This window comes from Cheilinus undulatus, linkage group 18 (genome assembly GCF_018320785.1).
Source record: "Cheilinus undulatus linkage group 18, ASM1832078v1, whole genome shotgun sequence".
In the NCBI taxonomy this organism is placed as follows: domain Eukaryota; kingdom Metazoa; phylum Chordata; class Actinopteri; order Labriformes; family Labridae; genus Cheilinus; species Cheilinus undulatus.
In genome coordinates, this window is record NC_054882.1 from 15,237,924 (window position 1) to 15,481,716 (window position 243,793).

Below are 243,793 nucleotides of genomic sequence, written 5' to 3' on the forward strand. Positions count from 1 at the left end.
ATAAAGCCTGCATCCCTCACAGTCTGATATATTTCAAAGATTAATTTGCGTCTTTTAACTTTTGCATATCTGTTCAAATTTGCTCTGTGGTTTTCAAACCTGTTTGCAAATATTCAAGATGTATTTCAAAACAAGATCAACGTACCCTGGCTGTCTTATCTAATCAAGTTAAATTTTAACACCAGTTTAACCTTTGCCTCATTTTTAACCCATAGCAAGTGTTGAGACCGTCTTGCCTCTTTTTGTTTTCTTCTTTGATTATTTTGATTGAATTAATGCTAACAACATAACTTTTGGAAGGTGTCTTTTTGTAGAATTTTGATTTTTAATACTAGAACCTGTAACGGGTTAATTATAAGCTTTTTACTCCTTCTGTATACACTCAGGATGTTGGTGATCAAAAATGCCCCATTAAAACCACAAGTTTTAATCCTACAGCCATTGCAGTCAAAAAAACAGAAAAGCAAAACCATGAATTTTATGAAAACAGGCTTTCATTCTGGAGTCATTGCTACAAATTTGCAGTTTTTCTTGTTCATTAAATGTCAGCCATTTTCACACTTTTGGCATGAGGAGAAATTTAATGTTTTGTTAACTAAAGGGGCACACTTCATTAGAATCTTAAAATCAAAGTATTTGCTCATTATTAACACATTCAAGGCTGTGATCATCTTCAAGGAAACTGAAATAAATAATGAACTGAAATAACTTTAGTATTCAACCAAACAGAAATGATGTTAATTTACAGTGGCTACTGTTTTGAATCAGTGATAAATAACAATGGACTTGTTAATGTTTTTTTTTTTGCCTCACCTCAGATATTATTTCACTGTCTGATTGATCAGTGGAAGGAGAAAAGAGCAGGGTTTAGATTATACTCATCACTAACTCAATGCTTGTGGTAGCTTCTGTAACAGTCCAGTTCCATTTTTGTGGATTTATTAAAAACACTTTCTTTCTAGCTGAGGATCTGGACTGACCACAATGAACATAATCAAGATGTAATTATTAAAAAGACAGCAATTTTCAGCTGAAATAAAGCTCCTTAAGCCCTACTGATTGCTGTCTTAAGTTCATGCTTTCGGCCTCTCAGTGGCGGAAACAGCAGAAACTTGACTGCATGGGACTTTGCATACGTATCCTTTATTGTTATTATTTTTTTGTGATTTTTAAACTTATTTATAAATACTTAGAGATACTTTTCATCACTGAAATTTGGCTCGGTGGCTCAGCCTTCTGTCACTGAACAAACCTAACATGCAGAGCATTTAACAGAGACTTAAAAACCCTTCTTTCTATCATATATATATTCAGTTTGATCATAAAAGCACAAACAGCTGAGACAATAAAACAGAAAGCAAGAGAACCTGTTAAAAGTTCAGACTCCACACTGCCTCGAGGCAAAAATCTGATGTAGACACTTTGCAGCACACTGCCAAAGATGCAGGCAGCAACCTTTTCATGAGCGCCTACAATCTGTTTACTATTGCATGCCTACAACTGGTTTGTGTCAGCGAAGTTTACTTAACAGTATATTTGGCTGTAGGACTAGGAGAGATAACCAAATCAACCTTTTAAGGCAGGAATGTTCCCTGGAGCTGTGGGTTCAAAGTGAAGTGTGTGGTGGATGCCTTCACTCAGGGTGGACGTTTTCCTGACGTCTCACTGGTCTATGAGACATGGCATGTAATAAGGAACAGAGAGTACGTTTAGCACTAAAGAGGGCATGGATACATGGAAGGATGGAGAGCGGTTTGACTCGTGGGCCGGTGGTTTGATTAGAAGGAAACATCAGCCAGCAGCAGCCACCCCTGCTTTGACACTTCGCCCAGAAGAGCACACTGAGAATTCAAACATCGTCTCTCAGATGTTCCACTTCCTCTTGTAAATTGCAGGAATTCTTTCATGTTACAAGTGCTTTTGTTTTATGGCCACGGCCCTGGAGAGTGGCTCTGCAGAGCCCCACAGCTCACATCCCCCCGGATGGCTGCAGCCGGACTGGAAGCTCGGTGCACGTGCGTTTGAGTTGATTGAGGGCGTAAAGGGAGAATGAGAGCGAGGAGGTGAGTGTGTGGGCATATCCCTTCCTCACTCGCCACTACATTCATCACTTTGTTGTCCCAGCTGCAGGCTCCACCGCAGTGTGGTGCATCCCTTTTGAAAAGTCAACATGATAAGAATTCCTGGGCTTTAGTGGAAAAGCCCACACTTCCTTGGCACACGGTCGCTGTCCTCCTCTGCCTGGTCTGTATGGTGGACTGGGACTGTGACAGGACTCTGAGGTTGGCTCAGTCACTCCACAAACACAGCCAGTCCATACCAATGATAGTGTGTCCTACACCCAGACTGTGATGTCATATGGTGACACACGAGGGAAGAACCCCGTCTGGCCTTGGCAAACAGCTGTCTAGGTCCCCGAACCATCTAATTAGGGTAGCGCATACTTGCGTCAACGTGACGACAGCCGTGCGCCACCAGGCCGGGTGGAGCGGACGCCAGTTGGTCCGGTCGTTTTCTGTATGATGCATCAAAACGGATCAAGGTTCATGTATCTGTACGAGTACCTAAAAAGGTTTCAGCACTACAAAGATAAAAATAAGAAATAACAGCAGCTCTCATTCACAGTTCAGACACAATACAAGCTCACTGTTTCCTATAGGGTTGTACCAGTGGTCATTTTAAAGTTAAAGGCATCAATTTAGTGCACTTTGAGAGCAAAATTAAGAGGCTAAACCTATAAAACTTAGTCCTTCAAGTTACTAGGCTTCAAGAAATTACTGCTGTCTTGCATAGAAATATTGCTCGTTAATTTTAATCCTATTGATACTCTTATTTATACTCCTTATCAGATCAATTCCTTATTGATAGTCTATTGTAAGTTTCCTTTTTTGATGGAAAGACAAAATAAGAATAAATCTTTTATAGGGTAGATTTTTTTTAAATATAAGAACCAGTAATGGGTCAATACTAAGCTCTATAGCTTTTTTGTACACACTCAGACTGTTGGCGACCAAAAATGCCCCATTAAAACCCATTAAAACCACAGTTTTTGATCCTCCACCCATCACATTAAAAAAACATACATTTTCTGATATCAGGATTTCATTCTGTAGTCATTGCTTCAAACTTGTGTTTTTTCTTGTTCATCACCAAATGACAGCCATGTTCACATATTTGGCATGAAGAGAAAATGCAGGATTTTTTCCTGGTTTCTTACAGGGCCACTATTGTATCAATGAAGTTTTAATATATGCAATACTTTGATTATTACCTTCAAGGCAATCCAGTTTGCTTGTAGTTTGAATGTAAATAAAACAAAATATTTTTTTCCATCACAAACATCAGGGTTTTTTTTTGTTTGCAAAGTATTTCATATTTATGATGAGATTTAATCTTGATTCAGAAAATGAATGCAACCAAGGTGGAATTATTTTTTTAAGGTGTAGTGTTTATTTATCAGTTTTTATGTCTGCCGTCCGAGTTTGGCCACCCTGAGTGTATCAATTTATTAAAATTTTAAAAATGCAGTAATCAAAGTTGTTACTTATTATAAATTTATTCAAGGCTGTGCTAGTCCTCTTCAAGCAAATCCAGTTTGCATTTGGTATTTGAAAAATATTTCCTTTTCCTTTTGTTGTTTCTTACATTAAAAGCATCAGGGGCTTTTCACCTAGAGAAATATTTCAGTATTTGTGAGTTGGGTTGCATGAGTAGAAGTGGCTTTAGCCTCCAGTGATTTCAGTGAGCATTGCTCCTTTAAGAAGGACTCACTGCTTGTACCGACCAGGAAGCTAGGCTACACAGCGTAGCACAACGGTACAGTTTCTCTGTGCAATTTAGCGATTTTTTGGTATTAAAGGGTAAAAATTTCCATTCTCTTTCATGGCTTCAAAAAGAGAGAAAGAAGAAAAGGATGCCTCTCGGAGCGTCTGCACTGTTCTCCTTCTTTCTTCCTGGATTAAAGGGACAAGAGCAGCATCATGGTGAAATGTCAGTGTAAAAGCTCTGGTTCATTGAATCAGCTGTTCAGCTGTTGTTATTACCAACAACATTTGAGTCATTCTGTATGCCTCTGCTCAGCTTGTTGTCAGATTGTGAGCATGTTAAAGAGCTTTAAAGGTTTTCACACCTATTAGTGGTGTTATCAGGCTGCAGAGACAGATTATGGGCTGTAAATTCTCGGTACATTAACATTAGAGTCTGCACATTCAAGTGCAGTCAAACGCAGTAATGTAATGAATGACTTTTCTCAGTATGTAACTCAGTAATCTAACGAGTTTCAGAAGTAACGCTACCCAACACTGATGCCCAGTCACAATGCATTCTGGGATGCAAACAGACAATATAGCAGCAGGCTAGCCCCACTAGCTGCAGGAACGATAAAAAATTTGGTTATAAATATAGAAAAAGATGTTCAATATTAGACTTAATGGTGTGGATTAAATCTTTAAAGACCCTGGAAAGTCAGCCAAGTTCCATGCTCACTAGAAAACGTTCTGTAAGAGTTATGAAAGGGTGAATAGCATCATTAGAATGGCACTATGGAGCGCTTTCAGAGGAAAAACAAGGAAGTGGCGCCAATTTACAGTGTAAAAGTTATTTAACTTTAAATAACGTGTCTCTTCTTGCCTTATAAGACAACACCGTCCTCAGACGCTAATGCAAAAAAAATGCCTTTTATACAAAAGTGTAGTGTTTTTGTTGATATTGATGTCACTTACACCCTCAGTGTAGTGATTCATATATTTATATGAAGTTTGGGAATGTTTTTCATGGACTGTCTAAGCAGATGAGGAGGATAACCATCCTGCCATTAAAACCAGTGTTGTGAGTGCATGTTACTCGCAGCACAGCTGACTCTCTTTCCCTTATGCTCCCCGTTTTACACCACACATTTGACAAAAAGACATTACATCACACAATATCCATAAAAAAGCATTGGCAATTTTTATTTCCCTCTGGCTTTATTGACATTTATGCATTTACTTAGGAAGGGGTAAATGTAACACTGAGAGTCTAGAGGATGGAGGGTATTTCATCCAGTTCTCTGAAGCTCACATAAACACAGCAAAGTGTCTCCTTTGTTAAGCTACAGACCACACAGTCAGCTCAGTGTAAAGAACAAGGATGTCTACATTTGTTCTAAAGAGTGTCAGCACAGAGCTGGCAAAGTTTTGCTGCAGAATAACAAGTGCATATAACCTCATACAGTATGCCAGTAACATCACCCTGCAGCAAATTTTGCTATGTAATGTTGCTAAAGTGACCTAATCTGTGCCAATGCTATGACCAACTTCAGCTCATTTTATCATCTTTTTATCTTGTTTCTGTTCCTGACAAGGAAAGGTGACCCTACTTGTGATTTGAACTGTGACATACAACATGAAGCTGTTTAGCAATCAAATCTGCATCATCAGAACCCTCTCCAACTGTCAGAAAACAAAGATCTGCAGCCCTCTTCCACTTTTGGGATTTCTTAAACTTACTGACCTCTGCTGTTTTGTGTTTTGGCGTCCTGTCCCGATAGAATCCATCATATGTCCCACAGACAGCTAAGGCCAGACAACTGCCAGATGGCGTATCTATTTGCTCCTCTTTAGCCCGACTCTATGCAGCAGATAGATAGACACAGGCCAGTACAAAGAGGAACTTTGGCACAGCACCAGAAAATAGAGCTGTGCGGGGAATTTGCTCTCTTAGTTTAGCACACCTGGTTTCAGAGAGAAGGGAACTTGATTCAGGTCCATGCTGACAGGTGGGACTCTGTCAAAGGTGAGTTTAGGGCAGACTGACGTACGGCCCCCTCTCTATTCAGCTATTCCCCTCTCTGTTGGACCACTCTTCTCCCCCTCCAGTTTTGTTTTTTGTATCTTCTGAGTGCCCGTGCCAGGCTCAGAAACCTCCAGGTAGTCTGCCTTCATGATTGATCCTTCAGAACAGCTATATGTTACATTTATAAGTATGCACTCTTGGTGTTTAATTGACCTGGGTGCACGATATGCACAGTTTCTCTAACGGACCAGGACAGTTCTGTGGCAGACATGTGTGTCTTTTTGGCAGCGCATGTGCAAGAAGCTGAGAGCTGGAATCAATCCACTGCCAACTACCCAAACACAATAAATCAAAACAGGTGTTTCAATATGTCAAACGCTGTAACATGAGGGCCAGATGCTTGCCTGGCAATTCCTTTCCTCCTCTGAACCTAAATCAAAAACCAGGAGACCAGGATGAAGTCAAGATGTCAAATAAGAGGCCTTAAATGGCAGCCTCATAAGTTTTAACTACAGAGATGAATTCCTCTGACGAAACAACAGACGTCTCTTTGAACCAAAACTGCAACAAAATTTGACAGTTCACTGCCCTTCTGCAAAGGCTCAGCTATCTGCACAACTACTGGCTGCCTCATTACCAAACTCATGGAGTAACAGAGTCCGCTTGTGTTTTTGTTGCACTGAGATGACTCACAGGAGTTTTGGGGCGTTTTTAGCAACTTGGTATTTTTATAGGCAACAGAAAGCAACACATAAAGGACACAAATTTCCACCTATAAAATGTTCTCCCCCTGGGATGGCCATAGTTGTGATCTGTGACCTTCCAGTCACTGCCATCAGTAGTTTATTTCCTATATACTCCTGTATATTACCGATCAGTCATTCTGTGTTTGTATAGCACCAATGTATAACTAATGTCATTGCAAGACACTATAAAGAAGGCAGGTCAAACCAGCCATTAATCCTCCATGAGTTCAAAACTAGGCAACATTTTCAAGGGCAAGAAAACTTTTCCTTGAAGCAGAAATACCAAAAACTGTAGAACCTTAGAACTGCTGAACAGCCATCTACTGACCCTCGTTTAAGAGAGGTAAAGGAATACAGGGAAACGCTGAAAAGAGAGAGGAGGGGGTTTAGGGTTAGAAAGAAAGAAAGAATGAGGAGATGCAGAAAGAGAGAAAAGGCAGATACAAAAAATAGAAAATATGCAGATGCAGTTAGAAAGAAGGGAGAGACTCAGAAAGAAAGAGGAGAGAGATGCCGGAAGGGGAAGATGCAGGACTAGACAGGATGGAGATGCAGGAAGAGAGAAGAGGGAGATGTAGATAGAGGAAAGATGGAGATGCAGGAAGAGGAAGATGCAGAAAAAAGGATGGAGATGCAGATAAAGAGAAGAGGAGGATGCAGAATATGAGGGAGAGAGATGCAAAAAGAGAGATGAGGAATGAAGAATGAGAGAAAAAAGGCAGAGCAACAACAGTCAAAAACATGAATTTACTCTTGTCCTGCTCTTACCAAATGTATTTTTAAAGTGCAGTTGAAAACAACCAAGTTGCATTTTGCGATTTATGTGTGATGGTAAACCAATGCCACTGGAATTCTGGAGGAAAAATTAAATGCTTGAGAATGTTTCTGTATGGCCTATCTTTGGGCCAGCATTGATTTTTGACCCGTTTTCACCCTCCAAAAGATCCTAAATTACATTGTGTAGCTGTAGCCTGTCTGTAGCTCTGTACAGCCTAGCTTTTTCTAAGCACTCTCTCCTTAAAGGGGCAACATAGACTGAATCTCGTATGGCTAATGTAATGACTATTTCCAGAGCCTTATACAAATTGAGTTAAAAAATGTCAAAACATCCCTGTCAGAGTGAAACAAGCAGAAATCCCTGTTAAATGCTACTGTTATTTACCCTTCACCTTGGCTGACAGGTTGAGCTGGTTGAGTGTGCACTACAATCAGACTTACATATTCAAACCAGTGATAAAAGCCTTGCCTAAATTCAGTTTGTGGCAGAAGTGATACTGGATATAAGAGAAGACGTCCTACATCAGGCCATTCACTGTACTTTTATGAAGGTGATTATATAAAGAGAAGAATAACAGCTAAATCATTATGTGATACTGACCTACAGCTTCCATAAATAGCGTCACAGTCACCATGTTCTCCATCTTTTGGTCTCTACACAGACACAGAGACAAGTCACAACACCACACTGTTGAAGACTCATTTAGAGGAACTCAGCAGGTATCATTCAGCAAAGCTGACAATATTTACCTCTGTTTATGTCCTCTGAAATATCTCCTTTTCATGCATACCCCCCTTTTTTCCCCAGCTGTCATCACTGTCTATGTTACAGCATGCTAACTTTTCCTTTCAGTTTGACTCTCTTTGTATAGTCTGGAGTGAATCATATCCATTTGATGACACCCTTACAGCACCAGTGTAAGCACTAAAACCTGTCAGACTGTTATGAGCTAAAGTCAAAAGGTTAGTATCGCAGAAGCGATGTCCTTTTCCTCAACAGGCAGCAGACTAATGATTTAACTGCTAATGGGTTCTTCATCCTGTTTGAGAGCCTGCAGCAGGACGACTCAAACAAATACGTCCCTGTAAATCTGCTAATTCTGCCCCTCAGGACAAACAAGTAAGCCAAAGAAGCCACTGAAGTTATTTGTCCCTCGTTCCCTCATTGTTTCCTTCATCCTTGATTTGATGGCGGCCGGTGCTTGTAAGGGTTACAGTACCCAGCCCATAATGCACTCCAGACGGCCTGACTTCCTAATGACTGGTTGTGCTCTAAGCCTTTCCGGGCACGGCTGTGGCTGTGAGCTTTACACATAGACACACATGCACCACGTGTTGACTGGTTAAACTGTGCTCCATAGTCATGTGTATGTCCCAACCAGCACCAGGACGGTACCCATGCTTCCTATCTCGGTCTGTTGAGGCAGACTCTCTAGTCCACTTTTTCTTTTAAGGCATAAATTAATTTAAAGATCTGAGAGAGTAGGTACGATCTTAGAGGGTAGGTACGTGGGAACAAGCACCACAGTGGCTAACATGTTCAAGGGGCCTTTTTGCCCCCTATGCCACTGCTAAATGATCCTTGTTTCTCAGTATATCTGCTTGCTCTTCATCAGTCTGGACAGCCCATATGCAGCAGGGGGGTGTCCGTTACCATGGCAGGATGTTTGTTTGTTAGTTTGTTTGGTGTGAGGCTCTCTCCTCTTTAAATTACCGACTGAAACGTTTAATTGCATGTTTTCACAGTTTGTCCTTTTTCCAGGTTTCTTGTGCGAGTTGTTGAATTTATTGCTTGACAAACCCAATGTAATTTCCAACACCGAAGTGGATAATACATGTCAAAAGACAGAGCAGTAGAATCCATCCATCCATTCATCCATCCATCCATCAATCCATCCATCCATCTTCCACTTATCTAGGGGGGGTTGCAGTGGCAGCAGTTTGAGCAAGTCAACCCAGACATCCCTCTCCAACACTTTCCAACTCCTTCTTGGAGATCCCAGGGCATTCTCAGACCAGACAGGCCCCGGGGTCTCCCCCTAGGTGGACGTGCCTGAAGGACCTCCAAAAGGAGATGCCAAGTCGACATCCTAATGCCTGAACCACCTCAACTGGCTCCTTTAGATGCAAAGGAGCAGCAGCTCTATTCCTAGTTCTCTCCAGATGTCTGACCTCCTCACCCTATCTCTGAGGCTGAGCCCAGACAACCTCTGGAGGAACTCAACTCACCCGCTCATCTGTCTCATTCTTTCAGTCATTACCCAGAGTTCATGACCATAGGTGAGGGTTGGGAGGTAGATTGGCTGGTCAATCAAGAGCTTTGCCTTTCAGCTTAGCTCTCTCTTCACCACAACGGACCAGTGCAACGCCCGCAGTACTTCTGGTACTAAACCAAGAGCTTGTCAATCTCACGGTACATTCTACCTTCACTCGTGAACAAGACCCTGTGATACTTGAACTCCTTCACCCGAGACAAAGACTCGCTCTCCACCAGGAGGGAGTAATCCACTGGTCTCCAGCAGAGAATCATGGCCTCAGTCTTGGAGGTGCTGACCCTCATCCCGATAGCCTCGCACTTAGCCATAAACCGTTCCACTGCCTGCTGGAGATAAGGGGCCTAGCCCAAACCCTGAAAAACAGCCCCATACTATTATCCCTCCTCCACCAAACTTCACAGTTGGCACAATGCAGCCAGGCAGGTAACGCTTTCCCATCATCCTCCAAATCTAGACTCCACAGTCCAGTGTCGGTGTTCTTCACACTACTCCATCCAATGCTTGGCATTGGACTTGGCGATGTGCGTACAGCTGTTCAGCCATTCATGAAGCTCCTGATGCACAGTTTTTGTGTTTACATTAATGCCAGTGGAAGTTCAGAACTCCTCAGCAGAGCGTTGGAGACTTGCTTTGTGATTTTATGTGGTCTTCCACTTTGTGGCTGTTATTCCTTGACTCTTCCACTTTCTAGTAACATCCCATACAGTTGACTGTGGAATATCCAGCAGGGATGGAATTGCAAAGGTGGCACCCATCACAGTACCATGCTTGAAGTCACTGAGCTCTTCAGAACGACCCATTTAGGATCACAAATGTTTGTAAATGTAGACTGCATGGCTTGGTGCTTGATTTTACACACCTGTGGCTACAGGTCAGACTTTTAAATCTCAACTAGAGTTCGCCAAAAGGCCTGTGGGAGACTCCATGGTCAAGTGGGATGCTAAAATTTATTGTAAAGCTACAACATGCTAACCTGACATGCCAGATGGATTTGTTTCACACATCCATCTGGAAAAGCTTCAATAGGAAACTTTTGGGAAAAGGCAGAGGCTTTGAAAAAACCTCGGAGTGTGATGGATGAATTTTCTGTCTGTCACATCTCTTCTTCTTTTAACAAAGAAATGTCAAGTTCTGATAAAGCTGGTGCTTTAGCAGCATCCATGCTGAGCTCTTCCGTCAGTCGCACCAGCCTCTTGCTGCTGCCTGTTTTTGTCACGACTCTGCCACGCCTGAAAGTACTGCCCCTCGTTGCTGATTGGTCCTGTCACTTTCTAAACGGGCCCAAACGGTTCAGATGAGAGTTTTGCAAGATAGATTCGCCAGTGAGAAACAAGGAAACGGGCGCATCCATCTGCTTTGCAAGGTTAAAAACGTGCCAGACAAGCCTATTATTCTCAATTTCAATGGTAAAAACTCACATTAAATGATACATTTGACTGTTCAAAGTCTTCTGGACTAGAATTGAAAAAATCAAAAGCACCTACACATGTATACATATATGGGAAAAATTATATCCAAAAAAACACTAAAACAGTTCCTCACTGAAGCCAGCTTCTGGGTAAATCTCAATTGTCAAGACCTTTGAATATTCCCTTTTTTTTAAATATGTATAATATCTCTTTGAAATCCCCATTAGCAGAAAACCTGGCCATATAATCCAAATATTGAAACTACAATCAGAAGTCTAGGTCCTTAAAATAGAGCCTGAAATCTGCAGATTTTCTCCTCAAAAAAACAGTCATGATGTCTGTGCTTATTTACACCCTGATCAGTTTCAGTTTACGTACTTGATGTGAGTTTTTCTCCACTCAGGTAGAGGCAATAATATCTGAAGTTTTGAAGTATTCACTCACACAGCCAGGCTGTCCCTAAGGCCCATGGCTGAAGGCTCTAACTGCTCGGCCCATATGTTAATGATCTCACTCTCCAAAGTCCACAGCTAAATGTATACGGTTGTGTACGCTCACGCCAAGAAAAACAAACAGCCTCTTTAAAATCACTCGCTGTGGAGGGAGTGTCAGAGCTTGTTGGAGCTTTAACCTAAATGTGGCCACTCATTTTCTCACTGCGCTCGCTTGGAGGTTTAAATACAGACAATACACCGGTGGCTGACAATTTAAAAATCCACCCAGAGTTTGGAAATGGTTGGCCTCATAAGACACGATAATAATAGCCTTACCCTTCCATGATGAATCTGTTCTTATGGTGACATTTTCTTTCTGACACTAATGCTGTTATTCTTCTCTCTACTTTCCACTCGCCTCCACCCTCCTTCATCTCCAGGTGGCTAAGGACCCAGTGAGGGCCCCACTCTTTCACTGAAATGAACAATGTTGCTTTTGGCTGGAGTAAAAACCCCTAATTGTAAGCCAGAGGTCTCCTATCTTTGTCAGGATATGCAGCTGATGCTGGGTGGCCTCCCCACACAAACATACAGTATTGTGTTCTCACCTGAGGAAGTGTGTTCTTTTACCGCCTCCAGATTAACAGGTAGGTGCACAAACGCACAAAAGGACAGGTTGTGCTGTTGCATCCTGCCACCAGAGGGTGCAGACAATGTGCCCCCATCCCGGCCGGCTGCAGCCCCAAATTCCTGTAGGCACTAAAGAATAACCCTCCGGATGTTGGATCTGCAGAATGAGGCAAGCAGACAACAATGACATGTGATAGGAAACATTTTTTTACTCATAGACAACCACATGTTTGAAGAGGTTACTGCTGCTCAAAGACATGCTGGTAGATATGATCATTTCCAAACAAGCTCAGACTGTCTTTGTGTGGCTTCTTTTTCTCATGGTCTGTCTTGATATCACACACAAACATGGAATACATACACCCTCATCTACTGGACTTAAATCATCTTAAACAGAAGCTAAAAGAATGAAAAACAAATGAGCAACAAAAGGCTGAAAAGTGGCACCAGCTAATTAAGTGAATTGGTAACAGGTTAGCAACATGACTGGGAATAAAGGGGCATTTAAAGTAAAGATGGGCAGAGATCTGTGGAAAACAGTATCTAAAAATTGTGGAACCACGTCAGAAAAATGTTCCTTGACGTAAAACTGCACAGACTTTTACAATCCCAACATGTACAGCCCATTATATTATAAAAAGATTCAGAAAATCTGGAGAAATCACTGTGAGCAAATGACAAGGCTAAAGTCAGTACTGATGCCTATGATCTCTGGGCCCTCAGGTGCCACTGCGTTAAAAAAAAGCATGATTCTAGACTCAAAATCACTGCATGGGCTCTTTAATCCATTTTTGCTAATTTTCACCCATTTCTGATGATTTTATTCATTTATTACCACTTTTCCCCCCTTTTACGGGCCTTTTATGGCACTTTTTTCATCATTTTTTCCTGTTTTTACCCTTTTTCACCTATTTCTGACACTTTATTTATTACCACTTCTTTCAAGTTTCTACAAAACATTTTGGAACTTTTGCCTGCTTTAGCTATCTTTTGCCATTTTTTGCCCATTTTTCCTGCATTAATCCATTTTTGCTTCACTTTTGCCCATCTTAATTTATCAATTTTTGCCCATTTTTGTTACTTTTTACCCATGTTTGCCTATTGGTGCCACTTTTTTGCTACCTTTTGATCATTTTTACCTTTTTTCAGGCATTTTCCGGTGTTCTTTTCAACTTTTTGCACAATTTTCCACACACTTTTTTTCAACCTTAACCAATTTTATAACTTTCTACACATTTTTACTGCTTTATGCCCATTTCTGCAACGTCTTCCTTCACAGTATTTGCCAATTTTTGCCACTTTTAATCCATTTCTGCCAAATTTCTCCCATTTTTCCCCGTTACCAAAATTTTTACTGATTTTTGCAACTTTTTTGCCTACTTTAGCAGTCTTTCTTGCCATTTTTTGCCCTTTTTTCCACCTATTGCTAATTGGCACCCATTTTGACCCCTTTTTGCCATTTTACAGCCCTTTTATGGTTCTTTTTCCACTTTTATCCTGTTGCTGCCCTTTATCACCCATTTCTGACCCAATTATTTATTTTCTTTAAACCTTTTGCCGATTTTCACATCTTTTTGCAACTTTTGCCTGTTTTAGCTGCCCTTTGCCATTTTTTTCCTCTTTTGAAACTTTTTGCCCATTTTTACTGCTTTTAACACATTTTTGCCACACTATTGGCATTTTTTTCATCAAGTTTTGCCCATATTTGTCACTTTGTGCCTTTTCTTGCCCAATGATTTTTGCCCATTATTAACATTTTTTCACCATTTTGCAGTATTTTTTTCTACTTTTTGCTCAATTTTCCCACTTCTTTTTACAACCTTACCCAATTTTTGCCACTTTTCACCCATTTTACCACTTTTAACCCATTTCTGCAACTTCTTTTTTCACAGTTTTTACCACTTTAATTCTTTTATGCCAGTTTCCTCCTTTTATGCCACTTTCAACTCATTTTTTGCATTTTTTTCTAAACTATTTTAAATATTTATTTCCAATTTTCATGAAGTTTTTTCTCTTCTAAAACAGCTGTCTCAGTTTCTACTACTTTAATTTCTGGCATCCTGACATTTGTGCACATTATTGCCTTCCTAAAAAAAGGCCAACTTTGCTGTAAAGGTGTCATAATTTAGCGAATGACACTTAATGGCTACATTCATGAAGACTTATTCATGTTAATGACAGGTGTCATATCATGATTATGACAGCATAATGTCAGTCTTATGAATAAAACTTCAAATGAAGTGTTACCAAAAATATTATAATCACAGCGTAACTTTACAATGGACCATAGTTTTGCTGACCTTTGTGGGCCCTCTTTTTGCTGGGGCCTAGAAAGCTCGCCCCTTTATCACCCCTCATGGGCCGCCTTGTGTGCACCTGCAGAACAAATCCATGTGTTTATCTTTTCTTTGGCAGCGTTTACTGCCAGTAGATTGGAATCTATCCAACATTTATTTAATAATGATTCACATCAGTGTAATAAGCACAAAACATCCTTTCCCACAACACACAATTTCTAAATCTAATTCCTCTTGATATTTCATGCAGCATCCACGATAACTGCACCAAGAACTCTGAGCTTCAGCAAGTCCCATAGTAACTTTAAATCTGCTCATAAATGAAGAAACTTAATTAGCCTCTCATAGTGGTTCATCTGGAGGTAAGAAGGTCAGTAAAAATGAGATCTACTGTCAGTCAGGGTAGACCAGAGGCCACTCTAGCTTTTCCTTTGTTGAATTATTTAAACCTGCATATAAATATGGAAACTTCATCAGTGCAGGGGAAACTGTAAGTGCAGAGCCAACAGAACATATTTAACCCAGTGTATCTGTGAGATCAGCAGCTGCTTTCACTTTGACTAACTCAACAATATTTAGTCTTTTTAATCTCTCGTCTAAAACTCTAACTCACACAGAGAAATCAAATATACATGGAGGAGGTTAATGAGCTCAGCCAGCCTGTTTTACATTACAGCACAAACAGCAGTAGTATTAGCTGGAGGCTAACGCTAACAATGGCAGAGAGATAACAATGGCATGTCTGGATGTGTTTATTTAAGGCTTTTCGTCGTTCTCAGTAGCTGAGCGGTGGACTTTTACAACAGACCTAAGATGGGAAACTGTGGCTGACTGCTATTCAGCTTATCCAGTACTTTAGTGAATGGTTTCCTGATGAATATTTGGTTTTAATGTAAAGTTTTTTTATGTTGTTTCAAACCAGATTTGCACTCTTGTCCTTATCTTGCCACCTGTTGCTCCATAAAACCTAAATAAGGCCTCAGTGCTTCATATCTTTAGCTCACCAGCTCAATGTAAAGGTGATGGAAGATACTTTGGATTTTTTTTGTCTCATCTGTGTTTGCATCTAAATTAATACTAGTTGCTTTGGGATCCTTTTCTCTGACTGAAAATGCCAAAATGCTAGGCTGAAGATATGAGGTATGATGATTACTGTATTAAACATAACCATTTTTCAGTGTCTTTCTCCTTCAGTCTCCTCAGGGCAGTAGGTCTTCTTCTGTCTCAGAACCTCTGTGGTTCTTAACTCCTGACATAGACTCTAAGGTCCCGTCCACATGGAGATGAAAACGATATATTGCCATTTCGTTTTGAAAAAGTTTTCCGTAAAGACAGAGTTGTTTCAGGAACCACTAAAATGACTGAAGACACTGTACTGCATATGCCAAGCCTGTATGCGGCGCTGTAACTGCCACGGAAATGCACCAAATGAGAAGAAGATCACAGAAAACTGATACAAACTTTCTTCTAGTTCTCCTTCTGGTTGTTCTCCGCGTTGGATTTAAGAACATATGGTTTATGCGTTTTGCGGTGGTGGTAAAGGAGCATCAGATTTTGCTGTAAAAGCCAGAACAAGCTCAGTAGCTTCTGCAGCACGGACACAGCCCTGTAGTCCGCCATTAATGTTTTGGTCGGACCCGCGCAGGTGCCTTAAGGGAGATACGCTATGTGTGACGTAATCGTTTCAAGAAAGATGCGGATAGCCGTCCACACAGAGAAGAAACGATAGTCGTTTATGGATTTATGCACTCTGGGACCCGTTTTCAAAAAGTATTGTTTACAGTCCCCCGAAACGCTGTTTCCGTGTGGATGAAACGCTGATCCGACATAAAACTTTTCCGTATACACCTGAATTCATTTCTGTGTTGACAGGGCCTGAATATGTTCCTTTGAGCTCAGATCTGTCACATGTTGCTAGATCAGGTGAATATGGAAGGTGATCATCACTGTGATTTGTTTTTGGTCCAGGAACATCTTTACTGAGAGCTCAGTGTGAGCTGGAGTGCTGTCTTGATGAAGAATGAAACCGTTTTTCCCCTATTGTAGTCTCTTTCTTCAGACTCTTTCTCTGTTTTTCTTGAACCTGTTTGTAATAGTGTTGATTCACTGCTGACCTTGCAAAGGCTTGGATAAAACGAATCTCCCCGTCTCCCCGCAGGCTGAAAATTTATCATGAAGGGGTTTATCAATAGCAGAAGGGGTAAATTCTACCCTGCAAACCACTGTGATGTCAGCGCGGTGTGCTTGAAGGTGGGGCTGGCTCGCTTTGGCTCTGCTCTAGAGCAGCATCGTCCTGGCACGGCCAAACTTATGATGGAAAAGCAAATCAGCACGGCTTGGTTTGGCATGGTGGAAAAGCCTCTGATGTCAAAGAAGATCCAACATGGCCTTGAATTTGCACTCTCTTTGTTGTGCAAAACTACAGCCTGTCTGTTGAGCTCATGCAACTTTCCAGAGTCGTGCATCTCTACTAGTCTACCTCACTGTCACTTCGCTCTGGTTTATGACAGATAGAAAAAACTTCTGTCTTGCCTGTGAGAGAGATACTGCTTCACACCATCACACTGCCCCCATTTAAAGATGTCATGCGATCTGTGCAGCAATCTGCATGGCGTTCTGCACGCCATCTCCATACCTGGATGACAGCATCCACCTTCCGCAGAGAGAACCTTTATTACAGAACATTTCATCAGCCAATATTCTTAGGTTCTACCGTCTGTGCTGTCGACACCAACAGTCCTAACGTTAAAGGGCAGTTATTGCAGGCTTCCTGGCAACCTTATAAGCATGAAGACGAACATGTGCTGTCTGTTCCTCACTATCTGATCAGAGATCTGTCTGTGCAAATCTGGTTTATAGATCTTTGGTAGAAAGCCTACAGTTCCTCTGTGAAGGGTCTTCCTGGGACACTCAGTTCATGGTTTGTCTTTGACGTCACCAGTTGCATGGAACTTAGTCCTAAGTTTGGAAATGGTACCAGAGCTGACACCAAATAAAGTTGCCGCTCTGCACACCGGAACACCAGCTTCCAGTTGCCCCACTGCAGCAGCTTTATCCTGAAGGGACAAAGTTGCAGGACCCATGCACACACAATCAGGTGCCAGCCATAAAACTGAGACTGGCACACACCTGGCAGCACTTGAAGCTCAAATTAAGAGTGGATACTGACAGGAGAATAATGCAGGGGATCTTGGCACATTGTTTTGGGGCACTACCTACATGTTTAGTTGTGCTGCTCATTCCATGAAAGCATGATTCTTACAGGTTGTACCTCATTGTAAAGATGACTAATCAGGCTTTCCAACAATACAAAATACAATAGCAATTAGTATTATCAGAGGGGAGAAATTATCGACTGAATTTACTTTTTTTAGGAGTTAATATCCATTCAGTGGATGTGTGAAATGGTCTGGAATGTAATATATTTCATGAGTATTTGAGATGTCCCTTTAAGATTTTTTAATACATATATTCAACCCTCGATCTTTAATATTTCGACCACTTGTTTCACATTTACTAGTCTATGACGTTGCAAACATCTGGTTGTAGCTTTAGAGAAAGTTAGTGAGGCTGATGTGTCATCAGGACAGTCAGAGAAATGAATCAAACACAAACTCACAGAAACACTTTACTGTTCCTGCCTTCTATGACTTTACTGGATACCAACGCACGTGACGGCACACAAACTAGCTCAGCAGAGCTCCAACCCTCTCCTGGCGTCCTGATAACCTCTGGCTCTTGTTAGCTTGGAGCAGAACCAGACTGCCACTTTAAAAAAAACACACACACATATGCATCACACACTCACCACAAATATCCCACCCCCAGCGTCCCTAACCGTGGCTGACACATCAAAGGGCCGTGTCCAAGGAGGGAAGTCAGGGAGGGTCTGGGGAATCATGGGAGACAAAGGAAGCGATTAAGAGATAAGGATCAGTCTAAGATATGACATTTCATCCTGGGCAGATCCGGTAGACACGCTCCATTCAGGGAAAGAAGGGAGGAGGGAGTGAAGGAGGCAGGGGGATGCGTGGTCTCTCTCTTTTCTTGTCCTTCTTCTACCTTTTCCCGCTGTTTGGAAACTTAGAAATATGTCCACCTCCATACGGACTCACTTCCATGAATCCTGACCCCACCCCCCAATCCCACCCTGTGCTTATATTAAAAAATAATGATTCAAGCCAAGGGTGACTTAGGCAGCCTTCATTCAAGCACCGATTTGAATCTTGGTTGTAAATATTCCTCACCCTCTCTGCCAAAGTTCCTCATTTTATTTGCCCTTAAATAGTATTTAGGAGCACAAAAGGAGTGAATGCCAAAAAAACGTCCTCATTGTGGGCCTAATTGCCTCGGGGTCGTGTTACGGCTCCGGTTTCACGTCGTTGCTTTCAAACTGTAGCTCGCAAGCCGAGGGGCACAATCCACCTGCCTCTCAGAGAGCCTCACAAAGGGTCAGCGTATGAACACAGAGGGAGTCTGTTAGCAAATAAACACTGAGATCTCACTCCCAGCCAAACACCCAAGTCCTTGTCTCAGATATTTATGCACCTGAAAAGGGAGAAGCCGCCAGTAGCCCAAAACAGCTCCTGTAAGCAACCAGAGCAAAACAATGAGCTGTCAGCAGATGACACCATACTGTATATCAACTATTATCACGCTGAAAGGCAAATTAGTGCTTCATAGAGAAGCCAATAGGGGAATGAGATGTAGCTGTTGTGCATAAACAGCTTTGTCTAATTACAGGAGGCTTTTTTTACAGTGTCTCAGCTGGCCAGAGGCTTTAGAGCGCTGAGATTGTTAAAGGAGGGATACACGCTCCCCTCACTGTCTTTAATTTCCTGCCACATGTGTAAATAAAGACGAGGATGTGAGAAGAATATGTGACTTTTTATGTTGCCACTTGTTTTTACTGCAGGCATAAAAACCAACTGCAGAGTCTTCAGGGTGATGGATGTTCAGAGAACCTTAAAAAGGTGCATCTGTTAATCTGCATTCCTTCCTTCGCTTGTGTGTTTTTGAGTAGAAAATCTTCATGAACATTTTGAAGTAACTCCTAATTCATTACCAGTTGCAAGTAATATTTAAATTGATGATTTGTCACATTTGGATTGTCATGAGAATAAGAAATAGAGCCAACAAGCAGATGAGGTCGACCAGTCAACAACTTAAAGGGATATTTCAGTAATTTTGAAGTTGAGTGGTATGAGGTACGTAGCAATAGTAGTGGCATTAGCACCTGCAGTGATTTCAGTCAGCATTGCTCCTTTAAGAAGGACTTGTACCGGCAAGGAAGCTAGGCTATACAGTGTTACAGATGGGTACACTTTCTCTGTTGAATTAAGCACATTTAAGGTCAAAATCAAGCATACAGTGTTAGTTCAGGAAGACCACAAAGTCAAGCAATGCCATATATTTGAGATCAGCTGATCTCACGCAAGCCCTCATCATCCGACGGCCAGCTGATTTGCTTTGGCTGAATGCAGTCATGCTGTTATATTTATACCCTGGCTACAAGTTGCTGCTCCCTCTGCAATTTGTTTTTTGCAGCCTTCCTCCACCCCAGCTCCTCCTCTTTGCTACACTAGTATAATCAATGCTATTTTGTTGTCAAGGAAGCCTGCTCTGGGTTTATTGGTGCTTTTCTCCCTGCTTCAGGCTTTCATGTAGGCACAGGAAGAGTAACAGCATGTGCTGTTCATGCTTGATCCCAGAACATCCACACCACCAAATATAAACAACAGCAATGAGAGCAAAATTAATAAGATAGACATTTAAAACTGCAGACATGTGCGTTTCTTGACAACGTGGTCCTGCCTGGAATGTGCCAAAAAACAATGTTGTCTCACTTGTATGCACTACGGAAAACTTTTGAAGCATTTTATTTTTGACCCAGAAGCCTCTGTGTTTTTGTCGTTATTTTGCAATGCAGGCTTTGGCTACCGGTTACATGCTCTTGCATTACAAAATAGTGACAATAACAGAGAGGCTTTCTGGGTAAAAAACAAATGCTTCTAAAAATGTTCTAGTACAAACATTTGAGTCAACATTGTTTTTAACAAGAACTCACTCAATTCCTAGAAACTGTACCCATCTGTGACGCGGTATAGCCTAGCTTCCTGGCTGGTAAAACCAGTGAGGCTAACACCAGTTCTACTTCCAAGTACCTCATATGACTCAACTTCAAAATTACAGAAATAGCCCTTTAAGAATGTTCAAAAATACAGTGGTTTGCATTCAGAGTTTCAGATGAAGCACATTTGCACTGACAGCTTCAGGTGCTTTTGCACATCTGGATTGAGAGCTATTCTGCCATTCTTCTTTTCAAATCCTCTCAAGCTCAGTCAGATTGGATGAGGACTGTCAGTGAACACACATTTTCAGGTCTCTCTAGAGATGTTTGATAGGGTTCAAGTTAGGGCTCTAGCTGGGCCCCTCTGGGACATTCACAGTCGTCCCTCAGCCACTCCTGTGTTGTCTTGGATGTGGTCTTAGGGTCATTATCATGTTGGAAGGTGAACCTGTGGACCAGTCTGAGGTCCTGAGTGCTGCCGTTTTCCTTGAGGATATTTCTGTACTTTTCCTTAACCCTGACCAGTCTCCCATTCCCTGCTGCTGAAAAACACCCCCACAGCATGATGCTGCCACCACCATGCTTCACTTTTGGGATGCTATAGGGCAGGCGATGATCAGTGCCTGGTTTCCTCCAGACATAATGTTTAGAACTGAAGAAACAGTTCAACCTTGGCTTCATCAGACCAGAGAATCTTGTTTCTCACAGTCTGAGACTCCTTCAGGCGCATTTTTGCAAACTCCAAGTGGGCTTTTATGTGTTTTGCATCTAACCACTCTGCCATAAAGCCCAGATCAGTGGAGGGCAGTGATGGTTTTACTTCCAGAACTTTGTTCCATCTCCACACAGGATCTCTGGAGCTCAGTCAAAGTGACCATCAGGTTCTTGGTTACCTCTCCAAAGCCCTCCTCCCCCTGCTGCTTATTTGATCAGGTGACCAGCTCTTGGGAGCGTATATTGGGCCAACTAGTATCTTATATAATAGAATGGAAAGATCTAGATCTGAAGTATTAGGTCAGGAATCTTTGTGAACATAGAATAATGAAGTTTTATTCCTTATAAATGCATGTGGTGTCATGGAAAGTAAATTAGAAGTGTCTTATTGACAGTGCAGTAGAGAAAGAAGCGTGTGCTTTTATGTTAAAAGATGAAGCTTTAAAGACCAAAATGTTTTAAAAGAAGTTAAATGCACACAGGAACGTGTGAAAGTAGCTCTCCACAGTCTGCCAAAGCAAAGCTGAGGATGAAGAGTGTTTCCACTGAGTCTCTGTAGTGCTGGAGGGCCGGCCAACACACCTGTTCGGTGGGAGCAGTGAGGCGGAGGCTCTAAATACAGGCCAGAGAAGCATCAGGGGGCCGGGCTGTCCAGCAGCCATCTTTTCATTAGCCGTATCTAATGAAACTGCACAGGGCCCGAGGAAGAAAGGCCTACTGCAGGGACACCCTGCCCTGCCCGAAATTACACCAGAGACTCGCCCACAAAAGACGCATTCCGTCCACACAGCGACACCGGCACTTGACACCAAATTTTAAACCCACAGGTTGTTTCTTTGACAAGTGGAAATTTCCACTGCGGTCCCTTCCCAGTCGGGGAGGTTTGGTGGGAGAAACGAGGGGGTTTTAATCACACACTCACACACTCCATGCCCCGCTCCTGTACTCTTTGTTTGGGAACAGTTGTCAGGATGGAAATATCTGATACTCTTTCTAATCACTCAGGCAGCAATTACTGTTATTAAGCTTTCTTTGAGAGGCCGTCATTGTTTTTCTTCTAACACCCCTGACAGACAACAGCAGAGCTGATGGCCTCAACATAGGGGCCAAACGCAGAGCTGTGGCTGTGCACGTGCACTAAAGTGTGCATGTTAAGGCAGGCATGCATGCACGCTCCCTCAGAGTAAGGGTGAGAATGACCAAACACCCTAACAACTGTCAGTCAGTATCCATGTTTTCATGTTTACGTTTTATGGCTAGCAACAACTCTTTTTCCTCTATGTAGTAAAAGAGAGAGAGAGAGGAATCAAATTAGCTTTAATTTGACTTTCCCCCCCATTAATGTCAAGGTATGCACCCAAAAAATAAGCCTCTATGAAGCCAAAATATGCATGTTTGTATGATCTAAAACAGTCAATTAATTTAATTTGTGATATTTCTGTGAGCATTTTTGTGTTGTTTATTGTTTATTTACAGGTTAAACAATGTTAAAAGTCACAAATCCTCAGTTCAAGATCTTTAAACTGAGACACCTCATTAAAACTAACAAAGAGCAAATCTAATCTGTATCTGCTTTATTTGTAGAATGACATTGGATAGGTGTCATTCTTATTTGACTCTGTTCAGATAGAAAAAACTGATGAATTGACAAAAACAAGGCCTACATATTTGCACACTGTTACAAAACATTTACACATAACTTAAAAATGTTTGAACCCACTGGCTTACTGACGCTGTCTTGTCCTGTGAATAGGTCTCAATCAGGCTTGCACATCTTAACACTGCAATTTTACTCCATTCTAAAACTGCTCAAGCTCTGTCAGGTTTTGCGAGGATCAGGTGTGAACAGCTCTTTTCAAGTCCAGCCACAAATTCTCTATTGGATTGAGGTCTTGGCTTTGACTCGGCCACTCCAGAAGATTTCCCTTGTTGTCTTTAAACCGTTTCTGTGTAGCTTTCACTAGCTGGGTTTCCATTACAGTTTTTTGCAAAATAAAAGTGATATTCCTTAAATTTCGATAAAGTACAATTGCGCTTTGAATGCGTTTCCATTGAAGGGAGTTTTGGGCATAGGCCTTGCAATTCGCGTAAAATCTCATCTCGCATGAATCCGCTGCAGGGGAGCTTGACGCTCAAAACCTGTTGCGTGTTGGTACGGTTTTGGTTACATCTACGGCGGTTGCTTTGATAATGTTGAACAAAAGGCAAAGGCAATGGATGATAGTTCAGAGGTAAAGTCCGTATGTATGGCAAAAGCCATGTATAAGGGTAGGAGTATGATGTTAAGAAAAGTCTGGTCTCTTCTTCTGACCACACGTACAGCGCCATGTTGTCTCGGAGTGACTGGTCATGTGACACTGTACGTCACGTCCCGTGACTTGTAAATGCGGAAAAAGTTTTGCGATATATTTCTATATCGAAACGGCTGAAAAAGCTCCTCATTGAAGCGTAAAAACTTTTTAGCGATATTCTAGGGTTTTTTTTTTAAATTCAGGTGTTTCCATTACCAGGTTTTTATTGCGCTATTTCGATTTTGCGCATTTCCAAGTGTAATGGAAACCCAGCTTGTGTCTGCTTCAGCTCATTGTCTTACTGGAAAATAAAATAAATCTTCTCCAAAGATGTAGTTCTCTTGCAGACTGAATAACATTGTTCTCCAGGACTTGCACATTTTTTTCCCACATTCATTTTACCCTCTACCTATACAAGCCTTCCACAGCTGGCTGCCAAGAAGCAACCCCACAGCATGATGCTGCCACTACCGAGCTTCACAGTGGGGATGTGCAGTGTTTGGTGTCTCGTCTGATGAAATAAAAGCTGCATTTTGGTCTCATCAGACCAAAGAACTTTCTCCTACTTGACCATGGAGTCTTCTACATGCCTATAGGTGAACTTTAGTCCAGGTTTAATCTGAGTTTTCTTCAACAGTGTCTTCCTCTTTGCCACTCTCCCATAAAGCTTTGACTGGTGGAGAACCAGAGTCTCTCCCATCTCAGCTGCTGACATTTGTAACTTCCTCAGAGTAGTCATAGGTGTCTTGGTGTCCTCTCTCACTAGTCTCCTTCTTGCACAGTCTCCCAGTTTGTGAGGACGGCCTGATCTAGGCAGATTTACACATGGGCCATATTCCTTCATTTCTTGATGATGGATTTAACTGACTTCAGGGGGATGTTCAGTGCCGTGGAAATATTTTGTATCCATCCCCTGACTTACACTTTTCAATAACCTTTTCTCTGAGTTGCTTATTTTGAGTGTTATTTTGTCTTCATGGTGTAATGGTAGCCAGGAACACTGATGAACCAGTGATTGGATCTTCCAGATACAGGCGTCTTTATCCTGCAGTCACTTGAGAAACATTTGCTGCACTCAGCTGATTGGCTGACATATTGACCATGATTGATGTATTAAATACTTTTTATAGGTGCTGTATGTGCGACCTGTTTGTCAGCATCAGGATATTTATTGTTGATGTCAAGTCAGGTTGTCAAACTAGACAGAAGTTACAAGAAAAATTGAGCATCCTGGATGCATCGTTGATTATGCCACACTAAAACAGCATTGTCATTCCCGGCCTCCAAGGACAAAATCAGCCAAGAGTTATGGTGAACTGTTTTGTCCACAAGAGGCAGCAAAATCAAGTCAAACTGAAAGTTGCTCACAGGAGCTTTAATAAAGTGATAGGGGTTAAAGCTGTGGTTCAAAATGCTTATTAAAATGACTGTAACTACTACCAACAGCATTTTTAAGCTGCACTTTTGTTCCCAGTGAATTCACCTGTGCCTGACCCCTGAGAATGAACTCCTCCTTTTCCCATCACTACCTGCCCTGTACTCCCTGTGTGTCTGCGTGTTCGCTCTTCATGCCTCTGACCCCAGGGTCAAAGTATTCCATCGATGACAGCCTTATCCCCCTCTAATGCAGCGTGCAGCGTCCCGGCTGCCATGTGCCAGCGGCGGGGTGTGCATGATGAGTGGAGATGAGTCACAGACGGGGGTGAGAGGAGGTGTCACACAGATAACCTCCACAGATGGACAGCGGTAAGGGTCTAAGGTTTCAGAGCTGTGCGTGTGTTTGTCTTTGTGTAAAAATGATATACCCTGGAAAAGAGTATAAGAAGAATGTGTGTGGAAGTATGAGTGGGAGAGTGAAACAAGAGGCCGTGACCTGGAGCAGCACTGACATGAGCTTTCATCACAGCAGCCCTTCTGATTCTCCAACGGAAAGAGAGAGCAGAACAACAGAGCTGAGAGTCACTGTTTCCATAGAGAAGCACGGAGCAAAGAGATGCATCCTGGGACATAAACACTTGTTTCTATACAGCTAGTATCCCTGTTGTTTGGGTGAGCTGTCAGTGCCGGATAGCTTGATTGCTCTGGTTCTGCAGCCGCCTGAATGTAATGGAAAAATAGTTTCCATTTTTTGTGTTGAAGAGCACCAAAAATTGATAAGAGAAAATTTAAGAGCAGCATGTGTTTGAAGGAAAAAGTTGCCAGATGCAGAAAAATCCAAAGATTTTATGGACTGTTTTTATTTTTGAAACTCTAACCTTGATATCTCAAAATTCTGGCAACCAACAATGTTTGGCAGCGCCGACGCCGCACGCGAAAGGTCAGCAGTGAATTTTTATTGTAGTAATAAATAATTCACACTTTCATCTCTACTTGTCTTTTGGTTGAATTTAACGGAAAAACAGCAGGTGCAGCTTGTCTCTGACTCAGGTTTAAACGGTTAGGATCATTTGGTTAAACAGGTTAGCAACGACCTGTCGACTCACAAGACGGCTTCCAAAATAAGAAAAATGTCAAATGATTTCACATGATATATTTTCCCCTTCATTGTAAAAATATTCTTGTATTCTGCTTCCAGCTGTTCTTACAATGAATTACTACGTATCTTACTACTATAATTGGTGACGTGTCCGTCTGTCTGTGTTGATTTGCATGCCACACTTGCTCAATTCTCAAACCTCTCAGAAGACTCTTTGGGTGCACTGGTTCGAAACTGGTGAAATAAAAAAACATAGATATGTGCAGGTTTTTTAAAATAAAATCTGGATATGTTTCACCAAATCATCAGTCATGGATTTCTGCTGTGTTCCACCAGAGTTGAATATGTTCCATTGGCTTTAAAAAATTCTGAGGGTGTTTGTCTTTTGTGATGTTCTTATGCCAGTGTAGGGACAGGCCTGTGAGCCATTATGCATGTCTGTGTATAATATGTTATAAACCCCTTCATCAGACTGTAGGGGTCCCCAGTCTCTGACCCCTTTATTATGGGGGTAAAAAAATTTGTAAAGCCCATGCTTAAATAGACTGAAATTTTAAGATGATAGTGAGCACTTGCTCTTTGGTTAATGCACAGGATATTCATTAATTTATTCTGTTGCTGACCAAAGAAGACTTGACATAATTTTCTTTCAAGCTGCTCCTCTTCATCGTTTCCTCAGAATAGTGCTGTAGAAACATATTAATCCCCTTCCTGATTTCTTATTTTTTGCACATTTGTCACACTTAAATGTTTCAGAACATCCAACAAATTTTTTATGAGACAAAGATAACCTGAGTTAACAAGAAATCCAGTTTTTAAATGATGATTTCATTTATCAAGGGTAATAAAAGCCATCAAAGCCACAACTGCAAGTGTTTGTGATAACTGTCAGTGAGTCTTTCACATCACTGAGGAGGAAATTTGGCCCACTCGTCTTTGCAGAATTGTTTAAATTCGGCCACATAGGACAGTTCTCCAGCATGAACGGCCTGTTTAAGGCCATGCCACAGCATCCTCATCATATTAAAGTCCAGACTTTGACTAGACCACTCCAAAAACTTCATTTTGTTTTTTTAAGTCCATTCAGAGGTGGACTTGCTGGTGTGTTTGGGATCATTCTCCTGCTCTATCACTTAAGTGTGCTTTTGCTTGAGGTTATGAAATGATGGTTGGATGTTTTCCTTTGGGATTTTCTGGTAGAGAGCAGAATTCATGGTTCCATCAGTTACAGCAAGTGGTCCAAGTCCCAAAGCAGCATCCCACTACCCCAGTGTTAATTTCGTCGACTAAAACTTTGACTAAAAATGTTTGTCAATAGCCTTTTTTCCATGAGAAAAACTAGACTAAGACTAGCCAAAGACAGATCTTTGATGACTAAAACTGGCAAAAAGTAAGTTTAGTTTTTGTCAAGATGACTAAAATGAGACTAAAATGTAATTTAGTCTTTTTCAAACATTCAAAATCCATGACATTTCTCCTCTCTGAGTGAATCTGTCAAACCAGTTGTACCTTCTCTGCTTCTTAGCTGTAGAAAGTAGGGACCCCAGGTTTGGCAGGGGGCAAAGAACAAACTACCATGATTTGGTACCAGATTCAGGCAAGAGAATAAACACTTGGTCTAAAAGTAAAGACTAAAATGTGAGGACTTTTTGTGGACTAAAACTAGAATTAATGGTTTGAGTTTTTGTCGACTACAACTAAACTACTTAGTAAAATGTGACTAAAACTAAGATGTGATTAAAAGACTAAGACTAAACCCAAAATTAAAAAAAACTATCAAAATTAACACTGCTACCACCACCATGTGTGACTGCTGGCCTGATGTTTTTTTGATGGAATGCTGTGTTGGTTTTACTCCAGATGGAACTGGACTTACACCTTCAAAATAGTTCCACTTTTATCTCATCAGTTCACAGAATATTTTCCCAGAAGTCTTGAGGATCATCAGGATGTTTTTAGTCAAATGTAAGACAAGCCTTTGTGTTCTTTTTGGTCAGCAGTGGTTTTAGCCTTGGAACTTTCCCATGATGCCATTTTGCCCAGTCTCTCTCTTACTGTTGAGTCATGAACACTGATCTTAACTGAGTCAAGTTAGGCCTGCAGGTCTTTAGATGATGTTCTGGGCTCTTTTAGGAGCCGTGGATGCGCTCTTGGAGTCATTTTGGTGGGCTGGCCACTCCTGGAAAGGTTCACCACTGTTCCAAGTTTTCTCCATTTGTGGATAATGGCTCTCAACATGGTTGGCCCTTAGAAATGTCTTTGTAACCCTTTCCAGACTGATAGATGTCAGTTATCTGTTCTTGAACTACTTTAGATGGTTCCATGGCGTGTTGCTTTTGAGATCTTTTAGCCTGCTTCAGTTAGTCAGACAGGTTATATTTAGAGGATTTCTGGATTCAACCGATCTGGCAGTAATCAGGCCTGAGGTTGGATAGTAGGGTTAAACACAGCTTTCCAAAGAAGTGGTTAGTCACAGTTAATTCATGAATTAACATGGGGGCAATGGCTTTTTCCACATAGGACCAGGTAGGTTCAGATGGCTTTTCTTCCCTTATTAAATGAAATCTTCCATTGAACCCATTTATAAATTTGAGGATTTGGTTTAGAGATAGGAGGTATAGAGTCCATGAGATCAGGGGTCCTCCCCAGGGACCCTTTCGCATATTCAGACACTGTTTTGGTGCTATTTTATTCACTCTTGGGTCCTTATTTACAGACATAATGCATGTTATTATCATTGAAACTAGTTTTAGATGTATACCTAATATTTGATGCTCACCTATGTTGACTGTATCTTAAGACCTTTTGGAGTATGAGGCTCTCTGCGATCGCCTACCTTTGCCTAGCAGTTAATCCACCTATGGTGGACAGCAGTGTCCTGACGTCACATTTCAGTATTAATGCAGTTCATTTAGAATTTCACCAGAGGTGATACAGACAAGTATCAGGTATGACCCTACTGGAAATTTTAAGGGGGAAAATTATGGAAAAGCAAAATTAAAGCAATAAAGCAGTATTAAAGAGAGGACTTACAGTTACAGTAAAAGAAATAAGAGATTTTTGTTTTTAACATGAGTACATGACTTTTTGGTCCACTCTGTAAAAGCTCCAAGTGTAAAGGATTTAAACCAAGCTAAATAATTACAGAAAGGTAAGACATCAGCTATCTGCCACAACACAGAGCAACCAGTCAGCCACAAATATTTACACATTTGAACCTAAAAACTAAGTTTTCTGTGATAAAAATATGATCTTAGTGTTTTTGTGCCATTCTTACCTAAGAGCCTCACTCATGGACACACAGAACCAAACCTGTGCCATCAGAGAACTCTGGAGAAGACAAAAACAGGAGGATCTGTGATTTAGGTATGGCGAGCGCCTGCTCAAACAAGGCGATGCGAAGCGAGGATCATCCTCCTTTGTTCCTGCGGGGAGGTTCACTGTCTATAAACACTGGTCTTTTATGGAGGAACGTCCAAATAAAAAGCTTTTTGAAGACTTCACCCGGTCAATTAGTCGAGCAGTGTCAATAGAGCGGCTGCATAATGACTCACCTGTAATTGCGTGAGAACGAGCACTTACAGGAGACTGAGTGGCACGTCACATAGGAATGACAAAGACGAAGATCTGTTTTTTAAGGACTCATTCTGTAATTGACCCCAACCCCACCCCCTCCCTTCACACACTCACATTTATCTTTGTGCTTCCTGGAGTGCTTTACCGTCACGTGGATGAGGACATGAAGTGAGGATTTAGGTGGGATGTTTCTCCACATTAACACACTTTCAGGACCTCACTGACTGCTGGACTGATATAAACGTCTCCTTTTGGTCCATTCAACCTTCAGATGGTGCCAAAGAAATAATTACACTCAGGCCAAAATGGCAGTGTATGTAAACAACAGTAAAAATAATTAACATTTTTTTTGGTCCAACTTCTTTTGCATTATTAACTTTAATTTCCACCACATAAAAAGTGATAAGAAATATACACTAACTTTTGTGCTTGTTTTGCATTCATTCTTAATTCAAGATCAGACCTGATCATAAATATCCAATATAAATTAATTTTTGGAGGTTTAACCCTTTCAATGACAATTTAAGTATAAAAGCACCCTGATTTTTGTAATGTTAAAAACATAAAAATGAAAAATTTGTCATATTGTACGGGCAAATAGAATATTCTTAAGGGAGATTATCACAGCTTTGAATGTGTTAATATGAGCAGCAACTTTGATTTTCATGCATCATTATTATTATATTTGAAGGTATTGATGAATCGTTCACTCAGAGTGGCCAAAAATGGATGGTATAAGTAAACAGTGGTAAAAACAAACAAACAAACAAACAAAAAAGTACATTCATTTTTTCAAAGTTCAGACTAATTGGCAAACTCAACCCTTCAAGGGGGAAAATTATTTTGCTCATGTAAAATCACAAAAAAAAAAAAAAAAAAAGAAATATCTTTCATATTCTACATTAAATTTCCTTGATGGGAATGATCACAGCCTTGATTATCTGTATAATGAGCAACAACTTTTATTATAATAATAATAATAATTATTATTATTATTATTAGATCATAAGATTTTAATTCAATGCAATTTGGATTTCCTTGGAGTGGATACTAACAGTCCTGGGTATGTTGATAATGTGCAGCAACTAACATTTTGATGCTTGATTATTTTTTCAAATTTTAAGATTTTAAACAATTGTTAAATGCAAGGTGTAAACAGCCAAAATTTAACACCATACATAAATGGTAGTAAAAAGAAATACATAGAAATAAAATTTGCAGTTTTTATTATTCCTTTTTTTTGTCAAGATCTGACCTGATCATAAGAATCAAATATTATTTTTTTCTTTTTCTTTTTTTCTTTTCTTTTTTTAAAGGAATTTAACCCTTTCAGTGCTAGTTTAATTACAAAAACCCCTCTGATTTTTGTTATGTAAAAATGCAAAAAGATTTTTATATACTTCATGTTAATTGAATTCCCTTGAAAGGGATTATCACAGCCTTGAATAATTTAATAATAAACTTCGATTTCTATGCATTTTTTTTTGGAAATATTAACATTTTAATCAATTGTTTCAATAGTGTTGGAAACCAGAATAAAAAAGCATGCAGTTCCTCTCATGTCAAATATTGAAAAATGGCTGACACGTGTTGAAGAACAGGAAAAACTGCAAATTTAAGTCTGCTATCATAAAATGCCTGTTTTTTTTTTTTTTTTACTAGAATGGCTGGAGGATCAAAAATCGTGGTCTCAATGGGGCATTTTTGGTCACCAACAGTCTAAGTGTGTACAAAAAGTCTACAGAAGTTATTATTGACCTGTTACAGGTTCTGTTTTTAAGATGTTATTTAAAAAAAAAAATGTACCCCACAATACATATGTTGTTAACATTAATACAGGAAATATTAATTTAAATTTAAAAAAAAAAAAAAAAAGTGTCTAAATGGCCTCAACACCCTCTATGGGTTAATAAACATGCTTCCCCTCTTTGTGTAGGTTAGTGGGATAATGACCAGGCAGGACAATTACCATAACTGGCTGATGTTATCTCAACTTAAGGGGGGGAAGATCAGTTGAAATGTTGTAATTGCTCTGTCAGGCTGCTAAAAAACATCCCCCCTCCCTCCCAAACACAGATACACGTACCTCCCACCCTCTGCCTCTTTTCTGCTGCCCTCAGCCACTTCAAAATGAAATTCTTCTTTGTCTTCTCCCTCATTTTTGACGCTGATGTGCAGGCTTCAAAGAGAGACCTGGAGGCCTCAGATGGCCTTGGGGCCTCTGGAAAACTCAATGTATGTCATTTACAGAAAGAACCTGTTACACCTGTGACTATTTCACCTGCAGAACATCTATCTATCTATCTATGTATCTATCTATGTATCTATCTATCTATCTATCTATCTATCTATCTATCTGTCTGTCTGTCTGTCTGTCTGTCTGTCTGTCTGTCTGTCTGTCTGTCTGTCTGTCTGTATTTTTCTGGACCATCCTTTTCTCCTGCTTTTTTTAAGGTGTTGAAAGTTTGTGAACAGACAAATGAACAAATTGCAGTCCTTAAAACGGGCATTAAAGTGTAAGGAATGATGATGAAAAAAGCAGACTTCAACTGGTGTACGTCACTTGGTCCAGCCTTAAACTTCACTGACTTATTTATTCGTACGGCTGATATTTACAACCGATATAAGCTGACTCTTGAAGCCAAAATATCAGCTGTAACTATTGACAGAAATTGTCATATCTGCCAATAAGATATTTGACATTTGAAGCTAATAACTGCTGGTGTTGATCTGATTTTGTTCCCTATTGAAACAAAACCTTACTAAAGAAACTTGTTCTTTATGGGAACAAATGTCAAATCAGCTTAATGCCTGTGTAGCCCTCATCTGTCCATGTCATGGTTCTGCAAAAGCTCGATCCTAAGGGCCAACTGGACGTGGTTGGAGTTTTTGCTTCTCTTCCAAAAGACTTCTTCAGAGCTGATAACTGTGAAGAACAGGACTACACAGACACTGATCTGATTTGACGCCTTTTCCCTTAAATTGGAGTTTCTTCCTAAGGGGCTGCACTATGCTGCACTTCAGGACAGTGGTTCCCAAAGTGGGGGTTGCTGGATGCTTTCCAGAATAACACAGAGAAATGCAATATGGTTTAAAGCGGTAAATTTGATCCATTTTTGTAGACTGTTAAAATGGGCTCAATTTAAAATACAAACGTTATTGGGTGAGGTTTTTGTACAAATCAAAAACTTCCTTAAATGCAAATCAGTGCACAAGTCTTTGTTTAACACCGTACACTTAAACCACCTCCAGGGAAGGTGGGGGTCCCCAGTCACTGACAGTTATTTTGGGGCTGAAAAGTTCCCAAACTTTTATCAAACCGTTGTCATATCTCCTGCAGCCACAGTGACATAAAATCAATCAATCACTGCTCCTTAAAGTCTAATTTCACTCACAGATGGACAAGTCAGAAGATGTCTTCACCTTATGTTTTTCAAACATTTACAGTTTTACTGTTCACTTTTGTCTTTTCTAATCCATTACAAGTTCTTTTTTCAGTGGTAAAGTTCATGTCAGATCCTGCAATCTAGCAGAAGTTCCATTAATTCTTGAAGCAGGTCTGTATCCAAACTGGGTCATATACCCTTAGTTTAAGACAGCAGGAAATCTGAAATGAATGTAATAATATCAATTTTAAAAAGAGGGTTATTTGTATTTAACTCCAGAAAATCTGAGGTTAGTTGTATTTTTAAGGTGTTAATTGTTTGGCAGTCCTAGTATATATAATCAATATAAATGTACATGAGACATGTAGATGTGCAGGGCCTTCTTAGAAACACAGCAGCCCCCCTCCCCCCAGCAGTTCAAAGGAGTCCCTCTCTCCAAACATTATCATATAATTTGGGACAGCCGTCAGCTTGTAAATAAGTGATGTAGAAGCCTATTGTGTGATGGGGCACAGGTTGGAGACAGGCGTCTTTGCTCTGCCGGCATGAGCCGCTGAAGACAAAGGCAGGAGACAGAGCGTCTAACCTTTGATTCTTCTGAAGACTCAGCCGCCTCATAGCAGGGCAGGACGCATCGGCCACAATCATGCCCCCAATGTGGGGACGTCAGGAACAATAGAGTCACTCTCCCACAGTCAGGCTCAACAAGCCGCCCTGGCTGCAATTGGATTAGTGAGTGTCCAACCACCACATGTTAGCCTAATTGACATAAAAGTGAAATTTGAGAACAATAAGGGTCTAACCTAGAGGCCTGCTAGCTTTCAAAGGCATTACGTTTTGCTAACAGCTTCTGCCTTTGAGTATTGGAGTAAAAATACGAAAGCGTGGGTGATAATTTACCGTCTTTGATGGAAATTTCAAAGATGAATGCCTTATAGAATTAGTGATATTTTCAGACACAATTTTCTTTGCTTTTTCCTTATATGACAGCAAAAACTCACCATAGAGGACATCAGCGTAGCTATCGGCCCAAAACCTGAATGCAAATTCACTGGAAATTTCTGCCAGCTTTTATTTTGTTAATCTCCTGATGATAACTGTGATTACAGATAGTTTACAGCATGGGTTCTCAAACTTTTCAGCCCTGAGCCCCAAAATAAAGGTGCCAGAGACAGGGGACCCTCATTGTACCTGAAGATGGATGAACACAGCCATGAACATTCAAGAATAGTCATGGAAAGACAAGGCCGTCTATTAGGGGGATGAAGAAGACGGCTTTCTGGACCCAGCCAAACGGTGGAGGACATCAAAATACAGTTAAGCTGTGATAACCATATTTGAGCTTTTTATACCTGAATAAAAATTACAAATGTCTGTTCATTGTGCTGTAGTTATATAGCCTTCTCAAAAATGTAAATCCCTTTTCTTAAAAAGGCAAGAATTGGTGAAAAAGGTGGTGAAATGAGATTTAGAAAGTATTAGAAATGGGTTAAAAGTGTTAAAAATTAGACAGAAAAAGTGGTGAAAGGGGTTAACAGTGACAATCTTGGCTTAAAACTGGCAGAAGTTGGTGGAAATTTGGTGAAACGGGATTAAAAATTGGGAGAAATTGGCTTTAACTGTTAAAATGATTTAACTGGGGTAGAAAAATGGCATAAAGTAGCAGAAATAGGTTCAACCAGCAAAAATTGGGCATAACAAATGGTGTAATGGGCAATAATGGGTCAAAGGACAGAACAACAGAAGGAAAGTGGCAAAAACTGGCAACAAGTGATGGCAGGGTTTAAAAGTGGCAAGAATGGCTTAAAAGTGGAAGAAATTGTCAGAAAAGGAGGTGAAATTGAAATTAAATGGCAGAAACTGGTCAAAAAGGGCAAAATTTGCGGCAAATGTGTTGAAATTTGATTTTAAAAGTAGCAGAAATTGGTTAAAAATGTAGCATAACTTGGTGGAAAGTGGCAAAAACAGGCAACCTTGGATTAAAACTGGCGGAAATTGGTGGAACCGTGGTTTTAACAAGAAATTGGTTTTATCTGGTAAAAATTTCTGGGGCAGAAAGTGAAAGAAATGGGCTTAACCAGTAAAACTGGGCATAACAAAAAAGTGATATACGGTTAGAATCTTCAAAAAAGGGTAGAACAAGTGGTGGAAAGGTGTAAAAGTGGCAAGAATGGCTTAAAAGTGGAAGACATCATCCGAAAAGGAGGGGAAATTGATCTTAAGTGTCAGAAATGGGTTAAAAGTGAAAAAAAGTGAGAAAAGTGACAAAAAAAGAGTTAAATGTGGCAAAATGTGTGAAGTGGAAAAAGAGTAAAGAGCAAAAATGGGCACAAATTGCACAAGATTGTTGAAAAGTGGCAAATTATACTTCAGTTTGAAATCATTCAAAGAATATTCTTAATTTTTTTTAAGGCATCTAGCAACCCCATCTCATGTCTCACGACCCCAAAGGGGGCCCCCACCCCCCTGTTGAGAAACACTGCTTTACAGGATAGTAATTTTGACTTTTAAAAGGAGCATCTTAGATTTATTTTTAAGTAATAAAAGGTGGTGACTGTAAAATATCTGATTATTTTAACCAGTTAATTCATGTTTTATTGATCCACACAGTGCTCTGATTTTGTTAAATACACATACGGCTCATCTCATCTGCATCAATCTGTTCGTGGTAAAAAAAAATCATGGTTTTATTTTTGTTTCTCAAAAATGTAAATAAAATGAGAGCAATAAATATTACCAGATAATAAACTTTGCTTTTTAGATTGTTTTACTATTTTCTCAATAAAAAACCTTATACAATCTAATGTACATTATGAAAAGTTGTACAGCTTTTTATGTTTAAAATAAGGACTCAATTTATTTTTTATATGTAGATATAAATATATATATTTTGTCAAAATATATGATCATATTGTCAAAGAAACAAAAAAGTGAGACAAACATACACCTCAACATAAAAGTTATAAATAAGGGTCCAAGTGAGCATTTTTGGGAGTAAAGACCTTCTGCTTGGTTTCAGCGTCCATGCAGCTTTTGTTAAAGTCAGTCAGAGTGGTCCGAGTGTTAGCGGCAGCCGCAGCCCTCCACCACCATTTCCTGGTAGTTTTTTAGGACCACCTTGTCGTGTTCGTCCAGGTAGAGCATGGAGATGGCGCTGAGCTCCGTGGGCACGCAGCACGCCTTGGGAATGTTGTTGTTCACAGAGTTCACCAATGTCTGCACGATGGCGTGGTTGGTTGAGTTCAGATGATCCGCCAGAGGAAAGGGACATTCCCCGTGGCAGTAGTAGGCTTGGTAGCCAGGGGGCGCCACTATCCAGTCATTCCAGCCTACATCGCTGAAGTCAACATACAGTGCGTGGCGCCGACAGCTGCGGTTACGTTTACGGCCCCGCTGCTTGGGGCTCCGCTTGCTCCGGCGGGTCAGCGGATGTCCCTTCCCGTCGTGGCCGAAGGTAACCAAGAGGGGACGCAGCTGCTCCCAGTCCTCACCGGGCTCCTGGTGGAGCGAGCGGCTGATGCGGACGTGTCGGCCCCCGTGCTGCGACGTCTTGTTGAGGTGCAGGACCTCCACCGCCAGCCCGTAGTTCGGGTGGCCTTCACGAGTCCAGCGCAGCACAGCGGGGCTCACGTCGAAGCTCTCCCAGCGTGACGCATTGTGACGCACCAGCCGCGTATCCAAGAGCTGTGTGATGAGCTGCCCAGGTCGCGGGGGCTTCAGCACCTCGTAGACGTTTATCCGGTGGAGTCCCTGGTCTTCCGCAAGGCTGTCGGCGACGGCCTCGTCGATCTGTTGGCGGTAGAGCCTCAGCTCGGCCGAAGACAGCAGCTCGTCCTCTGGAATGCTGGTGAGGTTAAACAGGAAGCGAAGGGGCGTGGCTTCTCCATCATCCAGCTCATGCACCCTCTCCATGTGCTCTGAAAATGAGAAAGAGGAGTGTGATGTTTGATCAGCTGCAAAATTCCTTATGTTAAGATCAGTAAAACATGTAGGAAGTAAACTTTGCTTTAGATGTAGATCACTCAAACACAAAAACATCCAGATATTTATGATCCCCAGATGATCCCTCCGGATGTGTTCTTAACCCTCGAATATTCCCAGCAGCAGCCTCACACTACTAGATTATGTAAATGCACTCTTTCTAAGGCTCCTCAGGTATTCAGAGAATATATATGCCCATACTTCCTTATCTCTTTTTAAGGATTATCCCGTTCTTCTCTCAATGCCTTTCCCTGAGCACTTTGCTGAAACACGCATTACAAGGAGGGTGGTGATTAACGTACCACAGCTACAGTATAAACACAGTGGAGGCTCCCTGTTCCACGCTCAGTCTGCAGATTTCTGGCAAGATCACCATTGTTGGGGAAAGGAATGTTGTGTCTACTATTTTCCTGCTCAATCCACCCCTGTTATTTCACACCCAGGCCCTAATCTTACCCAGGTGGTTCTCATTATTAAAACCTGCTGTGTTTTTGATTGGCTCTGCAGTTTGTTCACTTAAGACGTTTATCATTTTCATCGTGAATAATCATTAAGGAGTCAGTGGATACAGTAGAATCTCATTTATCTGGAGCCCAGGGGAAAGGAGGGTTCAATCCTTTCACAAAGCTTGGACAAAATCTTAATTTTGCAAGCATGCATGCTCACTGTGATGTCAGCTCTGCTTGATTCAAGTTTAAAATGAGTACAAATCTGCACATGCAAAAAGCAGCTGAATTCTTTTTGCCAACTTTAAAGCTGGATAAACATGTCTCCTCACCTAACTGCCCATGCCACAGAGTTTAATCTCTCGCTGTGTTTTGGCCAGATCAGACAGCTGAATCACACTATTGCACAACGGTGCTTCCATGAAAGCAAAGCACTCCCACTCAAAAGGCCTCAGAACGTATTATTAACATAGTTTAGCAAGAGAAGGAGGGTAAACGCCTGTAGAGAGCAGCAGAAATCCATGCACACGCTCATGCAGTCCTTTGCTAACCTCACTAGCCTTGGTACTTTGCTCTTTAAGTGCATGTTTCTGTGTGATACCGCTAGCAGTGTATTTGACAATCCCCATTAAGGCTGACTCATCCCTCCTTCCTCACTCCTCCCCCTAAGGGCGGACATGTTCTTAAGCCCTAGAGCTCCTGATTCTCTGGCAAGATAGCTTTTGCTTTTGCTAAATCTGGTGCATCACCTCTGCTTCTCTGCCAAAGATTGTTTTTATGCAGTCCATCTTTTGGATTCCAGCTCAAATGTCTTCAAAGATCTCCCTTTCCTATTGAAACATATGCAGTTAAACGAAGCAGGCTTGGAACAGAAACCCTTGAAGCATTCCAGCCTTTCTATCAGACTGTTTTTCCATCCCTTCAGAGAGCTGCAGCGTCTGCTCTCAGCACCCACATTGTTGGCAGTAGGGGCTTTATTTAGAAGCCTGCAGAGTAGCATTAAAGATAATTGCATGTTCAGGAAGGTCCTTCGAAAAGAGCCCTCCATATAAACTGAAGACAAGCGAAAGAGACGAGCACACTGCGAATTCAGGCCAGGGCCAGAGCTTTTTTTGCTCTGCTGGGTGGGGTGAGAAGTGTAAGGCAGTAATATGGAGGTATGCTTTTCCTTCAGCTGCTAACCAAACATGCAGACTTGTGTCAAATGAGGCTCTGGAGAGCTTGTCTAGCAGAAATTTTTAAGCCCCTCTGCAGACAGAGTTTGGTGACCACATCCTTGGATTCCTTGGTTATGGTGAGATGGGTGGAGCTGCCTTACAATCGTGTTTCCCCGGCTTGTAGGAAATGTTTTTTTTACACCCTGAATACTTAGCAGTCCTCGCCCATGCTAATGAAATATATTACTAGCACAAATATTGGCATGCATGCCTGCTGTGACTCATGCTTACACTGTAATGCAGTGGTTCCTAACTGGTGGATCGGCACCCGAAAGTGGGTTGTGGCGCCGTTTTTGGTGGCAGAAATCTGTGATGCAGATCCAGTATTTATTTTGCACTGTTTTAATGTGATAACAAGGCAATTTTGGTTGTTTTCACAAGAGCTCTGGATATCTTCAGACAAAGAGGCGCTGGTTTCACATGGTAATGTTTTGAGGTCTCTAGGAAACAGCTGGTGTTATGTTATCAAAGGGAAATGGAGTAAAATAAAATCCATGCATGTATACTCTTCCACGGTTTCTGTATTGATCCGCTTTTCTAACCCTCTGGTATCAAAACGCGACCCTAGTAAGACATTCACAGACAAAAATGTCCACTGATGAAAACAGCCACAAGAATATTACAGATGAATATTCTAAGCTTTTTTTGTACCATCTTTCTGTCAGCTTTAGTCCTGTCCAAAATGACCAAATATTTGAATATGTGGAGGATTTTAACACTATAAGCGCCAGTTTGACCAACAGAAGTCATGGTTGTTATCTACGAAAAATCACAGAAAAATAAGTTCATTTCTAAAAAAATAAACGTCAGGTGGATAGGGGATTTTTTGCAAGCATTGATATTCCAAAGATTAACAATAGATTAAATGCATTATTATTTTTGTGTAATGTCTGATCTAAAATCTACTACCATGATAAGACGTTCATGGACAAAAATGTCCACTTACAAAAACTGCTATATAAGAATATTACAGATCAATATTTTCTACTTTTTTGCTTAAATCTTCAGTAAACTTGTGTCATGATCAAAACTACCAAAAATTCAGTTTTTAAGATTTTAACCCCTTAAATGCCAGTTTGAATACATGGCGTCTTCATTTAATATGAAAAAAAAAAAAAAAAAACACACAAAAAGAAAAGTTTTGTTCCCTTTATATATTACGTGATGGGGGGCTTAAATTTTCTGTAAAATTATAATCTTGGATGTGTTCTAGATTAGCAACAAAATTGATTTTGATGGATGATTGTTTTTCACTGAGTCTGATTTCAAATTTACTCGCCATTCGTCGACAAAAAATGCCCACTCAAAAAACATTGATTCATTAAATATTGAATAATTAAATAAAATGACATATATTTTTTCTGCCAACTTTTTGGACATTAATTTTTTTCATCAACTTCAAATCTGACCAAAACCACAAAATATTTGAGTACTGTGGGGATTTTGACCCTTTAAATGCCAGTTTGATTACATGGTGTTGCTGTGTTATTTGAGAAAAATCACCCCAAAATGAGTTACTGTCTACACAATACATGATGGGAGGTTAGAGTATTTTTTTCAAATGAAAGTCTTGGATGTGTCAAAGATTAGCAACAACATTGATTCTGGTGCATGATTAGTTTTTTTTACAGTGTCAGATTTTAACTTTACTCCCTTATAAGCCTGTGAAATCTGCTATTAAAATATTACAGAGGAATATTTTCAACTGTTTTTGGCTTAAATCTTTCAATCAACTTCAGTACTGCTTAAAATGTCCAAATGTTTAAATATATTCAGGATTTTACCCTTTAAATGCCAGCCTGAATACACGGTGTCGCTGTTTTATATGAACATCACACACCAAAATGAGTTATTTTCCATACAATACATGACTGGGGGTCGGGGTATTTTTTTCAAATTATAGTCTTTTTGCAGTGTCAGATTTAAAACCTTACTCCCTCATAAGGCGATCATGAACAAAAATGTCCCATTAACTCCCATTGTAATCATGTTTTTAAATCTCTGCCATAACAGAGTAAAAACATGAATTCTGTAATGTCAGGGATTCATTTTGAAGATAAACAGCAGAATTGATCATTCTTAGTGTACACATCTAGATGGGGCTATTTTTCATTTATAAGCCTATGCATGAAATAGATGTCATTTACTACTTACTTAATATACTGTAGAAATACAGTAATGACAATTAGAATCAGATTTATGCAAGGGTCACCCTAATTCAACACTTTGCATTAACTTTGTGAATAGCAACCTGCATTCAAAGTCGATGGCTAACACAGGGAAATGTCCATCTGCTTTCGCAGGTCCTCATTTGTTGATAGGAAGTCTTTGTAACAGGATCACTAAACCCTGAAAATGGAGTAAAACTGTTCTTTTAGCCCAACTAAACAGTGGAAAAGTGTGTCCATGTTAGTGGTGGTGGTGGGGGGGGGGGGGTTACATTCAGTTTTGCTGTTCTGTAGTTCTGTAACTGATTGGATCATGTTTTGACCTAGACCTGTTCACAACTGCTGCCCTGCCCTGCCGAGTTAAAGACCTTTCCTGCACTCTACTTCTTTTAAGATCCATGCTCCTCTGCCCTCTATTTCCCCTTACCTTCATGGTGGAAGCCCCTCACAGTGTTGGCCCTGCTGGTGGACCTCTCCGGGTACTCGAAAGCGATGTCGTGCCCTCCGACGTCTTCGGCCTCCCCGGACTGTAGCCGGTAGAGGTCGAGCAGGTAGCGCGGCACAGTGGCCGAGCGGCTGGGCCGCGGCCGCCTCTTGAGGCCGAACATGTGCAGCAGCGTGGCCTCGAAGTCCCGCAGCAGTTCATGGCTCTGAGCGGCCGAACGACCCTGCAGGCCCGGTACTTTCTTTTTCCCTTCTTCAGGTATCAGACTAGCATGGTTGCTCTCTCCCAGCAGGACTTGGCATATTAAAATGACCATCAGCATTCGATTACCAGGAATCATGATGTCTCTGAGGGGAAGAAGCAGATGGAACAGAGAGATAAAGGATGAGATTCTCGCTGATGGAGCATTGCTACATGCATTCTCTTCTGCAACTTTCCCCACAAAAGGAAGACTCGGTTTTAATTCTCCAGTCGGCTTTGTTTACACTGAAGCAGCCCTCGATCAGATAGACCTCTTGCATTTTATCTTTGGCGACATCCTCCAAGCGTAAACAGCTGCTTCAAGAACCAAACTTTCTTGAATGGAATCTGAAGGCCCTATCCCCCTCCCTTCTTGTCTTCCCCTCCTCCTCCCACTATTAGACAAATAAAAGAGGCAGCCCCAGGGTTAGAGCAAATTCTTAACTTGATAAGAAGCCCCCTAACTGTCTCCTACGACCAAGGACTATCTGCCAAACATTCATCTGAAAACTGCCTTGCCCAACACCCAATTGGGACGTGTAGTTTACATCTAAGAGATTCGACGGGGGGGAAAGGAATAAAAGGGAGACGCTGGAGTGTGTCCCATAATGGAATGGCATGGTCCATTTACTTTAGTGCTGGGGAATCAATCTATTACCAATCTGATTAAATAGTTACAGTGCCATTTTGCATTGTTTTGCAGTGTTTTTAGGTCTGATTTATTAGGATTTCTGCCACAAACTTACTTACCGACAGAAAATAAAGCATGGGAAAACAGTCCATGTTTGTCGAGAGCAGGCGATGGACACGTTCTTCCAGGAAATGTTAGGTGGTGTTGGGCGGCTGCAGGAGAACGTTGGAGTGACCCCGTTCCTGAAAAATACAGATAAAAAAAGACAAACAGAGACGGTTATTTACTTGTAGAGCGTCTGTGTGGCTAAAACAGAGACCTAGTGTCTCTTTAAGGCTTATCATTTTGGGCTAAGCTAGCTATTTACTGTAAGTGGAATGTCAGGTGGTATGTGCCACAACAGACAGCTGATCCCTCACCTTGGATGGAAAACACCTCAACACTTTGCTTTGGAAAACTGATGAGAAACGGTCAAAACAACAACTTTCCAAGCTCCTCTCATGTTGAGACTGATAACGCCGCTTTGATCGGGACAGGCAAAATCATCCAAAACAAGAGGGCTGTTTGCTTGTCTCCAAAGTGAACTCAGTCACCCTTATCCCTCCTTACACAAGGAGCGAAACATCTCAAAAGGGCCTCATCTCTTAGTAACACTCCCCCACTTGAGGGATCACACAGGTTGTAGTGACGCTGATGACAGGCCTTCTGCTCTTTGACATCACTGTCATCAGTCGGAGAGGCATGCATTCAGCACTAGTGTGTAAATCAGAATGTTTTGCCTCTGTATATTTATGTAATCACAACCTGGAAGGATATTTTCTTGGAAAAGATTCCCTTCAGCTGTAACAGGCAGATTTTTCTTTACTCTGGCACAGTAATGTGACTCTAATGATTCACTTCTGCACGTCATGTAAAAGTGCAAAAAGTTGTTGAATCACACTAATAAGGTTACTAATTTCTGACCACAACAGCGGCTCCATGGAGCAGACATTTTTTAGCCAGCGCTGCAGACAAATAGGTCTTCGGTCATCACTTGGAGCCGGTTCCACTGGAGAACACCCAAGCATTACTAAACAGTGAAGATGCACATTAACAGGAACATTTTCTGCATGAGCACGTCTGGGTATGTATCTGCACGATTATCTCGGCCTCTGCATAGCTCGCCGTACATGCATCCGAAGATCTTTTTCGCTAACAGCATTAGGCTCTGACCTGCGGCTGACCCCCCTCTTTCTCGGTCATGACACTGGATCCATGTGGATGTGCAGCGAGATGAACTGTGCACGAGCGTGCATAAGCGTGTGCCACCGCTCGCATGTTCGTGAGAACTGTGGCACAGAGAGAGAGAGGAGGGTTCAGAACATGATCAGCTCTATTACCCATGGGGTGGGGGGATAACGTGTGTGTGAGTGCACATCTCTTACAACAAACGTTCATTGTACAGCGAGGGCCTCTCCCATGATTACAGGGATTCATAGCACTCAAAAACACTGACCATACAGAACATCTTGTAACTGTAACCAGCCACTGACAAAGCTGCGGGCTAAAACATTCAGACACTCCGAGTGGTGCGACGATGATGAAAGAAGATGTAAGGCAGACGGGGAGGAACGCTGGGAAAAGTCACTGCAGAGGATTTTCTGGCTGGTGCCGACTTAAAAAAAAAGGAACTATTTGGAGTTACATCAAGAGAAATACATTGTTTCAGTAGTTTTCATCACATTGAGGCCCACTCTCCTACTTCTGCACACAACTGTCTGACCAGTGTCCTTAAAAAGAAAGAAATACATCAAACCCTGTACTTTTTCTGCTATTTTTCCACATGCATTAACACTTTTGCCACATTTTTGTAACTCTTGAGCTCACATTTTCTACCTGGTTCTCTCCAATGTCAATGCAAAATCAAACATATTTTTAGTTGCATGAAACCTGTCTATTTTGCAGTGTGTTTTTTAAACAAATACCGTCATTTTGCACTTTTTCTCTCTAATGCTGCAATCATTTTCTGACCGTTTTCACCAATCTTGATCTGAAATGTAAACATAATCCGAGTTACACCAAATCCAGCTGCAGTTTTTGCAAACCCTTCAGTCATGTTGTCATGCTTTTGCAGCAGATATCACTATTTTGGACCTTTTCTGACTAGTCCTGCAATCATATTCTGGCTGTTTTTTCCCAGTGTGCAGATATTTTCAGTTGCACCAAATCTGATTCATTTTACAAGATCCTTTGGCTCAATTGTGCATGACCTTCAAGATGTTTTCACCAATGTTGACAAAAAAAGAGAAAGATGTCCAATTGCATCAAATCCTGCTCCTTTTTGGGGGGGATTTCTGCAGCAGATATCAGCATTATGCATTGTTTTACTTGTCATGCAGTCATTTTCTGGCTGCTTTCACCAGTGTGGATAAAAAAATACACAGATATTTTGAGTTGCACCAATCCTGATTTAATTTTTGAGCTCTGGACTCTGTTTCTGCAAGTCCCTCAGTCATTTTGGGGATGTTTTCATCAATGTTGACAAAAAATGAAGAAAAAAACCCAGAAATATTTCTAGCTGCACCAACCCCATTCATTTTCACACTAATTCCCATCTGTTATCAGCCCATTGGAGTCACTTTTGTTACTAATAATAAAACAAATGCCCTGTAATTCATATATCTCACTCTGCAGGTTTCTGCAGCAACAAACAGAGCAGGCTGCAATTAGGCCGGAGCAGTCAACTGCCCTTGGCTTTGCTCGGTCCCCCTTGGCCTCTCTCTCTCTCTCTCTCTGACCAGAGATAATGTGATCAGACTATGCACATGGCTCTTCAGATGTGTTTCCTGAGGAATTTGACAGTGATGGTGGGAGGGAAAACTGGAAGAGGAGAAGAGAGAGGGACGGTGGGAGGAGGGCAACAGGTTACCAAGAGAACGGCCAAATCTGCGGCCTGATTTTATCATCTTGGATGCACAATTTAGCAAGCCTCTAATAGTCATGGGAATTGCAGAATTGCAGCTATGTCAGCCTCTGGTTAGCTGTAATAAGCTTCCAGTATTTTATATTGATAATTCAGATCCAAGTAAGTACAAAAGAAATGTTATCAAGATGTACTTTGTTTACCTCTTTAAGAAGAAGCTTAGAGAGTTTGAAGCCCTAGCTGCAGCTTCACCTAATATCCTCCTTTGTGCTGACAGAAATAAAACAGAGCTGTGTAAAGTGTGTTGTTGTGGAGCCGTGCAAGTTTTTGGTTTTATTTGCTCCTTGTTGAGAACATTCACAGTCAGTGAGATCACTGAAAGCAGGTTAATGCTTTTGTTAGCTGTTCTATTTTATGGAAGACAAGAAGAAATAAAGATTTCTCTGATAGTTCTGTCATTTTAACTTTCACAGAATGCAGTGTAGAGAAAAGGAACGCCTGGCAACCTGGAATGCTCTCAGCTGAAGCTGTTATGGTTGTTGAATTTTATAAAATGGAAAAGAATGAAGCAGCATAGAGAACAAAATGACTGCTTGGGTGATATTTTCCTGGTGAGACGAAAGTAATTTGAAGATATGGAAGAAAATCCTCAATAAATGTTGAAATAAACAAATACGAAGTGCGTAAATGGATTCTTTCCTCCGCGTTGTGGTGTTGGAACTTGAATTGAAAAGTAAAGGAGTGTGCCAAAGACGCCATGCGCCTGCAGGCCGCAAAATGTGGCTCTGCTGCAGCGTTTATATTTCTGTATTGGGCTGTGTGAAATAAACATGCCCTTTACTCCTCCACAGCTCAGCAGGTGTTCAAAGATCAGACAAGAACGGATGAAAAATAAATTTGGATCATGGAACCTGCGTCTGTAATCCGTTCTGATAGAAATGTTTTTGCAAACTTTGTCCAAAGTAGCGAACAAATATTGTGAAATTACGCACAAGTAAAAGCTTGAAAACAAAACATTTGGGCTAAAAATCAAACTTAGCTTCAGGGGAGTTTGAAGTTTTCCCAACCTTTCACAAATTCTCAGCACTGTCATCTCCATCTTTCAGCATTACGCACGCCGGGCTGACAAGAAGCAGATACAGGTGTTTAATCTGGCGAAAGCTGAGCCAAACTTCACTAAAAAGTAACAAATGGACACATGTAAATATTTAACATTGTTGAGCAGGATTGTAGAGAAATTGGACACTCTGTTTGGGAATGACCTCACTTTGTAGGTTTGTCAGTGCTTAACCGTTCGGCACACAAGGCTCTTACGAGCTCCAACGCGATCAATGCGCTATTTCTTATCCCCCAATGTCGCTGTTTAACTTTATCTGACTTTATCCGTGTGTATTTTAGATTGTTACGCTGGTATGGGTATGTATCAGTGCGCGTTTCTGCCTTGAATGCTGTCAAACCTCGCGGTGAAGTCCGCGCAAAAACGCCAAACTAAAAGTCAGAAACTGTCACCGTGATTCCTCCTGTGTTATTCAACAGGTTCAGTTGGTTGAAGCTGCGCTCCAGGGTCTCTATTGTGTGCCAGTATGAGAGCAGATAAGCGCTTACCATCAGTAGAGGTCCAGGTATCCTCAAATGAAGCGAATAAGAAAGGGAAGATGTAAGGCAGTCCAGGCGTAAAGCCGAAAAACGCCGAAATGAGCCTTAAAGGAGAAGCTGGGTGCCTTTGTGACTCATTAATCCTTAAGCGACACTTCTGATCGGACCAAAGGAGACGGGGGTCGGAGTGAAGGCCGGCGCTCCGGGTCTGCAGCGAGGTCTCCTATCCGTGTCGAGTTCAGCTCGTGAGGGCGACTGGTGCGCAGGACGAACAGACTTTCCAAATGATCCAGCATCTATGGCCCCTTGCAGTTTTTATGTGTCCGCCCAATTTACCCTCCCAGCCTCCTCCTCCTCCTCCCACCCTCCTCTCCCACCCCCACCTCCCTCATCTGTCTCAAACACCTTGGATAACCCCCCTTCCCTCCTTCTCTACTTTAAATGACGAGAGCTCATTGCGCGCACTATTTTCTTTCTCGTGATGTGAAACGATGTCATTTGACTTTGAATAACAGCCGTCAGGTTCCAAATGCTAAATGCTTTAAATCTGCATTTAAATGCAGAGCTGCAGACAGTCAGCTAGCGTGGTGGTAGTCTAAAAGAAAAGACCCATGTACCTGCAGACAGTTAGTCCAAGGAGAGTAAATGTGGCTTTATATTCAACATTAAAAAGGAGAGAGCCTTTTGAGAATTACGCACCAAAAAAAAGTCAGAAATCTGAGATCAAAGTAGAATTCTGAGATCAAAGTCAGAAAACTGAGATTCAAGTCAGAAATCTGGGAATAAAGTCAGAATTCTGAGATTAAAGTCAGCATCCCAAGATAAAATGTCAGAATTCTAAGATTAAAATCAGAAATCTGCGATTATAGTGGAATTCTGAAATCAAAGTCAGATTTCTGAGAAAAAGTCAGAATTCTGAGATTTAAGTCAGAGTTCTTCCTTCCTCTCAGAATTCTGACTTTAATCGCAAAATTCTATTTTTTTTTCTCAGAATTCTGACTTTTTTTCCCACAAGCAAAATAATATATTTGCGTCTCAGTTTTTTTTTTCAGTGGCCCTAATCCTCTCCCATACATTCCCTTTGAGCCCCAAATCTGCAGACATTTGTCCTGATGAGTTGAACTGAGCTAACTGAAGAGCTCGCTCATGTGGTGTTTGGCTTTAGTGCTCATTAACACGTTAACTAAAAGTTTATTGAATCCATCAAGAAACCATTGTGTTTGTTTATGCTTTTATTCCCTCTGCACATTTGGATCAAAAGAGGATTTGTTGCATTTTGATATTACTGAGCAAAAGTTCTACTTTGGGGAGTCCAGTTTTGCTCATCGGGGAGGCCTGCACAGTGTCAGGTTCAGATCCGGATCCTGGTGCTTTTTGGTGCATGTGTTCCTCCACTCTCTGCTCATGTTGTACTGTCTATACCGATGAATTAATGCAGGCTTTCCATGGCTGACCCCAAGGGCTCCATGTGTTCAAGGGCCCCTGCACTGGCATGACAATGAATAATTTAAAGTTTCTCTAGCGGAAAAAGGGCATTGACTCTTACCAGCGGTGGAAAAAGTATATGACTATTGTACTCCAGTAAAAGTACAGCTACTTGGGTAAAAATTTGCTTATGTAAAATTAAAAGCAATTCCTTGTAAATCTGCTCAAGTAAAAGTAAAGTGGATTTAATGTAGAGTTCACCTTAAGTGCTGAGTAGCTACTGCACAGTGGTCCCCAACCTTGTTTTTGCGCTATGGACCAGTTCTGTTAAAGGCAACATTTTCATGGACTGGCCATGAAAGTGGGCTAGTTTTTGGGCTTAACTTTTGGGTATGACAATTGTCTTGACATTTGAGCCACTGGGGGGTTGTACAGTAAAATCTGATCTTTCCTTATTGGCAAGAACAGGAGAATACATCTCTGGTAAAGTCACACACAACAAAATACACAGTGTTAATTTAACTCAGAATTACACTGAATTAAAATGCCCACTGGTTATGTAGGAACACCTAAAGTCACAGGTGGACTCTAACTCACTTGATAACTTCACTAATGGTGCAAATGTGTCTCACATCAAAGACAACAACAATCCACCAGAAACATGACCAAGAGAACACAAGCAGGGATCACAGTACAACAGACGACACCCAAACACATCAAAAAAGCTCTGCCCAAGGGCATGATGGGAGCGCTGCGCAATCATCCCCCCAGATTTGAAATCGCAGTGGGCAGAGCTCTGATCAGCTGACAGAGTTGAGCTAACACTGGTGGACTAACATGGGTGAAATGTTGAACCCTGAGATATCAACACTCCAGTGTTTGCTGTTGTGGGATGTGATGTGGAATCATTCTCTGTCTGTGTGGTACTGTGCAGTCAGCAGAGGTGGAAAAGTACAGGATTATTTTACTCTAGTAAAGTATCCCCTAAAAAACTAATCAGTTCCAGTCATTTGAGTAAATGTAATTTGTTACTTTCCACCTCTGGACCTTATTGGTCCATAAGAAACATTTATTAATTTACTGACACCTGATTGGTTCGCTTTAATCGGCCACATTCAGTCTGAGCAGTTGGTCTCTTTGTGCCCATGTCCATAAAGTCAGTTTGTTTTCACATGACATCAGCACTCTCACACTGAAATAGGCAAGAAGTGACTGGGCTTTTGGCCCCCATGTGGCTGGGCCCAGAGAGTTTTACCCCAACAGGAAGCCTTGATGTGGACCATGAGCACCTAAAAGTAAAATGCCTGGAAAAAGTTCCTCTTGGTGAAGCAAATGTTTGACAATGAGAGAAACTTGTTTCAGTGTCTTAAAAATGAGATGATTGGCTCCTTTCTGTGTCTTAAACATCAGCCAATGATATCACAGCCTCTCACCATTTCAGATTTTTGAAAAATCATTGTTTTTACAATCAGGGAAGAAGGGTTGACATATTTTATGGATCCATGGACAAGAAAATGTAGAAGTATTCCCTGCAGTACACTACCCAGTCATCATGAAGACTATCCGTTTGACTCATTTGTGATATATGTATTTTCTATGACCTTTAAATTCAATAGAGATGTGCATATTTGTCTGTATAATCCTGCAAATGTCCTGTAAATGGTTAACTGAGAAGCAGCTTTTTCCTTCAGAAACACGTGGCACAAATGTTTGCTGTTTTCTTGGGAATTTCCGTCCTCTTAGTGACCAACAAGGCTTAAAAAGGTCAACCATCTGTTAAGATGCACATCTTAGTAATGCTGAGGATTCATCCTCAGGTAATGATTAAACATGGTAAAAAAAATGTTTTTATTAAGTGAACATTTTGAGAAAAACTGTCTCTGATAATTTTGACCCTTCATTCTAAGAAATGAAATGTTGATTTTACTTAACTAAGTTATTTCAACCAGTTCCACATAACTGTGTTGTTTAAAATGGAAAAGCAAAACACAAGTAATGTGAACAACACATATTAAGTAAATCTAACTTAATTATCTTACTTTAAAGCTACATGATATTACTACATTGCAGTTGTACTGGTTAAATGACAAAATTAAATAAATACAATATAAGTTGCAGGGCTGCACGGTGCACTGATAAAAATGTTTTGTTGATCCCACTTAATCTTATTAATTTTAGCAGTTGCACAAAAGAAATTTGCTTAGATTCCACAAATGTTTTTATATCACCATTACACCGAAGGTGGACCAACTTGTGCAGTCATTTACAGTAATGACTGTCAGTCATCCACTGAAACAGTAGGTAAAGTTTCACCAATGTCAATGTGCCATCTTTCATTCGTTGACACAACAATAACATTGCCACGTGTAGGCGGGACCTCTTTAATTGAGACAGCAACTTCACTCATGGTGCACGTTATTTAAATATTTTATTTAACCATTACTTAACCAGGAGAAAACCTCTTTGAGATTAAAAATCTCTTTTTTCAAGGGTGTCTTGGCCAAGACAGCAGCAGCAAACTGAGTGCATAAAGGTTTTAGTGCCCAAAGGCATTCTGGGAAAACTGCAGATTTGTCAAAACTCATATAATTTGAGTAATAACCAAGTGTTGGCTACATCTTGATATCTATAGCTCTAACCTTATACAAACAAGCAATATGTGATTAAAAAAATAGTTACGCCACTTGCACTGCTACATGGCGCGCAAGTGGCGATGGTTGTTTTGCTCCGTAGTTTTTCATAGTAGAGTATCTTTGCATGCGTGTTGGATTTAAGTGAGATGGTTATGTTCGTTTTAATCAACTGTGTTTTGAAAGCCTTGAAATCTCTTACTATTAAGTTATTCCAATGAAACCTTGTTAAGTTTTCTGTAAAAACTTTAAAAGTTATAGTAATTTTAACACAACAAAGTTACATATTATGAACATCACTATTTCATTTCTTAGAGTGTTGGCCTCCCTAAATCAGATAATTAATTTGGATTCTCATCAGTGATTTAGTTGAGACTAACACTAATAATCTGAGAATAACGGTCGTGTGTGTGTTCGCGCGTATCTGAGTGTTTGTAAGCACGCTCCTATCTGCGTGTGGCATTTGAGATGTCCTCTCTGACTCAGGCCACTTAATATTCCTCACCTGCTGCTGCATACCTTCTGCATGACACTGCTGGATCTCAGGCTGCGATTGTCTCATCATAACACTATTTCTCAAACCATTTGGGTCTCGTCTCTTTGATGGTGACCTTTGTCATGCACAGTTAATTTTAGTCCATGTTTCAGACTTCCTGGTGGGATTCATATTTCATGTTTTTACTTTTGAGTTAGAAAAAACTGGGACTGATTGAGCTGATGACCCGATGTCATAGCAGTCTATTGAAGAGGATTCCTTTGTTTCCACCATATTTAAATCATAGAATTATATATATTTAAAGGTTAAAAGAAGAAGTAACCTAGCTTTGGCTCTCTTTGAAGTTGGGTGTGACATCAGTGGTTCTGACTGCCAAACTTTAACCTGACATCAGTTTATAGGCTGTTTTTGTACTGACAGGACAATGCTGCAGTGTTAAAGAGGCTCCTCATTACTGAGCTGCTAACAATGACCAAACTGTAGCTTATTTAACCACAGGATGTTTGGAGATCTCAGAGATGTTCCTGCATTACGTCAGCGTGGTGTACATTATCTGTAGACTTAAAAGAAACTCACACAGACCCACATGAGCTTCCCTTTGGACCACATGATGCAAACCACAGATAAGCTTCAATGACAGTCATGTCAAAAAGATAAACAACACAAACAGAAGCATTAACATGACGAAATCAAGTTTAAGGAGGGGCCGTATGCCAAACTGTCCAAGGGCCCAGTCAGTTCTGTGGGCAGGCTTGTGTCTGTCTCTCTGTGACATTCGTGGGAATGCAATTCTGCAAGAAAAAATTGAGGGATTTCCTTTTAAATGTGTACTAATTTCCACTAGGGCTGGGCAATAATTAGATAAGATTGCAATATGGTCTGCTGACAGTGCAATATTTCTCTAACCTATCTGTGTAAATGTGTCAAAATACCAGTTTGATACTTTTTTTTTTCCAGCAGATTTTAGGCTCTACACAGTTGCAAGCATTCAAGTGTCTTTTTTTAAGAATAGTTCACAAAAATCCTACTTTTCAACTTTTTGAGGATGTTTTCCTTAATACGATACATTAATTGATATCGAATTTTCAAAATGAGCCAAAATAATCAATCCATTTTCTACATTGTTATCCCCTTCGGGGTTGCCTATCCCAGCTAGAGACACAGACAACCAGGCATGCTCACACTCACACCTACGGGCAATTTAGAGTCACTAATTCACCTAATGAACATGTTTTTGGTGGTGGGAGGAAGCTGGAGAGAACTGACGCATGCACGGGGAGAACATGCAAACTCTTTGCCCTGACCAGGAAGTGAACCAGGAACCTTCTTGCTCTGAGGCAACAGCCTTAACTCCTGCACCACCATGCAGCCTGCCAAAATAATCACAGTTAGCTATTTTTACTATGGCTGTCAAGATTAATGTCAATCACGGTTATCAAAGTCCACCATTAGTGCATTTAAAAAAAAAATCACTATCAATCAAGAGCTTTATTTTCCCTTTCAGTACGGTTTGGTGAGACCACTTTGGCGTCTCCCTGCAGCAACAGTGATGTAAAATTAGTCCACCTCTGCTCCTTATTGTCTCATTTTACTTTAAAAAATACAGACAGCTCAGTGGACAAGTCAGAGTCATCTGAGCCTTTTTAATGTTCTCTTGTTTCATTTTCAATCCATACAAGTTCTTTTTTCCATGGTTAGATTCATGTTAAAATCTTCAATCTACTGATAAAATTCGGTTTATAGGAAGTCAACAAAAGTTATTCAAATATACAAACAAACAAAATAAAATGAAATAAAAGCTGCAATTATTAAAAAAATGGATAAATATATAAACCAGAAGCCAACAATCCTTAGTTTAAGACAGTAGAAAAATTTAAAAATGACACAACTACAGAAATCTTGAGATTAACTTTGATCAAAATTTTTCATTTTTTGGCAGCCCTCATTTTTGCAAATCATTCATCCCTAGTTTACTTTATCTAAAATTGTGTTGTTACAATATGAAATGAGTTTTTGCTTGTGTTTGTTAAAAAAAATACATAAAACGAGGAACCTGAAAATAATAAAATAACATTTCAAATTAGATTATTTTTCAAAATATTCTACCCTGACTTCCTCTCATACTCAAAGATGATCTGATCAAATTTTGCAGGTTATAAGTCAGAGCTCAAGGTCATCTGAGCCCAGGTACTGTATCTTCTTTGGTTGTGTATGAGCGTAATGATGCATTGAGGGATTTTCCTCCTGAAATTTTGCACAAAAGAATAGAACAGGATACATGTTTATAGGCATTTGCCATGGGCGTAGCATGGGGAGGAAACAGGATACTGATTACCCAGGCCCATATTAAGGAGGGGCCCTTTGGAAACCTGCAATGAAAAGAGTGTTTTTATTATTTTTGTCTTAATAATTAGTGTCACTATTGAATCAAAAGCAACCAAATGAATTGGTCAACAGACAGAGTGAAATAAAATTTTAGGGTTCCCCTGCTCCTCCCTCAAGAATGTCCAAATGGTGTAGTCCAGTGTGCAAAATAATGCAAGTAAATTGTATTTAATCACTGTAAAAAATATTGCTCATAAATCAGGAAATTGTGGTTCAAAATTACGTTCAAATACATAGATATTTGTAAAAATGATGCAACATTTGTTGCTTGGCTAGCCGGAGGGCTAGAGGGGCCCTGTGTAATATTCTTTCTTGGGGCCCAAAATCCCTAGCTATGCCCCTGACATTTGCACAGGTACAGGACAGCACAGGTGCACTGAAGGTTTTGTGCATTGCTCCTGGAGTCAGCTTCACTTAAAAGGTGTAAAAATATAAAATAATGAAAAATATTTAGGAAGCATAAAATCGAAAAAATATAATATAGATTAAACAAAAGTCAAGGATGATCTGCCTGGATTCTGGATGTCAAAGGTCAGGGTTGTAAGGCCTCATGTTCACACCAGAACAGAATCCACCCCAGGTCTTCTTCTCGACTCATCATTGCACTTTCACTGTCCAGCAGCTGTAAACCTCACAGAGGCAGCTCTAGTGATTTTATTTCACAACAAAGGCCAAATGGCTCCTGCAGATTTTCTCACTTATTCCATGCCATGATTCTCTGTGCTGACTAAGGGTTTCCCTGTGTGCTCATGGCAGCGGTATCTTGTTCTGTGGTTGATCCAGTAAATTTAGGAGTGTGAGCAAATTTAACAGTGTCATAAAGAACGTGGTGATAAAGGCATTAACTGATTTTTCTGAAAGGCCATTGTTCTCTGGAAAACCTGTTTCAGATTGATTTGAACTGTTGTGATTTTCCCATGTGGCGTTGTTTAACTTGTTATTTTTAATGTGTTAGTGATTTTGTATGGCTGCCTCCTTGGCCCAGTCGCTTGTGAAAGAAGTTTCTAACCTCAGTGGGACTTTACGGTTAAAAAAAAGAGAAAATTATAAAAATTAAAGAAAATCTAATTTAACTGAGGATTCTGTTTAAGAGAAAACTTTCTGTTTCTGTTTCCTGTTAATGTTAACTTCCTGGGTCTGATTAAAGCTCCTGTTTTTATTATGTGTTGTTGTTGGCGCCCTCTGTGGACAGAGAGGTAACTCTTACCTCACTGATTTTGTCTTGTTCACATGCAAGTCATGTTTTGTCTTGAAAAATCTCACCCTGTTTTTTTAAAAGTCAACTATACGGAAATTTAAATATTACAACCCCAATTCCAAAAAAGTTGGGTCGTTTTGCAGAATTCTACCAGTTCATGAAAAATACTCGCTCATTATGAATTTGATGGCAGCAACACTAAAAAAAAAGTAGAGACAGGGCCATGCTTGCCATTGTGTAGCATCACCAATTTTTTTAACAATGATCTTTATCCTTTTCAGCATTGATTATGTCTTTCCACATGTATAAGCTGGCCACACCATAGGCACTAATGTAACCCCATACCATCAGAGATGCAGGCTTTAGAACTGTGCCAGGATAACAAACTGAATATTCCTCCTTCTCTTCAGTCTGCAGGACACAAGTCCGTGGTTTCAAGAAAGAATTTCAAATTTTGAGCTGTCTGACCACAGAACATTTTTCCATTTTGTCACAGTCTGCTTTTTAAATATATATATATATATTGGGGCTTTTTATGCCTTTATTTAGAGTGAAAGACAGTCTATAGAGTTGGAAACAGGGAAGAGAGAGTGGGTTAGGAACATCTTGGAAAGGAGCCACAGGCCAGACTTGAACCCGGGCCACTCATGCACATGAACCATGACTTAAGTGCTCGACCATCTGCATCCAGCTTAGTCAATTATAAATCAGCTTTGGCCCAGAGAAGATGATGTTGATTCTGGATCCTGTTCACATATTGCCTCTTTTTTTTTGCATGATCCAGCTTGAAGTCATTTGTGGATGGCAGGAGTTTTTAATTTCTCCAGAGATTTCTCCAGATTCTCTGAATCTTTTGATGATATAATCTACTGTTGATGGTGGGGTATTCAACGTCTTTGCAATATTACACTGAGGGACATTTTTTCCACAAATTTTAGATGCAGTTTTCACAGATTGGTCAGACTCTGCCTCTCTAGAATGCACCCTTTATACCCAGGCATGTAACTGACTTGTTGCTTTTCTTTTCTTTTTCTTTTTGGTACCACTTACTTTCCCAGCTTTTTGTTGCCCTGTCCCAACTTTTTTGAGATGTGTTGCTGCAATCAAATTCAAAATGAGCTAATATTTCTTATGGGGTGGAGAAATGTCTCTTTTTCAACATCTGGTATGTTTCACATTTTACACAGTGCCCCAACTTTTTTGGAACAGGGGTTGTGATTTGCCATTTCTTTGACACCCCCCTACCCAGCCTTAGAAGTTTCAAACATTAAATTAGGCAAATGATAATAACACCACGCTGATGCTCATAGGGAGTCATCAATCAATTAACATCAGTGTTTCATAACTTGTTAAAACTCCTCCCAGGATTTAACCTACTTGACTCTTCACTCTGGTTAGCACATCAGCATTGCACTGCATATATGAAATGGTGTGTTCCCTTGGCTCTGCAATACTCTCTGCCGATTCACTGCTTATTGTGTGCAGGAAACCACAGCAGCAGAAATTGAGTGTTAGTTAATATCTATCAAATAGCAGCTGATAATACTGCAATTATTGCAAAAAAAGGAAAGGAGACATTAGAGAAGAATTCTCAGGCCACTGACAGACATGACTGAGGCGATGCATGTCTGATGTTTTTGGATGTTAATAATACAATTAGTTTTTATTGTTTGCAGCCATTTATCTCACACTAGAGCACACAAAAGAAGCCTGTAGACATTACTCAGAGACTGGCAGTCATGTGGTGCTACTCTGCAGAGCAGCCACAGGGGTTGAGGTCTGTATCGTTGGGATCTGTCACTCTGTTTTTTTAGGTTGTGCACGCTGAGCTGCATGCACAGGCTAGAGTCAGGGTTATATGCTAAACTATGATGTATGCTACAGAGTAGACTATGCAAAGGCATGAATCAGGATTTAGGGCATGCTTTGCATTTCTTGCAGAAACCAACTTACAGTCCAGTTCATTTAAGGCTGCTGCTAAGCTTCTTTGACACAGAAAGATTCTTGTAATGTAGCAAAATGTTTGCAGCTACTTCATCTAAGTCAACCTAATACATTTTTGATGTTATTATGGACTTGAGGGGTAATCTTTGTAATAGCTTTGAATGCATGTGTCTTTTTTAAGAAGGCGTCTTTCTTTGACTTTAGATTTTTTAAAGGTAGGAGTTGCACACCAGAATGCACAACCATTGCTGTGTTTTGTGCATAGATCAAGAACAGCAGCTTATAATAGTTAAGAGTTTGCCTCTACATAGGAACCCCAGCCTTTGTTTTACTAGCCAGCTGCTGGGAGCACTCAAAGATATGCTGTGGACGTCCCTTACTAGGTGCTGACCAGGCTTAGCCCCTTTGAGCCCCTCCAGTTCCGAAGGGGATTATGAACTGCGGGTGGCTCAGACCCACAGGCAGCCACTGACTCACTTATTTCCCTTTTTTTGATATGAACCTCTGATCTTAAAGCCTGTGACACTATGGGTGAGAAAAGAGACATAATACTCGATTAAAGGCTGCTCATTTTTATGTTTCCATCCAGGTTATTTGTGTAAAAGTTGTTAAAAAGCGACTTTAGGTTCACCTGCCGTTACTTCTCTTTGAGCGAGCAGAGCTCGGTCACAGAACTCACTTATCTCCTGACATTAGCCTTTGGCCATGTTGGGGGTGAGGTCAGCGGCGTGTTTCTGCTTTGACGCTGGCTGGAACAGTTGGGTGGTTTCACCTCTGTGCCTGCGTGTCACTAAATCCTGCTCGGAGCCGCTCACCTGTGAACACCAGCCCTTAATCAGTAGCAGCTCAAAGGTGACCCTGAGCCTGATGTCAAAACACACCTTCATTCTCTCTTTCTTCTCTTACAGACTCTCCGGTGAAGTGTTTTCACTAGTGCAGACACGCGCCACAGCCATTGATCAACGCTCAGCTCTCGCTAATGCTCGGACATCTCGTTGGAACATTCTTTAGCACAGCAGCCTTGTGTTTCTCTGGGTGCTTGTCCTGTAATCCTCCCCCTAACCCGGCCCTGGGACCCTGAAAGCCGGAGAGTAAGTGGAGTTAGAGGTTTAAGGAGGGAGAAGGACAAGGGGAGCAGAGTCTGAGGATGGAATGGACAAACTATTTTAATCCCTGTAATGGAATTGGCATGTAAACTCATGAACTGAAAAGTAAACAGAGAGAAAATGGAGAAGGATGGATGTTGAATAGGTCAAAGCCTCTCCAGGGGAGCTGTGTTGAAACTCAAATTTGGCCCCCTTTAAACTGCTTTAACCCCCTAGTTTCAACAGATATAAGTCCAAGTCTTTCCAGGCCATTCCCCCTCTATAGACTTCACTGTTTAGATCTGTGTATATAACATAAACTGTATATTAAGATGGACAGCACAACTGCTGCTTGGGAGTGAGGCCAAGAGACAAGAGTATACAGTGCTGTGAAAAGTATTTGCCCCCTTCCTGCTTCCTTTTTTGCACGTTTGTAACACTAAAATCTTTCATATCATAAATGAATTTGATATTAGGCAAGCTTTACCTGAGCAAATACAAAAGGCAGCTTTTAAATGGTGATTCCATTTATTAAGAGAAAAAGCCATCCAAACCTACATTTCTCTATGTAGAAAAGTCATCCCCCTGTGTTAAGTCCAGAATTAACTGTGATAAAAACATATTTTTTGGAAAGCTGGGTCAGTTTCACTAGCCACCCCAAGGCCTGATTGCTGCCAGACCTGCTGAATCCATAAATCCCTTATATATTAGATAGAACCTGTCTGACAAAGTGAAGTAGGCTAAAAGAGCCGAAAAAGCAACACATCATGGCGCCATAAAGAAATTCAAGAACAGATGAGGAACAAAGTCACTGACATCTATCAGTCTAAAAAGGCTTACAAAGACACTTCTAAGACTTTGAGGCACAATGAGTGCCATTGTGCACAAATGGGGAAAACTTGGAACAGTTTTCTGAGTTTCATGAACACTGACCTTATCTAAGTCAAGTGAAACCTGCAGGTCTTTAGATGATGTTCTGAGTTCTTTTGTAACCTCCTGGATGAGCCGTTGATGAGCTCTTGGAGTAATTATGGTAGGCTGGCCACTCCTAGGAATGTTCACCACTGTTCCAGGTGTTCCCCATTTGTGGATAATGGCTCTCACTGTGGTTGGCCTGTCCCAAAGCTTAGAATGGACCCTTTCCATGCATATTTGAAATGTGTAAGTGTGACAAATATGCAAGTTTAAATCAGGATGGGGGAATACTTTTGACAGCAGTGTGAACTATAGGAGCTTGGAATAAAAAGTGGCCATGCCAAGGAGAGACGGTCAGATCCATTAGAGAGATCATCAGTGACACTCCAGCATAAGTGATTGAGGTTCAGTCAGCCCAATGTGAGTGACAGGACTTTAATGCTTTCCATCTCCTGCTGTTGCTGCTGCAAACCTGCTCCTGCCAGATGTTATCAAAGAGCGCCGGTCAAGTGAGTGGCAAAGAAGGCCTTTTTTTAGTCTGTTCTCCCCCTCTGTCAGGGTGCAGGGCAGACACACTCGGCCTTCAACACTGTCCAGATGCAGCCTGAGTGGGCCAACGCCTGCTGATGGGACTCTGGGGACGTTGCACCAGGAAGGTCCCTCAATGGATTAAAAAGCTTTTTTATCACGCTCTGGATTGGCACTTGAAGATACTCCTTTAATCTGAGAGGGGAGTTGACTTTGTCTGCACCACAATCCCCAAGAGGCACAGCTAATAGGCAGCTAAATAAATTCTCCGGCAGTGGTTGGGCTTTGTGATAGAGAGTTGTGTATGTGTTATGTAGTGGTGCTCAGGAGAAAAATAGATTAGATTTGACTGAATGGAAGTTGACCAGAATAGAACATAATTTAATAAAAGGCACCGTGGTAGACCAAATGTTCCCTAATCTGATTTCAAGTCATGCACCAACATATTTTACTATGACTGTAAAAACGGAGGCAGAAATGTTGAAAAATACTGAAATACATCAAGCTGCATGCCTATTGAGTTTTTTAAAATCTATTTAGAGGCAGTGGGTTAAATGCAATAAATCATAAAAGAGCAGCCAAAGATAACCAGCATGAAGTGAGACATCAACAAGACTTTACAGAGGAGGAGTCCGTCTAAACATCTGCCCTGGTTCCTCCACATTATATCACTGTAGCTTAATTTATAGCCCAGAGCTGTCTCATCATTACAGGCTATCAATAAGCTCTTTAACGGCTGAGTGTCAACAGCTCATCTTTTAAAGAACATGACATTTAATACAGAATGTAAATCACTACAGGAACCCGTTGTTCCTGCAAGAATGTAATTACATACTTTCAAATAAAACTTGAAAGGGCGCAACAAGTTTTAAAACGCAGTGTGTGCTCCCAAGACGGCAGGAAGGAATTCCAAGCAGTTGGAATATGCTAACATCTCTGTGTGGGCGAACCATGGGCAACAGGAGAGACGATGAGAGTAGAAACAGAGAAGAGAAAGAGCGTTCTGGCCTGTTAATACAATATTAACCAAGGTATGAAACTAAGGAATCAGGTTAATATTGACATGCCGCCTATGTTGATGAGTCTTGGCATAATAATGAACTGACTGACTACTGTCAGACTTTCTTTCTTTCTCACTAGAATTATAATTGTGGCAATTCATCTTTAAAAAATCTGACTAGCTTTCAAACAATGGGACTTTCTGTTTCAAGCTACTGGATTGTATCACTTGCATTGCATCACACAGCATTGTGCATCATGTCATATGGTATCTTATCATGTTAAATCAAATTATATGGTTTCATCTGGTCTCTGGACTCATAAAAAGATTCACCATCCACTACCCAAATCAACACACACATGAACCCTTACCTTGCCATCCATGATCTGTGCAATATGACCTGACCAATGCTGTTTCTAAATATGATTTTATCCTATATTTTTTATATCCAATATTCAATCTGATGCACTTTATCCTGCCATGCCGTTTATGGTTCATGTTTTGCATGTGAGTGCTTTTTTGTATTGCTGGCAGGGGCACGTGCAATTTCATTGAATTAAGGCAATGACAATAAAGGCTTCTATCTATATAATATGATCAAATCTTATTAGATTGTATTGTACCCCTGTATTGTATCTGGCCTTGTGTGCTCATGTATTGCATTCCATCATAAATTATCATATCCTATCATATTAGAGTGTATTACCACACTGTGTTGTGCCATACTATACTGTAATGTATCGTATCATATGGTATATATCTGTCCGTTGACCTAAAATGCTAACTTTTGGTGGGCACATCACAGCAGATGAACATGCTGTTTAGTCTGGTCCTCACACTTTAGCTCCTGAATTTTGTCTTCCCTCCAACTTAAGTAGTGTGAAGATACCCACTGTATTTAGGACCACTTGTCCGTAGCCCTAGTCTATCCTGCTCAGTGAGATTTCCACACATGTACTGATGAAGTGCTTGCCTGACATGTCAAAACACTAATAAAACCAACAAGAACTGATTTATTAGGGGAGACAAACTTGTTTATCAAACTCAAGGCCTCCAGCTTGATTATTTGTCAAAGTCAATTTTGTTTGTAAAAAACACACCGAGCAACATCTGGATGCAGAATTTAGTCAAAGAAAAAAGTTCTGCTTCTTGTGACAGACTCGAGGATTTCAGTCTAAGCTTTTTTTTTCTCAGTAAGGCTTATAAATCAATTTTGACAGTTTGTTGACTGGATACACCTTTAGAAATGATTCATACTGGCCAATTTTATCGCTTGTGTAGTGTTTACAAGGCTCAGAGGTTTTACATGATTATAATCTGGTATCTAACTTTTGTTTACCAGATTATTTCTACATGTGAGTTAAAGCAGTTTATAAAATGTCCTGCATTATTAAAAACTGAACATCAAGGCTGCCAGATATGAAAAGTTCCCCTTAGTGATACAGTCTATTCACTGGCTTTATCCAGTCTGATTAGAGCTCCTATTTGTGAGAAGGTAAAGCTGTTTTAGTCCAGGCTTGGCGTCCGATGACTCACTCCTGACGTAATATTTCATGGTGCAGTCGGATGTTGCTCTCAGGGGTGTCTGGCCTGCTGCGCAGGATTTGGCATGGAGTGGTAGGTGGTCAGGCGATTAGGTCACCACACTTGCTCACAAATCCAGGAATGCTGTAACCCAGGTTTTTTGGGATCCGCCGTGCTTCCGATCCCTCTGTGGGAACCAACACGCTGCATGGAAAATGCTCTGATGTCGGAGCAGAGCGGGGAGAGAGAGAGACAGAGAGGCCTCCAGGTTCCACCCAGCACCACATAATTAAACTAGGAGGGAATTTTACACACTTTAAAGACAGAACCTCTCAGGGCCGGGGCACATAATTGCTTTTGCTGGAACAGCTGACGCTTTAGGAGTGGTCGGAATATGTTGGCAAAGCCGGTAGCAACAAAGCCATCGTGCTTGGACGTTTGAGCCTGTTGTGGTCGTCTCGGGAGGAAATTCTAGAAACATGACCACGATGTGACATATACACACTCAACCGCTGTGTGTTAGTGTGCATGGAAGCTATATAAACTCTCTCACAAAATCTTATGGAACATATTTGACATGACGGCATAGCATTTGAGGAAAAAAAGGCAACCGGGAGGACTTCTGAAGAATTCCTTTTTGCAGGATTTCCTATGATCCTTTTCTGGATGGCTGACTGAAAACTTAATTTCTAGCTGGGCTTGTAATTGTGGGTCATTTTGCTCTATGAGTGCAATTGCAGATTTGATAAACAAGGTCCTCTGGCAGTGCACTGTTTACTTTCAGAGCCTTGATTTGAGAGCTGGAGCTCAGGGGTGGGATACAGTTTACCCCACATACACTCACGCAAACACAACACAGTATGGTACAGACACACGTGATGGAAGGTCATCCCATCATATGTGCATTAATAGTCATGCTGTAGTTCTCTTTTTTCCAACATTTACTCTATTTCTAGTGAAGACATTTAAAAAAAGGTCATGGACAATCTAGTTAAGAGTATAGAAGATAGTATCTATCTTCTTCTGCTCATCCTGGGCCGGGTTGCACTGGCGGCAGGCTACTCAAGTCAACCAATCCTTCCTCCCAGCAATAGTTTCCAATCCCTTTGGGGATCCAGAGGTGTTCCCAGATCAGACAGCATATTCCGGGTCTTCCCCAAGGTCTCCCCCCACCTGGACGTACCCAGAACAACCTCAAAAGGAGGCGCCCAGGAGGCATCCTGATCTCCTTTCAATGTGAAGGAGCATTGGCTCTATGCCTAGTTCCCCCCAGGTGTCTGAACCCCTCACCCTGTCTCTAAGGCTGAGCCTAGCTATCCTCTGAAGAAAACTTATTTTGGCCACTTGTGTCCACCACGTGCCAATGGAAAGGAGAGAAACAGAAACAGTGCATATGCTTTGTTGAGCTTTTTTCTTTTTTTCTCTCTTTTTGTGGCCAAAGGAGAGAAAGGAAAGCAGTGACAGATTAATTTTATGAAAAATGTAACTAATAACAGATAACTCCAACTGTAAATTTAACACGTTATGTTACTCATTACAACAAGACAGTAATCTAATTACTCTAATAGATTACTTTGTAACACACTACCCCCCAACACTGGTTTCCCTGCTGTCACAGCCATGACTTTTTTCAGAAGTTTTACCTCAATACAAGGGACTTTATTCATTGGATAGCCTAACTGAACTGGGAAAATTCTGAAATGCTAAACCTGTCTTTTACTTTGAAAACCACAACTTGGAACAAAATGCATTCTACAGATGTGGAAACAGAACCCTACCCCTTCTCTGCCAATTTTTCCAAGCTCCGACATTCAACTTCTAATGTAAATTGAAGTCAGCAGAAATCTAAAAATGATGACTTAGCGCAACATTTGGGGATTTCATAGAAAATCTGTACATATTTATGTTTTTTTTAATAGCACCAGTTTTAAACCAGTACAACCAAGAAGTCCTCTGAGAGTTTTCAAGGACAGTTGGAGCAACAGTGTGGCGTGCAAATCAACACAGACACACACATCGGCAATTATAGTGGTAAGATATGGAACATAGGAATGGCCACTTTTTAAAATTGTGCATATATTATCTTTAATGGTAGCCAACATCTGGATCTTTTAAAAATATCTCCTCAAAATGTTAAAATCCAGGCTTTCTTTGTACAACATATAAATAAAAGTTAATCCAACAAGGACAATATGTCTCAATATGCAAAGTTCCCTTTAAAACGGCTGAGTAGTTTCCACAACAGCAGGGTTCTGTAGGTTTCAGCAAACATGACTCAAACGGGAGTAAATAGTACTTTTTGGGGGGAACTATTTCCAGACAGAGATTTGCTGCACTGCTGAGTATTTACAGCTGCAGGATGGTGTATGTGGGATCTCTCCAAATAAACAACAGCAGCCCTGTCCATACTAAAGAAATATATCACCAGTGACAACAGCCTGACTCACTTTTGTAGTACTACTAAACCTGTTAGTACGAGCAAGTCACTGTTGATTTGGCCTTTTGGCGGAAATTTAAAAAAGAGGATTATAAAGAATTCTGCTTAAATGTAATATCAGTGCCAAGATAAAGCTGATACGTGAATTCATCTCCAGGCTCATTTTAAACCTCTCTAGTTAAAGTAATCGTCTGCACCTGGTGGGCCAGCGCAGATCCTAAATCAGATAGTTACGAGGCCAGATGTAACTCAAGTTGTTGACTGCTGGGAAGCTCTTAAAAGCATGCTTAGTCACATTACCTGTAATCCCACGTCAAATCCAGCTTCTTGTTGACAGCGTGCTTTAGACAAAAAATTGAGTTTTTAAATGCAGATGCAATGGAGGGTCTCTTCAGTTATTATCACTAAAGATGATCCAGCCTCTACAGTCAAACAAAAATAATCATAGGAATGGAGGTCAAAACAGTCAGATTTATTTACTCTAGTTTCTCAGACGTAGTAATGGATTCAGCTAACTGAAGCCACATTTTCTCCCCTCCTCTCTGCTTCATTGTTGCTCCTCAGGGCCCGTTGACATGACACAAACTTTCCGCTGTCAGTGAAATAAATAAACAGGTAAACAGACAAACAAGAAAATGGCAAAACCTTAGGAGGTTAAGGATGTTCTTTTTTTATCATTATTTTACTGCAAGAACATCCTGGAGGGCATCAGCTGGAGCCTCGTCCACCTAGCCTCACTCGTAGGGATGGATCCCTGCTCTTTTCAAAGATCTGGATCATCTAAAACCAGTCTTTAGGCACCAAACTACCCTTCATTTGGTATTATTTTGGCTTATTATGTCTAATAAACAACACCAAATAAAGGAAACCAGTTCTCAAACTGGAGCCAGCTCCTGTCATACATATTCAAATCTAATTCCAAAAAAGTTGGGGCACTGTGTAAAATGTAAACAAAAACAGAATGCAATGATTGTCAAATCTCATATTTTATGCACAATAGAACATAAATAACATATCAGATGTTGACATTTACCATTTCATGAAAATTATCAGCTCATTTTAAATGTGATGGCAGCAACACCTCTCAAAAAAGTAGGGACAGGGCCAGGTTTACTAATGCGTAGCATCCCATCTTCATCTGTAAACATCTGAGAAGTGAGGAGACCAGTTGCTAGAGTTTTGGGAGAGGAATGTTGTCCCATTCTTATCTGATATAGGATTCTACTCAACAGTCCTGGGTGCCTCTTCTACTGTGAAGCCATGCTGTTGTGAAGGGTGTGGTATGTGACTTAGCATTGTCTTGGATGTTTAGACATTGTCTTGATGGGAGCATGTGTTTCTCGAAAACCTCTATCTACTTTTCAGCATTGATAGTGCCTTTCCAGATGTATAAGCTGCCCACACTATCGGCCCTAATGCAACCATATACCAACAGAGATGCAAGCTTTAGAACTGTTTCAGGATAGCAAGCTGGCTGATACCTCTCCTCTTTAGTCTATGAGACATGGTGTCCATGGTTTCCAAAAATAATTAAGAATTTTGATTCATCTGACCACAGAACAGTTTTCCATGTTACCTTAGTCCATTTTTAACAAGCTTTGGCCTAAAGAAGACGGCAGCGTTTCTGGCTCCTGTTCACATATAGCTTCTTCTTTCCATGATCCAGCTTTAACTGTCATTTGTGGATGGCACGGCCAACCGTTTTGACAGACGATGATTTCTGGAAGTCTTCCTGAGCCCAGCACAGAATTATGCCTGTTTTTAATGCAGTGGCCCCTTGAGGGCCCCTTCAGTCTAGTCCCTTGCTCACAGAGATTTCTGCAGATTCTCAGAATCTTTTGATGATTTATGGACTGTAGATAGTGGGATATTTAAAGTCTTGTCTTTACATTGAGTAGCATTTTTATGAAATTGTTCAACAATTTTTAAACACAGCTTTTTGCAGGCTGATGAATCTCTGCCCATCTTTACTTCTGCAAGAGTCTGCCTCTGTTAAATGCTCCTTTTATACCCAGTCATGTTATCGACCTGTTGCCAATTAACCCAAGTAGATGCAAAATGCTCCTCTAGTTGTTTTAATTAGCACCACTTACTTTTCCAGCCTTTTTGCTGACCTGTCCCTACTTTTTTGAGATGTAATGCTGCCATCAAATTCTAGATGAGCTAATATTTTTCAACGAATTCTAAAATGTCTCAGTTTCAACATCTGGAATGTTGTTCATGTTCTATTGTGAATAAGATAAGAGTTTGGAGATTTGACCATCATTGCAGCGCCCCAACTTTTTTGGAACAGTCTCCTTTTAAGGATTTCTTTAGACAAAATGAGGGAGAAAAGCTGTTCAACTTAGCATAAAACTTGTGTTTGTTGTGTTTGTCCATTTTTACCGCTATACCACAAGGGAGGTTACGATTCTTTCAGCCAATCAGCTGCAGGGAGTTCAGCTCCACTCTTCAGGGTCAGGCACATTTGGTACCCCAACAGAAGGGTGAGATAAAATAGGATAGCATGGATCAGTTATTTTGGTCCCTTTTTTAGCATTTGACAGTGAAAACAGGAATAACTGCAAGCCGTATGGGGTTGAACTGAACCCAACTGCTTGGTGGAAACACAGCTCTTCACACTAAAGTTGAGAGGCGGTCAGACCTCCGAGTGTTGAGTGATTTTATAGATTTTCTCTCCAATGACTTGAAGTAAAAATGATGCATTCGAGGCCTTTTCCCACATAGGAAATTCTCATTTATAATGACGGAGTGTTTATGCGTACAGAAATATCCCTTTATCATGCAGGAAACACAAATATGCCATTTCAGTGTTGACACATGCAAACATCAGATCCTTTTCACCAAAACCTAAACCTAAATATTCTCATTTCAGAGTCATGGAATAAAAGCTTTTTCTGGGTACAAAGTCAAATAAAAGTACCACAGTTTTAGTGATATTAGCCAGCATAATGATGCATGTGTCCATGTTATTTCAGTTATTGTTGTCTTTAGTGGTTTGGCTCATGTTAAACAGCATCAGAGGGCTCATTGGAAAGGTCTGTTTATTTATATGTGCGGGGATATCCGGGAGCGGGATCTAAAAAAGATACGTATAAACATATTATCCTGAGTTTGATCTCCACCAGAACGTGACTAAAAATAAATAAAGAAAACAGCATGTACGTATGAGAATAAACCGCCCTCTTCTCCTTCCATCCTCTTTGTTCCTGTTACAAACACCTCCCGTCCCAAGCTGCTCACTCTCTCTCTCTCTCTCTCTCTCTCCCTCTCTCCTCAGGAGCTGTAGGTGTGAAGAATGGGTCGCCCGGTCTCTGCTGCAGGAGCTGGCTGGTCACTATGGCATCAGTGCAAACACACCCATGGTTGGTGTCGCGTTGGCTGCCAAATTTGTCGCCGGTTTCAGTTCGTCACTGAGCCCCACCCACGGGGAGCCTGGGCCACAGCAGGGGAGAGGAGGTGAGAACACCGAGGAGAGGAGGGAGAGGAGAGGGAGACTCCTCAGTGGACCCCGTCTCTTCTCATGATGCTTTGGGTAAAATCACAGCTCTGGTCTCAGTGGTTTCCAGTCATTCAAGCTGTTATTTATTTAGCACAAAGAGGCTGAAGGGCAGATGGAGAGGTCATGGATTTACACTGATTTTAGATGATAGTTGAGTCACTTACAGGCAGGTTTTGCCAATTTTAAACTGCTGGAGACTGTTTCTATCCAGGATTATGTTTTGGCATTTGGACATATTTATTCAAAACCCAAAAACAAATATCAATGTTAGGAAGAGATGATAGGGTTCATATATGGACAAACATATTCAGTCACATGACCATTACACCAGCAGTGACTGTAATGGCATTATATCAAATACATGTACTTTAATATAGATTTGGCCCCCTTTTACAGCTATAACAGCCTCCACTCTTCTTGGAAGGTTTTCCACAAGATTTTGGAGTGTTTCTGTGGGGATTTGTGCCTATTCATTCTGTACAGCAGTGATCTTCAACTTTAGGCCTGGGGACCATGTTAGGCCCCTCAAGACTCCAAACCTGGCCCCCAAAGGATTATTAAATTAAGAAAATTATGATATGCTTAGTCTTAATAAAACCTAGTTCAACCTAGTGCAGGGATGTCAAATCTATCTCTTGGACATATTTCATTTAGAAATAAAATAAAATATATGTCCCACATTTGAACATGGAGCAAGTTAAAATATTGACAATCAAAATAATAACGTCTTGTTTTCTAACTCCCTGATGTGTTTTGTCAGCAAATAGTAGTACCAATAATATCCCAGGGGCTGAGCCAGTGGCACGACCGAACAGGGCCCCCCTGAAGTCTGATTGGCATCCCCAGAAACCTTGAATTGATTGTCTTCTTGCCTTGTTAGCCATTCAAACAAGCTTTTAGTGCAGGCAGGCTACGGAGTCAAGCTCTGCCCCGATCAGATGATCTAATGCAAGCTCTAATCAGCTGACTTCTAGCTGATTTGCCCTAAGCATGCTATTGGCCAATTGCTCTCATGCTGCTTTATTCAAACTGCTCAGGCTCTACCCCTTTCTCTCTGCAAGCTGCTCTTGCATGCCTCCTCCACCCCAGCTCCTCCTTTATTCTGCTTCTGACTTAATTAATGTCATATACCTCAAATACCCCAACATCCTGTTATACTTCTGTATGTGGCCTTCAGTGGAAAAAGTTTGGACACCTCTGACCGAGCGGCTTATCAGACAAGAAGCACAGTATTTATGTAATTTGATATGGTAAACATATACTTATTATTTCCTCTTGATTAAAATTGTAGTTTTTTAAATCAGTTTTCCACAAAAGGCTCTTTGAAAGTGCAGTTTTCCCCTCTGAGAATCTTCACAGAAGATCTGTTTCCTGCATGCGTTTTAGGCCTCTCACAACACAGCACATTAGCATCAAGCTCAGTGATATGCATCAAGAGAGCTCCAGAACTATGTAGCTAAAATACATCAAATGCCCCCTTGTGGCTGACTGCTGTAAAGGTGATAGGGACTGATCTCATTGTTAAAGGCTTGAAGTTCCATTAATTTAGTTTTTTACTGATAATCTGATTGTTAACTCTGTATTGTATAAACACACTAAAAGACCTTATTTGTAACTTATAAGCCTTAAATGCAGGGATGTACGTATCCAAGCAGACTCCCTGGATGACATTCAGTTCTCCCACTGGTACATTTAACCACTCACAAACATCCATGTGTTTTATTTTAAGCTGTCTGTCTAAACACGGCTGTAGAGGAGCCTAAAATATGTGACCTTTTCCCGTAATTGGCTGCTTAGACTCCGTCAGCTGTAAGCATTCACACCTGCAGCTTTTGTGTACTTTTACTGACAACAAATGTGCAATAACTAATACGCACTTTGCTCAAAGGAACTAAGGCAGAGATGGATGGGGGGGCATTCAGAACCACAGATTCAACACACCTCCATTATAACTCCTATGACATATCATTGGCTGAGGGAACTTATTTGGCTTATCCACCTGTGTGTTTATTTCATCCTGATACCAAACAGGCAGCGTGTCCAAAGCAGGCCTCCTCACATGGGGTTGTTGACAAAAGGACAACAAACATTTACAGAAGCTGCTGCACCCTTCTTGGCCAAACAGGCAGGAGATGACATCAGAGGAAAACACAGTAATTCAGTGTTTAGGCTCTTTATTTTCAGGGCCTGATTACGTGTAAATCCACAGAGGCTTTAAGAACACTTCTAACCATCGGGGCTGTGGCTGCTGTTATTATTGCCTGCATCTGCTGCAAACCAAATAATGGCGGGTGGTCACCTTTCATGGTGGAATGATGGGAATGGGTGAGGTAAGGTGAAACCGTACGACGCAGACGTGGCTGTGACATCATTGCTTTTAGGTTTGTTTTGTGCTCATTCGCTAGAGCAATGAGAGGAACCATCTGGAGGAGACCGGAGGATCAGGGGAGTAATAGTGCATGAGTGTTTGTGCACTTTGGCTTCAGATAGCGTCTCCACTGCAGGAAGAGAAGCATTTAATCCCACTTTAAAAGCATGCAGTTGGTTTGTATTAGAAAGCTGTTTAACCCAGTCTAGGTCAAATCAACATACAGTTGAATTAATGAGCATGCATGAGAGGATTGTTGTCTTATCCAATCTTTAGGGTCATGAGACAAGACAGAAATAAATCTCAGTCACTTAAAATAATTATAGAGGGAACATGTGACGGTAATGTGTGCACAAGCCCAGCTACATAACTCAAGCTTAACAGGCAGCCATTATATTTGGTCACTATCAGTGGAGCCAGTTGGAAAATCAAACTGAAGCCTGTCGGAAGAAGTTATGGCAGTTGGTCCAGGTCTTGAAGCAACAAAGCAGCCCCAGACCATCACACTCCCACCACCATGTTTGACTTTTGGTATGATGTTCTTTTGTTGAAATGCTGAGTTAGTTTTACTCCAGATGGAATGTGACACAAACCTTCCAAAACTTTTGTCTGGTAAGTCCACACATTATTTCCCAAAAGTCATGGGGATCATCGGGATGTTTTTTTTTTTTGTGAAATGTGAGACATGGCTCGCAGTGGTTTTGGCCTTTAAACTCTCCCACTGATGACATTTTTGCCCAGTCTCTTATTGTTGAATCACTGACTTTATTTGAGTCAAGTAAGGCCTGCTGGTCTTTAGATGTTGTTCTGGGTTCTCTTGTGACCTCCTGGATGAGTCGTCCATGCGCTGTTGGAGTCACTTTGGTAGGCTCGCTACTCCTGGGAAGGTTCACAAGTTTTCTCCATTTGTGGTTAATGGCTCTCACTGTGGTTCTCTGTTGTCCAAAAAGGTTAGAAAAATTTAAATTTGTTTGGTAATCTGAAAAATCATAAAGAGGGAATTTTTTTTGTGTTTCCTGGTCAGAGTCTATCAGTGACATGGTGAAGCATGTGCAGAACGCTTTCTGGTTGACTGTGCTAGTAAATTAGCAAGCAGCTAACCAGATCCAGGCTGTGTTAAAATATAAAAACCTGGACAAACTTTTCAGCTCCATCCTTTTGGTACAACTGAGATTAACCCCACATGGTAATATCTGAAAGCAGACAACACAGCTAATGCTATGATTGCATTTATGCTGCTCTGGATGGAAGCCTAGTTCAGAGACTGTGGACCATGTGGAGAATACCTAATCCCATGTGGTCTAATCGAGATGTTTATACGCAAGAGAAAATCAATCTCAAACGACATTATTTGGGTGTGTTATTGACCTGATCTGGATTTTCTGCCTCCATTCTGCCTTAAAACTCTTCAACACTCTTCTGGTCTCTTCCTCAAGGCTTATGCTATTTGTGCAGCCCAGCCTACATTGAATACACGTATGACTGCACATACACACAACCACAGACACACACAGACTGTTACCCACTACCGCCACCCTGCCCACACTCTATTTCAGTCTGGACTTCACCGTTCCAGGGACCGCAGGCCGCTCCACATAGAGAGGAGGACTGTGTTGGGTTGTCTAACCCCAGTCAGACCCGGCTGTTCGTCGGGGTGGGGTGGGGTGGTGTTGGCAAGGAGGTGGGGTTAAGGTTGGGGGGCGGGGGGGGGACCATAGTGCTATCTCGCAGCTGTTTTGCTAAGCACGGCGAGGTCTTTCAGCATAAATTTCGCTGATATCACCTCCATCAGAGGGCCATAAAGCTGATTTATTATAAATATAGCTGTGGTGTGTTTACCGCACGCATTCTTGGGCCTGCAACATCTTTCAAAGTGAGAGCTTGCAGGTGCTCTGGCTCGGCCTCTGTGGGGCAGATTGGAGGAAATCAAGAGGAAAAAATAAGGACAGAGAGAGAGAGAGGGCAATGGACAAAGAAGGGACTGAGAGTGGAAAACATGGCAGCCATTATGGCGTGGATTTACTTGGCAATGAGAGGGGTAATGTGGGAAAATATTAAGTTACTTTCTGTCACGTCCCCTTTAGCTCCTATCAAATAAATCTTAAAGTGAGACTCTAGATTACTTCTGCAGGGACAGATCTTACCTTCCCTGTTTTAGACACTTTAATCAGTTTAAGCAGGCCTTAAATATGAGGCCAATTCTGAAACATTAAGTTTAAGTTTGATCATTTAGTCCCAATCCAAAGTTCATTTAGTTCTCTGCCATGGCCTCCTCTATCATTTTGGATGGTTCCAAAAGGTTTTTTTGTGATACTCCAGTTTAAGATGAAAAAATAAATGAGCAATTGTGTCTGTGCTTGAATATAAAAACCAAAACTCCTGAAACAGCTGTAAAAACAGATTCACTAAACTCAATAAACCAGTTTTAACCAAATCTCCAGGTTTATAAACTTGCAAAGGCTATTGATTGGCCAGATTCCATGTCTGTCATCAGGAAAATTCATCTTGCAAAGCTCCAATCTGAAATGACTGTGCTGACCTGAAAACAGGCCTGATAAGTCAGCATCAGTAGCTACTAAAGCAGCAGCTACAGGCGGGGTTTAGTAGCACTGGAAGCCGATAGCAATGGCTGCCAAAATGTAGTGTTAAATGTGAGCTCAGGTGGAGAGACAGCACACACATAAAATGAACTAGAGGTATTGTTTATTTTATAAGAATATATTATGTTGTGTTAACTTAAAATATATGCTTTTGTTGGGTTTCTATATTTTTTTCTAATGAAGTCAGTGTAAATTTGTCCATTCATATTAAGTATTTAAATTATCTCAAAGAAGGTTGAAATACTTTTAAACAAACTAGCTTTTTGTTACATTTACAGGATATTAAGTCACGTTTTAAGGTTGAACATCATTAAAGGGGACATAGCATACCCTTTTAAGGCAAGTTTATATTGGTCTCAGAGGTCCCCAAAACATGCTTGTGAAGTTTGTTGCTGAAAAGAACACTCTAGTATTGGATTTTTGCATGTCTAAAAAGCCCTCTGTTTCAGCCCTGCTCAGAACGAGCCATTTCTTTATCTGTGGCTTGAAATGTTAATGAGCTGTCTGACTCCGCCCCTGACCACACCCCCTCAGGGAATGGATGTGGCACTCTTGATGTTACAATGTTACACTTTCCAAACTTAAGGACCTGGCTGGGTTAAAACATTTGAGTGTTGATTTGAACACTAAAAGTGAAAGTGTTCTGAACTCTGTTCAGAATAAACGTCCTTCAATAGTGCAGTTTTCTGACAGTGTTAATCCATTCAGAAGAGGGTCAGTTGATCCAAGCTCCGCCCACTGATATTTTGCATAGTTTTCCTATCATGCCTTTGTGCGTAGTGTTCTAGATATATTTTAGATCTTTATCTGTAGATGATGCCTGTTGTACGGTGCTCACTGCTGGGATTCCTTTGCTTATCTTTCTGGTGAATTATTGTTTTTGATGTTAAACACACTGCAGCATGAGTGAAATTGTCTGCAGACTTGGTCACTTCTGACTGTGGCAGCCTCTGCTTTATGATATCAGAGGGGCAGCAGAGTTTGAAGTCAGGGCATGCATCAGCTGTGTGTTTGTCTGATTGCTCCATGTTTGCCGTAAGACACCTCAGTGTTGTAGTAGGTAAATGTGAGGTGCTATCTTTGAATGGAATGTAAGTGAATTAAAAATACCTCAGATTTTCACATAAATTAAATGTATGTCACCCCAATGTTTAACAGTGGTGTTGGGTCAACAAGTTTCCAGAATTGTATTAATTAAAGCTGACAAGTTGGTAGTTTTAGCAGAACTGTGCTAAATGTGTTTATCAAAACAAGAGCAACACTGGAGGCTCATCTCGGCAGAAAAGATGCTTCTGCAGTCTTCCAGACTGGCCTCATAATGAGTTCAGTCCATCGACAAGCTCCACCATTTGTAAATGAGGCAGCACCTGTCTGTCAAGCTCAGGTTACTACCAGAGCTGTGCATGCATACAACCTGGTTTTGACGTGTCAATCTGATGCCCATAATGAATGTGACAGACACAACTTTCTTCCAATCACTTTCTGAGATTTTTTTTGGAAAAATCCTGCCCATACCAAACACTTTGTGCGGGAGGCTTCCCAGATAAATTTGAAATATATCCCATGCAACTGATCGATGGAACAGTCAATCTGGCGTGTCAAGATTGGCTAATCTATGAAGCCAAAGTTCTCTTTCAGTGGTCCCAAAACAAGACTCATGCTGTTTTAAGGAAAGGGGTTCACATTTTTCAATCATAGGTAAATTTGTTTTCTGATGCTTTGATAATAATGTTTTTTAACCATAATAATGTTTTTTTCCATTACAGTAAGCGGCTTGGCTCTACTTAGTTTGATGTGACAGGGATTTGCTTTTACACCACAACCGAGCTACCCTGTTTAAGGCAGAGAGCTGAGGACACAGCGTTTCAAGTCGATCACATCAAATAGCTGCGCTTCAGTAAAGTCAGTTTTTTTCAAGGGCTGGCCGCTGTTTCTACTTCAAAGTTCCTTCTTCTTGTCTTGGTAATATATCGAGGTTTCAAACATGTCTGCCAGGCGTCCCCGAATGATGACGAACTACAGTGACGTCACCACGGCATGCTTGGAAGCGGGGCAGGCGTGCATGGGCCCTGCTCCAGAGCAGTACCGTTCTGGACTCGGCTTGGCATTGCTTGGTGTGGTAAAACTGTTCATAAATCAGAACCAAGTCAATGTGGAAAAGCCTCAATACCTCAACTTTACAGTAGATTCTGTTGACCTCCATGGGTCCCCCATGTGGCTGGGGACCTGAAAGGCCCCCTTGGACCCCATTAGATAGTTTTAAGTTTAGTAGAGTTGCGCTGCACATGGCTGCTCATCTCTGTTGCTTCTGTTACTCTTGTTTTGAACTGAGGACTTCAATAAACTGCTCTACTTAAGGTGTATTCACTAAGCTGTTTACCACTGTTTTCACTTTAGTGGATAAATGTCAGAATGAGGGAGAAAAGCTGTTAAAAGTGACTTAGGGTAATGCTCACAAAGCATTCTGGCATTCTAGGGGATCCCAGAATGCTTTGTGAGCACCTTGCAGCGCATCAGAGCACATCTGGAAAAACTGATCAAGGCCCTACGCCCACAGATTTTAAATTTCTACTCAGAATTATTAACGAGGATTATTCTGTATGACTATCATCATCAAACTAGACATCTTACCTCTGCTTTCAGACATTATGGGATTAAATCTACTCCCTCTTCTTTCTGGACATGCATCTGGTTTTGCAAACCAGCTCTGCTTTCAGGGAGCATGGGAAAAACACGTATCCGCAATGACATCAGGAGCTATCTAATCTTGTTTATGAAAATAAAGACCTGGCTCTGGTGATGTGGAGTAAAGAAAATTAACCGTTCTCATGTCACAGATTCTGTTTATTTTCAACACCTTCATCCACTAACATAAGCTTTTCCCTTCATCTTTATTGTTCTATTGCAAAGTGCTGTGACAAAAAGATAACATCTAAGGGAAACAAAATGGAGTCCAGATGAGTGAAACAGGAGTATCCTTTAACGCTGTGCTTTCTCTTGATCTCACTTGAGTTTCCGACAGTGACACAGCAGAAAGGACGAGTCAGGAGAGAGGAAAGGGAGGGGTGAAGGTTACATTTGGAGCAGAAAAGGAGATGAGCAATAATTAAAAAAAGAACAGAAGAAATGTGAGTCATCCAAATGTAAGAGGACTGCCGGCTGGGTCTGTGGATTCAAAGGAAGAGTGACTAAGCTCTAACACCAGGAAGTGTGAACAGAGCTGCATCACGGTGAATGTGTCTAAACTCACATACACCGTTTTCCATCTGAAAACATATCTGATGTGAAGGGAAAGAAGGAAACAAGGAATTCTCTCTTTGGCCTTTTCCACACTTGCACTGCTGGAAATTTTTAGAAAACTTCAGAAGTCTTTCTTCAGTGACTGGCAGGAAAAATCCAGCTTTAAATCAGGGTGAAAAGTTCCATGTGTCACACTTAGAGCTCAGATTTTTCAGGAAATAAACCCACAAGAAACAAAGTAGCTGACCCTGAAGTATGCCCTGTGGTACACCACTGCTAGGTCGTGTCACCATCCCACCAGTACTGCCAAATTTATGATGCTACCCTGCTAATGTTGAATCCATTTGCTACACTGCTTATTCCTCTTAGGGTTGCAGGCCTGCTAAAGATCAGAAGTAGCATCCCAAACTTTAAAAAGTGGTAAATTCTTAAAAAAATACCAGAAATGCATTGAACATTTTTGGGGGGCTCGTGCAGAAATAAGGACATCCCTCATATCCATGCCTAGATTTAATGGTTTCCCTGCACACATGCAACTCAGCCTGAAAATTTCAGCAAGTTTTCAGAATAATTGGGCATGTATAAAAACACCCATGATACTAAGCTTTGGAGGTATGCTGACCCATAAGGATGCCCAGTGGTACACCTCTGCCAGGTAATATCTTGATTCCTCTGGAAGTGTCAGGTTTATGATGCTTGCTTGGCTTAATATGTCCAATGATGCCCCAAATGTCCTTCTCAATACACAAAGGGACTGGTGGGAAAAGTATGCTTAAAATCAGGGTCAATTTTTCATTGTTCCCCTGCACACAAGCAGCTCAGCCTGAAAATTTCAGCAAGTTATCAGAAGCATTGTGCATGCATAAAAACATCATCTATAGGTCAAAAAAAGTAGCTAACCAAGTAGAATGCCCTGTGGTACACCGCTGTTGGGTAGTGTCACAGTTCTGGTAGTAATGTTAAATTTATGATGCTCTCTTTGCTAAATATGTCTGTTTTGTTAAATGATGTAGTGACAGTGTCCCTAATGCCTTTGCATTCACAAATGGTCTGGCAGGAAAATAAGGCTAAAAATCAGCTAAAATATTCCACTGTTTTCCTGCACACATGCAGCTTACCCTGATAATTCCAGGATATTTTCAAAAGCATTGCACGTGCGTTAAATCATGCATTGACCATGTTTTCTAATCTTTGGAGCACAGAAAGGTAGCTGACCATTGACACCTTGGGTACACCACTGTCAGGTCGTGTCATGATTCCACTAGGGCTTTCTTTGCTAAATATCATAAATAAAAATCCAAATGTTTACAAAGTATGAAATTCTGAAAAAGTAGCCAAATGCTTTGATTTTTGGTCTTTTTTTGGAGCATTTCAACACTGGCTTTTCCAGAAATCTTCCAACATTGTTAAGGAGGGCTGGCAGGAGTTTTGTGCGTGCAAGAAAATCCAGCCTCAGCTGTTCCAGGCACTTCAAGGATGAAGCAAAATAGTACAGATAACAGTCATTAGAATTGTAGAGATCATACCATGTTAAACCATTGTCTAGAAAAGAGTGTTGTGAGGTGTGCTTTGAATGAATGATAAGTTTGGACCTCTGAAATGGGGAGGTAGTTGGCAGTTGACTGAAAACGTAGTGTGATGGAACGACCAGAAACGTTGAATATATGATGTTTAATCTTATAAATATTAAAAAAAAGATTTAAAATTTAACAAAAGTAGATCTAAAAAGATGAATTTTAGTCCTGCAACATATTTCGCCCTTAAAGAAATGAAAACAACTTTCAAACTCCTGAAAATTTCAGTGCATGTTGAGAAAAATGCGGTGCAGAAATGTCGTACGAAATGACAGAGTCTAAAGGTCTTTGTGAACTAACCCATATTTTCCACATACACCGGCTGTGCCACGCTCCATAGCATAACGGTTTTGCTCCGAACGAGCCTCCCAGCACTGAGTTCATGCAGGAATAGTATGTTAAAAGTGGAATATTCAGCATTTGTGGTGTTGATCTGTGGTTCGTTTCAACATGATTCCATGATTTTATTGTTGCTGTTTATTAGTTCATTATGAAGTTAAAGGTTTAAAAAAATCTGTGGTGCTTTTTACCTTAAAAGTTTTCCTTGCCATGGGCAATGTCGCAGCTCTGTGACCCACTGACCTCATGATGACCTTTTGCATGTGCTGCAGGACGAGATGTGATTTTGATATAGTGATCATTTATGACCGGGAGTCCGTGCATTTTGATTTATTTTGAGGTTGAACGGGTATTTTGCATGTTTTTCCGGCTGTGTGGATGGATCTGCTGTACCAGGATTGACGGTTTGGCAGCAGCCAGCACTGAAAATAGACCTGCAGCTTATTTCCAACAAAGTGGTGATTCTGGGATGTACTGGCGCAGAGGCAGTGGAACTGCTCTGACTAAAATTTATGCACTTGCAATTGGATGTAACCACAGTACCAAGGATAGGAGGAAAAGAATATAAAGGTAAGCTCATGCATGAAGACTGGGCCATGGTTGTGGAGTCACCTTGTTCTGCTCTTTTGCAATCAATTTTCCTGAATTTTTCCTGCTTCTTTCAACATCAGCTCACCCTGACTTCATCACAGATATTTTAGTAAGGGGCTAGTTTTGTGTCTGTTTGAAAATGCCAATTGATTGACGCCTCTTGGCAAATCTGTCACAGCTGAATTTGTCCACTTCAGGCACCAAAATCCTCCATTTCTGATCAATTCTTTGCCTCTTCGCTCTCTCATTTGCAAACACTTCAAAATAAAAGCACGGGGAGCAGCTTAGGTAGACACATTAAACTCCTATTGTTCGAGAAGCACCTGCTCCGCCGTGGAGAGTGGTTAGCCTGGGTATTTATTTGCTAAGGAACACACTCACATGGAGAAACATGTAAACAAATACCCACATTCGTCCTACCACTACTCCACAATCTGGCTTGTGTTTGCTTTCCGGAATTTTTTCGCGGGGTGGAAATATTTAGCCCTGATGAAACATGCATTTATCTAGCTTTATTTCTTTCCCTCCACAACCACAACCTCTAAAATCAAATAAACAAGGGAGCTCTATCCCATTTTTTTCTCCCCTCCATAAAACCCCATCAAGAGGAATGCTGGTAATCCATGTCAACTCCTCCATCATGCCGTGTTCCTCTCATTACCAGCCATGTTGTTCCTATTACGCCTCAACATCCTCCGCGCTTATCAAGATAAATGCGCTGAGATATCATTTCATGTTCCCTCCATTTAGCTCACTGGCTGCCTAAACACTCGACACAGAGCACAGGTTCACTGCAGTCAACTCATTTGCTGCATGGTTGTGGTGTAGGAGTTTTTTTTCTCCCTCTATCCTTCCTTCTCTCTTTTTCCTTTCTCTGAAAGCTTTTCCTCCAACTTTCCTAGCCTCTCTGATCCTTTTTTTCTTTAACATAAGGACATGTTTACTTAGCTCTGGTTAAAGATGGAGCACAGGCTGCAGAGATTTAATAACAGTGTACTGTATATCTTACACATCCATAACTCAATTAATGTGCCAGGGATGTCACATGTGAGCAATAATGTGGGGATTTTTTGCCCTTTTTAAGATTTTTAAATTCGACATTGTCTCAGTCACTTCATGCATTTGCATCTTGTTTCTCTGCAGCAGAAAAATCAACACAGAACAGATCAGTAAAAAAAAAATCAATGCCGGTGATTTTATACATCAAGAGTACGATCTAAATTAGACGCCAATAAGAGACTGTGTGTGCACCAAGTATAGGGACAAGGTGTGTGCATGTATTTAATCTAAATATGTCTTCAACCTTTTAGACATTATAGTTACAATCTTTAAGATTTCCAGTCAATGAAATGCATTTTAAATTGCAATGTTACACAGATTGATAATTGGCCCACTGAGAGCACTTGTATCTGCAGAATTCCTTAAGCCAGGTTTATGCCTTCACGCTGAGGCTAAGCTGTGGCTATGCTGTTGTGGTGTATCATCATTGGAACCACATACATACAGTGCGTTGAGAGAGTATTCAGATCCCCTTTGCTTTTTTTCAGTTTTTTCATATTGTAGAATGATGCTGCAGTTGAAAAAAACTGAGAATTTTTTTAAATCAGTCATTTCCATCCAATTCAGTTCAGCACAGTACACGTTTATTTACAATATCATACAATACAATAATAACTTTATTAATCCCCGAAGGGAAATTCATTTGTGTGGAGTCTCATCTGTTTATAGTAGAATTATATAGTCTTATTGCTGAGGGTATAAAAGATCTTCTTTATCTTTCTGTCCTGCAGTGAAGACAGAGGAGCCATCCACCACCGTTGTTTTTTTGGTCATTAAAGGTGATATGAAGTTGATGATCCATGTTCCTCAGAATGGCCTCCACCTTCTTCAGTGTGCATCTCTCCACCACATTCTCCAGTGAGTTCGACTTGATCCCAACCACAGAGCCAGCTTTTTTCACCAGTTTGTCCAGACGAATAATTTATTTGCATCCATTATAAAAATTTGGAAAGTATCCCAAATAATCGCCCTGTACCATCATACTTTTTTGGCTTCCTTGGATGCTCCCCTATCTGTCCCTAAACTTTGGAACTCCACACACAACATACACACAAAGAATCTTCACTTCTTGACAGCCAGCTGATTCAAATTATCGCCACCCAGCTTCCACAGCACCTTCTCTCAACACAGCAGTCCATTTAAGTATGACGTACTTCTCTCTAATCCCTGCTTGCATTAATGCTGATGTGCCACACTGCTGCTGCTGGTAAAACTTAACCTCCTCCACCTCAGCCTCCTCCTTTATAGCATAAAGCTTGTTGCACCTTCCTAATGAGAATCATGCATCTCATAGAGACTGCTAAGGGCCTCACTTTGGCCTAAAGCAGTCCTGATTGTCGGTGTTGAGGAGGTGCAAAGGGAATTGGATGGTGCTGTGAGGAAGGAGACACCAGTCCCTGAATTGTCATGAAATTTTGGGGGCAATACTAACATTCGAGTTAGTATAGGACCTCAGAGGCCTGCATGGCCAATTGAAACAGCAGTAGATGCAGTGATTCCCTCACTGTCTCTCCCTTTCATTCTCTTGTTGTTCTTTGTTTTAATATGTTTGGTGCAAAGATGAAGCTGAATTTTAATAATAAAGTAAAGTGAAGTTACAAGCTTCTATCCAAGCTGTGAAGTTCCACCAGCAGCAGAAACTGTTTGGTAAAGGTTGCTAAAACAGAAAACTTTCATAATGATCATTTTCAGTCTTTTTTAAATTACCATCACTGTCTAGACAAAAGAAGCTGCTGGATTAAACCACATGAGCATGGTTATGTTGTAACAGTTCACTTTGATTCAGATTTTCCCGCTCCAGGTATAAAACCTTCATTCTTCACCATCATTTTCAAACACTTGTGGTCTCTACACCCAAACGAGAGTTTAGAGAGGACGAGTCCCAGTTTAAGAGAGAGGGAGAGAGTAGAATTAGCCAGTGTGTGAACAAGCTCTTGTTTATTGACTTTCAGGGAGAAACTTTATTAACCTGCCCGCCGTTGAATGGGAGACACCTGCTGTTGGCACTTAGGCTGTCATTACTCTGGTGGAGAACCACGGGGAGGCTCCTCGCCGTGCCCAGCGCCGCCTGCTGCTCCATTGTCCAGCTCCCCATCATCCAGCAATTGAGTGCTACAACGTTTACAATGAGATTGCCCTTTGTTGGGTATCGTCGCTAAGCTGACAGACCTTTTTCCCCTCGCTTGTCAGCAATCAAATTATGGCGGACAAACCCACCGACTCGGGTTTTGTTCCTTTTGTCTGACAGTAAAAATAGGCGCTGGCCATGATTGACTGTTTTGTTGAGGTTGCCGTTGGTGAAGTGGGTGATTGTGAAAGAATTAAATTCACTACAGTGCTGACAAAATCAAGCAGTTAGGACGGATAAAGAGGCTAAGTGGGAGACGCTGAGTCATTGTTAACTCGAGGTGAGCCAATGTGGACACAATACAGTAAATAATCACACCCTCCACTGTCACACTAGGAATTAAAGTCACTACACAGCCTGTCATTTACAGTTGCTCTGACAAACGCAGCTGCTTTGTGTTAATATGCACTACAAAACTTAGTTTTTTTCCATCTAAGATCTTAGTGATAACATTCCAGCCCTTCAGTGCTGCTTGCAGCCCAACTTTTCATTTACTTTTTCATTATATAAAATTTTAGCACTGACGTGTCTAAATTAACTAAAAAAAAGTCTACTTCTACCTTATGCATGTTTTTAGTTGAGTACTTACATTACTTACTATTGGATGTTGAAACTGAGACATTTTAATATTTCATTAAAAATTTTCCTCATTTTGAATTTGATGGCAGCAACACATGTCGCAAAAGAAGGGACGGGGCACAAAAAGGCTGGAAAAGTAAGTGGTAGTAATAAAAAACAGCCAGAGGAGCATTTTGCAAGTAATAAGATTAATGTGCAACAGGCTAGTAACATGACTTGGACCATTTTAGAAAGGCAGAGTCTCTAAGAAGTAAAGATGGGCTGAGGTTCACCAATCTGTGATGAAAAAAAAACTTCATTGGAAGATTGTGGAGCAATTTCAGCAAAATGTTCCAAAATTTAAAACTGCAACAACTTTAATATCCCACCATCGACAGTCCATATCTTCGAGAATCTGGAGAAATCTCTTTCAGCAAGGGGCGAGGCTGAAGGTCAGTATTAGATGCTGTTAATGGGACCCCAGGGGCCACTGCATTAAACAGGAATGATTGTTTACTGGAAATCACTGCATGGGCTCAGGACAACTTTCAGAAATCGTTGTCTGTCAAAACAGTTGGCCGTGCCATCCACGAATGACAGTTAAAGCTGGATCTGGCAAGGAAGAAGCCATATATGTGAACAGGATCTGGACCAGTGTTAATTTCGTCGACTAAAACTATGACTAAAACTATTTGTTTCCTTGACAAAAACTAGACTAAGACTAACAAAAATAAATCTGTGTTGACTAAAACTGACAAAAACTAAGTTTAGTTTTTGTCAAGATGACTAAAACTAGACTAAAATGTAATCTAGTTTTCGTCGATCATTCAAAATCCATGATATTTCTCCACTGTGGGTAAATCTGTCAACATACAATTCACCTGTATCTCTTCTGCCTCTCAGCTGTAGAAAGCAGGGACCCCAGGTTTGTCAGGGTGGAGAGAACACACTACCATGACTTGGTACCAGATTTAGGCAAGAGAATAAATGCTTGGACTAAAAATAAAGACTAAAATGTGAGGACGTTTAATGGACTAAAACTACACAAAAATGTTTTTGAGTTTTTGTCAACTAAACTAAAAAGGATAGAAATGACTAAAATGTGACAAAAACTAAAGTGCATTTCATTTAAAGACTAAAACTAAGACTAAAATTAAAAATAGCTGCCAAAATTAACCCTGAGCCAGACACGCCACTTTCCTCCCTGGGCCAAAGTTCATTTAAAATGGACTGAGGCAAAATGGAAAACTGTTCTGTGGTCAGAATTCGAAATTTGAAATTCATTTTGGAAACCACAGATGCTAAGTCCTGTGGACTGAAGAGGAGAGGGACAATCCAGCTTGTTATCCTGGCACAGTTCTAAATCCTGCAGTTAGACAAGAATGAGACAACATTCCTCTCCCAAAACTCCAGAAACTGGTCTTCTCCTTTCCCAGATGTTTACAGACTGTTGTTAAAAGAAGAGGGGATGTTACACAATGGTAAACAAGGCCCTGTCCCTACTTTTTTGAGATGTGTTTCTGCCAGCAAACTCAAGTCTAGCTAATATTTCCACGAAAAGGTAAAAAGTCTCAGTTTCAACATCTGATGTGTTGTTTATCCAACTTTTTTGGAATTGCTGTACAGCAGCTTTACCTTATTAAATGCAATAAAATAAAACAGGAAAGCTTCATAAAAAGCTTAGAAGTGTAGCATGACACCACTTTTCCTTCAGCATCTGTTCTATAAAAGTTCAGATCCTGATCAAGTCCAAGAATCCATAATCAAAGCTGACACTGGATATAGAAGTTTGCAGCAACAGTAAAAGGTTTTATAGCCCACGTATTGATATGTTTCCGATGTAGCTCCAGGCAGGAACTAACTGTCACTGTGGAGACGAGAGGACAGATGGGTGCTCCTACTGAGTGATACTTCCTCTAAAGTGCATAGTGTCAATGGCTGACTTTCAGCAGAGCAGATAAAACCGCGCTATCCTGGCTTTTATCGTCCTTCCTGGGATCAGGGAGCACTGATACCGCCCATTACAAGGACAGCAGTGAGGCGAGCCTGGATGCGTGGGCTTCGGTATGTCTGCAGCTAAAAGGAGTATCAGTGTGTGTGCTTGACAGCAAAAAAAGGAGGAGGTGGGGTGGAATCATGGCAATAAAACCAGAGTGCATCTAAAGTCTCTTTATGCAAGTGTGTATTTATTTATTTGTTCTCATTCAGGAAATTAGGTAACTGGAAACCAAGAGCAGTTTACAACCAAACATCCACAAATACACAGGCTGTGTGCATCCAACTTCTTAACCTTACAGGGGCCAACATGTACTCTGTGGACCCCTCAGGCAAACATTATGTTCATGATCACAGTTCAACAAAAATAATGTTGCAAACTCAGCGACTGGCTCGTCCTTCCGTCCTCCCTGTGCTCGGCAACAAACTTTTCAATCTGTTTATACAATGTTGGAAAAAGATCCGATAGCAGACACTCCATTTCCTGCTTTTGCGACTTTTCTTCTGCTCTCATTCCTGTCAAACTGGCCCACAGTTCTGAGCATGTTATGAGGTGATTAGCTGTTGCAAATTCCCAAGGATTACCAGTCAACTAACAGTTACAGGTCAGCCCTGCTTGCCTGCAGAAATACCAAAAGTGTAAACAAGTCAAAGCATGACATAAGCACATGTTTTGGTCTGGCTTTGCATTCTACTGTACCCACAAACACGCTCTGCTGTATGATTTTATGCTCAGAAAATGCATTAGGTTGTAAAACGAGGTGTGGAGTGTGCAGAGTGTTAATTAGGTGTGGAATGATGACCTTTGCCTGGCCTAAAGGGACCTTTATGCAGAGCAGCCTCCGAGAGATTAATAGGAATTGCTAGGCAACATGAATAAAGGGTCTGCAAATTCTGCCTCAAGTCATTAAAAACACTTCATTTGCCGTGCTGACACGTTAACTACACTCATGGACTGCAAGGCTATGATTTAACCCATGAAACAGATCTAAATTAATTCAGCTAATGCTAGGTTACTCAAAATAAGAGACATCTGATCATGCTCGTGGCTTCTTCACAAGGCCGCCCATAAGGAGGGATAAAGGGGAGACGTTTCTGGGGCCCAGCCAAACTGGGGACCCATGGAGGTCATCAAAACCATGGTCCAATTTAGTTAAGCTGTGATAATAATATTTTATTTTTAACCAGAATAATAATCACTCTTATCAAATTAAAAAACAGCAATTTTATTTAGTTATGCTGTAGTACAATATAGTCTTTTTTAAAAATGTGAACCCCTTTAATTGAAACAGAATTGCATTTTTACTAGTGATATTAACAGGTGGATGGACTGGACTATCAGGAAAGCAATGTCAGACTTTATACCAGACCATGATGTGCACAAACACCAGGATGTCAAAAAATAAAATAGGAGCAACTGAGACAACTCTTTCAAATATAGTGAAAAACTGAATAATTGTGAAAAGAGACAAAAAAGGGTGAAAAGTGGAAAGAATGTGTTAATGTAGTAAAAATTAAAAGGCATAATGGGCTACAAGTGGCAAAAGTTGGCAAAAACTGGGTGGGGAGGCAATATTAGCAAAAAACAATGCAAAAAAGTGACAAAAAATAGGAAAAAAGAAAAATTAACAAAACTGGCAAGAAATGGGCAGAGAGTAGCAAAAATGGTTGAAAAGCAGCAAAATACTGAAAAAGGGGCAGAAAGCAGCTAAAGAAGGCAAAATGTTGCAAAAAGAAAGTGCAAAGAAAGAAAAAAAAAGTGCAAAAATTGAATAAAAGTGTCATTAAAGTTATGAAAGGATGCCAAAATAGGCAAAAAAAAAAAAACCTACTTTGAAGTAATAATAAAAAAAGCATAGATGGGTGGCCAAAAAGTGACAAAAATGGGGTAACATGGCAAAAAGAAGTGGAAAAACTTGGCCAAAATCAGCTAAGTTGGCAAAATGTTGCAAAAAGATGTTGCAAATTGGGGGCAAAAAGCAGAGAAAAATGAACAGAAATGGGTGAAAAGGATAAAAAAAGGAGTAAAATTGGCAAAGGGGTGATTAAAAGTGGCACAAAGGGCAAATAGGTAGCGAAAATGACTGAAAAGCAGCAAAAATAGCCAGAAAACAGGCATAAGATGGCTCAAGTAGGCAAAAAGTTACAAAAAAGGGATATAAGTGAAAAAGGTGACAGATGGATGGGAAAGGGCAAAATGAGATGAAAAGCAGCAAAAAGTGGCATAAAGTAGGCAACAGTTGCAAATAGATGTTACGGATATGGGCAAAAAGTGACAAAAATAATGGCAAAAAAACTGCAAAAAATGTGCAAATATGGGCAAAAAGTGGTTAAAAACGGAACAGAAATTGGTGTAAAAGGCAAATATGGGATAAAAGTGGCAAAAAGATGTAGCAATTCTTGATTGAAAAAAGTGGTGAAAGTGGTTTCAAAGTACTACAAATAAATAATTCCAACATGAAGAACCCAATAATAGCTTGAAACAGTTTTCAGCTCCAAAATGAGCTGTTAGCCAGGATGCTAGCACCAACGCTAAAGATCAAGCACACATGCAATGATGCCATCAATAAATCAAAACTGTGGAGGACCCATTCTCTGGGTTTATAAGGGGCCCATTCTGTTGTTTATCAGGGCCCCATTCTGTGGGTTTGTCAGGGGCCCATTCTGTGGTTTGTCAGGGCCCCATTCTCTGGTTTTGTTAGGGGCCCATTCTGTGGTTTGTCAGGGGGCCATTCTCTGGGTTTGTCAGGGGCCCATTCTGTGGTTTGTGAGGGCCCCATTCTCTGGATTTTCAGGGGCCCATTCTGTGGTTTGTCAGGGGCCCATTCTGTGGTTTGTGAGGGCCCCATTCTCTGGATTTTCAGGGGCCCATTCTGTGGTTTGTCAGGGGCCCATTCTGTGGTTTGTGAGGGCCCCATTCTCTGGATTTTCAGGGCCCCATTCTCTGGTTTTGTTAGGGGCCCATTCTGTGGTTTGTCAGGGGGCCATTCTCTGGGTTTGTCAGGGGCCCATTCTGTGGTTTGTGAGGGCCCCATTCTCTGGATTTTCAGGGGCCCATTCTGTGGTTTGTCAGGGGCCCATTCTGTGGTTTGTCAGGGCCCCATTCTCTGGATTTTCAGGGGCCCATTCTGTGGTTTGTCAGGGGCCCATTCTGTGGGTTTGTCAGGGGCCCATTCTGTGGTTTGCCAGGGGGCCATTCTCTGGGTTTATCAGGAGCTCATTCTCTGGATTGTCAGGGGCCCAGACAGTTCCGTGGGCAGGTCTGCTTCTTTGTGGCTGTTTTGCAGCCTAGAAAGAAGCCAAACAATGTAAAGATGAGAGAGCATATTTGTGCCTTTGTTCATTGTTGTCTCACTTAGCCTCACACCAATAAGATCATATATCTCTGGAGCACACTAGACGGATTGTTGTCTGTGAATATAAATGTACTAACATCTTTTAAAGGCATGCATTCTGCGACTCCCAAAATCCCCATTGCCAAGCCAGCTTCTCCTTGGCCAAACCAGAGAGAAAAAGCAGGATTGTGCCGTTAAAATGATATTATAACACCGAAAGCACACCACTTTCTCTCTCTATTTGCCTTTCTATCTGCTCCTGTATGCCCCTGAGCGCTGCTGAAGCCACTTTTTGTGGTGCTTTTCAAGAGGAACCCCTTTGAGAGGCAGCTCCTCGGGGACTGGGGACAGGCAGTCGGCCAGCTTCCAGAGTAAACATATAATCATCCCTCGGACAGCTATAATTATATCTGGGACGTGAAGGAACAGAAGGGAGCAAGAAGCAGGCAGATACATAGTAGCCTGGTGAGAGCCGAGAGCTGTGCTCTTAATTTTTGTTCTTTTAGTTGTGAAATAAAGTTCAGGAAGAGAGGAAAGGTTTGCAGATTTTGTTGTGCGTTCACAGACGTTTAATGTTAAGACACGTCCATGTCCACACACCTTGCATGCACATCTCCACCCACAAACAGTGGAAACACCAGGCACAGTGGGTGGTTTCAGGGCTCCCCTAAGGCCTGTTCTTTAATCCAACATCCCTTCGACAGAGCCACTTTAATGCGGTTTGCTAACGTGCAGGCTTTGTGGTCAGCTTCCATTCCAGCGAGCCGCGCTGAACAGAAACTGATTACAGCTCCTGTCTGGAAAATAACTTCCAGGATATTTTCTTCTGTAATTAAAAATGAATTTGTCTCCTCTGAGCAGCAGAAAATGAACCAAGAAGGTGGATACCTGTTTTCCTTTGCATCACCTGACTCAGTTTGAAAGCAGCCAAGCCTTCGTCTTTTATGTGAAAGTTCCCCTCTAATTTTCCTTGTCTATGGTGCCCCGAGGCGTGCTGGATGGATGGGGGTGGGGAAGGGTGACATCACACCATTTAGGCAAATTCCATATGAAAGACAAAAAAAGGGTTGGTTGAAGCTGTTCACCATAAAACAGTGGAAACACCATAAAGTTATAGGAAGCGATTAGCTGATAATTAAGCAACCTAAACAACCCCCCCCCCCCCACTGTTCTTACACATCATTACAAAAGACGAGCGAATGTGCACCAATCTGCGTGGATGGAGGGTGTCTCCAGGGCTGTAGGTTCAGGCATCAGGCGCAGCAGGGACTGCGGAGGGAGGGCCGAGGGAGCGGGCTGCAGCTGGGGTCAGAAGAAGGCACGTTAATCACTGCTATCCTGTCAACAACAAAGAGCGGGCCTCACCCAAATGCTCCACTCGGTAGCCATAATAACACCACCTAGGTATCGCTGTGAGTCAGGCGGAGGTGTCACCAGAGGGCCGAGGAGGAGGAAGTGAAGACATGGTGTGATGATGCAATTACAGAAGGAAAGACAGAAGAGGGGAGGGACAGAGAGTGGAAAATAGTGGGAAAAAATATCAGAATTGGTCCTTTTTTTAGCTTAAGTATCACTTTCAACCACATTGGAGGGAGGGATCCCAAACACTCATTCACCACCAGATTAAAATAGGATAAATTATCATCATTGGCTGGTTTCTGATGTGACTAAAGGCCTTTGCACACTGAGGTGGGGTTTTTTGCCTGAAATGTGTGCATGTTTAAAAAGAAAAATGATCTCATGTGTGGGTTAATCATGCACACTGACACTTTCATATGTCATTTTTTCAGAACAAGTTCAATTTTTGTCTTGTTTCCCATCTGTCCAAATAATTTAATTGGTGATTGATTATTCAGAGCAGCGTCTGCAGACCCCTTATTTCTAGCTCTGAAACCTCACTTTAAACACTGCAAGTTGCCCATGGGTCATGTGGATATCAACCATCAAACATAATAAAAAAGGCCAAAATTTGTCCTTTCCAGCTTGGCACTGTGCGATGATGCTTTTTTCAAGGAGTGATGGAGACACAGAACCATCTTCTCTTCTCATTTTCTATGCAGTATGAAACCATGTTACACATTTTGTGCCTTTTCACTGTGAATGCAAATAAAACACATCAGACTCTTGAGTGCAAGGTTGAATGCATGATTTTTTTCATACTTTGGACCCAAAAAACCTTAGAAGATAAAACACTTTAAGTGTGGAACTGTGATGGATGCCACCTTTGCAATGAGACGTTTCGTCTGGATATTCTGCAGTCACCTGTAAGTGATATAAGAAAGTGGAAGCGTTTAGGAACAACAGCAATGAAGCAGAAAACAGGGGGTCAACAACTGCTAAGGCACATGGTGTGTAAAAGTTCCCAACACTCTGGAGGCTAACGCCACTACTACAGCCGAGCACCTCATACGACCAAACTTCAAAAATCCTTAAATATCCCTTTAAAGTCTCCGGAGCTTCCATAACCTTCAGCCGCTCGGGTCTCCCCGTAGACAGATCCTTTCTCACCACTCCATAGTATATCCACCATATTCCAGCTAGATCAAGCAGAGTTGAACTTTTTCACTTTTTGCCCTAAAGACCTACCATTTGAAACTGTCGCATGTTCAGAACAACACTGAAGTGCTTCTGTTGCTGCCCTACCGCAGTATAAACAATACTGTTACATCTCTGTGGCATGGGGCTTTTTTTTCAGGGTTTGGGCTAGGCCCCATCTTAATGCTTCAGCATACGAAGGCATTTTGGACAATGCTATGCTTCCAACTGTGTTGCAACAGTTTGCGGAAGGCCCTTTTCTATTCCAACATGCCTGTGCCCCAGTGCACAAAGGGATTGTAAAGACATGGTGGAAGATCTTGACTGGCCTGCACAGAGCCCTGACCTCAACCCCATCCAGCACCTTTGGGATGAACTGGAACCGAGATTGCAAGCCAGGCCTTCTGGTCCAACACCGGTGCCTGACCTCAAATGCTCTGCAGAATGAATGGGCACAAATTCCCACGGAAAAACTCCAACTCCTCATTAAAGTGCATGCATTTGAATACAATGTCATTACAGTCTCTGTTGGTGTAATGATTAGGTGTCTGAATACTTTTGTCCACATGGCGTACCTTGATAGCACCTCCTCAATGTTGGTGGGGTGATCTGTTGCCCTGACATCCACCACAACGTCAATGGTGGACATCAAGGTGATAAAGTGCCTGCATAGTCTTCAGATTTTTGTTACAGTAAGGATACTCATTTTTTTACACAGCAAAGAGATGAAAAACCATGGCAAAGTACAAATTTGTAAAAATACACAGCAGAACGAGGGTTTGAAAATCTTTTTCCTACCCTCGCTGAGCGAGGCCCAAAAACTGTTTAAAAAAGTCAAAGTTTTGTGTAGAAAAAGACACATCTACCTTTTTACTGTAGCATTATAATCTCTGATTGGTGGGATTATTTTGGAGGATTGTGCATCCCAAACAGGCTTATTAAGTCCTCACACTCTTTGCAGTTTAGCCTGTTGAATGTATTATTTCAAGCCTCTGTGACTGAAACACAAGCCTTTCCTGCAGTGACCAGACTGTGACCCCACATGGGGTCACATTACTGAGCGATGGACATGTTTAGATTTTTCACTCCAAAAGAAAACATCATTAGGATCTGAGAGTGGATTTCACTTTTCCCTCATGTCCGCAGCTCAGAGGTGAACTCGAACCCCCCCCCCCCCAGCGAGGACCGTGGCCTTAGACCTGACCTTCAACCTACTGGCCTTATGGTACACAAACACATCTCTGGATTCAGGATTTAGATGTGCATTTCCACTCATGTGAAGGTGTTTTTCTCTCCCGCTCTTCCATCTGGACTGTCTCCACTCCAGCAGTTGTCTGATCTGACACTCAGCCTGATAATAGGGTCGGGCCCAAGTGAAACCAGAAACAATTTGTTTTGGTCTGAGCTATCATTCCATTTCCCATAAGCCGTGCCTCTCCCTTTCTCTCCTTTCAGCCCTGGCTTTGTATCTCCTGCCAAGAATTAAAAGGAATGACTTTAGACACAGTTACAAAAAGCAGCTGCTGAGTAACTTTCCTCTCTGAAGCACACTTCCAGATTTACATATCTTGCTCTAAAATCACAAAATGCATGCCTTTTAGAGAGCCCCGAGGCCGAGACAAGGCCTGCTGCTCGCTCCGGCAGACGGATGGAGCGGCGTTTTTGGGCGCTCTCCTCTGGAATGAATAAGGGAGGAAGTGGAGAGGCTGTGTTCACCCTAAGGCAGGAAGTGACATACGCTCAGTGACGCTCGGCAGCAGTTGTTTTGAATCTTGGGAGACAAAAAGAACGTTCTTAAGAGTGAAGGGGAATGGGGAAAAAAGGTAATTTGATTACAGTTGTAGCCTACAGCAGCATTTCCAATTCTAAACACGTCCGTCCTAAACTGGCTGATGTAAACACGCCATGCTCTCTGACCTTTGTGGTAAACATCTGTGCAGGAGGGAAAGGCTTTCACTTGCACCGACATGGCAGTGATGAATACGCTTTTAATCACCAAAAGCAACACGTAAAATGAATCTTCATTATCTACTTAAGCGATAAGTAAACACTGCTGTCTGTGTGAGCAGCAGAGCCACAAGCAAAGCTGTACAAGCAAGCTTTATTGACACAAACAAGACGGACATTTCAAGTTAATCCACCAGGGTTTACACAAAGTTTTTAAGCTACGAGTCTTAAATATCAAATCAGCTCAGGGTGAAGAGTGTCAGGGTTATTTATTCAGGACTGACTCCACTTAATCGCCTCCAACCACATTAGAAATTAGCCCTCTATCTGCACTTCTTCTCTCAACAAAATGTGGCTCTCATGATTGTAAAGCTCATCTGAAAATAAGGCAACTGAACACTTTTCACACATGCATGAAAGCCCTGACATTTTAAAGAAACAGCTAGATTTTACACCCCAATATACCTGGATGTTTTCCAGTAAAGTCCATGCAACATCAAGGTATGCTGATGTGCAAACCCAGCAGGAAATATGCAGGAAAATTCAGTTGCTATTGAGTGGATTATGACAGTTATAACCTGCAGCCTGCATGCATAAGCTGCAATCTCTGTGCAAGGACAAGGGGCAGCCTGCTTGAAATTTTCTAGAGATCTTCAAGTGCTAAGTTTGGAGCCTAAGGAGACAGAAGGACATTCTTTGGGGGGAAAGGAAGACTTAAGAGAGGGTGAGCAGCAGTCGGAGGGTCTGGGGCCAAGACTTCATAAAAGAGCCGAAGCCGGCTAGGCCAAGGGTGGAGAAAGAAGGCAATTAAAAGTATAAGGAAGCAGCTGATTCGGAATGCATTACAGAGGTGGAAATAGAGAGAGAAACAGAGGTGCAGGTACCTGGGTGGTGCAACTGTACTCAGTGTTGGGGCTCAGGCACAGCCCAGACCACCGCTGAGAAAAGGGGCAGGCTATCACGACAGACGACTTCCTACTGGAGTCCGATTACCCCCTCGAGGCAGGGAGAGCCCTATAAAAGCCTCCTCATTAAGAGTGGACCATTTATAGACGTCTTAATGAGTCTAGGCCACTAAAAGAAGAGAGGGAACGAGGGACTGATAAAGAGAGTGTCCACTTACTTCTCTGGGGTTCCTGTCTCTGCGACTCCCTGCCCTCAGAGGTCTGCTGCAGAGAAATATAACTGAGATGGTCAACCCAAAGTTAGAATTCAGAAGCCACAAAATTTCTTTACAACCACAACCCCATCCAGCACCTTTGGGATGAACTGGAATGGAGATTACTAGCCAGGCCTTCTGGTCCAACACCAGTGCCTGACCTCATAAATGCTCTACAAAATGAATGGGCACACATTCCCACAGAAACATTCCAGAATCTTGTGGAAAGCCTTCCAAGAAGAGTGGAGGCTGCTATAGCTGCATCCTGATGATGGATTTAACTGCACTCTGGGGGATGCTCATTGCATTTGAAATGTTTTTGCATCCATCCCCTGACTTTTCTCTGAGTTGCTTGGAGTGTTCTTTTGTCTTCACGGTGTAATGGTAGCCAAGAATACTGATTAGCCAATGACTGAGCCTGCCAGACACAGGTGTCTTTATACTGCAATCACTTGAGACACATTCACTGCACCCAGGTGATTGCCATTTCTCTAATTGTGAGACTACCAGCTCCAATTGGCTGGACCTTGTTGAATCAGGTCCGTCACTTTAAAGGGGGTGAACATTTATGGTCACTTATTTTGCATTACATTTTTTTATTTAAATCTACAGGCAAAAATAAGGCTTTAAATAAGATGTTGTGAACAGACTGAAGCCCTCTTTGCCATGAGGATTCATGTCCTAAGTGTTAGTTTGGAAATCCGTCTGCCATGCTTCCGTTTTAACCTAAAGAGTGTTGGAATGCACTCAGACCTCCCCATGACCTCTAATACGATTAAGAGGAAGCATAAATGTACTACATGGGTTAACAGCAGTCACAAATATACATCCAAACTACTGATGTTAACAGGTTGGGCAGTTATGCTTGAAGCCATCGCTCCCTTTTACTTTGATTAATCATTCTCCAGCACAACTCACACTTTTTTTCCTCTGAGGCACAAAAACAACTCCAGCCAATTGACTGCATGGGCCTTCAGCATCTGATAAGTCCAGTACAAACAGAGTGATGACCTCCTAAAGGTCATTCGTCCCGCCACTCCCACCTCCTCCAGCTCCACACATCCTGGTTGCCACCCTCCACGACTGATAAACAGATACTATCAGTCGCTGCCAGAACAACAAACGCTACATCTTGACACTTTGAAACACTCTAATTCACGTGCAAGTCCATCCGTACCAGGTCCTGTTAAGTATTTAGAGGCACAAACACACAATGCTATACAGGGCCACCCATAGAACTAACTAGCCCCTTTTCGACATGTTTTCTACCCATTTTAGCTGCTTGTTACCCTTCTTTTGCCTCTTTTGTTGACCTTTTTCCCCCATTTCTGACAATTTTTTCTACTACTTTAGCCACCTTTTGCCATTTCTAGCCTGTTTTTACCACTTTGTGTTTATTTTTGCCAGTTTTTGCTGCTTTTCAGCTATTTCTTTTGCCCTTTTTAATACATTTTTGCTACTCTACGTCCATTTTAGCCACTGTTTGGCTATTTCCCATTTTTGCTGTTGTGAGCCCTTTTTGGCCGACTTTTAACTTTTTACATTTACATCATTTTTGTCCTATAACACTAATTTGCCACTGTTTTGCAACATTACAGCAGATTTTGCTACCTTTTTGACATTGGCCACATGTGTCCATTTAAGCCACTGTTTGGCTACTCTTTACCAATTTTTGCTGTTTTTTTGCCCTTTAAGACACATTTTTGCCACTCTTAACTCTTGTAGCTTCATTGCATGCCATTTTGCCTCTGTGCAAAATTACGACCATTTTTGGTACGTTAGGGACACTTTTGTTCCAATTTTCCCTCTTTGCATCCATGTTTACCTCTTTGCATCTGTTTTTGCCACTGTTTTGGAACATTATGGTCATTTTTTTTTTTTTTACCTTTTTGCCACTCTTAACCCATTTTTTAACCTCTTTAACCCATTTGTGCTGCTTTTTGCCCCATTTTGATTTTGAACCCATTTTTCCTTCTTCTTTTTGCCAATTTTTAACCTATTTCTGCTGTTTTTGGCCATTTTCTATGGCCCATCATTTTCCATTAACGTCTCAGTTTCTTCTCCTTTGTTTTTTGACAGGCACACATTTGTTTACATCATGGATTGATGATAACGTTGACATTACTTTCCAAATGGTTTGGTCCAGTGTGCCCATTCACATTGTTAATGTTATCAAAAAAGGTAATTCTGTTTTTTTGAAAGAGGGTTTACATTTTGAAAAAGGCTATATTTACACTACAGCATACATAAATATAAAGCATTTTTGTGTTGCTTTGATCAGAATTGTTATTATTCAGGTTAGAAATAAAATATAGTTATCACACATTTACTTTACAATGGATCAAAATTTTGCCGACCTCCATGGCCCCCTGATTGGCTGGGTCCCAGAAAGCCCTCCCCTTTGTCCCCTCTTATGGGCGGTCTTGCTGCTATGACTGCAGCTAAAGCCAAATACTTCTCAGTGGGATGTTTTGAGAGTTTTCAAACTCATTCAACAAGTGGAAAAATAGGAAGAGTCTCTTCAGTTATCAAACAGCATCCTTGAGAGCGCATAGTAAAATCCCAATCTGCCTTATCATGCAACGCTTGTACTACATTACTCGTAAATAGAGTAATAAAAGTGTTGGCAGAAGTCCTGGAATCCTTTCACTGCGTATTTCTGATAACTGCATGCATCCGCCTCTTTAAGTCTTGCTCGGTCAGTGGCTCACTGGGTGTTTTTCTCTCCATCAGAAATAAAGAGGCATTTTGTTCTCTCAGAGAGGAGTGTAGGGGTGGTATCAGTGCGCCACTTTGTGCCAAAGCAGAGAAAAGAAAGAGAAGACGACTGTTTGTGTGATCAGTGACAGAGCTGAAAGTATGGGCAGTCAGGGAGGGATGAGATGCTGCAATTGAAAAAAGAGGATGATCAGATTCTTACATGTTTAATCAGATAGTACACCTCCTGTGGATCCCTTTAGCATTTGAATTCAGGTCCCGCCATAATCCCGTGCCACCCCTGTGAAAGGGATATCATAAAGAGAAAATAGTGTCAGACAATCAAAGAATAGCTGAACTCAAGGGAACTTTTTTTTCCCTTTCAGTCTAACTGGGAAGCACCTTGGAGCATGAAATGTGGCTCCGATTGTTTCTCTGTGTGTGTATCCACCCAGAGCGCTGCAGCAGGGTTATTGGCAGGCAGGAGGAGGGGAGTTTCGGGAGGGGATGCTGAGCTGAGAATGCCAGGAATGTCCAGCCCTGTTTACAGCCCGGGCCGGTTCACACCTGCAGGTCAGGGTGCTATCACCAGCCCCCCCCACCCCCGGCCCCCGCTCCACTCCCTTCTGCCCTCCTCATTACAAGAGGGTCAAGCTCAGAGGTGACCTAATTAGAAGCTCATTACATCACAGACAATCTCCATTAGCATGCCAAGCTGGCCTGTTAATCCATTAGCACCACAGAGGCCCCCCAGGGCAGCCTTTACATTCCTGCCCCTGTGGCCCTCAGTCAGGGCCCCTCGCCACACACACACCCCATCATATACACCTATATCTAGTTTGATGGGAGACACCAAAACAACACTAATGCTCAACAACAACATGAGTGCTTATGAAGAGTTAGCTGTAGGCTAATCAACACACCATCCCTGCACTTCGGTGGTAATTGCAGGGTAACCCACAACATGTCATACCATACAATACCACACTATACCATAGGTCAGCATGTCCCGCTCCTCCCGAGCCCCATACCAGGGCGGGCCCCAAGGCTCTGTCCTTGGACCGCTTCTTTTTTTAATCTACATGCTCCCGTTTGGCCAAATCATCAGCAAACACAGTCTCAGCTTTCATTTCTATGCAGATGACACACAGCTTTGTTTACACACCAAACCATCCGCTCAGACCCCCTCACCCCCACCTCAATTCATTGGTCAACTGGCCCCCAAAGCACTGCTTGGGAAGGTTAGAGATCTGGTGCTCAATGCGGAAGGTAGTTCCAACCACCCATCCTCCGAGGTCCTGGGCATCATCCTGGACTCCACCTGTCCTTCCAGTCCCATATTAAACCAGTGACCAAATCTGTCTTTTTCCACCTCAGACTCAGACCATCACTATCAGACTCTGTGGTTGAATCCCTCCATGCATTCATCAGCTCCCATTTGGATTACTGCAATGGAATCCTGTCTGGGGGCATAAACAGGCTCCAGTACATCCAAAACCCCACTTTTTGGGCTCTCCCCTGCACTAGGTCCTGGTAGCACGTCACCCCTACCCTTATTTATCACTGGTTCCCAGTTCAATTCTGCATCAGGTACAAAATCCATACAAAATGGCTGAGACCAATGCATGGAGGCAATGATGCAGCATGGAAACTAAACAGGGGAGTTGCCGTAACAGTAGCATACTGCAGTGGTTTTCAGTCTTTTTTTTGCCCTAGGCACACCTATGATCAAGCCAAAATTTCAAGGCATACCAAAACAATATCTTGTCAGCTAAGCACGCAAGAAAAACAATTTATAACCACTCATCATGTGTGTTACTTGACAAAGTAATTCTGACTGAACTTATTGTGTAGTTGTAGTAATTACTCGTGGTTGTACAAATTCCACCACATCACACCAAGACTTGGCTGTGCCTTGCCACACCCTTTGAGAACCACTGCCACACTGTAAGATACCATGCCATGTCGTAAGTCATTATTCAATAGGTTAGGACATATTACAATACCATACAATAGGATACAATACAATATGCAATGAATAATACAAAGTCCACAGCAGCATCACCATACAGCCTTTCTACTGAAATAGATAAATTCCCATGCAGTCCAAATTGTACATCAATACATCACAACACCTGATTGAATGAAGAACAGTCAGCATGTCCATGTGGGCCCCACATGGATTATATGTGGGCTAAAGTATGGGTCCCATGTGGATTTGTCCGTTGGTTCTATGGTGGCCCCACTGGTGATTGCCCATGTGAATTGCAAGTGTGGATCAGCCCCTATAAGTCCCATATAGGCCCCATCTCTAGACTTCCAAGATAGATCCTACTGGCAGTAAGCATGGGCAACTGCAAGGATCTCTAGATGGGGCCTATATGGGTCTCTTATAGGGCTGATCAACACTTGCAGTTCACATGGGTAATCACAGGTGGGGCCAAACCAAACAAACCCACATGGGCCCCATATTGTAACCCATATATAACCCATATGAGGCCCACCTAGACATGCTAAAATGTCCCTCAAAGTTAAAGTGCAAGACTATGTTTATTCAGGGTTAATTTCCAGCAATATGGTGTCTTACTATCTCAGTCTTCTTTAGTCACTCTACATTCACGTTACCCTTATTCATTTCATAAGTGCCACTATAAGATGTCATGAAGAAGACTTAACAAGTCAAAAAGATGAAGAAACATGGTACTTCACATAAACCAATTACTGTTTTAGTGGAGGTTACAGTTGAGCTCACCAGTTTATGAGAACTAATATTGTATAATTGATGTTAAGACTCAATTTGTTAGTGATTGGCTGTTTTGAGCTGCTGAATTATGGTAGTAGATAATGTACTAACAGGCTAACTTAGAGCAAACGGAGCTTAAGTGAAGCTAAGTGCTGTTATTACTTATGTGTTTAACATGGGCGTATGATGTGACATTGACTGCTTGTGTGAAATGAAAAGCATACAGCTTTCATTATATGAAGCTCTGAGTAGTTCATGCAGGATATGCCAAGCCATGATCAGCCGACAGCCAGCTGATCCCAATTATCGCCTCCCAGCTCCCACAGCCAATCACAGCCTTCTCTCTCACACAGCGGTGTATTTAAATATGACATACTACTCACTAATCCCTGCTTGCATTAATGCAGATGCATCATGCTGCTGCTATCAAAGCATCCCCCCTCCACCCCAGCTTTCTCCTTTATAGCATAAAGCTTGTTGCATCCTCATATTAAGAATCATGCTAAAACTGATTTATTGCATTTTAACTTTTTTTGTATTCCGTGTGCATCGTCATTAATAGGTTTATCCATATGGGGGTTTCTAGCCATGCACTCCCTGGAAAGTCAAAGCATGCTGTTTGACTCACCCATCTTTGAGCAGAGCCTTCTCTGCCAAGAAACACTGTATATCCATTTAGCAATAAAATGGTTAAATGTATGTAGAGAGGGTTCCAGAAAGAAGTTTGTTTAAACAACTTACATATTTGCAAGGTCCGGGGATATGTAATACGTGTCAAGCAGGCTGTGTTAACAGAGTAATAAGAACTTCGGTTTACTGTCAGGATTGGTTTCTACTGTATTGGATTTGGATCAGAAGCAGTCAGAAATATGTTTCCGCAGGCATAAAGTGTTCCTGTTTTGCATGTTTTATTGCAGTTAAATGCAGGTTATTGGTCACATGACTATCAGAGTTGCATGTCCTGTAGTTTTTCTTAATTATCCACAATTCTTAAGGACTGCCAGTCATTTTGGCTGGAGATTAAAAATAAACACTCTAGTCCTAAACAACCTCTGATGTTGAAAAGTGGAGCCAATGCAGAAGGGTAAAAAAAGCATGGCAGTTCCTAAAGTGTCCACTTGGGGCTGTGTTCAATAGGGAAGCAATCTCCATTTGAGTCAATATACAAAGGTAGAGTTTTTAAAGCTAAAATAAAAACATTCACAGCCTGGTATACAGAATAGTTTTGGTGTCAGTGCTTTCTTTTGATTGCACAGTGTTCTTTTTTTTTTTGATAATGCATGGTTTCGTTTTAGGATTTATTTTGGGGCGTTTAGTGCCTTTAATGATAGAGGAGGACAGAAACCAAGCAGATGGATTCACCCATTTATGTGGTCTTGCAGAGCTCCCATCTGAACAGTTTGGGCCCAGTTAGAAAGTGACAGGACCAATCAGGAGTAAGAGGCAGTATTTTCAGGCACGATAGAGTTGTGAGATAAGCAAGCAGCGACAAGAGGTCGGTGCAGTTATGGTGGAAGACATTGGATGCTACTAAAGCGCCAGTTTTATCAGAACTTCACTACGTTTCTTCTTTGAAAGGAGAACAAAGAACAGCATTGAACTTTTTTCTTTCCAAAAACAACAAAAGTCGTATACTGAGGGTAGCATCTATGACGTCACGTGAATGTTGCTCTGATTGGCCTGTAAAGATGTGACCGACAAACCATTCATCCAATCACCCTTGAGTTTTTTTTAAAGGCTTTGCCCTTTTCCAGACGCTGTCTATGGGAAGTTTTCCAGATGGATGCGTGAAAGTCCGGATATGAACCCAGGCTGCCCGAGTAATGGGACGACCCTAAAATCAACCTCATCACCCTATATCATCTGTTTTGATGCCAAGAGTGATGCATGAATTAGCATAAGAAGGGTAAAGCTAAGTTGACAGCTGGGCATGTTTCAGCTGTTAATCAAGAGCAAAAATTAAGTGGAAATAGTATTTCCAATATTGCAGCTGCCATTGCTCAAGTTCATAGTGCTTCTTAAGAAACCAGTGGATGACATCACAGAGGCTACGTCCATATTTTTATACCGGCTATGGTCCACTTCAGGGTCTGTAGGCACAGTTAGACAGAAAAGGGAGGGGGAATATGTCATCTACTTCTAGGCATTTGTACGGCTCAGAGTATTTTGGCTGGAGAGGATCTAAAAACATGCTCGCTCTGCTCTGTCTTTTTACATCTGTGAAGAGAATGTGCAGCTCCAAAATAAATCCTCTCCTCCCTCCTTTTTGACCATTAGAGAAAAATGAAAACTGAAAGTCATATTTCAGCAAGCTGTTTTCTGGCACTGAAATTAAAAAGTTACAGCCCTCTAAATACTTGAGTGTATTTGCACTGTGTCTGCTTGTCATTATCCTACACTAAAGTTTTAAAAAAGTCAGAATTATAGATCCTCTCACAGGAAGGTGCTGAGGTGGAGTCAAGCATGTGTCAACGTATTTCCCTGCTCCCCCTTTTCCACTGTTTGCCCCCATAAATGAACTTCCTTCTCTGTGTCTTTGTTGGCGTCTAAAGCGCCGGGTGCAGCTGTGGGGTTGTGGCCCTGCGCTGGGTAATGAAAGAGTCAGTATCTTTCTCCTCACCGGGGACCTGGGAGACACTGAGCCCCACTAGTTTCCCTTTGAAACCTCTCCCCTCTGGTGACTGGCAGACCATACAGCGCTCAGAGCTTTGTAAGTGACTCCATTGTCGGGGGCAGATTGAGAGGAAAAAAGGGGGCTAGCCCTAGGGATAGAAAAGCAAGGTGAAACAAAAAGGTCTGGCTCTGTGGTCTGAAGAGGGCAGGACTGGATCAAAGGGCTGGGTGCTGACCTGCGGCCTTTGTCCATCAGACAGCCCTGGCTTCATTTAACCTCTCTCTGGAGGCCGGCAAAGCCCACTGGGATATCGTGCTACACAGAAGCCGTGCCCTATGGGGACATCTCAGTGCCTCCTCTGCAAGCCCTCCACCCCCCCTTTCCCCACCCTCCACCTGGGACAATATCACAGGTGAAAGTGGATGGGAGGGGCCGGTCTGTGCTTCGCCCCGACCTGTCAGGGATCCACCACAAAAGGGAGCTGAGCCCTCTCTCCGGATGCCCGGCGGCCAAGTTTTACCTTACTGCACAGCGTTCACATGGCCCTGCTGCCTCCCTGCCTGGGCTCCGCTGGGAGAGCCGCGGAGGCACGGAGGGAGTCAGAACAGAGAGGAGCTCTCAGCCGCTCACCTGGGGATGGTAAACCTCAGCTATGTGGCAGACAAAGGTGAACTTAGTGGATCTCTGCAGCATTGTTTAGTCAGGGAAACTTAAATCTTCCAGCCTTAATGAACTGTTGAATAGAGAGGATTTTCTTTGGTTCAAGGGGCCATGTGTGACTTTTAAAAACCTGTCCATCATGCTTTCTATAGGTGCAGGCCTAACTTCAAGGCTGTGCAGAAAAACATCCTTGGGTCTGCCCTTTAGAGTCAAATTGAATCGACTGCACTTTCTGAGGGAGAGCCTGCTAATCTCTTGTGCTATCAAAATTATTTGGGTCTACAAGTGACGTAGAAAAGAAGCTCTAATGAATGATGACTATTTGGTTTTGGCTGAGCATCAGGAGGTTGGATTTGTTTCTGCAAAGGAGTCAGAATTAAACCAAGCAAGATGCATTTCATAATAATGGTAACAGTGGGAGTTTAGCAGGTCCACGGCAAGTTCTCCATCACTCCATCCCAAATCTCTCACCTAAAGATGGAGAAGGAAGCAGGTAATGGCAGCAGGAGAAGTACCTGCTCTGAATCAGGGATGGGGGCTCTAACTATGTTGGGAACGAAAGTGGCCAAATCGCCCTGCTTTCATTAGCGCGCTGAGTGAAGCCTCTGCTGAGGCCTCGATTCCCAAGACTCTCAGATAACAAGTGGCTTCCCACACTGAGGCTTTCTGTTTTCTGTTTCCTCTCCAATAAAACCAGCCGGAGCGCAGAGGAGAGAGAGAGAGACGCAGAGGGTGAAAGATGGGGGAGCAGGAGTGATAGACAGGTGGGGAAAGGAGAGAGGGGAGAGTGGACCCCCTTGGTCTGCTGTTATCTGTCTAACCCAGTTGAAGGGAAGGGGGGGTGGTTTGGTTTATTTTCCCCAAGCCCAATGAATGGCTGCCGACAAGACATTTCTGATGGCTGTGATAAGATATCCCACCCCCAGTGTCCAGCCCTTCCAGCCCCCGACCAGACCTCCATCCCTGGCCTTTCAACTAACCAGGTTAACTGTCCCTCAGAGAGCTAGTACTGAAAGATGAAGTAAGGTAGTCTCTCGCTGAAATGCACAAATGTAGCAGACTGAGTGAAAGGAAACGAGTGGAGGTCACTTCTATGACCTCCCACACACAGTAATGCACAAGACAAAAGCATTCCAGTGCAATGCCAGCCATCCTGTTAGTGATAGGCTCTAGATAGAGTCCATACGGGGTCTGTGCTCCACACAGCTGGCTGCTAGAATCAGGGAATGTTGTGTTTGTCTGAGGCCCAGCCGTGGTCTTATAGATGCAAACATGTGGGATGTACGGAGGTCAGCACTGTTCACTGTTTAACCAGCTGCCAGGTGCTTTCACACTGTACCATCTACATATATATTTTGTATGTACAGCAGGGACGGGGATGAAGGAGGCATTAACGGATTAAATGCATTTATTATTGGTATTTTATTATTTGTCGAGCAACCGTATGTAGTATAACACCTAAAATACCATGTGACGGTGCAGAGTCAGCTTATAGAGACAGTGTCATATTTGTGCATGTGGTACAGGTGCAGGATATGCACATGGACATGAATGCAATGGTTTCACCCCATGGTAAAGAGCCGGGGTCGAGAGTACAAGTACTCCACATGCAAACACTTTGTAAACAACTGGCAAAAAAGTTGGGGCGTTGTGTAAAATATAAATACAAACAGAATGTACTGATTGTTAAATCTCATAAACCCATTTTATTCACAATAGAACATATCAGATGTTGAAGCTGAGATTTTTTACCATTTCATGAAAAACAAAAGCTCATTTTTAATTTGACTGCAGCAAAACATCACAAAAACGTTTGGACGGGGCAACAAAAGGCTGGAAAAGTAAGTGGCACAAATGAAAAACAGCTAGGGGAGCATTTTGCAACTAATAAGGTTATTAGCAAAAGGTCAGTCACATGACTGGGTATAAAAGGAGCATTTTAAAAAGGCAGACTCTCTCAGAGGTAACACGAACACAGGTTAACCAATCTGAAAAAAACTTCATCCAAAAATTGTGCAACAATTTCAGAAAAAGGGTCCTCAATATAAATTGCAAAGACTCTGAATATCTCACCATCTACAGTCCATAATATCATCAAACGATGCTGAGAATCTTGAGAAATCTCTGTGAGCAAGGGACAAGGCTGGAGGTCAGTATAGGATGACCTTGGGACCCTTAGGTGGTTCTACATGAAAAACAGGCATGATTCTGTACAGGAAATCACTGCATGGGCTCAGGAACACCTGAGCCTAACCTATCTACAAATGACTGTTAAAGCTGTATCATGCAAAGAATAAGCCATATGTGAACAGGATCTAGAAACACTGCCATCGTCTCTAAGCCAAACCTCATTTAAAATGGACTGAGGCAACATGGAAAACTGTTCTGTGGTCAGTAGAATCAAAATTTGGCATTCTTTTTGGAATCCACCAACACAGTATCCTGGGGACTGAAGAGGAGAGGGACCATCAAGCTCATTATCCTGGCACAGCTCTAAAGCCAGCATCTCTGATGGTATGGGTTTGCATTAGTGCCTAAGGGGTGGGCAGTTTACACATCTGGAAAGGCACTATCAATGCAGAAAAGTAGATAGAGGTTTACAGCAACATATGCTCCCATCCAGACAACGTCACTGCCAGGGAAGGCCTTAATTATTTCAGCAAGACAATGCTAAACCACATACCACATCCATGGCTTCACAGGAGAAGAGTCCGGATGCTGAACTGGTTGGCCTGTAGTTAAGGCCTTTCACCAATAGAAAACATTTTGAGCCTCATAAAAGCAAAAATCCATTAAAGAAGGCCCAGCTAGAGTCCTACATCAGTCAAGAATTGGACAACATTCCCCTCCCAAAGCTCCAGCAGCTGGGCTCCTCACTTCCCAGATGTTTACAGACTGTTGTGAAAAGAAGAAGGGATGCTAAACATTAGTAAACATGGCCCTGTCTGTACTTTTTTTGAGACCTATTGCTACTATCAAATTCAAAAGGGTTTTGTTAGTCCACATGGTTCTTTTAGCACCTCATAATGTCTTTGCTGGCTTAGCATTTGCTCATGGAAGTGCTTTTGTGTGCATGTGTCAGTTTTTGAATTTTTAGCTTATGCATACAAATTTCCATCTAAAGTTTTATTTTGATTTTTTGTCTATAAATTAAGCAAATATTAACAGCCCAGAGCAAGACTTTCTGGTCAGCTCTGAGTGGACAAAAGGGGCTGAATATTGAAAACAGAATGAGATGAGAGTCAGCATGAGCACAGAAGCTGAACACATGTACTCTAATACACATAAACACAGGACTGAGCCAAGCTGCTTCTCATTTCGAGGTTCCTCTGCAGAGCTTGCACACCACCAAATGGTCCTGATCGAACCTCCCTCACTGATAGCAGGCTGAGGAGGCAGAGGAGGGAGGGTCAGCGTGGGGGTGTTTGTGTTAGAGAGGTAGGGTGGCAGGGGTGATAAACTGTGACCTTCTACTCAAACTGCAACATGCCTAATGGCTGCTCTGAGTGCTCCAGCTCAAGGTGTCTGAGCCTCTAAATGGATGGGTATTTTTATCCTCACACACACACACACACATGTATGAGCAAACAACGTGAATGTGTGACCATGGTCGCAGCTGACGTCCGGGTGCACCGCAGGGTGAGCTCGAGGCTGGCGAGCTGGCACGCAGCGCTGGCAGTACTCAAGTTCCTGATAGCTTTCAGGGGCCCTTTGATGTTCTTTGCATCCCAGCACTCCGTCCCCCTCCCCTCTGGCCTCCCCCTTGCAGGAAATTGCATTCTGTCCGCTGCCATAGCAGATAAATGAGGCAGGAGAGGGGCTGCACACTGTCACCAGCCGACCTGGCCTGTCTCACACAGCAACCTGCGGTGTGTTAGCCGTGTGTGCTGCTATCCGGCGCCCACCGCTGGCCTCGGGTGGACACAACGCATGTGTGCATACATGTAAACACACACAGGGTAGACACATACAAAACTGGACAAAACTGAAGACAATCAAGGTGTTGTTTAAGTAGGGATAATTGACTTAGATCAGGGATGGGGATCTACAGCTACCTGGAGGGCCTCATTAATTTTATTGTCACTACCAGAGGGCCAAAGTGTTAAAATTTGTAGAACATCTGAGTGAAACAATCAAAAGTATAAAAAGCTTTCAACAAAATAAATTACACCAACATGTACATGTTTAGGCCCTTTCTAATGCTTTGGGACTCCAGTCAACCACAGTAAGAGCCATTATCCACAAATGCAGAAAACTTGGAAAAAGAACACAAAGACTCAACTCACATTTGACTAAAAACAACCTGATGATCACCAAGACCTTTGGGAAAATACGCAGCATTTTATCTATAGGACACCATACCAACAGTCAGACACGGTGGAGGTAGTGTGATGGTCCAGGGCTGCTTTGCTGCTTTGGGACCTGGGCCACTTGGGTATTTGATAGAAACACTAATTCTGTTCACCAGAAAATCCTGAAGGAGAATGTCTGGCCATCAGTTCATGACCTCAAGCTCAAGCACACTTGGGTTATGTAGCAGGACAATGATCCCAAACACACCAGCAAGTCCACCTCTGAATAGACTAAAAAAGCAAAATAAAGGTTTTGGAGTGGTCTAGTAAAGGTCCGGACTGGTTGAGATGGGGGGGGGGGGGGGGATAAGAAAGGCAAAATGGGTGGGAAGGAAATGGTCAAAGTGTCAGAAATAGGCAAAAGTGGGAAGAAATGGGTTAAAGAAATAAATAATTGGATAACAGAAAAAATGTGCTAAGCCAAGAAAAGAAGGCACAAAAAATGGTAAAAAAAAAAAAGCATTTCAATAAGCAGGAATGATGGGCTTAAAAGTGGCAAAATAGGACTGAAATGGGCAAAAATCAGTGAAAAAAGCATGAAAGAGCAAGAAGCACAAAATTGGTGGGAATAATGGTAAAAAGTGGTTAAAAGGTGGCTAATATGGGTGAGAAAGAGCCAAAATGGGTGGGAAAGAAATGTGAACAACTAAAAAAGAAATGGTGAGAAGTGGGCAAAAATGGTAAAAAATTGGGAACAACAGTGGCAAAGATGGACTAAGCAAGGAAAAATTGGTTAGAAACAATGATATGGCAAAATGGGTGAAAGACAAATAGGATAACAGTGGTAAAAATAGGCAAAGACAGACCAAATTGGTTGAAAAATGGTGAAAAGTGGTTTAAAGATGGCAAAAATTGGTGAAGAGACAATTAGGATTATAGCCGTAAAAATGAACGAAGAAAAGCAAAATTGGTGGGAATAATGGTGAAAATACTTGCAGGTGTTGCCACAAAGGGTGGAACAACCAGTTAATAGGTTTGGATGACTTTTTCATTACCTCCGCCAAGGAGGTTATGTGTTTGGGACGGGTTTGTTTGTTCGTTTGTTAGCAACATAACTCAAAATGTCATGGACAGATTTTCATGAAATTTTCAGGAAATGTCATAAATGGCATAAGAAGAACTGATTAGATTTTGGGAGTGATCTGGATCACCGTCTGGATCCAGGATTTTTTTTAAAGGATTCTGTACTATTAGGAGATAGGGCTGCGCTGTTACCACTTTACACCAGGAGATGGTGGACATGAGTAACTTATCCAAAAGTTTGGAGTTTATAGAGTTTGAAAGACTCACGCCCTGTCAAGGAGACAAGTCGGAGCATAACAGATAGAAAGACAGCAGATTGTAGCGAGAACACACAATGCTGGGAGGAATAGAGGAATATTCGCCCTCTGCCATGACTTTCACACGCAGTGAAGCCAATGCTTTGCCTCACCGTGTCTCCACCCCACTGGGGAGGAAGTAATCAGTGAATTAGATTTTGGGAGTGATCCGGATCACCGTCTGGATCCAGGAATGTTTTGAAAGGATTCTTCACCATTGGGAGATAGGGCTAATGGCAGAGGTCTGCACTCTCTGAGTGCTTTTCTAGTTGAATAAATTAAAACATCATTTAAAAACTGTGTTTTGTATTTACTCAGGTTATCTTTGTCTAATATTAAGTGTGTTTGATGATCTAAAGCAGGGGTGTCCAAACTACGGCCCATGGGCCAACTGCAGCCTGCGCCACATTCTAAAAGTAAAACAAAATATGGCCCGCATGAGAATATGAAGCTTGTGCTTGACTGTATTGTACTTCTTAGTTCCAACACTAGGTGGTGCAGCTTTGTTGAAGAGACAGCTTATCCATGTCAAAAGACAGGAATCATCACTCAATGAAGGAGAGGTATCTGGCTGCAGCCCTCGGGCAAACCTCTACACTGGGGCGTTCGGTTGGAGACCTCTACGCTGGGGCGAAACCTCTACGCTGGGGCGAAACCTCTACGCTGGGGCGTGACGTATATTGCCCAAGCTGGCGGACCTCTCTGCTGACGACTTGTCAGCTAACTTAAAACAACAAGCCTGTGTTTTTGATTTTTACTCCATCGCACGTGACTAGAGCACTGATGCCACGGACACCGCACAGCTCTTAATCTTTTTACGAGGAGTTGAGCACAACTTTTGCATTACGGAGGAAGGGCTTCCGTGTTTTGGTTGGGTTAAGAAAGCAGACGGCTCTAACCATCTTTAAGTACCATCGCTACTATAAAGTTACACAGCTTCCTGCAGTTTGTTCTTGTTTTGAGTCTTAATGTGGAGATGAGCTGTCACTGTAAAAGGTGCATCTTTTCATCCTAAGCAGGGGTGGATCTAGAGGGGACGGCCCCTGAATTCTGATTGGCAATCCCAAAATCCTTAACAGTTATGAGCTTTTTATTTTAAAAACCCATTAATGGAAAGCTGTGATGTAGGATATTTTTCTTTAAATATTTTAAACATTTTAACGTTGGATTCACTGTCTTTAACACATTATAAGTGAGCTTTCTCAATGTGGCCTGGCCAGCCTTCAATTTTTCCGCATGCAGCCCTCGGTGGAAAAAGTTTAGACACCCCTGATCTGAAGCATTAATGTCTGACAAATATGCAAACATTTTCACAGCACTGTTTGTGTCTTTTTTTTTTTTTGTCTCTTTTTACTTCTTTACAGTGTCTGCTAAGTCTGTTTTAGTTCATGCATGACAGGCTTTAAAATTTTAACTAATCAATCATCACACATCCTCACTTTATCTCTGTTTTTAGCTGCAGTAACAGACAACGATAACAACACCTTCCACGCTCTCTGCTAGCGTGTCACATCTGATTACATCATGGTGAGATTCCTGCGATCCCTCCGCGGACATTGTCTGGGAATGTCGAGAAATAATACAGCTAAAAAGGACTGCTCACGCCATGGGGACCCCAGTGGTACTTACGGGCACGGAGGCGACTACAAATTTACGGGACGTTGCCTATGAGCATATGAGCGTGTGTGCATGTGTGAGATCATGGTTCGCTGTGTTTGAGATCGTCTGTGAGTGTGGACATGTGTGGCCAAAGGTACACGTCTGACATCATGGGCGTGTGTGTGAGCAACTCGCCTCAGCCAACAAGTATGTTTGATTAGTGTAGCACTACATGCAGCAGGGTCCACTGCAGCAAAATGAGTTACAGCTACAAGGTGATGTCAGTCCTGTTGGAACCTAACAGAACAACCCCACCCTGCATGCTACGGGCCTGTAGACCTCATACCAGGGGACCAGTGTGTATCAGTGTTAGACTGTTGCTCTGATGTTCAACTTCAGCATAAATAAATCAGATATTTCACTGGGATTGTCCAAGCAGTTATATACAAAAGGTCGACCTTGGCTCTGGTCTTTACAAACTTGTTTTAGAGATGTTTTGTAAACTTGAGGAGGACTTATGCAATACCAAATATGAGCTTTATGATGTTTTTTCTTTTCTCCAGGCCTTTACACCCCTGGTAATAAGCCCGGAGGCCACCAGCAGTTTCTGGGCCCCTGGGACATCCACAGCACGACTGGGGACTCTGGCAACCCCACTACCTGCCTGGATGGTACCCTGGGCCATGCTTACTCACCACATCCACCCCTTACTCTGCCCTAAAGGTGTAGACCAGGGGTAATCAATTAAAATTCAAAGAGGTCCAGTCAGAAAAAATGTATTAAATCAAAGGTCCGGAACATCATAATGTCTAACTTGGGTTTGTGTGATATGTGGATCAGGGTGGGATTTCAGGGACTTGTTGCGCTGATTAAATATGAAAATTTGTCTACAGCTCGCCCGTTTCTCCGTCTGTGAATCCCTCCTTTAAGGCCCTATGAAATCAGTTTTATTTTTTGCCAAATTCCATTTTAATATTTTGGAATTCCGTTTTTTAACCTTTCCACTAATTTTACCATAAAAAGAGTGCCCTGTTTATGTAAATGAATAAAATGTTTACTAATTAAATAGAAACAACCTTAAATTTATTGGAAAAGGGCCACAGTTGTCCCATGAGCCACAGTTCAAATGTTCACAATGTCCATGTTAAATAGTGGATTCTGTTTTTATTGGACAATTCCGCGATTCTGTCCGTGATTCTGCTAACGCGGAAACCCTAGGGCCTTAGACTCCTTGTCTCAGCTCACTCGTCTTTTTGTCTACTCTCTTTGTCTTTTTAATGATTGTACAGGTCCGGGTCCAGGTCCATATTGGATGGTGTCTGGGTCCGGACCCGGGCCGCCATTTGGTGACCCCTGGTGTAGATTTTTGTTATTTTTTCAACAGATTAATTCCCCAGGCATCTGCTCATTTGCAAGGACATCCAGAGCACGACCAAGGTTGTGCCAATCCTCCTTCCTGCCCTAACCTGCCTATAAGTGAGTGTACAGCATGGATATCTACAACTTTATTCAAACAATGCATTATCACAGAGGATTAGTGAGAGGCATCTGGCTGCAGACCTCTGTGGTGGGACCATTCGGGCTCATCAGTTCAAACAGAATTACCCCTCAGGAACAATAAAGACTTCTAATCTAATCTCATATCCACAGTAAATGGCACGTTATAGACCAGGGATGTCAAACTCATAATGTTTTAATTTTATCTCAAATTTGGACCTTTTAGACTCACAATTTCACAATTTATTTTATTTTTTGACCTTTAAAACTCATAATTTGAAATTTTTTCGAATATTTTGACCTTTAAAACGTGTTATTTTGACTATTATCTCATATTCTGACTTTTGAAATTTATTAATTGGACTTTTAGGTAATATTCTGACCTTTAAAACTCAGGATTTTGATTTTGATTTTTATATTTTGACCTATTTTGAATTTTTTCCTCATAAATTGACCTTTCATATTTAGGATTTTGACTTTAATCCCATATTATGACCTTAAAATTCATAATTTGGACCTTAATCTCATATTTTGAATTTTAAAACCCAGAATTTTCACCTTTATCTGTATTTTGACTTCCTAAACTCTTGATTTTGAAGTGTAGCTCATATTTTGACCTTTAAAATTCATGACTTGGCCCCTGCTGTGATTGAATTCTAGTTTTTTTTCCTAGTTTTGTTAGTGTTTACTTTTTGTTGTGTCCTCTGACAAAGCCTAAAGAACCAAACAGAGCAAATACGCTGAGGTAGAAGAGCATGCTGCCAAAGCTTGCTATGCAAAAGGATGCCAAAACTAAAGCTTTCTGGGTAAAAAATAAAACATTTCAAAATTATTTGAGATAGCGTACAATTGAGCCAACGTTGTTTTTTGGCCTACTTTTACCTAAAACTCACTAAGTTACACAGAGAAACTGTAGCTGTCTGTAGCACCGTTTAGCCCAGCTTCTTAAAGCGCGTCATGCTTAAAGGGGAAACGCTCACTAAGAGGCTAATACCACCTCTATTGCCACATAGCTACCTTATAAGAACTAACTTTGAAAATACCAGAATATTCCTTTAATTGCAAACACCATCCTCCCTCACCCCTCTCCTTCCCTTCTTTTCTGTAAGCAGCAAACCCCCCCTCCCCTCCAACACTCTCCTGTTGATGGGAGTGATCCTGCATGTGGTGAGTGAGCAGAGCAAGGACACCATGTGGTTCTCTCCTGTGGAACTCACACACGGCATGCACAGACACACACGCATGTACACACTGATCCCATTACCCAGCAGCACCACCTCTGCAGCTGCCCCACATGACCCTTCATCCTCTCCTGAGCTGTAGCAGAGCGCCCCTACACATCAGCGGGCTTCTGATTGACAGGCCGTGAAGATACACCAACATGGTCTCCATTTAGCTCAAGTACCGCGCCGCCATCACCTCAAACCCCCACTTCACCCCCACCCCCACCCGCCCTCCTCTCCACGTCCCAGGAGAAAACACACTTGAGCCAAAGTGTTTCAGAGCAGGATGTTTCCTGGGGAGAAAAGGTTTCGTCTCGGGTCAGCGTGCACCGCTGCAATGGAGGGTGCTTTTTCACGAGGGTGTACGAAGGGGGGCGGTCGGCTTATGGTGAGAGGATGGAGGGGAAACCAAGAAGAGGAGGGGGAGTGGGAAAGAAGGCATGTGGATGTTTGAAGAAGTGAACCCTGGCATCGATGGGATGGCAAGTGTGTGTTTCGAAGTGGAAGTGGGATGAGTGGTGCAGAGGGGTGTCTGGGGGTTAGAGAGTTTGGAGAGGTGAGGTGGCGGAGGGGGTGCCGAAGGTGTTTAGTCCTGAGAGGAAACATTAGCAAAGCGAGGAGGAAAAGCTGCCAAATTAACTTCTCACCCTTTCAATCACACCCCTGAGAGTTCCTGCCCCACTTTACTTCTGCCGATCTGGCTCCACTTTTTGGATGAAGAGGTTGTTTCTTTTTTTAATCTTTTTTATTTTTGGAGGAGCTCTGCACAGCCTAACACAGCTCCAAGCAAGGCCAGCATGGGGGGGTGGGTCTGGGGCCCAGCCAAATTAGGGGCCCATGGAGGTCAGCAAAATCATGATCCACTGTAAAGTTAAACCGTAATAACCGTATTTTATTTATGCTGTAGTACAAGTATAGCCTTTTGCAAAACGTAAACCCCTTTAAAAGAATAGAATTACCTTTTTATTGGTTCTGTTAAAAATGTGGTTGGGCATATTGAACTAAACTATTTGGGAAGTAATCTCAGACCTCAAAGCCAAGCCATGTTGTGCATAAAATCCAGGACAACAAAAAATAAACCAGAAAAAAGATAACTTTGATGGAGAAGACTTACACAGTTGTAAAAAGAGGCAAAAAGTTGAAGATAAAGTGGCAAAAATGGGAAAGAAATAGCAATAATATTGGCAAAAATGGCCAAAAAGTTGCAAAAATAGGTTCAAACTGGCAAAATAAAGTGGAAAAATGGGGGAAAGGCAGCAAAGGCAGCATCAACAGGTTAAAACTGGCAAATTGTGTTTAAAATGGAAAAAAATGGGATAGAAGTGGCAAAATTTTTTTACAAAAGTTCCAAAAGTTGGTTCAAATTGGCACAATTAAGTGGCAAAAATGGGTCAAAATTGACAAAATGCATAAAAATGTGTAAAACATGGCAAAAAAGAAGTTGAAACTTTGGTGAAAAAAGCAGTAAAAGTCAGTTTAATGTGGCAAAGCAGTATCAAAATGGGCAAAAGGTGACAAAAATGGAGGAAAAGAAGCAACAATGGGTCCAAATTTACGCAACAGTGTAAAAAATGGGCAAAAAGTGGCAAAGATTGAATAAAATTGGCAAATAGAAGTGAAGGAAAGATCCCTCGAGATGTAATAAAGTTTGAATGAGTACAGGTGGCAAACAGAAGCAGCAAAAATGGGTATAAAGTAGCAAAAGTGAGTTGAAAGCAGCAGAACAGGCAAAAAGTGGCAAAAATGGGATAAAAGTGGCAAACAAGTGGCAAAAATATGGGAAAAGAAGCAACAATGGGTCAAATTGGCAAAACAGTGTCAAAAATGGGGAAATAGAAGTGGCAAAAATGTGCAAAAGAGATGGCAAACAGCGGCAAAGTGGCATGAAAGGGCAAAAACCAATAATTTGTTTAAAGTGGCAAAAATTGGCAAAACAGTGGCAAAAATAGGTGAAAACTGGTAATAAAGGGTTAAAAGAGGCAACATTAGCTTAAAAGGGCAGCGAACAGTAAAAATAGGTTAAAAGTGGTCAAAACAAGTAGCAAAAATATCAGTTTAGTTTTATCAAACTTTTCAGCTACAAAATGAGTGCTGATTTACAGAGGGCAGATGGTCTGAGACAGGGAAAACAGGATTAATAAGATAAAAAAAAATGTGACTGTAACTTTTTAAAGAGTCTGAGGTGAATAACACACTGAGTAAACAGAGGATCTGGCAAAGAGTGGAAGGCTGAGCCAGCTTTTGTCCCACTGAGAGAGTGGGCAGCTTGATTGCAGATGAGCAGCAGGTGTGCAGGCTTGACTGGCAGTGAGGGGTGGATCCATGCCCAGCAGGTGAATGCACAGACACTCATAAAAACACACAAAGGGGAAAAGAGGGAGGAAGGGAGGCCAGGATCTCCACAAGAAAAGGTGAATAAAACTAACTTTGTATTAAAAAAACAAGGATAAAGGTAATGTTTCAATCCAATCAGCTAACATCATATCAAAGCCTATGGTACAATGCAAGCCTAGTAAAAGCTGGTGTTGACATAGAGACACTCTAATAGATACTGTTAGTGCACTGAATAGTCTAGCTACGCTCATTGCTTGATAAGAGTATTCAAATGGACTACTGTCCCATCAGACATGCTATTGACTGGTGTTTTGTACCCTCAACTTTACCTGGAAGGCAGCAGCTGCCCGGAAGGCACGTCTCACCCTCCAACAGCCTTCAAATCAGGTGAAGTTATGAGCTTTACCTCTCATCCAATTACCAGTCAGCATCCTATCAAGCTAGCGAGCTTGCTACTTCCCCAGCCAACTATGCTAACTTGCTTGCTAGCTTCTATGTTAGCCATAAGTTTCTTAATATTATCTATTTAAGTCCAACCTTAATAATGTCATAGATGCAAACAAAATCAACCCAGCTGAATCTCCTTAGCAAATTAAAAGGGGCTTGTTTATTTGGTAGGCATCTAGATGCCCTCTAGGATGCTTAGTAACTTATAATATAGAGCCTAGCTTACTTCAAGGCAGCCAAAGACATGGTAGGGAAATGTATACTTCTGCCAGGCTGCTTAGACTGGTTACCTGTCAGGCAGCCTGTTGGTTGTAGATAACTGAAAGGTACCCAGGGGCTGCCCAGCAGGTAGCTAGTACATGTCGCCTGGAAAGAAACCGGTAACTATGCCTAGCTGCCTTGGCAGAGTTACCATGTCTGCTACGGTTGGTGAAGATACACCCCATTTAAGCTAAGTGCAATAGTTGTCCATAAAAATATGGACTTTACAGCTCCATATGTTTTGTAAATATTACTTTATTGCAGAAATAGAATGCACGCTATCACTCTAGATCCTGATGATTTTCTAAGGCAGATGACTAAGCAGCTTTCTCTAAATTTAGCATTTATATTTATGGACCATGCTAACTATAACTAGCAGGCATCTAACCAGTTGTGCATCAAACAGTGAAGACATGGACACATTAACAACTCTGTTCACTTTGTGTACACTCTGTGCTCCACTCTTAGCACAACAAATGAACACCATACCTTTAGCTTACAGTGATATCCAAAGGCAGATGATAACATGACTCCTGCTTTGTTTAGCATTTGAGCTATTCAACTTTCAGGTCCAGGCCCACTGCAGATACTGCGAAGCAGGTCAGAACTCCAGGGTCTATTCTGATTAAGGTGTAATGGGAGAGAAAATTAATGCCCAACTGCATCGCGTAGGTGTGTCCAACACGGAGAAATTTTATCAAGTAGGGTTTTAGTTGCACTAACATGTGTACGTGCATTTTAAAAGTACAATAATTTAGCATTTTGTAGCTGCATAATAACAGGAGCTTCATGGTTGGGTTTCCATTGCTGAGCAGCTGCATGCAAGCCTCACATCACAAAGTCCAATACCAAGCATTGGATAGAGTGATGTAAAGCCCACAGACACAGAACTGTGGAACAGTGCAAACGCATTCTGTGGAGTGATAAATCACACTTCTCTGTTTGGCAGTCAGATGAGTGAGTCTGTGTTTGGTGGATGCCAGGAGAACATTACCTGCCTGACTGCATTAATCCAACTGTGAAGTTCGGTGGAGTGATAATGGTATGGGGCTGTTTTTCAGGGTTTTAGCTATAGTGACTGCCAATCTTAATGCTTCAGCATACCAAGACATTTTGGACAATCTATGCTTCCAACTTTGTGGCAACAGTTTGGGGAAGGCCCTTTTCTATTCCAGCGTGACTGGGTCCCAGTGCACAAAGAAGGAGTATAAAGACATTGAGCCCTGACCTCAACCCCATCCGGCACCTTTGGGATGGACTGAAACCAAGATTGTGAGCCGGGCCTTCTTGTTCAACATCAGCACCTGACCTCATAAATGCTCTACAGAATGAATGGGCACATATTCCCACAGAAACACTCCTAAATATTGTGGAAAGCCTTCCAAAAGTAGTGGTTGTTTTAGTTGCAAAAAGGGGCCAACTTCATATTAAAGTGCATGTAGTTGAATTCAGACAGACAACATTGCAAAAACGCCCTTGGATTCAAAACACACTGCAGACTTTTGCACCTGATGTGCATAGAAAGTTGCATGAAAATTTGCCTCCAAATTATTTTTTTTTTTTGTTAATTTGTTCTGGCCTTAATGTGCAAAGGCCTTTGCCATTGAATATAGTAGTTGCATCTCATCCCCTGGAAATCAAGAACAAACATGATTTAAACAGCCAATCATCCTGCACCCTCAGTCTTCCAACCCTGATCTGCAGCTGAGTCATGACCTCAACATGCCAAACCACAATATCAGTAGGCCTACCAGTAACCAAACTCAGAGCTTGTTAAATACATGCAATCTAAAACTATAGCCCAGAGACTCAATCAAGCTAAGAGAGGAGAAAAAAAAAACAGTGTACCACATCATCCAAAAGAAAGAAAAGTTAACGTCGGCTTTAAAGATCTCTTTAGAAGTGGAGCAGATGTTCTTTCTTGACTGGTGCTTTTGTAAAGCCAACTATTCAGCTCCACCAACTCCAGCCTGAGTACCATGGTTTGTGGTGTGGTAATACAGTTCAGACCTCCTCTCTAACCCGCCCTCCCTGACATTCCTGCACTGAACCATTCTGGCCTAATTTGTTTGTGTTTGTGCATTTTTTTCCAGCTTTCCCCACTTCGCCTGCTTTCTTTCCTTGCTCCCTGTCTATCATTGAGCAGATTAGGTGGTTGGTTCCTCCTCTTTAGGTCCCTTCAATCCAAAATAGATGATTAGAGTCATTCTGCAAGACAAATGTAACTTTTCTGGACGCTCTAAATCTGTTTAGGCACATTTAATAGTGTCAATTATTGTGGGGCCAGACGGGGGACTCGGGCCTTTCTGTAGTCAGGGCCCTTAATAACATTGGCTACAATGAGAAGCAGATGCTGACCCGCTTGGTCCCTTTGAAAAAAGACATTTGAGTAGCTCTGCTTCTAATTTATGAGCCCTCCTCCACATCTGGAATTCTTTATAATTAAAACATAAACCCCAAAGTTCTACTTCCACCTGTCAAACGTTGAGAAGATGAACATAGTAATGGGCTTCTCCTGCACCGGTGGAGAGATGGAGAGACTGCTTTTGCTTGTTCTTTTTTTATGGGAGGGGAAAGGGGCAATAAGGGGGTGCAAAGAGAGCCCGTCTTTTGTGATTGTTTTTGCTTTATGGTGCACAGTGTGATTCTCAGCTCTGCAACCACAAATGCATTCACACAAGCGAGATTTAAGCCAGGAAAACAGAGCCACACAAGGTTGTGGAAGTGCACAGATTCATATTAAAAACCTAATCCTTTCTGGGTCAATAAAGGGGAGAGATTTTAACAGAAAACTTGTAATCTTTGGGCTTCAAAGCGATGTGAAACAAAGGCATTATGGCGAGACGGAAACTAAGATTTCCGATCTCACACTCAAACAGGAAGCATCACGTCTGAGATTTCCTTTTTCTTGTATTAGCAAGAAATTAAACCAAAGAAATGGATTTACCATGTCTGGTGAATAACATAATTGCCCTTAATAGGGTTTGTTCCAACAGATCAATAGGACCTACATGATTGTGTACGTGCCTGCGGAGGTGTGTGAGCACAAAGCTTCTCAGACTTAAAGCTCCCTTCATTAAATCGAATTAAGATCCTGCACCCAGCAGATTAATTTTCTTTGTCTTTTTTCTTCTCCTCCTCCCCCCTTCCTCACACCCTCCTTCTTCTTAGGGCAGCTGTGAGAGGCGAGAGGTTGGAGAGTGCAGCTCGTGCAGTTGATCCTGCTGTGAGTATGGCCATGAGGACAGCATTCCTTTCTTTTTCTCTGCTATTACCAGATCACCGTAATTAAGTCTTCAGTGTTAACGGAGCAACAACAGGGAGCTGATGCACCCTGCTTCCTGTGGCTGCTGCTGGAAATGAGGAAAGAGGGTCTCATATACATTTACTCCCAAATGCACACCTGTAACACCTGCAGCAAGACTCATGGATATATGAGCCTGCATAAAAACGTACCCAGACGCATAGTTTTTATCCCACAGTGAGGGTCGGTATCCTGTAGGTATCACACGCCTAATGGGGTCCTCGCAAATCTTCCTTAGCGTTCTCCTGAAGATGACTTTGCTGTCTCGCTTCTGTTGACTCATGCTCTCTGCTGTGATGAAGAGAGGAAACATTTTCTGCAGGTGTTAGGCAGTTAAAACCAGACCAAAGTAGTTCCCAAAAAGGACATAAAACACCAGGCCTCAAAGGTGATGCATGCAGGTGTTTCCAAAAGGGAGGATGGTTGTCCTGGGGGAGGAAAAAGGAGCACAGTGTTGGACATGTTTGCACAAAAAAATGGGGTTAGAAACAAGGTGGACGAAGGGTGCAAAAGGAGGGCAAAAATTGCTGAGACAGAGGGCGAAGAGAGAGGTGAGGGGAAGCTGCTACACAGGGGTGGTGCAGGGAGCCAGAGCGGGACAGAGGAGGGCCTCTTTGTGGATCATTGACAGATAATGGGCTCATTAGGCCAAACGTAGCTTAAAAAGGCTGCCGCTCTCTAAACAAACAGAGCGGGCGTTGAGGAGACGGACGTGAGGTCCAGGCATGGAGAGAGATATAATGAGGGCCTCCGCCCGCGTCCTGGAAAGCAAAGGGAAGCCTACCAACTGACAGGCTGTTAGAAATCTGAGATAATCAGCCGACCTGCTACAATACCAGTAACCCTCATCTCCTTAAAAAGCAAGCCTATAAAGCCTCTGATTCTATCTAAATATCACCCCTGATGGTTTTCCTCTTTCAGATTTATGTCTCTTAAGTTGTTGAAATTTGGGTGTGCATTTAAATTGCCATCTTTATGTCAGTTTTAGTAATATATCTGCTGTAAGACTTGCAAAAATAGTTCTGAAAATGTCCCTCCTCATGGTTGGGGTTAGGCTTCGGGTTAGGTTATGGTTAAGCACAGCAGAGATAACCGGTTGGAGTCAGGATAGGGTTGGGTTGAGGTTAGGTGTCACAGAAAATGATAGGTTGGTAGAGATATACAGTATTTGGGGTCAGGTTAAGGTTCAAGGTTGTCTTTTTTCCCTTTAAAGGACAATTTGTTTTAAAGTCAGGCCAACATTAAATACAACAGAAAAGATGGTAGAAAAAAAACAAATGAATGCAAACAACAGTTAAGTGCTTTATCTTGCAAAAGGACTTAAACTAATATGTGAAAACAATCCCTGTTGTTTGAAACCTAAATGCAAACACAGCTGTTGATGCTATAAGCCGTTTCATTTATTGCATTAAAGTATGGACAGCCAGAGGAGAGTTCAATACAATTCTTTACTTCAGCACAGGATGTGTTCACTTGGCTTACAGGTGGGAATCATACACTGTATAAAAAGACCTAATGACAGCTGCCCAGAGTGAAGCCAAAATATTGAGAGGGGTCTGGCTCATGACAGCAGATCTCAGGTGCCCTTAAATGCATACCACTTCTGTGAAACACCACCTCTGTCAGGACAGAAGTAACATAATTTGTCAGTACAGCAGTGTAGAAGTTGTTTTTGATTGCTTGTTTCTTTCAAATTTAGCTTAATTCATAAACAAAGTCTGGCATTAACATTCATGAAATAGCCACACTGCAAACATTACAGACTAAGCAACACTCCATTGAAAAAAAAAAAAAAACAGATAAAAATGGTTGGACATCTTATCTGGGATTAAATCATGTATAGACTCACTAACACCAATTTTGGCTAACTTTAAGTATGTTAGCTTTTGATGAAGCCAATGAAACTAAATTAGCTATGTAGTTAATGCTTCTATATATGCCAATATACCTATCCTATCTCTTACTTTAGCTTTGTGAGCTTTAGCAAACATAGCTAAAGCTAACATAGCTACATTAGCTATGTAGTTATCTCAGCTTTGAAAGCTTTGGCCATGTGCCCTATATAGCTAAAGCTAACAAGCTACATTAGCTACGTATTAAACTAGCTTTGTAAGCTTTAGCAACATATCTTACATAGCTAAAGCTAACAAAGTTAACAAAGCTACATTAGCTTAAGTCAGCTAAGTCAGCTTTGTCAGCTTTAGCAGCGTATTTTATGTATCTTAAGCTAACATAGCTACATTAGCAATGTAGGTATCTCAGCTTTGTGAGCTTTAGCTACATATCTTACATAGTTAAAGCTAACATAGGTACATTAGCCACGTAGTAAACTCAAACTTTATAAGCTTTAGCAACATATCTTACAGAGCTAAAGCCAACAAAGCTACACTAGATTTATAGCCTACTCGGTTTTGTAAGCTTTAGCTATGTATCTCACGTAGCTGCATATCTTATGTAGCTATGTATCCTATGTAGCTAAAGCTAACAAAGCTATATTAACTACTTAGATAACTTAGCTTAGTTAGCTTAAGCTATGTATCTTACATAGCTAAAGCTAATGAAGCTACATTAGCTACATAGTTAACTTAGCTTATTTAGCTTTAGCTGTGAATCATAAGCAGCTAACATGCTATGTGAGCTACATTTTAGTGGGTTTTTTTTGTTTGGTTGTTTGTTTTTTTTAGGCCAAGCTTTTTTCCAGTAGCAGACTGTTTACTTGGGTTTATTAAACATTTTGTAGGTTTTGCAGCTCAGGTTTTTGACATCTGTCTTTTGGTATCCTAACCTTTTGCAGTTTCAGGGTGTATTTCTGTTCTGCCAGATGCGCTGTCTCACAGTTGTGGTCTGCAAGAGAGGAGATCTGCAATCTGCAGTCAGACTGTCTTGAAAATAAAATGTAAAATAAAAGTTTTACCTGCCAACTGGCTACAGTATAGGTCATGTTATGGAAGGGCATGGGTCAAGCTATCTCCGATTATGTCAGGACCACTTTGTCAAGAAACATGATTTGCAGCTATAAAATGTCTCTATTAACTGTTATTATCCTGCTCCTCCTATGCTGATAACGAAAGCCTAAGGCAGGGCGAGAAGCAGCAAAAAAACAGAGCAGAGCAGGCATTGATGACAATTGAATGACATTGATTAAGTCAGATGCAGAATTAAAGAGGAGCTGGGGTGGAGGAGGGTTGCAAGAGCAGCTTACATAGGGAGTGGCTGATTGTAACCAGGCAAGAGCAGTTTAAATAGATGTCAATATCGTTTCTCATCTCCTGAATTTCTTTAGTTGGTGCCATGATGTGTTGGTTTTTGAGAACTTTTAGCTTAATTCACTCAGTCAGACGGACAAAATAAGAAATCAGGAAGGAGGTTTTTCACAGTACCTGTTGATGCTCTGTCCAACTTTACTCCTAGAATTTGCCTTCCTGCTCAGTTGTCAGCATGATTGAGGATAAGGATGTAGTGACTTTCCCTTTTTTTCTTGATATAGCAATGCAGTACAGACAGATATACTTCCTTAAATGTTACAACACTTGCCTGGGAGTGCGTTATTTTGACACATAAATGCTGTTTTTGGAGATAAGCCCCAAATACAAACACTTTCCAAATCCCTTTGCTCCCCTTAGTGGCCTGGCCCACACATCAGCCTAAAGTTACTCACTGACTGTGAGCACTTCTGTTTGTTAACGAGGGGGAGAAATACTCATCTTGACTCATGCATTAGACTGAGCCTCCTCCACAAAACACCTGGACTTGTTTATTTCCACCTTATGAAAGCAGTCAACATCATTCTGTGCTCTGTTATTCACTCATTGGGCTAAGTGACCCCGCGCTGTCCTCGTCTTCAGCACTCCCAGAGGAGCAATATCACAAAGACAAACCTTAAAGTAATACAAATAAAATGTTCCTGAGAACGAGGAAGAAATGTGAGCAGCAGTGTTTAATGGTTGCGGTGAAAGGATGCCGTTCCAACAAAGACGTTTGTGGGAAACTTGAATTCCTATTAAGCAACTGGGATGTGAGCTGCATTGCCAGAAGGGGACGGCCTTTGCTGGGATGCCACTTACAGTAAAGAACCATCTCCATGCAGCAGATGCTTTGATGAATAACAAATTCCTTCAGAGTTCCAGCTTGATATTGTATGACAGCACTGTAGCATGCCATTAGGTACCCTGGCTGTAAGCAATAACAGAGCAGCTCGCCTTGAACTCCTTTGTAATCAGCTCAGGGAAACATTAACACAAGGCATGGCCATGCAGCCATTCAAGCTGCCACGAGATTTATAGTGAGAAGAAGTAAAGAGGCTGCAGTCTGGTTCTCCAGGAAACCAAAATATCTTCCTCTCCTCTCCCATTACAGAATGTTTGCCTTTGTTTGCCTTTATTAATACCAATATATTACACTGGGGGAAAAGTAGGAGAGCATTACTTGGAAGGAGAGAATAAAAAATGGAGGTATTGTAAGGGAGGCCCGGGCGGTTTCTGTTCATCTCCAGCTGCTTCCCTGCTCATCACGCTGAGAACTAACATGAAACACACTCACGCTACGGCCTCCTCTCACACACATCTGACATCCATTAAGGACACTGATGGAGGACCGAGCCTCTGAGGGGACTTGCGGTCCCGTCTCTCAGCTCCTCTCCATGAAAGAAAGAAAGGGAAGGGGGAAGCAAAAGGGACTGGAAGAGGGGATGTTTTTGACAGTCCAAACTTGGCCTTAATTGTGTTTTTTCCCTCCCTCCACATGGGCATCAAACAATTTTAGCATGTGCACACATGCTCAACAATGCACAACAAAAAATACCCCTAATTGTTGTGAGAATTCTCCGACTATAACACCCAGATCAAATCAATTTGGCAATGCAAGGACAAGGCATAAGCAGCAAAGGTAGAGAGGAAGATACTAAGCAGATGGGGCACAACAATACTTGACTTTACAAGCCACAATGGCATGAAACCAAACATCACATGGCCTTCAAACTTCTAAATACACTGTAAACAAAATGGGATAATGGAAAACAAACACATGCACCGATGAAAGCATTCATAAACACTCAACATACTAGAAGATAAAAGCTGTAAATTTCTTGCCCTTGTTACCACGACAGCAGTAGTTTTGCAGAATATGGAGCAAACCCTGTAAAAACATTCCTAAGCTGTCTGTGGGACATGTCTATTCCCTGGGAACTTTTTCCCGCTCCGATAAGTCAACCCTGACAGTGTGAAACATCATCTGAAAACACAGAGATTCAGTCCAGCACATGTAGGTCTCCCTGCAGGGCCACAGAGGTCCTGAGGGCAGAGTACTCACCTTGTAAATGACAGGCAGATCTTACAGGGGGAATTTACACACGGACAGTGTAGCAAGTTTACCTTTGTGATTCTGAAGGGATTGGCTTTCAATGCTGGTGGAAAGAGTAAAACACAGTGGAGCCTGGTCTGCACGCAAAGATTTTTGAAATCTTCACTGTGCAAAGTTTTTACTTTACTTTTTACTTTTTTACTTACTTTTACTTTTTTACTTTGAAAGTTTTAGTTGTATATGTATTTTAGTATTAGTTTTTGTGTTTCCATCCTGAAAGAGGCTGTGTCTTGCCTCCAATTTCCACATACAGTGACCGTGCCGCGATCGGCCGGTGAATCGTACTGCGGAGCACATCGCTCCATCTCTAGTCCATCCAGTCCGGCGGCAGTGTGTCCTTGGAGTGCCACTCCGCTCCACTTCATTCGAGACACGCTGCAGGTGTATTTTCAGCACTGGCCGCTGCCAAACGGCGTACCAGTTGATCAGAAAGCTCCAAACAGGAAGTCACAAGCATAGAATAACCAATTCTTTCAAAATACAACACAGTGCGTGGAATTCTGATCGTAAATCATCACTATATCAACATTACGTCTCATCCTGCAATGAGAGCAAGGTCACTGAGAGGTCAGTGGGTCACAGAGCTACAACGGCACCATTGATGAGGAAAAGTTCATTTTTGTGGCCATTTAGCCAAAGAATTTTACATAAAACCACACATCCTTTCAGCAAAAATGAACCTTTTAACTTCCTAATGTACTCACCCGATTGCAGGAGCAATAACATCATGGACTTATTCCGGAAAGGATGATAAATTAACCCCAAAAGGTAAAACCCACTGCTGTTGACATACTATTCCAATCTGAACTCACAGCAGCGCTCTCACACTTCCAGTGGGCGAGGTCGCTCATCTTCGGTTGGTGCAAACCTGCAGAGCTTCGGTGCACTGCATGGTCATCCTATGTGGAAATTTGGGGGTACAGTAGTGATCTTAAAAAGGGGGAATCTGAGATCATCAGTCTGCAGCCAGACTGTCTTGGAAATATGTGAAAAATTTCAAGAGTTTTGAGCATGTGTAAAAGTGCATTTAGCCTACAAAAATCCAGGAAATACCTGGGTCCAGCTAGAAATACCCCTATTCCCTTGTTTCTAGTCTTAATGCTAAGCTAGGAGGCTGTTGGCTAACATTATCATTAGTGAACCAACTATATGACTAGTATAACTGTTCACAATAATTCTCATCCAGATGAACTTCAGCATGTTTTTGAGAGTTCAGCTGGGAATAAAGAAAGCTAGCTACGTATGTGTTTAGATTGACGAGGCTAGCATAGGGAGAAAATGAGCCTTAGAAGGCGTTAGTCCAAACAAGGTAACACTAGCTCCCTGTTTGAAGTGTGTGGAGCTGAGTGAGAGGAACATCACCCTGCTGTCTCCTCTGCTTGTTTACTTCAGCATGTTACCCCATGGAGCCACCTCGCATGGATCCACACACACATCGGCTCCCAGCCTGCTCACACTAACACAGGGATAAAGAGAGGGATGGTGTGAATGAGAGGAGAGACACACCTCATTAATCTTCCTGGCACTTTCCACTCCACAGCTGTCTGTTTTAGCAGCGAGTTTACTTTTACATGGAGGTGAAAGTGACTGATACCCAAACGGCCAACCTGAAATGCAAAATGTTCAACGTCACCAACAAGTAATAATTTACACAGTTTGTAATTTACACACTGTCCTATTTTCTGAACTCTTCTGTGACCTTTGCATCGCTCTTAAAAAGGAATTCCCAAAATGTTTGGACAAATACTTTCTCCTCCTGGCTGTCATGTTAAGTGAGAGGAGTCTATTATGACATGCTGGAGAGGGCACATCAAAACTTACATGTACAGGTCCTGAGTATTCCAGATTAGTTTAGTTGTCTATAAACGGCCGTAGTGAAGTGTTCTGACTCACTCACTCCAAGTTATTTTACTCAAGTGAAAGACTTCCATCTACAGACACAAACCAGGTGGGCAGGGTGGCACTTGTCCACCTTATAAAAGAGGTCTGGCGTGTCCTTTTGTTCTTCAAACAAATCTTTTAAAGAAACATTACTGTGGTGGTGTGTTATAAGAAGTGTTTTTACAACATTTCCAGACTAATCCACCCTGGTACCGCAGAAGAAAACCAGAAGATAGCGATGACTTCCTTCAATACAATGCCATCAAAGGTTTTCATGCAACAGAAATCCAAAAAGTCAGTGTTCCTAACCGAGAGGCTGGTACAGTGCCTATAAATAGTATTAACCCTCCCAGATGTTTGATTTTATAAAACAATCATGATCATCATAATTTCTTCATGTATAACAACATATGTCAGGTAAAATAAGTGACTGCATAAATATTCACCTCCTTAGGTATGAATGCACCTGTGTCTGGAAGATTCAGTCACTGGTTAATCAGTATTCATGGCCACCATTACACCATAAAGACAAAAGAACACTCCAAGCAACGAGGGGGAAGAAACAACACATAAGCAACACATCTCACAAATATAGGGACAGGGCCATGTTAACCATTGTGTTGCACCCCCCCTTCTTTTAACAACAGTCTTAAACATCTGGGTAGAGAGGAGCCCAATCGCTGAGTTTTGGGAGAGGAATGATGTCCCATTCTTGTCTGGTGTAGGATTCTAGCTGCTCATCAGTCCTGGGTCTTCTTTCAAGGATTTTTCATTTTCCGATGCTCCAAATATTTTCTACTGGTGAAAGGTCTAAAAGCAGGCCACTTTTACTGTGAAGCCATGCTGTTGTGATGGATGTGGTATGTGGTCTAGCATTGTCTCGCTGGAAAAGTCAAGGCCTTTCCTTAAAGAGACAGTAGCATAATGCACTAAATACTTTTCAGCATTGATAGTTCCTTTCCGGATGTGTAAGCTGCACATGCCATAGGCACAAATGCAACCCCATACCATCAGAGATGCAGGCTTTACAACTGCACCAGGATAACAAGCTGTCCCTCTTCTCTTCAGCCTGCATGACTCAGCATCCTTGGTTTCCAAAAAGAATTTCACATTTTTATTCATCTGACCACAGAACAGTTTTCCATTTTACCTCAGTACATTTAGATGAACTTTGGTCCAGAGAAGATGGTAGCATTTCTAGATCCTGTTCACATATGGCTTCTTCTTTGCATGATCCATCTTTGACTTGTATTAGTGGATGGCATGGCCAACTGTGTTGACAGACAGTGATTTCTGATTTCATTCCGTGATTTCTAGTACAGAATCATGCCTGTTTTAATGCAGTGGACCCTGAAGGCCAGAAGATCACTTGCATCCAATATTGACCTTTGGCCATGTCCCTTGTTCTTAGAGATTTCTCCAGATTCTCTGAATCTTTTGGTGATATAATTGACGGTAAATGGTGGGATATTCAAAGTCTTTGCAATTTTATGTTGATTTTGCTGAAATTGTTCCACAGTTTTTAGACGCACATTTTGGAGATTGGTGATTCTCTGCCCATCTTTACTTCTGAGAGACTCTGCCTCTCCAAAATGCTCCTTTTATACACTTTCATGTTGCTGACCTGTTGCTTAATTAGTCACGAATTGCTCCCCCAGCTGTTTTCATTTGTACCACTTACTTTTCCAGTCTTTTGTTGCCCCGTCCCAACTGTTTTTAGACGTGTTGCTGCCATGAAATTCAAAATGAGCTTAGATTTTTCATGAAATGGTTAACTGTCTCAGTTTCATCATCTAATATGCAGTTTATGCTCTATTATAAATGAAATATGGGTTTATGAGATAGGACAACCTTTGAATTCTGTTTTATTTACATTAACACAGTGCACCAACTTTTTTGGAATTGTGGCTGCATAAGGTTTCCATGCGACTAGAAGAACCCCCTGCTCCTGACCCCTAGGTAAAGCTCAGTCAGTTGTTTATTCTGGTTTCCAGTTTTTACACTAAGCTAAGCTAAGCTAACCTAATGCTCTCCCAGTAGTTTAAAACTGCATGCTTGGACTCAACAGAAATATATCACTGTTTTAATCAGTATTCACCAAAAAGGAAGGAAAAACCTTTCTACGGATCTCTCATAGGTTTATTTTTTTAAACTGACTCTTGTATGTTTTTAAGTAGATTACTTTCACAAAAAAGCAAGCAGTATCAGCACAAAAACAAACAACAGACCTGATTTTAAGAGCTCTCTCCGGTTTAAGAACACATTGTAATGAAATTATCACCACATATAAAGGCTTATTAGTCTTGACAGGCTCACATTCCCTCACACAAACAAACACCGGGACAGCAGTCAGTCAGTCAGGCAGCCCAGCCCAGTCCAGGCTCCAGAGCGGAGGGGTATCAGACTTGTGAATTGTAGCAGGGAGTCTGAATGACAATGGGTCTGGAAGCCCTGGAGGAGATCGTTATGGGCAGCGGGACCGGCAAACGGCTGCTGTGTGCTGCAGTCAAAAGCCCCAATCACCCACCTGGAACCTGGAGCCCAGACAGCCGGGGGGGAGGTGGAGCCGCTGGCCTGGCCTTGGCTACAGGCTGGATCCCCTATCCTGGATGCATCCACTATGTCTGTGATGGGACCCCGCTTTAGTCCCACCCTGCTGGTGACCTTGTCATACCCCCCTCCTGTCCATTACATTTGTTAAATCCCCAACTTCTCCTTTTTCAGGACCCTTTTGACCACACCCAATCCATCCCCGCCTAAAACTAGTGTGCTCCAGTTTAATCACCCCTGGATGTGGGTGGAGGCGGAGGCAAAAACCACACATTACATCATGTATTTACTTATCCAGGGTAGCGAGTGACATGGAGTGGAGCTCGGGGTGAAAGGTGAAGGATTCAGGAGTAAATGAGTCATGACCAAAACTAAAGCGGTTGGATTCAGGGGGACAAGGTTGCTTAAACACCAAAAGGAACACAACACCTTCACAAAAGACGCTCGAATATCTGTGGCTGCAGTGTAAACCTTTTCACCTGGGGTTCATGTGATTGCTGCAGACAAATGTCTAAACTAATCCACAGAGGTTTCCCAGATGTGCAAGTCTTGAACATAACCCCATAATGTTTCCCAGAATACCGAGTAAGCACTTTGAGATTATTTGCTATTAATGAAAACAATTAGGGGCTCAGGCTTTTTGGTCGCCGGCCAACTACTGTTTCAACATTTTTTCCCTTCCTTGCAAGTAGAATTTAAACTCTCTAAATTGCTTCCCTTTAGTAACAATGCAGTAAACACCCTCCAATCCCCTCTCAACCATCTGCCCATGGTCAACATCACTTCAGTAAGTGCTAGTGACATGTGCCGCGGATTGGCCTTGTAGTGCGTCCAACTACCCCACCTTGGTGAGGTGGTGCTGCTTGGAGAAACCAAACAGACCCTGGTGAAGTCAATCGGCAGCTTGTTTCACTTAAAGAAAGGGATTTCTTTATTTCAGTGACGAGATCCTCCATCACGAGGGTTGAAATACAGGTAAAAGAGAGATGGAAGGAAAAAAAAACAGAATAAGGACAAGAAGGGAGATGTTTGTGACCTCTGCTCATTCATCTCCCACGTCCCAGCAACCCTCGCCTGTGTGTTGGAGCGGCAATGGCCCGAGCGGAGACATCAAGCACATTCCAAGAGTCGTCCCAATTATGGACAGATGAGGGGCAGTTCTCTTTGTTTAAGAACAAAGCCCGAAGTGACACAACTGGTCTTTAAAGGGAGCTCTCACAGCCGTAGCTAAGGAGGGGAAGGGGGAGGCGAGTGGGTAAGAGGTGGAGAGGGGGGTAGACCAGCTGGTTATAAATATCTATTTGGTCAGTTACTGGAAGGAAAATTTGCAGTTTGTTTGTCATCCACTCATCCAGGTGGTGGGCCCAGTGGTTGCAAAACATCAGAGCAGAGAGAGGGAGCGAGAGAGAGATAGGCCAACCCGCTTGACTCTGACTGCCAAAAAAAAAGGAATTTGACTAATTTGTATATGAAAGCCACATGTCATCCTCAAGTGTAAACCTGCAGTGAGAGAAAGTTCTTGGCAACATCTCACTGCATATTTAACCCAGTCATTATTCTGCTCTTACACATTACAAATGACATCAATGTGAATTGGTCTTGGACTTGTAATTGCACAACAATACAGCGTTTTTTTAATGGCTATCATCTGGCAACTACCAGTGCAGGTTGAGATGAATGGGACTGCGTAACATTCTCCTCATGCAGCTAGCTGATAACTAATCAAACGCAGGGACAGTATAATCAACTTTAACATGTTGCTTTTCCTCATGTTGGCTTCAGACTGCTCTGTTCTACTTTAATATTTCTTACATGCCGTTTTAAGTTTGTGAGCCTTGTTTTTAATCTGTCTTTTAAATAAACACTATCCCCATGGCTCATAGGGGTCCTTGTTAAACATGGCTTTGGTTCTGAACCTCCTGAAACCAGAGCTTTCACTTGTCATGCATTTTTGATACCTCCTACCTAATTGGGATTAGTAAGACTTGGTAAGGATCACATCTTAACGTTGTATCTCAACAAGTAGTTTGTTTTAAATATGTCCTCATATGAGGACAGTGGGTCTATTTTACTGTATAACTGTAAAGACACCACTGTGAGACACAATAAGGTCAATTCTACCAAACTGGTGAAAAAACAGAGTTGGAAATTTTCTAAGAAGAGCATTTATTCCCATGTTTTATGCCTGCATATTTTAAAGCCCAAAGGTGCACATTTCTACGATAATCATTAATTTTTTAAGTATTATCTTCAGAATCAGAACCAGCTTTATTGGCCAAGTATGCTTATGCAACAAGGAATTTGACTATGGGAACCTTTGCTTTCACTGTACAGGAATTAAACATTAAATACAAAAATTTAAAAAACAGGAAAGTATATGAAAAAAAGATTTAAATATGTACAATATGCAATATGTGTAAGTGTTATTTCTACAAATCTGTGTGCATTAAAAGTATGGTTGCAAGATGTGCAAATGGTGCAAGAATCCTTACAACACCTCATCAGAGGATAAAACATGCAAGGATGTGGGCAGATTTACATAAGATGGTAAGATATTTGAGGCGTTTTATTAGTGCCATGTGCATATGAGGTGATGCATTTTACCACAGAGAGCCTTCTCACAGCGTTTCAAAAAAAGGCAGCACATTTGAGATCCAAGTTATGGAGGGCAAAACAATATCAAATGCTTACTAGTTTAAGCACAAGGCCTTCATTAGCATATGCCCCAAATGCTCTGATGAAAGCCTTGTGCCAAAACACGTAAGTGTTTGTGATGTGAGCCAAATGAACTAGTCAAATGTTATTGTTTTGTCCTCCATAACATAGATTTTGAGATGTGCTGCCTTTTTTTAAACTCTTGAATGACTTTTGAGCTTGAGTAAAGTAAATAGATTAATTACTTTCAGCATTTGAGCATGATAAATAGATTAAATTAGTACCTAGTTTGGTAAGTTGATTCATTTGTGCAAATTTGCATATGAGGAGGGCATTTTATCACATAGACCCTTCTTTCAGCATATGAGTTACAGTGAAAAGATTAACTACTTGCAGCATTCAAGCATGAATAATAGATTTTTTTTAGACATTTCTATTTTTAATCTTTTTTTTAAAAGGCATAATTTATTTGAACTGATTTCAAAGTAAAGGATTCATTAGTTATAATCATACTTAACTAAAAAAACATCAAAACTTTGTAAACAACGGTTTATTCTTTTATTCTAGAGAAAAAAAATGCCATGTTATGGTAGTGGCAGCACTCATTCAGAGATTACAGCAGTAGTGTGATAAAAAAAAAATCTATAAAATAATTGTTTTTTTTTTCTTATTTCTTTTTAAAATTTCTTTTTCTTTTTAATGCCACAGAATATTTTGAGAAATTAGTGAAAGTACTGTTTTTATATTGCTCTCATTTGTAATGTGTGAACAACCACCACACATTACAGACTACCTTATAAATGAATATTTACTATAAATAAAGCTTGGAATTATGTGAGATATATTTTCGTTCTTTAGAAAAAAAAAAATTAAACTTTCAGTTTGTTATGCAGCTACAGACTGCACCAGCATACAACTTTATTCAAAGACCTTAACAAGGCTGTACCACAAAATAGCATCAGATCTCCTGAATGACATGACTGTGTAAAAATAAAATGCCAAACATCCTAACATGAAGGATTTCCTAAATGAGATGCTTTAGAGTTTTCTCGCAAATAAAAATCAGTGTAGACTGATTTGCACCTCCTGTTAAGCAGTGTTTTACCTCGTTACTGTTGCTAAAACATGTAAAATTCGCAGCCATATTAAACTACAAATATTACCAAACAAAAACGAACAAGTTTCAAGAATAATTTTTAAAGGCTTTTCGTACTTTGACCAGTTTTGTGTTGAGACCAGCTTTAGAGCACTGAGGTTAGAATAGCAGCCATCTTGAATGGACATTGATGATTGTAATGTGCTTTTGTGACCATAAGATGGCAGACAAAGTGTCCACGAATGAGGCCAACAGGTCTAAGTTCAGCAAAATTAAGAGTAATGGTGCAGGGAACCCATGTGTAATGTTCTCATATGAGGATGCTGGGACAGAGGAGGTCAAGATTTCCAAATAAAACACATAGAAGCATGGACGCATTGCCAAACATTACACCCATGTATTGATTGTTCATGTCTGCCCTTGAAATCCAAAGCTCCTTCAGGATTAAAATCCTCCTTTTGAAAGTCATTTTTACAAGCACTTTTAAATCCTACAGGGTGAGAATTTGATACTAAAATGACTGATTCTGAGAGGTTTTCTGATAAGGCACATTGTGCAAGTGGTTGTGGATAGCCAGAAGCATGGAGTTTTTGGAGTGCAGAGGGGCGGGACAAGTTTAAAGTTTAATTCCCACTCTGCAGTAAATTAGAACACAGCAGGGTAATGTCTGTTTATCCCAAATACAGCTGCCTGGGCCTCTCTGCTATCCCTCTCCTTCTCTCCCCGCAGACCACACCACGAACCCCAGGATCACCTGGACCGGCAGAGCACGCATACACACAAGCGGGGCTACACAAAACACACATTATACATACACACGCACTTGCATAAACAAACATACCAGCGTATGCATGCATAAACACAAAGAGCTAAACAGAAACTCACACTAGACTCATGCACTCACACACACAGTTGTAAACAGAGCGATGGATCCCAAATAGATGTTGGAGTTCTGGGACACCGCTGACTTTTGTGCAGAACTGTAACTGGGAGGTGATAGTTTGTGGGCACTTGGTAATTTTGGATTTCCTTTTTTAGGAGGTAATTGTATCTATAAAGCTTGTCTATCACTAAAAAGGCATAAGCCATTTATCATTTGCCAAGAATATTATTTGAGAAAGTAATTGGCAGACATGGTTTGCATTAAGACGGCTCTAAATAAAATCTAAAAGTACATGTTTGTCTTGTGCATTTTATTTTGTCCCCTGTTTTCCCTACTAATGTTGCACCAGTGTTTTTAGTGGGTTCAGTTTTTGAGAAAGAAGGTTATTACTGGGATGGAGTTAAAAATAAGTATGGTTTTGCTGCCCCCTGGTGGCATGTCAAAGTGTTACATCTAAAGTAGTGACCCTGGCAGTTTTTTTCTGAACATTTTCAAGTTTGGGCTGCTTGGTGGTGCAGTGGTTATTGTGAGCACCTTAGAGGGAGAGGATTCCTGGTTTGAATCCCAGTCTTTGAGTTTCTGTGTGGATTTTGTGTTTTTCCAGGTGTTGCATTCCCAGGGCTGATTTCAGGATCAGACCTTTAGAGGTGCTCAGCTCCTTAAGAAATTGTATCCTGTGGAGCTCTTAGAAAAATGGTAAATATTCCATCTAAATGTTTCATTTCAGGGAACAAGTTTATTTTATTTCCAATATGTAAGATGTTTTATAAGCAAGAATAATAGTAACATATAGGATATTTAGTACACCGCATACAGGTGCATCTCATTATGGCATAAAAATCTAAAATCCACTATCCTGAAATATTAGAATAATATGGAAAAGTCCCATCTGCAAAGGTTTCCCGAGCCTTCATTCTCTCACTTTGATTCAGAACACACAACCACCCTCAGTGGGAAGACTGCTGATTTGACTCAAGGAGTAGACTTAGGCTGGAGTCAGTGGATCAAGAGCCACCACACAGATGTGTCCAGGAAATGGGTTACAAGTGTTGTGTTAGTGTTCAGCAGAATCCTTCAGGTCTTGAAGTCCAGTGTCTCCAGTCTCCACAGTCAGTGATGGTTTGGGGTGCCATGTCATCTGCTGCCGTTAATCCACTGGTCTTTATCAAGTCCAGATTCACCACTGTCAGCCGTCTACCAGGAGATTTTCAAGACCTTGATGCTTTATGGAGATACTGGTTTCCTTTTTTTCTGCCCACAGGGAAGCCAGAACTACCAGAAACTGGTTTACTGACCATGGTATTATTGTGTTTGATTGACCAGACACTGGTCTGACCTGAACCCCATACAGAATCTCTGGGAGATGACTGACACCAGACTTAACAATCCAGACGAGCAAGAATTTGTACAAAATGAGCTCAAACCAAGAACTGGATGCAAAAATGAGCAGAATTTTCCAGAAAGTCAACATTTCTGTATTATCAATACTTTTTTGGACTGGTGTTGGATATTCTAATATTTTAAGATGGTGGGCCTTTGATTTTTGTGAGCTGTAAGCTGTAATCATGAAGATTCAAATAAAATCAAAAGTCCTGAAATATTTAAATTTGTATGAACTGAATCTGGAATATACGGAAGTTTCAGTTCTTGAATTAAATCACAGGGAAAAAATGAACTTTTTCATGATATTCTAATTTTTTTGTGATGCACCTGTAGTCTGCTCACATTCTGCAAAAATATAGAGGGCACCAGTGTTAATTTTGACTAAAACTATGACTAAAATTATTCGTCACCAGGTTTTTTTTCCATGACAAAAACTAGACTAAAACTAACAAAAATAAATCTTTGATGACTAAAACTGACAAAAACTAAGTTTAGTTGTTGTCAAGATGATGAAAACTAGACTAATATGTAATTTGGTTTTCATCAGACATTCCAAATCTGTGATATTTCTCCACTGTGGGTAAATCTGTCAAAAAACAATGCAGCTGTATCTATTCTGCCTCTCAGCTGTAGAAAGCAAGGACCCCAGGTTTGGCAGGGTGCAGAGAACACACTACCATGGTTTGGTACCAGATTAAGGCAGGAAAATAAATGCTTGGACTAAAAGAAAAGACAAAAATGTGACGACTTTTTATGGACTAAAATTAGACTAAAATTTTTTTAGTTTTCGTCGATTAAAACTAGACTAAAATTAAAAGGGTAGGAATGACTGAAATGTGACTAAAACTAAAATGCATGTCATTTAAAGACTAAAACTAAGACTAAAATTAAAAATAGCTGCCAAAATTAACTCTGTAGGGGACCCAGACTAACCTTACTTATTTTTACTTACTTGTTTTTCCCCAAAATACCTAAACCAACCATGAAAATTTTCATGAAAATTCGTAAAAAATTCATTGGATATTCCCCCAACATTTCACGTAAATTATTTAAACTTTAATGGAAATTCTAGACATCCACCTCAAAGATCCTGACAACAGAAATTATTACTATGTTGAAAGAAAGCCCAAATGTGATGTCCTCGTGTACATGGAGGATCTAAGGAGGTTACGGTCCGTCTTTACATAGATATTTGTCTCCATCTAGTGCCTGATAAAAAGAATACACCTTCTGAATGGAGAGGATGAGAGGATGGACAAAATCCATAACAGTCTGTCGTCATGTTCGCGCAATTTCTACGTGCGCGTTCACGAACGGATCCTGTGATCTATGCGTCAGCTGTCAAGACACACGCGCACGCGACAGTGCTGTCTCTATGCAAGATTTGTTTGGACAACGAATGAATCGGAAATTCCACAGAGACCGGAACAGTCAAAGTATGGTGACTGCAGTATTACTCCGATCAAACTGGACTACAGCGACTCAGAACCAGGGAAGTGGTTTGAAACAGGCTTGTGATAGTTAAAGGAGAAGGAAACGGGGGGAACAGGTTCACAGTTGCAACGTTGCAGTGTTGCTAATAAGCTAGCAGCGGAGTTCTCCAACCGGCTTCATTAGCTGGGCTAGCTTGCTAGCAGGCTAATGTAGCTGCGGTTCACTTAAGGAAATGCAGCGGGAGCTTGTCTGGCTTGTCTTTAATGTTATTGACTTCTTTATTTTATCACTGATTAGTATTTAATATTTCCATAGCAGAGGGAGTTTGTCGTGGAGGACCGAAGAAGACGGGGTAGTGAGGTTGGGTTGCTCTTATAGTTATGAGCAGTTTTAATATTCGAGCTAAAACCTCCACATTAAAATCTTTCCTGGGCTCTGAAAGTAAAGGGTCAGCGCTGAGCGTCGACACCAGGAACAACAACAAGGAGTGGGATATCGGTAGTGATGTGTTTTCGTGCTGTTATGAGATGAGTCCAATGGACGACACGATGCAGGCAGGGATGTCCTCCGTGCAGTCGGGACTGGACGGACACCTGCCTCTTCTTCACGCCAGACATCACAGCACCCAGGACGGGCTGCTGTTGGACCTGGGCTCCCCGGCAGCCTACCTCGACAGCAGCTCACTGGAGTACAGCGACAGCGATGGGAACAACGCGGGTCCGTTATTCGAGAGGAGGAAGAGGTCGCGGTCCAACAGCTCCAGACATCGCTTCAACGAGGTGGTCACGGAGCTCGGTCCGGAGGAGGTCCGGTGGTTTTACAAAGAGGACAAGAAGACTTGGAAACATTTTGTTGGCCATGACTCGCTTAAAATTGAACGTATGTTTCGGAAATACTGTGAGCTGAACCCTGGTGCAGCAGGCTCCCAGGTCAGCCCTGGGGAGGAAGAGTGCGGTAATAACGGAGTGGAGAGTAGGGGACTTAACGGTGCAGTGCCGGTGGAGACGAGGACCAGCTGTGTGCACGGAGGACGGGGGTCTGTGGACACGTCCACCGTGTCCTCAGAGGAGAGGGACCTTGACACTATTGCCATCAACGTTGAGCCTGTATGTGTCCGAGGAGGGCTGTATGAAGTGGACATTATAGAGAGAGAATGCAAACCTGTCTACTGGAAGCGTGAGTATTTTAAACACCAAAAGAATACATGAATGAAATGCATCAAAACGAGAGATGCACAATATTGTTTTTTTTTTTTTTTTTTTGCAGATGTCCCATATGCTGATGTTTACAAAAGTAGTTCAGACCTTAAACTTAAGTCCTTAAATCACACTTTACAGTTGAAGGATAAACAAAAACACAAACTTTAGCCTTTAGATTCCAATTTGAAACTCAATAAAGAAATTGCCTGGGCATTATCAAGCAACTTTTATAGAAAAAATACTTATTTTTGAGAAATGACTTGGTAAATTAACACGTAGTTCCCATAGAATTGCCTCAGTATTATGCGGATCACTTGGTAAGTAATACATTATTACTAGGTTCACGTTTACCTATAAGAAAATCTGACCGTGTCAGTTGCTATGGTTACTCCTATCATCTAACGGCTGCTGCGAATTAATTTGGAACAGTGTAATAATTTTTTGACCGGAACTACTTGAAACTCGAAAGGTGTCTGTATATCAGAAGTTAATTGACACCAATGGAATTTTCAGAGCCAATCAGAATCGAGTATTCACAAAGACCATGGTATAATACTAGGTAAACACTTTCTTAATATTACTAAATTATTACATACAAAATGCCAACTTATTATTTGGTAAATACCACTGTATTCTTGAGAAGTTAATACATAATTGCCACTTACTACTATAAAATTACCGGGTAATGAGGGCCCAGTAAAATAAAGTGCTACTTTTTTTTTTTTTAGTAAACTATTGAACAGTTTCAGTAATGTTATATTTGTATCTCAAGAGCCAGGGGGGCAATGTTTTGGCCCTACCACTATAAAAGACAGAGCCCCATATGCACACAATCCGAGAAATTTGTGGGTTAACTTTTTTAGGGGCTGCCAGTATTAATGGTGATCAGTTGAGGTCCATAAATAATGCAGTCAAGTTTTAGAAATTGCTGTTAATTGTATGCTTTATTGTCCCTTTCAGCACACATTGGTTAAAGCACTGCAACATCTCCCTTCAGCCACAGTGATGTAAAATAAGTCCACCTCTGCTTCTTAACATGCCAGTTCACTTTAAAAACCTCTCATGGATAAGTTAAAAGTCATCTGCACTATGTGATATCAAACATTAGCCATTTTACTGTTCCCTTATTTTCCTTTTAAATCCATAGCAAGTTCATTTAACATGTCTACTCTTTTATCTACCTGAAGTTCCTTATTTCCTTTGAAAATAAATGCAGGTCTGTATTCAAACAGGAAGTCAGTTACCATAGTTTAAGACAGTTCAAACATTCAAAATTAAACAAAACTAGTTTTGATTGGCTAGAAGAATTTCTGGATTAATCATGATTAAAATTTGTAACAGTTTTACAGTTGTACTTTTACAAACAGATGGGTTTGCTTGTTTGTTTTTATTACCTATAATATTAAACATGCAATCACTACCCCTAGTGCAAACTAAACAAGAGTTAAAAATCTGCAGGCTGTTGCACGAGCTCTGTTTAAATTCTGTTTTAAGTTGTGGTAAAAAGTCCACATTAAACACTATGTTTAAACTAGTTACTCTGTAAGTTAAGTTGTGTCATTGTTCAGTTGCACCACAGAGATGTAAGGTTGATCTTAACTAGTAGAGCTTTACATCCAAACTAACTCGACTCATGGAAAACGACAGTACAAGTGATAACAGAAAATGCACTGTTGACACCACAGTGCCGGTAGAATCATCAGTTCTTCATCCTTCGTCCCTCACTTTTCAATACTGTCATCATAGCAGCCATTTTTTACAGAGGACTTTACACATAGTAGGGGGTAGGTGTAATATTTAAGTTATAGTAACACCAAATGTTTGTAAAGCATAAACTCTGCTGCAAGTAAGAACTTATATTTAGGCTATGTTTGACCTTATGCACAGCTGGTGCAACCCATATCAGGAAGTTAAAACAAATCTTCACATGTAAATTGTAGATTTAAATTGAATTCAGTGATTTTTATTCAAACAAAACAAAGTAACAAAGCATCTTCTTAGGTTTCCTGATACTTTCTTACATCCCAGCTTTGTATTCTGCTGTATAATGGCTGTCAGCACACAAGATTAATGACCTCCAGCCACTCACAAGTCAATTCAAGCATCCATTCTCTCTCCCATCAATGATACAATCTAGCTGCTGATCATCAATTATTAGATAACACTCTCCAGCAATGCACTGTTTGTTCTTTTTGTCTTTTCTTAGATAAGTTATCGCTTACTCTGGTCTTTTGACCATCTCAACATGCAGAGAAATCAAGTCAGTTAAGCTCAGCTGATCTGTGCTAACTAATTCATGGATATTTCCAGGAAAAGCCAGAGAACAAATGAAGGCGGTCACTATAGAAGCCCTGCTCAAACCTGACCATGATGAAAGGGTTCATGGGTAGATGACTCTTTTGAACATAACGCCAAGTGACATTTACACAAGCAGTTACTTTCCTGAATGTTCATGCTGTGGATGTAGGCCCTTTGTAGTCTGCTCAGAACCTCACTGTGCCTTTTCAGCCTGGGGTATATGCCGTTGCTAACACAGTGTCGTGTTAACATTGATGACCCTGATGCATAACATTTTAATGAAGAAGATCATATAAAGTAGAACCTCCAAAAGATCGTTGACACTGTTATTCTAATATGACACAAAAAGTGACTTTTAACTTCATGAGAACTTGTAACATCTTGTTATTTGAAGCACACAGTCTTATCTTCTCTGACCAGATATGAACCACCTTAAAAAAATGAGGGAATAGTTCCTACTGTGAGCGTCTTTTAGTGCTTCTGTCTGTTGTGTCTATCTAGGGTGCATTGTGGTGGGCCTCTCCATCTGTAAATACGTTTGCTCATGTGTTTTACATTTGTCGGTATGATCAGCCACTCTTTAGAGAATCTGACCTGACTTTAAAAGTCTGCCAGCAGTAAGAACTGCATGTACACTCTTATTCACCACAAGAGACTCTGTTAATAATGTCACTCTAGACTGTAATCAAAACTGGCCTCACTCCATAAGCCACTGAGACTCAGCCCTCCTGGATTTGCCAGACTTGTTGAGTTGAATGAAAATGAGTTTACCTCAAAGGAAAATTAATTATAACATAATTTAGATTCACCACACATCAGGTGACGCTTCCTAGCCCTAAAACATGCAACGCCAACAATTAAAGCCATTCTTTTCTTTCCTAATATATGCTGTTTTTACTGTCTCCCAGAACAAGACCACATTCCAGTCATGAGAGGCCAGTGGTTCATCGACGGTACTTGGCTCCCGCTGGAGGAGGAGGAAAGCGACCTCATCGAGCAGGAGCACCTTAATCATTTCCGTGGGCAACAAATGCAGGATACCTTCGAGACGGAGATGGTGGTCAAGACCGTCGACAGCAAAGATGGTGAGAGAATGGGCAGGGGAGGAGGGGAAGAATACGGATGAGGTGTTTGGAATTAAGGAACTCACCATATCCACAGGTGACCATTTTACCCTGAGACCATATGCAGGTTAGGAAGATGAAATGTCATTATGTTGTACTGCCTGGTTGCAAGTATTACAAATGTATGGAGTTGGGCAAAATGATCATCCTGCTCACGTCTAAGCTTCTGACGTCAGATGAAAACCAGCTGGGTGAATATGGTGCATGACAGTATTAAGTCTATGAATCTTGAAAACAAGACACTGCAGATCAGATCTTTTAACAGACAAAACACTGAATACCCCATTCCATTAACTTGTGTCTGAATGAATCAATGTATTGATTACTTTTATTATATCATCATTTGTTGAATGATGTTGGGGCCTGTGTCCACAGCCACTGTTTTTCCTGCTGGCAGCATCTACAACCTGCATTTCAGAGTGCTTCTCACAAGGGAGACGCACAGTTAGCTGGTTAGTCAGTTAAAATAATTATTCACCTTTTTTTATCCGTTCAAGCCCACAATCCAGATCAAACGCTCCATCTTAAGTGTAATGTCGCAAGTAGCCACTGTAGTTGTTCTTAGTGCCCCGTTGACATAAATGCTCTTTACACTGACATAAACAACAGCCAACTAATAGCACTGATAGCATCCTCTGCAACAGTACGGTTTAGCACTGTTTTGATTTTGAAAATGGAGCTAAAATACTAGCACTGCCAATGTTAGCCGCAGTCTCCAAACCAACTTCACACCGTTAAATTCTGACATTGGTTTACTAGTACATGGTGAAGTTGATTTCCAGAATGTTACTTTAGACAAGTTGGCTTAACGCAGTTATAGTTTGAATTTAACAATATTGGAAATTATTTGCCTAGGATCATCCCTACTACTTCAGTCTCTGTTGTTACTAGATTACTAAAGGTTGACTTCCGCTTCTCTTTGTAGTATCACTCTCACAGACTATTCATTTGAGACGCTGTCTCTCTCAGACCTGAGATACATGCTAAAACTTTCAATATAAAATCAAATTAAACTTCTGTTTGGGGTTAAGGTAAGGGTTAGGCTACCAAGTTTAAAACCTGACCTGCGAAACCTGATTACAAAACATTTGATAAAGCTGAGGAAACAGGAAATAAAGCTTTTCCTCCATGAATACCTTCTAACACAGCAAGCGTAGCCTATATAGCTCTGTTAACTGTGAAAGCTATGTAGATACTGTAGCTAATGTAGCTAAAGCTCTTAAAGCAACTGTGTGAGCTTAGTATGTTAGTTTGAGCTGTGTGTGCTAAAGTTCACATTGCTGAAGCTAACTTAGCCACATTGGCTTATGTAGTAATGTTTGTTATGAAGCTGACATAGCTGTGTTAGCTTGAGCTAAAACTTACAAAGCTCAAGCAAAGCCATTGTTTGCTTTTTTCTGCAATTTCTGCAAAAAGGTCATCCTCCATGAATACATTTTGACACAACAAGCATTGCTTGAATAGCTCCTTTAGCCTCATAAGTCTTGTAGATTAAGTAGCTAAAGCTAAGCTTAAAAAGCAGCTACATAAGCTAAGTATGTTAGCTTTACTTACGTTCGTTAAAGCTCACATTGCTAAGCTAACTTAGCTACATTGGTTTATGTCGTAATGTTTATGACGTAGCTAGCATAGCTATGTTAGCTTTAGGGAAAGCTTACGAAGCTAAAGCTAAACAGCTATCGTTTGTGTAGCTACATCTAAAAAAGGTATACACATAATTTAATCCCAGATTAGACCTCTGATCTTTTTCTCTGTTTTATTTATGAAAGGATGCTTAGTCTGTTATGTTTGTAATGTAGTTATTTCATGAATGGTAGCTGCCAGACTTGGTTTATAAATAAAGTTGAATTAAAACAAGAAATTGGGGAATTATGCTGCTTCCATTCTGGTCTGGTCACCAGATCACAGGTCTGTGAGAGTGGCCGTCAGAGATGTATGGTCTGCCACCAGACTGTCTTGCTAAAGTCTGTTTCAAATAGCTCTATGAACTTAATATTTTATTTTTTTCATTGAAAAATAACCAGGAAAATATGAAGAATAGTAAAGGAATCCTGTCCTTGAATTAGCAACAGCCGTCAAACAGAGGAGTCGCATCAGTACTTCCTCTATCATTTCTGTTGACAAAGCTGGTATCAGAAGTCTTGCATGTTCTTAATTTTGATTGGTCAGTGAGAGTGAAGTGAAAGTGACAAGCATGGCGCTGTTCCAAAAGTTTGACTGTCTCCAAGTGACTGGACTCTTGAGAATGATTGATGCTAGAGCCAAAAGCGCCGGATGGTGGACACAGGCCCTTCTGGATTATGAGTGCAGTTTGAAACAGAAAGCCAAATCATAAGATTTTTCACTTTTACACTTCTCCCTTCACCAACAGTGCATTTTTATCTTGGTGAAGCAGTATTTTTCAAAAGAACACCCTCATAATACTGTGTAAGAGCACTGAGGAGATGAAGTGCTCTCAAGGGTGTTATAAAAAATAAATTCCATTAAAAGTAAAGTCATGGTCTTCTCAATAAAAACTGAAGAAAGGCAATGCGAGTCATAAATGGAGAATTATGTGACAGCCCTGCCTGCTCTGGTATTGATCCACAGTTGAGAGAAATGAATGGAGCAGGTGCTTCCATTCATGTGCGTGTAGGTTTTGTCATGTCATGCTCCCAATTTAAAGCAGGTGCAGCTCGTACATTCCGGCACAGACTCTCTCTCTCTCCCAGAGCTGGCTTGGGCAATGTAACAGGCTTTAGCTGTGACCGGCAGTGAGAAAGAGGTCCTTTGATTCAGCAGTCTCCTTAAGGCAGTCAGATCTCCAGGACCTTCACTGCTGATGAATGCATGTGGGTGTGTGAAAGTGGTAGATAGATAGAGAGAAGCATGGAGAAAACGATACAATAACTGCTTAAAAAAAGGGTGAAATGTGTAGTGAGGGTTATAAAAACAGAGCAAATATGCATAACAGACTGGAACATTCATCATTGCTCAATAAATCTGGAAAATGTAGCAATAATTACAATTTTCAGCCTAAACCAGTAAGAAGCTTTTCATTTAACTGCTCATATTTTGTATTTGAATAATAGCTGCGTAATGACTCAATAATCACTGTTAAACTGCTTTGAATCAAACAGAGCATCAGTCTCTCTTCGTGCATAGTTCACTGCTCTGCTGCTGGCATGTCACACATGTCACATCCCCCTCCTTAGAATAAATTAAGGCCTATAAATAAAGACACATACAAAGCACAGGACAGTGATTACAGTAGGTTGGCCTTTGTGTCATAGTCTTGTATCCTTGAGCTTTTTCCTTAAACTGAATTGGAGTGGGACAAAACGAGAAGGTCACTGCTGTTTTAGGAGCATTCGTTTACATGCAAACCTCATCGCTAAAGCATCTGTGCATGGATATAGACATTCATAGAGGACAAAGGACTGCACACAAGATTACATGAAAGCCATATATGTGAGATATAAGACAAGCCAAGGGCACAGAAATTGGCTGTGTGACACTTGGAGGCCCCCAGCACTGCACAGATCATATGACCCTAGCCTGTCCAGTCCTTACTGTATTACTGCAAGGCTGAAGTATGCTACAGTAAAATTCATATATTCCTTGCACAGTATATGCCATTGAAATCAAATGTCTGCTGCATTTTTGCATGATTTCATCGTCTCCTGTAACGCAAAGAAGTTGAAACATAGAGCATCTGTTTGAAACCCTCCTGCTGTCTTTTGTTGGCTCATTGTTCTCACTCCTATATTTAGCAGAGCGTTAAAGCAAAGCGAGTGATAGATCCTGCGAATTCACATCACGCTGTTTGTAGGATCTTAGTTAAAGGAGGGCTTACAGTAAAGTATTTTATCCAGGAGCTAATAATCTGATGAAATTAGAGCCACAAGAAGGCTGCCTTGAACTGCATCACATTTAATAATTGGACCATAAAGCCAGCGAGCCATGCGCTGACATTGCTGCAGTACATACATTTTTCCTGGTATCTCTCCCCCCGTCCTATCTCTACTCTCATCTTCTTTTCTCCTTGTGTCTCACACTAAAGGTTAGCAAAGCAGAAGTCATATGGTAGGCATACAGAGTGGTATGCAGGCATAACATCATCATGTGGGCAGGACTGCTGCTTGGTACAAAAAGTACATGAATGTTCTGTTCTCTCGTGATACAAATGTGCTCTTTCTGCTAATTCTTTATTAAACCTAAAGGAAGGAGGCAAACAGAAAATGCCTCAACCGTGAAATGGGTATTAGTTTCAGTGTTTAGTACATAAACAACAGTGGTTGTTTTCACAGATCTTTCACAATGTCAGACTTGGTAAGGATTAGCCTGGTAGCTTTTGTGAACTTAAATGCTCTTCAGTGTTTAAGTTATAACCCCAATTCCAAAAAAGTTGGGTCACTATATAATGTGAAAAACAACAATGCAATTATTTGAAAACTCATAAACCCATGTTTTATTCAGAGTGAAACATAAACAACATATTAGATGTTGAAACAGAGACATTTTGAAAAAATAAAGATGGCAGCAACACATCTCAAAAAGGTATGGACGGGGCAACAAAAGGCTGGAAAAGTAAGTGATACTAATGAAAAATGTTTTGCATATGATATGTTTGACATTACTTTTCCATCATGCTTATTAATCTCTGTTACTGTTTGAACTATAAAGAGAGTGTGCTATCATTTAGCTGCTGCTGACAGTTTTCTCAGATTGCTAACCTTGGTCTTTAGAGAGGCACATCCTCTATTCAGTCTTGGAGCCTAAAAATCCACCAGGACATATGAGTTTCCCTCTAGTTATTTCTCAGCAAATGTTATTATCCAAATCAGGAAAAATGTAATCAGAAAAAAACATTTAAAGAGTGTCCTGTCCATTCACTTTAAAGGGATATTTTAGTATTTTTGATGTTGAGTCGTATGAGGTACGTAGCGGTAGTTGTGGCATTAGCCTGTGGTGATTTTAGTGAGCATCGCTCCTGTAAGAAGGACTCGCTGGTTGTACTGGCCAGAAAACTAGGCTATACAGTGTAACACAAATCAATGTAGGCTCAAAATCACACATTATCAAAAAATTTGAAGTGTTTTTTTCATACCCAGAAAGCCCATTTGTTTTTGTCACTATTTTGCAATGCAAGCTTTGGCAACATGCTCTTGTATTGCAAAACAGTGACAGAAGAGGCTGTCAGGGTTAAAAATAAAATGCTTGAAAAGTTTTCAATCATGTGTACATTTGAGCCAATGCTGTTTTGTTGCCCTTTTTACCAAAAACTGGCTGAAATCTGTTACGCTGTATAGCCTAGCTTCCTGGCCCATAAAACCAGCGGGTCCTTCTTAAAGGAGCAGCACTCACTGTAATCACTGGAGGCTAATGCCACTTTAACTGCTAGGTACCTCATATGGCCCAACTTCAAAAATACTGAAATATCCCTTTAAGCTTCTCTGAGTTGTGAGTGTATGGGTGTAGAGCAGTGAGTCTGTGGTTAAGATTTCAGGGTGTGTCTCTGTCTAGATTTGCAGACGTCAAGGAAAAATAAACCCAGCAGCAGACTGGGCATGGGGTCATTCATCAGCATACCTTTTTTTTCTTTTTCTTTTTTTTTTTTTTTGTGTAGGCAAGGCCCACGTGTTTGTTTTGTGTACCCTACATATTACACTGCATGTTTATTCGACCAGCAGTGAAGCTGGGAACACACCGAATGACTAAGAATTGACACATGCTTAAAAGATTGGAAAGAGCTCATTTGATGACAAGATTTCATGTATTTTTTTCTTTATATCTATAATCAGAAGTTTGAAGAAAGCAAATCCATATGAAGTTTCTGAGCATAGCAGATAGCATAGCCTAATTCTCAATAGAGAGCTCCTATTTATGGATGGCTCTATCAGCATTGTAATGCCCAAATGGACTTTACTAATAGCTTTTACAGCAGACAAACTTCCTGTGCACTCAGCAGGTCTCCTCTTTGTTGTCCTCCTCCGCAGCCTTTCACCTCTGCTGAAGGACATGCTGCTGACATTTGCAAGTCTGATGTCTGTGTTTTCTCAGAATGAACGATTTAGTCAGATGGGACACGCGCTCTGCTGATTTGATTAACAAATGCAGGGAAGGGCTTTTGAACCCCCGATCAAGAACTTAACTTACGGATGATTTAGTGCTTTTAATGAACAATGAGCTGCTGATGAATTGAAGTTTTTTTTTCTGACAGCTCATTGGGATGACTATTTAAATACAAGAGATACTGACTGTAAGTGGTTGCAAAGGGTTTAAAGAGTATAGCACTCAGACTTGTTAGACTTTTTGGGTCTAATGTCTTTCATAATACAGGATAATATAGTTTGATGGTGGCTGCCACAACCCATACATCACAATAAAATTACTTTTACTCATGAAAACACAGGCAGTTTTGGATTCATACCACTGACATAAAACATTAATAACTGCCCAGATAACTGCTGTATTATTAATGCAATTGTAGCTAATAATGGACTAGATATATGGAAATTGATTTACCAGCTGCTATAGGATCAGAGTTGAACCAGAACTCCTGTTATTGGAGTATGGAGTATTGCATCAAACCACACCATATTACATTTTCCTTGTTCATGTAGCTCTAAGGAGGGGTATTACTCCACTCTCAAAGCAGTGTTTGACCATTTTCTGTTGGTATATTTTTACCTCTGAAAGGTAATGAAATTGCATTGATTTGAAGAATAATGTTAAAACATTATTACTACTCAGTGCTGTTAGGTACCTTTAAGGTTTTGTGCTTTTATTTGTCTTTTCCATTTTGAAAAAGGTGTTACAATGATGACTAGTGTGTACCAAGTTCTTTGTGCCTCCTAATAAATTAAAACATCGCCTTTTGAATCTCTAATTAAGCCAGATAAATAAATGATTTAAGGAAAATAAACAATATTTAAGTATTTAACAAATACAGTACTTTCCTAAACTGCTAAGTTTTGATTGTACCATTTAAACTTAGACAAAAGTTTAGGATAATTTTGCCAGTAGCACCAAGATTGAAAAATGGCTTGTGCCTTTCTACTGGGGGGCAGTGCCATGTAGCAAAAACTTCAGTGCAGTCAGAAAGTATTCAGACCCCCTTCACTTCTTTCAGTATTCTTATGTTGCAGCCTGATGCTACAGTCATTTAATTTATTTTTCTCTTCTTAATCTACACTCAGTACCTCATAATGACAAAGTGAAAACAGAATTTTAGAAATTTTTGCAAATTTGTGAAAAGAGCAAAACTGAAATATCAAATTGTCATAAGCATTAAGACCCTTTGCAGCAACACTTGAACTTAAGCTCAGGTGCCTGCGCTTGATTGATTTCTTCTGCACCTTGATTGGAGTTTACCAGTGGTTAATTAAAATGATTGGACATGATTTATAGAAGGCCTCACAGCTGACAATGCATAGCAGAGCAAGTGCAAAACACATGGAAGCCAGGCAAGCTTTTGTGTGTTTTGCTCTGAGGAGAGGCTTCCCTCTAGCCATTCTGCCATAAAGCCCAGATCAGTGGAGTGCTGCAGTGATGGGTCTCCTTCTGGGACTTTGTACCATCTCCATGCAGGATCTCTAGAGCTCAGTCAGAGTGACCATCAGGTTCTTTGTCACCTCTCTATCTAAGGCCCTTCTCCCCTGATTGCTCAGCTCTTGGAAGAGTCCTGGTTGTGCCAAACATCTTCTTTCTGAGAATTCTGGAAGCCACTGTGCTCTTGGAAACCTTCACTGCAGCAGAATTTTTAAAACTAATTTTGTATACATTTCTAATAAGAAAAAAAATTAATGCAAATGGGGTCTGAATACTTTCTGAATGCACTGCATGCCATAACCTTTGTGGCTTATGTAGTGGCTGATGGCTTACCATTAGCAGGCCAGCACTAGATGCCAGCCATCCTTTGCTGTAGTCCTGCCTACGTTCCACATGTATGTTTCATGTATAAAATAATACATTTTGCACACATGTATTGAAAGTTTGTTGTGGCTTTGGGATAATAGAGATTTATACATATCCTTGCCAACGATGACAGCATGCTTTCAACAAATTAGCATTGCTAACACGTTAAGCCTAGCCACCATATCCAGTCACAATAATCAATAGCAGAAAGTGCAATCCCTCATTGGATTTCCTCAGGGGTCTATTTTATGCAGTATTATTCCAGTCTGACTAGCATGCATAAAAGGCTTTCTAAAGGGAAATCCTTTGTGGAGTTGCCTTATCTGCTTTTGACTATTGTGACAGGCTATAGTAGCTTGGCTAACCATGTTAGCTGGGATGACCATTGCTACGAGCTTGCTGTTATCATCGGCAACAATAGCGTTATCACAGAGATCACAGAAACTGAGAAGAAAAATCTTTCAATACACATGCACAACATGTACAATGCTGGCCCCCTAATAGTATCTAATAGCCATCAACCACAACATAAGCCACAAATGATGTTTGCTGATGCTCACAGCCACCTGGCACTGCCCTACATGTGGCATGCAACAAGCCACTTGTCAATCTCGCTGTCACTCTAATTTTGTAAAACAGGCACTACCTCAGTCATCTTACGCAGTTGTCAAGCAGCACTGCAGTTTTAGCCATATGCTCATCTATACCCCAGCCTATTACTAGGACGCTGATTGGGGATCTTTTCAAGCTACCAGTTTGTCAGAAACCAGCGGAAGATTTGTGTCTGGAGCCTTGAACCTGATAGCAGCGCTGCTTGATTTATTGCCCTATTCAGAAGGGATGACGGTGGTAGTCTCTGTAATTGACACAAGGGTAATGGCAATTACTCACTCTCTCTTGGTTGTTAGTTCTCTCCCACCTGCCCCCTTTCTACCTCCCCTTTCTGTTCAAATGGAGTGGATATCAGACGAGTGCTAAAACCACATGTCACAAGCGCAAACGCTGTCAAGGTACTGTAAAATACCACATTTTTTATCTTCACCTTTGCTGCATTAGATCTGCTAGCTTGTACCCTCTCTCCTAGTAGATCCTAGGTCCTGTTGGGACTAGATCATCCTCACTGTTGTGGTGCAGACCTGTTCAATCTGCTATTTAGAGCTAGGCTCAGTTAGAAACGGTTGTATTAAAATGGATTTAGGCTGCCCTCCCAGTTCTCCATTGCAGCCTTAACTGGGCCTAGTTTCTAGAACTTCTCCCTTTGTGCTGTGACCCAGAGTTTGGCAGAACTACTGTCACTGCTTTTTGAGGCAACGTTTGTATCTGTCTCTTTTCTTCTTGCTGAGATAGTGAGCCGACATCTCCAGGCCAAGACCCCATAAACCAGAGAATGAATAAGCTGATCCTCAAAAAGCCACCCTTCGTTTTACACTTTTTCTTTATCTCTCGAGCCCCGTCTCCCTCCATATCTCTCACTGCTTTCTTTCTCTCATCCCTTCTGGCAGTGTGGCCATCATTAATGAACCACTAACTCCTGCTCTCGCTCTGAGGGCAATGAACAAAGCTCTCTGTTGAGAGCCAGGCACAAGTGATGAGCTGAACAGAGGAGCTATTGTGGCCCTTTTACTATAGCCCCCTAACCAGTTGTTTAGCGGTCCATCACTGCCCTAGATCTGAGTTTATTGACCCCCATCAAAAAGTGTTCAACAGAGAGATCATAGACTGTGTTCCCTCCTCTCATGATAGGTCTTTCCACCAAGCACTCTGGTTGTGTTCAGTACAGTTTGGCCCGGTTTGGTACAGTAGAGGCCAATGTCCATCCAGCCTTGCTTGTTGTGATAACAATTCCATTTCTTTTTTAGAGATCCCAATCACATGGCTCAGATTAGCAATAACAGCTTGGCTTTCAACCAGCTTTTTATTTGATAGCCTTTTAGCTTTTTATGTCCATTAAACAACAAAACAAATGTCTTTTTAATAGACAACATTTATTTTCACAAGGTTTACATGTTAATAGTATCACAGTTTATTTTAAAAGCATGTTTATGGTAAAATGAGGGAGAAAAGTTGTTTAACTCAGTACAAAACATGGCATGTTTTATGTTTGTTCATTGTTACTTTTGTTGTACAGGAAGTGACAACTCTTATGACCAGTCAATGGACTGCAGTGTGTTAAGTCCCACTCTTTTGGTGTTGATAGGAATGCATTAACAGAGGGAACAGAGGGATGCCAAAAAAGTAGGACAGTACTGATTGGATATTTTGGTACTTTTCCCATTTCCAAGTTGTAGAAGTTCTGGAAACAAATAATTATATTCTATGTTGTACCGAATCGGACCAAACTGAACCAGACCACTTGGTGGGAATGCAGTTATAGTAAACCCAAGCTGACACGGACCTGCTGAAGGTCGACCTCCAAGAGACTTATTGTCTTCTTGCATAACACATGGTATTACAATACTTTATATATGGTAAAGTAATCTTTATATATAGTAAAGTGTTATGATCAGTAATAGCCCTAACAATAGCATTACTCTGGGGATGTAACGGTATTTGTAATCGTCCCGAACTGTCACGGTTCTGTGCATGTAGTCACATGTCAAATATGTCTGAAAAAGAAAAAAGGCAATTACGCACAGCTATGTTCGCGTGCCAATCTAGGTGGCAGTAATGCTTGTAAATGTTTGCTTAACGCTATTGAAAAACAAATAAAGAAGAGGAAGACGCAGGCACAACAACCAAAGAAGAAAAGTTATATTCAGTAGCAAGCGCAGGGGAGCTACGGGACCTTCTGTGTTCTTATCCCTCTCCTTAACTTCTCTGTGCTGTTCTTAGAAAACCTCTAGATGTAAAAGTGGTCGAAGACATGACAGATGATAATACATTTTAAAGGCTATGTGCAGATAAATGGCAATTGAGGACACTGGCTACAAGTGTGTTTTTAAGTGTTCTGCTCAGGCCCCATTTCAGTGTCCAAGCCTTTAGGGATTCTTGTCGAGCTGACATTCCATGTCTGTCATCTGGCAAATCCATCTTGCAAAGCTCCAGTCTTAAAGGACTGTGCCAAGTCTGAAAACTGACCTAACCAATCAGCATCGTTTGAGGAGCAGTAGGTGCAACAATTAGCTTGGCTGTAGCACTAGTATAGTAGAAGTTTTAGCAGAACTGTGCCAAATTTCTTTATTAAGACAAAGGCAAAGAGCCACACCGAAAGCTAGTTTGGCTGAGAAGAAGATTAAGCACTTCTCCTGACTGGCATTGGCATGACCTCTATCCACCAACAAGCTCCACTTTCCATAAACTATGGCTGCGCCAATCTGTCAAGTTCAGGTTATAATCGGAGCTGCCGATGCCTACTACTACCTCATTTTGTCTTGTCACTCTGATTGGCCCGTGTTACATTGCGCAGACGATGTTCATCCATTCACATTCAAAGACTTTTTTGGAAAGTCCTAACTGTCTAAAATTCTTTGTATGGGAGGTTTCACAGACAAATACAAAATGTATCAATGCAGTGGATGTTTAAAATGATGGATCTGGTGTGTCAGGTTACGAGTAACCGCTGCACTGATACAATGTTCTGATTTCTACACATCTTTTTTAGGTTGCATCTTGTTTTTTCCAGCTCACACACAAATAGTGTTGTTTCCTTTTACGGAGCAGCCCATGGACCAGACTCACCAGGAAGTGGAGCCAGGCATGGGAGTCTTTGCCTTGGCTCTGGCCTCTCTGCCTGCCTTTCACTTCCACTTATTTTCAGCTTTCTAGAGTCTGGATTCAGAGAAATGCCCTGAGGTTGATTGGTGACCAGCCCAGGGTTTACCCTGCCTATCGCCCAATGACAGCTGGGATAGGCCCCGTACCCCCCAACCCCAAACGGGGTAGGCGGTATTGAGAATGGATGGAAATGGATCTTGTTCTTCCCTTCTTTTGTTTCATGTTTCACTGTAAGCTGCAGTACTTACAGTTGAAGTAATAAATGAGGGAAACCTAGAATTTTTTGTTGCTTTTTTCCTGATTTACCATCCCTGTACAGAACCGTGACCCGAGGAGTAACTTCTGTGAACCGTTACACCCCTGTATTGTGCTATTTTTTGTCCCTAAATGCAAAACCTTATGAAAGAAATTTTTCATGCTGTTGACTCTCTTTTACTCAGCTCTAGTCCAGCATCCTGCATCTGTCCCAAACTCTCAGCACACGTTTTCCCATTTTTCCCCTGTAACTGAAGTATACCCCCTTCCTTTCCATTTCAGTCTGACAGTATTTGTCCCTTTCAATCCGTTTTTTTCCATCATGTGTCCCAAAGTACTTCACTTTAGCAATGTTAGAGAAGTCCTTCAGTAAATATTCTTGGTTGACAGCCAGCTCCCTGACCCCATTCTTTTCCCCTCTTTCATAATGCATCACCTTTCATTGTAAAACAGGAAGTGTATTCAAGCAAACTAGCATTGTACTTTTGCCTGTTAATCCCATTTAAGGATTTTATACTGTACATATAAGCTAAATGGAGAAGTTCAGCCTGAATTCTAGCTGGACAAACCTCCTGTTTTACAGTCTACTTTGCTACAAGTAAAACTCAACAGTCTGAAGTGGCTTCATCCTTCTCCTTTTGACTACAGTGTGCAGGTCTTGTGACACTTTTCTCCTCTGTTCTCACGAGGTCGAGGTTTTCAGTGAGGTCAGTGAGGAAAGGAGGCCACTTTAAACTGTTGGAGTGAAAGCCAATGTAGATGGTGGAAGTTTCTCTTGTTGAGTGGTTGGTTGTTCCCCTTTGCTGCTGCTATCTAAAAGGGGTTTAGTGATTTTCTCTGTGGTGGTAGAGGTAAGCATACAATTGCTTTGCTGTGGAGTGGGTTCATTTGAAGATCTGCAGAGATAAATGGAAATCTGTGACAAAAGAAACTGTGATGTGCAATTGAAACTCCAGCTGTCATTCCTATTTTACCTGGACAAAACATAACAAAGTATGCGTCTTTTGTGATTCCAAATTTAGCCAAAAGCCTTCCCCTCAACATTTTTGTTCATCATTGCAAACTCCTCTCCTTTAGAAGCAGCTGTTCCTTTTCTCTCTGGCCAACCTCAGAGTGAACATATCTCAGATAAACACCAAATTATCCATGAATACTTCTGTATGAATGGAAAGGAAACAAACAGAAAGGATTTTCTTCTTGAGTTACACTGAGTATGCACTCAAATTTTCAAGGTTTCCAGTAAGTATTAGGCACTCACTGAGCTTTCTCAACACTAAAGTAATACAGTATTAACTCTGCTTGCAGCATTTCATTCTGCACAGTTAATAAGTCTATGTTGCCACAGAGTTTGAGATTGCAAAAGAGTCATTTGGAACATTTTATTCAACCAAGTTTTTACATTGCTCAGGCCTAATCCCCAGATTGCCTCAGACCAGTCTAAGGAGCCATGACTATGCACTGGACCTGCGCCAAAGTCTTCTGCCTCTTTTATCAACATGAACTTGACTGCACAGAACGTTTTAAAGGACATGCTGCAGAGACATAAATAACACCCTCAAGTCAACCAGTTTCATTTATCGCTCCTAGCTTCTGTAGCAAACAGCCTCTCCTCTTTAGCCATTCCTCTGCTCTTACTTGCTCCTGTCACAATATTGCTTTTTGACGCAACAAAATGGAGAAAATTGATCTGAATTAGTTAGTCAGCTCATAAGTGCTGATTATTTGTTGCAGGACTGTCAAGTAAGAGCAGAAATATGCAATCATGTTGTGACAGATTGATGTGTTTTTCTTTCCAACTGCAGATCAATGCTCCAAAGTGCATTTGATTGAGCCGTGTGAATAGATTAGTGTTTTTGTGCTGCATTTAGATCACAACTGGGTGTAATTCTGACAATGTCTTAAATCTCTCTCCCTTTGTCCTCACTCTGATATTTGTATTCCCAACCTTTGGTGTCAGGGAACCTTTTTCCTCTTCCCCTTTCTCCCCGATTCTCTCCCCCTTTTTTTCTTTGCTCTATTTCCCACACCATCTGCCAATGCCCTCCTCTTTTTTGCTCCGTTCATTCACTCCTCTCTCACTGCCCTCCTCTACAGCCATCCACAGTCTGAAGCTGAGTCGGACCCACGTGGATTGGCACAGCGTGGATGAGGTGTACCTCTACAGCGACGCCACCACATCCAAAATCGCACGCACAGTCACACAGAAACTGGGATTCTCCAAAGGTCTGTAATGCATACACTGCCATTACCAATATAATTTTGAATTTATTTTAACCCATGTTATTCAATTGTAATATTTAATTAAGGATGCACAGTATTGATTTTTGCTGTTATCTGATATGCCGTTATTAACAAAATATTTTTAGTCAAAAACTGATAAATACTGATATTTCGTATCAGTAGTTTTAGTAGTTTAGTATGTAGTTCAGACCCAAAACTTTAGTCACTTCAGAGTGTAAGGAATGATGATGATTTAAAAAAGACCTCAGCTTACATGGGTTTGTTGGTCCAGCCCAAAACTCCACTAATTTGTGTGTTCATACAGCCTGTATTTACAGCTGATACAGGCAGATTATTTAGTCAAAACATTGGTAATGAGTATGAGCAGAAATTTTCATATCTTCTGATACCAATATCATACCAATAATATCTTGCATCCCTATATTTCATCATTTAAATCAGTGGTTCTCAACTGGAGGGTTAGGACCAAAAAGTGGGTCTCAGAGCCCTTTTCCATAGGCTGCAAATATGTTCTCAGAAACAAAGTTGCACCAAAAGGTCTGTGAAATTCTCTTAAAAGATGCTTGTTTTTTCCTGTCTCTTTAATTTTCCATGTTTTGTACTGTATCAGGTACAAATACTAAAATTTTGATTTAATAAATCAGATTGGTCAAGAAACATCTGTAATTTGGGTCGCTATTTCTCACTGAGGAGTTGATGGGGGGTCCTGAGGCTCAGCCAGTTGAGAACCACAGTTTGAAAGCTGAATGTTTTATCTGACTCACAAATGAATGAGTATCTTTCTGCAAAGACAAAAATGTGAAAAAAAACAATGTTGGTGTAGTTCATTTGCTTCAGTTTGTACTTTTACTGTGCTTTCTGTGAGGCTGAATCTCAATTAAAACAAGACTAAGGGCGTTTTCACACCTCTAGTTCAGTTGATCTAGTCTGAATATTGCATTTGAGACAGTTTTTGTTTCATTTTGGATTTTTTACTGTCTTCAACTAATAGTGATAGTTATTTTCAACGAAAATAAGGATTAAAGATGGAAAAAGCAGCTTGTAATGGACAAAGACATAAAGTAAGGGAACAGTAGAAAAGTGTTTGCTCTAAAACAGTGGTTCTCAACTTGTAGGTGGTAGAGCTCCAGCGGACTGTGCCAGTAACAGAAATTGAGAGCCTGTGAGTCTCTAGTTTTTTTTTTTTGTAGTTTAAGTTTTTGACAGCAGAAAGAAACCCAAAAAGCACTTGACAGATATTTTTTAGGATTAATCAGGAATTTTTCCTGTGAACTTTTCCAGTGCCTTTAAATAATTTACCCCAAAAATGTGAAGAATTTTCCCACAATTTCTGTGAGTTTTCTTTGGGCCATTTTTTCTTAGAAACTGTAGGTAATAATCTCTGGGACTTTTACTGTAAATCTAAAGAAATTTCACAAGAACTTGGAACTTTTTGGCAACATCAACAGTAATTATTAGGACTTTTTCCTTGATGCTTCAGCCCTTCCTTTCCAGAGAAAAGACTGCTGAATTTTCACTGAAACATCAGAAATTTTTGGTAACTTTCCAGGAAACATTTTGGAATTTTATTAGGAATGTGTCCCAGAAACTTTTGGGGAATCTTCTTTTATACTTTCCCCAGAAACTGCACAGTATTTCCACCAGTCTCTTTGTTTTGTCACGTTCCTGTGTAAACTCCAAACAGCAAACTGTTTCATTGGATGAATCTGATTAAGAAATTAGATATCAGAAATTTGGGTCACCATTTCACATAAAGAAGTTGGTGGTGGGTTCTGAGGCAACACCAGTTGAAAACCATCCCTCTAGAAGGCGTCGTAGTGAGTAGTGAACCTAGGCTTCGTTGGTAGTACAATTTTTGGTTTTGTTGGGTTCTAACTTAAAATGACTAGTTCCATTCAAGGGTGTGGGTGTGGGTCGGATGTAGAGTCCTGTAAAGATGGCTATATTTATAAAGATTGTTGATCAAGTTTGATGCCAACATCCTCATGTTAACTGCACACAATGTCATGCAGCTGTTCAGAGTGTGATAGATACCATTTTCAAAGTCACAGTTTGTCTGTATGAATAGACACAAACATGCCAAATAGCAGTACAGCTAATGCTGATGGGAATGTCATTATTTTTTAAGAAATTTTGTCAAAAAATCTAAATCATGGGTTAAGAGAAATACATCCCTTGTAATATTGTTGGATGGTTATTCAGAGCAAAGAAATCAAAAGTAATCTCCATTATTACTGAGGAGGAAATTAAACAAACACCAGTCTGACTTTAAGCATAATTCCAGTCAAATACTAGTTGGCTGATCCAAAGTGATGTATTTACTTATATGTTCTCTGCTTTCCTGTTGACCTGTCCCAACTTTCCTGTTCTTCTCAGGTCCATGTTACTTGCAGCTGCCTTCCCTGTCTGCTGCTTTTTTTCTGTGTTCAGTGTTCAATCTGGATTATCTAATGAAAAATGTGCCAAGTGTATCTGCTATTTTTAGGGACTAGGTTTGATCAAATGGTCCAAGTGTTACCCAAAAGATGGCATCTGCTGTTTGACCCCTGTCCAGTGTAATCAGTATGAATGATTTTAATCTTATTTATAGTGTTATTTATCTACATTAGAATTTCTTCTACTGCTCAGAGATTATAAGTCAAGGAGCTGGCATTTGTTATCACAGTTTTCCTTGACAAACAAATGCTCTTTGAGGATAAATCTACTCAGTGCTATCTAGACAGCTAATTCCATTGGCTGCTATAACCTGGCTGCGCCGCACATGACTGTGTGTCCCGTTATAGAATCCATAGTCTGGTGCACTCAGCCCTCAAGGCAAAAAGTGCTGCCAGAGAGTCTTAGTCATGGACTTTGTGTCTCACCTAGTGGCCCCTTTGGACTCAGAACAGCATGTACCTAAATACCAACACTTAGATATTTATAGCCTTTAAGTGAACTCTGTGACCCTGTGTGTATTTGGCAATAATGTACAGTAAACATGGTGAAAATGGTTCACAAATGCCCTCATTTTTTACACTACAATGAGCAAATGGCTCCACTCAGTAGTCTGACCCGCCCTCTGTCCTCTTTGCAGCCTCCAGCAGTGGAACAAGGCTCCATCGGGGTTATGTTGAGGAGGCCTCCCCTGAGGACAGACCCCCTCAGACTACACACATTGTCTTTGTGGTTCATGGGATTGGACAGAAGATGGACCAAGGACGCATTATCAAAAACACTGGAATGTAAGTCAGTAGTTTGTGTGTTTGTTATTTACACTAATGCTGGGTTCAGAGTTCTTGGTAAAGATGTGAAGTTTCTAACTATGTCAGATGCAGCTGTTATAGAGTCATAATTTCTACCTGCAGCTCTGCTGAGAGATGTGGCAGACTTCAATGTTAAGTATGTACAGTAATTTAAGTAAATATGTAAGGTAACATAAGTGACTGCTTAGATATTCACCCGGACAAGTAGTCTCACAATAAGTAAAATGGGCGATCACCTGAGTGCAGAGTATGCGTCTCAAGTGATTACAGTACAAATACACCTGTGTCTGGAAGGTCCAGTCACTGGTTAATCAGTATTCCTGGCTACCATTACACCACCAAGACAAAAGAACACTCCAAGTTACTCAGAGAAAACGTAATTGAAAATTAAAAGTCAGGGGATGGATATAAAAATCTGTGTAAATGAACGTCCCTCAGAGTTCAGTTAAATCCATCATCAAGACTTGCGAGGAATATGACACGTGTAAATCTGCCAAGATCAGGCCGTCCTCACAAACCGAGTGAGCGTGCCAGAAGGAGACTTCTGAGAGAGGCCACCAAGACATCCATGACTACTCTGAAGGAGTTACAAGCTTCAGCTCAAATGGTTGGGGAAGAAAGTTCTTGGGTCTGATGAGACACCAAACACTGCACATCACCACAAACACCATCCCCACTGTGGAACACGGTGGTGGCAGCATCATGCTGTTGCTCAGATTAGCAGGCTAAACAGCTAATACATTAATCACATCCATTCTATACGTTTTGAGAATCTTCCTTGGGGAGTTTGATGTTTGAGTCTCCATCTTTTTCCTTCACCACCATAAAGAGTGACCATATCTTTTTTTTTCATCCAATATTTATGAATTATTCAAAACTAGTTCACTTCATTATGCTCCCTGCCTTCTGACTAAGCTGAATTGCGTGTTTTGCTTGCTATTAGCTGACTAGGGGTTTCAGATGTAAACCTGTCTTGCAGGTTCTTTTGATTCTGGATACCTTTGTGTCTAGTACCTGTTCAAAGTATGAAGCAAATTTATTTATTGAATTCAAAACTTCAGTCCTCACAGGGCAATGTCCAAGACGAATAAATAAACAGCAATCTGAATAAGCAACAACTTTGTTTTTCCTTTACTTTGTTCACCTTGAGCCATCCATTACAACAGCTGAAGTTATTTCAAGCATTTCCTTTGATAACATTGCACCTGTTCACCTCCCTCCTTCTCTACATTTTCTCACTCTTTGCCTCCTGCAGCTCAATTACTTTGTGCTTGGTGTTATTAAATTGCTTGCAGTATTATGGCCATGGAAGCAGAATGCACTGAAATCTGAGAAAACACAAGGGAGCATTTAGTGAGGCTCAGTAGCACAGGCAAATTCAGAAACAGTGCTGTAATACAGCAAAGGGAAATATTTCAAATTAACATAAGACACTCTTAAATCCTTTTGCATACAAATCCAGGTGAAAGGAATATATATAATTAATTCATGGTATCTTGGAGCTAAAACTTGAATTAATGACACCAGGCATCCCATCTCTCTTTGGCATTCTTATAAACTGACTATAAATGTTGAAAGCAGCACAAACAAATATACAGCTGTGCTGCTTCCACATTTTCAAAAGTGTGTCTTAGATCCTTTGTGCATAAAATGCCGAATTTTTTCCCTCGACTTCCCTTTGTCTCTAAAAAGATCATTGTTTTAAAGTTGAGCGTACTTCTGCTTTATGTTACACAATAAACCCAATGGATCAGGGTTTTTCAGACTGTAGTTAAGTGAGTAATGTCTGAGTTACCACCTTAGCTAATCTCAGTCCTTTTGGGTGCTATGTGTTCGTGTGATGGACTGTTTAAAGACATTACCTTACCCTACATGACATCAACTACTGACCCAGGACCGTGACTATTACTGGCAGTAGTGGAACAGAGCCATGTGTGTCTCTGTGTCACTAAGTTAGCGCTGGGCCTCTGTCAGCAGCTTAGGACAGCTAAGCAGGTAAAGTCGACCATGTCAAGCTGTGCAGCACCTTAAGCTTTACTCCTAGACCCTTGTGGATTACAGTATACATGCTTTTCTTAGCCAGGGGAAAGATCAAGCTGACATGTCTAGCCTGTTCATTGTTTATTATTTTTAAGCATGAATTAATTTTAGCTCCGGGCCCTTTTCAAGAGTCATCAAGAGCTGTGGAAGACAAAACTGCTGAGGGTATTTGAGGTTTGTCAGCAACATAAAAAGAAGTGTCTTTTTAAAACCTATTTTTGCTTAATCTACTGTGTCATAATCGTGCTTCCAGGTCTGCCTAAAAGCTTGCAGGTGCCACTCAGAAAGCTCTGAAACGTTTGGCACCACCCTCTAAGCATTTAAGTTTTTCCGCAGACACACTTCCCTCTTCCCTCGTCCTGTCAAAACCTGCATTAGGTGCCCCTATCCAAAGTCAGACCAGCCACCTAAAAGCCTCTCTCAGCCACCCATTATCTCATGTCAACACCCTACCTCACCCCCTCCCTCTCTCTTTGTGTATTTAGTATTTCCTGCAAGCTAATGCTGCCCCATATAGGCCTTGTAGCTCTGCAGCCATTGCATGTATGAGTGCTGCATGAGTGAAGCTGCTGCATCAGTGAGCAGCAAAATAGGCGTCATTCTTCTTTTCCAGACCATCATCAAGGTCTGTGAAAGGAGTGCAAACAGAGACTCTTAAGTCAGCCTGCAGCAGGGCTGGGCATACATATAGAACATTTAGAAACCATTTATGATTTTAAACCCATGTCCTAAGAATGGGAAAATGGAGTAGTATGTGAAGGTTTTGCAGCTACACCAACATGTACTGAGTAAAATAACAAAACTGTGCAGTTTTACCCTCATATCTTTATTATTATTATGTCTTTCTAGGCTGAGGGACGGCGTGAGGAAGATGGAGGAAAAGCACTTTCCAGAGCACAATGACGAGCATGTGGAGTTCCTGCCCGTCGAATGGCGTTCCAAACTTGCACTGGATGGAGGTCAGTGTGCATTTATGAGAGTTTACCCCTATCTCTCTGTTTGATGTCTAGCTCTCAATGAAGCATAGCATGTCCAACAGAACGTGTGAGTGTGGACAGCATCTTACAGTGACCTCATGACATGTCTTACCTATGGTCCCTCTGTACATTTACCTGATATAACACTTCCTGAACAGTAATGGAGGGACATGTGGGGATCTGGTCATGTGAGGCTTAGGGCTCTTATGTAAATACAAGATACTTGGATAAAATATTTTGTTCTTTCTATAGATTATTTGCAAATCTATTATGACGTCACTGACCATGGTGGCCGAAGTTAAGGCAGAAGTGCCGGTGCATTTCACTTCTATATGTTTTGTGAGAAATTCAAATGAGAGAAAGTGAAAAAATAGAATTAGCCTGCTAAAGGTCAGTGACTCTGTCAAATGAAGTTATTCAATCGAGTGTGCTTGCAAACAAGGAAACTTGAACAGACTGAAAAAGCATTTTCTCTATACACAGGCAGTGATCTTAAAGCATGCAAAAAGCCTTGATGCCTTAAATATTGCATTCAACCAGTTTCATACTCTTTTATTGTGTCTTTTATACAGATACAGTAGACTCAATAACACCAGATAAAGTGAGAGGATTGAGAGATCTTCTTAACAGCAGTGCCATGGACATCATGTACTACAACAGCCCCCTTTACCGGGATGAGGTGAGAGTCGTATAATTCTATAATCCAGGAACTAAAGTTTATTGTGACGCATGTTTTCACCTTCTAACTTCCTTTAAACACCTCTTTTTTTTTTTTTGTCCTCCAGATTACCAAGGGCCTAACACAGGAGCTAAACAGACTCTACTCACTTTTCTGCTCCCGGAACCCAGAGTTTGAGGAGCGAGGGGGCAAAGTGTCCATCGTGTCCCACTCCCTCGGCTGCGTGATCACCTATGACATCATGACGGGATGGGATCCCGTGCGCTTCTGTCTGCAGGAGCATCATGCTGTGGAGGAGGAGCTCGACCTGCGCTGGATGACTTATGAGGAAAGGCACCTTCTAGAGCAGCTACGCCTCACAAGGCACAGGTAAATTTAGGACTTTTGTATGGTGGCTAATGGGTTATACATCAGAAAAAAACTGAAAATATTCTAGCTGAATGTATAAAATCATCACATACTCTCCATAGATTCACCCCTACACCCAGCTTTTCTCTTCTTTGGCATACAGTGTGTACTGTGAGCCACTCTCATACTCTATTGTTAAGTGGCAGGTTCCTGTTTATATAAGGCAGCTGGGTATACAAATGGAGAGGGAGACGCTTTTAATATCTGCCCAACCTATTATATCCTTTTATATTTTATTACTGTCTGTGTAATATTATCTTTGCAAAACAAGCAGCAGCCAAAGAAATGTTTAATGCTTTTTGATGGGCATTTTTCAGATCCTTTGCAGTTTCTTGACTGTTTTCTCTTGCAACTTAAACAGGTTAAGAGAGCTGGAAAATCAGCTTCAAACACTGGAGGACTCTAAACCATCAGCACCACCAGCCCTCAAATTTAAGGTATCATACTGCTTCATGTGAAGGTGCAACATACTTAAAATTCTAAAAGTAAAGGGTCCTTTTAAGAGTAGACCTTAGGGGGTGCTCAGTTCCTTAAGAAGATTTGATATGTAAAATTCCTTGCAAGTATTAAATCCACCTTGACTACTTTTCCATGTGAGTTTTTTTTTTTATTAACAATAGTAACAACAAATAACATCAATTTTACAGTTCACATATTTTTAGAAGGAAATGAAAGTTATGATAAGCTGTTTTTGCTAAATAATCAATCTGTGCAGGTGTTATTAATATTAGAGACTTTATTTGTGCATTATTTTGTAAACCACTCACCCTATACAGCAGTGATCAACAGCTGGCTGCCTGAGGGCCATACCAGGCTCCCCAAAACTCCCCATTCATCACCCCAACAGATGATTAATGTGTAGAGAAAAAAATATGTTTTTGGTTTTAAAAAAAGATATTGTGGGTATCTTTTGTCTTTACATCCCTACAACCTCAGAATGATCAAGAATGCAACAGTTTTACAAATCTTTAGTTTTTTTTCTGCCATATATCAGGCAAAGAAGATGTTTTCCTCAGCATCCTCCTTGGCTTAAGATCCATTTAGGATAGGCTCTCAAACAGGATATTACAATATGGCAAGACATGAATATCATTAGGTTGTGAGCCAGAGGACTAACCTGTGTTAAGGAAGGCCTTAGTCTTAAGCTGATGTCTACTTATGACTTATTGGTAGAGCTGTCAACATTCAAGCACTCATCATGATTAACCACTTCAAGTTTCAGTCTTTCTACCTGAAGGTCCTTCTCTTCTTCAAAATAAAAGCTGGTCTGTATCTAAACAGTCAGTGCTCTTAGTTTTAAACCAGGCGTACACTTTGGGATTTCCAGCAGACTGTTGTGATGGAACATCAACTCACACAGTGTGACTGCAGCTTTTACAGCGCACAACCATCATGCACGATTGATAATCTCACACTGTACGGTCAGACAGTCACATATGACCTGGGCATTCACACTGTATGAGTCAAGGACTGTGACAAATTTCAGTGGTGCTTCCTTTGAAAAGGTCTCAAAATTTGTGTCTAAATTTTCTGAAAACTACACAGTGAAAGACGGCACACAAATCCTAGATAAAACAGAAACAGCATGCAAAACATGACATTTTTAATAAGTCAAAAATGAATTATAATCACGATAAAATACATTAATTCTGAGATTAATGGTAAAAAAATGTAATCGTTTGACAGCCCAACTTATGTCATATCAAATTTTTATTCTTGGCTTGATGCTTCCCTCCTCTGAATACTTCTACAGCAACTTTTATTGTTATTATTTCAGTGGTGATGAGGTTAAATTTAGGGGTGCTTCACCACACCTTAGTAAAGGTGCCTATGATAAAAGGTGTTTGATACAGACCATGTTAGATTAACCTCAACCTTTACTGCTACGGCTTAAGATTTGCCTTTGCTGCATTATTGCTAATTGTAGTAAATTAATTCAGATGTTTGTAATTGTGTTTGTACCCCATTTTAAGAAAACAAAAACAGAAACACATTATTTTCCCTCTGTAGCAATGCTGAACTCACGTTAACTGTAAAGCACAAAAACTCCCCCGAGGACACTTTTTCATCTCTGCACCATGTGTCTGTCAGGTGGAAAACTTCTTCTGCATGGGTTCTCCTCTGGCCGTGTTCTTGGCCCTCAGGGGGATCCGCCCCGGCACCAGCTGCCACCAGGACCACATCCTGCCCACCTCCATCTGCAGCCGACTCTTCAACGTCTTCCATCCCACGGACCCTGTGGTCAGTCTACCTTATTTGCCCTGGCCTTTACAGATGCTCTCTGTTTCTCTCTCTCAGGGTTATGACAACAAGTGAAGACTTTTTGTATTGTTTTTGTAACTGTTTCTGACTTAGCCCACACACGTGTAGGGTGTGATATAAGAGGAAATCTGCTGTTTTTATTGGACTTGACTTTTTCTGTTCTGTTCTGCTCTGCTCATAACACCCACATCTTTCTTCTTCGCCCAAGCAGATGTTTCAATCAAAGCTTTGCACTTAGCTTAAAACGTCTCTATAACATGAGCTAACTGAAGTAATCTGACTCTCTTCAGGCCTACAGACTGGAGCCTCTTATCCTCAAACATTACAGCAATATTGCTCCTATTCAAATACACTGGTAAGAACTCTATTCTCACAACATCTGTGTTGATGCACCATGTTTTCAGGGCTTTTTCTCAACGTTTGGGATTATTTTCTCCATCAGGTGCAGTGCCACTAACCCTACACCTTATGATGAGATCCGGCCGACCTTCCTGAATCCAGTCAAAGAACCTACATCAGACACAGAGAGCATCCCCAGCCCGAGCACATCTCCTGTCCTCCCTCGGAGGCACTACGGAGAGTCCATCACTAGCTTGGGCAAGGCCAGCATACTGGGTGAGACATTGTCTTTACAACTTCAAATCTGGTTTGCAATATAGATATTTATTCTTGAAGACTTTTTAGGCTGACTTGTGTTGAAGAAACTGTCTTTAAAGGTTATTAAGATTGATTGTGTGCTTCTTATGATGATAATTTCTGTATACCTGACTAAATAGTTGTTTTAATGTTAAATAGAAAACAAAAATGTTCGATTTGGCTGCTTTCAAGGGTGTGAATGTGACTGACTTCTTTTGAATGGAGAATTGATTTATATATTTCTATGCTTTCTTATAAATGTAAAAAGATAAATAAAATCAGTTCAAACGACAAAGTGGAGAAACAGCTGGGCTAATTAAATTTCACTCTGGATATAGCACCTAGTCTGTAGGTAAAGTCCTGACTCTCCTGTGAGGTTCAGGATTTGAAGTGATGCTCTCTTGACTAAAGAAGTACATCAACAGTGCCATCATGTGGAGAGTTTGAGTACTGCCTCATAGAATTAATTTCTCTCTAAAATACACTGTATGGACTAAAGTATACAGTTGCCTGCCCATTACACCAATAGGGACTGTAATGACACTGTATTCAAATATTTTTTTCTTCCACTTTCTTGGAAGGCTTTCAAAAAGATTCTGGAGTGTCTCTGGAAATTTGTGCCCATTCATTCTGTAGAGCATTTATGAGGTAATGTCAGGCACTCATGTTGGGGGAGAAAAACCTGACATGCCAGACAGATTTGTTTCACAAACCCATATGAAAAACCTCCCATAGACGATGTTTGGGAAAGGGCAGGTGCCACTCTTTGAAAAAAAAAAAACTCTGGGGGTGATTAGATGAACGTTCTGTCTGTCACATCTATACGGGTCAAAACATCGTTTCCGCAAACAAAAGAACTCAATGCTGGTCTTTGTTCTTCTTTTAAAAAAGAAATGTTGTCAAGTTCTGATAAAACTGATGCTAGAGCAGCATCCCCTCTAATTTCTTCAGCCATAATTGCATCGACTCCGCCACACCCGGAAATACTGCCTCTTACTCCTGATTGGTCCTGTCACCTTCTTACCGGGCCCAGCATGGTCAGATAGGAGCAACTGGCAAATCCATCTGCTTTGCAAGGTTAGGAGGAGAAGGCCTGGCTTACAATCTCCATTCCAGTTCATCCCAAAGATGCTGGATGAGGTTAAGGTCAGGGCTCTATGGAGGCCAGTCAAGCTCTTCCACTCTAAACTCATCAAACTCATGTGATGTTATGTGGTCTTCCGCTTCAGGGCCAAGTTGCTGTTCCTGAACGCTTCCACTTTCTTTTAGTATCACTCACAAGTGACTGTGAAATTTCCAGTAGGGATGAAATATCATGAACTGCCTCATTGCAAAGGTGGCATCTGTCACAGTACCACACTTGAAGTTATTGAGCTCTTCAGACCCATTTTGCATCACAAATGTTTGCAAATGGAGACTGCATGGCAAGGTGCTTGATTTATTCACCTGTAGCAACAGGTCTGATTGAAACACCTGAATTAAATGATCAACAGGTGTGGCCAAATACTGTTGTCCATATAGTGTATGTTGAATCCACTGAAAAAAAAAGCATAAAGGAAAGCATTAACACCTCTCTTCCTACCATATCATTCCTCCTAACATATCTCTCTTCCTTCCACTCTCACCACAGGAGCGGCGAGCATAGGCAAAGGCATCGGAGGCATCCTCTTCTCACGTTTCTCTCGCTCCAACAGCCAGCCCTCTGTGTCATTAGGTCTTGAAGGAGTTTCAAACCCTGAGGAAGAGGAGCAGAAGCGAACAGAAAGCCAGTCGGCATACGGTCTTTCCACTCTGACTCGGCCAACCTCGCCCACTGCTGACACATCCTGTTAGTTCACCTAACCCCTCTTAAAGACAGATCAAATATTTGGTGTATTAGGAGTTGGTTTTAATGATTGTTCATGTCTTACAGTGGAGCTGGAGTGGCGTGTCGACTTCGAGCTGCGAGAGGGTCTGGTGGAGAGTCGCTATTGGTCAGCAGTGACGTCACACACGGGCTACTGGTGCTCACATGACATTGCTCTCTTCCTGTTGACCTTCATATACAAGCAGAAGACGAGTCCCTCCGACCCAGCAGAAGACGCCCCGGATCCAGACTGAGGCAGCACATTCATTACTACACAAACACACTTGAAAGGTGTCTTATGATCCTTAAGGGGGCGGAGACAAGAGACAGAAATAAACCTCTTTAATTAACTTGCACACAAACTGCTCAAGTAAAGTCATCATCTCTATTTTTCCTACATCTCCCTGTGATTCAGCTCCTCTTTATCTTGGGAATCATTGCTGACAGACCTCATTCCAAGACGTGCATTTTTCTCTTTTTGTGCTTGTCATTAGATCGTAATTGTGCACCCTAAGGGTGACAGTGTTGGACCAGGAACCCCTAAGGAGGTGCGCCCTTTTGCCAGTATGACCGTGAGACATATGGACATGGTAACTAATGGGTTTGAAGCACCCGAAACATAAAGGTTATAAATCATTGACTTTAACAGTGAAAGCCTGTTGATAAAGTTTCATTGAGGTTAATCACCGTTAAATCAAGCCACCCTTCTGTAGACTCAGTCTGGAGCCTGCTGGCACTCGTCTAACCCTCTGTCACCAAGGCCTCCCTATTCTGTGTCTGTGCTTTTAAATCCTTATTTTTCAATGTTAGGGAGAAACATAGTTTTCAATAAAATACTTCACATCAACTGTTAAATCACTACATCTCATAAATGTGCTAACAAGCAACAGCAATGCCTTTGAAAATAGCCAAACTCATACCGAGTCTGTCTGTTTAGTCGTTCCAGATAAATGTAGGGCATTATCCCTTTAATAATGTTTTGAAGTATGAAGAATGAAAAAAAAACATTCATTATTATTTTATATATTTTTTTACATTTATATCATTTTAGCATTGTTTGATTTTTGAAATACATATGCACACAGGAAAACACGAGCAGAGCTCTGCTTTTATATCCATCGGTATAAACTTAAAGCTTCTGTGAGGATCTTTGTGTTGTGTTGGATTTGGCGCCCCCCTGTGAACAAAGTAGGATTAGTCTACTGCTGATCTGGTTCTGTAAATATGTTGAATGTATGCTGAATAATTATAAACTGGAGCCCTGCGCAGGACTCTTTTCTTAATCCCGCTCCTGCAGCATGTGCCATCCTTTCTCGCCTGCATCCGCAACAGGTGTGTCAAATCCCACCCACGTCCCGCACGGATTCTGACGATACATGTTAAATATTCAGAATAACCGACAGTGCGTTTAGTTTAAGGCAATACTGATATGTTCACTCAAGCACCACCCTGATTAAATTTCCTCTCGGGGTGAAAGAAACCCTAAGAAAACCACATCTTTGTCCTGCATGACAGTGCCACGGATGGATAAAAAAGAATCTGCAAGTCTCAGACTGATTTTACTCCTGGTTATGGCTTAGTAAGAGCAATGTCAAAGTACTATTTCCTGACTTTATTTACGTATCATTTATTTTGAAGTCACTTAGAGGCGTAAAAACTGCAGCACACTTCCATCGGCTCTCACAGCTAATTTTTTTCTCTACTAATGCTGGGCTAAAACCGTCCTCATCATTAGATGCTTAATGCAATAAGGCCAATTTGCATGGAAAGTGGTGTTTTCCCCTAAATAACTACATAACAGCTCAGCATCTCTGTGCGCCGGTACGTATGTGCAGTGATAGGCCAACAATGCAATAAGAGGAGCGTTAAAGCTGTGCCTTTTGACTTATTTACACAGTTTTAGCACATTTTTTTTTTGTAGAGCTTTAATAAAGAACCCCCCCCCATTATGATTTTTTCATGGCACCAGTTTCAAACCAGTTTACCCAAGAAGTCTTCTGAGAGGTTTCAAGGAAAATTGGAGTAACTGTGTGGTGTACAAATCAAAACAGACACACAGACATGCAGCCATTTATAGTAGTAGGTTCTTGGCATGGAAAATTAAACAAAAAAGGCTTTTTATTGCCTCTTCCGGCACTGAATCCCATGGCCTCTCCCTGATGGTGATAGGGGCATCAGAACCACCCAAAATCTCCTCACAGGAGCTTTAAATAATTGTCTCGTTAGGTCATATTTCTGCATTTTAACTGCAGTTTCTGTTAAAGCACTGGGGATAAAATGTCCACGCAAAACTAACAGTTAAGCTCCTAATGGACCACAAGTGTGACACTTGAAAGCTCCAGACATGTATATTTATTTTCTTAAACTCAGTTTATTTCTAAAAATCTCTTGTATGATGTCATTTATAAGGCGAGAGATTCCTCTGAAATAATTCAGTCATTCAAACACATTTCCGTGCTATTTAGGATGACGTACTGGGAGAATTTATCCCTGAGCTATATCTTTATTTTAATATCCAGAAGATATCATTCAAAAATATGTATTTTGTCTTAAAAAAAGAAAATAACAAAATAAATATTTTTCCTAGAGAAAAGCTTTCAGGCTCTTGTGAATAGAAACCCAGATCTTCTAGTAGAGAACAGGGGACTCAAACTTGCGGCCAAATAACATTTATGTCTCCTGCTTGTTAGCTGCTTGGCTTTAGCATTGCTAATGCTAATTCAGACTAAAATACGTGGATGATAGTAGCTTCAGTTTTACTTGGAGACATTTGTGAAACATTGCACATGAGAAAAACTGGATCTTATTTGCCTTTTTGTGAACAACTGACACTTTCTCCCTCTGAGTAATTTATTCGTCAGCTTGTCTTTTTTATTTTTGAATTACATTTATGTTAAAAAGAAGGATTTTCCAGTCACTGAGCATGTCTCATCGCTCACCGACACCACTTGCAAGTTAACTGAAAATGTGGAAACGGCAAGTCATGATTTTAGTTTCCTAACTTGAGTGCCGCTTATCATGACTGTTGCCTTCTGTCACAGAGAATGACTTCAGTAACGATGAATCCGATGCCTGCCTGTCAGATGTGGTTCATTTGAAGACACACCCGGTAACAAGTATGCAGAAGTTACCAAACGTAGTCCAGTTGCATGGCGTCATTTTAAACAGCTAATGAAAGAAGAAGAATTTGCAGAGAGTGCCAACAAACATCTAACAAATTGCTTTGTGTTCTTTATTAAGTAGAAACCCACTTGTGATTGTTTATGGATTGAGGACATTATAATGGATGAAGTAATGGAATAACCCTCAGATCAATGCTGGCGGGGTTGGTTACATGAGACAAACTTGATAAGTGTCAAAGTCTTTGTGTCCTGCTTGTTATAATGCTGTCAAAGCACTTATTTTAATTGTTCCAAACTATCAAAGGGCTGCAAGAAATTTGCATTTTATTTGTGTTTTATGCACAGGCTTACCGACAAAAATGAAAGCAAGGACAATGAGAGGGAGAGGTTATGTTTATTTGATGGATTCATGAATTGCACAGAAATTATGAAGAAAAAGGCCCATTTCCATTTTGTTTATATATTATCCTGAATATTAGGGATGCACGATATTATCTGCATGATATTGGTACTGACAAATACGAAAATTTCTGCTGATATTTTGGCTATAAAAATCTGGCTATATCAGCTGTAGATACATGTGCCATACAAACGAAGTCAGGGGAGTTTTAGGCTGGACCAACAGATCTACGTCAGCTGAATTTTTTTTTTCATCACCATTCCTTACACTCTAAAGTGTGTTTTAAGGACTGATTGTTCCCTCCTGGTGAGAAGTGAGTCTCTGCCTCAGGTGAAGGACTTCAAGTATCTCGGGGTCTTATTCACAAGTTAGGGTAAAATGGATCTTTAGATTGACAGGTGGATTGGTGGAGCGTCAGTCTGTGGTGGTGAAGAGGGAGCTGAGCCAAATGGCAAAACTTTCAATTTACCAGTTGATCTTCCTCCCAAGCGTCAACTTCGGTCATAAACTCTGGCTAATGACCAAAAGAATGAGAATATAAGGATAAAGACAGGTGATTTTCTCAGAAAGGTGTCTGGGCTCAGCCTTGGAGATAGGGTGAGTAGTTTAGACGTTCAGGGGGCTAAGAGTAGAGCTGCTGCTCCTTCGCATCAAAAGGAGCCAGTTGAGGTGGTTTAGGCATCTGATTAGGATACACCTGGAGGTCTTCTGGACATGTAGCGCTGTCTGGTCTTGGAGTGAGGTTGAGCTTAACCACAGACTTGGATTTGTGCAAAGGGTGATGGGTTCGTTGAGTAAGACAGTTCGTCGTTCCTGCTATCTGAGCATGCAGACACAAGTCAGAGTCCTTCGGTCCTTAGCCCTTCCAGCCTTCTTATACTCTCATGAGGCTTGGACGTTGATTGATCTCCTTTGTGACGGTTTTTATCCTTGGCAACCGGGGCACTGCCACAGGATAGGCAACCCAGGCAATTGTCTAGGGCCTCGAGGTGGAAGAGGGGGTCTCCCAGAGACAGCTGACATTGGTCAGTATCGACAACAGCATGGAATCCCCTTTAAACACTGCAACAACCTCCAAGGTGCCCTCTGCCTGGGGCAGTGTGTCTAGAAACACCCATCTGTGTGTCTACGCTGATGTAAAGGGTCAGCTGCCTGTTACAGGAATGGCAGCTGTGCTTTTCCATGCACCTGGCACACTTTCCCTGGCCTGATCCAGCTCACCACATACTGGCTACCCAGGACCTGGTGGGCTGGTCCAGATGCCCAAGTTGACTATGTGCATCTTTGAGGAGGCAGCTGGGAGGATACATGTAAATATGGGACATCCTGAAGGATGGCCATCAGGAGGCCAGAGCAGTATAGGACCAAGGTTGACACGATTTAGTGCCAAACCGGCATATGCTCCTATACCTGACCTGACTGACCTAGTCAGGGAATGCCTCAGGATCCTCCAGGATAAGTCGTAAAGTGTTGCTGGGGGAGGGATGCCTGGGTTGACCTGCTCAGCCTGCAACACCTGGGACTGCAAAATTGGGTTTGAAGGACTTACGTTTTAGGTGTAACCTATATTTCAGTATCAGTATTGGCTCAAATTAATTCATAAAGATCAGATATCTGCAATAATCTTAGATCATGCATCCCTATTGAGTATGATTAATTTTTTACATAATTTTGGCAGCAAGCATGCAAATAACCTCAGAGACATTAGACATGTCATGAAAGAGTAACACTACTGCATTTTTGAATCACGGTAGGGGCTCTGACTTAAAATATGTAATGAAAGAGTGTGGAAAGACCCCTTTTTCCAGTGTTTGTGATCTTGCACTGTTTCCAAAAAATGTGTGTAATATTTTCCATTCTTGATTCAAGCACAGGTTTCCAACTGTATTCACTCTGTCTGCTGTCATAAAAAAAAGAAAAAACATGCAACCTAACCAGAGGACTTTAAAGATACATTACACTCTATGAGCATTAAATGCACAGCATTTTTGAATGATGACAGTATATTTTTCTCGTCTAAGGCACCACAAGCATCAGGGAAATGTCTACTGTTACATGTTTTGTAGATTCAACTCTGTTGTTGACACCAGTTTGAAGCCATTATTGACTTTAAAACCGAAGCTCCTGCAGCCGCATTTTCAGTCACTGGGTGGGAAAGAGAAAAATAATAATTTGGGATGTACTGGATGAAATGTGTTACATTTGAGGTACCACTGTTACTCTAACTTTGAATGGATGTTGGGAAAAGTGTTTTTGTCTGTCCTTAGAGCTGTGCAATAACCCATGCCTGTAATGGATTCTAACTGCCATCCAAAGCACTGTATTTATTTCCTTTTATTAAAGCATTTTCTCTTTTTTGGTCTCTCTTCTTTTTAACCTCCCACAGATGATAGCAGGGAGTTTTTTGCGTAGGAGAAGAAGGAGGTTGATATTTCCAGAGGAAGATGGTCTCATTGCTCATTTCCAGATTGATATTCCTGGACAATGGAGCTGTTTGTTCGTCTGAAACTGAGATTCTTTCCGAGGTTTCAGCCCCCCTGATGTGAATAACAAAGCTGACTTATAGATGGTGAATAGGCCACATTGTAATCCACCAGCAGACATGGCTTCCACATGAGTTACTGGGGCTTTAATGCTGTTAAGCAACATCTGCAGAGGCAAAGGACCCACAGATGGGAGCGGTTAGAAAAGAGGTGACTCTCATAAATAATGCATTTGAGCCTGCTGTTCTGTGTTTGACCAGAAGAGGTCAGTCATCTATAGGTAATGCTGGAACAAAGACCCCTATTGACCATCTGTTGTCCTGTGCCCTTTCTCCTGTCCTGCCTCCATAATTGCCCTTAACTAATTGAACTATTTAGACAGTTGTTAATGCTCTTTGCCTCATTTTGTCATTAAATCAATTTTGTTTCCTAAGTTCTCAGATGTCCCAAACTGGTATAATGTAAAAGCTATAGCATATATCACATTGCTTAGCATTTGAACTCTGAAAAGCTGGATTTTTTTCATGCAAACATCTTAAAACCCTCCCCTCCTCCTCCCCCCTTTTCATCCACATCATCAGCAGCCACCTCTCCTGCTCGGCATCTGACTGACTCTTATGTTTACTCCACAATTAAAACACAGCCTATAAAAGGCAACAGGTCCGAGTGCCAGACACTGACGAAGGAGAAGGGGGTCGGCTGGAGCCGCTACAGGGAGAGTTTATAAATCCCTTTGATGCACACTGGAGGGTTTGAAAGCCCAGATTCCTGAGCTGGAGGATTGGAGCCGAGGTAGCCAGAAACCCCAATGATTCATGGGTCTTTGGTGGAGAGTGTGTTGGAGTGTTGACGGTGCAGCTGCTTTGGAAAAAAAGGACATTCAATCCTTGTCATTTGTGTGAAGGTTTGATTGAATGCACATAGAATAAAACCTATAATTCATCATCAGCAGGGGAGACATGAGAAACAACCTGCAGATGATATCATCTTCGCTATCTTGCATTTTCAGGGTGATGTGATCGATTATCATCTTATAAAAACCTTGGTTTCTTGATTGATGAGTCCATCTTTTAAGCTTCATATTGAGCAACTTGTAAAGATTTTATTTTCAGAATGAGAACCAGTTTGAACCATTGAATTTTTATCTCTGAAAAATTATGGTGATGTTTTAGATATGCATGCATCTTCTCAATGCCTTAAAGCCTTGGCTGCTGTGCACCACAGGGCACTAAGGTTCATAACATACTTTTCTTAGATCTGTGCATGTCAACAACGTGTCTCTGAGCTCTGCAGGCAGTTCATTAGACCCTGTGTCTTGGTTTTTGCTCTGATATGCATTGTCTGCAAAATCGTGCACATGCAAAAAACTTCTTGTGAAAGCTGAGCTGGCCAATGTGGACTGTAATCAAGGTGTAGAAACATCTCAGCAAAGATCAGGAGAATTGGGAAGAACCTGAGCTGAATTTCAAGTGTTTGTAAAGGGTCTGATTACTTGTGTCAGTGTGATATTTCAGTTTTTTATTTTTTTCTAAATGTGCAAATATTTCAAAAATTCTGTTTTCACTTTGTCATGACAGGGAACTGAGTGTAGATTACTGAGAATTTTTTTTTTTCAATTGTAGCATTAGGCTGCAACATAACAAAATTGTAAAAGTAATAATAGTTCAATGTGTGTAACTCTTAATCGTGCTACTTCCTGTCTTGGCCAGGACATTTGTAAATAAGATTCTTATTCGCAGTGAGATTTCCCCAGTTAAATAGATTTAAATAAAGAAGATTTTGGTGCTGCAAAACCTGTGATTTCCCTAAACCCAGTTCTTGCACAGGCAAAATAAAGAATTTAACATGAAGACTGACCTGCAGAAGAATATTTTGCAGGCAGCTTTAGGTGCAGGCAAGTATTTTATTGAGTTTCTTCTGCAGTGTAACACCTCATATGAGTTTTATTCACGGAGTAAAAGCAAATCTGAGTTTCCTGTTTGAATTAAGGTAAAGCAGCATAGTAAATTAATTTATTTTTGGCACTTACCGCAGTTTTTAAGTATCTGTGTTTTCCTCTCTGTGCTAAAAGTTTTGCTTTTATTCCATAATATGTTTCAGAGGTAAAAAGTGCTCTTTTATCACCTGTGTGCAGCTGTGCATACTTTCTGCACTCCCATGTAAAATTTTACACCAGATTAAATCATGAATATTATTCTAAACCCTCAAAGGGGTTAAATCAAGTTTGACATACGCTCATATTACAACATTGCAATAAAATGTTCCTTTGACATGTGTATTGTGTCAGGAATGAAATAAGATATCAGTATATCTTGGCTAATTTCTACATTTCACAATCTTCCAGAGGGGCTTTTATTCAGAACTACGTATTCAACTGAGATTTTTAAATAGTAAAAGGTTTTCTTTGTTAAAAAAAATAAAAAATAAAAAAAAAAGCAATGTTATTTTCTGCTCATACTCCTGCAGCTAGACCCACGGGTCCCTGGATGCTGCTGCAGAGCTCAGCAGCTCTATTGCCATAAAAGGCAGCTTGGGATCCTAACTGTGTGTCCATTAATCCTGACACAAACTGTTGAATTTTGCACTGAAGGGGACTGATATAAACATCAATAAAACAACTACACAAACAAAAAAGGGCCATACTTACATGGTCTACCAACTGGAGTGAATCTGTCATTTTATTTTTAACTGTGGCAAAGGTGAAAGTTATACCAAAATACTCAAATATTTGTTGATAAATCTTTCTTTGGGACACTTTTCTTAACATTATTATATATTGACGTGTTATATAAAATTTAAAACCCATTTTGCCACTTTTAACCTATTTTTGCTATTTTCAAAATCCCATTTAACCCTTTTTCCACCCATCTTTGCCACTTTTAAGCCATTTTGCTACTATCTAACTGCTTCCACCACTTTTTCTGCTCATTTTCACAACTTTATACCTCTTTTTTGTTCATTTTAACCCCATTTCACTATGAAATATATCCATATTTGCCACTTCAATCCCATACTGCCACTTGTAATCCATCCCATGGCTTTTTTTTTTTTTTTTGCCCATTTTACCGTCTTTTACTACCATTTTTGCCGCCTGAAACACAGGTCTGCAACTTTTAAGTGATTTCTACCACTTTTAAAATCCCATTTCAACCCTTTCTACCTGTTTCTGCCACTTTCAAGAAATTTTGCCATTTTGAACCCTTCCAACCACCATTTTTTGCTCACTTTCTCTGCTTTTTATTCCCATTTTCGCCTATTCTGAACCCCATTTCACTGTGCTGTGTCCATCTTTACCACTTTAATCTCATTTTGCTACTTGAAATCCATTTTCATGATTTTTCTGCCAGTTTTGGTTCCTTATAACCCATTTTTGTCACTTTAAACACATTTCTTCCACTTTTTAAATCCCATTTTACCCCTATCTACCCACTTATGCTGCTTTCAAGTGATTTTGTCATTTTTAAACTCTTTCCACTGCTTTATTGTCTATTTTTAACCCATTTTGCCACTTTCTGCCTACTTCTTCCCTCTGTTTACCATTTCCTGCCACTTTAAACAGATTTTTGCCACTTTCACCTGTCCCTATCCACTGTTTACCCATTTCTGTCGCTTTTAACGATATCTGCTATGTTTAAAATGCCATTTCACCTCCTTTTCCACCCATATTCACCACTCGTCACCCATTTTAATTTTACCCCTTTATCCCCCCAATGGACGGCCTTGTCTATGCTAACCGGTTTAAGATTTAATAGCCTATTGGTTAAGCTCAAAATGTGAGAATTTTCTATCTTTTTTCAAACATCAGAGAAAAGGAAGAGGAATAGAAAAAAGATTTTTGAGGGATTAAACCTGTTTTAAGAATGTCTGAGACAGTTTTAATTGAAATTAGCCTATCAGTAAAAAAATACTGGTTAAATAAAGACAATAGCGTGACTTGCATCTCTGCAAAGCTGCTTTTGGTGCATATTTAGGGCTTAAAAGCAAGAACTTTGAAATAAATACCCACCCATGTGTCTCCTAAAAGAAGGCTTACGTGTGTAAACACACTGTGAGGTGACAGTGGGACCAGTAGGCGACCAGAAATCTCCCAGTACGAAAGGAAAAGTGGGATTGGAGCTGTGACGTGATCCGCTGGAAAGAGGGAGGGAGGAAGAGGGACGGCTGGACTCCATTAAGCCGAAGCCTGCAGGAAAAGTGTTTGGGATACTTCACTTCTTCAGCGAGTTCTTCGGGGATTTCTTTCTGCTTTTGTCGTCCGAAAAACTCTCCATACATGATTTGAAGTGGGGGGACTTGTTCTATACCGTGTAGTCGAGTGTTTTAGTGGGTTTTTTTCGTCTTTTGTGAAGGTGAGTAAAAATTTAACGTCCGTCCTTAAAGCTTGGCTCGTTCGCCGCTATGAAATATGAAAACGGGGGTTTCTTTCATGTGCCGCTCCTTGTATTTTAACTAAAGCTTTATTTAAGGGACATTTATCTAATTTCAGCGCATTTTCTAGTGTTTTCTAAGACTTTTCTCAGGCTTAACTTCTTTAAAGACCGACTGAATGAGTCTGCATGCAGCCGGGGAGCTGTTGAACAGACCCTGCTTACATAATTAACCCCTCTGCCTATTTGTAAGAGGGCCTTTACCGTTATTTTTAACAGGTGAAGCGGCACTTTTCCTCAGATAAAAGCAGACAGAGGTCCTTGTTGAACTTGTACCCTCGGGCTGATAGCCTTTGTTCTGCTGTGTTTATCGATTAGAAGCTGTTTTGATGCCAGACCACTCTGTAGTATTGGACAGCCTCAGATGAAAGAACTGACAGATGAACTGTAATGTAACTTTTTGGCAGCGAGTTCACATAAAAGGGCGCGACTTTCTCCCATCAAAGGAGCACGAGGAGATTCACAGGGGTGGCAAAGAGGAGCCTGGGTATTATATAGTTCACTCCTGAGGATAAAATGTACATTTTTAAGGCTGAACGACAGCAGTTTTACTACTGCAGCATTTAAAAAACAATGAAAAATCCTTTATCAACTTTAACAAGGGCAAAGACGCGAAAGTGTAAGGAAAACAAAAAATATAGGCTAAGCAGGGTTCTATAATTATGAGCAAATATTAAAATATACTGCATAATGACACTCAAAGTTAAAGCGATTACGTTGAATATCATATGCCATGATAATAGCATAAATAAAATGTTCCAGATCCTTAACAAACTATAATAATAGGCAAAGATAACCTGAGTAAATACAAAATACAGTTTTTAAATGATGATTTAATTTATTGAGGGTAAAACACCATCCAAGCCCTATGTTAAAAATCATTGCCCCACATTTTTTGGAAAGCTGACTTCAATTTCACTAGGCCTGATCGCTGCCAGACCTGCTGAATCTAGAAACCCTTTAAATAGAACCTGTCTGACAAAGTTAAGTAGGCTTAAAGATCTCAAAAAGCAATACATCATGCTGCCATCTAAAGACAGAACTGTTGTGAAGCAAAGCCGTTGACATCCATCAGTCCAAAATGGGTTACAAAGGCATTTCTAAGGCTTTGGGACTCCAGTGAGAGCCATTACCCACAAATGGGAATAACTTTAAACAGTGGTGAACCTTCCCAGGAGTGGTCGGACTACCAAAATGACTCCAGGTGGTCTCAAAATAACTCAGATCAACATCTAAAGACCTACAGATCTCACTTGAGTGAAGGTCAGTGTTCCTGATTCAACAATAAGAAAGACAATAGCCAAAAATGGCATCCATGGGAGAGTTCTAAGGCCAAAACCCCTGCTTTAAAGCTTGTCTCACATTTGCCAGATCCCTAAGACTTTTGGGGAAATATTCTGTGGCTGACAAGTCAAAAGCTGAACTCTCTGGAAGGTGTGCATCCCACTCCATCTGGAGTAAAACTAACAGCATTTCACCAAAAGAATGCCAGTAGTTAAACATGTTGGTGGTAATGTGGTGGTCTGGGGCTGCTTTGCTGCTTCAGGACCTGGACCATTTGCTGTAATCGATGGAACGGTGAAGTCTGCCTTCTACCAGAAAATCCTGAAGGAGGATGTCCGGCTATCAGTTCGTTACCACACACTCAAGCAGACTTGATTTCATTCATATTGAATGAAATCATCATTTAAACACTGACATTTAAGTTTGACAAATATATAAAAAAAATGAATTCAGTTAGGGGGCAAACATGTAATACCATGAAAAAATATCTGTTTCTGTCGTAGTTAGTGATTTGAATCACTGGCCAATTTAGTCATTTCTTTGTGGTTAAATTCTTTAAAAAAATCCCAATTTATCTTTTGGTTTAGTTTTTAAAGTTAGCCACGTATTTAGTAGGTAACACAGTGCCTGTTTAAAGCATTCAGTGCCAATGATATCACTTTGTCATCATCAGGGCTACTTTTTCAGACCTGGAAAGCTCCTCCTGAGCAATATGATAGATATGCAGCTTTTGTGACAGGCTTTAAAGTACAACAACCCTCAAAGTATGAACTCACTGAGTTGCCTTTTAATAAAAGATAACAGCATTGTGTCTCTTGTAATCCTTTTGTAATCAACCTAGTTCAGTAAAGACTGAATCAAAGAAGAAGTTTAACTCTGCTTTCTTCACCTCATGACCGGGCCTCTCTTTTGCAGGATGGCGCTGGACGGGATCCGGATGCCCGATGGCTGTTACGCCGATGGGACATGGGAACTGAAGATGCATGTCACGGACCTCCACAGGGATGTGTCGCTGAGGGTCACCGGGGAAATCCACATCGGAGGAGTAATGCTCAAACTGGTGGAGAAACTAGGTATGTTTGTAAACTGTTGTTATGACCAGTGTGGTAGTTTAAGCATACCTGTGATCCTCTGCATTTTCAGATTGTGGGCTTGCCGTTCTGCAGTGATTGTGTAGATGAAAACCCTTTTCTCTGACCTCTTAGCTTGTTCTGTGTCTGTCAATGGCTGACTTGGGTTATCTGTCTATATAAGTTGGGCAATAAATACCTCGTATTTCAAAGAAGTTGCCGCTCTGAGAGGTGTGATTCCTCTGAGTAGACATGCTGTTTTTATATGAAAGCCTAGTTAAAGTTTGTGGAAACTGTCTAAAAACATACATTTGTCAAGCCTGAGAATCTAATAGAATGCTTTCTGCTTGAAACATTGCAGTTTGGGCATGCTGCAGAGATAAAAAAAAGAGCAATAAAATGCATCTGCTTTTGACCTTTGTTGCATGAAACAGCTCAAACTTCTCTCTCAGGATTGTGGACTTGCCTCTCAGGGGTTAATATCCCTCTTTGTTACTCAGCAGTGTATATGGGTCAGTAGCCCAAGGTATAAAGAAACCATATACAGCTTCCCTCCCCCCTCTGTATTATCCACTGTTCTGTATCTGCGACTACGCACTTGACAAGTTTGGGTGCCTGTAAGAATAAGAGTCCTCTGTTCCAGCCACTTGAACAGTGCCCTGCTTCATGCAGGCTGCAGGAGAAAGTTCAGCGGTCGTGGCACCACAATTTGGGAGTGACAGTGTGTTGTGTGTCGATGCTGCTTGAATGCTCGGCATTCCTGCTGTGCTCCAAGGTTTTATTCCCTGCCCATGGTCCTGTTTTTAGCCCTCCTGTTTGAGCTCCACATAATTGAGGTCTTTGTTCTCTGTGGTCGTCTGTGCTGCTGTGCAGCATCTCTGTGAGGAGAGAGGAGTGTTGCTGCCGCGTGTTTGACGACATGAATTCATTGGTGCTCCCACTCTGACTCCTCTCAGGGTCAGGCCTTATTCATTGTTTGAGTTGTGTTGGCGATTTTTGTTGGGATCTTGTTAAAGGGTATTACTTTTTTCGATATGGCTTCATCTCTTTCAGGCAGAGTGGGGGAAATCTTTCAATGCTGCCAATTTGTGTGAGGAAAGTTAGGTCAAAGAAGCCTACATTTACAGAAATGTTGAATATTATGCCAGTTATAGCAGGTTGTATCAGGACATGCACTCATCAATAAAAGAGACTGTTTTGTTTTCTCAGTTCCTCTGGATGTGGCTGTTTTGTTCATGCCTTTTCCATTTTTATCTGCTCAGGATTCTGGTGGTTTGAGGTCTTTGTATCCACACTTCACAATAGTTTTGATTTGTTGAACATGGTTGGATTTTGTTGTGTAATAAAACAGAAGATGAGTGCATGTTTGTGAGACAGTCTAATCAGGAAATAAATGGTTATTCTAGCTCTGGCGAGAACACTTACGGTCATACTTACGCCACTGCTGCAACTAAATAATCTAACTGAAGCGTGCTTAAAGGTTATATAGTTCCTTACCAGGATTCAGAACTCTTGCAGGGACATTAAACTGCTCTTTTTTGTATTTGTGCCTCTGGAGTGGTTTCACACAGTGAGAGTGGGGATGTTTTATCCGACTGGCATTTCCCTCCTACCATGAACCAACAGGTTATTGTGGATTGTAATCATTAACCTGTTCACTACTTGGGTTTTCCACATGGCTAGCCACTGCAAGAGACTATAGACTATTCAAGAAAGACACATTTTCATGTGTAGCTATGTAAATGGCACAAAAAATGAGGAAATGTGTTTGGTAAATTATTTCTTAATGGTAACAATGCTTCTTGGCAATAAGTCATAACTATCAGAAAGCCAGTTTATTTCCCTTTAAATGGTGCCACATTTGTAAAGATCATGCATTTGTGGGATGAGCAGCCTAGCTGAGTATGTGGGTTGTGGCCATGAAAAATGTGCTAAATATTCCCCATCAAACAGCTGATTCCGCTGTTGCTATTGACTCTTGTTTTGACACCCCAAGAAGACCGTTTCCTCACACTGTCAGCACTTAGGAAACATGGCTGTCGTCTGCAGATTTGCAGTCAAGCTTAGCTGGACAATATTGCACAGAAAATCTGGAACAGACTGCACATAGCCAGTCTCTGGTCTCATAGGCCAGGAGGCCTGCCATGACTGCCCTTCACTGTCAGGCCCATTTGTGCTGCAACAAATGCATTGGAACCTGACTATGTGGAGAACATAATGTTCAGTGATGAGTACAAATTCTTCACCTCTGAAGTGCTGTCAATACCCACTGCTGGATTTGCTGATTGCTTGGATGGTGGTTATACATAGATACAGTACATGTGTAGAGTGCATACACGTACACATGGCGCTGTGAGAAGCGACGCGTAGATGCCACAGAGTCTTGGCAGACTTTGGTCTCACATTGAAAGGACATCCTGGTGCAATGACAAATCTCTATCTCTGTCATCCCCTTGTCCCCTTCTGTCTTTAGGTGTCTTGCATTGCACTCTTGTGATTAAGTTATGCCTTTTAATGAGGCAGACCAGACAGTGCTTGACTTAATTCTTAACCCAGTGCTGTTTGACTGCAAAATGTAACTTTTCTGTGTATAAAATATGCAGACGTCAGCTGTCTTCTCCTTCATGTCCAGTGTTCTCATTAGTAGTATTGCTACATGTGTTCCCACACGTGATCGAGGTGGGTGTGTCTCGTCCAAATGCATCCTGCTTCCATATTTCAAACTCTCCCTGTGAGCCTGCAGCTCTCCCATCCACGATTGCAGGCTCCGACAGCCTTCAGTAATGGATTAAATAGACAAATGCCAGGAAGGCACTCAGCTATTGATCACAGTAGCCAACGCTGATTCCATTTCCCCTTCAACCTTGCAGGAGAGCAGTATTTAAAGGCAGCTGATTGACCACCCTCTGGTCCCTTGCTCCTGTAATCCTTTCATGCAACCAGCGCTCACCATCACTGCAGCTCTCTGACAGTGTTGATGTTTTCTAAAGAGCATAGTGTTCCCCTCTAAAAGCTAATATTGTGCCATTTAGAAGGGAAAAAAGAATCGCACAAACAACATTAGCCTGTGGGAGTTTTATGGATTTAAAAGGATTGTACCCAGGTTACAAAGCTTTTAGGTCTTGTAAACAGTGTCTTACGGTAAGCACTAAAGCCATCAGTGTTTTAGACAGATGTTTTGCTCTTGTCACTTTCCTTTCTGATTCCAATACCTACACTTAAGTGCAGGTGGATATGACTTCTTCTCAGCTTCAAGCACCATTAAAAACCTGCATTTTATAGTTGAAAAACACAGATTTGTGGCAGTGCATTGCATTATTCTTTGTAAGCATTCTAAGATATTTTATGTGAAACCTGTCGTTTTTGTGGAATTATTGGTTATGATTGGTTCAGTGCATACTAGTGGATATTTGAGGGCTATATTGAAGTTGAATACTAGTCCTTTACACATTTCAGTTCTGCAGCAGCACCAGAGTTCTGTGATCATTATGCCTTTGCACTTACACATTGCACCTACTACACTGAAATATTGGGGCTCTATATTTCAATACAGCAGTGCAGAATTGCAAGAGACATGAGGTGTAAACAAGCAACAGGAGCTCCACATACTCCAAATACTTTGATGTTATATATCTCCACCTTCTCCACCGCATTAAGCTTCTGTTACTACCTCTGGTGGTGGCTCAGAGGCAGATCTCATCCTATGATTCCATCTCCATGCATAACGGGCATAAATGAATGAATTCATAGCTTAAATTCATTGTCATGTGGAACTGCATCCTGGTGGGCAAGAAAGGCTTCCTACTGCTGAAAACCAACGTCTTTAATCAGGTTCTGTTTTTATTGTTTGAATGAAAGGAAGTAGTTTTTCTGCTGGATTTTTTAACCTATGAGAAGAAAAACCCAGGTTTTACCTCTTAAAATCGCCAATAAAGAAAGAAAACCCAGAGAGGAGCAAAAAAAAGCACTTATGGCCATAAGAAGCTCTGCATTTTTAAAAAAAAATTGGATTAGAGTTCTCCTAATCCTGCCATCAAAAATTGTGTTGAGTAGAATATGACTGTCTTTAACTAACATAACAGTGCTTGTTTGTCAATGATTTGAACCTAACCTGACCTGACACACCAGATTGTTTCAGAAACCTCCCTCAAGGACTTTTCAAAACATCCTCAGAAGGTGATTGGATGAATGTTCTGTCTTTGACATTCATGACAGGCCAATCAGAGCAGAAAGACAACATGAGGTAGCGGACATGCACAGCTCCGGTAGTAACCTGAGCTATGCATGTATGACGCATGCAGTAGTTTATCAGAACTTATGCAGAAGCCAGTCGAGAGAAGTGCTAAAACAAAAGCTTTCAGTGTGGCTCTTTGCGCTTAGTTTTGGTAGAGAAATGTGGCCCAAGTCTGATAAGACTGTCACTTTAATTTGGCTACATCCAAGCAAATTGCTACACCTGCGGTAGCCATTGTTTATACCGGCTTACACTATAGCTTAACCCTGCCGGTAACGGTGTTACTGCAAAGCAGGTTGGCAGAAGAGTGAAAATATCTTCTCCATCATGAAAGCTTTCAGTGCTGTTCCTTACTCTTTCTTTGATAATGAAACAGGTCCAGTTCTCATAAAACTGCTGCTATACTGTAGCTACATCCAAGCTACATGCTCAGCTGGCAGCAGCCATTGCTATCAGCTTAAACCCCGCCTGTCGCTACCGCCTTGTTCTCCTCAAATAAAGCTGATTGGTCAGATCTTGCGCAAGCATTGTAGATTATCGCTTTGCAGGATGACAGCATGGAGTCTGGCCAATGTATCTGCTTTGCAAGGTTAACTTGAACCAGCCAATGTTGGCTAATTTGCACTCACGTATAGTTTGGGAAGTGAAAGGCAGGATTTCCTTGATCATAAAATGGTAGCAAACACATTGTAATACATAAAATCTGTCTTTTTGAGAAGGATTCTCCTCTACTGTAGATTTGTTGGTGCATTAACATCAGTGAAGTGAAGTGCTAGAGACTCATCTGATTTAAGCTATTCAAATTGTGTCCTGGGTTCATTATAAGTGTCCAAAGTGACCAAAACCAACATCTCTGATATTCTGTGGTTGTCAAGTGATGTAAACATTTCAGTTTGAGGAGATGGAGAATAAAATACCCTGTGCTGCAGCTCTACACAGTGGTCAATGGAAGCTGCCACTGCCCTAGGCTTGTTTTGTTGCCCTCCAGTCCTGTGCACTGTTCACATTGCTGAAAGCTTTTAAAAGGCAGTATCTTAAGAGCTAGTTAGTTTTTTTGGGACAACTGTTTCTGACTAAACAAAATGTTAAGAGGTCATCTTTTATAGAGATGATGGTGTAGTATTCTTATTGCCTTAAATGATGAAGACTATGACATGAGTAACACATTTTAGCTAACAGTACAAACTTAGTTAAAGGGAGTTGCAAAAAAGCAGTATTCAGTAGTAAAAGTTAAACATGTTGCTTCTCTACTAGAGGTCTCCTGGTTGTTTTGGCTCTGCTTAGCTTCAGAAAAGACAGCTGAGGGGAGAGGGACTGGACGTGGAAGACAGTGGGTGGATGGGGGTGTGTGGAGCGAGTCTGTTTCTCTTCTTGTCATGACGTTTGCTACGCTGCTAGAATTCCATAAAAGTCTTCGATGGAGCAGGAAATGACTGCTAGGGTTTGGCATGTTCTCTGGTTGCTGCCGTCATTGCTGGATTCTCTGCTGCCTGCTTCATTTACCTCCTCCCCTTTCTCTGTCATCCCCTTCCTTTCTTCCTCTTTTAGTCTTTAAATACATTTTTTGGTGAATATTAGTCTCCCGTTTTAAATTTCTGAGGTCATACCGTCACAGTTCGACACAGTCTACTCCTCCAGACACACAGCAAGGCTGCGTAATCAATGGGAAAGCATGAGAGTACACATTGTTCACTTTCTCTTGGTTTCTGTTCTACGTTCCTGTGCTGTGAAATGTTCCATAAATAGAAACTGAGCAAACTAATTGGCCTTGTGTGACTCTGATAGTTCATGTGGTGGTTTCCAATGAGGGGCCTGCATTTTTTGGCCGCTTTTGCTGCAGTTAGCCACAAAGAACTTTCCCTGCAAGTTGGAGAAAATGTGTTTGGTATTTGTGATGACCTACATATTTAAATCTCAAGTGATTGAATGAATGTCACCATCCAAAATATCTTTCGATGATTAGTAGTTTTTCTTGAGCCTGCAACAAGAATGCAAACAGAGCAGCCATTCCTCAGAGATTTTTGTTTCTGAAATAATGCTGTAGTTTGTCAGCTGCTTCATGTGTGCAGGACATTGTGCCGACCAAAAGAGAGATGTGCTCTGCCTGACAATAGAGTGCAGGTTTCATTAGGAAACAGATGCGATTTAACACAGGATGCTCAACTTCCTTTGGGTTTTCTTTTTGTGCACCCTCTCTCTCGTGCCGTCCTTGCATTCCCGCCTTCCTGCCCTCTCATCACCCTTTCACAGGGGAGAAAGGATGGGTCTCCAATCCCTGCAGAGATGTAGCCTTCAGATACCGTGCTCATATCAGTCCTGATAATGTGAGAGCTGTGCATCTTTACAATCAATACCACACACAAGGACAGAAGAGGATGCATTGAAGGTGGCTGCGCTCTTTCACTCCACTTGTATCATCCTGCTGTCATGCATGTTTCAGGTATTTCTCCATGGGTCATGAGTTTCATTGATCGGAGCTATGAAGCCATCCTAGATGTTGAGCATTACAAAGTGAGAATTGGCCTGGCAGCCTCTGTGATCGTCCAGCTGGCTAATCTCTCTGACAGGAAGTAGTTAGTCTAAGTAGGGGTCCTGCCCATGCCAGAGCTTTCCTGTTTCACTTGCAAGATGCTGCAGTGATTGTGTCTTGCCGTACTCCCATATAGACCTACATATGCTTCGCTCATAGATGTAATAGTTTACCTCAGCAGCCCATACAAATTATTGCATGGGAAAGGTTAAAGCTTTAAAACCTAAATTCAGCACTTTTTCTCCTTTCAGTTTTCTGTTTGGCTTTGCAGCAAGTGTGTCAAATTTAAAAAGTGATTCTATGGATGCAAAAATATCCTCAGTATGATAAATCTATGTGATTAGGAAGAACCCATTTCTTTGAATCTGTACCATGCTGCCCAACTAACAACAAATCTTGACTTTTGCAAGTTTCAGTGACAGAAAACTTTCAGCTTTTAAATGCCTCTCGTATCACATGATGCATTAAACTCTAATAGAATTCAGGACAAGTATTTCAAATTAAATAACACGGGATAATCAAATTGTAATATTTGAAATGCCGTTTTTTTCTCCTCTTTGACCAGTACCACAGAGGGACTGCTGCGCTTGTTAAGCATGATTCAATTACTCCTGTTTGGCATCTTAAACATGCAGTGGAACGAACGCTCACGGCTCCTCTGGGAATCTGATGCTTGTTGCTTTTTGTCCCTCTCTGCTTCCTGTAGTTGCGGGCAGCGCGGTAGATCCAGTAGCAGGAAATGTTAGAGCAGCACATTGTTGTTGTAACACCACACACCTGTAGGTCATGGAGTAAACTGATCTGGAGTTTTTAGAGGAGGTTCACAGCACACATTTCATTCATTTAAAGACGTCCACGCCTCCCCGCTCCGCTCTCTCTGAGCTCTCCCTTTTTAGAGGGGGAAATGAAAAAGAGGTGTTTGATTTCATAACGGAGGAATGAGGCTTTATAAGGGCAGTTTTAAATAGCTCCGCTTAGGAATCTGAGTTTTATGAGTAGACATACCAGCTATTTTAATGCTGTAACTTTGATCACACTCTATACATTTCAGAGCCATCACTTAAAGTTAATAACTCCTACAAATGATGTATGACAATCCTGTGTTAGTCAATGTATGGCCAGTTATCGGTTTTACCACCTACAACATGTGTATACATACCAGGATTGGCCAGTTTCAATGTCCGTCATCAGGCTGGTCCATCTTGCAAAGAACCAATCTGAAACAATTGTGCCAGGTCAATCAGTGTCATTTGAGGAGAACAAGTTGTTAACTATGGATGGAGTTTAGTTGCCAGTAGCAACAGCTGCTGGCTGTGTAGAAATTAGCATAGATGTAGCTATAGCAAACTGGCAGTTTTATCAGAAATGGACCACATTTCTTTACAAAAAGAAGAGCAAAGAACAGCTCTGAAAGCTTTTCATGGTGGAATGGTTTCACTCTTCTCCCGACCTGCTTCAGTATGAGTTTCTGATAGTTTTGTGCAGAGTTTAGTTGTACCATAAGCCAAGACCAATGACTGCTGGTGTAGCGATTAGCAGAGATGTAGCTACAGCAGCATTTTTGATTATATCTGGACATCATTTTTTTAATAAGAGGATCAAAGAACCACACTGAAACCCTTTCCTGTGTCCTGACCGGCCTCAACATGCGTCTTATCCACCTACTAGCTCCACTGTTGGAGTAGCCTGCCTTCTGAGTTAATGTTACTTATCTGAGCTATGTATGATTGTGATGGACTAGAATGTTCATCTAATCACCGACCACAAATTTGTCCTGCTGTTTCCAAAAATTTTGTAAGGGAGGTTTCCTGGATGAATGTGAAATATATCCATGCAGTGAGTATATGGAATAGTCTATCTGGTGTGCCAGTTTATGTAAATACTGTATGTAGCGACACTTGGTTCATTCCTTGGGCGAAACTTGGTCAGACAAGCCAAAGTTTTCAGTTGCCTGACCTCATAGATACCTGGAAGGCAAAAAATTACTTGGAACAGTGGCAGGTACCTGGCTCTGCAGCACCGGCATTTTTGCTCTGTCTTTTCTAAACACAGTTTGTTTACATTTCCTGAAAACTGCAAAATCGAAGATGGAGCTGTCAAAAGATTAATGTTTTTGATCTGGATTAATCGTAACCTTTTTAGTGCATTTTAATGTTCCAATATTTCAGTGGAATCTGGGATTTTTATGGGAAGGGGTCTTTAAGGGTAATTGCCTTCCTGTATTGAGAAAGTCCTGCCTTTACAGGTAGATTGAAGATTATGGCATGGACTTAGACAGAAAATAGAAATTATGGACTGAAAAGGAAATAAGAGGACAGTTAACTCTCTGAGACACTGAGACGGTATAAAAACAAAAGTTAAATAACTTTTGAACCTTAAATCATAGCCACATACTTGTTTTTATCCTCTGAAAGCCATCCATTGTCCCATTCTAATGACGCTATCCAAGCCTTCTCGGATCTTAGAATGTTTTCTCATGAGCCTGAAACGTGGCTGACTTTTGAGGGTCTTTAAAAGATTAAATCACACCACTAACTTCCTTTCTTAAATGTCTTTTTATCCATTTTGTAATACATTTTTCGATTGTTCCTGTAGCTCTCAGCTGATGCTGTTGCTTTATTATCTGTTTGTACCCCGGAATGCATTGAGACTTGGCTGTTGCAACCAATGGCAGGCTGTTCCATTGTCATGTCCTGTCATCACAGTGCATGTGCACAGACTTAGGAACTGGAAGTGAGAGCCTGAATGGCAGAGAAAGAGACACAGAGGGGCCGTGATGTGTCCCTTAGAGTCACTGAAGACTGGAGCTGCTTTGAATAATGACTCAAATTCCCAATAGCACAAGGACTTTTTGTAAAAATGTGACTTTTTGAAGACTTTTTGGAGATGGGAGAACAAGTTTGAACATTTCTTTTGTCTTTACATTCTCATAACTTTTTTAAAATTCCAGTGAAATTACTGCAGCACACATATTCTTTAAAGCCCAGGCTGTCTTAAATAAAAAAGGATGTTTAGAGCTTGACACTGCACCACAGGGTTGATGTTTACAAGCTTTTTTAGACAAAAGTCCTGCACAACATGATGGTTTGAAAAACTGAGGGCTCAGGGGGTTAAAGAGCAGTGGTGGACTTATTTTAATCACAATTTTGAAAAATTAATTCACTTAATATGGATCTCAGTTAATCGCAATTAATGTGATTAATGATGATAGCACAAATTTAAAGTTTTTGCCACTTTGGACCCTTGTACAGCACCTTGGAAACTATTTAAATCACTTCAATCATTTTGCTGTGTTTGGATCAATAATTCTGCTGTTTGGGAATTGAAGGGCAAGAAATTAATTAGTTCCCATTACTTTACAACTGTTATGCTGTAATATTAGTAGGACAGTTGTTTTTTTTGTATAGTTAATATTGTAATTGATTTTAGGAGTAGAAGTCTGTTTAATGCTACTGTAACCTACAGGGACAGTGGAGCTTCTCCTACTTACTCCTCTCTTTGTTTTCTATCTCTGATGGAATACTCTAGAAGTTTAACCTGGCTTGTGTCCTCACCAAGCTATGACTCAAATCAAGAAGCATCATCAAGAAGTTAGAATTGTTATCACAGCATCTCTAGTATTCAGAAGTTTCACTTTCCAATCTAAATTCTCCTCAGGGTTTTTAAAGAAAAGCAGGTTTAGGAACATCAGTGGCGCAGCTTATCACAGTCCTAAGAGAAGGTCTGGTGGAAAGCATACGTGGATAGAAGGACGGATGAATACTGTCTATCTGCTCCATCGATCTTGGTCCTGGAGTTTCTTTTGTAATGTCATTATTCCACAAGGCCCCTGAACACCTAATTGTATCAAGCTGTGTCAGGGTGGAGCGGGAGTACCCCCGGTGTTTTGCTTTGTTTTGAAAATGACACAAATGGATATAAACTGTCCGTCTCTAAGGAGGTTTCCCCTAAAAGCCCTGCTGGCCTCTCCTAACGCGTCCACGCCAGCACTGTCGCTTTCTCCTCTGACTGAAACAGACTACAGGATGTTCCTTAATTTCCTCCTTAGATTTCAGACTCAGTGCATGCTGAGGCAGTGTCCTTTTTGTTTTTAACTGAGTCTGGTCATGCCAGGATCACTGCCTATGGACCTAAGTTTTTAGTCAAGCGAAGCTTTGCATCTTACAGGGTCCTACGTTAAGGTTTTTGCCTACTTGCCTTTGAGGGCAAGTGCTTCCCAAATCTACTTGCCCCATCTAAATTCCGACTTGCCCTCTCCAGGAGGTACTTTTTCTGGCTGTCAAGTGCATACATTTTGCTCACAACATACTTAGAACTAAAACCCATTGCCTGTCAACTGTGGAAAGCAAGACACTTCTTTCTTAAGAAACCTGTATTTATTAGCTAAGTGTTAGCCCACTAAAAATTATATTTAACTTGGTACAGATTAGTGCAATGTGAAAGCTGCACCAGGTTGTTTTCCGAAGAAATTCAAACTCAGGAATTTCATATTTACAATACTAATAAGGCAATAATAAAAACTCAGAAATATTTTTTTTTTGTAACTGATGAAACCAACTATTCTCAGAGGAAAATAAGGTCAACAAAACACTGACACGAGAGAGGTGGCAGGGTCTGCTACATATGCACCAAGTATAAGATGGTTTTCTTCTGTTTTTATTTGGCTTATTCATCATGAAACTGAAGAAATTTTGCTGACACGTGGAAACCAATTAAGATTTTTCTTGTTAAATTAAAAATTTCTTCCCCAAAACTACATAGTGCCCCTTTAAAGTGCTATTTCACAGTTCCACCCTGTAACTGTAACAGTTAGACCAGTGGTACTCAACCCCCTCAAAAGGGAGATGGGCCTCATAATGGTCTTTGCCCTGGGCCTCCAAATGACTAAAACCAGCCCTACCTCACACCTGCAGCTCTCCAGACACATCGTTTTACCCTGCCTCATTTTGGAGTTTTGGTTTTATATTTACCACCGGCAGACTGCCTCTGCTCTCTTCTTTACAAATGCTCCTCCGTCCAGCGCATCCAATGGTAATAATATATGGATTTAAAATAATAAATGTCTAAATTTGGAAGTTAAAGCCTGTCTTCTTTATGTGGGTAACAGATTTATTGATGTGACCTACCATGAATCTTTACTGATGACAGTGTTTACCTTCATAAAGGTTTTTAGTTAAAGTTTGTGCAGCTGTCTGCGCATCAACAGACACGCTCAGCCAATGGAGGCAGCAACACACTGCATCTGGCTACTCGGGGGCTCCTTAGTAACAGAAACAAGAGAGGAAAATAATAAGATTAATGAATAGAAAAGCTCAGTCGTGCTTGCCCGATTGGGCAAGTCCTTACAAGTTTTGCTTGCCCGTCGGCTTTTTGAAGTTGCCCTGGGCATTGGGGCAACTGTTAATGTTGGACCCTGATCTTATTTCTAGAAAGAAAAAGTTATCAGGACTTGATCTCCATCTGTGTTTAGAAAGAAGAAGAACAAAATTGCTGGCTTTGATCAATGTCTGCCAGAGTCCCCTGGCTCCTTTTAGGCTGGCCCTGACCTTAATGGATTTCTGTCCTAAGTGAGCCATGTATCACTGCCACGGGACACAACCTTTGTTTCTTATATCTGCAGACTTAATGGCGGCATTAGGAGTCCTTTTGTCTAAATGCTTTGTCAGGTTACTTTTGCAGCTTGAAAGTGTTCAGGCATTGGCTGCCAGCAGAGAAAAGGCTGTGCATTGCATATTTAATGCAGTGCACAGCCAGTGATGCACCAGCCAATACTGCAGGTCATTTATCAGTGATAAATGAACTGCAGCATTGATTATTGGCAGGAAGCTGATGGATAATAACTGACCGAAATAAACTAAGATAACCTTGTTCAAGTAAGGTTTAATGGAAAACTCTTGAGATTTTATTGAATTCCCTCTAATCAAATCATGGTCATTTTTTCTCTGGAAAGCTCAGATGCACTGGCAGTGTTTTACTGCTGTGTTTGCTAGTTGGCAAACCTGGGGATCTGCATCTGGATCAGTCAGCACCCAAATCGGAGAAAGAAAAAAAAAACACAAGACTAAACAATATATTTGTTAACCAATCAGATGTCTGCAGAAAGCAGCTAATAACAGCACTGAAGCACTTTGTAGGTAGAAATGCACTTTAACAGAGCCACAAACTACAACAGGTTTCTTCCTAGCACACAGTTGCATGCTAAGATTAGTTTATATGAATCAGCAGTGGATCCCTAGTGATGCGATTCAGGGTGGGACACAGTATTGAGACAATAGCTATTTCCTCTACTACAATTGCTTGTTAGTCTTAACATGACAGTCTGTCTGTAGTCATTCAAACAAAGATATTTAGTAATGAAAAAGAGAGTTTTTTGTATTACATTGCTGAGCAATACCCTCATCTCCTCTGTTCTTTCATTTCCTTCTTTTCTCTCTCCTCTCATGAAAATGAAGGAATAAGTGGAGATCAAGTCCAGACAGGCGAGGGTGAGTGCTAGCCCCAGTCAGGGCACCTCACCTTGAGCTCCGCTCCCTCAGTCCTTGATAAACTCTCTCCTTATTTTCACTTGTGTACTTTCTGCAGTTTCAGGTGTAATATCGGTGCTAGGAATAGCCTTGTTATGGTTGTAATTATGAGCAGTGTTAGGGAAGGTAGTATCTGTGCTCAGGCCTGGATGCGTTGAGCAGTCTGAGTACGGGCCAAAGTGAGTAGAGATTGGCCAGTGTGAGTGTGCTGTCACTGGGCAAAACACTGGTGAAGGAGGGTTCCCTCTTAACAACCCTGAAGTGAAGTTCTGGCTTCTTGCTGCTCATTGGCTAGCATGGTTGGCATGTGGAGGCGAATAGTAAGGACATAACTGGCTTTAGGGACTTCTTTGATGAGTGCAAACCTGTCTGTAGCACAAATATTTTGTGGTTACTTCTTCCACATTTCCTTCATTTACACGTTTTGCATCCTTTGAAGAAAACAGACATCATAACTTTATTTGAGCTTCTTTGACCGACCCTGAGCCTGACGTCAGGGAGAATAACTGCCACCTAAACATGGTGAATTGATTAGTTAGTATCTAAGTCACCAGCTCCAAGTGATCTAAATACAAATAAAGGTTTTAACTTTACAGGTGTCAGAGTTGGACACTGTGATGTGTTTCCAGTACTATACCAGTGCTGTAAAATTAATCTAATTCAAAACACAATGTCAGGCTGTGCAATTATTTTGCATTATGTAGTACTTTAAAGGTTTACAAATATGCCTGCAGAAAGGCTTTTAAGTTTGCAATAGTTTCACTATTGCACATTGTAGAAGGACATTTATTTTTTTTAAATAGAGAAACTTGTATTTTGAAGATTATTTTGAAAGCAGTACTGTAAAAACTTCAGGTTTAGTTTTTTATGCTGCTTAATATTTATATCTTTAGAGCTGAGAAATACTTCAAAGCTATCATTAGTCTTTACATTTTCCTTGATAAACAAGTAAACAGACCCATGATACCATTTATGTATAATATTGTAATTGCAAATCGCAGTAGTGTCAATTAACCACAAGTGCACAATATTACCAAATCTTGCACCACTATGCTACAAACCCTTTATGCTGTACCTTCTCTTCTCTCTTACCTTCATGCATTGCCAGCAGGACCTCTTTGTTTAGGCTGATCCATTAATCATTCATCACAAGTGCAGAAACGAGTTTATCTGCCTGTTTTCTGCCTCCCCTGTCACTAAAATAAGTGATAAAAGCTGTGTGATGCTGCCTCCATTGTCTTAAGAGTGAGTCATAGTATTGTTGCATTTGCTGTTTATTGTCAATCTTGTGCTGTGATCATGTGTGACTCACTATCTCATGTCCACCATGCAGATACTGTCATCACCTTTCACTATCAGGCTGGTTGTACACATTAGGTATCTGATGTTAATGCTATCCAGTCCGACTACACACGCAAAGGGGAGTGCCTAAAGGCCATTTACAGTAGATCTAATTTAAGGACGATTGCTTCCTGTACCTTCACTTGTCAGTAACAACCTTGAGCCTGTTGCAGAGGAGGAATAAATTTAAAAAGAGATGAGCTTGAGGAGGAGAAACAATGTTTATGTGTCAGAGAGAATCAAACTGGCAAACCTGCAGCTTTCTTTGTTGTGTATGAAAACAAGTTGTCGCCTCGCTCCACTGCCCCTGCGGCGTCAGCTACAAGTCACCAAGGAAACGGTGTGACCAGCCTTAGCCGGTTGTTATGCTTTTATCAGCTGATGGCACAAAATGACAAAGCTTTCTTTGGATGGCCTTGTTTTTCACCCACAGCTTACAGCAGGGCTCCCAGAGCTCATGATTACATTTTCAGAGAAGGGCTTTGGCTTGTATGTCCACTTTTAAATCAGCTCCATCAGTAACGCTACAGATGAGTGGGGGTTTGCTTTAGATGTCAGCTGACTGTCGTTGCTTTCCAGGTTAGAGCCAGGTCAATGCAATTCTTAAGTGTGTATGCAACTGAAGTCCAAAGCCTGGCATTAAACATAAGCTTAACAGGTAGACCTTTGACTCTCCCCTTCCTTGAGCTTGCCATGGCTCACTCCATCTCTAATCACTGTGTCCCCAGCTGAAAGCTCCTCCCTTGTCCTTTGCTCATCCTCCTCATCTCTCCTTCACTTCTCTCTCATCCTCTCCTCTATCGTCCTGTCCCTTCCCCCTCACGGATAGGCCTCCATAAACAAAACTGCCTCCTAATGTAAACACCAAAGACATATAGAGTAGGAGGGGCGGGATGGAGGGAGCAAAGTAAGAGTGATGGGAAGGGGGCACAAAATACACCGCCAATCCCAAAAATGTTGGGGCGCTGTGTAAAATATAAATAAAAACAGCATGCAATGATTTGCATTAACCCATATTTTATTCACAAAAGAACATAAACAACATATCACATGTTGAAACTGAGACATTTGACCATCTCATGAAAAATATTAGCTCTGTTTGAATTTGATGGCAACAACACATCTCAAAAAAGTAGGGACAGTACCATGTTTACCATTGTGTAGCATCTCATCCCATGCTTAAGTTTTGGTAGAGGAATGTTGTCCCATTCTTGTCTAATGTAGGATTCTAGCTGCTCATCAGTCCAGGGTCGTCTTTGCTGGATTTTTGCTTTTATGATGCTCCAAATGTTTTCTATTGGTGAAAGCTCTGGACTGTAGGCATACCAGTCCAGCACCCAGACTCTTCTACTGTGAAGCCATGCTGGTGTGATGGATGTGGTATGTTTTTTAACGTTGTCTTGCTGAAATAGTCAAGGTTTTCCCTGAAAGAGAAGTTGTCTGGATGGGGGCATATGTATATGATGCATATGAGCTATCTACTTTGCAGCATTGATAGTTTCTTTCCAGATGTGTAAGCTGCCCACGCCATAAGCACTAATGCAACCCCATACCATCAGAAATGCAGGCTTTAGAACCTTGCCAGGATAACAAGCTGGATGGTCCCTCTCCTCTTTAATCTGCAGGACTCAGTGTCTGTGGTTTCCAAAAAAGCATTTAAAATTTTGATTCATCTGGCCACAGAACAGTTTTCCATCTTTCATCAGTCCATTTTAAACAAGCTTTGGTCCAGAGAAGATGGCATTGTTTCTGCATCATGTTCACATACTGCATGATTTTTTCTCTACGTGATCCAGCCTACATGATTCCTACATGATTAGCCCATGCAGTGATTTCCAGTACAGAATCATGCCTGTTTTTAACGCAGTGGCCCCTGAGGACCCAAAGATCACCATTATCCAATACTGTCTTCCAGCCTTGCCCTTTCTGTAGAGATTTCTCCAGATTCTCTGAATCTTATGATGATTTTATGTACTGTAGATGGTGGGATATCCAAAGTCTTGGCAGTTCTACATTGAGGAACATTCCTCTGAAATTGCTTCGCGATTTTAAGACGTAGTTTTCCACAGATTGGTGAACCTCTGCAGATATTTACTGCTGAGAGACTCTGCCTCTCTTAAATGCTCCTTTTATTCCCAGTCATGTTACTGACTTGCTGCTAAATACCCTGATTAGCTGCAAAATGCTTCTCCAGCTATTTTTTCATTAGTACCACTTACTTTTCCAGCCATCTGATCAGTTTTGAATGAAATAAGGGTTTATGAGATTGAACAATCATTGCATTGTTTTTTTTTTGTTTTTTTGTTTTTTTTTACATTTTACACAGCATCCCAACTTTTTTGGCATTGGGGCTATAGTTTGCTGTATAATCCAAATTAAAGCCCTGAAAAGTGGGTGTATTTATCCTTGATTTTGTGACATTCTGAGGTCTTATTCTGTATAAATATAGAGCACTGTTCTTCACTGTTGTGTCTGGTTGAGTAAAGCAGAGGAAGTGGTCTTGGTGGAAACAGCCGTGGTGGCAGCGGTGAATGAAAATAATTCAGTTTGACAGAATTTATGGATTAATTTAGCTTGTTAAAGCGCACACACGTACAAACACACCAAGCTAATGTAGTTAATGGATGGATAAGAACACCCTGCCTTCTGCAAACCCCCCAAACCAACGTGCACTCACACCATCTCTGTATCATCTTTCACGTTCTGCAGAGGTCATAAAACATGGTTTTCCCATTCTGTTTCCCCTCCCCTTGTCTTTCAAGCCCTCCTTGTGTGTGCATACACATATACACACCCCCACACACATATCACTCTACTGCGGGACTGTGGGTCCACATTTAATGCACCCAATTACTTAGGCCCTCGCTCCTCTTGCTGCTGCCATTACGTCAGGCTTGGCAGGCTGTATTTTTAGCTTGGAGATGCCATTGGCCCTCTCTCCCTCCCTTTTCTATGGATTGAGTTACCACCTTGTTGCTGAAAGAACCAAATGGACGCCTACCCGAACTGCCCCCCGTCCAATCACAACACATCGAACCACTGCGTGACGACAAAAGCAAGCAGAAGGAAACACTACGGCCATTAAGGTCTCGATGGTGGGCGGGGACTAGAAAACAGTGGTGCAGCAGCCGAGGCATGCATTCAGGCTGCATGGTGGTCATGCATGCTGAGTAAGAGGACTTTTCTATAGATTGTGGTCTGAGGTGAGGATCTAAGTGCCAAACCTTAATGCTAGCTCTACTACATTGCTCCCAGGCACAAGAAATTACATGGTTTTAAGAGGAAAAACTGTGCACAGAGTTATGAAAATACATACAGGTCTATTTTCAATTTTCCCCTCCTTGATCCCTCTCATTATTTCTGTTGTTAATAGCTGCTGTCTACTTAAAAGGAGCTCTGAAGTGGCAATGAAGTTGTGCTGGCACAGCTGAAGCATCAGAACGGAGCGTTGACAGCTAGACCCCATGCTGCTGGAGAAACTCACAGAGGGTCCCAGAAAGAAAGGCTGGAATGTTTTGACTCAAGTGTTTCCCCCTGGAGTAAACAGTATAAAACCCAACAGCTTGACAAACAACCCCCTCCCCCAAACCAGTTCACACCGTCCCAGGCCTTCACATTCACATGCCAGAAGCACCTCTTCCAAAACTTTCCTCCAGAACTTTAATCACCGTTGTAATCTCTTCCTCATTCCAGTTTTCTTTACTCACATCAGAGCAGTCTTGTTTCCTGCTTCTTCTAAGCAGCCCGATCTGTTGTTTCACCTACTCACCCGCTAATCCCGATCATTCAGCCTTTAGATTGGGATCAGCAGGAGAGGGTCAACAATGCAAACGGGTGCCCCTATGTGAGGCTAAGGTCAGTGGAAACAAAAGCAGTGCATGGAAGTAGAAGGCCACTTAAGGTCTAGATTACCATGGCACTAAGCAGTTTGACAGATGGGGTTGGATGCAGGGAAGCATTCAGAAGAGTTAAGCTGCATTTATCATTCTTACTATAATCAGAATGAACAGGAATAATGTGCCAGCGTAAAACGTAATGTTGTAATTAAAAAATGCATTGCAAGCTGTGGACACAAAGTAGATGCATTTCTTGGGGCTCCAAATGCAATTCTTGTCTGTTGTAACACAAGGAAAAGCACTTGTAGCAGTTTTTATATTTTTTCCTCTTTTTAGTCAACCTGTTGGATCATCAAATATTGGTAGTAGTTATTAAGATCCTATATCAAGAAAAATAACCAGGCCTTTGCCTCATTAAGCACTTTAGTCATGCACATTTGCCTCTGGTGTCCCTTTAATTAGAGTGTTCTTAAAATTCTTCATCTTTTGGATTGTTTGTGAAATTTGACAAGGAGTTTGACATATTTTCCTGAGCTGTCTTACCTTAAGATGTTTGTGTTTCTCTCTTTTATCCTGTTTCTCATTTTAATATTTAATAAAGGATTGAAAAAAAGTATTTGACCACACCTGTTAACTTTTGAATTCAGGTGTGTCAATCAGACCTGTTGCCACAGGTGTATAAAATTTTCACCTAGCCATGCAGTCTCCATTTGCAAACATTTGTGATCCTAAATGGGTCGTTGTGAAGAGCTCAGTGACTTCAAGCATGGTAATGTGATGGATGCCCCGCACAGAGTCCTGACCTCAACCCCATCCAGCACAAACAGAGATTGCAAGCCAGGCTTTCTGATCCAACATCAGTGCCTGACCTCATAAATGCTCTACAGAATGAATTGACACAAATTCCCTCAGAAACACTCCAAAATCTTGTGGAAATCCTTCCAAGAAGAGTGGAGGCTGTTATAGCTGCAAGGGGGGCAACTCTACATGCATTTGAATTCAATGATTTGAGTTTAGTCCTTTAAAAACACTTTAAAGTTTAAGAAATGAGAATGAACAAAGAAGACTTCAGCCTACAAAGGTCTATTGGTCCTGCCTAAAACCCCATGCACTTAATTGTAAACAGGTTTGATGTTTGCAGCTGATAAAAGGTGAAATTTACAGCCAATACATCAATCATAAATACTGGCAAAAATGGTCAAATCTGCTGATATGTTAACTAACCTTTTGAGTTAATAATTGCCATTGCTGATGGCTAACATTTAGCTAAACTGAACCTTTGTGGTAGTGGGTCTTTAAAGTGAAAACCTTGTTTACATAATAAAACTGAAGTTTTATAAAGATGCATGACAGCGTTCTGGCTTATTAATGCTTGAGTCATGATGCTGCCTGACACGACAACCCTCTTTTCTTTATCTAGACCTTTTTGCAGACACAACTGTATATACTCTGAATCAGATCAGATTAAATGTGCTTCATTTGATTCCAGGATGACTTAGCAGACTTTTGCTGTGTCTGGACTCAGTGACTCTGAGAGGACAGGAGAGAGAGAGAGGCAGACGGAGTGAGACAGAGGATAGGCTGGAGAAGCGATGATGGGGTGTGTGGGTGGAGGAAATGAGACACCGCTTTGGGAAGTGCCTTCCTGGACTAATGCCGGAGTAATGACATCACTGCTTAGGAGGGACATCTTAAAGTATAATAGGCTAAAACACGCAACACATGGTGATGAACATAAAGCAACATATGTACAGAACAGGGACACAGGGACTGTAAATGAGTCCTTGAGCTCGGTGGCGATCTTTTAGGGGGGCATTCTATTGGTCTTTGAGTGTCCAAAATGTTGCCTCTTCCACCATGACATTTTAAAATGATTAGCAGCTTCCGCACCATCCTCATGCTGCTTGCATATAAACCAAAGTAAGGTGATTTGCAACAACAGCTGCTTTGAGTTCTCTTAAATCCCTGCGGTTTTCACCTTCCCCTTGAAGTCAGACACAAACACCATAAGACCTGTTGGTCCCCATTGTGCTGAGCCCCTGCCGAGTGAAAGCCTGGGAGCCAGGTGGGGTTTTTGGTGGCTTGTGCGTGCTTTAGAGGGATCACAGAATGACTTGTGAACAAAGAGGGAGGTATGAACCTGATATCCCTGCAGTGTCACACAAACAGCCATGTCTTTCACACACTCAGCCGTCTCCTCCCTCCTCACTTTGACTTCACCGCCCCCATGCAAACCCCTTTCACCCCTAATATGACCCTCTACCCTGGAGGGACGTTTTAGGTGAGCCCAGGTCAATACAGTGAGACTGAGACAAACTTAGCCTGTAGTTCTTTTTGCAAACCCTGCCATCAAAGAATGCCATCTAAACCTGCTGTTTTCTGTTTTGCATCTATGCATGTGTATCTAAAACTAACTGTAATCTTGTCCTTTTTTCTGTAGATGTAAAGAAGGACTGGTCGGACCATGCTCTATGGTGGGAGAAGAAGAAGACATGGCTGTTGAAAACCCACTGGACGTTGGACAAGTATGGCATCCAGGCCGACGCCAGGCTGCTTTTCACACCACAGCACAAGCTCCTGCGTCTACAGCTGCCCAACATGAAGCACATGAAGGTCAAGGTCAACTTCTCAGACCGCGTCTTCAAGGCTGTGTCAGACATCTGCAAAACTTTCAGTAAGTGGAAGAATTGACTTATTCAGAAGAAAGAATGCAGCTTTTTAAACTTGTGGAAAACAGGCTGAAAGCAGATGTGAGATTAGGTGTTACTGGTTGGTGAAGAGTTATGAGGAAGCCCAACTGAAGGTACCTACAAAAAAATTACCAGAAGTTCTCAATTCAGGCTGTCACTGACATCTTCATAACTGCATTGCATTGTGGGAGAAGGTACCCCTATTCACAGTGCTATTTAGGGGGGTGATTTTAACGCCTCTGTGACATTTTGCCTTCACTGTGAATGTCACAGAGGTGTTAAGGGGGGATGTCTCCCTAAGTAGAAACAGAAGCGTAAAAGAGCCATTCTTGTATCAGTTTGAATGTCTCAAAGTTTTGTTGTGAAGCTGTGGCATAAATAAAACGTGAAAACACCTTCTGATTGTCAGATAGGAGAGGAGAGGCAGGGTGTTTGTCAAAAAGATGCTGCAGAAACCTCGACTCGATCAAACCTTGACTTTGAGTCCAAGGGCTTTGAGGGGCGAATGCAGGTCAAGTCTAAAGTTTCATACGGGTGATGTAAGTCTGAGGTAGGGGTCAACAGAAAAAGTAGAAGGCCTATATTTAAAGATCAATCTCAGTCAATGGATTATTTTTTTCACCTAGGCCTACCGCTGACTCTGACAGGAAGTTAGCGTAAGACTATTTTCAATGTCCTCTGCATCAAACTTGGTAATCATGTCCTTCCTCTCACTTTGTTTTGAACCCTGTAAATTGTGTTTATCAAACATACTCTGAGCTCTGCAGCCGAAGTCACGTCTCCTTAGTTGTTGTACGACGTTAGCGCTGGAGTCATGTCCTTAAACCTGGGCTCCATCAGTCTCATAGGAATGTTTAGCAAACAGAGATTATCAATCCAGCTCAGACTTAAAATGCAAACCCACACCAAAGAAAAAAAATTATCACCATGTACAGATCTTAGACTCTCCTACTACCTTATTTCCCCTCTGCCATGTCTGATACTCCAAATTTAACTCTCCCCATGCTGCGACTCAGACACACTATCAATATCTTCCATCACCGGCACCACCCTGTGCTGTCATAGATGTAGAGGTCAAAAACTGAACCTCCTGTGACTTCTGACCTGCTAACGCCCACTTTTCCTCGCATCAGACCTTGCCCTTTGCCCTTTCTCTCAGTCACTGTCTCCAGTAGAGTTTGCAAGACCCTGACCAGTGTTAGTCCATCAGACAGTCTCGTAGCGCACCTGTTGTCTTTGTCACAGACTGTAAGGTTGTCTGTTGATTGAATTTGATACCACGTGTTTAATGTGTGGATGTGTTTCAGAAAAGCTTTCAAGTTTTAAAAACTACAACTGTGGTGAGCCAAAGAAAGTAAGAGAGTTTGCTTGCAGTTCTTTTGTAATTGAATAAAAAAATAACCCAAGAAAAGGCACCTAGGACTTCTGAATGTAGAATCAAGACAACCCTGCTGAAATGAACTCAGACAGCAGTATCAGGAGTCCACCAGCAGCTCCTGTTTTTATTGGCTTCTGCAGGAAGCACTATGTGTTCTCGTTGGACCTTTTCTGCCGAAGGCCACTGTTTGGAACAATTTAATGAAACAAAAAGAACAAATAGCATGTTGTATTGAATGTTAATATGTTAAGAGACTGTTTTTGAAAGGAGAGGCAGGCCTGTGGACCTTTTTTCTCAGCCAGGCCTTGTAAGGAATGTGTCTCCTGCCTCTGTACTAAATCTATTTTCTCTTCGCTCAAATTCAGGACAAATTGCTTTTGGCTGACATTGCATGTGCAAGGGTACTGCAAGATGTAGCACGGTAGCTCTAACTGGCCCCTTGGCGTGACTTGATCTATTGTTGTTTTTGTTTCACAGTGCGTTATTGCATGCAGAACTTTTTATGGGACACAGACAGCTGAAAGGTTTCACTGCAGCGACTATGGGATATGGCTGCTGACTTGTCGGACTTACAGCTGATCTGGCCTGGAAGCATTTAATTTTTTTATCATCAGGGCAGGTTTTACAATTTCCTGTGAATATTTTCTGCCGACTCGCTCAGCATAGAAATCAGAGGGGCCAGTGAGAGAGAGAGAGAGAGCCAACTGGCTTGAGATCTGGACAGCAGAAAGGGAGGGACGGAGATACTGAAGATTGATGGTAAAAGTCAATGGAGATTTTTTATTTCCTGCCTGCTAATGGCTCTGCTTCTTTTTTCTAATGCAAATTTATTTGGAGGATATTATGCTCTGGAGTGCCCGGTCAATTGATTTCACAGAAGTAATTTCCTGTCCCCAAACAAGCCCCCGATTCAGCTCTCTTCTCAAGTATTTTTAACCCCACCCTCTCTGTAGTTTATTTTTCTTATCACACATTTAAAAACTATACTAACTGCTATAAGGTTATGTCTTTCACGTCCTATATTAGCATGCAGTTTATTTCTGCCTCAAGTTTTCCTTTGCCTGCATTCAGACTCTTAATTCTCACAAAATCAGCACAACATTCAAAGTTAAAGTTTAAAATGAATTATCACCACTGTATCTCTCCCATGGCCATGGCAGCTGTATCCTGACACAGACACAGTCCAGCTGGGCTGAGAACACAGAGGACTTGACGTACTGTAATACAAGAAATGAGTTGAATTTCTTTTCTGACCTCTGATTTCATTTGGCACATCCTACTTCCTGTACTGTGCTGTTTACCCGATAGTGAAGCAGAGAGATTAGGGATTTTCCATTTTTAGTTGTTAGATAACATTTTTGAACTCCATAAACAATTCTGAGAATACTCTCAACTCAAGTTTCAATTCTAAAATGTCTGGGGAACTGATATGCTGTCATGTGTTTATGTATTAATGAATGGGAATAGATGGATAATTCATGAGATATACAATGCAATTGATCATGTTTTAATTAACAACCCAAGGTCATAAAAATAAGATAAAGCAAACAAACAAATACCATGCCACTTGCCGTCCTTATGTCCTGTGATGAACGAAGCGTATGAACAGGACTTTCAGTTGATTCGTCATCAGCGACACCATAAAAAGCACTGTATCTCGATGTAGACTCGCTGTCTTCAAACTCTGAATCCTGTCTGTAAATACATCACTAGTGAGATTGTAAGGTACGGTGAACTTCTAGAATGCACTTTAATGTAAAAGCACAACCCTTTTTTTTTTTTTTAATTACAAGACTACCTGCATTTTCCAACAATGGTTTTATTCTGAATATGTTTCAGGGGCAGTTATTTATTTTGTGGTTGAGGTTATTTCCAAAGTTGTACAGACCTTTCTTCAGGTCAAACCTTCTTCACCAAAATAGTAACTAGAAAAGCACTCGCAGAGCGTAGACATCCGCCATTAGCCCTATCTCCCAATAGTACAGAATCCTTAAAAAAATTCCTTGACCCAGTCAGTGATCTGGATCACTCCCAAAGTCTAATCAGTTCTTCCTTATGCTATTTCTGACATTTCCTGAAAATTTCATCAAAATCCATCCACAACTTTTTGAGTTATGTTGCTAACAAACTAACAAACTAACTAAAAAAACGAACAAACCCTGCCGATCACATAACCTCCTTGGCAGAGATACTAAATCACAAAGGTTGTTTGCACATGCAAACAAGAGGTTACAGTGATTTTTATTCATTTACGATCTAAGGGGCCGTCCACACTGAGCTGAGTTCAGGAGTATCCATAAATGTATTTTATCATATCAGCATTTCATCCACAAGGAACAGGAGTTTTGGGGGCCCGAAAACACTATTTTTTTTAAACCGGGTCCCAGGGTGATCAAATCTGCATATGCTAACTGTTTGTTAACCACACATATTTTCTGAACCAATTTCGTCATAGCCCCCTTAACCTGCATGCATGAGCTCAGCCAACAACAACAATGGCAGATTTTATGAGTGTGTTTGTGACTTCTGCTACATGTTACGCCACATCTTCTTAGATCCATTGCAGCGTGCAGACAGGGGAAAGTTTGGGCCAAGAAAAAGTTTAGGGTGTGCTCGTTCCTTAATCTTCTCTGTTTTTCATGTATTTCTGTGGCAGCATTACAGTGCCACTTAAATGCCGGGCATATATACTTTCAGCGGTTTTGAATGGTTTCTTGCTTACGCGGACGTTTTTTGAAGCAGTGCCATGTTCACAGAACACGTCTTCAAAACAGATTGTTTTTGTCTCAGTGTGGACAAGACCTCACTCTCTGCTTCTTAATGACGCTTGCAGAGCATGCCATGCTCTTTGTACATCTGTATATTTCTTAAGCGTACGTTTTGTAAATGTGATGTGCTGTAAGGTATGGCATCAGCCTGTAAAATGAGGAGTGTTTAACATGTTTATTTACATGCATTAGCTCTAATTTTAATGAATACATGTCATTTCAGCCTTTCCCGTATAGAATCAGTCCTTATAAAATGTATAAATCAAAAACATTTTAACACTTTATGTAACAAAGCTGTGACTGCTTCTCATGGCAACACAACATTTACAGAGAAAGTCACACACAGATGCAGTACAATGTAATATGTGATATTGAGCATAAATGCATTTATCATGATGTGGTTAATGTCCACCATAAGTGCATCAAATTTAAACAACTGCGGCGTCATCCTGAGGCCATAGTGATGTAAAATAAGTCCACCTATGTGCTTTATTGTCCCATTTCACTCAAAAAAAAACTCACAGAGTCAAAAGTCATCCCTATCTGTTATCAAACTTTTACCTCTTTACTGTCCCCTTATTTTCCTTGCAATCCACAGCAAGTTCTTTTTTTCCTGGTTAAGGCCATGCCATAATTTTCTATCTACCCAAAGTTCCTTATTTTCTTTCAAAATTAAAGCTTGTCTGTAACCAAACAGGAAGTCGAATCTGGTTCATTTTAAGCCCAGCTCAGACTGAAGTTTCACAATGCGACAAAACAATTTTAAAACGTCACTGGTGACAGTCCCAGCAGTCTGAACCGATCTGTTACAGCTCCAATCAAGCTGTCTGATGCAGTTTCCTGCAATTCAGCTTGTCAGCAGGACATGGCAAGGAGATAAATGTGAAAAAGCTGGATAAAAAAAAATCTCATTTGAAACGGCGATTTAATGAAAGTCATGCTTTGAATTTTGGAAATGATTACATCTCTTCTTATTCCCCCTAAACTTCAGCCTGTAAACACTCCTGTCTCCTCCATCAGCTGTGCATCATGCCTAAATGCACAGCTGATGGAGGAGTCAGGAGTGTTAACAGGCAGAAGTTTCTGTGTAAGAGTTCAAGAAAAATAGATGAAATCATGTCTAGGAAGCAGATAAATGTGAAAAAGGGAAATACAAACAACCAAGTAAAGGCTAGTTCTTCTAATATTTCCAAAGTTACTCATTTGTGTGAGGTATTTTTGGTAGATAAACTGCTAAATAAAGTATTTAAATTATGTCTGATGACAGCACTATACAGATTTATTTATCAATAAATAACTCCAGCCCGTAAATACTCAAAGAAATGTGAAAGGTTGAGTTTGTGTAAGATTAATAGTGAATTGCTATGACTCCTCAGCCTTGCTTAAAGGTTAATTTGCTCGGTGAAGAGTGCCAGTCAAACATGAGCTCGTCCCGTCTAGACAATCTGGATTTACTTCCAACACATTAAACACACACCTCCTCCTCCTCCCTCTGACAGTAGACTGTTTAACCATGAGCCAGCGGACAAAATGTACTCTTTAAACTGACTAACACATGACTGTGGACCCGAAGGCTGAGGTGGTACAGAAATTAGACTGCCTCTCTCAGCAGCTTCTGCTTCACAGTAACAAGAGTCAGGCTGCTCCACTTAAGCACTCTGGGGCTTTTTTATTCAGTAAGCATTGTTTTGATAGCATGTGTGGGAAAACTGACAAACAAATGTTTTCTGGAAAAACACCAGAGACAAGCATTTGTTTTAAGTGGTTGCATTTGTCAGCAGTGGTCTGATATGGTTAAAATGAGTCAAATAAACGACTAAAGAGACAGACGAGCAGACCGAAATGGAAGAACTACAGGATAAGCAAAGGAGGATGATTTTAATGAGGACAGTGATGGTTTTAAGGCACCAAGGAGCTTTTTTAGATTTGTGTGGGACTGATGTTTCATGGTTTTAGTTCAGCAGATTCACCGCCCATCAACCGGTGGTCTGTTCGAGTGTGTCTGCCTTGTTGTCATAACACAGCAGTGCAGTTTGACCCAGTCTTAGACCTTTATATAAATGTGCATTTTTATCCTTTTGAGTGGCTTTTAAGAACACGTAAAGCCTCCAGTCTGGTGGATAAAAACAAAAATCAGACAAAAAACACCAGAAATGCTCTATTTGCATGCCATGTATCACAGTGCTATTAAAGTATTTCCCCTTCCTGATGTCTTTTTTTCTTTTGCATATTTCACACTCTTGAATGTTTCAGATCATCAAACTAATTTTAATATTAGACAAAGATAACGTGAGTAAATACAGAATGTAGTTTTTAAGCCATAATTTCACTTATTAAAGGTAAAAAGCTGCCCAAACCTGCTCGGTCCTATGTGAAAAAGTAATACCCCACCTTGTTTAATCATGAATAAACTACCATTAACATTTTTTGAGTCCAGTTTCACTATCCACACCCAGGCCTGATTACTGCCAGACCTGTCAGATCCAGAAATCCCTTTAATAGAACCTGTCTAACAGAGTGAATTAGGCTAAAGATCTCCATCACATTACGGCAGAGCAGATTGGAAACAAAGTCAATGAGATCTATCAGTCGGGAAAGGGTTACAAAGACATTTCTAACCATGGTGAGAGCCATTTTCCACAAATGGGGAAAACTTGGTACATGGTAAAACCTTCCCAGGAGTGGCGGCCTACCAAATGACTCCAAGAGCATATCAATGACTCATCCAGGAGGTCCCAAGAGAACCCAGAACAACAAACTGAAGAACTGTAGGCCTTACTTTACTCAGTTAAGGTCAGTGTTCATTATTCTACATTAAGAAGGAGTACTTGCAAAAATGGCATCCATGGGAGAGTTCCAAGGCCAAAACCACTGCTCACGAGGCCTGTATCAGATGTGCCTTTATGAACATTTATAAATTTTGACATTAAGTGTCATTTAGTCAATTATGTCACCTTTAATCAATAGATTAAGAGCATACCCACTTCTACAAACACTGCTAACCCTTTGAAAACGCAAATCAAAAGGGAAATTTTCATTATATCTTGCATTCTGTCTGGTTGCCCTGAAGCGTTTTTCTTTCCTTGAGAGCCACATAAGTAAAAACTGGACCTTACCCCACTTTTCCCTATTGTTCCCAGTCTTTATGCAAGGTTGAGACAGCTGACTACAGCCTTACCTTACTGTGCAAAGCAGCAATAGGGTTCAAACAATGGCAGCTTTGCATTAAGGGTGACATAATTGACAGAATGACATTTGATGACAACATCCTTAAAGCCTCCTTTATGTGAATGACCGGTGTCATGTCCATCTTATGCATACCTCTTCACATTACCGAACATCATAGCAGCAGTCAAACATGAGGCTGGTCGTGTGAGGGTCTGGGACTGCTTTGCAGCTTCAGGACCTTGACCACTAGATTCATGAATTCTGCTCTCTACCAGAAAATTCTGAAGGAGAATGTACGGCCATCGGGACCTCAAGCTCAAGAGCACACATGCAGCAGGACAGTGATCCCAAACACACCAGGAAGTCCACCTCTGAATGGACTACAGAATAGAATGAAGGTTTTGGAGTGGCTTAGTCAAAGTCTGGACCCTCCAACGTGGCTGAATTTAAACAATTCTGCAGAGAAGAGTGGGTGAAAAGTTCTCCTCAGTGACTTGAAAAACTCATTGCACATTATTGCAAATGCTTGTTTGCAGTTTTTTCCTCCAAAGATGCAACTAGTTATGAGGTTTGGGGGCAATGACTGTTTCACATTAGGGCTTTTCCCTGAATAAATGAAATCATTTAAAAAAATCATCATTCTGTATTACACTTCATTCTAAAAGCTTTGCTCAGCTCTCTATAAATGCTGGATTTTCTAATTCCAGTAGCTCGTCATGGATAAGTTCTTTAAACATGGTTATCATCATTATTTTTTTATTTGTAGTCATCATTTCCAAACTGAGCGAGACTGTATCTGAGTCATTTTGTACGGCTGCTTTTATTTTGTCTTTCCAGGAACCAAACTTGATTGATTACTTCAGAGTATTGATCATGCAGCCTGACACTGAGAAGTCCTCAGATAACAGAATATGAAATCACTCGTCTCTTTAATTTTTTTTTTTTTTTTGTCCATGTAGGGTCTTAAACCGTTTGTACGGTAAACTTTAGCGCTGTAAAATTAGACTGTGACAGTGTTTGTGATTCTTCTGCGTTTGGCCTTACTCATTGCAGTGAATCATGTCTTCCAAGGAGTCGATCTTGCAAAGCCAAGTTGGCTCTCAGTCAACCCTCTCTCCCCCCTGGCTCTGGGCCCAGTTACTGCCACAAGTCTGCAGGATGGGGGCTTGGAGCTGTATTGTCTGAGGTGTCATTTCTTCTAATGGAAGTCAACCAAGCTTTTGTAAGCAAGTCTAGCCATCACTCACGCGTCCATCTCCTTCTCTTCTCCTGACAGCAGCCACAAGTATGTGGTGAGCGTAGGAGCAGGCTTTCCCACCAGATCAGGATCCTTAAATTCTCACTATAAACATACAATTCAACACTCAAATGACTATGTCAGCAGAAACTGACTGGAGTGCTGGACTCTATTTTCCCCTCAAGCCTGATTTGGACGTTTTATCTGTGTTTTTGGAGGCACTCATACTTCAGCAGAATTGGGATCACCATCATATCAGCCACACTTTCTACTCCCTTCACTTGAGTGTTGAAAACACATTTCTTTCAATTTATTTGCAGCTCCCACCCAATATCCAATATCACTCTCACCACCTCAGTTTCCAGGCACGTAAGCACAACAGTTACACGTAGATACAGTCAGTTAACTTTGCTCATTTTGAGCTCACAATCTGCGCTGTTTATTGTGCCATTATTTCATCAGGATTCCTGAAATTTTATCAGCAGACACAGGGCAGTACAAGTAGCAAAAATGGAAACTGGAAAACATTTGCATTTACATCCAGCTATCCGTTATGTTTTGCTTATCCGTTGGCTGGTCCCAGTGACAGCAGGCAAAGAAAGTCACCTCAGTGTGCTTATATTTCTATATTTCAGATGTTATGCCAGATAAATCAACAGTTGTGGCATGAAATTGGGGTGACACATTTGAGGAGTAGCTTTGGAAAAAACACTGAACACTAGCATTAAACCGCTTTATTAAGAAGTTGTACTACTACCATAATCAAGTTTGGTTGTTTTAAACAGGACTAGACCTTTTTAGATAGCTTTGCTCCTGATAAAAATTAATGATGAACACTAAAGGAATCTGGCATTCTCAGAGCAGGGAGGGAACCTTGATATTTGTGAAACAAATCGATTTTTTTAAGGGAGGGCAAGGGGCTTATAAATGATGCTGCATTGAATTGTTGACCTTACAGTTTTCAATCAAGCATTTTTGGCTACTCTGGAGACATATCTGTTATTGGTGCGAATATCAAACAAATCAGGTGTTGCTCAATGAAGGATTCAGTGTGTTTCATCCATCCATTCATTTGCTACACTGCTTATCCTTTTCGCGGCCTGTCCCAGCTGTCATTGGGCGAGAGGCCCAGTACGCCCTGGACTGGTCGCCATTTAATCTTGGGGCTGACACACAGAGACAACCAGGTAATCTCTCGCTCACATCTACAGCTAATTAAGAGTCACCAGTTAACCTAACTAGCATGTTCTTGGTGTTGGGAGGAAGTTGGAGTACCCGGAGAGAACCAACGCATGCACAGGGAGGAACATGCAAACAGATTGCAGCATGCAGCAGATTCAGTAAGCTATGAAGCAAAAGTTACAGTAATAAGCATTTAGAAGGCATGCCAAAGTGTGAATGAGATAGGGACACACCAGAGTGGAGCAAACTCAATTTTTTTCATACCAAACCTGATTAATGACTCTAACTTTTCTGTTTGAGGAAAAGGACTACGAATGAAAAATAAATTAGTCAGCACAAGTTTTGCTTTCATTTAGGGAAAAAGGTAGAAAGTAAATTATTGGAATCAGCGGATATGAAAACTTTTACCTATATTTGCAGCTGTTCATTTATAAAATCTGCCTATATCAGCTATAAATATCTGCTGTACAAGAAAATAAGTTAGTTGAGTTTTAAGTTGGACCAACAGACCTACGTCAGCTGAGATCTACTTTAATCATCGTTATTTATTAAATTTAGCTAATAGTTCGTAGTTTTGGCCTGAACTACATTTGAACAGCAGTATTGGAATCTGCTCAAATAAATTTGTAATTTGTAATTATCGTCATATCTGATATGTGCAAAAATCCAATTTCATTCACCCCTACTTTTATTTTATCAATAGCATTTAACAACACTAGCCTGACTGAAACAGGTTAATGTGTGCTGTGTTTCCACCAAGTGGTCCAGGTTGGTTGATTAAAGTTTGGTACGGTCCAGTAAAGTATACCCTGATATTGTTTGCATTTCCACGGACATCCATACCCTTACTTGGTGGGCGAGGTATCAGCCACTCCTTGACCCCTCCCAAAAAAGTGTAATTGTTACACATGAGCAGTGACGTATGGATGTTAGATGCTGATTGTTATCTGTTGTGTCGGTTTAATGCTGGCAAGATAGCATACCTAACTGCTGATTTAGAGAAAAGGGTTTTATTGGGCAGAAGAATTTATCTGTTGATTTGTACAGTGTTAAATCTTAAAAGGAACCCAATATGATCAGATAAGTTCACTCTATTATATAGATATTTGTGTCTCTTATATGTATTTTGAACAAAACACTGAATAGATATCTGCATTTTGAGAAAATGTGAGCTGACAAACTCACCAGGAGGCCGCCGTGTTTTGGTCTGCACTGGTAGTGTGACGTCATGTGACCATACTATCTCTTTGCAGTTTCGGCCGTTTCAGATGTTTAAGACTGGGTGCATGAGACTGTGACATGGATGGATTTTTCAGTTTGCTTGTATGTGAACATCAGAGCTTTAGAATGCCTGCGTGATACCCGCATCTTATGCACAGAGAAGGGTTAATGGACTTGAGCTTGTAAAGCGCTTTCTAGTCATCTGACTACTCAAAGCGCTTTTATTCCACAGGTCACACATACCTGTTCACTCACACATTCATTCACTGATGGCAGAGGCAGCTATGGAGTATTGTGAGATGACCGACTACCCACAGAGCCACAGTTGCCCCAAGAGAATAAAAGTCTTGCCTGTTTTTTCTGCACACTGTGAGTGGTTATTGGCCAAAATAGACAGAAAAATTACAAAAATTCCATATTAATCTTTTTTTGTTTGTTTTTTTTTAGCAATGTGCACATCCACATTGGTAGTGTATGTTTGCAACCTGTTTGTTGACGACCTAGATGAAGGCCATGAGCTGAAATGCTCCTGTTTGATAAAGCTTTTCTCTGAACTTGTGCTATTGGTGAAGCTTTCTGTTTCCACACCAGTATAATATGTCACAGGAAAGATCAACAAAGTACGAATACACTTCCAGTTTTTGCTTTTCAAAGTTAAAGCCTGCTTTAGCATTTCTTTGGAGAAACTCACTTAATTTGTACAGAATACTTTTATTTTGAAAAGCTCCCAAATCAAGTCCCTTGTTGGGAGATCTGTTGAGGTAAAACTTATGCAGAATGAGGGCTTTGACAGCAGGAGGACATGGCCTACATGCAGCTCTCGTGCCTGGTATGAGAGCTGACAGTGGGTGCTGTAGCAGACAGGGGCAGCTGCTGTAAAAAGCAAAATAGGCTGCCAGTGTGAAACAGCCAAAACTGCATAGAAAACCATACGGGCCAAAGTGCACTGTGGCCAGATGATGTCCCACTACCAGTGCAGACCAAAACATGGCGGTCTCCTGGTGAGGTTCCAATTGTTCAAGTGTGGAAGTCTCACTTTCCTTGGGGAATATTAGCAATATGCTGTTTTTAAGTTCTCTGCCAGTGGAATTTTAAAAGGAGGGTCTACTAACACATTAAACATATTTCATGCCACACATCGGTATTGATACTGGCCCTGATTTGCACACTTGGTGCATTTCTTGCTTTAGGAATGTTGAATATTTCTAGGATTCTTAGTTTTGTTGACACAAAATCATAATGAGCACTAGAAGTTACACCATAGTAAAGCAGAGGCCTCTGCCTCACCAGCAGACACAGTCCAGTCCACGTACACACGATTTCCTTCTCTGTGTGTGTTGGCCTCCTCGCACGGCTCAATGGGACTAAAGCTCGGCAGCACGCCTGCAAATCACATGGCTGTATAAGGGCACAGATACCGTGCTTCATCTCTGCAGCCGAGCGAAAACGAAGGAGGAGGGAAGCAGAGAGAGAGAGAGAGAGAGAGAGAGCTCCCATCTGGTAGTTCTTAAAACTCCTGGAATGCTTTTGCTTTAGTTACACAAACCAAACAAGCTTTCTCACCAGGCCAGGACACTCTCTCTAGTTCGTGCTCTCCTCAACACCCTGAGGAACCTCTTCAATCAGTCTGCATCACCTTCCAGATCTGTCATATTTAGGTTAAGAGGGATTTATATCGCTGGAAATAAGACAATTAAACTTTCAACAGCAAAAATGACTAAATCTATCTTTTCTCATCTTTACTCAAACTCTGGCAAATCTTGGCTCTGCATTAGAAGTTGATGCTGAGCTAATCTTAAAACATCACCACTGCTGCTGAGTGATGGCTCCCTGGCCTCCACGTCTGAGGGGAGGAGATGAGGAGGTCTGTTTTAGACATTATGCTCTGTGTGGTGTCCTCACTGTCTGATGGACGCAGCGAGACTGTATTTTTCTGTGTCTATAAGTCAAGGCTGTTATATGAAAGCTTGTCTTAAGAAAGCTCAATTGTAGTTTCGTGTGTGCATGAGAGGAGCAGTCAGAGAAAGGAGAGTAAGAGGGAGATGAAGCTTGTCTGCCCTGTCTCAGTCAGGGATTACAGTTAAAGCAAGATTTGTTGGGGCCCTGAGAAAAGGGATTTAGAATTTTCCATCCCTCATGCACACAGCTGTCTGAAATTCTTGCCCATCTCTTTGGCTCTTTTACTTCCCTTACTCATCCTTTTTCATTTTATGTTGGCACCATTTAAGCTTTTATTACAGGTTTTACACATTGTCTGTGTGCTTAGTGAGAAGGTATGTGGTTTATTTGAAGCCTGTAGTTGAAACAGCACAAATTGCTTTCTGTTTTTTGTGACTGAGCGGCTCGTGTGAGGCCAGGTTATGTTTATATGGCATCAAATGAACTTTTCTTCCTCTTTCCACCCAGATATCCGCCACCCAGAGGAGCTTTCCCTACTGCGTAAGCCGCGTGATCCCAAGAAGAAGAAGAAAAAGCTGGAGGAGGTGGAGGAGGACGATTTGGAGCTGGAGGGTCCGCTGTTAACCCCTGGATCAGGTGAGCTCATGAAGGCAGTGTAATTCTAAGTGGTGCATTTCATTTTCAGGCTCACTTGACAGAGTTTTGGATTGAATGTAAGTGCGTTCATTCAGTTTTTAGTTTCAAAATCTATATTGAAGTAATTATGGAGCTTGGTTTCTTCACTGTATAAAGTAAACATCTGGTGTCCCTGAAGCAGCAGGTTGAATAGCAGGTTTCACATGCTGCTGTGGAGGATCTTCTATTCTTTGCAAAACCACCAGTCTAAGTCCAGACGGCTGCACCTTGCTCCTAGTGACCAAATATGAATGTGTGGATTTGAGGCCTGCATGGGCTCTACAGCCCTCAGCTCTCTATTCCTTGGCAGGGAGGACACAGAATGGTTGAGATTCCACACATAGTTGGTCACGCTGCCATTTTAAACCCAAACCAGGCTACATGACTGCAGTTAGACAGACCCTTCTCCCTCCTCCCTCCTCCCTCCTCCCTCCCTGCTGTCAGTGATGGGAGAGTTACAGCCATGTGAGCAGGGAGGAGCAGAACAAAACAGACTGTGCTGCTGTCACAAGCGTTAGCATGAAGAAGAAAGTGCTAACAGTGTGAGACAGGGTGAATGAGGCTCTTTGTGTGGTTTGAGTCTCTTCTGCCCTGGCCTCGTCGCTGCTCTGCTCAGACTTTACCCAACATTTTAATGTGGGTGGAAAGAGACCTGCTAGGTGATTACAAACTCAATATAGATCCTAAATTCTGCTGATTCAGCCTGGGTCGTCAAGTTTTTCTTCAATTTTCATCATCAGAATAAGTGATATTTTGTGCAAAAAGCAGCAACTTTTTGTTTTTATGATGATCCAACCCAAAGTTGCATCATTACACATCCAGGGGTGTGTCACATTGAGGCGCCCTTATTAGGCGGTGCAGAGAAACGGTTTAAACAGGAATGTGCAGAATCTGTTTACTGTCACCACTCTCCCTGTGTGTGTCGTAGTGCAAACACACGCCCACACTCACTTCTAGTATACTCCCTTTTAGATATGCTATAGTCAAGAGTATACTTCATGGTTAAGTTGTAAGCCATTATTTTGTCCTTGTGGAGGAGGGTAGACCTCTTAGTTCAGGTCTCTTGATTGTAATCACAAGGCTTGCTGAGCAAAAGAGGTGCATTTAGAAATAAAGCTTTCTTCTGTCCAGAAGACTGCTTGCGCATGCTCCACACCACGGTGGGAAATTGACATCAGCTGCCCGCCAAATGCTGATATTTTTGAGCAGTGTCAGGTGAATTTGCTCAGCCTACCGGCCACTGGGGCAGGCAAACCAGCCCTTTACCCCTTGTGATACGCATATACCCCCAACTTTCTGTCAGACCCTTTAATTTATCTATCAAATGTGTCTAAATGTGCAGATTGGCCATAAAATGAACCTCAAAATCATTACCCCAAATTACGACACAACCAAGAACTAAAGGCCTGAAACAGATTACAGTATATGATGTGCATTTACTCATCATATTACCTTTATGAGTGTGATAACTCACCAAATACTTACCAGCTTTATTTATATAACCCATGTGAGAGCCAAGCAGACTTTCATGTGTTTTGCACTGAGACTGGGCTTCCATCTAGCAACTCTGACATGAAGCCCAGATCAGTGAAGGGCTGCAGTGATAGTTGTCCCCCAGAAACTTTATCCCGTCTCCACACGGGATCTCTGGAGCTCAGTCACAGTGACCATCAGGTTCTTGGCCGCGTTCTGTCTCAGTTTGGCCAGCTCTTGAAAGAGTCCTGATTGTGCCATTTGAGCATTATGTTGGCCACTGTGCTCTTGTGAACCTTTAGTGCTGCAATTTTTTGTAGCCTTCCCCAGATCTGTGACTGTTAACAATCCTGTCTCTGAGCTCTGCAGGCAGTTCCTTTGACCTCGTGGCTTGTTTTTTTTCTGATATGCATTGTCAGCTGTGAGGCCCTCTATAGAGAGGTATGTGCCTCACCATCACATGTAATCAATTTAATTTACCACAGGTTGACTCCACTCAAGGTGAAGAAACATCTCAGCAAGATCCCGAGGAATGGGAGGCACCTGAGCTCAATTTCAAGAGTTTTTGCAAAGGGTCTGAATACTTGTGCCAGTGCAATATTTTAATTTTTTATTTTTATAAAGTTGCAGAAATTTTCTAAAATTCTGTTTTCACTTTGCCATGATGGAGTATTGAATGTAGATTAATGAGAATAATAATAAAAAAAATTCGACTGTAGCTGAAATTGCTGCCACAATACTTGGCAATTAGCCATGGTTACAGCCCTGCAAATATTGCAGCTTGTGCACAATATTTTACTGACATTGTGGGTCTGATTTAATGGATTAACCATCTAATTCATATTATTATTGAAAAGCAATTTGATAAATGAAAAGTAATTCTTTATAGAGAGGAAGAACTAGTACAGAGAGTGTCCTCTACCTAGTCCAGTGCATGCTGACCTCATGGGTGGTGAAAGCCATAAACAGTCCATGAGTGTTTATTTTAACTTAAAGACTGGCCGCCCTTTTTAAAAACCTCAGCCTCTCTTTAAATGTACAATTAGGGAAACTCCATTCAGCCCATCTGTCTGAACACTCATGTCAAGTGCCCACCCTGATTGGTCATTTTCTTATTAAAAGAAAAAAAATCTCCATCATGACTCAGACATCGAGCCACAGTGTTGGCCATGATGTCTGTCCTCCCAGTCCTTCTGTGCCGGCCATATCCTGATGGTTCCTGTTGTATCTAATTATGCCTCTTGTCAGCGTGGAGAATGACATCCCTCAGGCAGACTCTACTTTCTATTTGTGCTGCAGTGCCTTCATGCAGGGCCGGGTCACGTTGACCACCGCCTTGCCTGTGTTTTTAATCAGTCATGCTGTGTTGGAAAGCTATGAATGGGTGGATGGAAATGACAGAAGCTTGGTAGTGATTCAGGGTGATCTCCCTCTATGAAGAGGGTAAACTGAGTCATCCACTCTGCGGTTAGATGTTGGCACTGCCACTGGAAATGCCTCCTGAATATCAATTCTTGTATATCTCCACTTTTCTTTGTTTCCTCCTATCCTTACTGGGTTTTTCTGTGTCTTAAATCTGTCCACTTGTTTGTTCCCATTTCACTTCTTCCCTCCACCTTTTTCCTGTCTTTCTCTTTCTCACTCATTCTCTTTTCATCCTAGCCTCTGAGATAATATACATCGGGCCTGTCAAAGGTAAGCTTTCCTCCTTCCTCTTCTTCCTTTTACTCTTCAGCACTGCTTCCTCACCCTTGCTTCCCTTCTTCCTCTGAAAGCCTCCACTTCTTCCCAACCACAACTGGAGTGTTGAGTTCACATAACATCCGTAACCTTTGGGACAAGCAGGCGAGTCACCTGACTGCTCCTCTAAAGGGAAGTCAGCTGATTCAAGAAGGGGGGTCACATGATAAAAGCTTTGCGTCTCATTAGAAACTAGCTCACTTTATTTTACAGATTCTACAGCCTTGCTCTCTTAGAAAGTGGAAGTTTCAGAGACGGTCATAACTCCCAATTAGAAGGTTTTAACTTTCAATGGTTGTTAAGGGCTGTGGGAAAGTGGGTGCTGGCAGATTAGCAAGTGGAAGGTAAAAAAAAAAAATCAGAGTAGACGGTGTCAACTTGTAAAGGGCAGTGGACCATGCATATTTTTGATACAGAATGTTGAATTTAAATATTTTGTGCCCTAATGTAGAGATTTTGATCCCAACTGATCAAGTACTACTAAATCCTCATGTACAGAGGTGTAAATCAGTTTGGATTTGACCCAAATCCAAAAATTAAAATGTCAGAAGAACTTTGGTTTTCTTCCATTTAATTGCCTGAAAATCACATGGATGATCTCATGCTATGCTCTTTGATCGTAAAATTAATTTTGAATATCTCTGTTGAACTATATGTGTTTTATCAAAATTTATAGCACCTGTTGTCTTTCCGGATCCAATTGATTGAATTGCTTTTTTTCTCCAAAAATGAGGTATAGTTTCATGGAGATGAGGCTTATCATACCATACAATACAAAAATAAGTGTAGAATATATGTTAGCGTATTGGCAACAAGTTCCCTAAAAAAGTGAAACAAAAAAATTGGTGTTCATTTTATACCTCGCACTTTATAAGCAGTCAAAACAGACTGGGTCAGTTTGACCCAGGAGGACAACAGGTGCGACTATTTACTGCCATTAATAAAATGGAAATAGTTTCAAAACAATATTCTTAATAAACTTTGACACATGCCAATCCCTGATATTCCATCAAATTTTATGGCTCAGATCATAACCATTGTCAAAATAATTCAGAAATTTTGCCCCCCCCCCATTGTTTTTTTAACTAAAAAAATGAGGCATCTTTTTATGTAAATAAAGTATATTATACCACAAATAACAAAAACAAGTGTAAAATACTTGTCAATGTGTTGAAAACAACTTTAAAATAAAGATGAAACCAAAAAATTTCATAACCATTTTATACCTCACGCTTTATAAGCAGTCAAATAAGACTGGGTAACTTTAACCTGGGAAGACAAAAGGTGCATAGTAAATGTTTGGACATTACAAGGGTTAAATATCAAACATTGTTAAGTTTCAATTCTGAAGCAAAAATAAGTCCCAGACATCCAGTATTAGGTCATGTCTTTGGTTAAATAAAAATTGCAAAGTAAACTTCTCTACATTGGGCAAAATGGCATAAAAGTGTGCATTTTAGAACAGCTGCTGTAACTTCTCTGGCGTCTCCTACTGATGCTTTGGCAAAATGGCAGTTGTGTTGTTTTAAACAACAAAATGGTATCCAAAAGAATCAACATATTGAAAACTTTGACAACCTTAAAACAAACAGCTCACATGGAGACTAAATATTAAAAAAAAAAAGCATTGAGACACACTTGGGTTCATTGACAGCCCTCCCATGGTTTATTCTTAGTCTTAACAGGCCATGGTGGTCCAGCTCCGTCCATTTAAGCCTCTATGAATCCACAGTGTGTGGGAGCATTAGGGAGTCAAGTCATGTTAACATTCTTGAAGCCTTTTCGCCTGCATTCGAGAGTCTGTAAACAGGATGGAGGAGGCCTCGTGTTTTTAATGGGCTGCTAGCTTCCACCTTCTACACGGTTTCTCTGGATATTTGGGATTCCTCCGGAGAGCCTATGGGAGATGGGAGTACTCTTCCTGACCCAATGAACTCAGCATTTTTGGGAAAAACCTTTAAAAAAACCACTGAAAATAAAACAACCTCCCCCGCATTAAGGGATGGGTGGCCGTAGCCCAGCACCCCGTTCTCATGACCTCAGCTCACGAACACAAACACACGCGTGCACACTCGCAAACACAAACCAGGCCTACTTCCTGATTTCTGAAGGGATTTAGTGGTTTAGCTAGTGTTGCTTCTTGACCTGCGTCCTACAGAGGGAGAGAGGGACTGGGAGGAGGCTAAAAATACTCCCACAAGCCCAGCCGACAGGAAGTCAAACACATTCAGTTTGTGGCTTGCTTATTTTGCACCAAAATTTAGGCTTATTAAAACAAAATCAAAATATACAGTCATGAAAATACTTACAATCTCATTTAAAATAGTAGTACAGATTTGTCATTGCTCCCCCCCTCTCCTCTCTGTTGCGAGTTGTGCAGTAGTTTGCTGTGTGCGGTGCATTCCTGCAGTTTTTTTGACTGTGAATAAGCGGGCGACCCCTCCAATTGTGTCCTGCAACATCTGCATGCTGATCCACATCAATCCCGCCATTAGCAGGAGTACATTGTTGAAGCCATCATCTGCAGAGTGTGGGCTGGTAGTCACATGGTGGTGCTGACCGCTCGCTGGCCCCGGCTAGGCTGCAAGTGTGTGTATCACTGACGCTGTTTTTGGTCATGTACAGTATTTGTGAATGTGCATTTCTTTGCTTCAAAGTGCTTTAGAAACAACATATGTACATAATACTGTTCATGTAATAACTGAAATGTTTTTTCTCTCTGGATTCCCGACTAACTGATGAATGTGTGCTTTCAGGGAGCATCTACTCCAGTCCAGGCTTGTACAGTAAGACCATGACCCCCACTTATGACTCCAGAGACGGCAGCCCACTGTCACCCACCTCTGCCTGGTTTGGGGACAGCCCCCTCTCTGAAGGAAATCCCAGCATCCTCGCTGTCAGCCAACCAATCTCCACACCTGACATTCTGGTCAAACTCTACAAGCCCCAGTCCCTACTGGACAAAGCCAAAATCAACCAGGGGTGAGATGAACTTTAAAATGGTAGTACATCCATGGCAGATCAGCTCTTTCAACATTTTTAAGAGGCTGCAGGGAGATGGTTTCATCAGATGTTGTCTTTGTCCCTGCACAGGTGGTTGGATTCGTCCAGGTCTCTGATGGAGCAAGATGTGAAGGAGAATGAGGTGCTGCTGCTGAGGTTCAAATACCACAGTTTCTTTGACCTCAACCCTAAGGTAAATACCACACCCACTCACAATTTCAACTTAAAATAGCAATGCTCTAAAGACATTTGTTTAGATCATTTTACACAAGAGAACAACTTGCTATCTAAGCTACACCAGTATTTCATAGAAGTGAGAGGAGAAGTCAGAGGAGTGGAGAACTCCTGATGGGGGACAAGAGGTGGTTTCTCCATAGAGAAATGCTACCAAAAGGCCATGTTTTCAGCGGTTTATAACTATGCCAGACGCTCAGTGCCAAAGTGCAATAATAAAACATTCTTGTGCTACTTTTGTGTCCTAAAGTCAGAAAATATTAAGGCAAAAAAAAAAAAAATGTATGAAGCTCACAGAGAAATGTCAGCAGGCAGGAATTAAAAAAGTCTCCGTCTTAACATCGATTGTGTATGCTCCATGTCCATAAAGCAGTCCAGTTTGGTTCAGTACAGTTTTGCCATGGTTCAGCTCATTAAACTCTGATCTTACACGTTTCCTCAGTTAATATCTGTCTAGTCTCACTTGTTGTGATGGGAAATCTGTCTCTTTTAAGAGATCCAGGTCATTTGTCTCAGCTCAGTAGAGCTGGTTGTTTGGCTCCCAAACTGATCTATATTTACCTCCACCAAGGAGGTTATGTGATTGACAGGGTTTGTTAGTTTGTTAGTTTGTTTGTTAGCAATATAACTCAAAAAGTTATGGACAGATTTTAAAGAAATTTTCAGGATATGTCAGAAATGGCATAAGGAAGAACTAATTCGATTTTGGGAGTGATCCGGATCACTGTCTGGATCCAGGAATTTTTTAAAGGGTACTGTAATATTGGGAGATAGGGCTAATGGCAGAGGTCTGTGCTCTCTGAGTGCTTTTCTAGTTTGTACCAGTTTTGCTTTTTAAATGTGGATTAAGTAGAGTCAAAGGGGGAGGAAAGGAAACTGGCACTCAAATGGGAGCTAACTACAGCAGCTAACCTAAAAAAGACATTTTGTAGAACAGGTGTTAATCGGTCACTTACGCCACAAGGTTTATATGGTTAATAGTTTATCCCTGTTTCAGTTAAAAGCATGCTTGTGACAAAATTAGTTGTTTTTTTAACATGTTAAAGAGGCTCATCTAGCCTCATAGCTCAATACAAGACTCCTCAAAACTCTTGTCTCCCTTCATCTGGCTAGACAATGCTAGGTTTGCAGGACTGAGAATCTGTGATATTGATTGCTTTCATGCCTTGTTATTTGGTTTAACTGTGGAAAAAAAAATCCCTTTTTTGTAAAGGGTAAGACTGATATTCAATGTTTGTAGAAAATTTCTGCTTCCTGTTCCCCATCAGGCATTCCACTGTTATGAAACACTTTATTAGCAGTTATTTTGTTCAGTTCCTTAGTTGTTTTTTCATTCAAGGATTTTAGTCTTTAGAGGCCTCTCTCAATCAGTATTACTAATTACAGTCTAACATTTACATTGTCCATAATTATCCTTGCACATCTAAATATCTAAATAATTTGTCAACTGTTTGTTCTTTGGCAGAACAAAGGTGGCATGTTTTGCAAAGGAGGAAGCACATATGCAAAAAGATGATTAATGATGGTCAGTTTTAATGCATTAATGTTCTTTCCTTAAAAGAAAACTGACCATTGTTAATGCAACAGTGTTACAGGTGTGCAAGGTTTTCTTTGTTACTACTTAAAAGAAGTGAATTTGTCGTGCAGACCGGAGATTACACTTTCCATGGATAAAAAGTAACATTAAAAATATTCATTTAAGCAAGTCATGATGAAGTGCTTTCAAAAGTTAAAACATATCAATTCATAGTTGGATTGCAAGTATTTTTAAGATAGCATGTAAACATCATGATGTGCCATTAACAGCATTCTCCTTTAAACCAGAGCTTATTGTGTGTCTTTTGTGTGTCTTTTGTTTATCAGAGCGTGCCGGTCTGTTTGTTTGTTAACCTCTATGACAAACCTCTCCACAGTACGACGCCATCCGAGTTAACCAGCTCTACGAACAGGCCAAGTGGGCCATCCTGCTGGAGGAAATTGAGTGCACAGAGGATGAAATGATGATGTTTGCTGCCCTGCAGGTACGCAGACTGTGTGTTGTTGTCCGTGTATTTTTTCCATTATGTGTGTCTGCTCTCATTTCCCCTGGTTCAGCATTGTTTTACTGGGTTTTGTTGGGAGATCTGCAGTTCTGTTTTCATTGGCCACTGGGCAAGTTGCCTTCTGGAACCACAGGCTAATGAATTAGATGGGCTTCAAGCCCAAAGCTGAGCCATATGGCTGCCAGTTCTGCTGCAGCATGCACACTGAAGCCTGACTATCGTGAACTGATGCAGCATAAGCTAATGGGGTCATTATCACGAACAGTAGATTCCCTCTGGACTTTTTAATATGCTGCAGTATAAATCAGCTCTCTTTATAGGTGATTCATCGTCATCAATCAAAAATGAGTCATACAGCTCTTGGACAAGATACTTCTTTTAATATTGATTGCAATTAAAAGTACTGACCACATTGAATTGAAAAAAGGATGATCATTTTAAATTAAATCTTTTCTTTTGGATCATATTTTGTTCTATTCTTAAACATTGAAATCTAAAGGTACAGTGCATATAAAAAGTATTCATCCTTTGTATTTCTTTTAATCAGTTGCGGTCAATATAAAAAAAAAATTCAAAGGAAACCTCTTTAATGTCAAAGTGAAAAAAGATTTCTATAAAGTGATGTTAATTTAATATAGATATGTAGGGAAAAAAAATAGTGGCTGCATAAATATTCACCCCCTTTAAAGAAATCAACCTTACTCTAATACTAGTAGTCTCACAATTAGTGAAATGGGGATCACCTGAGTGTAGTGAATTTTTTTCAAGTGGTTTCAGTATAAAGACACCTATATCTAGGAGGCCCGGTCACTTTTTAATCAGTGTTCCCTGCTACCATTACACCATGAAGACAAAAGAACACTCCAAGCAACTCAGAAAAAAGGTTATTGAAAAGTATAAGCCCAGGGGATGTACAAAAAAATTCCAAGGCATTGAACATCCCCCTAACCGTGCAAAGCAGATGGATATGCCTGTTTTCATGTTTCTCACTGGTGAATCCATCTTGCAAAGCTCCCATCTGAACCATTTGGGGTCTGGTTAGAAAGTGACAGGACCATTCAGTGATGAGGGGTAGTACTTTCGGGCGTGGCGGAGCCGTGACGTTAGCAAGCAGCAACAAGAGGCCGGTGCAGATATGGCAGGAGAGATTAAAGCGCCAGTTTTATCAGAAATTGGTGAGATTTCTTCGTTAAAATAAGAGCAAAGAATAGCGTTGAGTTGCATTCTTTTCAAAAACGACAAAAGTCGTGTACTGACATGTCTACAGTCACCATGGTTCACGTTATGCAGTTCTGTATGGAGTTTACTCCTCGGTTAGCGGCTACGTCACGTGTTTTGTTGCTCTGGTAGGCCTATAAAGATGTGACAGACACAATGTTCATCCAATCATCCTCTTTTTTTTTTTCAAAGCCTCTGCCCTTTCCCAAACGCTATGTCTGAGGGGTTTTCCAGATGGATGTGTGAAACAAATCAATTTGGCATGCTAGGTTAACATCCCCCAGAGTTCAGTTAAATCCATCATCAAGGAATATAAGGAATATGGCAGATGTGTAAATCTGTCTAGATCAGGACGTCCTCACAAACTGAGTGACCGTGCAAGGAGACTAGTGAGAGAGGCCGCCAAGACACCTATGACTTCTCTGAAGGAGTTGCAAGCTTTGGCAGCTGAGATGGGAATTTGTGGCTGGACTTGGAAAGGGCTTTTCTTTCCTGATCGCCATGCAACCTGACAGAGCTTGAGCAGTTTTGCAAAGAAGAATTGAGTAAAATTGCATTGTCCATATGTGCAAACCTGATTGAGATCTATCCACACATACTCAGTGCTGTTATTGTAGCCAAAGGTGCATCTAATAAATACTGACTTAAAGCGGGTGAATATTTATGCAGTCACTTATTTTGCATTACATATTTTTGTTTAACTGACATCACTTTGTAGAAATCTATTTTCATTTTGACATTAAAGAAGGTTTAAAAAAGCCAAATTATGTTGACCATGATTGATTTATAAAATCATAAAAGGGTAAAACATCTAAGGGTGTTAATACTTTTTACACGACTCAGAAGAAAAAGTGAAATGAAACAGAAAAAGGATGAGAAATCTGCCGTATTGGGAGTGATGTCAACTCCTCAGTCCCCTCAGGTCTCCCTTCAGCCTAGGGGTGGTGTCCCTTCTATTTCTGACCCTCATAAACCGTGGGTGCCAAGACCTGAGGACGCCATCCTGTCCTCACCCTGTAGGTAATTATAGAGCGTCTTGGGCCACAGGACCCTGGTACCTCTGCCTAGACCACCCAGCCCCAAAAAGACACTGTCATCATCATCATCGTAGACCTGCTCACATTCCTCTGATGCCCTCTTACACTCTGAGGTGTTAGGTGCGTTCTATCAGGCCGGTTATTATTACACTAAACTGGTTTCTTGTTACTCTTCCTGAGAGAGATGCTAATCTGAGCGGGGTGTTTAGGCTGGCAGCTACTCTGTCACTACCTGTCTGTTAGCGCTTCAGTAGCTGTTACTATGTTTCAGATCAGTAGTATGAGCTCAGTGGATACATAGGATCTAAATAAAGAGCAGTGACTGTCCACAGCTGGTATGTTACTGGCCTGTTTTGCATAGAAATGTGATAATAAGGAGTGTTAGCAGTGGCCAAGCTATATCCATCAGTACAGGGCACAGTTTGTACTCTTAACTCAGCTAAGATACACATGCTGTGCAAGGCTATCCCGCACACAAACAGGAAACAACCCCCCTAGAGTTGCAGTTTTGAAAACCCACTTGCAGAGTTGAAGAAGAGGAATGGAGCATCATTGCGAGCCCTTTGTCCCACTTTCTGTAACCTTAGCTAGCTAAAGCCTCACATATCTCTCTGTCTCAGCCTCTGTATCTCTCACTCTCTCGACAGCTGTTCATTCATATATTGGTAGGGGGTTGGTGATGGGTTGACATTATAAATACCATTTGTCAACAAGTTGTATTTAGTGTCCCTGACTCACACTACAAGGGAAGCACAGGCGGTGTTTCAGTAACAGCCCCATCCTGATTAATTGTTATTTCCGGTGTTAGAAGAACAAACTGTCTCACATATGTTCCTAATAAAATGCATTCACATTGGCTGTTTCAGTTCAAAGTGTACCAGGAACACGTCGTCCAAACCGCATCACTTATTGTTCTCAGTGAATCATCACCACATGCTCCATCCTCTTCTTATCCTACAACCTCTCATCCATTTTTCCTGCAGGGATAAAAGTCTGCATTTCTCTCTGTACATACTGGCAGCACCTGCTTATATAAATACCAGCACATCTGACTAGATTTATGTGCCAGTTATCACAGACCGATTTACGTTTATAGGACCGAGTTTTTGCACTGGTAGCAAGCATAGCAAGAAACTTTATAGAAAAGGAGAAACTGTTGATGAAGGAGAAAACAACTCCGCCTTTCTTTACTTTAAGTTGAGCTCTGGGAGTGGTTGTCTTCCTCGTGGAAGGTGGCAGCAAATGCATAGAAACATTCTGAAGATGGGCCATTTTGGATTTGAACAGGATACGCCCTAAAAGTGTTGATCATAAAATGCTCCTAAAAGCCTTTGTTCTCAGCTTGTGGGTCCGGGCTAGTGGTGGGCGGTAAACCAAAGGACAGCTCAGGCTGAGTCCAGTCACTAGCATGTTTAGGTTTAGATTCACGTGTAGCCAGGTAACTAACCGAATGTCACGGCTGTACCACAACAAAGTCAGTGTGCCGTCTCTGTCAGCCTGCCTGGGGCTTTAACACAAGCTAAGTGCTGCTTCGGCTGGTCTCGGTTTGTCTTGAGCCCAGCGTTGCAGCTATTTATCTTACAAAAGTCCAAAGATCCAGGCTACAATGTTAAACAACGTCAGAAGGGCAGGTGTAAGCTAGCTGCATAAACTCTCCCATACAGCAGCCAAAGCTAAGCTAAATCAATGATAAACTCACTACCACTTCCATCAAGTTCTTCACAATTAAAGTATGCGGTTATTATTTTTCTGAAATGCTTTTATTGTCCTCATCAAGTCAAAGCAGCTTAATAGCAGCTTAATACACCTTAGCCGGATAGAGATAAAATGTAAAACTTGGGGTGCAGTTAGAAAGAAGTAAACCTAGAGAGACTTAAAAATATATATTTTTTTCCATGTTCCTATGCTTAGGCATAAATTGAGTGTCATCAAAGGCCTGTTTTAAGGGGAGAAGGGGGTTTATAACACCTGAATTTGGATTTAATAGCATTACCTGTTTTTGACATTGTAATACAGTTATAGAATACCGTTGATTTCAAGGACAAGAACCATGATATGGTATTTAGGCTATATCAACCAGGCCTAGTCTGGACAAAAAAGTGCGCCTCGAAAAAAAAAAAAAGTTTAAATAAGTATAAGATGGGCTTTTATTTTGAAGGAAAAGTCTCCATTTCTTTGTCCTAGCAGATTTTTTTTTTTTCATCTCAAGCTCAAAATGCCCTATATTTTAATGAAGACATTGAGTTATGATCAGAAAATTTAAGAAATTTTTGTTGTGATTTGCCTTTAAGGAGATCATTGCAGGTCCTGGTGCTAGATCCGTTGAGAACCAATGCTTTAAAGTGATGGTTTCTTCATCATCCTTAAACCTTAAGCTGTGTTCTAAGTGTAAGTTTTAAGCATGTGGCTGATGATTCATTAAGTGGCCTGATGTGCCACAACCTGGGATCAAGCTCGATGGCATCTCTTTCGTACAGACTTTATTACCCCTGGTAATATGCCCAAAGACAAAAAAGTAGGCTAAGTAAAGGGAAATTATTTAGTCTACCTAAAAAGAAAAGAAATTGGAGCACTCTTAAAACGTTATGTACATTATTTACTGCTAATAACAATAATAATAACTGTATTTGTATTACACCTTTAAAACCAGAGGTTTACAAAGTGCACTGACAATGAGCTGAATCACAATTGAGACAAAGCATCATAACGAAACATAAAAGACAAAACCTCAACAACAGAAAAACCCATGAAAAATTCAGCCAGCATTGTAACCCCAACATCATATTAACCCAGGGGACGAATTATAAAAACCAGAAAGACATAATAAAAACCCAGAAATAGAAAAAAATCTAGAATGAAAATAAAAACTCAGAATGAATGGTCCTAACCATCTGACTGTTTCTCTTTCCTAAGTACCACATCAACAAGCTGTCGATCATGTCTTCAGACAACCACATGAATAACAGCGAGAAGGAGGTGGATGAGGTGGACGCCGCCCTGTCAGACCTGGAGATAACTTTGGAGGGAGGGAAGACGTCCAACACACTGGTAGGACCATACTTATGTAGCTTCGTGGCTGTTTAAGAGAATATTGCAAAGCTGATGGATTGGCAGGATTTCATGTCTGAGATTAGGTGGATCCATTTTGAAAAGATTCAAGCTGGAATGCCTGTTCCAGGTGAGAGAAGCAGCAGAGAGAGGTAGCAGCTACAGTTGTGGTTTAGTTGAGGCAACTGCAAGCCTGTAAACAATGGTGACCAATGAAGAGATTAGTGTGGATGCAGTTTGATCAGAACTGGACATTTCTTTGATAAAAGAAGAGGACTGAAAGGTTTTCTTGGTGTAAAAGATGTTTTTGATCCTGTCCTGACCAGCTTTGGCGAGAGCTTAATTAAACCAAAATAAAAGCAAATAATAATAATGATAAAAGAAACTTTATTTTCATGAAGAAAGAGAAGCCTGCACACAGTAGACACTGCATATCGAGCCAGAGAAGAGGAAATCCCAGTGAACTTCACCAAGAGCACAAAATTTCACACACATTTGGTTCCTTCATTGAACTTAAGACCAACGGTGTGAAATGTCTGACAGGCCTAGCACATTATGTTGTCCATTTTTACTGCACAGCAGCTCCACCTCATGAACTGGCTAAGTTTATCTAGCTTATCAGAGGAAACTCTTATTACATAAGAAGTTTTTAGCACACTCTGCTGAGCAATGATGTTGAAAAATGTACAGAGTTGATCCTGAGGTCATTGTTTTGTTATTATCTTGTAATTCAAATCTTCCAGGTTTACACTAACAATGATTTTTCCTTTTTTTTCCAGGGTGACATCACATCTATTCCTGAGCTAGCAGACTACGTCAAAGTCTTCAAGTAAGGCCACATGCACTCCAAACTTACCCGCAGACTTGTAACTGTGTTTGAGTGCATGCAAAGATTCTGAGCTCATCAGTAACATATTTTCTGGATAGTCGAACAAGCTGTTGCCTGGTTTGCATCAGTGTAATAGGCTGAACATTGCCAAAGGACATTTGCAGGCTAAGCGTTTGTTCGAAGTGATTACAGTTGGATGGAGCAAATTTGAACCATATTCTTTTTGGCTTAATGCCTATGCTGACAGGCAGGTGGCCCCTGAGATGGTTGCCTCATAAAATGTATAAACCAGGGGAGGGAATGATACCAAGAGGCATTCCTCTTTTAATGATTTTCCATTAATGTCCACCCCCAGAGCTGGCTGCTTTTTCCTTCACCTTGCTGACTGTGCACTTAAGAAACTGTCCCCTCTTTTCCTCCGCTCTACTTTGAACTCACTCAAGTTCTCCCTTCCCCCGCTCTCCTTCTTGACCACTAATAAAGAAAATGGTTTGTTTTTTCCATCTGAGGTCTGACATGTCTTTCTCTTTCCCTCTCTTTCTCTGTTATACATTTTCCAGACCCAAGAAACTGACACTGAAGGGCTATAAGCAGTACTGGTGCACATTCAAGGACATCACAATCTCCTGTTACAAGAGTAAAGAGGAATCACACGGGACGCCTGCTCACCAAATGAATCTTAGAGGTGCAAATACATGAAACACTGTCAAGAATTTTATCTTCTGCAGCTAGATTGTACTTGTGTTGTGAATGTGACCTTTCTTCTGCACTTTGGCTCCTTGTGTAGGCTGTGAGGTAACTCCAGATGTTAACATCTCGGGTCAGAAATTCAACATCAAGCTGTTAATTCCTGTGGCCGATGGCATGAATGAGATCTGGCTTCGGTGTGACACGGTAAGATTGATTACTAGTAGGGATGTAATGATAAAAGATTTTTACAGCTTGTTTGAAAGCTTGACCCTAATATTCAAGGTAAACTCATGAACTTTGGCTATATTGCACAAACACATTGGCAAGGTTTTGTAGATTTTATGTTTTATTTTGCAACAGCAGATGTATTTTTTTTTCATAGACTAAGAGTCTGTGAAGTTCAGCAGAAGTTCATGTTTTTGTTTAATACAGCTGACCTCCAAAAGCATGATTAGTTACAGGACAACAGCCTGGTATGGTTGCTTATCTGTTCAGTTGTATTCCCAGATAACTTGTCTCGTGCAGACTGCGATGAGGACTGTAGGCACAGAAAATTGAATCAGATCAGACCCACATTCTTCACTCTCAGTATTCAGAGGAATATTTAGGGTCACTCAGATCAGGCTGAACTGATAAATGAGTTTGTGCCTTTGTCCATTAAATTTCTAAATAACAGGTAATACAACATGTGCCAGTATGTCACTATCAGGAACACCCTTGTCATATGTTTTACCCTTTATTGCAAAATGGATTTACAGTTTTACTTGGCTGGAGATGGCCCTGCTCAGAAGATGCATGTGTCAAGCAGCATGCTCTGAGTTTCCAGGAGGTGCATAGCTCGAAACCCCCATATAAATAGATACATTTATGTGTACAGTACAATGAAATTAGTGAAGAAGCAATTGATCCATGATAGCATTGATCTGAATATGAGGGCCCAGTAGGCTTTGTGCTATAAAGGAGGAAGCTGGGGTGGAGGAGGTTGCTCTTTGCCAGCAGTAGCAGTGTGGTACATCAGGATTAATGAAGCGGGGATTAGTGAGAAGTATGTCACATTTCAATGGACTTCTGTGTTGAGAGAAAGAGCTGGGAGGTGATAATTGGGATCAGCTGCAGGACAGGAACTAATGCAAAACTTCATTTATGATATTTATTGATTTTGTAACTGTGGGCTGGAGTCTACAGGGACATTAAAGTCCATCATATCTTGTTTTATCTTATCTCACCAAAACATAAAATAGTGCAAAATACCTTAATCCTACAAATTTGGTGACACTCTGCCTGACACCCTGCTTAGATTGCACAAAATACATAAAACCATATTTGTGGTATTTTTACAGTGCTGCCTCTATTTCACTTGCTGTAGCTTTTGGTTAAAAATCACAGATGAGCTGAAGTGTTTTTTGAATCTGTTAAAAATGAGATTGCATTGTTTCAAACTGAAGTACACCATCAAAGTATAAAACTGGTATTACTAGTGCACCATTCACTCCAACGCCTTTTAACCAGATTGTGACATGAAGCGTTTGACTCTCTCCTCTAGGAAAAGCAGTATGCCCACTGGATGGCTGCCTGTCGCTTGGCCTCCAAAGGGAAGACCATGGCGGACAGCTCTTACAACCTGGAGGTCCAAAATATCCTCTCCTTCCTCAAGATGCAACACATGAACCCTGACCCTCAGGTCATTGAGCCAATCACCACCGATATCAACCCAGAATGCCTTGTGTCCCCGCGCTATCTGAAGAAGTATAAGAACAAGCAGGTAAGTCCTGCAGAAAAGGCAGAATAAGGGTGTAAATACTTGACTCTAATGCATATTTTTGGGAGGTTATTTTCTTGTTTGAATGATCTGTTGTGGACTCAGACAGAACAGTGTTTGATGCTTCCCAGATGGGCGCCTCTTGGCATCAGGCTTGTCTTGCATTGGAATGTAGTCTCCTTTCTACTCCCCCTTCTTTACTCTCCTACTCCTCCTTCCCTCTGTTTCTTCACCCCACCCCCCAAGCCTCTGAGTCTGAGGGGAAACCAGGACAGCAATTTCCACATGTGTACAGTAGAGTCAGTCATGACAGACTGTAATATATACTTTCTCTTCCCTCAGCCTTTGTGCATGCAGATGCAAAGTCTTTAAAGCTCATGTAAGGAACTAGGCTGAAAAAGCCCTGAGTTTTAGTTTCAGACAGTCTCATATCCATCTTAAACTTCTCACAGGAGCTTAAAATGATTGATCTTTCTCATGTTAAAGTCTATGTGCCCAACAGACTTGCATGTAAGCAACAGGCGGCTGTGTGTACAGTGGAACAGCTGAGCACACGGCTGCCATGTTTGTGCTAGTTGAGGATGGGTGATTTGGTGGTTAAGTTTGAAGGGGGGTGACTTCTCTGTTAGCTTACTCATCCAGTCTGGTTTTATTTAAGTTTCATTAGAAAAAATAAAAGGTGGCTAGGAGGTCTACAGGATGTAAAGGGGGGGTTGGTGTACAGTAAGTGATGACTCAGAAATAGTCCTGGTTTAAGCCTGAAATAAACTGAATGACTAGAGGTGAGTTATTCTAGTGTAGCTGTAATCCTTGAGGCCTATATTCAGAAACTGTTTCCACATACAGCGCTATTTTAAATATAGACTTGCTAGAAAATTACAGAAGTGCCTGATAGGAGTTTCACTTCACACTTTCTCTCGGAAAACCCTTAGATATAAATTTGGAAATCCTGTTCAATGAGGTTGTTAACTTCTGGTGTGTGCTGTATGATGCCATAAAGGGTAAAGTAAATCTTGGACTTCATGCTGAAGTTTCCTTATCATATTCAGCACAAAAACATTCGCCATTTTAATCAAGACAAAACAATCATTCTTTCGCTAACATTAAAAGCAAGGCAACATACACTATATGGACTGGAGCTAGCCCCATTTTACAGCTATAACAGCCTCCACTTTTCTTGGAAGGCTTTCCATAATTTGGAGTGTTACTGTGGGAATTTGTGCCCATTCATTCTGGAGAGCATTTATGAAGTCAGGCACTGATGTTGGACCAGAAGGTCTGGCTTACAGTCTCTTTTCCAGTTCATCTCAAAGGTGCTCGATGGGGTTGAGGTCAGGGCTCCATGTCTTTATAGTCCTTAGGCACAGTCATGTTGGAATAGAAAAGGGCCTTCCCCAAACTGTTGCCACACAATTGGAAGCATAGCAGCTTGCTCGGTCATGGAAACCATTCATGCAGCTCCCGCCACAGAGGAGTTTTTCTTTGCTTACATTAATTTCAGTGGAAGTTTGGCATTTGTTGACATTGTGCTGTAATTTTACATGTTTTTTTGCTTCATTGATGAGTTGTGTTGTTCCTAAATGCTTCCACTTCCTAATAATACCACTTTCAGTTGACTGTGGAATATCCAGCAGGGATAAAATTTCCGGAACTGTCTTATAGTAAAGGTGGCATCCATCACAGCACCATGCTTGAAGTCACTGAGCTCTTCAGAACAACTCATTTGTATCACAAATGTAAGGTTCCTCGATTTTATGCACCTGTGAAAACACCTGATTTCAATAATTAACAGGTGTGGCCAAATACTTTGGTCCACATAGTGTATGTAACATAAAGAGTATTGAAAGGAAGGATATTGAGAAAAATATTAAGACAAAATATATTTATCCACCGTCTTATATCTATCAATAAAGGCATTAAAAGCCCAGAAATAAATCTAAAAATGTCCTCAAATTGGGCAGTTAATGTTTTCTTATCTGCTCTCCACACCCAACAGTGTTGTAGCACTCTGAAGTCACTCACTTAAGTATTAATATCCCTGCATACTTGCCTTAAATGGAACATTCTGTTTCATTAGCCACCTCTGACTTTCTTCCTGAAGATTTAGGCTCACAGTTTGCTCTGTCTGTGTTGAGCACAGTCCTAAGCTACCCTGGAAACCCCCCTGCTACAGTGCTGCATTGGTGAAACTAACCCAGTCTTCATATAAGAACTAAGTCTCCCATTAGCTACTGTAAAAACCTCATGGGAGCTGTAGATAATGAAAGCTATTTACTCTCATGAGCTACTCAAATGTCACAATTCACTGGCCCACTTTCTGTAGAATAAGGGCAAAAAACTCCAGTATCATGTTCCAAGGGATACAGTTGCCTTGAATTGTCTGGAAAGTTTTTAGAAGTGTAAACCCAGCATGATTAGTGTCTGTCAGAGAACAGACTTCCTTTTGATCACTCCAATCTCACCCACAATCCCAGTGTGATAGAGGTTGTCCCAAGGCACAAACATGAAAGCGTTGTGGCCTATGTACAGTATGAGTCTACACTCTTACACAGGAGTACTCACACAGTGGGCGTGGGGCTGCAGGAAATGAGCCGTGCCTGGAAATACTGCGCGGGAAAAAACTGTCTGGGAAAAGCCCGCTCGCTCTCAGTCAGCTGCGACCCCTCCCCATCGGCCTTAAACTGGACTTCCTGTTGCAGAATAGTCCGAGGAGACTTCCGTGCTGCAGTTCCCGGAGGAGACACACTCAGGAATGTATAGATAATAAGGACTCTGGTCAGATCTATACATAAACATATGAGAAAACAAACATTAAGGGGACAGAAATGACCCCCCGGAGACTGGAGACATGGCACGCCTATACTTTAGATTCTGTTTGGTGTGTACTGCCCCCATGTGGATGAAAGGGGACTCACATGGGAGGATTTTAAATACCCTTTCTTGTGTAGACCTAAAATGCACAGTTCCTTAATACACAAATGTGTTACCCTCTTTATTTCATATATGAAAAAACCTGACTGCTGCTGTTCTGTCTCCCTCTTGTGGCTGAAAAGTGCATGATCTCTACACCCAACAGCCCGTTTCTTCACTTTATAACCACTTTTTGTTTCCCTCTCTTGTCATAGACCTTACCTGCTTGATTTTTCTTTCTTTTCTCTCTTCTTGTATGCACCTCCTTCACTCCTCTGTGTCCTCCTCCCACTCCCACCTCCCATCTTCAGCCAGGCTATATCAGGGACCTGGTAAGTGGAGTTATGTGTGTCACTGGGGGCCTTTTAAAACTTCACTAACCAACCGTAGAGCAGCTCTAAACATGCTATAGTCAAGGTAGAATAGATAGATTCCCTTTTATTTACATGTATGTTAGTTTTCATTTATGTTTTAACACATGCAAATGATACCTAACTTTGTTCATGACCATGCAGCTTTTTATGCTGTCAAACAAGAAAAAAAGTTAGATGGACCCTTTGATAAGTTTTTGTGTTTTACTGTTTTGTCTGAATAAAAAGCAGAGACAATAAACTCACTAAAAGAAAGTGATCCATCATACTGAAGCTTTTATTTTTCCATTATAATGTGATATTGTGCAGAGACTGCAGAACCTTTTTTGTTGCTTCTAAGAGCTCATAAAAAACTCAGAAGGAAATCTGAAGAGATGTGCTTTTTGAAACAGAGATAAAGCCTCCTCAGCAAATTGTATCTCATTTCCCCTTTTCTCTCCAATTTCCTCAATTTACCATTTATTAAATCATTTATCTCAAGAGTGTAACTCAGTGAGTTAGAGGCATGATAGAAGAGACATTGTTTCACAATTCCCCAGCTACACACAGTGTCAGAGACAAAATCAAGGCATTTTTCCTTAAATTTATTTCACTTTTCCTCTCTTAGCAGAGCTCTTTAGCTTGTCTTACTAAAGTATCATTTATATGGGACTAGTATTATCTGTGGACCCCTTGTTACTAAGTAACACGTTACCATAACTCCGTTACTTTTTATGGTAACTAGTGTTGTAACACATTTTATTTTTTAAAATCATTAACGCCATTACAGTTACTGAGAATTTAAATCACACGTTACATGTTACTTTTACAGCCAACAACTCAGTAAACATCCAGTTTGGCTGATGATGTGACAGGACCGTAAGTACTTCAGCATCTTGTGAGAGAATAGAGTCTCTGCGGACACACACAAACACACACAGGCACTGAAGCGCGCACACACATCATAGCTGAGCATTCAAGCGTGAGCGCTCTGTCTTGGAAACACCAGCATTACTTTTCCCTCCTCGGGATAAAGGACGAAAAAGAACAGGGAAGTAGACTTTTCCTCCACCAAGAACAGGTATTCCAACCTTACAAAATACTGAGTTGAACACACGCTACAGCTAAGCTCGTTTCCAGAGAGCCATATGCTACAAACACCGGTAACCCAGGTACAGCTCACGTTAGCCCGGCAGACTAAGGAGGAGCCACTCCATGTAAACAACCACGGCTGGATTTTAAATCACCGCCAGCTGCACAGTGTGCCACTAAGGAAGCACTAACGGACTAATAGCAAGGTATGTTGTTAAAAGACACGCTGATATAAGCTGTAGAGTCTGCTGCCTTCAAAGAAATAACGGGAAAACAACATAAGACGAGAGAGGACCGTGATGCAGTGAGAAATTTAGAGAGCAGCTGGGATTTAATCTGTACTCAGTCAATAGAGTACATCTATTTTAGACTTCTTGAACAGTGTGCTAATGCTTAAATAGTGTCAAAAGTTGGAATATTTCTACTGAGTTCTATTGTTTAACACTTTCCAACAATAATAATAATGGCTACAATGTTATATGAAAATAGTTATTTCCTCTCAAACTACCACAGCAACACAAATGAATGTGATGTGTAGGCTACAATGAGAATTGAAGTAAAAAAGTAACGCCTGAGTTAGTTTTCAAAGTAACTATTTACTTTTACAATGCAGTAACCCAGTTACTTTTTGCAAGCAGTAACTAGTAACTGTAACTAGTCACTATTTTTCAGTAACTTGCCCAACACTGGTCATCACTCCTCAAATTCTCAATTTTTTTCTTTAATATGTGAGATTCATCAACAAAAATGAAGCATTGGCTTGCTGTATAGAACTTACAAGTTATGGAGTTCATGTATTTATTGAAAGACGCCTCAGTTCAAAAAGTAGGCAACAGAGACAGGCGGATGGACTGATTCAGTGGGGCTGTACCGTAGATCTGGTAGACCTGAACCTCCACAAAAGACAATGTAATTAGTCTGCTTTGCACCCTCTAAAAACTTTAACTATGCATCGGACAACAGACCACAAGCCCTTCAGCTGAAAAGCATCTGTTGACTGCCAGTCTCCGATTAAATGTTAACAGGCATATTGTGCATACTCTAGTGTGAGAGATTTATGGCTGCAGATGTTGAACCAATCAGTCAAAACCACTTGTTGACATTCAAAAATGTCAAACTATTTCCTTAGTCATGTCGTTCAATGACCAAACAAGCACGATACACATGAGCACACAAATATACAAGATGATGTGCTCCTATCAGCACATGCTACCACGGTGTAGCAACAGTTTAGATTCAATACCAAAGCTCAGACTGGGTTCAGTTTTGGAAAAAAAAATACAACTATGCATGCTCTTCCAGATTTGAAGGTTCCTGTAGCTCAGTAACTGTAGACCCTGTTCTCAGGATCCTTAGAAGTTCATACTAGTCTGTCCATGTTTTGTGAAGTAAACCTTGACTGTCACAGCTCTCTGCCAATTGACTGACTGTGCTGACACTTGAGTGAGCCTCGGCTTGTTTACACGTTAGGTGGGTGTGTGGGTTTTGGTGGATTGGGTGGTTTCAGTGAGGGGATGGGATGTGTCGTCTTAACAATGGGGAGTGTGGTTGTTTGTCGTCAGTCAATATGGCTGAAGCGTGCCAAAAAGTCATGTGTTTAATGTTTGTGTGGTGTCGTATTCATCAGATTTCAGCCAGGATCCTTGAAGCCCACCAGTATGTGGTCCAGATGAGTCTCATCGAGGCCAAGATGCGTTTCATCCAGGCGTGGCAGTCTCTGCCGGAGTTTGGAATCACCCATTTCCTCGCCAAGTAGGTTTAAACACAGTCAACTCTAATTAGTTCAGAATATGCGCACTACATGAGCCACTTCTCAGCTTTCTGTGCTGACTGTGACTCATGATTGTGTTTGATCAACACTTTGGTTTCATGGTTGATTCTTGTCTCTCTCCACAGGTTTCAGGGTGGGAAGCGAGAAGAGCTGATCGGCATCACTTACAACCGTTTGATCAGGATGGACGCCAGCACTGGAGACGCGATCAAGACCTGGCGCTTCAGCAACATGAAACAGTGGAACGTCAACTGGGAGATTAAGATGGTAAGAAACCATCTGGATAGGGGAGTTTTAATGTAATAGAATATAATGTAATTTTTTTATCAAACCTGTATGTCACTCTGATGAATGATGATACAAAGAAAAGGAGCAAAGACTTGCTTATTTGTTGGTGTCAGGATTCACGTCGTTGATGTCAAGTCAGGGCATTAAACTAGACAGCGATGCAAGAAAAATTCAGACATGCCAGTTTTGTTGAATCGTGGTCAAAGGGGGTCTTGGATACTACGAGAGAGTTCCTCGTTCCTGATGCTCATAATTGGGCCAGAAGTTTGACGGTGAGCTGTGACGATGCAGTCAGGTCAAAATCTGGTTGGATTTGTGTAGCCTGAGCCGGCCTTAAGAGTCTATGTCTGGGAGTTAGAGGGTTCAGTCAGAATTGTACCTGCACAGGGCCCTGGCTACTACTGATTCATCCCCTGGAATGGCATTGGTACTGATATTTGCTACCACAATCCATCAGGGCATTATACATCAAGAAACTATTATTTAGGTTCCAAACGATTTGAAACAAAATCTAATTGCAATTGTTTTCTCAAGTATTGCAATTGTGATTTAATAGGCAATTATTTTTAGGTTTCTCGTATTACATGTTTTTCAATAAATACAAGCAATAAATCATTCTTTATTATAACCTATACAATATTGGATAGAATAAACTAGGGCAAAATGATTTAAAGCAACTATCTAATTGTGTTTATTTTGGCTCATATTGCAAATTTGTTCAGTTGTTGTTTAGTAAATCCGTTGCTATAATGAAGGAGATGATCATTTTTATGTAAAGCAGGATTTTTTTTCTAAAAAAACTTGAATGATTGCATAATGTGCATAAAATCTCTGCTGCAAAAAAAGTATTAAATTGACATTTTAACACATTTCAAGTTAAAGAAATATTGCAACTGTTGCAATTTGCAAATTGCAGCAGGCATTATTGCAATTTAATCTAATTTGCAATTAATTGTCCAGCCCTAGTTCAACGTATGTTTACTGTTAACAGCGTTGTCTTAATTCAGTCACAAAAAAACCCAAATTAATAAATTTTTCTTGTCAAAATGTTTGTTTACAGAATTAGCATGGTAGCACCGCCTTATGCTGAAACTTAAAAGTTCAGTACAGTCATGCACAAGCTTCATGTTCTAATGTGGGCCATATTTTATTTTATTTTTAGAATTACCTGCAGGCCAGCCAAAAAGGACTGCGTGCGACGTTTGGCCCCCAGTCAGTAGATTGAAATAAAGAAGACTGCAGAACTAAAACAGCACAAAAATCTGCAGATGCAGTTCTTCCCAGCTTTCCTTAAAAGATTCCATAGATATATGAATAAAAAGATCCATGACGGCCATTTGTCTGCATTTTTTGTTAGATGAATAAATTTTTCTTTTTGTCCTTGCTGACTTTCTTTTCTCTGTGATTTGCTCAGGTAACGGTGGAGTTTGCAGACGAGCCCAGTCTGTCGTTCGTCTGTGCTGAGGTGGACTGTAAGGTGGTCCACGAGTTCATCGGGGGCTACATCTTCTTGTCAACGCGTGCCAAGGACCAGAACGAGTCTCTAGACGAGGAGATGTTCTATAAGCTGACTAGCGGCTGGGTCTGAGCTGCTCTAACATTTAACAAGAAAAAATGGGTCAACGATCGCAGGTCAGGGCCCAGGAGGGGAGCGACTGAGGGTCTATGGGAGGGTATATATGGGGTTTATTTTATTCTACTATCTCTCAGTGTTTTTATTGTTTGGAGCTGTGAGTCCAGAACAGCACTACATTTGCCATGGCTGACACCATTTTAGTTCTCTTTTTTTTTTTTTTTTTTTTTTGTGTGTTGACAAATCATTGTTACAACACTAAAATGTAGCCAGGGTGGTCCAGATGTGTGGTTGAAGCCGATGCCACACGCCTCCTCTCCTCCTGGACCGATGGCCATCAATGTAACGTCCATGACAACCCTTTAAACCAATCATACTCAAGATTTAATCCCAAAGATTTTCTTCTTTAATCTTTTCGCCTTTTTTTAATCTTTTCTAAAACTTGACTAAAGGAGCTGACATCAAACTGAGTTTTATCTTATTTATCCTAAACCAGATTTCATCAGAGTCCAATCAGAAGACTGTTTCTAAACAGCAGCCTCCTCTGATCACAGCTCTACATGTCCATCCTATCCGCTATATGAAGGGTTAAACCTCTCTGAAGTCACATGTAAGCACTTCTACACTATATAGTCCTCTTTTTGAATAAGCTGTTGTTGAATTTTCTTCTGCGTTGATGTCTGTTGTCTTTGTGTCAGAGCTCTGCGTGAGCTTCCAATGCCGAAGTTTTGTTTTCTTTTCAACCGTGAGCATTTAGAAAACACACTACAGTTCAGTGCAGATGAGAGTCGTGTGGGTTTGAAAATCTTCCTCCCAATGATGTTAACAGCCTTGCTGCAAAAATACTCCTCTTAAAAGTCAGTAATTCCAGTGTCCTTATCAATTGCATGATGCCTTCTGAAGGGGCGTTGATTTAACAAGTTGATGTGGATCTTTAAAGAGATATTTCGTCAATTTTAAAGTTGGGTTGTATGAGGTACTTGGCAATAGTAGTGGCATAAGCCTCCAGTGATTGCAGAGAGTGTTGCCTTTTTAGGCATGGCATGCTTGGAGAAGATAGGCTTTATAGTTCTACTGACGGTTACAGCAGCTCCATGTAATTTACCAAGTTTTAGGTAAAAATGGGCCATGGCTTAATTTTTGAGGCATGTTATTTTTCACCAGGAAAGCCTCTGTGTTTGGCACTATTTTGCAATGGAAGCTTTGGCTAACTGCTACGTCTTCCTCCACCTCAGTATATCTGATCAGCTGTTTGGGTCTGCTGCTTTGTCAGAGACAACAACAATAAACCAAAATTAGTTATTTCAGCACAGTTTTTCACTTCAGTAGCTGACAGTGTTTGCCAGTTGTAGTTTGTTTAGTGTTAAGCCATTAGAAGAATAAAGCTACAGCCATAAACTTACTTAGATGCCAAATTTCCATTCAACTCTTCAGGTTGGAGTCAGTCTCTCCAATTTATCTCCAAAAAGTTGAAAAAGGTCAGTAAAACAGTGGAGCTCAGTAAGGCAGGGGAACTCTGGATGGGGAGTGATGCAGGCTGCAAGCCGCTGCTTTCAACAGTAGTTCTCCTAGACATGGGCTGACAGTTTCCACACCTATGCCACCAAGTAGCTCCTGCTCACAAGTCTCCACTAAAGAAGATGTTACCTGCTCGTGACCCTCAAAATAACCGTCAGAGACCGGGGACCCACCTTTCCTGGAGGTGGTTGAAGCATACGATGTTGCACAAAGCACGTGGACAAATGTAGTTTTTACTTATATTCACGCAAAATCTCACTTCATAACTGTGTTTTTATTTTAAATTTGAACTCATTTAAAAAATGTTTTTACAATAATGGATGACATATCTCTCCCATCTATCTTTCTGCTAAGTCTCCATCTGCAGAAGTTCTTCCTCTGTGCACTCTGGGTCTAAAAAGCATGCCCTCGTATCCACAGTAAACAACACATCATCGCCACTACAGTCAAAATAAAATGTTTTAGTGTCATTTTTGCCCAGTTATTTCCTCTGATGAAGCCTGCAGATCCAAACAGCTGATCAGATCGGCTGAGGTTTAAGAGCATGTAGCTAGTAGTCAAAGCTTGCATTGCAAAACAGTGCCAAACACAGAGGGTTTCTGAATGATACACAAACACTTATAAGAAAATTTCATTATTGCACAGTTGAGCTAGCATTGTTTTTTGGGCCACTTTTAACTTAAACTTACTAGAAACTGTAACCTTCTGCTACCCACATATCTCCTTAAATCTCCTGTAAGGAACTTTAGGGCTATGTCAACTTTAAAGCGCCTCCTGTGGTAAAAGCAGGATGATTTGTCTCATAGCTTATGGGGTGGAGAAAGCGTCTAACAAAGATCTTACCCTTTCTTTGAAGTATGAAACTGATGAGTCAAATAGCAGCATTCTGATCTGACACCTCATCTGACACCCACCCTGAAGCACCACACCAGTGCTGGGCATAGAAATAAATCTAAAGAAGTCATCAGTCTTTAAGTAAGTGGGTTTGTTTGCATTTATAGGTTATATAGATATGTCAGTATTTATTTAAGTCTGTTTCATAACGATCTCCAAACTCCTGACAGGAGCTTTAAATAAGCCATCCTTCATTTTAACAGTTTGGTTAACAGCTACATGACCTTTCCAGATGGTTAGCTACGTTTGCCTTACTTTTAACATCATAAAAAGTGTTTCAGAAGTGTCAAAAGGCATCCATATTCCCCCCACATATCTCATCATGGCTGCAGAATGTCTCATCATATCTCAACAGCATGTTTGAAATTGCATCTGGAGATTTAAAACCCCGACATCTCATTGCATGCACACAAAAACACCAGGAGGGATTGTTACTCCCTTTCTCCATCTTTACCTTCAACGCCATTCTCTTCCTCACACCATATAGTATTATTATCATTGTTATTATAATTTTTATCATTACACACCAGCAAAGGTCACCAAGTTTGAAGAATGAATATGCAACTTTTTTTCTGTCCTGGGTATGAAGGATCAGTAAATGAAGTATTATTTTCTTTTTGTAACTAATGTAAAAACACAAACGTTTTATAGAATTGTACAGTTTTTGTCTCTGCTTTTCGGGGGTTTGGAAGTTTCTTCCTTTCAGAATAAGAGGGGGGAAGCCATCTGTCAACATGTTGTAGTATTCAGAATTGTGCCTGCTTCTGTTGTGGTCTTACTGAGTTTTCAGATGAAGATATATATGAATATATATGAAGATAACACTAGTCTCAAACCCCAGGTTTGAAGAAGATATATGTGGAGAACATATTATATTTTTTTTAAGTACAGACACATATGTTTTTCAATGTGCTCTCTTTTTTCTTGCATTATTGATTTTCATCTTTCTGCTCTACCGCTGAAGGATCCCAGACATCCTTCGTGGCACTGCTTCAAGCTTTTAACTCCTCCTTTAGACTGACAGTGACACGCAGCGCTAGTCAAATGAAGATTTGATTTGCTCTGTGTACATTTAAATACTTCACCTATTGGTCTGGTTTTGTCACAGCTAAAGTGTGCCAATAAAGATTGTCCACATACGGGAGGCCACACCTTTAAGACCCTGGAGTTTGAGACAAATCTGCAGAAGTGAACTGAGAGAAGAAAACTTAAGCCTAGTCTGTTTTTATTTTCTCTGATGTTGTTGTTTGCCTCCAGTGTCAAGAGCAGCAGTGCATGTCCTGCTGCTCTGTTTTCTGACTGTAAAAAATGCATTTATTTTAAAATAAAGTAATTTTTATTTAAAAAGGCATGTCTGTGTCTTCTATCAGCCCAAATTTAGGATGTCTGTAGCGACAGATGCTGGTCTGAATCAGTATAATGAACACTGACAGATGAAACTAGAATACAAATCCAACAATATGTTGGAGTGTTGGGATGTTACAACCATTTCTGTGGAGTTTAATCCAAAACTAAACAACTGCTGAGAGTGAAAACCTTCATATAAAGATAAAAAGCTGATTTGAAGTCTTTATTTCCCTTAAAAAACAATGGAAGTAGCTCCAATGGAAGTTCCAAAATTAGTGCTGTCAAAAATTCATTTAATTTTGCCTGATTTATCACAAAAAAACAACAACTGCAATTCCAAAAAAGTTTGGGTACTGTGTATGTAAATGAAACCAAATGTAATGATTGTCAAATCTCATAAATCCATATTTTATTCAAATAAACAGCATCAGATGTTGAAATTGATGCATTTTACCATTTCATAACTAAACATAAAATTACAAAGACTTTGACTATCCCACCATCTACAGTCTGTATTTATCATTAAAAGATTCAGAGAATCTTTGTGCACAAGGGACAAGGCTATAGGTCAGTATTGGATGCTCTTCATCTTCTGACCCCTCAGGGATGACCACATTAAAAACAGGCATGAATGTGTACTGGAAATCACTGCATGGACTCAGGAACACTTCCAGAAATCACTGTCAACACAGTTGGCCATGCCATTCAAAAGTACAAGTTAAAGCTGTATCATGGAAAGAAGAAGGTTGAACACAACCCAGAATCACCACCGTCTTCTCTGGACAAAAGTCATTTAAAATGGACTGAGGCAAAATGGAAAACTACCCTGTGGTCAAACAAAATAAAACATTAAGTTCTTCTTGGAAAACACTGTGAGATGCTGTGAGCTGTGGACTTAAGAGGAGAGGAACCATCCAACTTGCTATCCTAGCACAGTTCTAAGCCTGCATATCTGATGGTATGGGGGTGCATTAGTGCCTATGGCGTGGGCAGCTTACACATCTTGAAAGGCACTATCAATGCTAGAGGTATGAGGAATTATGCTCCCATTCAGACAATGCCCCCTTCAGAGGGGCCTTACCTATTTAAGCAAGACACTGCTACACCACATACCACATCAATCACAGCAGCATGGCTTCACAGTAGAAGACTCTGGGTCCTGAACTAATCTCAGCTTCAACATTTATGTTAATGTTCTATTGTGAATAAAAGATGGCTTATGAGATCATTTAAATCGGTTTTATTTTCATTGTCCAACTTTTTTGGAACTCTGGTTGTACAAAGTGGCACATTTTCTTTGGAAAAGCAGTTTTGTTATCCCAAGATAACAAGACAAAAACATCAAAATGTTGAGAGAACAACCAAAACTTTGTCGTTATCATAGAAAAATGGGGTAAAATCAAATGTATTTGGATGTACTG

At 41.1% G+C, this 243,793-nt stretch overlaps 3 protein-coding genes across 4 annotated transcripts; 2 read left to right on the plus strand and 1 right to left on the minus strand.

Annotated features, from left to right (window-relative positions):
- Positions 1–35,603: 35,603 nt before the first annotated feature.
- On the minus strand, positions 35,604–46,767 carry bmp4 (bone morphogenetic protein 4). Its single transcript, XM_041813553.1, has 4 exons — positions 46,490–46,767; positions 42,102–42,224; positions 41,094–41,458; positions 35,604–36,771 (listed from the first exon to the last, which is right to left on the minus strand). Exons 3-4 carry the CDS (start codon positions 41,449–41,451, stop codon positions 35,918–35,920), a joined length of 1,212 nt encoding a protein of 403 aa, XP_041669487.1. The 5' UTR covers positions 41,452–41,458; positions 42,102–42,224; positions 46,490–46,767; the 3' UTR covers positions 35,604–35,917.
- Positions 46,768–135,198: 88,431 nt separating this feature from the next.
- ddhd1a (DDHD domain containing 1a) lies at positions 135,199–171,919 on the plus strand. Its single transcript, XM_041812764.1, has 13 exons — positions 135,199–136,443; positions 139,673–139,849; positions 153,851–153,979; positions 157,071–157,218; positions 160,129–160,238; positions 160,829–160,935; positions 161,042–161,304; positions 161,705–161,780; positions 163,435–163,584; positions 163,896–163,960; positions 164,048–164,220; positions 165,872–166,069; positions 166,154–171,919. The coding sequence occupies exons 1-13, from the start codon at positions 135,648–135,650 to the stop codon at positions 166,339–166,341; spliced, it is 2,580 nt and encodes an 859-aa protein (XP_041668698.1). The 5' UTR covers positions 135,199–135,647; the 3' UTR covers positions 166,342–171,919.
- Positions 171,920–176,227: 4,308 nt separating this feature from the next.
- On the plus strand, positions 176,228–240,601 carry fermt2 (FERM domain containing kindlin 2). Of its 2 annotated transcripts, XM_041812452.1 has the most exons (16): positions 176,228–176,441; positions 178,719–178,876; positions 199,779–200,012; positions 213,389–213,517; positions 216,692–216,724; positions 219,526–219,751; positions 219,863–219,965; positions 221,920–222,027; positions 227,217–227,351; positions 228,131–228,180; positions 228,741–228,865; positions 228,968–229,074; positions 230,414–230,632; positions 236,609–236,733; positions 236,878–237,019; positions 238,455–240,601. In XM_041812452.1, the coding sequence occupies exons 2-16, from the start codon at positions 178,720–178,722 to the stop codon at positions 238,626–238,628; spliced, it is 2,067 nt and encodes a 688-aa protein (XP_041668386.1). In that variant the 5' UTR covers positions 176,228–176,441; position 178,719; the 3' UTR covers positions 238,629–240,601. The 2 variants fall into 2 exon arrangements, with proteins under 2 accessions (XP_041668386.1, XP_041668387.1); XM_041812453.1 differs by lacking the exon at positions 216,692–216,724 and having other exon boundaries at positions 176,229–176,441.
- The last annotated feature ends 3,192 nt before the right edge of the window (positions 240,602–243,793 follow it).

Coding starts and splice junctions, on each gene's coding strand:
- ddhd1a (XM_041812764.1), top strand. CDS start 135,648: ATGAGCAGTTTTAATATTCGAGCTAAAACCTCCACATTAAAATCTTTC. Junction 153,980..157,070: donor GAAACTGGGATTCTCCAAAG/GTCTGTAATGCA, acceptor TCCTCTTTGCAG/CCTCCAGCAGTGGAACAAGG. Junction 164,221..165,871: donor GGGCAAGGCCAGCATACTGG/GTGAGACATTGT, acceptor CTCTCACCACAG/GAGCGGCGAGCATAGGCAAA.
- fermt2 (XM_041812452.1), top strand. CDS start 178,720: ATGGCGCTGGACGGGATCCGGATGCCCGATGGCTGTTACGCCGATGGG. Junction 228,181..228,740: donor GACTACGTCAAAGTCTTCAA/GTAAGGCCACAT, acceptor TACATTTTCCAG/ACCCAAGAAACTGACACTGA. Junction 236,734..236,877: donor ATCACCCATTTCCTCGCCAA/GTAGGTTTAAAC, acceptor CTCTCTCCACAG/GTTTCAGGGTGGGAAGCGAG.
- bmp4 (XM_041813553.1), bottom strand. CDS start 41,451: ATGATTCCTGGTAATCGAATGCTGATGGTCATTTTAATATGCCAAGTC. Junction 36,772..41,093: donor GAGGGGCTTCCACCATGAAG/GTAAGGGGAAAT, acceptor TCTCATTTTCAG/AGCACATGGAGAGGGTGCAT.